This window comes from Melopsittacus undulatus, chromosome 5, assembly GCF_012275295.1.
Source record: "Melopsittacus undulatus isolate bMelUnd1 chromosome 5, bMelUnd1.mat.Z, whole genome shotgun sequence".
Lineage (NCBI taxonomy): Eukaryota > Metazoa > Chordata > Aves > Psittaciformes > Psittaculidae > Melopsittacus > Melopsittacus undulatus.
Window position 1 is genome coordinate 8,104,889 of NC_047531.1, and position 288,358 is coordinate 8,393,246.

General features: G+C 38.7%; 1 protein-coding gene across 3 annotated transcripts; it reads left to right on the plus strand.

Moving 5' to 3' along the window:
* The first annotated feature begins 17,377 nt into the window (after positions 1-17,377).
* Positions 17,378-215,132, plus strand: TAFA2 (TAFA chemokine like family member 2). 3 transcript variants are annotated; one of them, XR_004549656.1, is made up of 6 exons: positions 17,378-18,021; positions 157,008-157,114; positions 189,430-189,582; positions 190,598-190,722; positions 205,694-205,942; positions 213,014-215,132. XR_004549656.1 is itself a non-coding variant. In XM_034063352.1 (5 exons), the coding sequence occupies exons 2-5, from the start codon at positions 157,009-157,011 to the stop codon at positions 213,023-213,025; spliced, it is 396 nt and encodes a 131-aa protein (XP_033919243.1). In that variant the 5' UTR covers positions 17,378-18,021; position 157,008; the 3' UTR covers positions 213,026-215,132. The 3 variants fall into 3 exon arrangements, 1 of the variants encoding a protein (XP_033919243.1); XM_034063352.1 differs by lacking the exon at positions 205,694-205,942; XR_004080440.2 differs by lacking the exons at positions 17,378-18,021; positions 157,008-157,114; positions 189,430-189,582; positions 190,598-190,722 and adding exons at positions 202,569-203,747; positions 204,356-204,474.
* The last annotated feature ends 73,226 nt before the right edge of the window (positions 215,133-288,358 follow it).

Here is a 288,358-nt window from a genome sequence, read left to right on the forward strand (position 1 = left end):
CGAACTGCCCCTTGTACAACGGAAGGTGACTTCCAACCTGATGTGAGGTGGAGCCATCAGCGGTAGTGGTGAACAAGTGTTTGCTTGGCTAATGAATGGATTGGGAGTTGGCCTCACAAGTGCCTTAGGAAAAATGGTAAACTGTTTAAAACATTCTCTCCTTCCTGTGAGAACAAGACAGCTTTTCCCAAGTCCAGTCTCTCCAGACGCAATAGGGTTATTTACTTAGTGTCAGTAATTCAACATTTAAATGGTATTTCCTTTAAAAATAATAGTATCTGGCCCACATAAAAGCATATTGCGTACTGCAGCATGATTTTAAAGTGTGAAAAATTGAAAGCATTTAGTAGTTTAAGTCTCAATAAGTATTATGCTACATTTTTAATAGATTCATTTAATAGGCAATATATTAAAGAAAGAAGGAAAATGAGGAATAAAGAAAGAAGGAAAATGAGGAATAAAGAAAGCCTTTTTTTGATGACTTGTGGGGTGTCTATGCCTACGCATGGGTGTAAATCTCCTAGCAGCCCCCATGGGTTTCTTCACCAGCTGGTTTGTATCCTCAGCCAAAGGTCTTCCTCTGCCAAGAGGGAGGAGAAGAATCATCTGCACAGTGAGGAGGGAAAGGATGTTTCTGTCACCTCACCTGGAGAAAACTACATGAGTTATGAGAGGCATTTTTTAATGGGTGATACAAATAACATCTAAGGGAACACATTTGTATGCAGAGCAGGTCTTACTCTTTGTATTTGTGCCTGGGAACAAGTGCAATATCTATGTAGTGTTGGAGTTGAGGCAAAAAGCACAATGAAAACATTTAGCATTCTAGATACAAAATATTCTTGAGATTTTAAAAAGTGTGTTGACAATTCTTTTCTTGAGCAGCAGGTATACTTTATTTAACTGGTTTACGTTACAAATAAAATAAATAGGAGCTTGGATAAGTGAAAGAATCTGGATTACGCTTGAAAAAAACCCATCTGTCTCTAATGTTACCAAAATCTATGTTGTGCTAAGGAAATAAAGTACCAGACTGTCACAAAAAGGATGCAAACTGTTAAAACAGCTCAAAGGTTTTAATATTTCCCTGAATTCTTTAGAGTAATTTACTAGTGGCTGCAAAGTTTTTACCTGTTTAAGTGGCTGACGTTTGCTCTGGCGTATTTTTGTAGCCTGTTCATGATGGTAATTTGCATACGACGTCAGCACTTCTGAAGCACTCGTTTAAATTATGATGTCAATTCTGTGTGACCTTGGACAAGCTTGGATAACTTTTCTGATGATCAATTCAGTACTTGGCAGGAGCTTGGTGAAACTTAACTGCATGATAATACCTATAGAGAGATACATAGATACGGGTGTAGATAGCTGTTTGAATTTATTGTATATAGATGGGTTTAAGGATAGAAATATGGTTGTATGACAGATAGCAAAACAACGTAGTGTTCCTAGAAAAGAAACTTGTCAAGCAGTGCCTTTTCTGTACCATATAGTAGGCAGTCTGAAATAGTGACTGAATCTTCCATTCCATTCTGCAATTAGCCAATATAACTCAGACATTAGAAGAATGCACAGTAAGATTTTGTGGAATTGCAGGTGTTTGGTCCCCCTGGAAACTGGCTTGTAGCTGAAAGTTGTAACTGATTTCTCAGTTTTTATTCATCTGCAAATTCTCAATTGACTCAAAGGGCAATGAAAGAATAGACACACCACAAAAAACATCTATGCCCACCATGTATTAGTATGAGAAAAAGAAGTACATTTTGTCTTAGTTCACCATGTATAGGATTCATCTGATGTCACTTATATCTAAGGATTAGTGTCTAGTCTTAGCTAATTGGATATGGTCCTTCATTAGTCAATAGAGAGAAATGGCCTCTTCTAAAGGATGATTCACCCCTTCTATGTTAAGGTGAGATTAACTGCTGTGTGGAGGTGTCTATTGTTTATGAAGGGAAACATACAGAATGAATTGTTAGGCAGCTAATGCTTGCTGAAGTGTATCCTGCTTTAAGTGCAATCTAAATTTTGAGATCTAAATATGAGACTGAAAAATAGAAATCACTGTCAAGATAATTCAGAAGTTACTCAGTAGTGATAACTCCTTGATGGTATTCTGGTTTACATTCTTTATGACATAAAGCCATTGTTTATTTTAAAAAGTAAAATCAATGCATTATTTTCCTATTAATCATTAAATATCCTCTCAGACGAGTGAAATACCTCTTTTCTATCTTACTATACCTACGCACCCTGGATGAACTGCTGTCTCCTGGAAAAAATCTATTGCCATGAATATTGAAGTGGTGACTTCATTTGTTTTTTAATGAAACTGGCTTATGTGTTTGCATTTTACACTAGGATTATTTCTTTAGGATTGCAATCCTTTTGCTTTTATAAGGGGTAGGAACTATATTAAGTGTCCACTTGTAATCAACTTTGGAGAAATTATAATTTTTTTATAATTTATATCATCTTGGAAGCTGTTTCAGGGTGAAGATGACTTAAATGAAGTGAACTTAAAGTGAAAATGAAGTGACTTAAATGAAAATGAAGTGACTTAAATGAAGGAAATGGGACATTAAGCAGCTGCCTGCTAAATTGAGGTCAAAACTCCTAACTAAAAAAAACCCCATTATAGAATCATAGAATAGTTAGGGTTGGAAAGGACCTTAAGATCGTCTAGTTCCAACCCCCCTAAGCAAGGACACCTCACACTAAACCATATCACCCAAGGCTTCATCCAACCTGGCCTTGAACACTGCCAGGGATGGAGCATTCACAGCTTCCCTGGGCAACCCATTCCAGTGCCTGGCCACCCTTACAGTAAAGAACTTCTTCCTTATATCTAATCTAAACTTCTGCTACTCTAAGTGAGGTCTCATGAGAGCAGAGTAGAGGGGCAGGATCACCTCCTTCGACCTGCTGGTCACGCTTCTTTTGATGCAGCCCAGGATACGGTTGCTTTCTGGGCTGTAAGCGCACACTGCAACTGGCTTATGTTCATTTTCTCATCGACCAACACCCCCAAGTCCTTCTTCGCAGTATCTCTTATGTATCTCTTTGGCTAGAAAAAAAAAGTATAGAGAACAGCCAAAGCTGCCTTATAAGGATTTAGGAAACCTGAAAAGTTAAAAGAAGGACTTTCAGTTATGCACTCTGGAAAATATATGAACTTGCACTCTTCCATAATTTAGTTACTTTTAGTAGCTACCAGCTGAACTTCAAGTATCATGCAGGCAACTTTTGTTTGTATATTTTACCACTGGGAAAAAGAATTATTAACTAATAACTCATAATAACTGTTCTTGACCTCTGTTCTCTCTCATGTAGTATTTTCAGCCCTCAAATTATGAAAAGTGCTGGAGAGAGTTCACAAGAACACAACAAGTGGCAAATCAAAGACCGAGGCTACCTACAATAGGAAGGATGTAGCCTTTTCTGCAGGGTCATTGTGTCTGAAAAGTGACATGTATGCACTGCCCATGCAGAAGAAATCCAGTTAAATGATGACTTAATGAAATAGTTGAAAAAATAATTCTACTCTATTCCTTGGGGATTTTTTTCCCAGCATTATAGCTTGACAACTACAGAAAGTACTAATAATTTTCATCGATAAATTAAAATTGCTCAAAGTGCCATTTCATTTCCTGGGTCTTGTGTATAATGTGCTCTTACAAATGTGCAGTTATTGAAAGATTTAAAATGTAAAAATGTTAATGGTAAGATTTTTGGGAAGTATGGGAATCCCAAGGTACATTCCGTGAGCTTAGCACCAAGGTTAGGTCCTGAGCCTCTTAGAACTGCCATCCATGAAAAGGTGTCTCAGAACCTTACGGCATTTGAAACACCTATGAGATATGATGGACCTGTTGGAGGAATTTCAGAGGAGACCATGAGGATGATCAGAGGGCTGGAGCATCTCTACTGTGAAGACAGCCAGAAATAGTTGGGGTTGTTCAGCCTGGAGAAGAGAAGGCTCTGGGGACACATATAGCCTTCCAGTACCTAAAGGGGGCCTAAAAATAGCTGGAGATGGATGCTGTACAAGGGCATGTAGTGATAGGACAAGGGGAAATGGTTTTAAACTGAAAAAGGGTAGATATAACTGAGATACAAGGAAGAAATTCTTGATTGTGAGGGAGGTGAGACACTGGCACATGTTACTCAGAGAAGCTGTGACTGCCTTGTCCCTGGCAGTGTTCAAGGCCAGGTTGGATAGAGCTTTGAGCAACATGGTCTAGTGGAAGGTGTCCCTGCTTGTGGCAGGGGGGTTGGAAGTAAATGATCTGTCTAGATCTAGGTGATCCTTTCCAGCCCAAACCATTTTATGATTCTATGACTCTGTGATCAGCCATGTCACTTCCCAGTTGCTGAGTGGCAAAATGACAAATGTCTAGGGGTTTAGACAGCCAGGAGTGTTAGGCGTGCCTAAATCATAGATTTAATACAGGAAGTCCACCTGAAAGTGAAAATGAGCATTGTCATCCTTGAGTTCTGCAGGTATACCTACACTGGGGGGAGCAGACTTCCATGTACCAGGCAAAGACTCTGATTTAGTTCTTGCTGTGGCTTAAAAAGAGCTTGGGCTCAAATTGCCACAATGTTCTTTGGAAGAACTAAATCTCATTTTTTCCCTGCAATGCATGTAGCTAATCCAGACTGAAAGGAGGTCCAAGGCACTGGATTGAAGATTTATGGAGGGGAAGTGGGGTGGGAATAGGAAAGTCTGGCTTTGAGACTGTGCCGACCCATGTAGCTAGAGTCCTTGATGTATATCAACAGGAGTGTTCAGGCATCTGTTTTATCTCTTTAGATGCATCGTTGACTTTGGTGCTTTAACCCTTGTTTGCACCTCAACCTTGTGCTTGAGACACAGTGTACCCTGGTGCTGCCCTTTGCTCTGCACTGCAGAATTCTGTGTTCCTTTTTTTGTCTTTGCTAGCTGACACTAGAATAAATACCAATTATTTTAAAATGAGATACATTAGCAATGGAAAGATGGATGTGTTGTGTTTCTTATTTAGGAGTTTAATGTAACTACTGCAGATGATTCAGGACTTCACTTGAAAGGAAAGCATGAAGTACTTGAAGAGATGGTCAGTCAGTGTAGGTCAGACTCACATGCCTCATTCAATTACTGAATTAAAATTATTTTACTACTAACATTTGGAACAACCTTCAACCTATAATGTAATAAAAAGGATCACTGATTGACAGCCAACCCTATAAAATTAAATCCTTTCCTTTTGCATTTACAAGGATCTTCAAACGAACACATACACCATCTTCTTGTCTATGGATTCTTGCCCCTGCGGTGACGCTGAAGCAGCAGAGGGGGTGCGAAAGGGCTGCAGGTCAGTGCTGGCTGAGAATCACTGGTACAGCTGTCCCGCAGCTTCTGTGTTCATACTTTTTTTGTTGGTGGTGGATTTTGTTTTTTCTTTCTTTTTTTTTACTGGTAATATTTGCATACAAAAGTGTTCTGTTTTCTACAGTTTAAAGAACTTCCCTCAGTTGTATCACTGCACAAGAGAAACTAGTACTTTGGATGAAGGGGGTGGCTGTGTGTGCCCTATGCGGAGGGAAGGTGTGCCCTCACCCACAGTGCAGGCCCCACGTGTGGTATGACAAATCATAGAGTCACAGACTGGTTTGGGTTGGAAGGGAACTTAAAGATCATCCAGTTCCAACCCCCTGTCATAGGCAGGGACACCTTCCACCAGACCAGGTTGCTCAAAGCCCTGTACAACCTGGCCTTGAAGACTGCCAGGGATGGGACAATCACTGTTTTCTCTGTTCCAGTGTTTCACCACCCTCATAGTAAAGATATTTTTTCCTAATATCTAACCTAAATCTCCCCTTTCTCAGTTTAATGTCATTCCCCCTTGTCCTGTTACTAAATGCCTCTCTAAAAAGTCTCTGTGAGGATTTCTTATAGACCCCTTTTAGGTACTGGAAGTTAGGCTGGATGCTGTTTTCTTTTGAGATGACATTTTCAGTGTATTAAGTTTGCAGGCCTCACAGAAACTCTCCCCACCCCTCTATTTGGTGTGATCTGTGTGAACATATAGGAAAATACATAGTGTGAACAGAGGCTTCAAGCTAGAAGCAACTAACCTGAGGATGAGGCAGTGGTTTCTTCAAGTTAAATGTGTGTTCAACCTTTTGTCATCCAGACTTTTGCAGCCTGACCCTTTTGGTAGGATCCTGTGTGGCATTACTTTTCCTGAAAAGATGGAGAGCTTCCATGTCCCCGACTACCTGAACCTTTTGTATGGCTTTACATAGATGTACTCTCTATGATCCACCTTGGCCTGACTGGGACAAACACACAAACTTCAATTAGATTTAGCAGGATCCAACAGCCTACTGAATTACAGTTGTCTGGTTGGTGTAATTCAGTTGTTGCTTTTGTTCAAGAAAACAAGCTCTCGGTTTCCATACATTAGAAAACCACTATACTTGTGAGCTGTCAGTTTGGACTGGATGAGGTAATTTCTTTTATTACACTTACAGGAGCAAACCCATTTCGCTTGACCATTTATTCTTCCCTCCCAGTCTGTGACAGGTCAAGAGTCTTTAGTTTCAGTTTGTGTTGGAAAACCTGTTTCCACCACTTCTTGTCCACATGTTTGCCTGTTACAGGTGTGGTAACAGGAAGCAGTGAAGCTGCTTTTAATGTCTTGAGACAATTCAGATGAGCTAGTTAGCTTTTTTTTTTTTTGATGTGCATTTGGAGATAAGTGTAAATACTTTAAAAATAGTCACATGTTAAACCATAGCATTAAAATTTCATATATTCTGTCAATGTTTATTGTTCTATTCACATATTTCCATTTAGCAAGTGGACCCATTGACCTCCAAAGATGTGTGTCATGTGGTGAGAGTATGTGTTACCCTGGAAGAAAGGTGGATATTACTGGATGAAAGCTGTCCTTGCTCTGCAGTTACCTGCATTATTGACAATACAGGAGAGGAATGAAAATCAAGAACAAGCTTCCCATGACAGAGAGAACTTGAACTGGGACAGGGATGTCAGTGGAGGTGCGCTGAGTGTGTGCCATGCCAGTGTGGAGAGGGTGAAGGGAAGTCTTGTATTGGGTTGTATTAGTTGTATTATATCGTATCAATATTACATTACTTAAAACCCAAACCAAACCGAATGAAATGAAAACAAAAACAACAAACAACTAAAACAAACCAACACCAACACACCCAAATCTATCTCCAGGAAATTAATAAGATATATGGGCTATGTTTTTGAACAAATGTCATAATTTCTCAAACTTGTTTACATGAGGGGTAAATTGGCTTGCGCTTATCCATGTGTGCAATGTCCGGGTATACCAGTAAGAAGTTTTGCTGGCTATGACTCCCACAACTGATTTAGTAATTGTATAGTTACATTACCAGACACTGAAATGACTCTGGATCTATCTACTGAAGATATTTTAAATATGAAGCTGCTAAAGTTTAACATTTCAGTCATGTCAAAGTCTGTTTAGATACATAGTTTCCATAGAATTGACCCATTTCTGCAAAAATAGCTCAAAAGGGATCTTTATTACATATTAATGCAGATGAGTCTGCATGGCTTTCATTCATTCTTCATAAAACCTCCATTTAATTTTTAAAATCTGTTGCTAAATTTTTATGATGCAATATAATCTTGGGTCAGGAAGGAAAAGTAACCATTGTAATGCCACAAAACCAGCTTCACAATACAAAGGGATTAATTTAAGGGTGATAATTTAAATAATTGCTAATAGAATAAAACTAATTTTATGCACATTTTAAGAACTAGACTAATCAAAGCTTAAAATGGATAGGATAATAAAGCAAAGCTCATTAATTTGACATAGTAAAAATATATACAATCAAAAAGAGCTGGAATAAGCACAAGCTTACAATAAAAGTGCTGAGTGTTTAATCTTATTCTTGCTGAACTCGTTGTAGAAATTCAGAGCAACTTCAGCTGGAGCCACAGCTGAAGGCCAATCTGGTAGAAGGCCAGTCTGTTCTTTTCTCACTGTTGTCAATGATGCCTGTTTGGCGGTGCTGGAGGGATGTAGAAACTTGATGTAAAGGGTGGCTTTTCATGCTGACTACTCTGTGTCTTGAAAAGAGGGGAGAGAAAAAGGAGAGGTAACCCTCTAACAGGCAGTCATAGGACCCAGGGTTTCGTCAGCAAAGACTGATGCTCAATCAGGCACATTTCTGCATATTCCGTAAATTGATAATCTGATAGAAAAAGGCGGAATCATCAGAATATTTACTGGAATATTTAAGTTGCTAGTGCAAATACAGGTGATTAAGTAATTGTATCAGAGTGATAGTATAAAATAAATGGCCTCATTAATCTGTGTCTGTGATAGATTTAGCTGTCCTTGCATTTCCTTTTGCTAGGTTTCCTATGGAAGAAAGCCTTGTGCATTTTGGAGCCCATCTGATTCTGACAAAGTTTGAGAGATGAGTAGTAGTTTTAAAGCTATTCAATTAGAATAAGAAAAGGTGCTTGGGAAGAAGAGAGAAAAGGCACAAGTGCTTCTGTCTGAAAAGCTGTCCCATGGGATCATCCTTACACGAAAAAAAAGAGAAAATTCAAAGTTCCCCAGGATAGGAAAAGCTTCACTCAAGCATGAGGTAAAATCTATAGGAAACAAGACTTTGTTAGTTCCAGAGCTCACAGAACTTGTTATTATTCAGTTTGTTTGGCAAATTCAAATTTTAGACAACTCCTTTTTCTTTGATACGGCACCTGAAGCTTGAAAGGGTGTTAGATCTGCAGCTTTTTATCTGTGTAAGGCTACAGTGAAAACAAACCCCAGCCCAGCCTTCCCTAGGTGATTTGCTTTCTGAGTGTATCTACATATAGGCGACACGAGAGGAGGAGGGAAGAAGGAAGGGGAAACATGACAGAAGTGAAATGTCCTTGATCAAGATTTGGTAAGGCAATGCGTTCCCCGGTCTGTGTTCTGCCTTCTGACATCTGGTGGCAAAATCCCTCCATTACAGTGCTTGCTCAACTATTCCCCCCCTCTTCCCCCTCACTCCGCCAGCTCTTTGGTCTTCTCTGACATTTGTGGGTGCTTAATGCCAGTGAAAACCAGGGCAGCTGTGGATAAAGAGGTAATTCTAGTGTCTGGCAGGGAGCAACAGATATGCCACGAAGCTTAAAGTGGGAGGAAAACAAAGAAGATTTATAGAGTGGGTTTATGTCTAGCACCAGCAGCAGCAGCATCATCTCTCTGCATCCCAGGCTATGCCTTTTGTGCAGAGCGGAGGTGTCTGAGATACCTCTGAACAGCTTGGAAAAGCAAATTTTTCACAGCGAGCTCTGAGCATGCTTCCAGTTGCCAAATCCCAGCACACCTACCTGACACCTCAGCTGCTATGATGTGTGTCCCCCACCACAAGTGAAAATGCTCATTTTCCTCATTGTGAATATATGCAGAAATGATTGGTTCTAAAACAGATATTTAGAAGAAAGCTACAAGTGATTAAGCATTGGTAAGAATTAAAACGTCAAAATGATTCTCATGACCATACAAGATACATCTTCAAGGACATAAGGCTCCCTCAGTTATTGCCTACCATACTTATGTTTGGGCTGGGTTTCAGAGACTAAGTGTTACCCACATCCAAGATCAAGCCAAGATGCTTGTGTTATGTTTATGTTATGTTTACCATGCCCCGTGGGTGAGAAAGAAATGGGAATTTCAACAGACTTGCTACATGAGGCAGTCTGGCAAGTGGTGAAGTTCTTGTGATTGACCAGGGTTGAGGCAGTCAGTACCCTCAGGGCAAATGTTTTGGCAGGATGGGGGATGCCAGGCAGGGTGCATGGGGTCAGATGGTGACATTTCTGTCCATCTACATGTGGCTGTTCAGCATGGGTAACCAGATACTAATTTCACCTCAGTCAGGTGAGGGTGAACTTAACACCAGAGAGAGGCACATGAACTCTTCTGAGCAGGACCAGGCATCAAAGTGCTCTGCCATCATGCAGCCTGAGCTCTGAATGAGACAAAGTTAATCTAAAGGACTGCCAACTATTCCCTTCAAAGGAGTCAGACAAGTAGAGCCACAAAAGCAGAAAAACACAGAGGCACAAATCCTTTAGCATTTCCTACCATGTGTTTGATGAAGGAGGAAAGGCTTGAGAAGGAAGGCAGAGTTTAGTCAGACTTCCCAGTGTTGCAGATCCCGAGATCTAAGTGGCAATAATCCTCTTTAGGTACAGATAGTTTTCTTTCATATTTATACAAAGAGAAATTACTTATATTCAGACTATTAACTATGTAATCTATTATCTATGCATTTGTAATCCCATTGAAAATGATCTAAATAGAAAATGTAACTTTTTATCTACATGGAATGGGTTTTTTTGATTCTGTATTAATCAGAGCCATTTTTTTCATGCTGAACTAGTAGCTGTTTGTCCTCAGACAAGATGAAATGCTAAAGAAGTGTTTCCTTTTGGTCCTGTTTTTTGAAAATATCTTGAAATCTGCAATTGAGAACATTAAAAAATTATCATATTCCATTCTTGCTTTAGCTTCACCCCTGTTCTCCATTCCAGTTTCAAGCTGGTTTGGAATAAATGCGGTATATAATATTCTAAATAATAGTACTTCTTCTGCTCTTGACTCTTGGAAAGCTGTGCTTTTGCCTGTGCTCAATATGCAGAAAGGTAAGCTCAAAATACACCTTTTGCCTTACTATTAAAACACCATAAAACCCAAAGTCTGTAACAACCTTTAGGGTATTTTGGACGTTTTTAAATGCACAAACACAAGCCTAGTACATTCCTGAATGCAATTCTCTTTTATTTTTCCTTCCCTTATTAAAGCATAGGTGCTTAAAATTCAGAGGAAGAAAGACTTATAATCAGAAAGAAATGCTGAGGAACAGAACAACTTATTCCTTTTTAATGCACTGTATGCTTCATTAAACTTAGAGAAATTTGGATGACATTATTTGAGAGAGTGTGTTGTAACTATAAAGCAGATGTAGTATTTCTCTAGAAAATAATCCAGGTAAATTGATGGTGAGTGGCCTTTTCCTCTTCCAGCAAACAACACATCTGACAACCCTCTAATCCCCCACAATCCCACCGTGAGGGAACTGAGTTATTGAGCTAATAAGCACTGACACCTTTTTTACCAGAATTTGTGATGCCTGTTTTTAAAATGACACTACCCAGATTAGAAAATGCTCTATCATGAGATAATAAATGGCACCATGAATCTCTACAGTGAAGTCTAATCCTTCTTGTAGATGAGTTCTCAAGTCTGACAACACTTGTTGCCCTTGGTAAAGAGGTTTCAGAAAAATAAGTATGATTCGTTTGTGAAATCAGCTCGATCCTTGCCTTTACTACTTGTGGTCTGTCTAACTTCCTGTTTTCACAAGGTCTCCTTTTCTTTGATAGAATTTAATGATTTAAACATAATTAATTAATGAAAATAATTCCAGATATAATTTTGGAAATAATCCTTTTAAAATCAGATGAAAATCTCATTCAGTAAGGAGGTCTGCTTTCCCCCCTCCCATTTTCTCTATAATGCAACCTTTCATTTAAAACTGAAACACAATTAACATACATTTAACAGAGGATAAACATTTATTCATTTTGGAGTTCTTTGTAGCATGACTGGAGGAGCTGATGCTGGTTGATACATAGGAAAATAGGAACTACCATAATGTATCAGCTTAAGGCAAATATATGGATGAATGAGTTCTGTAATATGGTAGCCCAAATTTAGGCCAGGTGTGTGTGAACACTTTGAGGTTTGGGGGTTTTTTCCTTCTATTTTTTTTTCCTGGATATAGCTTTTTTTTTTCCCCATAGCTATGAATGCTACTTACTGTACCTCCAACAAGAAACAAGAACCACAGTTAATACTCTTGTTATTTATACCTTTATTGTGCAATAGGGCCCTGTAGTCATGCCCAAATATTTTGCCCATGGACTCTTCCTTTTGGTGTAATAAGTAAATTATTTGTTAAAATTTGAGACTGTATCTAAAAGTTGAGGAGGCCAAATATTGTTCTACTTCTGACCTGAATTCTTATGGTAAGAGTTTTTTTTCTGCTTATCACATGAATTACAGCCTAGATTAAAGAAGAAATTTAGGAGCTACAGCACAAAATATTGCAACACCTAACTATTTGGTACATGCTTCACCCAGAGCAAGACTCAGAAGCTATGCCTGGCAGCATAGGGTCTCTAATACACAGAGAAAGTAAGGTACCTTATAATGATATACAAAAGATCTGAAAGGCTCAGTAGTGACTTGTCAAGAGGCAGCAAATGAGAAATGAGGAGTGCAGGTTTTTAAATGTTTGCCCTTCAGGGAGCTTAGGTGCTTTAAGAAGTACTAGGAGGAAGCATCTTTATGTTTCAAAGTAGCTACAGTTCTCACAGCCTGGGGGATTTTGCTTTTGTTGATTAAGAAAGATCTGTTTGCATGATATTCCATGAGGTAGGTCAGACATCAGACAAACAGCATCCATCCCAGGGTTTGATCATCTTTGTTTAGTGCTGCTTTGTTGGTGAGTTCAAGGGAGTAAAGTAACACCCTGATAAGGGAACATCAAGAAGGGCAACTTAAGCAAAGAGGACAGAGAGTCTGTGGGACCAGATGTACACAAATGCCTTGAGGGAGTAGGCTGATCTCACTGTGAGACCACTCTCTGTCATCTGCAGATGCTCATGGTGACAGGAGAAGGTCCCATATAATTGGAAAATGGTAAACATGCCCATTTTCAAGAAGGAAATAAATGAGAAAGCTTGCTCAGCCCCTTTAGAGAAGGGAAAGGGGAGATCTAGCAGCTGTGTTCAGTTACTTCTGGATAGTTAGAGGGAAGATGGACCCAGATGCTTCTTGGAAGTGTACAGCAAAGGGATGAGAGGCAATGGACATGAAAGGCAGAAACAGCAATTCTAAGAAATTTGTTTGCATGTAAGGAATAAAATCCTTCATGATGAGGGTGGTCAAATGTTGGAAAAGGGCCAGAGAACCTTGTCCTTGGTGATGTCTGAAACCACCAGACACAGCCCTTAACAACCTGATGTAACTTTGAAGTCAGCCCACCCATGACTGGGATCTGGATCCTCAGCCCCACCAGTTCTCCAGAGATCCCTTTCAACCCAGTTTTTAATATGATTCACAGCTTTCTATCATCTTAAATGGCAGCAACAATCTTGCTCCCCAGTGACACTGAATGTGTACATGTATCTGGGGGGCTTTTTCAGCCTGGAAGATGTCATTATATTGGTGTGCATGAGCAATCCATGTAATTTTATATCTTAGGAGATATAAATGGCAAAACCAATCATTATAGTGTTTATCTGTATCACTTATGTATTGTAGAAAAGAAAGAATGGTTACTTCTGTTAGTTTTGGCAGTCAGTTTTTCCATTTATGGGGAAGATTTGAAAGATCAGAGATTCCAGTATGCTGCTTAAAAACCCTATTTCCTTCAAAATCCAGTAACCAGCATGATTTTAATAAATGCCTGTGGGAGACTTATTAGAGGACCCCAGAATAACTTTGCTCCATTGCCTTTTCATTTTACATCAGCTTTTCAGGAGTCAATTACCTTTATTTTTGTATGTGAATATTTGGAATGTACCAGAGCTTTTAAACAACTTAAAATTTGGTGGGCCAGGTTCTCATCTGTGATAAAAACACGAAGTGTGTAACTGTGTATCTGTATGTACATTGTAAAGGAGACTTTTAGGTGCTGTTTGACTGTTCCGGCTCACAGAGCATCAGGATGATAAACACAAATAGTTTACAGGTCCTGACTTTTGGAATCCATGCTTTAGAATATTCCCAGTTTAGGGGATGGCAACAGAGGAATGTTGTAGGATGCTGCTGCACCTCAGGCTCTAAGCCACTGTAGGTCTCCTTTGAGATATTCCTGATGAGAGCTGGGGTCCATGTCTGCTTATTTTAATGCCTGAATTTCAGTATCAAGAGAGATGCAAGACCCAACAGAAAACCTAATCTTTATAAATGGGAAACCAAGAACATAACAGTTAAACTGAAGAACAGTGCCAAAACCAGCACTTCTAGTTAGCTTAGGTTAGTAGCATGGTGGGTGATAGGGTAGGAATCTCTTGGGAGAGATTAAGGAGCAAAATTGTTGGTAAACATCAGCAAACTCATTAGTTCTTAGAGACAAAATCTGCATGTGGCTACCAAGATACAAGTTTTCTATCTAGCAGTTCAGAACCTGCATGTCTTTGAGTATAATCAGTGTTTAAAAAAGATCCAAATATGTGCAACCATTCAGAAACAAGGATTTATTTTTCTGATTTTTATGCTGTTCTGCTTGCTTTGAAATGGAAATGCTGAAGTTGTTCCAAACACTGTACCTGTTGTGAGCACCAGTGCCCATTTGCATGTTTTATGCTTTTAGCACATGGAAGAGCCCTACAAATTGATGAAAAGCAAGAAACAGTGACACTAATTCAAAAATGAGCAAGCTGAAGGAAGAAAGAGAGAACATTCATATAATAACTGTATTTTGTAACTGTATTGTGTTCTAAGGCCACAGTATTCAGCTGGGGATTTTCCAGTCAGAAAGATATAAATACAGGCTGTGTAGGACAAAGACTGCCAATCTGGTATTCCCAGAAAATGGTAAATTTATCATATCGTGCATGTGCAGCATGTGCAAATGCACCCTTGGAGATGAGTCAGGCTTACCAAGTGAGCATCTGTAAACCAAGCTGCACTGTATAGGTGCAATGGATCATTTCAGTTCTTCCCAGGAGTGTTGGCCATACTATGAAAGCACGTAGAGAAGCTTCCTGCGAGCACGTCTTTCTACATGGTGTCACACAACCTGTGTATGAGTACTGCAGACTTGTAGATTTTCAGATGTGCAAAGTGATCTGGAACAACTGCATATGTGCAGCAGCAGCAGCACAGCATAAATAGTGACCACACTTTCCAAGATTTGCACGTGTGACATTCCTGAGTTTCAAAGCAGGACAGCGTAGCTATTGCTTTGTGTACTGCTTTTCCTCCTGATATTTGCATGTGACATGACTCTGTTGTTTAAACTGTGTGATAACAGTTTTGTGTCTTCAGATGTGCTTGCCTGATTTCTGTAACAGCAGGACACCCCCATGAAACTACCAAGTATCCTCTGGTCTCATAAAACACAATCAACTAGAGTGTAATGATACATTCAACTGATGTAAGTATATGTGCTCCTATAATTACAAGGCATTTGCTACATCTAAAGTGCAACAGCTGCTGTAGTTGCGTATTAGTTGCTGTAGTTGCATTTTTAGTGTGCTTTGACTGCTTTTAGTCCAGTAACAATACTTGTGGTCCTACACTGACCCAAGCAACAGGAAAGGACCCATTGCATTGGTAAGACAGGAGCATCCAGCCCTGTGGATCCACATTAGTTTGGGTCTACCTCAATGTACTGAAATTTTGCTGCTGATAGCAGTATAGTCTTGTTTGTTTCAGTTCCCTCTGCATTATTTTTAGCTGTCTGCAAACACAGATACACAGTTACTGACTAGGGAAATTGTTATGTTATTGTACCAGCTTCCAGAGAATGAGGTAAGACCACATTTCTCTTTACAGCCAGCAGCCTTTTAATTTGGATGCAGTCTGCATCTAGGCATATGTGCATTGTAGTGACTACTCAACAGCAGTGGTAATAACCATGTACCAGGCCACTTATAACTTGCCCTTTCCATGCCAGCCTCTTGGGATTTCATCCTACAGCTCCACTGCTGTGTGTGGGCAGTCAACATTAAGACTTCATTTTGCTGTTCCTTTTTTCTGCCTGCATGGACCTTTATGTCTGTATTTGCTTTGAAAAGAGTAATTCAAGTATTTTACAGGTCCTTACTTACATGGAAAATCTCTAGCATGAACAATAACAACTGGGGAAGTGTTTTGCTTCCCTCTTCTGTTTCTCACAGACTTGGCTATCAACATTATAGAAGATGTGATGACAGTTAAGGATTCAACAGAAGCTTCCCCAAAAACATGCCATTATACTAGCTGGTACAACTGAAATATAGAAAACATATGATTATCAGTACTTCTTAATACTGTGTGCATTCATCCCCATTTAATATAGGAGTGGGCAAGAATTCCAGAAATCTTTGAGTTTGATATTACTGTAATGAATGAGGGCCCTCTCACCTTTGGCTTCCTCTACTTCTCTGCATCCCTTTTCGGAAAGCACAGAATCCACTGAAATATGTGAGCAAGCTTTTACTCACCTACCCACATTTCATAGAATCACAGAATGGTTTGGGTTGGAAGGGACCTTAAAGATCATCTGATTCCAGCCTTCCACTAGCTGAGGTTGCTCAAAGCCTTGTCCAACTTGGCCTTGAACACTGCAGGGGATGGGGCAGCCACAGCTTTCTCTGTTCCACTGTCTCACGACCCTCATAGTAGAGAATTTACTCCTCATAGCTAATCTAACTCTCCCCTCTGCCAGTTTAACACCATTCCCCCATGTCCTACCACTACACACCCTTGTATAAAGTCCCTCTCCGGATTTCTTGTGTTAAGACTCTCTCCAGGTTTCCCTCAGTTAACCAACGGTCACGGCAGACGACTGCGACCCACCACCCGTCTTCGAGCCGAGGAAGAAGAGGCCTTCAAAACCCCACCCGCACTGCGCTCCCTCGCCACCCCTAAGCTGCGGATGCACGGACCGAGCCACCCCACCACCCGGGCACCGCCCGGAAAACGGGCTCAGCCGAGTCTCTCCCGACGTGCGTGACTCCCTTCTCCCTCTGGAGGGAGACACAGCCCAGCTTTTAGCTGCCGGCGCCGCGCCTCTCCCGCCCCGGCTCCAGCAGCCCCGGCCCCACTGCCCCGAGGGAGCTGCCTCCCCGCCCGGCTCCCATCCTACTCCCGAGCAGGGGAAAGGGATCCGTGGGGATCGGCGGCGGGATCCGCCGGGATCTCCTTCTCTCCGCGGCCACGTGCGCCTGTGCGGGAACTTCGCACCCTCCTCCCCGCCGCTCGGGAGGGGACGGGAGAGAAGGGGAGGGAAGGGGGAGCCGTGCCGTGGGGGCGGGCGGCAGGTGGCCCAGCCCCGGTGTGCGCCGGCCACGGGAGAGGCGGCGGGCGCAGTCGGCGGAGCCCCGCTCCTTGGGCAGACTCTGCTGCCTGTGAAGGGGCTGGGGAGGAGACAGCGGAGAGCCGGGCGGACACCGGCGAGAGGAAAAGCGTCCCTCCCGACACCAGCGCAGGGCGAGACAGGAGCTGCCGCTGCCCGACCGACCGCCCGGGGCGGCTCCGCGCTCCTCCGCGGTGCGGGGCGGTGCGCGCAGGCTGGGCACGGAGCGGCTGCTGCTGCCGCTGCTGCTGCTGCCGAAGGTGAAGCTCTCGCTCTCCAATTACTTTTCCCAAGAGAGAGAAGGAGGCAGCAGGAGGGGGAAGTCGTGCTGTGTGCGAAGCCAAACCAATCAGAGATGCTCTAACGGAGGGATTGCTGCAGGACGCGCCGGCTCTTCCTCCCTTCCTCTGCCGGCGGGGCTGAATCGGGACCTCACGCAGCTGGTGGAGGGGCAGGAGCCGGACAGAGCTGCAGGACTTCTTCACCCTCCGCTTTTCCGAGAGCTAATCCATACTCCGACCTCTTTTATTTTTTATTATTATTATTTCTAATACTCTGAAATCGTGCACGAGACACACTTCCAAGTCTTCCCTCCTTCCCTTCCCACGTACTTCACCCTCCCTCTCGCATCTCTTAGCCGGATTCCTCGTATATTCATTCCCAAAAAGGCGGGGGGACACCCGGGCCCCGGCAGCCGCTTGCCCGCTCCAGCCCGGCCGACCCGAGCCGACCCGAGCCGAGGGGAGCCGAGCGCGGCGCCGCTCCGCTCGGTGCCCGCGGGCACTGGCGGGGCGCGGGGCGTGTGCCGGCGATGCCCGGGCGGTAAGGCTGGAGCTCCCCCCGACGTGAGGAGGCCGATCCCTAAGGTGTCTCCAGCAGGAAGCGGGGCTGCAGGTAGGTGAGCGGAGGGTTCCCGGGGCGTGTGTCTGTCTGCGCTGCTGGGAGGGAGCACACACACCAGCAGATACCCTCCGCGGCTGCGGAGACCCCGCGGGGCTGCGGACGGGGAGCGGCCGCGGTGGGGCTAAGGCACGGGGAGGGTGCTGCGGACGAGCGGGTGGCTGCCCTCCCGCTGCCCAAAAGTTGCAGAGAGCCGCTGCGAGGAGGCAGGAGCTGCTTCGCAGCCGTTCAAGGCTCTGGCCGAGCGCCGGGGCTCGTGTTCTGCTCTTTAATATAGCTTGATTTTATTCAAACGGACGTTTCAGCAGAGCCAGGGGAGGGGAGGGAAGAGGGGCAGGGGAACCCACACGTTTTTCAGCCCTACTACTTGTGTAGGAAAGGTGGCCGCTGGCTTGCAGCCCCCGCGGGCACTCAGGGGTTTACTCTGCTTTGGAGCCCGGAAGCTTCGCTGCCGCCTTCAGAGCGAGGAGTCCCTGTAGGAAAACCTTACAAAAAGAGTTCTTAAAAGACTGTTCGTGGCTTCAGTTCTTCCTGTGTGTAACGCTCCCTAAGTTGTGGTGTAGGCAGTATGAAACACACCTTGTGTCTCCACGTTGCTTTCTTTGCATTTCATTGAATTCATTTACTTACTGGATACGGTGCAGGTTCTGTATGCCGCAGCGAGAGGGCTTTTCCTTTATCCCACCTCTTCTATAGATTTGCAAGAGAAAGTTTTAAAATAACCTGCTTTGTTCCTGTGGAACTGTAGGATCGGACACCAGGCTATTTAGGCAAAGAGTAAAGAGCAGCAGCTTGCGCTGCTCTGTTAGGAGTTGCCGTGCATGGCTCTTATTGCTTAAAGCATTCTAAATTATATGTGTAGTTACAGTTGTTTCTTTCCAGCTTTTGCTTGGAGACAATCAGTGTTTTTTTTCCCAGAGCACTCCTACCAACCCACCCCCCGATAGGCACCGGCTCAGTATTTAAAGAACCCTGCTTTGACTCCTGCAGAACTGTCAATTTAAATAATAAACATACTCCCTGAAAGCCCCATAAAGCATTCTGGGTGTTAGGGTCTTCGCACAGCAGTGGATACATTTAAATTACTATTGACTAAATGATAATTGTTATCTGGGATCTCAGTTTTACTAACTAGTTTCAGACATTAGCATTCAGCCTGCTGTATGTTTAACACTTTAAAGCTGTTTTATGGGATGATCCAAGTGAAGTCAAAAGGATAAATTAAGATTCTATTTTTTGTCTGTAGTGTGGGGTAAACACCAGAAAAATAGTAGTTCAGTGGTACTAGGAATATAGCTTAACTGGAGTTAGGAAAGAGCATACTAAGGCAGTTTTATCAAGGGTGGCAAAGGTTACATATTTCATTATACTTTTTCACAGTAATTGTACTGTCATTTCGTACTGATGCCTAAATAGGTCTGAGTGGTTAATTAGCAGTAGTAAAGTAATTCATATGAATTCCATTATTAATATTTTATCTCCAAGAGCTGATACTGCTGAGGCAATACTGAAAGCTGTAGTTTTTTGTTTCATAAAGTCCCAGTTTCCAAAAGCTTGGTACTGTTATTTAAATGTAAACTACCTAAGTGCCATAATTCCAGTGGAAAGCTTTGCTCAGTTTGTTAACAGAGAGCAAATGAGGATTACTATTCACTGATTCCACATGTCGTTTGAACGTAAGGGGGCTTTCAGAACTGTGGCATTAATTTTAAACACACTGCTGGTAGTGGGTGACTTTTGGATAAAATCTTGATTCCTGTCATACTGTTCTGATCAGAGAATGATGACTAATCTGCCAGGATCTTATACTGGACATACACGGTAACCTTTTTACCTGTCTCTTCTTATAATACGAGGGATCTCACCTTTATGTGTAGATGCTTGTAATGCACTTGATAATTCTGGTGGGGAATGCATGAAAACAACTTGTTCTGAATAGAAGTAAATATGCGTGTACAGATGGATATTGAAGATTGCTTTTACTAGCAGATTGCAAAGCGATGATTCATTGAACCATATCTAGATTTACACAAAACAAATAATACTTTACACTGAATTGTAGTGACAGAGAAACATGTAGCCGCCAAGAAGTTCCATAATTTTGTGACATGTGATGACAGACTGGATAAAGGACATCTTTACAAATGCAGGCTGTATGTTTTTGGTGAGCAAAACATACCATTGAATTTTTCAGACCTGAGCATCTTCACACTTATATTTATGGCTGGCTGTATAGTACTACTAACCAACCTGTGTAAAGCTTAAATAGTGTATTAGAAATATGTTGCATTAATTATGTTGTGTGTTTTACTTACTATACATAAGTAATGGGACAACGCTAACCAGTTATAACACTAAAGGAAATCACTGACTTTGGAAGACAGAAAATCACATTACCTAATACTCATGTACACAGAACTGTGATCACCATCTTGAAAAATTACTCTGAATGATACAACTATCAGTGAGCAAGCAGTTCTGGTTTAACTTCTGCAGGATTGTATTAGAAATGCTTCATTAAGTCACATCATTCTGCAGCTGTTTGTTCACAGAAAATTAGAATAAAAATCAGGAAGTTTATCCAGCAAAGCAGTTTTATTTCCTTTGTTGAGTACTGAAAGTTCAAACAAACATGAAAAAATAAACCCTTTAGGATTAGTGTGCCAAGAACACTGAGTACATCCTATTTTTGTGATATATGGATGGCATTTACTGATGCAATTCATAAATGTATTTATTATGCAAACGTCATCAAACAAAGAAGATAAATGAAAGTAAACAAAGACTGCATGATGACACACAGGCTAAAGCAAGGGAAGACCCCACAAACCTAATTTATTAATGTTCAGTTTTGTATTTACAGTCTATATTTAAACATCTCATTTAAATGTCTTTCTCTCATTGATTTTCTACTACAGCTCCAGATAATTCAGGGAGAAATAGCATTCATTTGAAAATGCATTTTTGATTTACCTGTTGAAGCACTGAATTTTAAAGGTATTGAGGCAAAAAGTTGTATTTGGATTAATATAAAGGAAGTGTCCTATGCTAGCAGAGCTGAATACTGATCTGTCCCCATTCATGACCGTTTTTATGCATTAGGAGGGGCATCCCAAACTGATGTAGACTTTTGTTGCTCCATTGAAGTAGTTGAAGCTCTGACAGTTGAACCAGCTGGAGTTTTGCTCCATTATCTTAGATCACTGGATTTAAGTGTGTGCTTTAGAAGGATTTTGCTTACTTTTATTTTTTTTAGGACAGTATAGTTTAGGATATTTAGTATATTTAGGATATTTTTTACACAGTGTGCTGAGCTTCACAGAATCCACTGTAAATGCACACCTTCACATTTGAAATACTTTTTACAAACAGAGGCCCACTCTTGGAGCTACTTCAGCAGGAAATTTGGCCCTGTGATTTGGTTTTGTAAGCTGTTAATGTATACTTCAAACCACTCCTCCTCATAACTCAGTTCAGATGTGTAAAACTCATCATGCATAGGAATGAATGTGAAAACATCAACAGTAATGTCATTCATTTCTTTTTGTGGTGACAGCTACAGAGCTATCTCCTTTTGCTCTAGGTAGAACCCTGGAAGATAGTGATTTTTGTGCTTTGATTCTTCATACACCGTTGCCAGCCACTCTTGCTTACCCTATGTAGTCAGTTATTTATCAAAAGAGAAGACAAAATAATGGCCACCTAATATAGTTTTTTTTCACGCTGCTAGTGCAAAACAGTCACATTTTTAATATGAACAGTTCAAGGCATTTTTATAGGTCTTCCTTTATGCACTGTGTGTTGAAAAACACTGTGGAGGTAGACGAGAGAAAATAAAGACATAGTGCTTTGCACTGTGTGTTATGGCAGGACGCTACACGTTACACATACTACATAAAGTGGGATCAAGTCACTAAAAAAAGCTTCCTATTTTTGTTTCAGATAGATCAGGACACTGATTTGTAGGATGCACTGTAGTTCTATGTGTTGCATGAGTAAACATTTACCAGAGTAGCTCCTGTATCTTTTGTGGTATGGAAGAATCACATAATTACATGTGTAAAAAATGGGAAATTGGTTTTTTCCCCCCTTGTTTAAAGCCTATCAAACCTCCTGTTCTCCTATGTTAATAGCTTGCATTTTCCAGTAGCCTCACTTTATATCTTGCTAATCTTGTAATATGAAACTTGAACACAGGTCTCTTGGCACCAGGACAGCACTGTATACAGCTGCCTCTGCTGTGAGCATACCTTTAACAACACCAAGGGGAGAAACATAGGACAGGGTAGCATATAGGTGAAAGCACACAGAGCTTTTTTCGGACTTTGTGGATGTTTGGTAATCCATTATGCTTAAATCATGGCTTGGAGCTAAGGCTGCATATAAGGTGCTTTCGGCTGACAAACTTCACAAGCATATAAACACACGAACACAGTTCAACAAACTTATTTGGTTGTATAAATAACATTAAGAAATGGGTTGGTAATATGACACCTTTTTGAAATAGATAACCGTTTTTTCTGGGGGAAGATTTCTTGCCTCTGTTGCAGTATTAAGATCCAGGATTTGAAGATGAGGTACTGGATTAGACAGACTACTAGCCTGATCCAATAAAGCAGTTTCCTTCTTGAAATGCAAGGAGGCGGTGTTGCAGTACTGATTATTTTAACTGACTTACTGGAACCAAACTGCAATTTCTTAGTGCACTGTTTTTGCTTTATTTTTTCCCTTTTAAAAAGCAGGATATAACAAATGACTAAAATAAATCTCTCAGTAACATGCAGTCTCACACCAGCTTTTTTAGAGACAGGAGCACAGACCTGGCAAGTCTCTCGCATTCACAGTGATAGTCTGTTATCGGATTTCTTCCACTCCCCCACTGCCGTTTCTGCATCACATATTGATAAGGCAGAGCTGTGGCTTCCAGTCCATCTTGTCACAGAACAGTTAGCTATGGTGTGTGGGCCTCTGCTCGCTTCTCTCTGATGTGCCATGTCTTGGAACAAGGAGAGGGGATGGTGCAGCCCTTGAGTCACTGAATGGCTTTTCATGGTCACCTGAGCATCCTTATGCAGGATGCTCTTCCTGGGTACAGGCTCTCCTTGTGGCTTCTCCCTCGCCACGTGAAACTACACATATGAGAGAACCTGTCCCAAAGCCTCTGTCGTGCAGTCTCTGCCTGGGTGCTGCCTTCTGTCTTGTGACTGCGAATGGGAAATACGCAAGCACTGCATTAAGGCTATGCCCTCTAGATCCCCTTTGAGTTGAGGCTTTTTTTGGTGCTTGTTCACATTTGAGATACCTTTTTGACCTTTGGGTTCTGAGCTCAACCATAATTCATTGTTGGCTGTTGTGTCATCACACTCAGCAGCGCTGCAAAGTAACACAGAACAGCGCAATGGCTCTGAGGAAAGATACTGGCTTTCTGTGCTGTTTGTATCTAGAGAAGTTTAAAACGTGTAAGGGATGAGAGTCAGTACCAGCTGAAGCTTGTCTTGTGGTTTATCTAAAATGAGTTAGTAGCCTCAGTTAGGTTCTTACTGCAGAAACACCCAAGTTACAGAAGTCACCACCAGCAAAAGTTAGGATATGCTGCTGTGTGCACAGAGGGGCAAAACCTGAGGTCTGATCATGCAACGCGTTTCAGCTGGAAGGATGTGGCTTCAGTGGGGCTGGTCAAATTAATGATGTTCTTGAAGACTCTTCTGAAGTGAGCCTGAATAAATGTTGCTAACTGCTTGCAGTGATTCGTGTTGAAGGCACGTAGGTGGGGTGCTGTTGAGATGACTATGTTTGTGTCTATACTCCCAGTATAAATTTAAGACTCAAGCTTTGTTTCGATGGCTTGTCAGTCCTGCACCTTCTATGAACATTCAATCCCTCAGGTTCAGAACAGAGACTATGTATCAGCAGGCAATTTTCAGAAAGATGCTACAAGGAACTACTCTATTATAGTATTAGAAACTGTAATTACAATCATGTAAATTTCCAAATGTGATGTTACTGGCACTAAAGTAAAATATCACTTTCTGACAAAATGTATCAGGCTATGATATTCCTGCAAGAAATGAGGTCATGTTTAAGGTTTAATTGCAGAAAAAAGATCTGTTTCAGCACCATCACAGGAGAATACCCCCTCTGGGCTCTGCTACGTGTTTATTTAGCTATGAACTTTTTTAATCTGTGTATTGTAACAAATAAACTATACTTAAATAAGATGGGATTTTTTTTCCTGAGGTCTGGTAATAGCAGCAAATAAGGTGAGGCAAGTTCTGGTTTATAAGCTTACTGGATTCACGACAGAAGAAATATTGTATTTGTATGCTAACACAACATGCTATATATTCAGATATGGTATTATCAGCCAATATGCTGACACTTCTTGTTACATGATCCTGCTATTTCCTCTCAGTCTAGAATCATGAGGGATATTCCTTGCATTGGAATTAAGGTATACGTAAAATACATTGCTGCCAAAGTGTCCAAGACTCCATAATCAAGGCATTACATTGATATTTGTGCAGTGGATATTCAAAGAAAGAAGTGGCCGTGAATCCAGGTGCCAGTTGAGCTTCCAACTTAGGAAATATTTATCTATTTTTCCCCTCAATGCAGGTTAATTTTCATTTATGGCAACAAGTTTTTATTATTTTCTGTTTATAAATGTCTTATAATTTGATTGTTCTGGTTTAACCCTGGTAGGCAGCTCAGCTCCACTGAGCCGCTCACTCACTCCCCCTTAGTGGATGGGGGAGAGAATCAGCAAGGCAAAAGTGAGAAAACTCATGGGTTGACATGAAGACAGTTTAATAGGTAAAGCAAAAGCTCCACATGCAAGCAAAGCAAAATAAGGAGCATATTCACTATATCTGCAGGCAAGTGTTTAGCCATTTCCTGGAAACCAGGGCTCCATCATATGCAAAGGCTACTTGGGAAGACATATGCCATAACTCCAAACATCCCTCCTTTCCTCCTTCTTCTCTGCAGCTTTTACTGCTGAGCATGGTGTTGTATGGTATGGAATACCCCTTTGGTCAGTTGAGGTAAGCTGTCCTGCATCTCCAGTCTTCTCACTGGTGGGGCAATGTGAGAAACAAACAAAAAGACCCTGGCACTGTGTAAGCACTGTTCAGTAGTAACTAAAATACCTCTCTGTTATCAACACTGTTTTGGCCACAAATCCAAAACACAGCAATTTACAAGGTACTATGAAGAAAATTAACTCTGTCCCAGCCAAAACTGGTACAATCTCTAATGATTATTCTTTACTATTGATGTCATGCTCAGGTCCCACACTATCCAATATATCCTCATTAAGCACCCTCGTGCCCTTCCTGCCCTTCGAAATATACACAAGCCTGTGGACCAGCCCCATATAATTTCCATAAAATGTCCATTGAGTTAATTTAATCCATGACTTGGGTTTTATCTGTTATAGTGATCACTCAGGACAGGAGAGGTGTGTGTGTTGTGTGGAGTTATTGGGCACCAAAGCCAGTTCACTTTGGGCCACTGCTGCAATTGCCTGCTTTTTGTGAGGCTCATCCTCCATTTGTGTAGGTGGTTCCTGCTATAGTACTTGCTATAACATGCAGCTCAAATCATAGGTTACAACAATTTAAAGATATTTCCATTTGTTGTGGTCTAAACCCAGCCGGCAACCCAGAACCACGCAGCTGCTCACTCACTCCTCCCACTCCCAGAGGGATGGGGAGGACAATTGAAAGAATGTAACTCCCATGGGTTGAGATAAGAACACTCCAGTAACTAAGGTATAACACAAACCACTGCTGCTGCCATCAATAATAATGATGATAAGGGAAATAACAAGGGAAGGGAATGCAACTGCTCACCAGCTGCCAACCAATACCCAGCCCAACCTGAGCAGTGATCTAACTCTTCTGGGTAACTGCCCCCAGTTTATATACTGGGCATGATGTGCTGTTGTATGGAATCCCTCTTTGGTCAGTTTGGGTCAGGTGTCCTCTCTCTACTTCCTCCTGGCTTCCCCTCCTTTCTTGCAGAGCATGAGACTCAGAAAGTCCTTAATTGGACTAAACATTACTGAGCAGCAGCTAAAACAATTGGTGTTATCAGCGCTGTTCTCAGGCTGAAAGTCAAAAACACAGCACTGCACTAGCTACTATGAAGAAGAAAAATGACTGCCACTGCTGAACCCAGAACACCATTACAATCTCTATTCATGATACCTTTGGACCATGTCATAGAGTTTAACATTGCAATGTGCTCCTCCCTTTGTTCCAGCACCAGCAGGGATTTATCCACAGGTCACAGTCTCTTCAGGGGTATACCTGCTATGGCATGGACTTACCTATAGCTATGGTCACTTTGAGGTGTCTCTGATCTGATGTGGCCTTATCTATGTGCTCTCAAGGGGTGTACCTGCAGGACTGTAGCCTTACTGACTGCCACTGACACAAATCCAGAACACAGCACCTTCACAGCACCTTATAAGCTGCTATCAGGAAAATATCCCACCAAACTCAGCACCTTGATAAAAGTATTTCTGGTGGTTGTATCGCAGATTTTGCTATACCACACAGATCAGCTCATGGTAAAAACCTCAAAAAATGAAAGAATGTAACTTTCTAGTAACTTTCTTCCCCTTTTAGGATACTCGTGCTCTATCTGGGAATCTGAGCCCACATGGTGCAGTGCTTTGTACATCACTTTGTGCTTTTAGGTGACTGAGGTTTTAAGGGGCTTTATCCCTCATGTTTGTGCAGGCTGGTGTGGCATGCATCTAGTTGTGACCATGCAAATACATGGCTGCCTTTTCCCATTCTGCTCATGTTCTCATCCTCTCATGTAATTGTTGGGATCACTGCTTAGGTGAAAATGTACTATGAGAAAGTTTAAGCTTAGCTCAGCTGTTTTGAGTTTCTTTTGCTTTGGGGTTGTGGTGTAATTTTTCTTTCTTCTTTTTTTCTTTTTTTTTAACAGTATAATTATTCTTAAATGTTTAATGTTTCAGAATTCCTTTGGAGTTCCTTTGATTTGTTACATTATTATATATGCATATTTGACATCCGGTGTATACATGCTTCCTGCTTTAAAAAATGAACTATGCTTTTAAAATCATGCTCAGAGCAATGGGTGCATAACAGTTATTATGTTTTCTTATCAGAAAAGAAATTACAAAATTGCTAATTATTCACCTTTATGAATTCTACATAAACCCCCTCTGTGAGAAGGGTGCTGACAAAGCTTTCACTATAGCTGCTTGAATACATCCAGTCTCTTTAATATAGCACCTTACATTCCCACTTTATAAATCGAACTCCCAATAATTACACTTATATTCTCATCTTACTCCCAGTTGCTCATGACCTAACTTTACTCCTCGAGGTTTCCTTGCACTTCCTTTTCTCTTCACTGTTCACCTCATCTGCATTGGTGTCATACGATCTTTCCGAATGTCAAGTAAATGCAGACTGCAGTCAGCATTACCAAATTGCTTTCCTCCCAAAAAGTCTCTTTTCATGTGCCATGACCTATCATCTCACAGTTAGCTGCAAGTCATTCTGGTTCCCAGATTTACAATATATTTTCTATTTAATGAGCTATTAAACATTATGCACTTTTTAACTTCATCTTTTCTAACTGCATTCCTCCTGCTAATTATAACTTTAGAAAGAAACAATTAATTTGCAACCAATTTTGCAACAGAAGTGACATTATTTAGATAACATTCCTCCAGATCCATGCTCTAGGGATTATCTCATTAGAATACATTTATATTTGGAAACTCCTTGAGACCATTATGTCAGTCCAATAGCCACTACATTGTCATCAATAATATAGACAAGACTACTGAATATGCTGTTTTAATAAAACACAAGATGGAAGTAGATGTGGGATGGATGAGTAGTTATTTTTGCTTCAACTGATTAAAATCAAACCATTTTATTCTCTTTCTCCAACCCAGGAGAAAGATTTGGGTAAACTTAAGTACAAACACAAGAAAAATTTCATATGTGTTGCATAGATGTGGAAATTTAACCTTTGATATGTTATTCTTATGTATTCTTTCAATAATGGTATTATTCAATTTGTTAGAATAATTCTTCAAATTTAGTAGTTATCTGCTAAAAAGTTTCTAAGAATTGCAGATCACTCAGTAACTATGAGTTCAACATTTGTCACCCTCAGGTTCCATTACATCTTTGTATTTACTAAAGCCTGTAAGATCTAGTTCACTCTATATAATCCTGGGTTTCTGGTTAATTATACCTAGTTAATAGATATCAATTCATTTACTTATTGGCATTCTACCAATACCTTAACTTATGGTAAATCCCACTAACCTTTCCATGAACTGTAATATTTGTATTTTTCTTCTGCTACTTAGTATTCCACTTTTGCAAAATACAGAAATGATTGACAGAAGGGAACTTTGTCCATGACCCAGCAATAGCTAGAAATGTACGTTTTAAAAAGCTTAATCTTTCAGGTTTCAGCCTAATGTTCAAGCTGAATTTAAAGTAAGTCTTTATTTCTTATTACTTCCTTCATTCATTGCGTATTGGAGCTCATGCTTAGTTCTTAACAGTTGCTTTGTGGGAATAATGGTGAAAATGTTCCTTTCACTTCATCAGTAGATGTTAAAAGTTGATTGAAAATGAGTGCAATATACCTCTGATTGAAAAATGTGTTGAGGGGTTTTGGAGCTACATAGAATCATCATCACCTTCATAGCTGAGGGGTGTGATGTGGATCCTCTGCTCTGTTGGATGCTGTGATTTTGCAACTTAATGATGCCTTACCTACCTTTGCACCCCCTTTGGAGTAAATAGCTGAGCATAAAGATGAGTAAGTAACTGAGCAGATAAACGTTCACTAGTAAGAAATATTTTATTTCAGCTGACAGAATTAGGCCTGTCACGTTACTATGCCAAGAAATCAGAAAAAATTGCAACTGAACTAAACCAGTGCTGAACCAAAAAACTTCCAGCTTCAGGAGAAATGAGGGGAGAAGTGAATTTAAGGTGATTCAAAGCCAGATTTTAAAAGCAAAATACTTTTTATTCCCCCAAAATTCCTACCCATTAATTAAAGAGATGAAAATTTATATATACCCAATCCTAACTAAACTTTTCTATTTTACTGGAAAAAGGAAGAAGCTATGATTGAATGCTATGTCCACAGCTACTCTGAGTTGCATATTTTAGTCTCTCTGTGGCTTGTTTTCAGTTCTTGCCTCAAACAGTTGTTGATAATTCATTGCCTCCTTCCTGGAGAGATGCATTATAACCATCTGGTTCTTTTAATTTCTGTCTTGTCCAGAAGATCAGTTTTACTTTTATCTAGCACCTAGAGATAACGTATTTTCAGTTAGTGGCCAAACTATCGTGACTTTAGGCTATTATCTCTCCACAAACATATTTATTCTTTATATTTATGACTAGTATTTCCACATGCTTATAAGATATATTTATGTCCCAGTAGCTATTGTAAAAAAGTTAAAAGCTGATTGCATATGAATATCTAGGTGGCAGGCAGAAATATATCTGTCTGCATTATCAAGAGAAACCAAGAGAGAAACATGCAATATTTTGCTATATATACTGTATCTAATACGTTCCTGGTTCAGCAGTGGGCTGTGGAGCACAGATCATAGTGATGACAGATCGTAAAGATTTAAAGGTATATCTTTCTCTGTGTTACCACTTTTTATGTTGTTTGTTGGTTAGTTAATATTTTCTCAGTTGGCCTTTGCCGAAGGATGAGTCAGGCCTTCTGTACTGATTTCAGGTATTAGGTTACAGGTACTTTGGATTTTGGTGGTAGAAGGGGTGTTGGTGTTCTCTGCAATGATTTGTTGGCTCCCACAGTTTGATTATTTCTAACAAAAAATTGCTATTTGAAAATCCATGTTCTCTTTAGACTCTCCTTTTCCTTCATGTCAGGAGAATTCTTGAACTTAATTCATTGTCCGTGAAATAAGAAGTCTGTGGTTGGAGACCACTGGAAAAGGAAGTAGCATAATGGACAAGCAATTTCTCTGGTTTGTTTTTTATCAGCGGAGGCTCTCCAATGACTATGTTCCCAATAAAGACATTTAGCTTCTATTCAGTAGTTCACTTTTGTGAGGGAGTGCAGAAGTTGCCAGTGTTTCTCATGACAGTGTTACAGTAGGACTTACATAACAGTAATTCGTGCAGGCATTGAACAGTCATTCCTATTTTGGAGGAAGGAAACTGTACCTGGCCCCTGCCTTCTGTTCTATTTTTGTGTTCTTCTCACATTTGTTAAAGACATTTCATCACTGTTTTCCAGAAATGTCGAACCATATATTGGAGAAAGGCATCTCTGCCTGTGCCTTTCTGTGGCACCCTGGTTTGTGAGGCCTTTTTATTCTTAACTATTGTAAATGCTTTCTAACTGAAGAAAAAAAAACCAGAAGAGGAGAATGTCCACAAAACACTTTATTTGAAAAATGAACCCAAATCTATGGTTCTGTTAGTTTTTTCTGCTGCTTTTTTCCCTTTTTAAGGTGCTGATTGAGTGAAATAATGTCTTAGATTAGTAACTACACACTAACAATTAAGAATTTCTATATACTTCTATTCTTCTGCAATAATTTATAGTGGCAATTTTCCATTAGAGTTTTAATTTACCAGTTAAATTTCAAATGAGCTTGTCATGATTCCTGATTTAGATCTATTTTTTTCCCTTTTTTTTATCATTTGAGAGTACTTCCTCCTACCTTGAATAGTTTCGAGCCCCTGTCTATTTGACCATAGTGATAATTTTGCCATTCCGTAGTACACACTGACCTTCACACCAAGCTTCCTCAGCAGGTCTAACTGATTTTGCTACCAGGAATGAAAAAATCCACATTTATTTTTATTATTAAGAATCAAATATAACAAAGTGTAAAATGGATTTCAAAGCAAGGGCTGTCCTTTCTATCTTACTCTTCAGTTTATCTCTTCCATTTTGTAGCCTAGGTTGGTTTGGCTTCTGCAGTTGCTCAGTGATGTGTGTTAACAGTAGCTTTTTGAGAAAAAGTTAAAGGACTTGAGCAACAGACACCACAAACAGGACAGAGATGCAGCTAATTTTGCAACTGCTAGCAGTCCTGTCATTAATGTTGGTTATTAAAATAGCATCACATTCTGTCGTGATTAATTCCATATGTTCAGTTTCTTTGCTAGCCTTCAGACAAGCTTTCAGGCTGAGTACTGCATACCTGCTTTTCAATTTCACTCGGAGGTGATGGAGTTTAAAACTTGCTCAGATGGCCTAGATCTGTCAGAGAAAAGAGAGTCAAGCCTTTCACATGACCATTGTGGATACTCTGGAATTCACTTTGTATATCTCATATAATAAGAACTACTTGGGTGGCTGATTTTGATTGAAAAGGTGAAGGTGGAGCCACCTTTTGGTGTTTTTAACACTAATAAAACTAGTAGTTGAAGCTACCTCTTTACCAACATTAGCAAGTCTGGAAAGTGGAAACCAGCTACAGTTGTCTTCTACCACCATCTTGTGTTACTTGTTGGCCTGAATATCTTTTTCCAGCAATTCTGTGATTTGGAATGATCCATCTAGGTGTAGCAGTATCTCATAGGTCCCATGGTATCATGTTTCTTTACCTGTTCGAAAGCATAGTAATAATTTTCATTTTACTGAAGCTATTCTTTTTAATCTTGAAGCCTCTGCTTAAATATGTATTAAGTCCCGTAGTATTTGGAGGAGTGTAAAGTGGTGGATTATCAAATAAAATTCCTGAGCCAGTACCCAGAATCTGAAAAGAACACTTTCTTAGACATCTTTCTTTATCAAAAATAAAACCAAAACACTCCAAAACAACCAAAAAACCCAGCACAAAACACAAGCTGCACAGGATTAAAAGTAAACATGCCTTTAGTTGCCACTCATTTTGTTGTTAGATAATGAACCTATGTAAAGCTACAATGTTCTATTTTACGAACTCCTTCTTCAGAGACTTAAGTGATGTGCAAAGGGTAAAACATTTTGTGTGTCAACTTGTTGCTTCTTTGTGAAGTCTGTAAAAAAATCCAGTGCTGCTAGGTTTTTGGTGTTAGGAATTGGGTCATAGCCTACCAAAAAGGAGAGAAGAGGTAGGGTTCTGTTTGAGATTGACACCTAAAATAGGTATCCAGTTGTAACTATTTACATCTGAAGAAGCTACTTTAGCTTCATAGTACAGGGAGATCCACCATAGGGTTCAGGTGCATAACATAGTTTAAAACACCATGGAGTATCTTGTCTAGCCTCCAAGTACTACAGTATCTGATATGAATCAGATACAAGATGCCTTGCATCATACCTGCTAATCCCTTCCCTTGGGCATCTCAGATGGCTCTCGATGGTTATGGTTGGGGAACTGAATCCAGTTTCTTATCAATAGACCTGTAGAGTGATTCTGCTTATTCTAAAACAGGTACCTACTTTGGGTCAGCTGAATTGCACTTCTTGTCACATCAAGTGGTTCGCATTGAATAGGTTGCCTTAAGGTCTATTTTACCCATCTGTAGTGAGCATTTGAAATGTGTCAAAGTATCTGAGATGCTTGGATGGTGTTTATAGCACTGTATCAGATCTGTGACACGTCAGACGTCACGTTTAGTCAAAGGAACTAAGTACTTGTATTTCAATGCCTAAATTTAGATGTCGTAATTTCAGAAATATCAGTACCTATGTTACTGATAGGTACTGACAGAATAGGAAGAATAATAGCATCACATACAACAATTATGAACTTAATTAACCTTGGAGACCATTTCTGCTGAAAGTTTTATTTTCATCTCTTTTTTTTGGTCTGTCACTTAGTGATGTACTCTAATGCAAATCCTAATGTGTGAAAAAACGCCTCTCTTCCAAAATGAAAGGCTGGATCTTCAGCTGAGGACTGAAAAAATCACACAAGCCTATTAGCCAGACTGGGTAAACTAAATTTAATCTTTGTGATAATTCTAAGAGAAATAAATAATTAAGGAATAGCTTTTTTAAAATAGGTCTGGAAAGGACGATTTCAGCTTTCTTTCTAAATCATTAAGAGCATGACATGGATTACATTTTATTTCACAGGTCAACTTCTGTTGCTGAGAGTATCATTTAGAAAGGTAGTTAACTTCAGAATGAGCATTTATTGGATTATGGTGTAATTGGGGAAAACAAGAGGAAGAGTTTCCACATGGATGAGTAAGCATATACTGAACATGTGTAGAAATCTGTTTATGGAGTTTCAGACAAACCAAATGCTCAGTCCTGAAAGAGGCATGTTCTGTATTATTTTTGTGACAGTGGCACTTAGCATAACCAGTCAGGAGTCAGGTGTTGAGCAAAGATTAAGAAAAGGTTTCTCTCTCCTTTACTTTGGTTCACTTTCAAGATTGACCCCTGCTAAAGAATCTCTCAGTCCTTAGTCCTTACTGCAGCTGCCTCATAAGGTCTACAACTATAAGTCAGTAGGTTGTCCTAGCTGGTATGGTCCACATGCCTTGACCTGTGAGGAGTGGGAAATACACAATATCTAACATCTGGTAGTGTTTTATCAAAATAAACCATAAGAATTTTATAAAGATTTCCTTGTGATTTCAATTTCCCCGTAAGCCACTTGACTGTGATTCATTAAGTTTATTTAGTTTTGTCTCTTTGTAAAATATAGGTCTGCTGTCATCAGCCTTGCATTGTGCTCATTAGAACTGGATAGAATCGATCGACAGAACAGGAAACCTCACCAAAAGAAAACTAAACAAAGCAATTCACCTTTGTTTGTCTAATGGGAGTAAATAATATAAAAAGTGTATCTGCTTTACTACTTTCTAGATTATTAAACTCTTTACTCCTGAATTAGAGAGAATCTTAAACACAGGAAGTAGTTTTGCTTATAATTTATGTAGTGAAGTGATTCCTAGCGTAGACAGCAACACTTGAAGTCACTAGGTAAAAAAATGCTTGGACCCTAACCCTGACATTCTTAGGCAATGTACCCTCCATCCTCATCCCATATCCCACTTTTTTTTTGTTCCCCAGAATTCCTCTCTTCACTCCTCACTATCAGCAAAATAATTTTTGGTTCTGTTTTACTTTGCTGAAGCTTTTCAAGGCTCTTTACTATTTCTAGACTATGGAAAACCTGCCTTGATTCCTCCAATACCAGTATTTGATAAGCTCTTGTTGCAGGACACTTGTATTAGCAGAACATCAATATCTGACTAATTAGAGATGAAACATCCAGGGTACCGAGTAATGCAGTTTTCTAACTTTCTAATTAACTGCAAAACACATGAGAAGGTTAATTACGGTTGCAAAGATCCTAAGTACCATTTTATGGAGAGTTCTTTTAAGTTTAATGGCAAGAAATGATGTAAATAACCAAAAATGTAACTATTTGAAAAAAAAGGTTTTCTCATACTACTTATAATACAGACATAAAATATTTCATGACAGGTAAAATTGTAAGCTCCTGCAAGAATGTGAGGAATGAATAAATATTATCCTTCTAATGTATTTAGCTATCTTCTTTTATAGTAAAAGAAGAAAAAATAGTTTTAAAATTTGTTTTTAAAATGCATCTACAGTGAAAAAACCCACCAAAACATTTAAAAATTCTTAGAACGTTGCTCGTGATAAGTTGCAATAACTGTTATCACAGGTTTCAAAACTAATGACCTAATCTGTCTTTAAATGTTAGAGTGGATAGATGGACTTAGATTGATGGGTACAGTTTAAAACCCTAGGGCCTGTCTATAATAGAACGAATTAACATCAGCAATTTGTACAGCTGAACTCGTGTTGGATGCTGTTTAGGTGAAAATGAACCAGGGCTGAACAAAGTTCATCCTTCACTCAAAGAGACCATTGCATATTGAACCAGGTTTTGACCAAGCCATGAGCCTGCATCTGCCTGTGCACCCGCCAGCTCTGCCCATGAGGGTACCATCTATAAAGTAAGACTTCTAATGTTAGCAGCAAGGCTATGCCTCTGCTTTTTTTGCTGTTTGCTGAGTTCATACAAATTCTTTTCACAGAAACAAGTACAAACAGCTGCCCAGCAGTGCTTGTGCAGAGTGGAATATTTCTGCTGAACCTGTTTCACTCCAGTCTTTATATCCCATAGATGACATATAAGTGCTTGAAAGTTGTAGTGCCACACAGCCTCTAAGAAGAAGCAGTTCACATGCTGTACACAGGCATATGTACTTGCTGTAAACAAGCAGAGACTTTGAAAAACAGTAGAAAATGAACCTTAATTATCTGCTTTCTGATGATTTATGTGGTGGCTTTTGTAGGACCCATTTAATCGGGATGTACATATTATGTTTGTAGTGAATATCTGTTGAGTCATTAAGTTATTTCTCCATATTAAGCAGTTGCATTATTAACTTGGTTCACTGTTTGCATTAAATTTGAAGCATTAACCTTTCTAGTTTTTGGCAGGTTTTATTTCGATTGCTATATAGATGTATTTACAATCAGCCCCCATTTTTGTAACAAAAAGGAGAAAGACAGAACTTTGGAAGTCCTTCTGAACTGTTTCACCTTTCATTTCCTTACAAGCTTTACCAGCATTATTTTCTAGAAGAAATTTTGCTACTCGTATTTAGTTCTTCAATGTAATTTCTTTTACATAGCAGCATAGAAGAGAGAATCAGAAAAACCTCTCAGTAGAATCTTGACTTTCATCCTACTTCCACTGTAAGTGTGTAGACCAGGACAGTCTGCTTCCTAAGAAGATCACTTGACTTTTTCTAGTGTCCAGCTGACCTGCTGGACTCCATCAGCAGTACTGCTTAGTGCTAATAGGAACGAAACTTCAACATAAGGAAACAGCAGATTTTACATCAGGTGGTGCAGATGTCTTTCTTGGAGCCAATAAACCCAACCTTCGCATGCCCCCAAAGCATTGTCAAAGTGTTTTTCAGGTCTGTTTTTGGCTGATGCATGCCTGTGATATTTTATATCAGGGATACGCAGTCCTTATACGTTCCACTGACCTCAGTTGTAATTTGCAGTTCTGCAACTGCGAGTAGAAACTTTCCATAAGCGCTAATTAAGATCGCATGTGTGGATTGTGAGACAGCCTGCATAACTTGCTGTCATTTGTGCATGTAAAAGATTATGTGCATACAATTCAGCCCATATGCTGAAAAAACAACTCTGTATTTTAATCAAATTCCCTAGTTAAATCAAATATAAACTACTTGTTAATCTATCAGCCCTGAGGAGTCCTGACTTGGATCTATATGAAACTCTGCTCTACACTAAACATTGCCAGGTCAAAATTTTGACAGAAATCTGGAGATCCAGCTTTCTCCAAAGGCAGTTGGGAAGTCCTGGAAAAAAACATGAATTTTAGTAAGATCTGTGTTCAAGTAATCTATTCAAAGAAACTAATCCCCATCTCCAAACAATCTTCACCTAAATAATGTTTTGCATACATTTACTATGATATCTGCAGTGGGTTTTATTTCCAAAGATTTCTGCAAGACATTCCCAAGAGAAAATAGTTTGCTGATTGCAACTAGCATGTTGCATGTTGAATTTATTTTATCCCCTTTCTCTTACATTTAATTGAAAATTTTGACTTCAAGCCAAATGTGATTTAGAGCATTTTTAGGTCTTGATTACCGAACAAGCTGTTGTAGGAACTGCATCTTCATTGCACAGAGGATGAGTTGGCATTTCTAGTTCAGATTATTTAGTTCAGTGTTCATAGCTATTGTGCAGTACAAGTGACAAGAAGGACTGTCACCTTTGTCCTTTAGGTAGAAGGCTTAGTTAGCCAGTGGATGCTGTTGTACCAGCAATGAGGTTAGAATCACTGTGGTCTTTGGATGCTTGGGAAAACTGTTACAGCTCTAAGATAAAAAGGCTGTTTAGTGCAAGAATTGATATTCAGTGCATTTTTAGTTGAGACATTCATTGTTTCAATCTCTAGTGAAACAACCTCAAAGCAATGATCAGATTACCTAATCAAAACAGAATTTGAATCACTTTTTCTGATCTAGACAAAGCTATCAGGACAGCTGCATGTTATTCTGAGGACCAGATCTGAATTTTCTTGCAGGTGCTTTTGATTGCTTCATAAATATGCCTAAGATCGGGCTGCAGGCAGGAGAACTTCAGCTGATCAAATTTGCATGTTTTCCTGTAGTTCAGGACTAACAGACTTTGGTCCTTCACAGGTGTTGAATTTTGCAGTTCCATAGAGGAATGCTTTTATGACATTGCCTGTAATAATTGAAAATGCTGTATTTCCCCATCATAGTTTGAAGAGCAATCTTCAAAATTGTGGAAAGTGAGAGTTTAAATAGCTGTGCAGTTATTTATGATGACCTGGACAATTTTTATTGACCTGTTTTGATCTTAAAGGAAAAGGTATCTCCTTTATCTCCTTTTATAAATCTTACCTCGCATACATATTCTGTTTGATTTCATGATATTGCTTTATTATTAATGCTTCTATATATAGGAAATTAACCATCCTCTATCAGGGATATATACTGTGTGTCTCATGCCAGGTGTGCAGTGGAGCATTACTGAGCCCTAGTGATCACTTACTCAAATTGGAGCACCTCATACTGTAGGAAAACTGGTAAATCAGGCTTACTTTTACAACAGGTCTGGGCTGAAAGTACTGCTTTTCAGCCCTTCCATTTCTAAGACTGAAAATTCTCCAGCAACAGTACAGAGAAGTTGGGTGGGATACTTGTTCTTTGACATGGGACCTGTAAAAGTTGAAGGAAAATGTACTCCATGGGAGACAGCATCCACCATCTGGGAGCTGCTTGGGGACAGCAAACTCTCAGAAAAAGTCCTTGACACTCTGAATAAACACGGAACATTGATGGGCATTCAGGTGCTGTATGCAACACTTGTCTTCTGTCTGAAGCCAAGTAAGAGCTTTCAGAATCCTTACTTAGTCTACTAAAATTACCCATTTCAGTTATAATGTGTCCTTCAAAGGGCTTATGGAGAGACAATGTTCATGAGATAGTAGTTCTGTGGAGAAAGGTCATCTTCATACAATCAGAAAGTGTTTTATAGTAAGCATAGGGGCCAAGTAATTGAACCTGTGCAACTTGAAAGGAGTGATAGAGGAGTGTGACAACATGTTAAAAATACATAAACCCCACACTGTTTTCCAGTTCAGAGCTCAAAATCTATTTTTAGAATAAAATCTGCCCTCAGTGGTTAATTTGAAATAGAAAATAAACTTTAAGGATGCCTTTCTTTCTTTTAAGGACCTTTCCCAGTTCATGCATCTCAGCATAATGTTGTATGCAATGTAAATATGTTTAAGTATTTTAGGAACAAGAAGCAGGATCTTAAGTTCCGGAAGGAGCTGAAAACTGAAGTGAAACTTTTGGCTGCCCTTCAAGAGCTTAAAATCCACAAAATCTTAGATCAATGAGCTTAGCTCATCTAGAGGCTTCTCAAAGAAAGGGTTGTGTGGACGGATCTGTAGCCTAAGCATAGATGTTTTCTGCACTGTGCCTGTGAAAAATGGATCAAATATTAGATTTCATAATCTGCTTTCTTTGCCTGGAACAGAAGACTGTTCATAAAAAAGTTGTTTTGCTTCTGTTTTCAAAATAAATTGGCTGTGATTATTTAAATTGATATCTTTTGGTATGTCCTTGAAGAAAAATATGCAGCTTTTTTTCTTTGTCTGGATATTTTGAGGATACTTTCAGGTGTAGCTAATGATTAGATTTTTTTCTTGCCTATTGAAATCTGTGGCTCACCTGCTTTGACTGTTACAGATGGGGAAAAGAGTCGGCTTCTCTTTTGCATGCTCTTGGGATATTTATTTACAATTCAGCATCTACCCAAAATTGTAATTTGGGGTGTGGGGGAGTGATTTCTGAAGTGATGGGTGATATTTGTTTGTGAAGCCAAACAGACAGAGTCCTTTTTCTCACATTGAGAACTCACCGAGAGCTGTTGCAAGGGCAGTATGATAGAAGCAACTCTGGCACTGTAAGTGCTGGTGATTGTGTCCAAATTTAGCTAACTGCTTCCTAGAGTGTGGATGCCCAGGGTTAGGGTAATGGTTTGAATTGGCAGTGCCAGAGGCTGGAAAGAGCACGAGAAGGCTAAAAAGAGTTGTGAGAGAACAGAAGGGGTAAGAAGGCTATGGAGATCAGGACATCAGTAGTTTTTTCTTGGAAGTACGATTCAGAGTCAATGACATTTATTAGTAAATGATCTGGGAAAAAGTGGCAGATGACCCAGGTTCTGTTTTCAGTGATTTGACTCCTGAACATATAAATATGTGTGACTTGTTTTGAAATGTGAAAGGGATAGTCTAAAGTCATAACTAGCTATAGAATTTGTTGGGAATTGGATGTGCGGAAGCTGAGGTGTGTGTGGCTGTTCCCTTCTCCCTCCCTTAGACCACTCAAATCAGTGTTTAGCTGCTTTGCTCGCTCCCCACGAAGAGCTGACCTTGTTCTGGCTGGCCTTGTATTTTCTCATTTCTTTGTCTGTCTTAAAGCCAGCAGGCTCTCCCTATGGAAATTCACAGCTAGGACCCTTTCAGCAGATGTCTTACATGACTTCAGCAGCTCTTTTCCACTGCCCTTCTGTGCCATCATTAGACTTTTACCCTCACATTACAAAGTGAAAGCTGGGTTAGTCAACTTTCTTGCAATGTATAGCATTTTGAAGGCTATTTATAGTTGGACTTCAGAGCATATGGAGTGAGCATAGCCAGAGTATTTATGACCTTCAGATCACTGCCCTTTCTTCACTCAACCCCCAGATTTACGTAAGACATTGTAGCCTTTTATTTTTGAACCAGGATCTGTCCTGGTCCATACTGTGATTATACAAGAAAGTTTTCTCCTGGAAACTGCAGATGAGTTAGGCTGCTTTTGGTAGTGTAACTTCATAGAAGTGTTCACGGAGTTTATAACAAGATTAAAACTGAGAGAAGGGCACTGTTCATTCTGTGTGTAAGAGAAACTGAAGCTGGGCTTGGTAGATGATATCACCTGAAAGACACATTGGGAAGTCAAATAATAATATTGTCAAGGGGATGCAGTAAATGATGTTTCTATCTCTACCAACTTTGGTGAGAACATGTGACAGTATGTACTTGCTACACTTCCTTATTGCAAAACAATTCTTGCTGCTTTAGCAAAAATCAGGCTCAGTTTACACCAAACCGGGTGCCGAGACCTCTTTTAGAACACTCTGCCTGTGCCACTGAGTAAGCAGAATTTTCATGGCTGTTCAGCATCCAAGAAAGGCTGGGAAACTTACCCGGTAATGTCACAGGGAAAACAGTGGTCTCAGCAAACCTTTCTGCCTTTTATAACTCGGATTTTAAACCTATGCTTTCCGGCAACTTGTGCCACTCTGATAGACCTCAGATCTAAGTTTGCAGACTCAGGGTTCGAAATCCCCGTCAAGGGCTTTTTAAATGTTCTGCTTGCAGAATAGGCAAGACTTTGAGATCTTTGTACAAATACAAAGCTGGGCCGATTGTGTTTATGCCTGTATTTCATTTAAAACAAAAGCTTATTTTTTCAGATGTGTTAAAATTAGCAAGAATTTTGACAATGCTCAGTGTGCCAGACTGAGTATTTGCATTCTTCTGGGAAAAAAAAAAACCAACCCTTTCTAAATAGACACGAAACTGAACTGTGTAGTATTGTAGTGGTTATGTTTTTTTGGATGAGCGTATGATATTGATGGGCATTTTGAGTGTCTTATCCAGCATTCACTAGAAGGTATCTGGGTGGAGGAACGATCTACATTCAGGGCTTCTTAAGAGATCTTGTTTTCCCTCTGTAGGGACACTTTCTTGAAAGTATATTTAAAGATTGCTCATCCTAGGTAGACGCTAGATTTCTTTGCCCGAGATTCCCAGTGAAAGTTGCAAGTGAAAAAGACTACTACTACCAGAGAGTATCAACTTTGCTTCATTTTCATACTTTTGGAATTGTCATTATTCTGGTAATGAACTGAATAAAACCTTTTTCCTCCAAAGTCAGAAATCTGTTTGGGAATTCAGTGTGGGCTTTTTGGTGACTAAGCTGGCCTTTGATACTGGAGGTTACTTTGGTTCAGCTTCACTTTATGTGATCATTCTGGAATGGAAGGCTGTTTGCATAAGATTGTCAAAAGGGCATCGAGGAGGGACTTCTTCATTTCCCTGGTTAGTTCCTTGCCATCTGTCTGCAGTGTCGTGACCATCTCTAGCTAATTATTCCTTCAGGCTCACAACAGATTCTGTACCTTCCAAGATGATGCCCTGTGGAGGTTATGGTTTTCTTCAGGCACTCGACAGAGCATGTTCTTTTAGCTGGAGATCTCACTCAGACTCTGGTAATTGAAAATCATGTCATGACTCCTAGGTATTTGTCTCATATGCTTAGCAATGTGGGTTTTAGGGAATACATTACAACATGCTTCCAGGATCAATTAGGGTTTTTTTTTAGTGCTTATCATGACGAATTTGGCGTTATGTTTAAAGGTGATGATATTGACTTTGGTTTACCACATCTTGCATCTTAACTACCAGAGAAACTAGTAAGACAACAAGCACAGTAGATTGCAAACTTTTTGTCCAAATAAGGTGATAGATACTGTGACATACAGTTTCTTCACATAACAAAACTAGAGAACAAGAATATTAATTACAAAGATGGAGACCTTAGTGGTCCGTCGGGAAGAGTCCTGTAATAGTCTTGAGATCAGCATGAATATGACAGGCAAGTGGCATATGTAATTCGTAATTTCTGGAGGGATCAGATTTTGTAGTCAACTGTCTTCCATACAGGACTGATCAGCCAGGGATCAGGAAGTTTTCCAAGTGTCCTAGGTTGGACAGAGTGCTGAAAGAGAAAGAAAGAACTCCCAAAGTCCATGGAGGAAGGAGGTGAAAGGAGAGAACAGTCAGGCTAGGTCTTGGAGGGAGATGGTGGGTCTTTGCACGATATGTCCATCATATTTGAAAAATCATGACAGTCAGGTGAAGTTCCTGACTACTGGAATAAGGGAAATATAACCCCCGTTTTCAAGAAGGGGAAAACGGATGACCCGGGGAATTACAGACCAGTCAGTCTCACCTCTGCCTGGCAAAATCTGGGTGCAGATTCTCCTGGAAGGCATGCTAAGGCACATGAAAAACAACAAGGTGCTTGGTGACAGCCAGCATGGCTTCACTAAGGGGAAAATCCTGCCTGACCAATTTGGTGGCCTTCTATGATGGGGCTACAGAACTGGTTGATGTCATCTACCTGGACTTGTGCAAAGCATTCGACACTGTCCCACACGACATCCTTGTCTCTGAATTGGAGAGATATCACTTTGATGGATGGACCACTCAGTGGATAAAGAACTGGCCGGATGGCATCATGCAAAGAATTGTGGTCAATGACTCAATGTCCAGCTGGAGACCAGTAAAGAGTGGTGTCCCCCAGGGACTCGTGTTGGGAGTGGTCTTGTTTAACATCTTTGTTGGTGACATGGACAGTGGGATTGAGTGTGCTCTCAGCAAGTTTGCCGATGACACCAAGCTGTGTGGTTTGGTTGATCCGCTGGAGGGAAGGAATGCCATCCAGAGGGACCTTGACACACTTGTGAGGTGGGCTGATGCCAACCTCATGAAATTTAACCATGCCAAATGCAAGGTCCTACACCTGGGTTGGAGCAATCCCAGGCACAGCTACAGGTTGGGCAGAGAAGAGATCCAGAGCAGCCCTGAGGAGAAGGACTTGGGGGTGTTGGTCAATGAGAAAATGAACATGAGCCGGCTGCAGTGTGTGCTTACAGCCCAGAAAGCAACTGTATCCTGGGCTGCATCAAAAGGAGTGTGACCTGCAGGTCAAAGGAGGTGATCCTGCCCCTCTACTCTGCTCCCGTGAGACCTCACTTGGAGCATTGTGTGCAGTTCTGGTGTCCTCAACATAAAAAGGACATGGAACTGTTGGAACAAGTCCAGAGGATGGCAATGAGATTGATCAGGGGACTGGAGCACCTGCTGTATGAAGACAGGCTGAGAAAGTTGGGGCTGTTGAGCCTGGAGAAGAGAAGGCTGCATGGAGACCTCAGAGCAGCCTTCCAGTATCTGAAGGGGGCCTACAGGGATGCTGGGGAGGGACTCCTCATCAGGGGCTGTAATGATAAGACAAAGGGTAACAGGTTAAAACTTAAACAGGGGAAGTTAGGTTGTATACAAGGAAGAAATTCTTTACTGTGAGGGTGGTGAGGTACTGGAATGGGTTGCCCAAGGAGGTAGTGAATGCTCCATCCGTGGCAGTGTTCAAGGCCAAGTTGGACGAAGCCTTGGGTGATATGGTTTAGTGTGAGGTGTCCCTGCCCATGTCAGGGAGGTTGGAACTAGATGATCTTAAGGTCTTTTCCAACCCTAGCTATTCTATGATTCTGTATGTGGTTGAGCTGTAGAGCTGTTTGCTGCAGGATGCTGTGGACGCTTTAAAAGTTTATATGGCTTCAGAAATGGTCACTTCCTTGAAGAAAACTCCACCAAGTCTTATTAACTATGCCCTCTCTGCCTGACAAATTAACTGAGATGCAAATTGGTAGAGATTTGGAGCATGTTCTGGGAAAATTATCCCTGTATGTTCACTGTGTTAAAAGATCTGTGTAAGCTTCTTACAAGGCTCTTGCTGATGATGGTTAGAAACTGTTTACTGGAAGAGATGTGCTTTCAGTCTGACCCCACACAACTGCTCTCATGAGCAGGCAGACTAGATTTCAAGAACAAGAAACCTGTGAAGGTCTTCTGATAAGGGAAAGGACTCCTGTCAGCTTTCTGTGGACTTAAGGTGAAGTAAAAGTCTTCAAAAAAGATGTGAATTATGAATGATGCATTTTCTTGACAAGAGAGGGTGGCAACAAACCTTTAGCTTTTTACCTGGTAAGGATGACTCTTGATATGATTACAGATTACTTGGACCAAGTTCACTCCCCATAACATGTCAGTCCAAGATTTGGTACTATAGGAACTGTCTCCTTGGAGGACCTCTGAGCTTGCTACTTGGGAGATTATTTTTCTTCCTAATTTATTTTGTTTCTCTCAGTAAGTGTGAATGTGAGGAATGATGTGGAAGCCGCATGGATAAAAAAGTCTTATAACTCTTTGTTGATGCTTCAGTTGTTGATTTTCTTTAGTAATAGAGCTAATTTGGAGCTATTTTAAAAGAACTATGCCAGGTATTTCTATTTAACTATGGATTTAAAACAGAATTTAAGATGCCCATTTAAAATTACAAACCCTTGCTGTTTCTTCAGTCTAAATGTGATTCACGTTATTTACAGTTTCTTCAAGACTTCATATTAATCTATTTTTCAGGGTTCCATAACTGAGATCAAAACAAGCTGAAATCAGAAAGTACTAGTGACAATGGCGGAATATATCTTTCACTCTAGACAGAGGTCACAACTGAGAAATACAAGACAGAAACTGATTTCTTTAACAGAATATTTAGGTTAATAAAAATTTATTAGTCTCAAAAAAGATCACAAGCTTATTTATGCTCAAGTTTCTGTCTTAGTCAATCAAAAGGGGATGGAACAAACTTTTCAAAATATTAGTTTTCAGTGAGTGGGGTTTTAAAGTTTGGATTAAGTTTTAAGCTTTTTTCTTTTGAGATGTTCTTTTTATACATCGCATATGGTTCGTCTAAATACAGATCCAAGAGTCCCTCAGGGGTCGGTGCTGGGACCAGTGCTGTTTAATATTTTCATCAATGACCTGGAAGAGGGAACTGAGTGTACCCTCAGCAAGTTTGCTGATGACACTAAACTGGGAGGAGTGGCTGACACACCAGAAGGCTGTGCTGCCATTCAGCGAGACCTGGACAGGCTGGAGAGTTGGGCAGGGAGAAACTTGATGAAATTCAACAGGGGCAAGTGTAGAGTCTTGCATCTGGGGAAGAACAACCCCATGTACCAGTACAGGTTGGGGGTTGACCTGCTGGAAAGTAGTGAAGAGGAAAGGGACCTGGGGGTCCTGGTGGATAGGAGGATGACTGTGAGCCAGCAATGTGCCCTTGTGGCCAAGAAGGCAAATGGCATCCTAGGGTGCATTAGAAAGGGGGTGGTTAGTAGGGCAAGAGAGGTTCTCCTCCCCCTCTACTCTGCCTTGGTGAGGCCGCATCTGGAATATTGCATCCAGTTCTGGGCCCCTCAGTTCAAGAAGGACAGGGAATTGCTTGAAAGAGTCCAGCGCAGAGCCACAAAGATGATGAAGGGAGTGGAACAGCTCCCTTATGAGGAGAGGCTGAGGGAGCTGGGTCTCTTTAGCTTGGAGGAGACTGAGGGGTGACCTCATCAGTGTTTACAAATATGTAAAGGGTGGGTGTCAGGATGATGGAGCTAGGCTTTTTTCAGTGATATCCAGTGATAGGACAAGGGTTAATGGGTGTAAACTGGAGCATAGGAGGTTCCACATTAACATCAGGAAGAACTTTACTGTAAGAGTGACAGAGCACTGGAACAGGTTGCCCAGGGAGGTTGTGGAATCTCCTACGTTGGAGATATTCAAGGTCTGCCTGGACAAGTTCCTGTGTGCTGTACTCTAGGTTACCCTGATCTTGCAGGGGGGTTGGACTAGATGGTCTTTCGAGGTCCCTTCCAACCCTCAGGATTCTGTGATTCTGTGATATCTAATGAGACTCCAAAGTAAGAGTCTTTAAAGGTATGCTTCAGATGTTTATTGCTGTCTCTGGGATGTAGCCATGCAGCTCTTATGGAAATCTTCCAATGGGCTTTGGAAATCAGTACTGTAAGAGTGACCAGAGCACGCAGGTGTACCTACATGCATTTCTTATTTAGGCACACCATGACAGTATTATTAGAGTGGAACGACTGTTTCCCATCTCAACCTGACAACTGTGAGTTCCCTTCAGAGTTACATTAGGCTGAGAATTTTCTCCAGTCTTTTACCATTTTCTGTCATGGTTTCAGTTTGTTAAACATAAATTTACCAGTGAGGTTCCTCTGTAGATGTCATCACAAGAGCACTACTTACATGTGACATTTTGCTAATCTTTTATGAGTCATTACACTTGTTTTGACTTTCTCTCTGTATAATCATTGCAGAAGAGAAAAATACCGATAAGTATAATGTTTGCCTCACCTCTTCTGAAGCCTTTACACCAGGCTTTCAAAGCGGGAATGATGGAAAAGATCAGTGAACAACAGTATGCAGTAATGTAGCACTGACATTTGGAGATTGTAATTTACACAGCATAACCTTTTTATTTTACATGTCCTCAAATATATTTTCACCTGATTTACAGGTTCAGTGATGCTGTGAGGAGAGGCTGAAATGTGAAATGGGATGCAATCTGAGAAACAGATTTGGTTGAGGAAAGAATGGGATCTTTTAAAACATAAAAATGTTCTTAGTTTTTGAGGCAAACATACATTTGTTTATTTTCAGGAGTTCACAGAATGTTCTAATGGTATAGAAATGAAATTACTTGATTTTTACTTCAAAACAACATTTTATTTTTGGAAGTGTCCTTCATTCTAGAATAATTGAGTAACGTGACACCAAAGCTATCAAAAAATGCCATTTTGCCTCAAATGGAACTTACGAGTTTAAACACAATTTTTATAGTTCTTTTTTGTTTGCTGAACAGAAAACTTTTTTGGTTTATTTTAATTTTTTTTGGCCTCTTTATCACCTCGGCTACAAACTTCAGTGTTTGTACAGATCAGTTAAAGGATGCTGTTTGATACATTATGTGGGGCTTGGCCATTTTGTCTTATTTTATGTAAATACAGTGGGATTCTTTTGCCATATATGTGAAAATCACATATAATTCTGTTTTTTGTACTTGTAGGTGGTGATACAGTTGCTTGGGAACTAGCTTATATATCCTGGTTCTCTAGTTCTAAATGAATTCTCTAGTTCTAATTACCAACAATCTCTTTTGACATCTGCTACTTTATTTATGGAGGAGGAGGGGTCAGAAGTGTCTCTTCCTTCCCAAAGAACTGTTCAGCGTGGTGAAAGAGAGAGGTCTGGGGGAACTTCTCTCGCTCTTCGCCTTCATTCACCCTGCAGATGGCCTTGTAACATGTAATACCTTGCAATTCACAATACAGCATTCCTATCAATGTCCTGTTCAACAGTTATTAAAAATAAATATATAAGTCATGCAACTGTACCATGTTGCACACCTATGATTAGTAAGTTAATCATCTTACCTCCTAAATTCTTCATAGTAAAGTTTCTCATACAGTAAGTATGATGTGAATTATTCAACCCTGCTCCACAGTTTTCTGTTAAAAATAACAGGAATTCAAATAAGACCAGGTTACCCAGGTTATCTGTGTGTCCTGAGAGAATTGGCAGAGGAAGTGGCTAAGCCACTGTCCATTGTATTGGAGAAGTCATGGCAGTCTGATGAAATTCCCACTGACTGGAAATGGGGAAATGTAACCCCCATTTTTAATAAAAGAAGAAAAAGAAGACCCTGAGAACTGCAGACCAGTCAGCCTTACCTTGGTGCTTGGCAAGACTGTGGAACAAACCCTCCTGGAAACTGCGTGAGGGCACATGGAAAGTAAGGTGGTTGGTGACAGCCAGCATGGCTTCACTATGGGAAAATTGTGCCTAACAGATTTGGTGACCTTCTGTGATGGTGTAATACCATTGGTGGATAAGGGAAGAGTGATGTCATCTAACTGGACTTGTGCAAAGTACTTGACACTGACCCATGTGATGACATTCTTGTCTCTGAACTGGAGAGATGTTGATTTGATGAATGGACCACTAGATGGATTAGGAATTAGCTGGATGATCACACTCAAAAGAGGTGAGGTCAGTGGCTCAATGTCCAAGTTGAAATCAGTGATGTGTGGCATTCCTTAGGGGTCAGTACTGGGACTGGCGCCGTTTAACATCTTTGTTGGTGAAATGGCCATGACCTGAGTGTGTCCTCAGCAAGTTTACCAATGTCACTAAGCTGTGTGGTGTGGTTGACACAGGAGGGAAGGAATGCCATCCAGAAGGACCTTGCTTAAGAGGTGGACTCATGGAAGTCTCATGAATTTCAACTAGGCCAATGCAAGATCTGGGGCAGTCCCAAGCACAAATACAAGCTGGGCAGAGAATAAACTGAGAGCAGTACTGGGAACAAGGACTTGAGGATACTGGTTGACAAGAAGCTCATGACCCAGCAATGTGTGTCTACAACCCAGAAAGCTAACCGTATCCTGGGCTTCATCAAGTAAGTGTGATACGAGGTGAAAGGAGATGATTCTCCCCCTGTCATGAGACCTTGCCTGGAGTACTTCATCCAGCCCTGGGACCCCCAATATAAGAAGAATGTAGACCTACTTGAGCAAGTCCAGAGATGATCTTTAAGGTCCCTTCCAACCCAAACCTTTCTATGATTCTATGACTTCTGCAAATCTTATGAACAATACTTTTACACAGTAATATTTTTATCTGTGACCAAGAATAGACCCTATGAGATTCCACTAGAAACAGCACTACTGGAGAAATTTATTTTTTTGACATCTCTCATTTAATCAGTTTTTAATCCATTTAAGATGTCCTGAATTGATTTTTTTTGTAGTGCATTTTCATCAATATGTCCAACAGTGCTGTGTCAAAGGCCTCATAGATGTCCGACTGTGGTATATCAACTGAATTTGAAAATATCCAGCTTCTGAGGATATATTTCTAATCCATATGAAATTTAATTTGGAGTTATTTAATGAGATTGAATGTAATAAAATCTACTTTCTGACTGAGGGCTTGATAAAGTATCCCTAAATCACTTCCAAGCAAACAAACAAACATACTTCACCAGGGCAGCTTGTGAGCCCTGTAGCTGTATTTTATACCAATGTAGTAGAGAGACTACAGACCTTTTACTTTTCTATGTGTGTTGCTTCAGCCTAACTCACTCCACCTTAATATGAAATAGCAACGTGTACTGCAAAACTGTTGTTTTTGGTGAGTGGCATGCTAATTTTAAACATGGTTGTAGGCGGGAGTATGTAATGTGATGTGCATCGGCTAACCTGTATGGCATCTTATCTGCCTCTTTTAGCAAGTGTCTCCCCTAAGATTGCTTTGAGCCTGGAAGATTTTATGACAGACTCTTAAATTTTCTAGTTTATCGACATTCCTTGGCTTTAAGCTGAGCTACCACTAACTATGGGTTGCTCTTCTTGTATTCTGTTTACAGAGAAAATGATTGGGGAACACTTATAAATTACGCTTATTTTATAACGCTAAGAGCTTCCTGTACAATTATTTCCAAACATGCACAAGAGTGTGTTTGTGAACAGATTTAGAAGAGGTTTCCACTCAGATACTTATATTTATTAAATGACAGAATGAGATGCATCTGTAGAGTGGGGAAAAAGCAGATATATTCCCCTGCAAATTATTTGAGCTGACAGAAGAATCACTGAAGAGACAAAACCTGTCACATCTTATGTGAATTTAGAGTGATATCTGTCTGACCCATCTGCACCCAAATCTGTGTTAAATGATTCATAATACTTATGGACATTCTGGTTTTAACTAATCTGTCTTTAAAGCTTTCTGGTTCCTTGTTCTCTAAACTTGAGCAATTCTCTGAATTCTCTTGACATAATCCTAGACATTTTGAAGAGTATAAGGCTGTTGATTACAGAGGCTGTATTCAGCTGCTCCTTTTGTCTACCTTCATACTGAGGCATTGTAACCAAAACCTGAAGAAATATGTTTGTGGTTCAGTAAAATAGATAAACTATCTGTGGATTAATATTTTTCAATGATAGCTTCGATATTGTTGTGTCAGCATTGCTATTCTTACATAAAATATAATCTAATCCTTTCTGAAACTTCTGACATATTAATAAAAGAAAACCAAGAGAAAGCAAAAATTACTTACTTGTCAGAAGGCTCTCGATATAAGTTCTGTTTAATTTATGGGATAGATTACAAACAAAGATAATATGCATCTGTATGGACCAGTCATGTAGATTTCAAATAGTGGCCTGTACAAGTTGTTTAAATAGATCTGCATATTGTACGTTCTGTCACTAACAGAACTCGATCATATCTTTCCACGGGGGCACGATGGTTGTTAGAAACTCTTAATATCTGAAGTTGCATTTGATTATTTAAGATATGTGGTTAAGATTATTATTTTTATCTGTCAGGTTGTTTTTTCACTTTACCCTCTTCTCAATTTTTCTGGTTTAGAATGTGGATTTGCTGCATAATCTCCTGCTTCAACAAGAGTGTGGAAAGCAATTAAGAATACTTTTGTAATGGTTTGGCTCACAAAAGCCTTCCCCTGAGATAATTTCAACATGCTGAAAGCAAACTCTGATTCTTGGCAGAGGAAAGAATTGAACCTTTTATAAAGCAGGCTCCCAGTAAGCACAATTAAGTTATTCGACCAAGCGAAGGTTGAATTTAGCCTCTCAAATAAACAGCTGTGCCAGCTGCATCAGTACTGCACTGGTCCCAAATTCCCACTTCTTTGATCTGGCATGGCAAATTCGTGAAGAGGAAAAGGCTAGATTCTGCATTTATTTATAGTTTGTCAGATGGAGTAGATCTCCACAGTTCCCTGTAATGTCAAGGGGACTTGTGCAGAGATCGTGGGGAGAAGGAAGCATTTGTTCTTAAGTTTATTTGTATGTATTGTCACATGGCCCCTGTTCTTCCCTGTTCTTCCTGCCTTTTGGTTTGTTTTGTCCATCTTTCCCTCCTTTCTTCTATGCTGTGACTCCCCCTTTACATACCTTTGTTGTTGTTTCTGCACCCTGTTGTTGGATTAACTTGTGTGAAAGTATTACAGGCTCTGTCTGTGTGACACTTCAGAGGTAGCAGTAAACAGTGAGATAATATCTGTTACTAGGCAGTGGTTTCAGGCTGTGTGGAGACTCAGGAAGCCGTAGCTGACATGGTATACCTGGTTCTGCTAACTTCTGGCTGTTTATTATATGGTCAGGGGACTAGGAACCTGTGTGATGATGTCCCTCAATGTACCCTGAAGCACCAAAAGTAGGCAGAGGAGGAGGCACTGCTGTATTGAACTGTCCTGTACTATATTTTACCACCTCTAATAGTGTAGTCAGTCATATGATATTCATAGAAAAAGAATAGCTATGAATGAAATAAGCAGTTTGTGTCTTTAGTATTTCTCCTAATGCTAAATTCTCCCTCGATAATTCTGTTTAACAATGTAATATTATATCCAAATATGCAAAAGAACTTAGCAATGCTGAGGCCTATAAGGCTGCAGGCGCTGCACCAGGAACAGGCTGCCCAGGGCAGTGATGGAATCTCACCATCCTTGGAAGTATTCAAAAACCATGTAGATGAGGCCCTAAGTGATATGATTTAGTGGTGGTCTTGGCAGTCCTGGTATAATAGTTGAACTCGATGATCTTAAAGGTCTTTTCCAACCTAGGTGATTCTATGATTCCTTGGTTCCTTTCCTCCTCCATGAGCAGCACTTGTCTTGGACGAAGAAACTCCATTTTCAGTTAGAGACTTTTCAGATAAACTAGGAGAAGGAGAGACAGAAGCTAGCTAAGAAAATGAAGAAACCAAATCTTTATTCTTAAATGCAATTTTAATAGAATTCAGTTCATTTTCTTGTTTTTCATTTTTATTCCATGTCTATTTCCCAGTAAACATGCTCAGTTTTCTTTGGTACTATGTAATAGTAAAGCTAGGTCTGAGTGAACTGGCATGCAACAAAGATTTCCACAGAGAAGGATATGTCAGATACAAGCTTCTGCGTACTGGGACACCTTTATCCTGTTCCTAAAATGCTCTTTGAGAGGAGCAAAAATTCAGCAGCATTCAGCTCTTTAAAAGTGACACAGAACCACTGTGGGACAGTATATAAGTGCAGCAGAGGGCAAATTGTCATCAAGTCCTTAAGAAATCAAAAAATCATTACTATGTTTAAAGAATTTATTACTATTCCTTTGTTCCTGGCATCTGTCTTGGTCCTCCCATGGTTTCTTCTACAGTCAGTAAGGGCCATAGGGCACATCCAGACGGCAGTTCAGAGCACCGACATCAGGTGCTTTGAGCCATCCTGCAGATGATCTATACTTTATCCTCATCAGTCTTTAGAAATAAACCTTTTCATTGAAGGGGGCTGCCTAGAATGCCTTAAGTTTTGAAGAGGAGTTTCTGTGTCAGCTTTGTGCCTAGTGATCGCATCTCTCTGTCTAAGGGAATGCCCCTTGTCTTTTGCACATGTAAGAAGAAACTTGAACCAAAACAGTCAAACTCCTGCAGAGCAACAGGGGGTTGGAACTTGATGATATGAAGGTCCTTTCCAACCCTAACTATTCTATGATTCTATAATTCTATAACTATCAATGGCATCTTTTTCGGTAGTTCTGTTTAAAATCCAACCTGAAAAAACCTTGTCTCTTTTGAGCATTGTGGTTAGGATTTAAAAATGCATCCAATGAAAACTTCTCCCTTTGTATCATTGGAAGATGCACCAAGCTGCATGCAGAAGGTAGAAGTTAAGGTGGCAGCTGCATATTTCAGATCTTTCCTGTTAAACTTGTTGTTGGTTTTTTTCTTTTGTTGCACTTGATACATAGATAAGGAAATACAAGGATAAAAATCCTGGATTAAAAAAAAACAAGTGAAAAGCAGAAGTTTGCCACATAGAGACATCTGTAAGTTTTATTTCAAGTATTCAGCAACTGTTTTGTGGAAGATGAAATAAGTGACCCTGCTTGAGCAGGGAGTTTGGACTAGATGACCTCTGGTCCCTTCCAGCTTCAATCATTCTGTGATTCTATAACACAGTAGCAGGTTCTCTTCTTCTGATGGGACATGGACATTCATATTTATTTGCCTTAACAGAGCCACTAGTGGTATTTCCATTTGATTTCTGCATCCCATAAAAAGACGCTGACCTCATCTCCTGTTCATCTTCACAGCAGTGTGTTTCTTGCACTCTGAATTGCTGAAAGGACTGTTACGAAGGTGCTTCAAGGGCACATGGTAGAACTGGGAAAGAAATGGCATCCTTTTTCACTAAGGACAAGGATTAGGTGAGAGTTTCAGGGAAGAGAGAACAGAGGTGAAAGAGCCCTCAGATCCTATGATAAGATTAATAGACCTCACCAGAAAATTAAGGACTTAGCAAAATATTATGAACAATCATGCTTTCATGGGGGACCTCTCAATGGGAGCATCAGCCTGTGTACTTAATTTGAAGTGTCAACAGCTCACATCTATTCATCACCTGTCCAGGAACATAAGAGCATGTCGCACTTAAACAGTGTGCAGCCATGAGAGAAATGGAAGAAGATGAGTTTTGAACTGCATTTCCAGAATTCATATGGTCCACATAAAAGTAGTGCAAATTGGATTAGGTATGTACTTAAATATTTTGTGTCCAAGCATCATTTTATTCCACGTATTTGTCATGGGGATAAATATTACACAGAGAGGTCTATTGGCTTAGAAACAAGGATCGAAAGGTAACAGAGTAAATATGCTGTAATGCTGAGTTAAATGCTGTAATTTTTACCTGTTTGAATTTACTTCTAGGTTGTCGTTATGATAGTGATTGTGGAATAATAGCTGTTAAAAACTCAGAATGCTCCAGATAGTGGGAAGAAGATTTGCAGTTTCCAGAATGAGTGAAAAATTATTTTGCAGGAATTAGTGAAGATTGCCATAAATCTTACTGTAGTTTATGTAGAAGCAGTTTCTTAATTGCTTGTATATAAGATGTGCAGTGGGGCATATAATTCTAACATACATTCCAAGGATTCTTGAAAATTGTTGGTGACTAATAAATGTAATGATAAGGAAAACCCCAAGATGATTAATGAAGGAAAATCTCTAGCAGATAATCTTTATAAAAGTAACAAAAAAAAAGGAAGGGTAATTTTGGTCTAATCTTGGAACAGAACAGACGTGCACGTTGGTAGTGCAAATGTTTATGTGTGTTCTTCCTTTCCTTTCAGTTGAGAAAGAAGTGAAAGAGTTGGCTGAAAAGGGCATCAGTTTCTTTGCAGTGAGTGAATCCTTAATCTGTGGAATATCCAGGTGGTTTTGGGGGTTATCATTACTGTGCAGCTGGAAGGGGAGTAATCCATTATCTGCATGACTGTTTTCAAAATAGTGACAATACTTCATTAGGAATATTTGACAATGCATAAAATGCCAAAAAGGAAGTATTGGCAGTGTATCCTTATTTGTATTTATTAGGACTAATTTTAACATGCTAATTTCAACACTCTGCTTTCAAACTAATGGAGGTTACTTGCATCTAATTATTTAACCAATTTTTAGGCTGCTACCTGTAGGAAGATATATGAGCGAGATATGTTATCACTTAGTCTTAGGACCATAGGATCACTGGGTAAGTCAGGTGAAGGGACCTCAGAAGTCCACTCCTGAGCAAACCAGGTTGAGGTCTCAAGTCAGACTGAGTTGTGCAGAGCTTTATCTAATCTTGTCTTGAAAACACCCAAGAGGGGAGACTGCACAACCTCTCTGGGCAATCTGCTCTGGGCAGTCCTCTCCATTCATTCTGAACCTCTCATTTCCACTTATTCCTGTTGTCTCTTGTTCTCACGCCATGAAGAGCTTGTCTCCATCTTCTTGTTAGCCTCCCTGTGGGCACTGGCAGGCTGCTGTTAGGTACCCCCAAAGCTTTTCTGTGCTGGTCATGCTTCCTCTCCTTGTTGTGCAACAGTTCCAGCCCCAACCATCTCGGGGGTCTTCTGCTGAGCTCCCTCCAGTTTTGTCCATGTCTTTCTTGTATTGAACACAGTCAGATGAGATCTAGTAGGTGCTGAATGGAGGATTAAGGGAGGATGATCACTTCCCTTGATCTGCTGGCTGTGCCCCTGCTAGTACAGGCCAGGAGGCTGCTGGCTGTCCCTCCTGCCAGGGCACAGAGCTGGTCCATGCTTAGCTGCCCACAGGGATGTTTCTGCAGAGCAGCCTGTCCCTCCCCATCCTGGGCTGCAGCAGGGGTTCTTCCTTCCCTGGGGCAGCACTTGGCTTTTCTCCTTGCTGAATTTCCCAAAGTTCTTTTCAGCCCGTTTCTTCAGCCTGCTTGGGGTCTCTCTGAGACAGCTCTGCCCTCCAGTGTATCAGCTAGCCCCTCTTCAGTAGGTGTCATCTACAAACTGTATGTCTCCTCCAGGGCAGTGATAAAGCAATTAAACAGGACATGTTCCAGACTGGACCCCTGCAGTACTGCATTTCTCACTGCCCAGGATCTTGGACCCCACTATTACATGGTCAGTACAACCGCAGCTGCCACCCACTATTATATCCCCAGCTGGATTTCCCTTATCAGTGAATAGCAGGTGCTGGAGAGCATGGTCCTGCTTGGCCCACCCAGTACCAGTATAAAGGCATTCTCCCTAACACTTTCAGAAATCTTGATCACTCATATCCTGCCAAGGTGCCATTTCAACAGGTGTCAGGGAATGTTGAAATCTGTATAAAGAATTTTTTTCCATCCACTTCATTTTATCTACTAAAACCAGTTGAGAATGTCATTTGTCAGTTTTTAGGACAAGAAAATGTTAAGGCATGCCCCTTCCAGGAAATTTTCTCTGTAATTCTGTAATAAATCTTCAGAGATACAGAGATACGAATGTTTTCCTGTTCAATATTTGCTTTTGTATGTTAGGTTGTGATTTTTGTCTTTAAGCATTACGAAGGTGGGAATGATGGAAAGCTACTTTCCATGATTGAATGCTACTTCTAGTGCTTCTAGAAGAAGTTTTTTATGATATGATTATAACCATTATGACAGTCTGATGTTGTGTGCACTGAAGTTTATGTCATAAGGTATTCATTTAAGTGCAGGTAACAGCAAAAAATCAATGACAAATCATTTGTCTGTAAACATAACTTTTCCCTGAAAATAAAAAATGAAAAGTAATTTCATTCGGTGGTATAGATTAACTCTGAGGCCTGGCCTTACATTTGGATTTCATTGAATGAAATTATGTTAGCCACTCATCATTACTGACAGGTTGAAACTTTGAAGAGACCTTCAAAGGGTATGGATTATTGACATGAGGAACAGAGTGCAGCTGGGATGAGCAGAGCAGATATGCTGCTTCTGGAGTCTCGTGTCACCAGGTATTCTGTCTTCAGATCCTAATTGTCTCAATTAAACCTTGGGGAATAGAACATGTCAATTCCTGCTTCAAATTTAGCAGTGAAACTAATGTTTTCCCTACGTAGACAGACTTGAATAAATTACGAATACCAACCAAATATTGATTCTGTTAAGGCTGAGTTTCAAATTAATTTTAGTTGTCCATGTAAAGAGCTTTATGAATACATTTAAAACCCAAAGTGTATTAGAGCTGATAACTAACATCTAAAATAATAAATTGAAACTCACGATAATGTAATTGTGTATTTGAGGGTGGCAGAAGTATGCATTGGAGAGATGCCAATATGGCATTTCTGTTCAGAATCTCTTAAAACACAATATTATCCATAATATTTTATTAATGAGAGGTTGGCACCATATTCCCTTGTTAACATGTTACCTCTTAATAGCCTTCTAAACCATTGTTGGATTCACTGCTGTTGCTAATTTGCCATTTTTAATAGGAAGTTGTTATTGCTGTCTAAAAAATGTTTCATGTTTGGAAATTTGCTTCTTTTGATGATCTTTTCATGAAGTGAAGTGGCTGCTTAAAGGATGTTCTGAAGAACATCAGTTTTTCCACAGGGTGATAGTTACATGCTAGTCTTGCTGAGTTAGATAATTAAGGGGTTTTGAGTGTGAGAAAGGCAAGCATTTAAATAGTTTTTAGGATTCTTGGATGAATATGCATATTGCAGAAAAGCAACAGCTCCAGTGGAGGTTTGAAGAAGGCTTCTAGACCATCGTGTTTTGTAGAAGCAATTTACTTGATTTTATAAGAATATATTTAAAGCAATGGAGATTTTGTAGAATCTCCCATTTCACTATAAGCAGAACTTTGTATCTTGCCACAAATGGATCTCTGTGTAAGGGTGCATGTTTAATGTTTTCTTCTTCCTGACTATAGGGGTGTTTCAGCTTTTTGGCAAAGCTAGTTCTTTTTGAGAGAGAAAAATTCAAGAGGCCAAGCTGATAACAAGCCAGACCTGTACATGCCACTGCTTTATGTGCTAAATTGTTCTTACAGCTTGAGTATTGACTTGATTTGTCCTTCACAAATATGCACTCTGTGTTAATATGTTGTTTACAATGTACTAATGTTTCCACAAAGCCCACTGAAGTAGAGCAAATTGTCCCATTTCATTAGTACAGGATTCTAACTTTGAATAATTCTATTTCGTGTCAAATAGCTTTTTAGCTCTGCATCATCAGTGTAACTGGTATTTATTGTTTTGTAGAACAAGTTGTTTCTGTTTCTCATTTGTTGTCTTTGTGCTTTGATGATTCACTCTAGCTTTTATTCTGTGGTCTCAAACCATTCGCACTCTCCTAAAAGGATTGCAGCTAAATGTAACTATTTGCCTTTATGCTCAATTTGCATTCTTTTTGGATATCATGGGTAAGTGGAGTCATGCAAAGAGGTCAGCTCAGGATACTACCTGAATACAATTTCTGTCTTTATGTAGAGAGGAGTAAGCACTTTATATTGTTACATGGCATACAGAAGATGTGGGCACACTGTTGTTCAACACATGTGGCCAGCACACTCGTAACAGGTATGCTGCACTTTGAGATGACTTCCAGCCTGGTTCTGTACCTTTGCTCCTTAGGTGATGGTTTATGGCCTCAATATATCAATATAATTTCCAGGGGTACAAGCTCATCTGCTCTACATGAAGTGATTCCTATGCTTAAAGCTTAAAATATGTTTAGGTGATATGAAGAATTATGAGTTTGTTCAGGTACTGGGCAGAGATGTGTGTGTTCAGGCAGCTTGAGGAGATGCTTTCTGACAGCCCTGCTCTTGCTGTGTGTACCCGATAGTCCTGTGAGAAAATACCTGATGGAGATTCTAAGTGTAATGAATATATTTTACCACTAGATGGTATTGTTATATGTGATTAAATATTTGCTTTGTGCTAGGGGATGCTGAAAGGAAGGGAGTCTTTAATGGCTGTTAGTCGTGTGGGAAGGTGCCAATAGCTGCTTCAGAGCAAAGTGCAGATGGCCCTAGGAATAAGGCTTAGCAGTTGATTGAACCATAACTTACAGGTTTTTTCCCTGTGACTTCTAGGCTTGATTGAATAATGCAAGTCTTTGCCAGTGAGGAACTTCAGTTGTGTACACTGACAAAACACTGGAAAGTGGGGAAGGTCTTCAATTGCTATCATTCATTCAATTGCTAACAAGTGATAGGGCAAGAGATAACAGCCTCAGGCTGTGCCAGGGGAGGTTTAGATTGGATATTAGGAAGATTTTCTTCACAGAGAGGATGCTCAGTTATTTGAGCAGGCTTCCCAGGTAAGTGGTGGAATCAACATCCCTGAAAGTGTTCAAAACCTATGTAGATGAGTCCCTCAGTGACGTGATTTAGTGGTGATCTTGGCAGTCCTGGGGTAATGGTTGGACTTGGTGATCTTAAAAGGACGTCTCCAACCTAGTTGATTCTATGATTGCTTTCCATGATATTTTACATATTGTCATCCACTGAGGATTTGATTTTCATTAAACAAACATCTTTTGATTACATATTTTTTTCAGGGAATATGTGAGAAGGGAAGATTCCTGTATGCACAGGAACATGAGAAGATGTGACTTAACCTGTGCGAGGCAGTGATATTCATGTGCTACTTACCTGCCAGTGAATTATAGATTCTTAAAAATCCAACGGGAATGAGTTCATGACATATTCTACCATTTGGTCAAGTTATTATGCATCCCTTGAAGAAAAAGATAAAAGGAATCACCAGAAGTTAATTGTTTGGGTTCTGAGGATGCTTTGTTCTATGAAGAAACAAGAATGTCTGCATGAACTATTTATCTCACTGTTGTGTGAAAAGCATTATTCACTTAGTGTGGGTTAGGAAAGCAGTTCTGAACACGGCAAAACAGACTGCTGCCTTCATTTGGAAAACTCTACATAAACATGAAGAAACATTTTGTATCTTTTTATAATGACTTTGACACCCCTTACAGCTTTGTTTTCTTAAAAATATTGTGAGAAAGCATTTTATACTTCAGCTGATCTGGAGTTTAAATTGCTTTTTCATGCCAGGCTTTGTTTGAGTCTGCTGGTTTCCTGCTTGAGTCACAGGCAGATGTACTGTGGGACCTCAGTGCTGTGACTGACATTTGCAATGATCCCATGCTGTTGCTGTGGCAGTGCTATGCTGCTGCAGTTGTAGACCAACTCCTGTTTTCCTGGGAATTGTATGAATCCACAGCACAAGGAGGTACCAGCCCCAGAGTTCATATAAGTTCATGTATATAGAAACAGCTTTCAGTACAGAAAAGTGACAGTCAGCTGTATATTTTTCAGTCATGTTGAGCCTTCCCAGCACCCTCCCCAGCCACTGTCAGGTCACACTAATCTTAGGGGAGACACAGGTACAGAACTCACAGCGTTGCAAGGAGAAGGTGGAGCTCTTGGTGCTGTTTCTCAGTGATGCTCTTTGCTTTTATTAGACTTGAAGGCTTAGCATGTTTACAGTCTATGCAAACTAAAGTGCCTCCCTGGGTGGATGGCAGCAGGCTCAGTAGCAACCATTAGTAGCATATGGTTGGTCTTCTTCCCCTTCTGGCATGTGGTGCTGCCTTAAAGGCTCTCTCCTGTCTGTAGTGAGCATCTGCAGGTCAGTCAGGCGAGCCGCCGGCGCTTGTCCATGTCATTCCAGCTATGCTGATGGGACACTGCAGGCTTCCTCTCTGCATGGCAGCGGGATCTGATCTTGAGAAGGGCCTCTAAGGATGCTCTGAGAGACATCATTTCATGTGCTGCAAGCAAGGTAAAACATGATTTAAAGGTCTGTCTTCCCAGCAGGTATAAACTGCTCTAGTTCTTATCCCAGTAGAAGACCTGGCAGAGGAAACTTGGTATCAAGCTCAGAATAATTACTAGGCTAAGATGGTCTGCAGATGGCAAAGTCTGAAACAGAAATGCTCCATCATGCAATAACCTGTATCATACATAACCTGTATCAGAGAAATATATTTCATATAAAAAAGTCACTAAGAATATTTTAAAAGAACATGAAAGCTACAGGGATTGTAAAACGTCATCATACTCATTTCCTCTATCAGTTTCTTCTTAATTTTCTCCCTTATATAGTTTTCTATTGATTGGATAGTGCTGCTTCTTTTTCCCTGAATTTCATTTTGCTTCTTGTTTCAGTTAACTTCAAGATGCTGTTTATAAACATTTGAGAGCAAAAATGGAATCTACCTCAACTTCTGCGATTAGCTGGTGTGTGTTCTCTTTAACCGTTTTCTGTTGAGAACCCTTGGAAACTGGTGTAGCAGTTTTGTTTTCAGTGAGGGGATAACGCTGTTTGAGATTTTCTTGTACTGTTGATATCAGAGGTAGACTGTAGTTGGGGAGGAATGCCTGATCAAAGTCTTTAGCTATTTATTATTCTCTAAATGAGTGAATTTTGGATTGCCATTTCTTTTAACATTTTGTCTCTGACAAGAAACAGTGAAATTTTAACCAATGTAACAACTAACATAGGGAGTGGTTGCACTTAGGATTAATACAACGATATAATTGAGTTCTTCCAAAAGACTTTCAGGAACACAAATATTTTAAGTAAGCGCATTGCAAAAAAACCCCAAACAAAACCAAACCTGCCCTGAAAGATTTTCTTTCATCCTTTTCCACCTCTAAACTGAGTTAGAAATGCATAGTTTTATACTGTAAACATGAAACCTATAAAACGTGATCTAAGAACATTCAGCACAGGATTTCTTAATCTGCAGGAAAGTGTACTGACTTTATGTTAGAAATTCTTTACTGTTAGGGTGGTGAGGCACTGGAATGGGTTTCCCAGGAAGGTTGTGAATGTTCCATCCCTGGCAGTGTTCAAGACCAGGTTGGATGAAGCCTTGCGTGGCATTGTTTAGTGTGACGTGTCTCTGCTCATGGCAGAGGGGTTGGAACTGTATGGTCTTAAGGTCCTTTCCAACCCTAACTATTCTATGGTTCTATGAATACTAAACTAGACAATACTGCAACTTTTATGTTATCAATATTATTTTTAATTACGCATATGCAGTCCTGGTAATATGAGTTAGATCTTCAATGACCTGTGGGGAGTTTAACAAAGGCACCGAGAGAAAATCCTGCCATTTCAGTGACTTGCTGGCTACCTTTAATAATTAAGGCTGAAAAGCACAGTGTAACTGAAAAAAAGGAAAACATATTTTCCTTATTTTCCAAGATTTGCTGGCAAATGCCGGAGAAATGATCAAGGACAGCATTTGTTGCTGCAATCGCTATAGATTGGAAAACTCACTTGTAGCCAGTCTGTCCTACAGGAGCAGTTAAGACCATCTCACACAGAGTTCTTGGGGATGCTCAGTATCATATTTCTGTTTTACCACTCTCCGATGATGGTGTGAAGTTGTGCATGTCCAAAACTTAAATTAAAACTATTAGTAATGATTCAAATAATCCTTCATTTAACCAATCAGGGTCACTGGCAGAAGGACCTTGGATATTGCCTCTGACTTCGAGTCTGATTAAAACCTTGCATTTGCTCTTAGTATTTCATAGCTCTTTTGCTCAACCTGTTAAAAAAGGTTGTATTTTTCTCTAGCACATGTGCACTTAAAGTGTACCACGTATTCCCTCTGCACATTTAGCTACGGTGTTGTTATAGTGATAATATCAACAGCTTTGATTTATATTCCTTTAGCGATACTACCTAACTTCTTGTTTGCTTTCTTTACTACAACTGGATACTTGGCTAAAGGCTTTAAAGGATTTTTCTGTAATAACTTCCAATCCCTTCTTATTCTGCAGAATCTTTATTTTAGCTGATACTCTGTCAGTCTGATTCTTTGTTCCAGGGCTTGTCAGTCTGCATTCATCTACATTTACTTTTGGCAAGACCAGGGTCTTAAATGATAGAAATCTCTCCAATTCCTGCTTCCATAATGATAAGTCGTGGTTCCTCATCTAGTAATATTTACAGACTTTGAAATCTTCCCCCTTAACACTGTTGTTTATCCTTTTAACAGTAGAAAAAGGAAAAACAGTGAAAAAGAGAAGAAAATAAGGCATTCAAGGACACACTTCTGACTTTTGTAGCATCATTTTACTATTTTCTTGTTAACCTGTTTATATCTAAAATTTGACCAAAATCTTAAAATTGACATGACCTTTTGGATAGAAACATGCACTTTGTGCACTAGATTATTCATGTCCTTTGCTGTAAAAAGCGCATCTCAGTCAGGTAAAATTTTTCAGTCCTAATTCAACATTAACATTTAAGTCGCTTTCTAACTAAAATGCTGAAAAACGTTTAACATTTCTTGAATTCTGTGCAGTGAAGACACTTGGTTAAAAAGCTGAATATTTGCCTGCAGGTCCTTCTGGTGCCTCATTTGAAGCCTGTTTAGTTTCCCAGCAGAGACACTCAGTGTTGCTGATCCAGGTGTTGTGCATTGGACTCTCCAGTCCTCTCAAAATCCTTGTGAGGATGGTGCTGATGTCCCTGTATGGTGCCCTGCAGCCCTTCCCTTTCTGGGGACACCTGACCTGCACTGGAGAAGAGCTCTTTGTCTCCATCAGCCTTGGTGCAGTTCCTTGTCAGGCAAAATCTCTTCTACCAAACAGTTGGATTTTGGGGGTAATAGAGCAGGGTGGGAGGCAGAAGTTAATAGGGCAAGGAGCTAAACACCTCAGATTTTCTGAGGAGATATCAGTGCTTGCTTGGGTTCTCCAATGCTTGTTTTGTGCATGCAGCTCACACTGCCAGAGTCATGTCAAGCAGAAGTACAAAAGCACCAGGTTAATTTCTCGGTTTGCAAATGTTATCTTTCTTAACAAAAGGTGTTAAAAAAGTCTGCTGAATGGCATGTCCAGCATAGAGGGTGAGACAATAATTATCCTAGTTTCTAGGAAGGCATTTTAAACACCTGTGAACAACAATGAGTATAAACTGTGAAAGGTCTCTTGCTAAAAGGTATTTCCACTTGAATTGTCTACAGCCCTTCTGATTTCTGCCCTTTGGCCTCCTTCCAGTTGAGTGAATGTCCTAGCCCCACACCAGGGAAAGATTCACACTGTTCCATCAATTTCTTGTCGAACGATTCTCCAGATAAAATGTAACTGACATTTTTTCCATTTCCTCTCTTTCACCCTGCCAGAACAGCCAGAGCAGCAATGAAACCATCAAGCCAGGGGTGTGGAAACACGCCACATTGGTGTTTTTGGTAGCACATCCTTGTTTTATGGAGGCATGTGGAAGGGACACCTAGGGGTAAGGGTTTTCCCCCATCCTTTCCTGGGGAGATGGTGAGGGCATTGAGAGAGGCTGTGTGCAAATGAGGTCTAATGTCTCCAGCACGACCATCTGTGGTCATGTCAAGTGCCTCTGTCAGGAAGGCCTGACAGAGTTTGGGCCCTTCCCCATGTTTATCATTCCCCACCATTCACCTCATCATTCACTTTATATCATCTGAGATCACCTCTTGGGGAGAGCTGTTTACATCAGTGCTCAGTGGGAGGGTTGAGCAGAACATGGACAGAGCTCAAGGCCATGTTAGATTTATTTGACATTGCCAGTTTATGCTGGGCGTTGAATATTGTCCATCCTGCTTATTGCTCCACTGCCCAGTTTAATCTCCTGTTTGTCACTCTCTGGTGTCACAGAACCACATGGACTGGACTCTGGGGATTGTGGAGGTGGACATGCCACCAAGTCTGTGATGAATTCATTATTTTGGCTGGTGTCAACATTAGTTCAGCCTGTGGTATGCTTGCCAATGGATCTCTTCAGCTTGGTTAGCCTGTCTCATTTGTGACTTTCCTTTGTCATAAATGACACCTGCTCCAACTCCTTCTTGCACTTCCAGGGCTTAACCTTTAATTTCAAACTAGAGTTGAAGATGATGTGAAGTTATGGTGAAGAGCAAAGGGGGGAAGCTTTTTGGTCGATAGCTTTTTAACAAAGAGCAGGATCAGAGAGGAAGGTTTTCTCAAGCACTCTAAGTCACATAATCTATCCTGGCTCAAGACAGAATTAACTGAACCTAAAGCATTCTGGGTCACCTCTGTGCAGCCTACTTGTCCATGAGAACTTGCAGCAGTTGGGTTGTCTTTTATCACAGAAAATGTTCTTCATGCCAACAGAAAGAGGCAAACAGCAGGATGGCCTTGGGTAGTTTAGAGTGGAATCTGAAACTTTCAGGTATGAGTATTGAGTTACTTGCTGGACTGAAAGGTTATCCCTTTATTGTGACCTCTATGGCACTGCTTGTGGCCATAGTTGAATCAGCATGAGAGCTTCAGGGTTGTGGGAGTTGGAAAACAGTGGGGTTCCCCTTGTGCATGCGTGCCATGGCCCTGCAGGGTGCATGGGGATCAAGCAGAGCTGAAGTGCTCTTCCCCCATTGCAGTTCTTGAATCTCTGCTGCTCCATCGCCTTTAGGTGGTGGTGTGGAGCACACCCTTTCTTCATGGACCTGCCCCTCATTCCCACCAGTCCCCATTTTGGAAAATCAAAATGGTGTAACTGCCTCTTACTGCCTTTCTCCTGCCTTTCCATCTCCTCTGCTTTTCTAGATGTCTGGGTGTGGGGGTGTCCTCTAACCCAAGGATTGTCCAGCTTTCCTTGAAGTGGCAGCAGTTTCTGGGTCTCCAAAGAAGTTAGGTGGATGGAAATGTTAAACAGATTTATGCAGCACTAAACTGCTGAATTTTGCAGGAAGGGAAGAGCTGGAGGATGAGGGTAAACAAGCTCTGCTCTCAGCCTGTGTTGTCAGTAAATTTTTATAGAGTTGAGATTTATTCTGGTGTCAACCTCATGTGGCTGTATATAGTGGGGGCAGGACACAGTCACCTGTTTAAATAAAAGCCGTTTGGCAGCATGTAAAGCCACCCTTCTTTTTCTAATCCTTAATGAATGTTTTGTCTCATCATACTATGCTGTTGTTAGCCCCTTTCATGCTGTTCTTCATCTGGATGATCCTGTGCATGTTAATTTTTCATAGCGGGAGACGTTAGGGAGACAAATGTTTAGTCAGAACTCCCTTTGTTTGGCAATGTACAGAACTGATGTGTCAGTTAAGAGAGAAAAACATTGCAGCTACCAGTCCCTTGCTCATATTTCTGTTATATATTTGTTTTAGGCACAGTCTTTGCTAGCTGATTGATGTTTGCTCCTGAAGGCAGCTAGAGAAAAGCCCACCCAGGCATTAGGGTGTTTGGTGTGTTGCTCAGGCACACGCTGCAGCATACCCCACTCCTTCCTGACAGCCTGTCCTGGAGGCAGCATCAGGGATCACTGGGGAGGGCGACAGAGCAAAATGTCTAATGTGGTATCCCAAGGTCACCAAGCAGCCGTGTGTGGTTCCTTCTCACTGATCTTGAGGCCATGCAGGGAGTTTCTACGAGCTGGCAGTTGCAGAAATGATTTCTAATGAGTGCAGCCTTTTTGTGGTGTACAAACACAGGCTGGGTAAGAGGGAGATGCTTAAGAATTAAGGCAAGCTGTACTGCAACAGAGGAGCAACAGAGAGCTTTCCTTGTGAAAGCTTCCATGGTACTTGATATAATACAGGGGAAATGCATAAAGCAGCCAGAGCTGTCTGGCTGGGAAATCTTCAAACCAGAAGTGATGTTTGTACATAATTAAGTCAAATCTGCAATGTCAAATGCAATGAGAGATTTTGATATGTGTTGTAAGATGCTAAGTGGAAATCTGAGATTCTGAAATATTTTCAGTCTAAAGTAGGACTGCATAGTGTAGACATACTCTGTTTCTCAAGGCACTTGGAAATTATGGCATTTCCTGGATGTTTATTTCAGATTTTCCGAAATCAGAGAATCAGCAGAGAAATGGTGTGACAGAATGAAATACATAGTCAAGGAGAAATTTAGTGAGAAAAGTAAAAAACATTGAAAGTAAAAGGGCTTGGTATTTTGGTAAGAAAATCTAAACACGATACCATTGGAGGAAGGTATGATTGGCTTAGAAGAGGAAAATGTATGATTTTTAACAAAATACAGAAGGGAAGGTAATTTCAAATTAAAATCAGCACTATGCAATGCAGAACTACAAATAGAAAACCAGCAGGAAGCATCCTTATCTGCTGAAGTCTAAAAGGAAAACCATCAGGAAAACTGGCATCACAGTGATTGTTTAATCAGTCCTAAGCTCACGTAAACTGAATTAGCAGGCACAATGTGGAAAAGAAAAACCCAGCAAGTTCTGATTAACCTGTGTTGGTGCTTTTTCTCAGCCCCACCTCCAGAGGTGATCTAGCAGCAGCAGCGTTAGGAGGCATCCTCAGCAAGTGTAACTAATTTGTTTACTCATTTGCATGATCGAAGAATCAGGTTTACGTACTATGTGTGCGTGCAGTGCTTGCGTGCATATATAAAATAACCACTCCTTTTATATGGCATTGATTTTTCTCACAGTTTTATAATGATCACAGCTTTTATTGCTGGCAAAGAAAAGTCTGCCTTACAGAGAGTTTGACAGAATAACTGTGTCAAATAAGATTGATTGCAAGGAATATAAATGCAGCTGCCTTTACTCACACAAAAGGAAAGACTTAAAAGAAGTGTTTACAAACTCCTTTTCCTTGCTTTCTTGCCTGACCAGAGCTCAGAGCCAGCCCAAGACTCCCACAGGTTGAAGCCAGCTGCAGAGGCTAAATGAAGTTTTTAGGTGAACACTTTAAATTGAATCTGGCTAGAGGGTTCATGAAGTAATTTGAACTCTCAGTGTGTGTGTATGTAGTATATAGGTAACAGTATTTTACCCATTATCAGCCTTATCTATAAGGTACAGTATCTTCAGTGGTCTGCATGCTGCAGCATATACACAGCCACAGTCACTTTGAGGTGAAGCTGCTCCAGCATGACCTTGTCCATGAGTCACAGTGACTTCAGAAGTCTGCATCAATATGGCCTTACCCCATGTTTGCGGTCCCTCCAGGGATGTACCTGCTCTGTCATGGGCTTACTCATGGCCCCATGCTTTGAGGTGCTCCAGCATGACCTCATGCACAGCCACAGATGCTTCAAGGTGTGCCTGCTGTCTCATGGACTTATCCATAGACACAGATGCTTCTAGGTGTACCTTCTCCAGCATGGTCTTACCCTTTCAGAGGTATACCTGCTGCGGCACAGACGTAACCATGACCACAGACACTTCGAGATGAACCTGCTCTGGTGTGGATTTGCTCACGGCCACAGATACTTTGTGATGTCTTGCTCCTATATGGACTCATTTACAGGTCACAGTCCCTTTGACTCGAGTTCACAGCGGAGTTCCAGCCTGTCCAGTACAGCAGCACAGAAACAGCAGTGATGCTCCAGCCATCTGCCAGGCCAGTCACAGCACTATTGTGGTTACCAAAATGTTCCCAGGCACAGCAGAATAAGATGATCAGCAATACAGCAGGCAGTGAAAGCAAAAAGCAGCCGCTAACAAGTACTAGACTTTAATTTACAGTAAGGCAAGCAAGCCCCATATCAAGCACAGAAGCCTGTTGGTTAACAGCTGAACAGCAGTAACACCTAAAAATTCGATCTAGCAGATTCCAGTCAAATCTGTCGTTATCTGGAATGCTTTAAGCCCCACGTTGGACACCAAAATGGACTGTTGTGGTTTAACCACATCTGGCAACCAGGCACCAACAGCAACATGCTCATTCCCCACAGTGGGATAGGGAAGAAAATCGGAAGGGTAAAAGTGAGAAAATTCATGGGTTGAGACAAGGACAATTTAACAGGTAAAGGAAAAGCTGCACATGCAGGCAAAGTGAGGCAAGGAATTCATTCACCAGTTCCCATGGGCAAGCAGGGGTTCAGCCATCTCCAGGACAAAAGGGCTCCATCATGCATAACAGTTACCTGGGAAGACAAATCCCATCACTCTGAACATCCCCCTTTTCTCCTTCTTTCCCCAGCTTTTATTGCTGAGCATGACATCCTATGGTGTGTTTTGGTCAGTTGGGCTCAGCTGTCCCGGCTGTGTCCCCTCCCAACTACTTGTGCACCACAAGCCTGCTCACTGGTGCTGTAAGAGGCAGAAAAGGGCTTGACTCTGTGAGCACTGCTCAGCAATAAGTGATAATACATCCCTGTGTTAGCAACACTGTTCCCAGCACAAATCCAGAACGTAGCCCCATAGTAGGTACTATAAAGAAAATCAACTCTATTCCAGCCAAAAACCAGCACACATACATGACTGTATAGTCTCAGCTATGATATCTAGAAATTTTTAATGCTTGGCAAATGTTTCTGGGATTTAGGGACACCTGATAATGCTAGCCCAGATGTTCACGCCCCAGCTGCTGCACATCAGCATTTCATAGTAGTCTCATCTGGGATTCTGGCCATACAAATGTTCTTATTTGGAGCTTCTGAACATGTGTGCTGTTTTGTAGAGCCATGCATTATTTGACACTTCTGGAAGGTCTTCTGGGCCTGTTCCATCCATGCAGTTTATGCATGTGCAGTAGTCCTGATCCATCTCAGAAGCCAAAGGTTTAATGTGCATGTGCTTTATGCTGCACACACATTTCAGCCTGAGAAATTCTGTATACGGAGCTTGATTCTGCCCCCACTGGAGTTCTCAGTCATTGTTGTCAACTTTAAGGGTTAGATTCAAGCATTGTACTTTTCCTGGGTTGAAATGTGGGTGTTTTCTCTTCAGGTTAGTCTTTAATTTAGTGTGGCATGGCAGTCCTGCAGGCTGGACACTCGAGTTTTTCAGAGAATTTGTCTTCAGCATAGCTTGTACATTTATTTCTATAACTGGGTCATTCTTTCTGGTCAGCATCTTTCAAATGCTTTCCTAACATAAAACTGATCTCTTTTTCTGGTATTTTCTCACATGACGTAGGTGCTGCCGGTAATAAAAAGCATTATCTTCTTCCCATTCAGCCTGTCCTTAGTGGCTGCGTTTTTCTTGACCTGGAAAGAAAATACTGAAATAAAAGTATAATTCTTTAATGAGTTAATGTGCTGGAGATTCATTACTATTTTTGCAGAAATTATTCTCACTTCATTAACTTGCTCTCCCCTTCCACCCATTTTTATAAGAATTATTATGAAGCCAGAACTTGATTAGTGCTGCCTTTGTCAATTCAAGTTATTAATGATCAGTTAATTCTCTCAAGAAATCTATTTTTACTGTGGCACGATTCATTTTAAGCCATTGAATCTCATGTTTAAACATTTTAGTACTTACTTTTCAATTATGTAGTCACAGTAGAGTAGAAAAACTTTAAATACTTCCTAAAAGGTGACTTATGAAACAGGAATGATTTATGTCTGATTTTCATAGCTCTAAAAATAGTGCAGAATGTTGCACACTGTACGTGATGCAACTCGTGCAAAACAAAGAGAAATAAGTGGGATTCTAGTCTTAACTTGGAAAATCACTTCTGTAGAGGAACAGAAATAAGTGACTTCTTACTTAAGAAGAAGTTTATTCTTTCTTCGCTGGTAGTGGAGAATTATAAAGGTGATTTACTTATTAATAATTGAAGTCTTGTTAACATTTTCATAGTGTTTGAAGAAACTTTTTCCTTCCAAAATTTGCATATAAGAGTATCAATTTATTTCTAGAATGATCTGAGCTGGTACATAAAAATAAATGTACTGTGCTGGAAATGAGTGGAAATTTAAATATGGATCAGTGGGTACAAGATGTAAGATGAAACAAATAGGAAGGTTGCTGGTTGGGTTATCTTTTTCTTACATTTTTGTGGAACTACAGTCAAGAATAAGTAACTAATATGTGCTTTTTGGAAGTCTGAGATTGCCCTATTTACACTTTGTATACTGTGTGTGGATGTTGAGAAGAGAAAGAAATAGAGCTCACTGAAGGATGAGTGAGAATGCACATGGTCTCCAGGGAGCATTCATATGGCTGTAGGAACAAACCATGTAGTCTGGGGAGGGACCAGCACTCATGTTTGAGGGGAATATTTTCTTACTGAGCCCTTGCATTGCAGTGCAGAAATAGCATCCTACTACTTCTGTCCCAGGACTGTCTCAGGAGGATATTCTACAGCTGAGAACAGTTGGAAGTGTCTTTGCTCACAGCACTAGGGTAGCCAGCCCTTTAAGAGAAGGTATAGAAACATAATAATGTCTGGAATAGTCTGCATGAGACCCACTACCACTTAGGCAGCCTGACTGAGTAAAAGATGCAGAGACGGAGCTCACAATGCTTCAGAAGCCTTGTTCTCCACCTATTCTCCGGGGGCATCACAGTGTCATTGAAGTGTCATCACAGCTGAAATCTCCAACTAGGACTCTGGAGTCCCTGTTTTAGAGCCCAGGGCTCTCAAGCTCCCTCAGCTGGCTCTGTGTCCTTTTGTTTTTATCTCACACTGGCAAATTAAATAAGTAATTAAGTGCATATTTTTAGCTGCTGACTCGCAGGATTAGATAATGAAAGGTTGCATGTTGTTTAGGAGATTGTCTGCTTGCCGCTATTGTTAAAAATACTCAATTTCCACATTTTTTTCAGGGCTTCTCATATTCTTTCTACAAGTTACATGCTCACAGTTTCACCTCATAATTTTTCATGAGTTAATACTCAAGATTATTCTGCTGAGCAGATTTGTTGGTCTGGTAAGGAGTGACTTTATAAGTATTCTCCAGACATGGAGAGCATCATTTATGCAACGGGCTGATTTGCTGCTATTATTTCATTTGTGTCCATTGCCTGCTGACTGTTGATGTCAGATTTTTAGCTACAATAGCCAAATTTACAGACTTCACTTTCTGCAACAGCTGAACTCCAAGTACTTACATAATCTGTGCCTACTGTTCTGTGTGTTTTTTTGCTATCCACATTCAGTGTATCTAGTATGAAATTCCATTCATTTTGTCGAAGTAAACACCAAGTTTCCCATTGAGAATTTGTTAGCCAGCTAGACTCCCTGTACAAATAGCATTTTTGGTGGTATATTTGTTATAACACAGTGGTGATAACCAGTATAATTTTAAATTTCCAGGGTTTTATGTAAATCCATTAACTACATATAGTCAAACTTACATTATATTGCCACTTTTTGACAGCACAGTGTTAAAACCACTAGAATTGGGTTGGCTGTTTCTGAAGAATGGTTCCATTACTTAACAGGGCTCTGGAGGTTAGATATACTGAATGGCAAATTCTTTTTCTTTCTTAATTCATTTCTGTGACATGGTTAAATAGACTATGTGCTATCTGAACAAATTCAGATTTTCCAAGTATTCCCAATATGGTTTTTATCAATAGCTATGCTCTACAAACTTATCAGTGCTTTTTAACTGCTTCATCACTTTCTTTCTAATTGTTATTTGGGATAAAGTTGTTCCATGTTCAGGATATTTCTTGATTCTGTCTCCTTTGTAGTAGTCTTTTTTTTCCTAATAATATTTTAAAAATAATTTGTTCTTCCCCTTTTCCAGAGATTAACTCGTTTTCATTTTCTGTTTTCATTTCTCTTGTGGATACTTCACAACTGTCCATATCATTGTCTATATAAATCACTAGTTCCCGTTTTCAGCAGGGTTTCTTTTTATTCTCAAACCTCCAATCAATTTCTCTGAACCTGAACTGGTGTTGTTGAGCACTTAGAGAGTACAAAATCCTGTCCCTATTGAATTCAGTGGGAGTTTTGTCATTCATGTCAATGATTTCAATGCTTTACTCACGGTTAACATGCATTAGGTTTTAATTATAATGCCTTTTAGGCACCTCCAACCTTATTCCTGCTTCATAGCTTTTAATTACTTCCCAGTGAGCACACTATTTACTTCTTCTAATTCCACTCAGCTTGACTTTTCAAAGTGTTCCCTTTCTTATTGCTTGTCAGTATACTTGTCAGTATACAGGAGAAGGATGATACCTTAGGAAAATGTAAAGATAGCCAAAAGGGAATTATGGTAAACATTGCACATTCCTTTCGCAAATCATTCTATGAAGGAAGTGTTTGATTTTGATGGGCTTTATGGGAAATGTAGACTTCTGCATGCCACCGAGTGAAGGAATGGAGCCTTATAGAACACAATTACCAAACTTCAAGCACAAAGTGGCAACCTGTTTAAGAATAAAGAAAGGAAAAAAAAAGAAGGTTGTCTGTGACACACACTGTGGTCTTAAGATAAGAAAATTCTAAGCTTTGTTCCCCTAGGGAATATACAATATGTAAAATGATTAATAGCGATTGCATACCAAAGGAAGACAAGCTGAATTTATGGTCAGCTGTTGTTTATCACTGTGTTGATGACAATATCATGTTTACTAAAGTACAGTGGCTTTGTAGTATGGAATGCCATCCAGAAAGACCTTGACATGCTTGTGAGGTGGGCTGATGCCAACCTCATGAAGTTTAACCATGCCAAGTGCAAGGTCCTACACCTGGGTGGGAGCAATCCCAGGCACAGCCACAGGTTGGGAAGAGAAGAGATTCAGAGCAGCCCTGTGGAGAAGGACTTGGGGGTGTTGGTCGATGAGAAAATGAACATGAGCCGGCTGCAGTGTGCGCTTACAGCCCAGAAAGCAACCGTATCCTGGGCTGCATCAAGAGGAGCGTGACCTGCAGGTCAAAGGAGGTGATCCTGCCCCTCTACTCTGCTCTCCTGAGACCTCAGTTGGAGTATTGTGTGCAGTTCTGGTGTCCTCAACATAAAAAGGACATGGAACTGTTGGAACAAGTTCAGAGGAGGCCATGAGGATGATCAGGGGACTGGAGCATCTCCTGTATGAAGAGAGGCTGAGAAAGTTGGGGCTGTTCATCCTGGAGAAGAGAAGGCTGCGTGGAGACCTCATAGCAGCCTTCCAGTATCTGAAGGGGACCTATAGGGATGGTGGTTAGGGACTCTTCATTAGGGACTGTAGTGATAGGACGAGGGGTAATGGGTTGAAACTTAAACAGCAGAGGTTTAGATTGGATATAAGGAAGAAATTCTTTACTGTTAGGGTGGTGAGGCACTGGAATGGGTTGCCCAGGGAGGTTGTGAATGCTCCATCCCTGGAAGTGTTCAAGGCCAGGTTCGATGAAGCCTTGGGTGATATGGTTTAGTGTGAGATGTCCCTGCCCATGGCAGGGGGGTTGGAACTAGATGATCTTGAGGTCTTTTCCAACCCTAACTATTCTATGATTCTATTGAATACTGGTTAGACAACTTTGCTAACTACATTAATTTAAAATTTTCCATGTCCAAAGAATTCATGGCCCCATAACCTCTATAAATGAAATAAACCTGAATCAATCTTTTTTCCTTGTGGCTTATCTATAGTTCTGAAGTTGCAGATTAATTGAACTAATAAAGAAGATGGTTTTCTATGTATATCTGTGCATCTTGTGATCATGTGTCTGATTTCTTACATAGGCCAGTATCTGTAATTTGCTGCACCTTGGAGAAAAAGACCGGGTGTTACTGGTTTCTGTATGCTCTGACCTCCAAAGCTTCTGCTTCTTTGCTTCATGAAACAATGCTCTGTTGGGTCATGCAAAGGACAGAAGTTATGGTGCTTAATTTCTCTGAGCAAGATGTTCTGCTAAGAAACAGAACTACTGGGAATAGCAGCTCAGTATCATGACCTCTGGCTTTATGCTATGACTTGCAAAATGTAACTGGTCAGTAATATCTGTGAAGAATCTATATATGCATCTGCAGATCATTGTATTGCACTATGTAAGTGCATGAGTTTCTTACATGATGGAAGCAGGTGAAGTGGAATGCCACATCATCAATCAAATGCTACTTATGTAAGACTTAGAGTGTCAGTATACTTCTTCAGGAGAAGTGTTTAATAAAAGCAGTAAGAGCACAGGGTTACTTGTAAGTGTGCAAGCAGAAGTAATGGCATTGACATGTAGCCAGATAATAACAGTCACAGAATCGTAGAATGGTTTGGGCTGAAAAGGACCTTAAGATCATCCAGTTCCACCCACCCTGCATGGACAAGGACACCTTCTGCTAGACCAGGTTGCTCAAGGCCCTATCCAAACTGGCCTTGAAACCTTCCAGGGATGGAACATTCACCACTTATTTGGGCAACATGTTCCCACGTGCCTCACCACCCTCACAGTAAAGAATTTCCCTATATCCAACCTAAATATCCCATTTAAGTTTGAAACCAGAACCCCTTGTCCTGTCACTACATCCCTGATGAAGAGTCCCTCTTTGACATCCTTGTAGGCTGCTGCTCTGCTATGAGGTCTCCATGCAGCCTCTTCTCCATTGAAGTTACATTATTTTTGTGCTCCCAAGCTAATTAATTTTTAACAGAACTAATCTACTTTTTGTCTTTTTAGGATTTAGATTTTGACAGTCTTGAGCCACACATCAATCACTTTGCCTCTTAAGTACTAAAACATCAACATCCATATTCTGAGATTTCAGCTTCCTCCTTCATGTCTTCTCTGATGGGTAACACTAGCTGAGTCCTCTAAGATGAAGTAATTCTGTAGTAGCAACTAGAATTAGGTCACTGAAGAATTTGTAGATACTGTTGTTTTTCTGACGGCTAAGCAACAGAGTTTTTATTTCTATTCTCTAGTCTTGGTATAGGTGGCTAAGTATCTGCATCCATCCCTTCAAAACCAAGGAAAGACAATCCTGGTTTGCTTGGGGCCTGTTTCCTGACACTGAAGCCCTGACAAAGAAGTCTGAACAAAATGTCATGGCAAATGGATGAGGGTTAGCACTGTGGGATTTGAAAGAGGTTCAAATCTTTTCAGATGACAGCTCTTTTATAGTAGATGTAATAAGTGACACTGGGGTAGATACTTCTTTTGACAATGGAAAGAACATTTTTCTCAACAGTTTATATTGAGAAGTTGTCTTGTCCCTCCTTTTTACATTCGGTCTTGTTTTTTGGCCATCAGCACAATAAGAGCAGTCAAGAGAAGTTCGGACTGTGTTGCTATGGCTGGAATTTATTTCTGCTCTGTTTTGTATTGTGAAAAGCAAGTTCTTTTCTGTCTTGGTGCCACCATGTAGAATAGAACCTACCCTCCCCCCCAACAAATCTTGTTTGCTTTGAATAAGCAACATTTAGGCTCTTTTCTAAGTGTTGCGCATTCAGCTCCTATGTAACAGGCAAGAATGTCTTCTAAAGGAAAAAAAACCCAAACACACACAAAAACAGCCTCAAACCAACAACTCAATAAAACCGGCTCCTGACAGAAAACACTAATGTATTTCCAATGTCCTTAGCTATAGAGAGCACTGACTGCTTTGGGGAAGCAGTCCTCTGACTTTAAAATTCTTATGTTTGCCTCTTGGAATGTCTTTCTGGTATCTGCTGGTGCTGTGTGTGCTAAGGCGTGCTGCAGACCCGCTGTCTGGAACAGATGTGGTGGGGCTTGTGGGAAATAGGAGACTTAAAGCTTATGGATGTGTCTCTTTAAAGAAGTCATCTGGTCCTCCATTGCCAGCTGGTGGATACTGTGTTCTGCATATGGGGGAGCAAGGGGAAGCTCAAAGTACAATGACTTGGTTTTGTCAAAGGTTTTCTATGCACTTTCTAGACCTTAGACAAACTCATTGCTGTGATTGTTGCCTTCTGGGACCTGAGGACTTTGGAATACTTTCCAACTAATGGATTGTCTAAGAATTCTTAAGAGTGGGAAAAAATATGTATCTATTGCAAAGAAGGACTTTGTTGCACAGAAGTGAGATAGGGCAGCTATAGACCAACTCTGTCATTGAGTCTAATCCCCTGCAATTACTGAGGATTATTACAGTTATAGCAACAGATGTCTTGTTCTGAGGTTTGCAGAACAGCTGTCTCATAGGATCTGATGTTTGCAGAACATCTGCCACACAGATAGTCGCATGTCATCCACCCTGAGGTGATTCCTACTGTTCTGTGACAAATGCTAAGTCAAGACCAAAGTAGTGAGAGGCCAAGAAGAGGCAACTACAGTGTCACAGTAAAAAAAATGAGAGAGATTGAAGGAATTGCCCATGTCCTGTCTCTGAGATGACAATAATTTAGCCAGCTACAATTCCTGGATGATCCCAAGAGCCAATCACATTGTCAAAAGTCTAGTTGTTCTGTAGGAAAAGTTTAAATTCCTTCTGATGTGAAATCTGAGGATCATTTAAACTTGTAGTGAAGAGGTAGCATCCATGCCCCTGAATCCTCTCCATCTTCTTCTTACCTGGGATAAACTCCAGTGCTTCAGGGGAAAAAAAAATAAAATGAAATTAAGCTGTCCCTCAAAATGAGTCCACAAGAGCAGGACCCAGCTCCTTTGATGTGCAGTGTTTTAACTTTCCACCAGCCCTCTGCTAATACAGCATCCATCTTCATTAGTGTGAGCTATCTGTGGTTGAAAGCTGTCAGAATTACCTAGCAGCACAATTTCATTTGAGAAATTACTAATATCAGCTCTTTCATACTGTTGTTCCAAGTCTAGATCCTTGTAATGAAGTGAGAAAAAACTTGTTGGCAATGTCAGCACTTTAGTTTATTACTTGTTTGCATTTTTCCCCCTGAAATTTGTGGAGCTGTGTGCACTAAATCCCACTTGCAGAAATGTATTTTCAGAAAATGATCTAGAAGAATATTTTGAAGGAAGGAGTCCCATCTAGTCCCATTTCTGTGCCCAATGAACTGGGACATGACTGCATACATGTAATTCCATATACTGCATGTCGTTTAACGTAATACTTGGTTCAATATCCAATTTTTCTTTTGCATGCTACCAAAATAGTATATTAAAAGAAGCCTGTTCTGTTTTGTTCATTAAGGTTCTGAAAGCTTAAATACATTGAGGGATGTTTCGTGTAAAGTGTACACTGAGGGAGATCTTTAAGATTAAAATAGGTAGTTCTATGGCCTGATGAAGTCTTTTTGTTAAATTCCGTTCTTTTAGTAAAAAATAATAAATCTTAAATATGTTTTCAAAACCTGGTATTTATTTCTGTTTGCCAAGTCAGCAAAAGACAGTTCCCATGTTGATGGCACAGCAAATGAGATCATGGTGTAGTGGAGCTGCAACTTCTTCCTATAACTGACATAGAAATGACAGCTGTGAGGATTGAAAATGTAAAGCAAGGGTTTGTTCAGGTCCTTGGATGATATTATGGTATAGGAAGGGAGTTACACTGATGTGAGACCTCCGATAAGATTCAGGAATACCTAAGATTAGTAAAACTAATTATATGTTGGGTTCCTTTTTCAGTAATGGGGCCTAATCAGGTGTTTTGTGTGTGCTTTTTATAGTTTGTGATCTTGTTCCCTGTCATATTAACACCATTCTTTAGTAAGAAGCAAACATTAATCAGCACATAATTTACAGCAGGAAAAGCAGAGGCTTGGGCAGTTAATAAAGTTTAAGAGGATTTTATCTAGACCTGTTTGTGGGATTTCCCAGTATTGCATCTTTATACGCACTACTAAAAATACATTTTTACTCTCATTTCAGTTTATGCTATATTAAAAGTGTCCATAAACAATTATTTTGGTGTCTTTAAAAATCTGATGTCAGGTGTATGAGGCAGTGCTCAGAAGCTTTAAGCAAAAGGACAGTTAATACCAAATTCAGAAGGTCCAGTTTCAGGTGGATAAGTCATACACCTCAGTGATTCTGTGGTCTCCAAAGATACCATGTTGCCTAGTATATTAAAAATTCTTTAGGATAATGTTTTTGTTCCAGATTTTTAGGAAATTCCCTGTCTTTCCCACTTGAAGCATGATTGTACAACTAACCCATTAGTCACATTGTCAATACTTTTGTAGGAAAGAGGGCCCCAGGTGCCACTGTTGTGTCTATCGACACAAGGGAGAAATGCTCCTGGTTTCCTATCTTTGTGACATGTCACACATGCTGATGCAACCTGGGACCCTGTGGGCAGCTGAGTGTGGACCAGCACTGTGCCCTAGCAGCAGGGACAGCCAGGAGTCTTTGGTCTGTTTAAGCGGGGCGCAACCATCAGAACAAGGGAAGGGATTATCTATCTCTATTCAGCACTTCTTACACTGCATCTAAATCCTGCATCCAGTTTTTGGCCACTCAGTGCACTAGAGTGGGTCCACTGGAGATCCACGAAACTGATTGGGGTCTAGAACATTTGTCCTTTGAGAAGATGGGGAGCTGGATATGTTCAGCCTGGAAAAGAGATGGCTTCAAGGGAAGCTCACAGCTGTCCCCCCATACTTAGGGGGATATTAGCCAGGAGACAGGTTCAGTCACTTCACAGTGGTGCAATGCAGGAGGACAGGAAATAATTGACATAAACTGCAACACGAGGTGTTCAGACTGAATATAATGAAAGACTGTTCGTGTGAGAAAAGTCAGGCAGTGGAGCAAGTTGCCTGGAGAGCTTGTGCAAGTCTCCATCCTTGGAGGTTTTCAAGACCTGATTGAATAAGGCCTTGCCCAATACTGTGTGACTTTGGGCCTGACTCTGCTTTGTGAAATAGGCTGAACTGGAGATTTTCTGAGGTCTCTTCCAGGCTGTCCCCTCCGAGATGGAGGTAGAGGTATGCACAGTCCTTACTTTGACCTAGAGCACCTTGTTTGTCCTTTCCAGGACAAAAAATTGTATCAGTTGCTTATTTAAAAACACAATCATGTTGTTGGTGCCATTTTATTTCACCTTTTGCTGTTAAGACACTTGCCTAAGAGTGGAAGACCTTATTTCATCTCAGGCTGAGGCTGTTCAGTGTCACATCTCCATCTTCCACAGAGACTACCTATATCCACCAGATTACAGTCTGCATATACCATGCACCTTCTCTCTTCTTGAAGCAGTGGAGCTACATAGCTGAGAATGAAAATGCAGGGGCTCGGTGAGATTTGCAGGTGAGTTGACACTGCAGGAACTGCCTGTTTGGGCTTAGTCCTGGGTTCCAGGCTCTCTCTCTGATGTTGCACCTGACTTTTAGTTGGTAGCCATTTATTTCCACATATATAAGCATTAATGGAAGAAAAATCCACATCTTCTAAACAAAGTAAATGTCTTAATTGCTCAGGCAAGGAATTACGCTTGCTTTTCTTTTCCCTCTGCTCTATTCCAGTCACTATCAATTTTACACTCCTTACTATACAGCTGGAGAAGAAGGGATGGAGCATATCCTTTCTGTAATTCCCACTAATTCCACAAAAACCTGTACTCTGAGGGCAAAAGCCTTGTCCCTGAAAGACTGGTATGCATTTGTATTTTCTCAGGCTGCTGAAGTCTATGAACCCATTCACTTGCTGATACCTCCAGCTATGGGGCAGTATGAGTCTTTTCCTGCTCAGACTGCAGGTTTTGGATAAAATTGGTTATGGCTCTTTTGGTTTGGCAAGTCTTCTAAAGTTACTGTGTATTAAAGTTGCTATAGGCAGTTCCCAGATCACACCTCTGATAGGAGCATGAATGCTGTCTTTATGGAAGCTCTCCTCCTGTCTTGCAACTTGCAATCCAATTTGGGATCTTATATCATGGGTTATTTATGGTGATCAAAAGTGGCTAATGGTGAGTCTGTATTTCTACAAGTATTGCTGATTTTGATCAGGAAGGACCCTCTTCTAGAAAATACGCAATGTTCTTAATGTCTTCAGCAAAGGTAATCTTCACATCCAGTGAAGTCATTGAAAGGCAGCTAGCGGTTTATCTGCATCTGCAGTTGTCAAACACTGCTCATGGCTTCAGCCCCCAAGAAACCCGTGGGGCTGTTTGTTTTGCTTAGGGAACAGAATATCACTGTTTACTGAGAAGTACAAGGTGGAAATAGTTTCATTAGAGGGTGTTAAATTTTATAGTTCCTTCATCAAATGTGTCAGATTAATAGGAAGAAAGCATTTTAAATAGTTGGCTTTAATTAGAAGAATGAAGAAGTCTGCCAACAACAATAATCTGGTTTTGGTGACCAAGTGTTGAAGTAATTTAGAAGTTATTACATTTCTTCCTAATTATGTTCTCATTTATTGACGTTTAATCTATTTAGGAAAATACGAGTCCTAATGGTATGCTTCACAGAGCACAAATTATGTTGCTGGATTTTAAAATCATTCTTTATTTTCCAGTCTCTCCATTTTGCTATTACATTCTGTAATGCTTTTAGAATCATTTGATACATCTGGTCACAAAGTGTCATGTTGCTCTTAGATTTACCAGTTGGTAAGTATTTGCATCTGTTACAAAGGCTCAGTTTTACAGTCTCTGTATCATTGCCAAGGTGAGACCTTGATCAGCAGCAAAGATACAGAGATGCTGATAAATGCTTTTGTCATCTCAAGGACTGATTACTGTAATTCATTCTTTACGGGACTTTCAGCCCATGCTGTTAGAAAATCGCAACTGACACATTATGCTGCCACGAGGATTCTCTTCAAAATGAGATTATTTGAATGTATTGCACTGATTAGTAAATAATAAAAAAAAGTAATTAGAATTTTCAGTAGAAAAAATTTATATTAATTATTACATGTATTTGGGGCATCTTACAGCATTACTAATATGATCCTGTCATGTAATCATTTCGCTGTTCTGATCTTTCCTATAGACCATCCGATTTACTCAGCTGTCCCGATGAAGTCTATTAAGATTTATACATCATCAAGAGAGTAAATTATCTATTGATATTCTCTAAGCAGAATTTGTGTTGTTTTTCAATCAATGTGGAAACGCTTTGTATTTACTTGAACATTTGAATTGCAGGTTTCCCCATTCCTGTTTTCGATTTGCAAGTGTATAATTATGGGCTTGGATGAGTCTTCCTGAAAGTTAATTAATCGCAGAGTGAAATTCACCCAATGACAGTCCAGATTCAATGATAGTTTTTGAATATTAAAATTTCATAGAAGATATTGCCTTCTTTTTACAATTTTCTCCAGCTGTTTGCAATTTTGACAGGAAAAAAAGAGGGAAATAGTTCTCTTTCTTTTTCTTCTCCTGAGCAGATCTCTTTTTCAGTGTTACATAGGTGAGAAAATCCTGTTTTTCAGCTGTCCTAAGCAGAATAATCAGAGTGGTTTTAGCGACATGGGTGATAGTGCTAATGTGTTTATGTATGCTGTCAGCACTGTCTAATTAGCAACCTTATGGTAGTGAAGTCTTTTTCCCTATAAGAGGAAGCCTGAACCTCTAAAAAGTAATTTTAAAAGGTCAGTTTCAGAGGATAAGCAGCTCATGCTTTTTATTACAATGACTAAATGAAAGCTTTCCATTCTAGCAGATACTTGCTTACCTATTTTTTGGTGACAATATAATAAAGTTCTACATCAAAACACAGACTTTGGAAAAGTACGGAAATTCCACTCCAGTGGATCCACTGGATCAGGCATATTTCTGACAATTTAGATTTTATCCTGGGCTGTATAGCATTTCATTTCATTCTACTGTGCCTACGGAAAGCATCTTCCAATGCATTCACTTGCTATTTGAAGCATTTTTTGATCAAAGAGAATATACAGGCAGGCGGGCTCAGGAATGTGGGAGCTGAGAGCTGGTTTGTACTGAATAACTACTGATAGGCTTTTTTTCACTTGCCCTAGTTAGGTGAGGATCCAACAGAAAAATGTGGCAGTTTATTAAGCCTGTTGCTTGCTGAAGAGAAATTAATTATTTGCACTGAAATGGAAAAGGAAGAGGAGTGTAGGAGTTGCTTTTCTCTTTGAGAATGAGACTCAGAGAAAGGGCACAGGCTCAGAGCCACACTCAGGAGATGAGGTGTTTCTGTGCAGGTTTCTCTTCCAGCTTAAAGCTCTGATACAAGTTAAAGGATTTTCTACATGAGATGCTAAATTAGCCAAGAAGGACTCTAGAATATTTCCTTTTTGTAACCTGGTTTCCAGCCTTGTAACTCAGGGGCTGAATTGTCTTCTTAAAATAAGCCTGTTCTGTTTTATGAAGCACTGTCAGAGTCTCAGGCTGATAGATGTGATACATTTTCTCTCCAGGGCTAATTAATGTATATAAAGCAGAATATACAGGTATTTTCATCTGCATAGTGGTATATAGATGTGAGATGCAGGGAGCTTGGAGCCTGGGTATGTCCCCTTGGGGCTGTGCAGATGGGTTACTGAGCCTGGCTCCGGGGCAGAGCCAGCCCCTGCTGCACCTAGTCCTGTAAGAAACTGGCAGCAGAGACAAACCCTGAACCACTGCAGTAAGGTAGACAAAATAACTTACTTCAAACCAGATAATCCTTCAAACATAATAGGAAGATTTTCTTCTCTTTTATCTGACTTAAAACTTACTGCAGAAAGTAAAAAGGCTCCTTGGGGACCCTTTGACTGGGTGTTTGGTGCTTCAGTGCTTAGCTGCATTTATATTTTTGGGCTTTAAATTCTTTAGTATGGAAATCATATTAATTTTCATTTAGTTGTGTGCTGTGTGCTTTTCCTGGAGTTTAATTATGATATTTACATGAAGTCATCTCTTCACAAGGGAAACCTCCTATTTTCTAGCCAAGTTAATGTGGAGCTTGGCCTACATAAAAGCTGTGGGATTTGAGCTGAGGACATCATGTTTTGGTGAATGCCAAGATGTATAATCATAGATTTATAATATGAATTATTCATCTCAGCTCCACCCTGGTGTCCTGGGTTTAGATGTAGTAGTCAGTCTTTTACTTCTTAGTAGCTGGTGTGGTGCTGTGTTTTCAACTTTAGCCTGGTAACAGCGCTGATGATATAGTTGTTGCTCTAATGTTTACTCCAATCAAGGACTTTTCAGTCTCAAGCTCTGCCAGTGACGGAGGAAGTAGAGCTCTTCCTTTGCCAGCCGGGAGGAAGCAGAGACAGGACACCTGACCCAAACTGACCAAAAAGGGATTCCATACCATAGCATGTCATGCTGGTATATAAACTGGAGGCAGTTACCCGGAAAGGCTAGATCACTGCTTGGGTCGGGCTGGGTATCAGTTGGTGAGTGGTGAGCGGTTGTATTCTCTTCCCTTGTTATTTCCCTTATCATTGTTATTATTGGTGGTAGCAGTATCCCTTAGTTACTGGACTGGTCATATCTCAACCCATGGGAGTCACATTCTTTCAGTTCTCCTCCTCATTCCTCCAGGAGCAGGGGAAGGAAAAAGAGGGGGAGTGAGTGAGCAGCTTCATGGTTCTGATTTGCCAGCTGGGCGTAAACCATGACATTTGGTCATTACCTATTTTGGGAAGTTAGTGTTTTTTGATGTGTTTGTTTTATTATTTACTAAATTAACATAATTCCTGAAACCATCATTGTTGAAATAAACAAGTTTTCATATCCCAACATCTTGAAAAGATGAGTCTTTCATTTTCACAATTGTTTAGAAGGGAGAGATTAAAAGTAGAAAGAGTTTCTGCATTACAAAGTTATTTTGTTTTGCTTTATAAACTCAGAAAGCAACATCTTCAAGTCCTCAGTAAAGCTATCATATTCCAAAACATTGATGTTGCTAAAATCTGTTAATATTTTATCAAAATTCTTGAAAAAAAATTGTCTTATACCAAATATCTGATATTGCTCTATTTATTACAACATATTTCTTAATTTTCTTCCTTTATTCTAAGAAAAGGTAATTTAACTCCAGTACTGTGGTAATCCTATGTAAGGAGGTTTTGGTTTTTCCCCCCCGCATGACACATTTAAATACTAAAATAATATGATCCCTAAAAGGGATTTCTGTATATTCTGTATATCCTGTATAAAAATATACAGGATAATCATTGCAGAACTAGTTGAAATTTGTCTCCTTCAACGAAGAATTTGATGGTGTGTTCAAATAAACTCTTTTTTGAGGTCTTTTTTCATGCTACTGACTGGCTTGCTAAGCTTCTTAATCTCTGCTTCAGTTCATTAGACAACGATATGTGTTTCCAATGACAAAAGCTGTAAGCTTGACTTGTGCTGACAGTAGCACTGTATCAGTCCATGCCATTGTCGCTCCTTACATAAGCAAATGAGGCAGCTGAAGCAAGAGCAGAGGATTGTGGCCATTAACTTTTCTTTAGCGTGTCCAACTTTTTAGTGTTTAGTCTTGGTAGAACTTCTTCTATATTGCAGTTTATAGAATTGAATTAAGGAGATAGGACCTTGCTTTGATATGCTGAATCTCATCACTCTGAATATTGGAAAAAATAGGGAGTTATAATGACAAAAGAGGTATGCTTGCAGCTGCGTAACTGAAATAAAATTCCTCTTCGGCTTACACAGCATTAGTGCTGCTGAGAAATCAGTTTTGTGCTGATAAAGGTCATGTTTCCAGATGGGGAAAAGAGTTAGTGTAGTAGATAATGTGCAGCTGCCCCTTTTTATGGAGATATCAGTTTGTGAGGTCTGGTTCCCTAAGCTGAGGGAGCAAGTGTGTCCTGAATTTTACTTTTCCACAGTTCTCTGAATCACTAAGAGGTTATTCTTACGTCCTGAACATAGAATAGTTTTTGTGTAGTTGCTGATGCCTTTGTAGGTCTGTTAGGAGTCTGTTCTGTTTCACTCAATGTTGAGATTAATATATCTCAACATGCATATATCCAGATGTTTAGAAATGTATAGAATGCAGCTGTGGTCTTCTTAAACAGCATCTCTTTCAGCGTATATTATCAAAGACTGTTGGACAATATTCAGCTATTAGTTCTAATACATGAGACCACATGTTATTCTAAACCTGTACTTTTTAATCCTTGTGAAAGTGTAAGTCACCTCCTGGGGACTGGCAAAAGCAGACAAACTGGATCCCTCCTTGTTCCAGGGTGATAGAGTTGGATCAGCATTCTTCAGCAAAGGGATCTCATGTTTTCCAGTTCACTTAAAGCTCTTGAATTTCAGAGTATGCAGGGTAGTCTAGATGCTTTTACAGGTCTGTTAAGGGTACAACAGGATATGAGCAGTCCCTGTTTCTAGGTCTGGATGGTTTTATGATTTGTTTAGTTTTTGATTCGGGCTAACAGGGCTATTATTGTACTATCCTTTTTTTTTATCTTTATTACAGTATTATATTTTAATTGATATAAAGGCACCTTATTTTATAGTAAATAAAATTACCATGTTTCTCTAATGGTCTCCAAATATTCCTATATCAAGTAAATGTAGTTTTCACTTTGTATGTGCCGAACAATCATTTGGATCTCTATGTCTTTGAAGTAATTTTTTTTTGCATCCATCATTTTTGCCGTTTGTTATACACCAGGATTTATACTTGAACCATGTCAAGTTCTGTGAGTGTCATTGAGTGCTATGAGGCAATGGGGTTAGGAAGCTTGGAGGTCTTAATGGAGTTTTAATTTCTTTCTCAGTTAAAAAAAAGAAAGTATTTAGATAAAAACCCAGGGTTGTGATTATGAGCTATTAAATGAAAGTTAATATAAAATGTTCCTGCTGTTAAAAGTCCCAGTGCTACAGGGTAAGCCCTGAGTAGCATGGCTCTTTCACAGGACTAGCACTTCAGAAATTTCTCACATTCCTTTTCCAAGATGATCCCATGCTGTCAGACCAGTCTTTATTTATCCAGTTTTTAATGTTTATTTTAGAAGTGATAGGTGTGGGTATCTCTGGGAGTGTTCTTGCAGAAAAACTAAGCTAATATAGAATCATAGAATCACAGAATAGTTAGGGTTGGAAAGGACCTTAAGATCATCCAGTTCCAACCCCCCTGCCATGGGCAGTGACACCTCACACTAAACCATATCACCCAAGGCTCCATCCAACCTGGCCTTGAACACTGCCAGGGATGGTGGGGTATGGAACAAACATAACATCAGAACATCCCTTTCCATTTTCTTTCTTGAAAAGACATTCCTGAATATTTGTGTGTCTGTTGATCTTGAATAAAGCAATTCTGGAAAACATGATTAGTCATAGGACAGCTATGAAACCTGTGACATAGCAAATGTTGGGAGGCCAACGAGATGTCAAGCTTCTGAGTTAGCCAGCCCTTTATTAGGAAGTGTACAGCAATTCCTAATGATGTTTCTATATATACCTTAAAAATCAATGAAGCCAATCAAGAGAAACAGGTTTTAATATAACATCCTGCTCTTTAATGAACGACAAATCTGAGACAAAGAAGATAGATAAGTCTTAGGACTAATTTAATGTGACTTTAGATCCAACCCACCGAGGGTTCCAGAATTGTTCCTATAGAAATTTTGTTTCATAATATTTTTGGGATCACAAATATAACTAGTGTATAAGTCTTAAACCTTACTTCATTAAATATTTACTGCCTCATAAAAGTCTATAGAGGAAGTGATTAGGAAAGTTCTACTGTTCAAAAAATAAAAGCTGTCCAAAATATTTGGTGGGATGAGTCCATGAAAAGTATTGTCTCCTAATACTCTAGTTTGACTCTGTGAAGCAAATCACTATAATCCAGTGAATAAAATTTTATTTCAAAGCATATGCTAAAAATAGAAACAGATAAGGAACAGTATGAGAAAATTTCAGGACTGCTTTATTTTTTTTCTGAGGAACTCATGCACCACTCATTTGCAAAACCTCACAGTCTAACTTTGCTTGTGTCCCATGAAACCCCTTATATGCATCATCTCTTTGTGTGAGTAGGGGCTCACATGGAGGAATTTCTGACTTGTTAGTAGAGTTGACATCTAAGCAGGGGATATAAGTCATGGTTTAAGCTCAGCCAGCAACTAAATACCACCCCCTCGTCAAGATGGGGTGAGGAAGAGAATTGGAAACAAGGTAAAAATCCATGGGTTGAAATAAGAATAGTTTAAGAATTGAAACTAAGTAAAATATAATTAATAATAACAATGACAGCAATAATAAATAATAGGAAATAAAAAGAATGTGAGGAATAAACTTCGAGATAGACAAGTATTGCACACCACAATTGCTCACTGCCTGCTTACCAATGCCCAATGAGTGACCAGCATCTCCTGGCCAGCTCTCCCCATTTCATATACTGGGTATGACATGCTGTGATATGGAATGCCCCTTTGGCTGCTTTGGGTCAGGTGTCCTGTCTCTGCTTCCTCCCTTCTTCTTGTGCCCCTCCTCACTGGCAGAGCATGAGAGACGGAAAAGTCCATGATTTAAAGCAAGCACTACTTATCAATAACACACACATCGGTGTATTACCAACATTATTCTCAGATTAAAGCCAAAACAGCCCTTCATTTACTAGAAAGAGAGTTAACTCAATACCAGCCAAAACCAGGACAGTTACATTCTTTTTAAAGGTACAATTTATTGTGCTCAACCATTCACTTATACTTAGCTTCCTCGTATAGAATAATAATCATATTCCAAATACAGTTTTGAAAGATCTTTAGTAATTTACAGTTCCTTAACACTTCCTTAAGGATGCTCAAATCTTTGGTCAAATATATCTTGTATTAAGACAACACATCTGTGTGAGAGTCAGGAATAATTCGTTTCTGCAGCCCAGGTAATCTTCTGCCACAGCATATCTCAGTGAATGTTCATGAGATTGCATTAAATTCTTGTTATGATTTTTAAGTTGTTATTTACAGCAGTCAAAAGTGTGATGATAGACATTTTACACAACAAGGTCCTTGCTTTGGCAGAATGATCTAAAATTATATTATGAGGTAGCTGCAGAGTGTCATATGGATGAGGGGTGAAAATGCTAAATGAAATAACAATTGATTTTTGTGATGAAGTATTCTCTTCTGGAGTTTAAAGCATAAAATATTCTTTGGCTAAAGCACTCAACTGGGACTCAGGAAGCAAGTCCAAATTTCCCAAATCAACGAATTTATTGTATAATCCTTAATGTAGGAAAACATCACATGATGGAGGCAACTGGATAATCAAGCAAGCTCCATAGTACAATATCCTCCTGTTAATTGATTCATTTCTACGTAAATGCCTAATTTCTCTGTTCTTTGACTCTTCTGCTGCAAAGCAGGATTAACATTTTACTTCCTTATATGTGGGAGGATGCTATTTTTAATTATAGCATTATACTCAATAGAAGGATGCTCAATAGAAGGATGGTCTGTTACAGACCACCTGATCAAGCTAAGTTTGAACAATTCAAACACATATAATGTTGTGTCTGGTTGTTATATTGAGAATATGAGAACAGCTGTACTGGGTCAGTTCAGCCTGGACTTCCTTAGTGGATGGAAACCGATGCCAGGCTTTAAGCCCAGCCAGTAACTCAGAACCATGAAGCCACTTGCCCATTGCCCCCTTCTCCCTCCACCCTCTCCCAGAGGGATGGGGAAGAGAATCGAAAGAATGTAAGTCCCACAGGTTGAGATAAGAGCAGCCCAGTAACTAAGGTATAACACAAATCACTACTGCTACCACTAGGGATAATAATGATAAGGGAAATAACAAGAGAAGAGAATACAACTGCTCACCACCCACCAACCAATACCCAGCCTGACCCGAGCAGTGATCTCGCCCTTCCAGGTAAATGCCCTCAGTTTACATACACATGGGTATGACGTTCTGTGGTATGGAATACCTCTTTGGTCAGTCTGGATCAGGTGTCCTGTCTCTGCTTCCTCTTGGCTTCCCTTTCTCCCTGGCAGAGCATGAGACTCACAGAGTCCTTGATTAAACATTACTGAGCAGCAACTAAAAAATCAGTGTTATCAGCACTGTTGTTCCCAGGCTGAAAGTCAAAAATGCAGCACTGCACCAGCTACTAAGAAGTAAAAGAATGACTACTACAGCTGAACCCAGAACACCTGAGGAACAGCAGAGAACAGAACAGGCTTTCAGAGGTCCTCCTGTTGGTCCTCCTGCATTTAGGGTATTTTTTCTGAATCAGAGGTTGCATCATTGTGTTTAATAAACTGTGATAGATTCCTTGCATGAGCTCACCTTCTGAACCCATATGAACCTTAGATATCTTGTGACAGTGATTTCCATAACTTTATGTTATGCGTAAACATTGCTATTTGTATTTCTTTTTAACTTTGCATTATTTCATGTGATATTTCTTAATTAGTATTTATTTATCATGGAAAAAACCCAATGGGCAACACTTCCCTTTTGCCATGGCAGGTCCATTGTTCTTATATTTTAACTGCTATTTTTCATAAAATCATGCGTTTAATTCACACTTTTAGTTTCACTGGAGGGAATGGAGCGTTCAGGAACTGTAGAATACTATCCTGTTAAGCTGCATAGCTTTTTGACACAACAGAGGAAAATGCAGTTTTAATATTTCAGTAGGTGAAAAGAAAGAGTTCAAAGAATGTAGGCAAGCAATGATAAAAATGTGTTGACAGTGCATGAAATCTCTGATGTGGATTGCCTTCTAAAATAAAATGATTTTTCAGGGATGCAAAGGGGGCTGTTAAGACCTCCAGTTATAAGCCTTCAAGGGAAAAAAAGTCATTCTTTTGGTTTTAGCAGTGCTCCCCAGTTGAAAGAATTGTGGATCATTTTTGATAAATATCTTGCAGTGCAAAGAACCATAGCAGATGCTGGTAATCTGCACTTTTTTTAATGATTCTTTATTTGGCCTTTGCAAGAAATTAAAATAGATTAATGGAAGGGGCATTTTAAAAAGAAAGGAGCAGAATTTTGAAAACAGGACTGACAAAACTGGGATTTACAAAGTCTTGTAATATTTGTTGATGAAGAGTAGAGTATCGCAAACTTTTTTGATGCCTTACTGAAGAATTAATTGGTATCTGTAGATTGAGAGCTCCAGTGGAAGCTATGGGCTTCCTGGTTTTTATATACACCTGAGGCACAAACGAGAATGAAAGTGTTTAGTTTGATTTCATCCTATAAACACAGTTCTGCACAAGTTGTGTTGTACTGTGTGCTGTAGGAACACGAGAAAACACTGTCTTGGAAAAATTGAGTCTTTCTTCTGCAATTCATGAGAAAAGAACAGAGGTCCTGAAATCTGTCTGCTGCTCGCTGAGGCCCTGGAAGCCAGGATGGGCAGAGCCTTGGGTGACATCATCTAAGGTAAGGTGTCCCTGCCCATGGCAGAGGGTTGGAACTAGAAGATCTTAAGGTCCTTTCCAACCCAAACTATTCTGTGATTCTATAAAGTCTTCTAGCACTGTGCAAAACTTTCCTAGTAGTCTTTGGAGGGACAGTTATATTTCTTCCTGCCTTCTCAGCTACTCAGAAAGCCAACAAGAACGTGCTTTATAATAATGAGCAATTGTTTTCTGTAAATCATCTCAAAAGTCCTCACATCACTTGGCTGGGGGTCGTGGTACAGAGGGAATGAAGTAAATCCACATCCCAATCAGATTGCTTCTGGCACTTAACAGTCGACAGATGTTTGCTCTTCCTTGCATGGAGAGAGTGAAGTACTCAAATAATGAGTTCTTCTTTACTAAAATAAATAGGCTAGATACTTGAAAGTACTTTTATGAAAAACAAATACTTGTTATTAAAATAGCTGGGAGATGGTTACAGTCTTTGACTTGAGCTTTTATTTATGGCTGAGTTCCGTAGGTGGAAAACTAAGCTGAATGACTTCCTAATCTTCTAGGAATACCTCTTGAAAAATGAAGGTAAGATACTGGGATGGATGGATCTCTTTAGAGAATCTGATATTTTTTATGGAATTTGTAGAAGCCTTCTTGAAATATGGTCACACAAAAGACCCCAGAGTGCAGCAGCCAACACAGTCATCCCCAACACCTCTAGCTCCAAACAGGAAATAATTGCCTTGGAAATAATAATGCGAGTTAAGAAAGTGCTCTTAGAGGAATAGCTGTTTTGCTGTACTTATAAGTAGCATCAAGAGTGTGTAGAGGTGGTACTGCAAGAATAAGTGATATTTGAATGGTAGTCTCTTTGAAGTAGTATGAACACTTGGTTCCTTAATATTCACTGCAGATCTCCAAAATTTAATGCATGAAGACGCTATTTCCATTAAATATTCATTATTTTGCTAGCATCTGCCTGATTTTGCATGCCTAAACATTGCTGATGGAAACAATGAGAAATTTTTTGTCATGTCCTGCACAGACAAACTCTAAACCAGGTTTCTTGTTCAATATAATGTCCTTGTTCATGTGAGTTCTTTAAACAATGCTAGCCCTTCAGCAAACATCTCAGAACAAACACAAATACTACAGGGAAGTCAGCTCCTGATATTTCTAATGTTAAAAACAAGCACATAAAACATTTTTACCTCCTGGAGATGTGCTTTGGGCAGACTCAGTTCACCACTGTAGATGAGTTTGATTTTCTTTTCCCGATTTCTCAATATTTATGTTTACTTCTCAAAGCATCACATTCATTTCTTAATTGAAAGAGTATATATTAATGGTACTTACATATTCCACCTCTCTTAACATGGTATCTGAGTGTTTAAGAATTTTACTTTATACTGCAAGACATTTGTTTATCTTACCGTGCCTTCCAGTTTTAGGATGCAGTCTCCATGTAAGAAGGCTGACTGGGTTCCCTAAGGTCCTGTAGGAAACTTAAAGTGGTTTGGAGAACTGAAGCAGATTCTTCTAAATTTGCAGCTGTTGACCCAGTCACTGAACTCTTTTCTTCCTGTCGAAATGTTTGTTGCTCAAGACAAAGGAAACTGAAATGGTGTAATTGTTACGGAGCACTGTGCTCTACTGAAATTAACTTACAGGGAAGGATTCATTAGGGACTGTAGTGATAGGACAAGGGGTAACAAATTAAAACTTAAACAAGGGAGGTTTAGACTGGATATAAGGAAGAAATTCTTTACTGTTAGGGTGGTAAGGTACTGGAATGGGTTGCCCAGGAAGGTAGTGAATGCTCCATCCCTGTCAGTGTTCAAGGCCAGGATGGATGAAGCCTTGGGTGATATGGTTTAGTGTAAGGTGTCCCTGCCCATGACAGAGGGGTTGGAACTAGATGATCTTGAGGTCCTTTCCAACCCTAACTACTCTATGATTCTATGATTCTATGATTCATAACACGTGATTCAAATTATTTCTGTATCTCTTGCTCATAAGGGTTAGGGTTATTCTTGCTTTTGATAAGAGAAGTTTGAGATACAAATACAGAACTGTTTCCGTTCGAGCATGCAGACACCAGACATCCATTTCCTCTGAAAACAGTTGAACAGAGAATACTTGAGTATTTGAAGGAAAAGGACCATTGCACAACTTGAGAACCCAAGTGGTAAAACCTCTTGCTGAAGAGGTACTGTGCAATCTTTGGATAGAAGAAAATGGGAATTCTTTGAAAGATCTGTATCTCTGTGACAGTTAAGATTATAAGGGGGTAATGTCCTAGATATAATACTTTCACTGCAAAGATCGAGAGGCTTGGAAAAGTGTCTATGCAGGTATATGTGACAGAGAGAGACAGACTGTTGGGTGCAGCCATTCACTTAATTAAGACACTGTAGCTGTTCCATTATTATTTCACCTTCAGGAATGACTGTATTATGTAATACCTACTTAAAGGAAGCTTATGGCTCTTAGGATCATAGGTCATAAGTAGTTCAGGTTGGAAAGGACCTTAGGAGGTCAGCCAGTCCCTGCCCAGCCTGGGCTGCTGCAAGGGTTATTCCTTCCCCAGGGAAGTGCTTTTCATTTCTCCTGGTTGAATTTCATGAAGGTCCTTGAAACTCCTGTCAGCCCATTTCTCCAGCCCACCTGTGTCTCTGAATGGCAAGCCTACCCTCCAGCATATCAGCTTGTGCCTGTAGCTTGGTGTTGTCTGCAAACTTGAAAAGAGAATGAACTTTACATCTTCAGAGACACTAATATATATATTAGGCAGGATAGGTCAAAGGATAGACCCCCTGCAACTCCACTTATTGACCTCCAGGCAGGGTATGACCCATTTACCAGTACTCTCAGAGCCCTATCATTTCAGTGTTTTTTTACCCCTCTGCAGACTGCAATGTCCTAACATTTGTAAAGGTGCTGAAACAAATGTTGAAAACCTTCCTAAAGTTAGGTAAATGACACGCACTGCTCTTTCAGTGTACATATGCAGTCATTTTCATCTTCATGCTGTATGAAATTTAAATCAGGAAACAAAACTATGATGGAGTTAGTATGCACATTTGGACAGAGAGGACAGAAGCAGTGAGAACATGTTGATGGGCAGCCCTTTTTGTCAGCAAACCAGTGAATTCTTTTAGAAGAAATTCTTCACTGTGGAGGTGGTGGGACACTGGCACAGGCTGACCAGAGAACCTGCGGCTGCCCCATCCCTGGCAGTGCTCAAGACCAGGTTGGACGAGGCTTTGAGCAGCCTGGACTAGTGGAAGGTGTCTCTGCCCATAGCAGGGGGTTTGGAACTGGATGACCTGTAACATCCCTTCCAACCCAAACTATTCTGTGATTTTATGTTTCTGTTGCCTGGCTCCTTCAGTTCAGCTGGAGAAATGATGTATGGGTAACACCACTTTGCACTTATGTATACGCTTAAGTTGAGGACACCAGAACTGCACACAATACTCCAAGTGAGGTCTCACGAGAGCAGAGTAGAGGGGCAGGATCACCTCCTTTGACCTGCTGGTCACGCTCCTTTTGATGCAGCCCAGGATATGGTTGCTTTCTGGACTGTAAGCGCACACTGAAGCTGGCTCATGTTCAGTTTCTCACCGACCAACACCCCCAAGTCCTTCTCTGCAGGGCTGCTCTGAATCTCTTCTCTCCCCAGCCTGTATCTGTGCCTGGGATTGCTCCGATCCAGGTGTAGGACCTTGCACTTGGCATGGTTAAACTCTGTAAGGTTGGCATTAGCCCATGTTGCTCTTGACAGCTGACTATGCAATGGTATCTTAATTTTAGTACAGGTAACATGTTTTAAAAGGGAAAATGAAACAAGAAGTCACACTTCTGCTTAATCAGCCTGCTATAAAATGCTGACTCATTAGGACACAGACATGTTAAGAGTGAGATTAAAATGTACGTCCTCTACGTAATATGTGAGGGTGGCATTTGAAAATTCTTCTATGCTAGAAGAGTTAGTTCTTATCAGCTGGAAGTGTTCTGTGTGTCCTGATGAAAGCTAAAATGCTGAAGTAGTGACTAGGTTTCTTTTCATTGTGTTTCAAATAAAGATTAAGAAAATATGTGATGTACATTAGTGTACATGGGGAGTATGTCATTAATTGTCTTGGTGGTGTGCAGACAGTACTTTACAGTAATTCCAGTACCACTAGTGGAATATTAATGGCATGCTGCTTTGACCTGCTATCAGTCATAGTGATTTACATATCATTTGCATAATACTTTGCATATCAGATACATATTAGTCACTAAATTTTATACTGCAAGAATGATGAATTAACAGAATGATTGTAGGAGCATTGTGCCAGAGAAGGGGATCACCTTCTAAGTTTCCATTTGTTCCACTGTTTTCCAAAATATTTTAGTGTGATGTTTTTTAGAATATGAATATTACTTTTATCAGGATTAGGGTTAGGGCTAGGAAATCCTGGATTCACCATGTCAAGTTCCCTGTTAGTTTCATTCATATTTATTCCACTTTATCTAAACTTACCATGACAGATTTACTTTGTGATCAAAGCTATGATATGACTATTAAAGTGTTTAGCATAGTTTGCATTGACAACAGAAACCTTAAATGCAGTAGCCCAAAACCTGAAACTTGACATAAAAGCTATTGATTTGATATCAGTAGTTAAAAGCATTTGAAATATATTGCAGTACAGGTGTACTACAAAATGTTATGAAAGCTTCTTTCTCAACTGACTGGCACAGCTAAAAGGGAAGGTTTCCAGGATGAAAAGTGTGTCCAGTGTGTATCTACAGTGATTCAAGTGTGTAGGACCAGAGGCAAAAGACAGCCACAGAAATTGGTAAATAAGGTGGGCTATGTCTTTGCATGCATCTTTAAGTTCTTGAAAGAGATTTCTTATGTAGAACTTCCTTTGCACTAGTTGATAATAGACATTTTACAATGCAGCCAGCTATTTTTTTGAGCCCTACTAGTAATGAAGGTGCTTTTAGTAGGCCATAGGTATACTTGTGGTGCCCTTATTTTTAACTGCTCACAGTTAATTGAGAGGACACCAACCTCTCATCTGTTGAGTTCACACTTATTGACATAAGAGAAATTCTGGGGGAAAACCAAGATCTAAGCCCAATGTATATGTTTGAACTGAAATGATAGAATCACAGAATGGTTAGGATTGGAAAGAACCTTAAGATCCTCTATTTCCAACCCCCCTGCCATGGGCAGGGACACCTAGACTATATTAGCCAAGGCTCTGTCCAACCTGAACACTGTGTGGGATGGAGCATTTACCACTTCTTTGGCAACTTGTTCCAGGGCCTCACCACCCTCACAGTAAAGAACTTATTCCTTATATCTAACATGAACTTGCCCTGTTCAAGTTTTAACCCATTGCCCCTTGTCCTAATGCTATAGTGCCTGATGAAGAGTCCCTCACCAGCATCCCTGTAGGCCCCCTTCAGATACTGGAAGGCTGCTATGAGGTCTCCATGCAGCCTTCTCTTCTCCAGGCTGAACAGCCCCAACTTTCTCAGCCTGTCTCCATACAGGAGGTGCTCCAGTCCCCTGATCATCCTCGTGGCCTCCTCTGGACTTGTTCCAACAGTTCCATGTCCTTTTTATGTTGAGGCCACCAGAACTGCACACAGTCCTCCAAGTGGGGTCTCACTATATAGGAATTATATGAATTCAAATAGCCACTTAAACATAACTTGCAAGAATATTAGATGGTAAAATGTTTCCTTGATGGGTTTAATCTAGATTTCAAGTTCCCAGTAGAGTTAGGTTACGTATCTGTATAAAACTGCCTGTTATTTGAATGAAGGCTCATCTCAGAAGCTCTCGTGCCATTAGAGAGTAATATATGTAAGTCACAGAAATTAAAGATTGCATTTCAGTCTTAATTTTAAATTTCTGGGATTTTTAATGGAAACCCTATCTTGGGAACTTTTTAATATACTTCCCCATATACATGTACCCCATGTATGAAAATTAGTTCAAAGCAAGCATATTTCATCTCTAAAAGTCTGTAAAGGAAGTACTCTGGATGCTATCATTTTCTGATATATATAAGGGGTGAATGAAAAATATTCCTGACCAAATACACCATATGGCAATTCCAGATGCCGACTTCTGTTGGCAGGTGTTGCAGCTGTTACTATTAGGGAATTTGGGGCTGCAGTGTTGGAACTATCCTGAGAGACTGAGGAACCAGGCAAATCTTTAAACAAGGCTTTACTTGTGCTCAACAAATGTAAATAAAATACTAGTCAATGAAATTAGCCAGGCCTTAGTGGCACAAGGCTGATCTTGTGCCTGGCCTTGAAGGCTTAAGTGTTTGGTCATTCTCAGCTGTCTGAGGTTAAGATGTCCTGACTCAAGAACTCTTCAGTGGGAGAAACTGGAGCTGAAACGAGTGTCTTCCTTTTTCCCCAAGCTCCACTCATTTCACTGGCATTGTGATAAACATTTTCCATGGATCAGGGCAAATCTGGTCCAAAGTATTACCTCATCTTTTAGCAGGTGGGAATGAATCTGTTCCAGCTTGTCTGGCAGGTGTTAACCTCCAACAATTGTCTTTTCAAATATGTATGCATGTTTGCAGACTTGTGCAGGTTATCTGATACCTTCAAGTAGCTGTAGAGTGGGTGCTGTTATCTCAGTTTTACTGGTTTTGTAAAACTATGCCAAGCAGCCAGATGTTAGAAAATAATTCACTTTCTAACCTAAATCAAGTAGTCTTGTGGTATGCCTGGGCACAAACCAAATTGGATATGCATCCTGTTCTGCCTTAATTCAAGCAGGTTTATAATATAGTGGTATTGAAAGGAAGATATGTTTCACTGGTAGGCCCTCCTGCTGCACAGCGATAGACTATCATGCTATATTGTTGGTACTATGTTGAATTTTCATTTTCAATTGGACTTTCAGCAATCATGCTGAAAGGGAAAATGAAGGGAAAAGCCATACACCAGTAGATTGGGCAGGGTTTTCTTTACATCACTACAGTTTTGCCAGGGAAAAGGTAGATTACATCTAGTTTTTTTGTGAAGAATCTAGAGGTAAGAGTAGAAGTGAAGAAAATAGGTGTGACAAGAGTAAGTTTAACTTCAGAACCCAAACTGTTATTTCAAGATCAGTTGCACACAGTGGATGTGAAACTTGTGCATTCAGAGTATATTAAAATAGGTTTTCTTAGTATTAAAAAATAAATCTGTGTCTTATAACTGAGCAAAAGTCTCCAGTCTGCTACCACAGGATTCACTCTTACACCTTAGCAATTTTTTGTCTTGTTTTGAAACTTTATGAATTTTGAAATTTTCTTTGCTTTACAAATTTAAACAAGGGATAATATAAGAAAAAACATTGGAGAGTATGGGATTTTAGGACACAAACATGCCTTTTTGTAGTAATCAAAAATTCAAAAAGAATGTCTCTGTATCATTAAGTTGGACTTTGCATTTAAACAATTATAAATAGTTTTGAATATAATTCTGAAGACTGTAATAGTAGAGATTAAAATAATATAAAATTACTTTTTTAATATAGAATTTCACAGAGTTCATGCTATGGATTTGCAGAGCTCTGCTTTGCTGAAATTAATTAGCTTTAATTCAGACCCAGTATTAACTGAACCAAATGTTAATAACTCTTTAGAATATAAACGCTAATTTAATAAAGAATGATGAATTCATTTAACTCAGCATGGTCACCCTCTTTGCTGAATTTCCTCATTTCCTTTCAGTTTACACAGTGTCCATGGCACAAATCAGGACTAGGTCAGGCATGGTTGCTTAGTGGTTTCTTAATAAGTATTATAACCTATTTGCTTTGTTAATAGCTTTGCATTTGTAGATACCGTACCCCATTTTGCCAAGGAATCATCACTGCAGCTATTCAAGAACAGGCCTGTTAAGGAGCCAATAGAAATGAAATCTTGTATAAACTTGCAAAACATGTTTGTCATGTTCCGTGATCCAAGTGAATGGTTTTTGTGGTAGTTTTCTTGCTATTGTTATGTGGAACCTGGGCTGACATATGACCTGATAACCAGACTGTATCTTTAAAGGTGGTGCTGTCATTCATTGTGAGTTTAGCTAAAACATGTTAAATGCAAAAGTTCTTGCTACACATAGGCCAAATATATAATGTCTCCTTTTTTTTTCATTTCTGCTGAAAAAGGAAAACTGTGTGCTATCAGAAAGAAAATACCTGTAGAGTGGTGAGATCGCTGTGTTTCTTACTTTTGCAAGCTTTCTTAAAACATCCTGTCTTGCATCACTGAGAAATGCAGATATTGATTCTGCACAGTAATGAGAAACTAGAGGTTGTGACATACCAAGTCATACATTTTGTGGGCCAGTGTTCACCAGTACTTCATGATGTACAGCTGTGATGTACCAGTGGGGCCGGTGGTACTCCACTGTGCTTGGTGCAATACAAAGTGGGCTCTTGAGTGTTCCTTTGGCTGGTACTCCTTGGCACTAATACAGTACAGTGAAAGACTAATTATCTACTTTTGAAAATGACAGCCTGGTTACACAGAGGATGCAGTTATTAGTTTAAATGTTTTAATGTATTTTGGAAGAAATCTTACTTTAACATTAAAAATTGGCAATATCTATTAACTAGAAAAAAAAAGATTTACTTTCCTCCTTTCTTGCACCATAGAAACTAAGTCATGTTGAATAATTTGAGCTAATGTTGGTCTTGTTTAATGATTATTCAACAGCTCATGAAAGAGGATACAGGGTATAACAAAACCAGAGTGTGCTCGCTCAGCACTTGGTCGAAGGTTTATTTGCAGTTCATGCTGCACAGATGGATAATAGTTTTCAAAGCACAGATGGAATTTAAGGAACAGCAAGTTCAGTGGGAAAACTACTGTATTGAAGAGAGGGAGAAAAAATGAACAAACCAACAGCTTGAGAGAGAAATACTGAGATCCAGCTGGTTATTACACAAATTATTTCAGCCTCTCCTGGCTTATAAACTGTGAGGACAAACAGCAAATGGTTTGCAGGATTGGCTGCTTCTAACTGTTCTCTTAGACAAGAAGTGCCCCTCAAACCTAATTAAAATACAGGTTTCTTTTTTTAATGGATTGATATTTTATTAGAGTTAGTGGAAGACAGAGACAAAGATCTATCTAAATAGCAAAAGGCGAAGCCAAAGGACATCAATTGAGCAAAATCAAGTAGCTGGAGATTTTAACCCCAGGCTTTGTTAATCCCAAAGGAGGACTAAAAAGCCAGCCTGGTGAGAAGGACCGGTGGGAAAGGCAACCTGCTAGGCTCATCAGTCTGCAGGTCCTGCTTGTGTTGAGTGCTTGCCTCTTGGTACGACTTGTTTCTGCTTGACTCCTTCAACAGCATTTTCATTCTGCATTCTCCTGGGAAAGGCAGGGCACAGAAGAGTCTTGCTGCTCTTTCCCCAAGAATAACAGGAAGAATACTCCCAGCTAACCTTCAGCCACCTGCTTCTTTTGCTGAGCTGTGTCCACTTGTCACTCTGTCCACTTGTCACTCCTTTTGCATTTACCTGCTTCCCACTAATGTTAAAATTAAGCTGTGTCTCAGCTCATGCCAGTGGATTGTAGACTTTAGCTCTTGACTTATTTCGTTCCTTGGGGATCTGCTTACTCTAAACTTTCCAGGCTTAGCTGAACTGTGCAGTCTTTCAACATAATCTAGTAACTGAGCCTCTTTACTTTCTGATTTTCACACCACAGTTTTTTTTTTTTGAGAAGTTTAATTCAGTAAATAAGATCTGATAAACAAAAAAATGTAAAATTTGATTAAAACAAGTTTTTGTAGAACATTTACATATTTTATATTATTGTTTCAGCTCACTGATTTTTAATATTTCAGTAATAAGTATGTGGTGGGTTTTTTTAAGCTGTTATAAAACAAAGAATATTATTTTTGAAGTACTAAATTCCATCTATATGAAATTCCAAGGATAATGTGAGATCCATCATTCAGAAGAGGAAGAGAAGGCTTAGCAATAAATTCATTCCTTCAAGCACTGATTTAAAAAGAGAGAGAAAGAGAAGACTCAAATTATATAATCAGATGAATTAAGACTATAATTTATTGCTGTGCTCTGAGTTATCTCCTGCTGCTAGAGATTGTCTTATAAGTGAAGCCACTATGGCTGAGCATTTAAATTCAGATTTTATAGGTCTGAATGTTTTCTACCTCAAAGTTGTATGTTTCTATGTATTTAGATTCTCATTTGTTAAAAAAAACAATACCCAAAGCAACAAAATAACTCAGAGCTTTCAAGGTTATTTGCTGAGAATAACTGATTTTGTATGCAATTTTCATTTTAAAAAAGTATATAATAATTGTAAAAGCCCAAACAAATAGTTCTGCATCATAGTGTGGTAATCCTCTATTTAAAATAAACCTACTTCATGGCAAGTTTTCTGTGGATTTTGCTGTAGGAGGTGAGAGTCTTTCTTTGCAAATAAGAGGATGTAAATATTAAGTTGTTAATGATTCTTGTGTGCATTTATTGGATCCCAAACTCAAGAAAAATGTTTCTTATTTGTCTCTTTCCATGAGCTGGGCTATTTCTTTCAGAAGCACATTGAGATTTACTGTGCTAGCTTATTGATCTTTTGTTTCTTTAATTTTATAAACAGTGTTGGTTGTTCTTTTGGATTTTGAAGTAATATTATTGTTTTGCGTTTGGTCTATTGATCTTTGATGGGAAAAATATTTTAAAAATCAATTTTTAACACTTTTAAAAAGGAGCCTTTCTTTCTTTATCCAGTCTGTTGCGGAGTTTTCTCATGGGGTTCACACTTCCAAACAGACAATAAAGAAAGTAAAGGTTTGTCTTCTTAAGGAACCCTTGCTGTTGACAGGATCAGAAAAGGGCTTCTCTTTGAAGGAATCGCAGCATGCGATTATACCTTCCAGCTAAGAGTTTATGATTGAAAACAACTGGAGAGAACTGGCAAGGTCATCTTGGAGGATTTAATAGGGGAAGATCCAAGCATTTATATCAAGGATCTGTTGATTCATTTTCTGGACATAAGATAATAATGGTGTTTTCAACCCTTATGTATGAAGAGTCCTCTGAGCCTCTTAGCAGGAGGGAAAAAGAAGTGCTAGTGCCCTTCAGGGAAAGAATACAAATTCTCCATGGTTAGCAAGTTGCATCTTGTAAAGACATGTTTATAAAGCAGTAAATTGCCATGCAGATATGCTCAAGAGGTGCTAGCAGTCAAGAGGTGCCCAGCTAGTCAGCTTCACTGAGGAACTGGAAATAGCAGTGCATGGAGTGCTGTGTTGAGGGAGTTAACTGCTTTCTAGTACATATACTAGTTTTGTCCACACTAACCTGAGCACCTCTATGTGGGACTGTGCAGAGCTCTTATTTTCTTGGCTTTTTAATAGTAGTGGAAAACTGACAAAAGAAAAATGGTTATACAGGAAACACAGGGGTACATTCTTTGACATTTTCCCCTCGGTGATACAGTATCTCCTAGGTTGATTTCTAAAGTCCTGTTTTCTCCTTGCTCTCTCAATCTAGAAACAGAAAATAAAGTCTGTGTTTTCAGCACAGGTTTGATGTGTTGCTGCTGCTAGTGCAGAGAAACTCAGTTTAAAAGTTGTAACTTACTAGTTTCTTTAAGCAGACAAAGAAAAGGCCCTGATTCCCCAGCCTGAGTGAACTAACAGTTAACAGGGTGTGTGAGAAGCCTGCATGTTGGCTTGTCCTTGTCTTTTCAACTTAATGAACAGTTTCTGCCACATTCAGTTCATACTTGAGGCCTGTGGAGGGGAGAGGCTTCCAGTGGAGGGCATGGCAGGGCTCCTGCTTCTGAAGGTCTTCACAAGCAGTGTTGAAACACTGTCACATCAATGGTATTGTCTTTCCTAATGTCCCCCTTTGAGCACTGAGTCCTTTGGGAGAGGTCTTCTCATAAGGCCATTAGATTTTTTTCCCTTTGTTGCTGTGTTTTTCAAAGGGGTGTCAGGGAAATGTTTATCTTCTTCTGTCAAATCTTTTTTATTATTTAGCCTGAGTAGCTTAAACCTTACTCTTCTAAAATCATTCTTTCATCTCTCTTTCTGCAGAAGAAATAGGTGCATCCCTCTTGAGCTATGTGGTGTCAAGCTTCTACCAACACATAGAGCTGGAGATTAAAACAAAAGGTCTTAAAACTTCTGGTCCTCCTCTTCTCTGATACAAGTGCAAACCTTTCCCTCAGTCAAAATTTTGTAATGAAGTGTTTTAAGAAAAAGAAAGGTTTATATATGCTTTGATGTAATTTGTTAAATCAGAGAGGAAGGGCATTCAATGGGTTTTGAGTTTAGGCTTGGAGGAGGACATTAGGAATTTCGCTAAGGGTACTTTTAGTGGAGTGCAAATGGCAGATGATGCAAATGAAAGGGATTATATGAGGGTGACTTTATATGCTGGATGTCTCTGACAAAATGATTTTTTAAAAAGTATTTGAGATAAAATGTGAAAACAGTAGCAAAGAATGAAGTATTTTAATAGGATCAGCAAATCGTAGGTATTTATATGTAAACTAAAGTAAAATGTGTTAAAAAGCAGGTAATTTGTTCTTTTAAGACTAAACTCAAATCAACACTTATTTTTAGAATGGTTTTCATTTTTGCTTTCTGAATTCACAGCGTTCTTAGGGTTCTGCTATGTTGTCACTGAAATACTTGGAGTTTTTATCAGATTCTGTTCAACAGATTACATAAGGAACTTAAGAAAATAATTTTATTTCTGCCTGATTCTGGAAAAGAGCAATAGGTAGATGGCTCCAGCACATTCTGCTCTCCTGCTTTTAAAACATTTTACCACATAAATGTTTTTGCCACCAAAGATATGAAAGTTTTAAAGTATTATTTATCTTATTGATCTTTATGATGATTTTGAAATTTCAAATCATTATTAGTGCTTATAGATATAATTTCATTCAAGTTCCCTTATCTACATGGAGTTTGATTAAGCAGAGTAGTTGATTAAACGGAGTAGTTTTCATTAATGGCAAATCCTCCATAAATTCCAGCTTTCTGTAATACTAGAGATTACTGGGAGATTAATTAGTATGAGACAGCTCAGCTTTCCACTGCTTATGGCAGAAAATGTTGTTGCCTTTAAAATGAATCTCACTGCCGATATGGTAGGTATGTCATAGCTGGAAGTATTGCACGGTCCAACCTCACTGGAAAAAATACAGGCTAAGTAGTGTTTGACCAGTTTATTCCACCATTCTGGTGTGCTTTGCTGTTCTTTGATGAACCCAGGAGTTGTAAAAAAGTGTACAGGGTGAAATTTACAGCATAATAATAATCTTGACACCATTATTACAATTATTTATATGACTCTTCTGCCAGGTACTGGTTTGCCCATAGCAAAAATCAGACTGAAGGAACTGTTAGAACACTGCAGTGCCTTGTGCTTTACCAAGCTATGCAATGCTGAAACCAGGGAAACTAACACTAAGCAAGCATTTGGTGAGGCACACTTCCTCAATTACCAAATTAAACAGGCTCGTACAAACAGTATTTTATTGGCTAGAGAAGAAAAGGAAATAGAAATCATACTGCCTGAGAGATCACCAAAAGATAAAGTGAATCCTCCACCAGGGAATATGCAACAATTTTGCCCAATGCTGTAGCAGAGGTAGCTGCTGCCTCATGAAGCGAGCATCTCATAGCTCTGCAGTCCTGAGCTTGAGTCAAGCTTGTGGTTTTGAAGTAGTCTAAGCAATTAATCCCAGCCTACCTTTAGTCAATGGTGAAAAAAAAGGCAACTCCAGAGCATGATTCATCATCTGGCCTACTTTGAAAGCATATTTCCCCCTGATCTGGCTCTTTTTCTCCACTGGCTGGATTTGTTGGTTATATCTTGATTAAGTCTGCTGTGCATTACTGGCCCTTTTCTCTCTCCAGACTTTTGGGTATTTTAAATGATGTAAATCTATTTATACAGTGAATCTGTGCTGCTCTGTGGAAAGTGATGTGCTGGGTTCTGGCACTTGAGTGGCTGGAAAAGGACCTAGGCATGCTAATTGACAGGAATGAACATGATCCAGCTTGTACCCAGGTGACCAAGAAGACCAAAGGCATCCTGGCCTGTATCAGCAATAGTGTGGTCAGCAGGGCCAAGGAAGTGATCATCCCCCTGTACTTGGCACTGGTGACACTGCACCTCAAACAAGGTATTCAGTTTTGGGACCCTTACTGCAAGACAGATACTGAGCTGTTGGAGCAGGTTCAGAGAAGTGCAACAAAGCTGGTGAAGGGTCTGAAGAACAAACCTTATGAGGAACAGCTGAGGGAACTGGGGTTGTTTAGTGTGGACAAGGCTCAGTGGAACCTTATCACTCTACAACCTCCTGAAAGGAGGATGGAGGGAGGAGGTGGCTGCTTGCTTCTCCCGAGTAACAAGTGACAGGACAAGAGGCAATGGCCTCAAGCTGCACCAGGAGAGGTTTAGACAGGATATTAGGAAAAATTTTCTTTATTGAGAGCCTGCTCAGGTATCGAAACAGGCTGCCCAGGGCAGTGGTGGAATCACTGTCCCTGGAAGTGTTCAAAAGCCATGTGGATGTGGCTCTTAGTGACATGGTTTAGTGGTGGACTTGGCAGTTTGGAGGTAATGGTTGGACTTGATGATCTTAAAGGTCTTTTCCAACCTAGCTGATTCTATGATTCTATAAGACCAGGACCAAGGCAGTGAAGCCCACTTGAGTATTAAGGAGGTACTTCAGGTTCCAGTTCCTGCTTCTTGTTCAGTTTACATGTAAACCTACTGCTGAATAATGTGCTCTGGAAGCTGCGACTGGAATCCAGTTTGTACTTGCTGATTACTTGCTCTCTAAGAGATGGCAGGAATTTGGATGCAGGGATTTTGTAGATGCCCCATTTTGACAAAACTGACTGAATGGTGCCTAAAGCCTATTCCTGACATGGCTACCAGCCTTTTTGAGAGAATCAAGTAGGCATTTCCCTGCAGGCTGCATGCATTTTTAGGTAATTAATCTACTGAAAACCTTCTGAATCTAGAAAAGACATTTTCTGGAAAATATTTTAGCTACTGCAAATACCTCCTGACTATGCAGTAAAAGTTTTAACTCCATGCCTCTAATCATTGACTTGTTCTTAGAACAAAAGGCTTGTGCGTCCAGACATGACATCTTAAGGTCAGACAGTCTGCATTTCTGGAAATAAAGTATATGGTGCTCAAAAAAGGGGTGCAGTTATCCTTCCAAGTACTCAGAGCACCTGTATAGATGTTAAGGTCAGTGTAGTAAGTCCTAAAAGCACAGCAAAATATATTTATCTTCATGTGCAATCTAATTCTGCTACTCCATCTTTAAATCATGCATTTGTATTGATCTGATCTTAATGAAAAAAAAAAGACCTTCCTGAACTTTTCTGGGATGATTCTTTATAAAGTACTGAAAATAGGATTAATTTTCTAAATCATAACCCCTAGCAAAAATGTTTTGAAACAATTTCTGTGAACATTATAAGAATGAAGAAATCATAGCTTTTATGTAGACTCATTTATTTATAGTCAGAAACAGTTTTCCCAAATCAAACAGCAGCTGTCCTTCTTACTGCAGTTTTTAAGTGTGTTTTTGACACACACACTTATGTTAAAAGAGGTAATTATCTTGTCTTTTAATCTTATGGCACAAGAAAGCTATTAGGAAAAAAAGACCGTAATTTACCAGTTGGAGACATGAGAAACCCAGTCATTTGTATTCACATTTCTCTCTGCAACCAAAAGAAAATGGCCACATTTCTTAAACTTTGTTTGAAATGGTACAAACCCCAAATGTTTCATGAACACTGGGAACCAATAGCAGTTTTTGTTTTTGTTTTTTACTAATAAAACCACACATTTCTGATTTATTTGTTCATTCCACCTAAAATAATCATGGACAAAGCTGTTCCTAGAAATATTTCTAAACTATTTTTAAACTATATATCACTTATACTTATGTCAATGTCTTGAAGTTGCTTTGGACAGGACACCAGGTATGATGTAACAGAAGATCTAAAGCATGATAATTTGTATAACCAAAATGCTTCAGAGACCATTACTAGTAGCAGGTTTTTTATCAGTAAAGTGGTAGTTTTTGCATATTAGTAATGCCTCCCTACACATTTGAGAGCAGTTCTCAGAGCCTCTGTTTCTCTCATTCTCTTGAAGGTGTAGTATAGCTGGCAGCTCAGTATCTTGTCATCCCAGTAAATCAAACTGTAAGAAAAACATGCTTTGTAGTACAGTGTAATTAATGCTTTGGTTTGCTGAAAAATAACTGCTCAGAAAGCACAACCATGCAGAGGAATATACAATGTGTATCACTGGTCTTTCTTGAGCTACTTATTTCTACTCTTTCATTTACAGAGCAGCAAACTCAAGTCTGAATTCTTTCCAAATGTCAAATATCTAACAAAGCAGTCTTTGATCATCGCAGAAATACAACTGAGAGACAAATATATCATAATCCATTTAACGAATTGCAGTGTAATTCAATCTTCAGTATTTCTTCTATTTAAGTCTACACTCTGACCTCTATGTAAATCTCTAAATGGCTCTCCTGTGTGTATGGAGATGGCTTTGTACTAGCTACCTTTGCAGCACTCTATATTGCTTTTGTACCCCGATTATTTAAAATACCATTCCCAAAATAAAACTCAAAGAAAGAAATATCTGACAAATACCTACCCTAGAAAGGTTAGAAACCTATATCCGTTCAATTTTCTTAGCATGCCTTATCCTGACTGATTGTGCAAATGGTTCTTGTCGACTCCAGAGTGCCAGAGTGGCAAAACAATATACCAAGACTCAATCTTTTCTGTTATTATGAAACAGTTATAGCTATTGCACAGTTAAGGTTGAGGCTAGCTTCCATTACAAGCTTGATCTACAACTCCCATCAACCACTTGTCCCCTGGACAAGCCATTCCCCATGAAATTTCACGTCACAGCTCAAGCAGTTAAATGTTTCTATGAAGGCTAGGGGAAGAATACAGAAAAGGACGTTTAAAGTTACAAAGCTGCCATGAACTACTTTTAGTCATCATAAACAATGAATGTGTCATGAATTGTGTATGTATATATATTATTAATGGTATTGCTAGCCCTACCTACTGTCAGATTCCCTAGTAAGCCCTGTCATAGGACCCCATTTTCAGTTTCTTATAGCTTTGGTAAATGTTTACTGTCTTGGGATTTTATTTCAGGCTGATGTTTGTGTTTATACATGGAGGTATGTGTGAAATGTCAGCCAGCTCTATGCAGTTACTGAGAGGAAAGACACTTCTGCAGCATGTGAGTCCTTGGTTTCTGTGAAATATTAAGCTGTGTTTTAGTTTATGAAATAGAATGTAAATGAGCCAAACAAACAAAAAAAAGTGAAAAGAAATCTTAAGAGCTGCTTTAGAAGAGGAAGAAATGTATATTGAGTGATCTTCAGGTATGTGGGCAATGTCCTGTGTTGACGCTGGCAGAGAATAAGCACTGTTCTATGTGGTGAAGCTGACAGCAGATTTCAACAGGGCCAGATACATACCTGAAGGAAAATTAGCTTCAATAAATATTCAAAATGTTCAAAGCTTTTATTAGTTTTCTGTTTAATATCACAGTTCTGTGATACGATAACAAGTTGTGGAAAAGTGTATGTGTTCCTTCTCTCCCTACAATATGCATTGTCATTGTTAAACTACCTTTTTTCTATTGCTTGATCAAATTGGTCTTTTAATTAGATTAGGAACCAGTTGCACTAATTTCAAAATGTAGTCAAATGTGAAAGAATGCTTTTTGAAATTCTTGCTTTTCCTTATCAAACAATTTGCTTTAGTAGAATAATCAAGACTTGCACCTTGAATTCAAATTTATCAATATCCATGCTAACAAGCTTTCCTTTTTCATAATGGTAGAATCTAAATATGAAAGAGGTAGAAACATTTTAATATTTGCCAACTTTAAACAAATATGTCTAAAACCTGTTAGACCTCTTCACTTGATCTTAGATGCCTTATAACACTTTTAAGTTCCTTTTGTAATTCATTAGGCAGAGCCTGCTGGCAACTGTGGGGTGTTCCTTTTGTGTAGGAGTTTCCCCACATAACTGCAAGTTTTGCTCTGGAATAATCTTTTATTTCAGTAAGATCTATAGAACAGGTTATCAGTTGTGATGAATTGACAGTTTCTTCTGAAGCTCACAATCTTCCTTTGGATTAGCTTCATGAGAACAGTAAAGCTCATTTTCAGTCCTGACTTAAACTCACTACCGAAAAGCTTTTGCTCTTAACTCTGTGTGCTATCTAACTTTTCATGAACAATGTTTTCCTAATGAACATATTAATAAAACTCCCAATTTCATTCTTCAGAATCTATTCCATGTCAAACTAGTGGATTTCTCAGTTTCTAGCTGCTCAAGAGATACCAACTGTCAATAATCTTCATACTTTTAATAACTCATGCAGCTGTTTTGCACTAAGGAATGAAATAAATCACTTGTTATGTTGTAGTACTGAAGAAAACAAATAGCAGAAACTGTGCTTCCTGTTGTGCTTGGAATGGGTATGTCATGGAAATTATCTAAAACAAATAACAATAAGTATACCAAATTGGGTCTTTTATATAACTCAATATATGGCTGTACTGTGGAAGTCTAATTACTGTGATTGATAATAGAAGGCATTTATTGCACATCTTCGGGCCGCTGTACAATGTGTAGTGCTTGAATTTTGGTTGGCCATATTAATTATTAAGTAGAGCTCCCCATTGATTTCTTTGCACTGTTCTATTTAAAAATTGATGGTGTGTAAGGAGATGGTCTTATCAGGGCTGAGATAAAACCAGAGCTCATAACTTTGTTTAGAACTGCAAGATGTAACAGACTGTGATCTTCGTAGGATGAGACCTCTGTCAAATAAATGTCAAATTGCAGTCCCTTTCTTGGGAAATTAAGAGGTGGGATTTTTTCTTCATTAACTTTACATTAGAGCATTAGAGTGGAGTGCTATTGTTTTAACAATGGGAACATTTTTTTCTTTATTTTCTTTAGATTTATTAAACTAATCTATAGCTTAAGAAATGTTTTCCCGTAAAAAAAATTCTTCCATTATTAAGTCAAAGTGTGAGAACATAATAAAAGATACGTGGGAGTATGAATCTTAATTTCCTTGGTGCATTCAGAGATCAATGTATCTTCCTCAAGATTTCAAAAGTTTGAATTAATTCAGTATTTTCTTATAAATTGTAATCTTGGTTCATTTACTGTCCTGTATTTTCACTGCTATTTGCAGCAGATAGTCCCAGTGAAGCTGGTAGGTGTCTGACAGTGAAATGCAAACATTCAACAATAGGCTTAATTTGCGTGACAGCATCTTTAGATAATCTAAACATTTCCTTTCAGAACATGAATAACTTTAGCAGTAGGGCCGTGGAAGCCTCCTGGGCGAAGAATTAATTTGCGACATTGTAATAAGAAATACAGTGTGTGTGTCAGGGGTATGCAGCTCTTTTGTTATCTGGGAAAATTCTACTGCAGTGTCTGTCTGCAGCAGTACACTTGCAAATCTGTTCTGCAGCGAGGGTGCAATCCTCTCTTTGGAGTATAGATTTGAAGGATTTGTTTTCAGACTCTCAAGGATGTGATGAAAAGGAATTATTAAATATCTTTCTAAAACAGAAATTAAGGTCTTTGTTTATTTTTCACTAGTTGGGGAACCTCCCATAGTCTTGAGTGAAGCATTTAATCTAAGGGAGGCTGAAGAAGAAGGGATTGATGTAAAGCCACTGAAGAATGACGTAAATACAGCTGGCTCCCTCTTTGGGCTGGGAGAACATTTAGGACTTTCAAATCTTGTCTTTTCTGTGAAAAATGGAACATTTCCCAGTGGGATCTGAATCAAGATTTGTATTTGTAATGGTATGAGGTTTTCGCTACTTCAGTATTAACACCAGATTATTTCAGTAGTGTTTTGGATAAGAAAACTGCAAGCAAGGCTTTCTTTGGTTTTGGTATAGTGAAAGCTGTAGTTGTTGTTTTGAAAGGCATCCAGATGAATCTATACAGGAAAGCAGTTTAAAGGATAAAACATAAATTAAATTCTTTTAATTTAGTTTTTCTCCATATCTGTAAGCTGGAAATAGCATGTGAACTGGACTGGCATGAATTTTTGAGTGACTGTATGTGTGGAACAAAGATAATATATATATATAAGCATATGTAGGTATATACACATAAACATATATATAAACTTCAAATAACAGGTTCATTTTTGACAAAAGACATTTGAGAAATTGTGAATATGGAGAAATGTTACCATCTCAGTTCGTAATCTTTAGGCATGTAAACCACACCTTTTTCTATGAAGATATTTTGCTGTAGCCTAAAAGTTTTTCATCTATATCTAACAAAAAGTACTTTTAAATTCATTGATTCAGCAGAGTTCAGTTACTCAGTGCCAGAGGAGACTGGCCTCAAAATGTGATCCCAAAATAATGAGGGCTCAGTTTTGTTGCCCTTTTGCTGCGTTCTCTCTTTTCCTCCATGCAAAAGAAATGTTAACGCTGACCAAGCATTTCCACATTTAGTACATAAAAGGCAACTTCTGTTAGTCAGCTTCATCATGCCATGCATAAGAATGTGATAGAGTGGTGATCATCTGCGTGTGCTATGATTCACGCTAATGGAACATGCAAATGCTCTGATAAAAGAGGAATGTAGTGCAACAGATTAATTTAAAAGACATCCTTCAAAAGTCTCTTCTTCTTTCAGTCCTTGAATATTATTGTTTGACTCAGTGACAACATAAAGTTAAAGCTGGAAGAAGTCAACTGACAGCAACATACCAAGCTATGGTAACAAATGACCAGGAGTTTGACAAGCATCATTATTAGAATTTCCCTAATGTAGTTAGTTAAATTATTTGACATAGCATTATGCTGGAAACAGTTAATAAAATAAGCATGTATGAGGTAGAAATGATAACATCAGCAACGGGGTTATTTCAGAAGCATAGTTACCTAATCATATTATTTTCTTGTAGATTTTCACAAATACATGGCTTCTGCACTGCTTAATATGGGCTTAAATGCATGGCTGTCAAAGTGGTATAGTTTGGAAAAAAACCCCAAACAACTTTTGGGTTTGACTTTGACTTCTGTTTTGCATTTTGAAAACATTTTTGTAGTATTACCATAATAAAACCCCTCAAAACTGTGGAAATTGCCTGGTTTGTAGTATAATTCTGAGTGAAGTAAGAGTTTTTCAGACGAATGTGAAAATCAGAGATCTGAGTTTCATATCTGAAAAATCAGCCAGTTTTCTTATTTTCTTTTGTTGTACCTACATGCTGTCTTTAAGTCTGTTTATATGACACTTGACTTTGTTTAATGAAAAGCCAGTGTTTATTTGTTAAAAATGTATTTCTGTATTCCTAGCTTATAGGTAAGGTGGTAACAGCAGTCTCACATCCACTACATTTTAATACAACTGAAATTCATTTATTTTCTCTAGGGCTTCCTCATTCTCCCTCCCTTTCAAGAAGTATTATCCTTTTAGTAATTTATCCTAATACTTATCCTATCCTATCTATCTTAGTGTCTTCTGGGAAATAATCCTAATAAGTATCTCCTAAATATTCAAGTCAGTTATTTATATATAAAAGGCACTTATTTATATGTAAATTTTGATTGACGGGCTTGGGAATGTTCATATGTCTCCAAGCATTATTAAAAGTTCTGGAAGAAAAAAACTGAAAAGCACAGCTTCCGCAATCACAGTCTCACCCTTGCACGTGCAGAACAGCTGTGCTTGCTGGGGGGTGCTGGTGAGAGAGGGAGAAAAGCTGCCCTGCTGTGAGGCAGTGCACAAGGTGCCCTGGCTACTCTTTCCATGACCTGGCAGAGCCTTTTGCTTTTGACGTGACCTAAAGAACCAAAGAGGAACAAGCTGGAAGCTGGAAAGGCTGGTAGCTAAATATGAGCCCTTAAACAACCACCCCTGCCAGCAGCATACAAGTGACTATTTCTACAGCTGAGGTCTGAAAATGCAAATTCTTTTAAATGCAAACTGTAATCATTCATTATATCAATAAATCAAAATGCCTTATTATATTGTAGAAAAGGCTAATTTCCAACACGCACTCAGTTTGATTTGACATTGTAGCTCTGGAATTATTTTGTAATATTTCAATTTAATTTTCAGGGTTTTTTTTTCTTTTTTTAGTAACTAATAATAATAATATTTTAAAATACTGTATACAGAATATAAATAGGAACAGCAATTTACAAGGCACACAAATTAGTAAATGTTCCTTACCTTTATTTTATTTGATTAGATGACTGTGGTTCTTTGAGCTTATCAAAGCAGAAGTGAGGTGGTGGATAATTTGGACTATGCAGAGAAATAACAAATGTTTAGCAAGAAGCGTGTTCTTGGTTGACCAGGGCTACTGGGAATATGAGTATGTGAATACTGTCTCGGAAGAATCACAAACCAAAATATTGTGGTTTTGAACAAAAAAACCCCTATTTTGTTTTGAATCAAAAGGAAATAGTTTGCTTTTTTATGTTTTAAACTAACAACAAAAAAAGGTTTTTGAGATGCATTTAGAAGCGAAATAGTTTTCAAAAAGTTGTGCATTAAAGCAGTTGTTTGTTTAGAACATTTTGATTTATTCAGCATGAATTCACGAATTGGACTGTTTTCTGCTTACAGAATGCTCTGCAAAGAACAGCTTTCCTGTGAAGTTTCATGCAGTTGTAATTATCCTACAGTGCATTTTTCATCCCATGTACAGCACATATAGCTGTCACATTCCAAAGCTCATGGTAAGAATAGACTCAGTCTAAATAAAGTGATGAGATTTTTATAGCTGCCATTAATTTTTGTGAACTCTTTTTGCAGTTGGATGGCCAAATTTTTCTTCCTGTATTGATACGTGCAAACAATCTTAATAAGGTGACCAGTGCATGATACCAAAGGATGTGTGCAAATGCGTTCTTCAATCTGGGTTGTGCTAGTGCCTTACTATTTACAACTCCCAAGGATCCTCAGGATGGGAGAATGGTTTGTTTAGTGAAATAGTGACAGGATTTGAAGATATTCACCTCTAGGCCATTGATTTATGTCCCAGGCTAGGCTAGTACTGTCTGAATAGTTATCACCAGTGAGCTTTTGTTTGGCCTATGTGAAATGAAGGTCCAAAATTTGTAATGGATAGCTGTCCAAATCACAAGAATACAATCTTGTGTTGGACTAATTATGGTCTTTCAAGTTTCAATAAAGAGACAAGGATTAAGTAGACATGAAAACTCCTTTCATATCCCTCGTGAGACATCTTCTCTGTTAAGGCTCTTTGTCAGGATATCCTTGACTGTCAGATGCTGCTGTCACCATGCCCAATACCTGTTTAACCAATAATCAGAAAACCTTTAGGACTTGGAAACATGCACCACTGTCTTAAAAAGGCCAGATAAAGGTTCAGGATGAGAATATCTACTGTATAGAAAACTCAAAGCCTGGAGGGGGAGGTGGGTGGCAATCTCAAACTCATATTCTCCTCAAACAGCTGATTATCACATGTCTGATTTCAGTGGAAAAACAATAAAAAAGTTGCACACGTGAATCACATTTATATTTTAATATCTGCTGCACTACAGACTGATTCAAAATAGAAGGTTCACTGGATAAAAGCAGTCCATGCTAACATATGGGGAAAGTCCTACTCCAGATTGGCTAAGCAGGATATTAACACAAGAATAGCAACTAGCCTACTGAAGAGGGGGATAGTTCACAACTTATTGGGGGGGAATAGTAAACTTTGTTCTGGATTTGCTAAAGATGAATTAACTTGTGAAGAGAGAGATTGAATCTGACTGGAGCACTCTGTGAGAAACGGTAGTTACTGCATAGCTATAGAAAAGACAGAACCAGACTCTGGAGATGCACAGGGATAGGACGAGAGGCAATGGATGTGACAACATGGGAAATTATGCTTAGATAGAAGGAATGTTATTTTGATATTTTTCTGCCCCAAAAGGATGGTCAAACAGTGAAAAAGGTACCTGAGCAATGGGTGGTTTCAAATGTCAGAATGTTCCCAAACCAAAGGATAGTGATCCCTAAAGGCCAGCTGCTGCAAGAGTTGGAAGCACTCAGATTCCTGGGACGTACAGCTTGAGGAAATCCAAAAGGGAATGGGGTATGTCTCCATGGGAGCTACATAGGTGAGATCTTGTGTCTGAGGGCTCAGGAATGATAAGCTGTCTTCCTGGGACAAGCATTAATCAGGAAGATTCTCTGAAATACATTAAGTAAGGGAGAAGACTCCTTGACTTTGGCTTCCTAAAGCATCATCTAAGAAAACCAGAAGACTCTAGACAATGAAAGACTCATCCTTCTTTCTTCCTTTTCCTTTTCCTTTTTCTTTTCCTTTTCCTTTCCTTTTCCTTTCTTTTTCTTTTCCTTTTACTTTCATTTATCTTTCTTTTCTTTCTTTTTCTTTTCCCTTCCCTTCCCTTCCCTTCCCTTCCCTTCCCTTCCCTTTCCTTTCCATTCCTTTCCTTTCTCTTTCAATCATGGCTGCTCTTGCCCCTCCTTAATCCTTGCTGGTAAACTACATGCCAACCTATATAGTTGTGGCCATATAGCTGCACAGTCCCCTCCTTCACTGTTTGTAGGAAATTATTAAGACTTACTGTGAGATCTTGTGGAGGAGGAAGGTAGGCTTATTTTAAACAACACTGCTTTAATTTACGCTCATGCTGTCACAGATTTCACTCATTCCTACTCTCACCCCCACGTATTCAACAGCACTGAGATAGGTCTGTGAAAATGGTTTGGTCAAGTTAACTTGGTGTGACACAAAGGACACAGAATGCTGGCTGCTGAATCCTTATCACAACATTTGGGTTTTCTTGACTGGTGATGACAAGCAGGATTCTGACCAGGCCTTTTATATCCTTCAGGATTCAGCAGTTACTATAGCGTGATACTTTTGCCACAGAGCTTTGCTCTCTTCAGCTGTCATATGGGGCACAGGCCCCAGACTCAATGGAAATATCACATCCCCAAGTGTTTCACTGCTGTTATCTGTGAACTTGGTTGTCAGTACATGCTATTCTTTTAACCCTATTCTGCTGTTTCCTTTAATGCTTTCTTATGTATATCTGCATTCCACTTAATACTTGCATTCAATATAATATTTCAGTTCAGGGTATATTAATTTTGTTGGGCAAGAAGGTGAGATAGAGGAAAGGACAGCAAAATGCAGAGCTTTGAGAGGCTAAATTTAAATCGTATGTGGGCCTGTGATATGTAGAAAGGGATTCTTACACTGTGAACAAGAAGAGTGGCCATTTACTGAGTACACATCTTGGAGAACAAACTCATTAGTGCTCTGCAAGCTGAATTGGTTACATGTATGAGACTTGACAGACTTCCAGTGGACATCAGTGAAGTATTTTCAGTAGAATGGGAGCAGAATAACAATAATGTTTCACATTACAAACCAGAAAAGAGACCTTCTCCCTAAACCTGAAATATACTGGATTTTCTACAGTCATTTTTCTATTTGATTCATTTTACCAATTAAATCACATCTTGTAGAGTAGATGCAGCTACACTATATTTACATCACCATCTCTTTTTACTGTGTAAGCTACTAAACTGATGATTGGTTCTTTGAAATTAATTGTTTATTACCTCATTTGGGTGTTTTTTCTTCATCTTTCTTATTTGCAAAGTCAACAAATTGCCTCATTTTTATGAAAGCCAGCTTTTAACATAGGCTGGTTTGTTGCTATCATTAAATAAAAGGCATTAAATGATTACTGCAGCTCTAGGGAGTTATACAATGTACTTTCAACCTTTAGTGAGTAAAACTCACTACATTTGCAGAATTTTGCTACTGAAATCTGTTACTAGCTTCATCAACTGGCACAGCAGTATACTGGAAAAAAAAAGAAGCTAATTTTCTTGGAGTGGTGCAGTGATAAAGTATGTGGCATTGTCTTTTGGAGGAAAAAGCTCAAAGGGAAATATGCTGTAGTTTTGTGTTGCCCTTGGTTCTTTCTTTTCTCGTTTCTTCCAGGATCAGTGTTGAATGCTCAAGTGGTTGTTTATTTAAAAATGCCTTGAGGATCTCTTTGGCTGTGCAGTTTGTATAGATCTAAATGGATTTCCCCCTGCAGATTTCCTCTTCCGTAGCAGCTTTCCCCCTCCTACTCCTCCCACCAAGAAACCTCTCTTTTAGAGGTGATGCAGGAGGCAGCAAGGCCAAGTGGAGCTAAAGAAAATGGTTGCTGCAGCAACAAAATAAACTTGGCCAGGCAGCTGGGGCTCCTGTAAATTGTATTTCAGAGGCAGCTGTGTTGGGTGAGTTCCCCAGGGCACTGGATGTGCTGGCAGGGAGCAGTGGAGTAAGGGAAGGGGCAGGGTCGATGGCTCAATTAAAGCAGGAGGGATCTGCTGCCTACCTGCTGCTTTCTGAGCAGACACAAGCTGTTCTCTGTGTGTGTGTGCAAAGGGTGTAACAATAGGTCTGAACCAACATATCCCATTTCTCTAAAGGGCTGTTTAAGAGGATTTGTCACTAGGAAAAGCCCAACCACAGATTCTGTCTGGAGAGCCTACATAGAGCATGAGCAGAGCCAGCCCTTGCCTGTTTGGAAAATAGGTGTTTCCCTTACTGAACCTACTGAATGAGAGCTTACCTATTTTGCAGGCAGAGCAAGGACCTTAATGTCCTCCTGAAGTTGTTGTCAGAGCATTTCCTGATTAGTGAGAGATGCCTTAGAATAACTGTTAATCATGTTCACGATGGGTTCTGTGCTTCTCTTGTCAGATTAAGGGCTAACAAGATGATTGCTTTCTCTTTGAGCTACTCAATGGACTCTGCTTATTTGAGACTGCCATTGCCACTTAATTTGACAGCCTTAGGCAAGCCTTTGAGCTGCTTTCTGAACCCATCCTCAGTTTGTCTGGACCAGCAAGTGCAGGAACAACAAATGCTTGCTGTGCCCTGGCAGCAAAGATGGCCAGCAGCCTCCTGGGCTACACAAACAGGCCAGAAACAGTAGATTGAGGGAAGGGATCATCCTCCCTTATCCAGCACTCATTAAACCTTGTCTCACTGTGTCCAGTTTTGGGGCCCTAGAGCAAGATACAAACTGGAGCGAGTTCAGCAGAGGACCCCCATGGTGGTCAAGGTGAGCACTTCCCCTGCAAGGACTTTGAAGGACCAAGGCTTGTTCAGTGCTGCATAAAAAGGTGGCTTTGGGGAGACCTAAAATCAGCTTATTGTTACCTACATGGAGGTTAATGAAATGATGAAGTGAGACTCTTAGAGAGACTGAGAGATAATGACCATACACTGAAAGAGGAGAGGTGCAGACTGGATGTAAGGAAAAGCTCTTTTTTTCACCATGAGGCTGCCCAGGGCACTTGTGCTCTCTATCTTTGGGTGTTTTCAAGACCTGATTGAATAAAGCCTGAGCAACCTGGTCGGAGCTCAAAGGTGACCCTACTTTGAACACGGAGTTGCACTAGGGACCTCCTGCCTTCTGATGTCTCTTCCAGCTTTGTCAAACTAAAATAACCTTTCCTTTGCTGGTAGGAGAGAAAGGAGATGAAGGAGGATGAAGAGAGAAACTGCTTGAGTGCCTAGGCCACCACGTACGGCTTTGCCACGCTACTGCCATTGCACGTGGCTTGTACTGTTCTGCTAGTCTGCCAGACCGATTCATTCCTGAAGGATTAACCCCATGACTGGTTTTGTGAAAGTCTGTTTCTCAGAGGATTATTTATAATCCAGAGGAAACCAGGCACTAATGGACTAATATAAAACATAACATGATTTTTTTACTTGTATCCTGCATCAGTGTGGCAACCCTCAGGTCAGGTAGTGTTTCCAGGAGAGGTGGGATGTTCTCATGCCATGGACTGACTGTGGCTTTGCTACAAGCAGGATGGTGGTATTTCCATGCAGGAATTTGCTTTCAAATAAGACTATGCTTTTGTTCTGTTATTTTATTACCTGCCTGTGCTGTATTCTATTCATTTTATGAAACATTTTTGTTCTCCAATGTGATCTTTTGCATGCCTGTGGCTCAAAAATACATCTTTTACCTGATCAAATACTTCTTAGCAGCTCCTTTAATGCTCATAGGTCATGGAACATTAAGCACCAAATAACGGCTGTCTCTAATAGTGCAGAATGAATGGTCCTCCTGCTGCAAGGCCTCACTTATCACTGTCATAAAAGAAGCAAAACAATATACCGTGGTGGGCACTGTTTTCTGCTGCTCAAAGAAATCAGCAAGGCACTTGGAGAGAGATCCTTGCAGCTGTGTCACAGGTGTTATGGACTATGTGAAGAACTGCAGCTCTTTTTGCAGGGAAATGTGAGTATAACCCTTTGGCACCTGTAATGTTGTGAAGCCTCAGCTGCTATTGCGAAAGGGCAGGATGAAAAAAACAAGAGGCTAGCAAAGGAGGTGGGTTTTTATTACAGAAGACCTCTCCGCTCAGGAGCCTTTTGCTTTTGATAAAAGAAGAGCTCATCACTTGTAGATTGCTGCTTTGAAATTTAGAAAACACAGTAATAGGTTAGATTTCTTTTGCAGGGGTTTAATTTAGTAACATTTTCCAACAAACCTAGGAAACAGGTTATACCATCACATGGATTTGCACTAGAGGACACATGATTTACTCGCTCATGTTCCAAATATCTAGCCTATAGATACTGTTCTCTAATTTTAACAATCTGCATACATAGCAGAAGAAAAAAACCAAGTTGTAAATGTGTCTCTGTATTCATTGAATGGTGCAACAGACACTGGTGCAATTTTTCAGTGATCATATGAACAGATTAACTCATGAACAACCAGCAGCATTTTGCTAAGAACTGTTATTGTATTTCTTCAGATTGCTTTCATAACGGTTTTGAAATCAACATGATTTCTAACAGGTTTTGTCGATACACATAATGTTAAATCCAAGTGGCACCACATATTTAACATTTTTTCTTTAATTTCATTCATATGAAAAATTGCATAATTTTGCAGATGTCTATGTAGAGAAATATTTAATCTCTTGTCATTTAAAGACAAACTAGTCTGTTCCTTTATTTTGAGAAAACCTGTGATTCATTACATAAACCAACAATGAGATACCCTTGTCCCAGCAAAAATTCTATTTTAATCAAAATTAAATTTCAGCATTGAAAGGGTTTGTTGAACTTGCCAATTGCTTAGTCAGAAAGATTTTCTGCTGTTCTTTATTGTGCTTTTATAGACACATGTTCACAGACACAGATGCACACACACTTCATGTATCCTGTCCAGACTCTATCAACAAGATTTTCCAGTCTAAAGCCCTGATACTGGATTATGCTAACTTCCTGAGTTGTCTGTATTTGGAGTTGATCTCTTTGTAGGATCTGATTTTCAGGACAACACATGTTATAGTTCTAAGTTATGTCTCGGCTCTCCAAAGCACTAATGTTACCTGTTAAACTTTCACCAAATATGGGATATGAAGTGTAGTAAGGAATGAATCTTTTACTGTTCCTCGGTATTTTAAGTATAGAGCTCACTGTCTGTAGTGTTAGAAGTAAAGTTTGAAACTATTGAGCTATTTGAACATCACCTGATCTTAGAGAAATTATGCAATTAGAAGCCTAATCTAAGATTCACATCGTGTTCTACTACAATAGAATACAATATCTAACACTATATCTATTCTAGTACAATACAGTACTGTATCCAGAAATTACAAGGGTTTCTTAAAGTGCTATACGTATCAAAATAAGAATTAATTATCTGAAGGAGAATGATATTGTATATGAAACTCAGTTATGACTGTACTCTGGATTGTACACGTGATAAAAAAAAGTATTTGCAATTTAATTGGAAAAATAAATACTTGAATTAATATAAAGTGTTTAGAACAAGAAAACTGAAAAAAAATCACATAAACCAGCTTGTATATCAAAATATTAATAATGTAAAAGAGAAGATCAGAGTAATTTTTGATGAAATCTCTTTTAATTTGAAAACATTGATGGGAATGAACTTAAACTTCTTGTTGGAGACCATTTCTTGATTAGTTTCCTGGTTTAAAACGGTTTTGAAAAAGTTATAAAATTGGGGAAACAATCTATTTGCCATTTTCCAAATGAAAATTTGAGTCTTTCTTAACTTATTTTTATTTTTTATATTTATAATTATGTTTAATTACATATAATACATATAATCATAATTATATCTGTATTATTTATATAATTTATATATATTTATATTTAAGTTATACTTGTAGTAGTATTTACTTTATAGTAATATTTTTTTATAGTCATATCAGCAATGGAATGAGAATTTTAAAAATGAAATATTTTTGACTTGTGAAGTATGTCTTTTGTTAGTATTTTCAAATTGCAAAAGATTAGACATTTTGGCCTTTATTTTCCTGTCTGTGGGAAAGGAAAGCAGTTGAAATCATGAATATTTTTCTGTAGTGGGAGACTACACAAACTAGTGTACAAAACAGAACTAGTTTTTCACTGAGTTCTGTTACAGTACATGAAAAGAGATAGCATGCAGTTTCCCTAAGGAATCCACTGAGTACATAAATATAAAGGGACCTTGAGGCATATGTGATCGAGAGAGGAGAAGGCCTTCCCAAACTGCTTGACACTTCCTGTTTTAATGTACCTAGGTATCTCAAGTGAACATAAAGAGGATAGGCAACTGTTGATGGGAAACACTCAAGGGGAAAAAAGAGCTTTGAGGATCAAGGGCTCCAAAATGGACTGAGTGGGTCATGGAAAGAGCCTCTCTTGAAAAGCCCATTGATTTCAGAAGACATCTGGTGGTGATCTGCTCAGAGGGGTGAGGATCCTTGCCGTCATTCCTGCTCCTAGTGATGTTGATGGCCATCATGACATAGCCAGGAGGAGGACGATGTGTTGCAATGAATTTCTGAGGCCTCAGAGAGAACGCAAGTGGAAGAAGTGAGAAGACCTATGCATCCAGAGTATCAACAAAAGGGTGTGGGGGAGCTGGAATGGGGACAGTGTTTGGGAAGATAGTTTGGGAAACAGGAAGGGACAAATAGAAATGTAGAAAGTTAAGAATCTCCCAGTGGAGTAAGCAAGGGGACATGCCAGGAGACATTGCAATATAGAGAAAGTAAGGAAAATAAAGGTGGGGTCACTGTAGCAGATAAAGAAGGTAAGAAATGGGAAATACAGAACTCTTTAGACATAGTCAGTTAAGTATAGAATAATAGAAAATAAGAACCAGAAGTTTACTAATCCAAACCTCTGCTTCAGTGCAAGTTTATACCTAACTTACTAACTTAAATTATTTATGTTACTGTATTTCTGGTATGATTTCATAAGAAGCATTCAGCATCATTTTAACAAGTACTGTATTGCCTTAGGGGTCTTTCTCCTTGGAGAGGCACAGAATAACTACCTTCAGACATTGGTTATAGCTTGGTTTACAGCAGCCTCCAAAAATTACCTGTCCAAGTGAAAGTGAAATTAAAACAAACAGATCAAATTCCTTCACTAAAAATCTCAAGAAAGAATACATGCTCAATTTAAAACAGAGAATTTAAGCTGTGTAAGTGATCTGAGCGAATAACTGAGAGAGCAAAGAGGATTACGGTACCATAGCAGAAGTGTAAGCGCATGAACTGTTCAGAATGAATTATGCTTAGGCGACTGCTTGTTGCAAGGGAAGAACTTTTTCTTCTTTGTGCTTTTTATTTGATTTTGAGTATTTCTTTTTAGATTTGGTCTTCGTCGAATGAATTAATAGTGCCTTTAAAAAGAAATAGGAAACAGTATCAAGTTGCATTGTTATATATGCCAGAGAGACGGATCAATGGTTATTAAACTTTCCAGATTAATTTGCATTCTTCCACTGACTTGGTCTTTGGAGGAACAACAGATTAGCCCTTGATTGCTAGGGGGTGAACAATTCACAGTGAATAATTTATTTTGCAAATAACTTATGACTTAGAATAATTTATTTCCCTAAATGCATTCATTGTATGCTGTACAGGGCTTTTAGGTGAACGATTTTCATTCTATAGATTATTCATAATTGGATATACAATTTCCATAATTACATGAATTTGTATACTGAAAACAAGATAACAGACCAAGTTATCTCAGTCTTTTCACCCTGCTACTGGATGCCCTGCTAGGGTAGAGGCTTAGCTAAACTGGAAATCTGCAAGAATCATAGGAATTCTGCAGTTCAAGGCCAAATTACACAATTTTCATTGACTTCTTGCTATTCCAAGTATGTATTTTTGCTAGCAAACATTACTCTCAACTTTTAGCTGGTCAGAATGGACAAATGGTTATGGCAGCTATGGAGCTGTGTGATACATTTACTGTTTATCTGCAGATGGCTTAAGTACAAAGTTTACTGCCAATATTGAACAGCTTTTCCAGTAGTTTTGGCAGTTCCTTGTAGTAGCTGAAACAGCAGTGGAGTGATGGAGAGCAAGGACAGCATGCCCAAGAGGAGTACACAGAACAATTGCATCTCAAAGACTGTGTCTTAGATCAGTTTTATTCAAGATGAAATGTGTGGTTGGAGGCAAGCATGGACTGGTGGGTGACAATAATAGTGTAGATTTGGAATGATTACAGTGGCTTCCAAGTTTGAGAGTAGCAAAGATTACTTTGAGATTTATGTAGCTCAGCATGAAGCCATATACCACTAGAAGAGCTCTTAAACTAGTAGTATGTGGTAACACTGTCCATAATTGCAACCATTCATATTACTCTGTAGGTAGCAGTTAAAGTATAGGTAGATTGTTTATGCTCTTGGGATGGATATATATATATATATACTGATAGAGAATCCAGAAACTGGCTCAGGCTTTTGTAGATTTGAGAATGTGGAACTGCGCGATAGCAGTAGCTACTGATAAATCTGCATTTCTCTTTGCTTCTGCCTCAGGTGTTTGCAGGGTCCATGTGATCACAGTAGAAATCTGGGTTGTCTGATATTTTTTCCCTGGAATTTTAGGAATTCAGTTCTTTTCTTGGCAGATGTTAAAGTGGTGTGATTACTGCTGCTGTCCTGGGAGACTCAGTTGACCTTTCACTATCCTAACTGAGGGACTTGCTTGTTACACAGTCAGATTGAGGAAGAGAGTTGTTTAAATGCTACTTGCATCCTGAACAGCTGTGCATCTGGGAGACTGTAAGAGAAATCTTGACAAAGATAGGGTTTGCTGAACAATAGTTCTTGGAATTATGGCTGCCTGATATGTGCTGCAAAATATATGGCAGAGAAAGCCTTACTGCAGTTTTGAGATATAATATTTGGAGACTTTCCAAGATTTACAAGTGGCCAGTGAGGTACTGATGCAAAATAATGATCTCTAGGGCTATCTCATCAGGATATTTTATATTCCTATTTTGAGAAAGTAAAGTTTCTTTCATGTGTAGCTCAGATTATTGAAAATTTCAGGGATTAGTTCATGAGTGCTTCATGGACTACATCAAACATTTGAAACACACATACATAGATGCAGTTGTCTTGTAATCACTAGATGCCATTCTCTGATGTCATGCAGATATGATTACAGTGTGCTACAAAGCTGAATCTTGGTTTTCTTTCCTTGTATTGACTACTGTTCTTATTCCCAATATTCATACAGTGCAGTCTAGATCATAAATAAAATGGACACTGCAGGCTACAACAAAATTAACAGTGAAAATCATTACTACTTTCAAATTAAATCTTGAAATCAACACAAGAAAATACTTGATGATTTGATAGATATAAACCTGGGTCAAGTATTTGTGTGTGTGCACAATTAACCCACTAAATTCTTAAGAAATCCCTTAAGTAATTATTTTTTTCATAAGGGGAATTATGCGTTTCTTCCCCTACTCTTCTACACTGTGACTTAAAGCCCAGAAGGTTTTCTCTCTAAATTAGTCAAATCTGTATGATGGAGCTATATTTAAATATGAAATTTTAATCTTTGCATTTGAACTTTTAAATGCTTTTCTGGGAAAGCAAGTGTCTCAGTAGTCCTTTTAGCCCTTTGGCTGTAGTGATCCGCAAGTAAACAAGAGTCCTCACATTACCTTTCTTTTTTAAAAGGATTAATTATATCCACATACTTTTTATAACCCAATATACAGCTAGACTGACTGAGTCTTACCACTTTAAAATGTTATACAATAATTCACTCAATTGCATCAGGATTTGTCGATGTCTATTCTGCAGTTGGGCTTGATAATCATAAAGGACTTTTCCAGCCTAGTGATTCTATGATTCTATGAAATTGTTCAATTGTCACTGAAATATTTAAGTAAGAGCATGATGATAGAATGGGAATTGGAATAGCTGAAACCTAATGGCTGTATTCATTCTCTTTACTATTTCCATGCCTTTAAGAAGAACCAAAGATAGTCCTCACGTGTTGCACAGTTTGGAACAGGAGTTCATCTTCCCACTTAAAACACTGTTTATTTTTAGAAAGCTTTGTATAATTTCTCTTACTTTACTCATGAATATTTCATGAAAAAGTCAGGGGAGATTTCATGTACATTTAAATGATGTTTAAAGTAAAATTCTTTAATATGGGATTCTATTTTCCTTCTTTTTTATGGCACTTTGTACAGATTTTATGGAAGTTTTATTAGGTTATTCTTCTTTAAAATCAAATATAAACTGAAAGTGAAAATGAAAATACTTTTATTACCTTAGAAACCTATGCAAATGTGATGAATTAGAATAGGAAGAAAAAAAATGTGACAACAGAGCTACAACTTACACAACAAATACCTACCAAAAGGTGTGAACCTAGCAGTTGGGCTACTGTGGGGTGGGAGGGGAAGGAATGGTCAGTGGTGTGTGTTGCTTGGGGAGGTCTGCACAGGTTACTGGTTATATTTGGAACATTCCTTGCATTCAACAGTGCAGGACCTGAAAGCAGTGCTGGCACAAAGCAGAAGGTTTAACTGTAGTCAGTTCCCTTTGATTCATGGCAAAACTGGGAAATTTCATCATTGCATTGCCTTCTTTACTTCCTCATCCCTGAGAACTTGTCCCTCCCCATCCCCACCTCTCCATGCTTCAGTGTGGTCTAACCTTGTTTCTTGGGGAATTTGAGGAGTTCACCCCTTTTCATTCCTTTTCTTTTGCTCTTCTTTTAAAATTGGCCAGGTACTGGGAGTTTAGGTGTCATGTCTGCTGGAGTTCTGGCTTACCTAGCTGCAGTTCCTGTGGAACTCTGTTCTATGTCACTAAAAGTACTCCCCCCCCCCCCCCACTTTTGGGTGTGCACCCTTATTTTCCACTGTCTATGCCCTTTTAATCCTTGTTCATGTAAGTTAGTGCTTTTTATTTGCTGAGCTAAAGTACCCTGAGATGCATGGTTAGATTTTATATTGAGAAAACTGAGCAGTTAAGGTCACTGGTGATTTGAATGGAACAGGTGGATAACTGCACTTGAACCTCTTCCAGTGTTTTATGTTTTTGGCAATGCGTAGCTAACCCCTGTGGTCTGATAGCAAAGAAGCCACCTCTCTAAGAAAGCAAAGAGAAGCTTGGACACAGATGTTAACCAGGACAGTTCTTCCAGCTTCCCTTTGTATCTGGAAAAACTACCTGCTCTAGACCAAATGACAAGGTTAGTTTACCCTATAGTTGATTCAAGCACTATAGAATAATCTCTATTGCTAAAAATCCTGGATTTATTGTGAAGGAGCTGTCTTGCAGCAATTGCTGAGGTTAGGTATTTGCCATGTTATGAAGAGTGCAAGAGAGCGAGCTGACTAAGCTGAATTTGTTTATTGATTAGGGGCTATAAAGGCTGGGACCAAGCAGAGGCATGAAGTTGTACTACCAATTCATTTTTCCTTGTGATACTTCAGTGACTGAAACAGAAATCTCTGCATCCAATTTTGCAAAGCATATTTTTATCTTGTTTATAAAATGTAGCACTACCGTTTCCAGCCTTTTTCAGTTGCTTATCTGAAAGGCAAATGCACAAAGTATTACAGTCATGGGTCATCCATGTTTGGTATGCGTCTGGCAATCTTGAAAGGGTAAATATGAAAGCACAGGATGTATAAATCATCTGCCTAGTACAGAATGGAAAAACTAAACAAGCTTTAGAAACTCTGGAGTAATAATGGTTGTAGAAAGTTCAGCTGAATTTCTTGATGTAAATCCTTTACTGTTGTGGGGATCATGTTCATAATATAGAAGCATAGTCTTGTAAATATTTGAATTGTACTGAATTAAAATAAGGTTAGCATAAAACAACCTGAAGTTATAGGTTGAGTGACTGTTTAAATCACAGGATCTAACACTGACCTGTACTTCTGATTTTTTTAGCAGATTACCAATGGTACAATTTTTGCATTTCAGAAACAATTAATTTATTACTAAAGTTCACTCCCTCTTGTTTCAAAGAAGAATGAAGAAAAAGTGTGTCACTGCTTTGAGAAATGGAAATGTTACAATATGTAGCAAATGGTCTTTTGGGTGGGTGTTAAAGAAAGAGTGGCCTTATGGAGAGTTTGGAAACTGCTAGTAGCACCTTGATAAGGTAATATAATGAGTATGTAACACAAGAAGTGGGCATGGCATTGTGGGGTGGAGAAGAGAAGAGACCTGTCAATGATTTTAAACTAGAAGGGAGGAGATTCAGGCTAGACACAAGGACATATTTTTTTATAATGGGGGTGCATACTGGCACAGGTTGCCCAGAGAGGTGGTAGATGCACCATCCCTGAAAACATTCAAGGCCGGGCTGGATGTGGTTTTGAGCAACCTGATCTAGCTGAAGATGTCAGTGCTTTTTGCAGGGGGCATTGGATTAGATGATCTTTGATGGTCCCTTCCAACACAAACTATTCTACAGTTCTATGATTCTATTATATGTTTTCCAAGATTAACAAATAGCTAACCGAACACTGAATCAGTAGTTCATGGTATATTTCTCTATAGCATGATTCTCCTTTTTAGCAGATAACAGGAATACTAGAACTTGGACAGGCTAACTGCTAATGTGGCAGCATCTGCTATGCATAAAGAGGTAATTGTAATAATGTAAGTCCAGAGGGGAATAATTTCTGGCTACAAGTCTTTCCTTGAGCTGCCTTGCTGTATGCTATGTTCATCCTTTTATACTTCCAGCATTCTTTTGGATTCTCCTTTAGTGAAGGTTATATTTTGACTATTTGGATTCTAGTTGGTCTTTTAATCCTGTCATCCTCTGCTGATTTGCCATTTTCTCAGTAAACTGTGCCTCACAGTGGTATCCTGGGAAAAAAACCATGATATGCTTCTTGTTATAGAGGCCAGTGCCATGAGCATTGCTGGGTTTAGAACTTCATCAAAACTAAAGCTTGTAATCCATTCTGCATTCTTTGGTCTTAGTCTGGTACTTCTGGATGTCCTTGGATCTGACCATGCCATGCCTTTGTCTTTGGTAAAGTTTAAAAAGTCTATTCAGCTATGATCTATCATCTCACTAGTAAATGACTTATAAATAATGATATCATATGGACTATGCTCATTTCAATGTATAGAAATGGGAAGCACTGAGAGCTTGTAAATAAACCCCACATTTTGGTTTTTATTACCTCACTGCTTGGCCCAATTTGTAAAAAATTCATTCTTGTTAAGTACTTTGTTGAAGTACTTAATTGAATAGGACCACTTACATGCTTAAAGTTAAGCTCCTTGCCAAATGAAGACCAAAGAGCTTTCAAGTAGGCCTCTGGAGCACTTCCAGAGCAGATACTATTAGTATGGCTTTATCCTTGGATTCATAATGTAGCTTCTGCTTTCTTTTGAAAGAATTTCTTTGAATATTACAATAAAGCTTCCACAAGAAAAAAAAAAGATAAGGAAGTAATGTAATACTGTTGAAATGAATTAAAGAATTGCTGAGGTACAAAAAGACCTATAAATAATTATTGTCATATTCAACCAGCTCAGCTACTGGCCACTGTGATTCAGCCATTTACTTCCAAGTAGTTCTATTACTTGGCTGTTGTAAGAAAGAAACAGAAAAAGTTTAGCTGACATAAGATTCCTATGTAGGAATCAGAAAAGAATAATTGAAAATCATTATTTTTGTTAGCACATAATGAAGTCAGACAGGATGATTTGATCTTGTATTTTGAATTGTGTATTTGTCCTAATGCCACAATGCACACAACTATACCAGATCATTCTGAGGCAGCAAAGTAAGCAAGCAGAAAACAGAAAAATGAAAATGATCATAAGTATTTAATCAACTTATGCAATTTAATGGAAAACTCATTTGGTCAAAAAAATCATAAAACAAACTTCAAATTCACAAATAAATTTATTTTCACCAAAATCACAGAAAATATTTGCAAATTCTTTCTCAGTTGCATTCTGACAAGAGGTTTCTAGGAAGATCTTTCTTCAAAGCTAGTGAAAAATTAGGCTGCAGTTTGATAAGGGGGAAGATCTTCTCTTAGACAGATAAATCTATAAACAGTAGGGGGGAAAACCTGCAGTTTTTTGCAGTAGGAAAATTTGGAGTTGAGAATCTGTGCTAAGCCTGTCTGTTCAAGATGTTCATAAATGATCTGGAAAAAGAGGTGAATATTAAGGTGACAAAGTGTGTTGATACTAATCTATTCAGTGAAGTGAAAATGGAAATTAACTGAGAATTGCAAAGGATTTCACAATACAGAGGGTTTGTGTGATAAAGTGCCAGGTGAAATTCAGTGTTGATAGTGATGCACATTGGGAGAAAAAGCTAACTTCACACACATAGTGATGGGCTCTGAATGACTTATTTCTACTCATGGAAGAAACCTTGGAACTATAATAGATCTTTCTATGAAAAAGCTCTCTGCTTAGAAATGGCCAAAAATACAACAGTGCACAAAGACAGCACATGAAAATAATTGTTAGAAAAGGAATAGAGAAGAAATCAGGCAACATGATTATGGCGTTATACAAATCTCTCATCTGTCTTTATGCTTAATAATTTGTAGAATTCTAGGGTTCTAGTCTTGAAAACCATACAGAATAATTAGAAAAGAGAAAGAAGATGTGACTCATGAAAGGTGTGTAATGATTTCTTAAAATACATAAAGAGTGATTTTTATGCCAGTGTACTCCAGTCTGAAAAAGAGACATTTGACCATCCTTGTGCTGAAGTTTTCTATAGGTAGGGAGAGTTTATCATGGAATTACCATTATGTGCTATATTTTATACTGTCCCTTAGTTATCATTATTAACCATTTCAGGATATTGAGTTATATGAACACTTGATCTGACATATGTGTCTCTTCTTTTGTTATGTCTTGCTCCTGTGAAGAGAAGATGGAACTTTTTGTTGTGATTCTGTGTTCACATGTCAACTAAGAGAGGACCAGATTTTCTGGATTGGAAAAAGGTTATATGTCTTTCTGTCTGTCTGTCTATATATCTACAAAATATCTATCTTGACCCTGACAGTCTAATGTGTATAATCAGTATCATCTGTTGAATTCTTGAAAGGGAGACTTTTCTCTTCCATGTGTGACATGATAATAGCACATTCTAGGGATTAAAAGACAATGAAACACACATATAATTTTATATATTACTTAACCTCTGGAAGATAGTTTGCAGTCATAGAATCATAGATTCATTTATGTAGGAAAAGACCTTTGAGAACATCAACACCAACTGTTAACCTAACATTGCCATGTCCACCACTTAACCATGTCCCCAAGTGCCACACCTACATTTACATTTTATTTGCCTGTCACTACACTATTGTATATGATTAGGCGGAGTTTGGCCAGCTCAGTGTTGTAACCAAGATTTGCATTTGAGATTTCTGTTCACTTAGAAGAGTCAACATAAATTCATATTGCAGAACCTAAATTAGGAAGAGGACAAAGGAGATACTCACACAGCATAATCTTTCACAAGTACACAGCAGTTTATACAAAGCCCATTTTAGTGTCAGTAGTGTTTAGTTACATGAAATGAGTAGCACTGTGTTTAGAATATATAAATTCTTGAACTAAAATAAAAACAGCTGTCATTGAATATTTATGACATAAATAAAAAAAGAATTTGGTGGATTAGAGTTATTTTTGGAAAGTAATTTGCAGTACAAATTCTAATTAATTTCATACATATAGGTAAATATATATATAGACTCTTTTAGAAATTATTTTGGATTAAGTTCTTGTTTTAGAATAAGATGTGCACGTGGAATTAATCTAATATAGTTAATATTTTGCAAACAGTGAATGTTTGTTCCTAGCTTTTGGAATAACTGTTTAATAATCTTGTGCTTATCTTCAGTAATCAGCAATTCAGTGATATGCTATATACCTTCCTGTATATGTCTTCCATGTTCAGTTTTATTCTACATTTTAAGTCTGAACCCAAAGTAGGTAAATGAAAATGACTAGTTTTATATGAGCATATTGGTGTGAAAGACACCTCTGGAGTAAAATGAAGATAACTAGAGACATATGTATTTCTGGAGTAGAGAGTAAATACATATGACACTATGTCATGGTGTGGATGGGTGGGAAAGGATTTGCTAGAGGCTGACATGGCATGTCGAAGTAGGGAAAGGTTGCCTATTGTCAAGTTTCTGCTTTACAATTTCACATGGATACCTGTAGTTCTTGTACAGAAAGAGACAGTAAATGAGCATTCCTTAGATGAATAATCATGGACTAGAGAATTTGTAAAAGCAGAAAACAAAATTATGCTTAAAGATTTTAGATGCCTCCAAATATTGTGTACAAAAAAAAAGTTCTACTATACCTTTTAACATTAAAAAGATGGTTTGTGAGAAAGATAAAGTGTAAACAAGTTAAAGAGAGCAGCAACAAAAACAAGAACACTTGCAGGTAACTTTGATACATTTAAATAAACTATAACCTTAAGTCCAATTAGGAGAATACTTTCAAAATACTGAAAACATGTTAAACAGCAACCAGAGAGAAATTGGCAGAACTCATAGACGTGCATGTTGTGTCCAACTGAGGAAAGCAGAAATAAATGCAGACTTGGAAATTTAAATGTGAAACTGCAACAAAAAGAGCCAAAAACCTTTTGAGGGACAACTTGCTAATGGAAACCTATGCCTCTCCCCACCTCCAATCAGAATAGGGAAGTCTATCTATTAGTGGTAGGTAGGGAGGTAAATAATCAGTCATTAAGTGCAATAAGGCCATTGTGCAGAAAATGTGAATTAATTGTATACATTTACGCTCACTGCAAAGAAGGTCAAGAAAATACCTACTCCAGAGTTGTTTATGGGTGATGAATCTGAGGATCTGTCTCAGATTAAATTGTCGATAAAAGATGTTTTGGAGCAATAAAATGAATAGTAACAAATCACCATGCTCTAATGGCTTTCATCCAAACATTCTAAGGAACATAAATATACCATTGCTGAACTACTAATAGTAATATGCGACCTACAGTTTTGAATGAGTAGAAGGTGGAAAATGTGATGTGAGTGTTTAATATGGGGTCTCAGGATGATCCTGCAAATTGCATACCAAGAAATCTGACATGTGCATAGAGCAATTTGATAGATGCTATTATAAAGAGTAAGATTAGTTGGCACATAGATAAATATATTTTATGAACAGCAAAATGGCCCAGAAAATGAATGTCATAAATAAAAAATCTAGAGTTCTTTGAATATGTCAGTAAATAGGGGATTAATAATCATATGGTTTGGGTTGGAAGAGATTTTAAAGATCATGTAGTTCCAACCCCCCTGTCATGGGCAGGGAGACCTTCCACTAATCCAGGTTGCTCAATGCCCTGTCCAACCTGGTCTTTAACACTGCCAGGGATGGGGCAGCCATGGGGCTTCTCTGGGCAATCTCTTCCAGTGTTTAACCACCCTCACAGTGAAGAATTTCTTCGCGCTACCTAATCTAAATCTACCCTCTTGCAGTTTCAAGCCATTAACTGCTGTTCTGTCATTACATGTCATTATAAAAAGCCCCTACCAGCTTTCTTATAGTCCCCCTTTAGGTCCTGGAAGCTACTCTAAGGTCTCCCCTGACCCTTGTTTTCTCCAGGTGGAACAAACCAAATTGTCACAGGCTGTCTTCATGAGAGAGGTACTCCAGCCCTCTGATCATTTTTGTGGCCCTCCTCTGGGCTCACTGTGACAGCTCCACATCCTTCTTCTGTTGGAGGGCCCAGTGCTGAATGCAGTACTCTAGGTGGAGTCTCATGAGAGCAGCAGGGCAGGATTATCTCCCTTAAACCTGCTGTTACACTTCTTTTAATGCAGCCCAGCATACAATTGGCTTACTGGGCTGCAAGCACACATTGCTGTGTCATGTTGAGCTTCTTGTTAACCAACACACCCAAGTCCTTCTCCTCAGAGCTGCTCTCAGTCAGTTTCTCTGCCCAACCTGTAGCTGTGCCTGGGATTGCCCTGCAACGTGGTTGGTGTGGCTGGAGCACTGGCCAGTGAAGGCTGGGGCAAAAAAGTCATTGAGTCCGAAAGATGATCCAGATGATGAAATGTAGTTAGAACTGTGAAAGAGAAAATGACAAATTCCTTCAAGAAAGACCCATATTGATACCTTATTAAAACATTGCTGGCTAGGAATCAATGGTTTGTTCTTACAATGGCATGTATCTAAAAATAAAGTCCTGCAGAAGTCTATGCTGAGCCTGTGCTGTTCAGCATATTCATAAATTTTAATTTCACAACTCATAAATTATTCAGAAAATGAGATGAGTATTGTAGCAACAAAGTTTGCAGACAAAACAAAGTAATGTTTAGTATTTAAAACAGTCTGTGATGAGATTCTGATGGTACAATACTGAGTTACTATGCAATAAAACGGCAAATGAAATTCAATATCAATAAATACTAAGTGATGCATGCAGAAGAAATGGTCTTAACCACACATACAGAATAATGACCTCAAAATTGCCATTACTATTATAATTTAGCAACATTAGAATCACAGCAGATGTTTCATACAGAATGTCATCTCAGTGCTGAACACTGAAAAGAAGTAGATGTAAAAAATCTAGAGGCAAGTTGAGAACAAACAAGTACAGAACTTCATTAAACTTTATTAAACTACTACCACTACTATTAAATTAACATTAAACTTTATTAAACTACTACATAACTACAGTTACATGTTCTACAAGCTCTTTTGAATACTACGTGCAAGTTTCGTTCAATCTATCCCAGAAAGGTGCAGTAGAACTATAAAGGGTACAGGGAATTTAAGCAAAAATGAAGAGGCATATAGCAGCTGGCCTATTGGAAAAGACAATGGAAATCAGGACTCTTTCCTCTGGGAAACAGACAGCTGTGAAGAAAGGTGAAAATCATAAATGATCACCGTTTCTTGTTGCACTACAACTAAGGAGCACCAACTTAATGTAGCAGTTTAAGACAAAGAAATGGAAATGCTTTTGTAGGTAAGTAAATTCTGAAACTCCCTGCTGTAGGATATTTTGAAAGGCAAACACAGAGATGGTTTCTGAAAGTGAAAGAACTAAATTGCAGAAGATAGTGCATTTATAGTTGTCATTTTTAATGGTCTTGGTACAAAATAAGACCCATTGAGTCCCTATATTGTTGACTGCTGTATGAGGGAAACATTCTAAGTGAACTCTGTCCTTTGTTGGTGATTTTTCAATACAGGAGAGTGGCCAGATGGAGCAGTTTTGAAGTTGACCTGTCTCAAAGTTCACAAATGAACACAGTGGACCTTACTCTCAACAGCTTTGTGCACCCTTCCCCATGCAGTCATCAGCATTTATGCAAAGAACATCTAAAGTAGTGCCACTCTGCTTTGGAAGAGTACTTTTTTGGATGGAATAGTGTTGATTTTCTGCATAGTAACTTGTAATTGTGGAGTTTTCTATTTGGGATGAAAACAGTGTTGATAACACAGGGGCACAGGGATGTTTCAGTTATTGCTGAACAATACTTACACAATATCAAGGCTTTTTGGGCTTTTCATGCATGCTGCTCTCCAAGTGAGTGGCAGGGGTTGCACATGAAGCTGGGGACACACACAGAGCTGAGAGAGCTGGTCCCAGCTGACCAAAAGAATATGCCACACAATATGACATTGTGCTCTGCAAAAAAAGCTGGAGAAAGAAGGATCAGGGGGGATATGATGGCATTTGTATTTCCAAGTAACCATTAGACATAATGGAGACCTGCTGTCCTGGAGGTGGCTGAACACCTGCCCATTGATGGGAAGCGGTGAAGGAATTCCTTGTTTTGCTTTGCTTGTGCATGCAGCTTTTGCTTTACCTGTTAAACTGTCTTTATCTCAACCCACAAGTTTTCCCCCCTTTACCCTTCTGATTCTCTCCCCCATCCCACTAAGGGGAGTGAGTGAGCATCTGGGTGGGGCTGTGCTGTGGACTGCAGTTAAACCACAGCAGGCAGTTTTACACTACCCATCTAATGATGTTTCCAAACAGCAAGTCCAGTATCTTGTTTTCTTTGATGATTCATGCATTTAGACACTTTGTTCATTGCACTGGAATCTCTTCAATAATGATTCCTTTTGTGCAAATTATTTTTTAATGGTTCATTTTGCTGGAGAACAAGCAAATTAATTTTAACCAAAGATATCTGACAGCATAGTATAGATTCAGATTCAGCATGCATTTTACAATTTCACTCCAGCTAACAAAGTGTATATAAGGCAATGCTTTCTCAAACACTGCAGAAATATTATGTATGTATTGTTTACTTATAGGGTAATATTAATACTTAATTATGTGTGAAGCAGTGACAAAGCTGGGTAATTATGCTGAAAGGACAGTATAATTCTCCAGGCTCAGCCCTTTTGAGGAAAGGGCTTTTCCTCCCTTTGAGGAAAGAAAAGGAATAACAACACTGTAAGTTTATAGTTTGACAGCTGTATTTTATCTGCAAGGAATTTCCCTTGTGCTTGGACTCTCTTTAAAGTTACCATGGGACTTGATCTTCAATCTCCTTTGTGCAATGTAGATACTTAATCTCCTGCTAAATGAACTAGCTGGAGTAACAGAAGCAGTCTGGCTACAGAGGCACAAAGCTATTTAGGCTGGCTGCTTCATTGCACACCATGTACAGGTCTATCCCAAGCACTGGGATTGCTATTTCCAGGGGGACAAGTGAGACTATAGGCAAGGTAATTATCTTTTTTTCTTTTCTGAGTGCTGGTTCAGCAAAGCAAGTCTTTCAGGAGGTTGCTTTTAAATTACAAGAATCATCACCAAGATCTGTAGTTGGAAATACATGACATTTTAAATGGAAAGATTGTGGTTAGAGCCAGTTGCATTTTGAAGCTCTTCGGGAAGGATATCTAAGTTACACATTCCAAGCGAAGAAAGGATAAGAACCTGGAAGTATGGGAACATACAGCAGGAGGAAAGCTTCAGATCACCACATTAGAAGACAAATTCACCTGCTGTATCCGTATACAGGCAGTTAGATGAATTTCAATAGGAGTTTCCATGAATTTTATTTACGATTGATTTTTCCTAATAATAACTTCCTAATAAAAATCTCCAATTCATACACACTGGTGAAAGAAGATGCTTGATTTCACACCTGAAACCTAAGTGAAATAAAAACTGCAGCTGCATTTGTCACTGTTACAAATTGTGATAAAATATCTAGGAACTAGGACTGATTTCTGTGTGGGTGCTGTTTTGCATTGCTTCTGTCTCTGAGTAAGAAGGAAGGTGAATTAACTGAATACTGTTCCTGAAAAAAAACCAGGATTACTTATAGTAGCAAATGAAGCCCTTCTACATAATGAAACCCACTGTATTTTTTAAATCATACTGTTATCAGGCCTAAAAAATGGGAAGAATATTGCAGTGCATTTTTCTGCTTGGATTAGGGTCAGGCTTACGTTCCTGGAAGGAGTGTCTCAGTCTTCGGAACTTGCTGACAGTGGCGACTCACTTCTCATGGATATTGTCAAGGTAGAATCAATGACTTTTACTAGTTTAGTGAATAATGTCAACCTTATTTTTACAAAATAGTTCACATCTTTCTTTAGCATGCTGAATATCTTTGCAAAATAATAACAAAAGTCAACGTTTAAGACAAGCAGTATGTACATGACTGAGTCCTTTCTTTAAAAGCATCTGGTTTGTGTCCAGGTGATATTTTCGTCTCATGTTGACAGATCTCCTGGAGAGGTTAGCATTTGTATTGTGATCATTATTGTTGGAAAGAAAGTATTACTTGCCAGACTTCCTCCATTGATAGCCATGCAAACTGGAGAAAAGTTCTGGCTGGTCTGTGTATTCTCTGTGTGTCCTTCAGAGGGCAGGAGAGGAGGCTGACTGTATCTAATGCATTTACTGAGATAATGGATTGTGTTCGCTAAGCTTTTTGTGTGTAGTATTTTTGGCTTTCCAAGACAGAATGATCAAGACTGAAATGTTCAGATTTATTGGTCAGACATAGGACTGGTCCGCACCATTATAGCTCCATCAGAGTGATATGTAGGTACCAAAAGAACAGTACTGAAATGAGAACAATTGGCCCTGAAAGCCTTGAAGTGAAATTTGACATAACAGACTTAATTCTATGTTGTGTCACACCACAGACAGCTTTGATATCCATGTAACTAGAAGAGACCTGATTTGAGGCAGAAGATATGTTTCTGTTTCCCATTCAGGCTGCAGAGGTAAAGATACCGCATTTTGAAATGGAGATGGTATATTTTGACCTAGTATCAGCCTGGATACATTTCTTTGCACTTAATTATTTAGGTACTGTCTTTGATTCTTTTCCCCTCTAATTTTAATGTTGACATTTCACCTAGATTTTGCTGACATTGATATTTTCCTCTTTGATGCTAGTTACTTACTTTTGTATGCTTCTCTCTTAAAGAAAAGCAGTGAATTCAATTAGGTATTAGAATAAAGGATATTTCTTTCTCTGTCAAAATTATTTTTCTATCAAGCCTTTCATTTTTTATATTTTATGTAGGTTGCAATTTTTTGAATCAGAAGCCCGACGAACCACTCTAAGCACTGAGAAAGGGACCAATACAGCCCTTTCAGTGATTTGCTCTGCCTATTTAGTAGTAATAGCCAGATTTTAGGCATCTGCCTAAGTCTGTGCCCAGTCAATACCTTCAGTAAAGCCGCTAGGAACTGGTTATTGAAATCCATCCCATAGGTTGGAAATTCTATGGCAATTGCCGATGTAGAAGAAACCGCAGGCTAGTATTGCTGAGCTGAAAGTTGGACAGAGCCAGCATGCCACAAACACTGCCATCCTCTGCTGCCCGAATGGGGCAGGCACCGCTTGTACAGAGGTTTAATAATACCATTTAGATGACAATGAAGTCTGACTTTGTAAATAATGGGCTTGTAGTGTTCTGTGGTTAACAGGCAGATGAAAGCACATATCACTTCTCTTGAAATCCATACCTGACAGTTTTGAAGATTACAAGCTTTTTCAGGCAAATTATTTTGATATCCTGTTTCCTCTGGATGCTTGTAAGTAAAGACGTGCCGTAGCTAAAATGGCATTGTATTGCTCTCTGGCCAGATAGGCTGTGGCCGAAATCCGGCATTTGTCAGATCTCCTGACAGGTTTATGCACGGCTATTTGCCTTTACAGGATCTAATGCATTCTGAACATTTAATTGGCTCTGTGGATGTTCTGTCTTTAGCATTATTTTTTGTATATAGCTTTCCATTTGACAAAATATTGCTATTGTAACTGCTAGGGAAACTAACCGGTAATAACCAATGCTATTACCAGGCAGTTAATTTGCAAAAGGCCAAGAATTAACAGTTTTGCTATTTATGTGCCACACTAATTTTTCTGCAAAAGGAAATTCGCATTGATGAATAATTTAAATCTCAGGCTCCCTGCAAGTCTCTAATCACGTGCCCTACAGAGACTGGAGTACATTCGACTGTGAGCATTGTGCAAAAGATTAGTAGCTCCGTGGTGGCAATGCTGCTATAACAGTGTGAATTGCACTTTTAATTTGTCTTCCCATCTGACAGAGCATCTCATTATACTTTACAAAATCTCTTTTAAATTATACTTTTTAAATTCTCAGTTGAAGGATACTTACATAAAAAAGGTGAAGATTAAATAAATTGTTTTAAGTCATATCAGCAAATCATTTTAACGAGAACATCCTTTCTTCTTGCATTTGGGAAAGAATGTGCATTTTATTCCCACCATGTTTAGTTCCAGTCAGTCAAAACCAGCAATGTCTGGATACAATTTCTTTACAATAAAGTATAGATGTGAAATGTGTGATAAGCTCTACTTTGTGTGTCATAAAATTATGCAGGCTCTCTAATAACTAACTTGTTAGCTATCTTGAGGCTGAAAAGCATTTTATATAAAAACTTATATAAGATGGAAACTTTTTTTTCTTTTTCCCACAAGTAGCACTAAACAGAAAATTACTACTTTTTGTTAATCAGATTAAATTGTGAAGGAGTATACACATAAGGTCCTTAGGCGCACATTTTATATAACAACATCACATTTCTTTCACTACTTCTTTTTGCCCTATTTGCTCTTTCTTAACTACATTATTGAAACTTAGGAAGCATAATAGCCTACTATTTAATAGCACATCATTATCGTCCCATAGCATAGCGCATACTATTCATTCTCTCATTAATCCATTGTATTTATTCTCTCCTAGTCTTTGTGTAACGCTTTAAAGAGTCAGACTTTCACTGTACAAATGAATAGCATTTTGCCATATTCAGAAATCCCAATTATTATCAGTGACCTGTTAATTTGATGGTTCAGTTGTTAGGATTTTATGTTACTTGGACACTATTTATTATAGATCTTATTTCTCTAGGCATCAGCTGTTTGAGGTAATACTGTGCTAAACCCAGTACAAAAGCCATTGACTGACAGTCTCAAAAATATTCCAAACTCATTGAAAGTAAGAGTGATTTGTTACAACCAGTAGACATTTATAGAAGGCTTCTGTGTGAGTAGAATTATATTTATGTGAAACAATTGTATTTAATACTTTCTCTTACAAAATATATGGGCCAGGTGTTTTGAGGTAAGGGGAGGTTTAGGAAGCCATTGCCAGGGCTCTTTGCTTCTAGCAATTCTTTCTCCAGTGGAGCACACTTTGTGGGGTATAGCTACTAATGTATCCTTGGCTGAGGGCTGCCCATACCTTGGTGGGGTGGCAGGGGCTCTCTTTTCTGGGGGACAGAGCTCTGAGATCAGGTCAGGGCAAACAGGCTGCTCCAAATCACATCCCTAGCTGTATTACTGTGCTGTATGTGGGTTGGCAAGCGGTAATTCTACTGCTGGTTTGGTTTTGGGGTTTTTTTTGGGTTTTTTTTGTTATTTGCACACATGATCCTAAAATATTACTTTATAGTTATTAATGATTGGCAAGCCACAGTTTTTGGGTTCAGATGCAGATTTGAACTTCAGAGAGTGCTGGGAGATGTTTGGACTTGCATTTCTGATTTGTGTCACCTCCTGTTCTTTTGCGTCTTTCTCATCTTGTCTTTATTTGCCAAGTTACAAAAAATGTAAATTCTTTATTTTTTTACACTGCTGTTTTAGGTCACTTTTCATTTTGCAGCACCCATATATTTAGCTTGGCAGTTAAAGTAGAATAAATTTTAAAATGAATTTTTATTGTATATCTTTCTGACTTGTATTGCTGTAAATTATTCATATTTAAAACTTCTAAGAGAAGATATAGATAATGAAAGGGTAAATAATAAAGTCCAAAATGGATATCTGTTTTTTATTAAGACCTCATTTCCTAGGAACAGTTCCACAGATACTGGAACACATGCTAGGTTTTAGATACAAAAAGTTGTCCCACTGCAGAGTTCTACGCTACAGTGCTCAATACTTTGCATATTTGGCTGTTAACTGCATACATGCTTATGAGCTGATCCTCTGTGTATATGGTGAACAGTGATTAGACTTCATAAAGCAAGCATTTTGGAAAAGCGACCTCACTACAGTTTTAAAAACAACTTTCACCATCTGCCTGGGAAAAGCAGTGGGTCAGGTTCTTGTGAACTTGGCAATTAAATATGCTAGAATATAGTAGCAGCAGGATAAAAATATTTGCCATACCTGTTAAGAACAAAACCTAAAATCCAGCTAAATAACACCAAAACCTCAATCAAAGAGCTGCCATCTGGTTTGTAGTCACTGAGTATATTAGCAATTTATGTTTATACTGCTCTGACACTCAGTGGCATAATCGAGAGCAGTGGTTCCATTTCCAAAACCCAAACTACTTTCCTCCAAACTACTATTTACAAAATATCTAGATTGACTTTCAGAGAAATAATAAACATATACATTAACCATTATGGCACATTCAAAGATTTCTCTTAAATACCTTCTCCTTGTTCAATGGCTGTAAAGAACAGAATCTAACAGTAAAATCAAGAGGAGGTATTTGCAGAAAAGTTGAAAAGTTAGATTTACTTAAAGCCTATTGACAGCACTTATGTATTGTCCCGAAAAAATAAAGGATCATAGAACTGGCTGTTCTTTTCTTTAAATTGTGAAAATCCAGTATTTTGTCTCAAAATCAAATTTTGCCTACCAGGCAAAAACTATATATGCAGTTAAAACTTTAACATGAGAGATACCAGAATTTTTCATGGCACAGTCATCAGAGGTTTATATTACAAGATGTCAACTGATATAAACAGAATATTTGGTTAATGTCTTTTTAGTATGATGGCTGCCTCACTCAGATCATTCAGCTTTCAATGGAATACAGGTCTTTTTTTGTCTGGAACACCTTCAACCAGAGAACATGCAAAACTGCTATAATTCAAGAACAGATTGTGACCAAGAGTTGAACATGAAGTAAACCCATATTTCATTTCTAAAACTCACTTCTTCCAATACGTAGAAACCATATTCTGCAGGACATTCGCATATGACTCCAAGCTATCTGAAATTAAGGCAGAGCTTCTATGACAATATTTCTTTTAACACTTAGTCTGCACAGATTTCAAATAATGAGGTTTTCATTTCATCTGCATTCAAAAATATTATTTTTGGGGTTATAAGAGATTAATGCTTTGTATTTAGATGCAATAGGATTGAAATAAAATGTGAAAATTCTGAAACAATTCGTTGAGACTGCGCCCTATGCTTCCATTCAATCTTCTGATTTGCACTTTTTCTCCCTATCTGCATTACACTGTTTCTGTGGGACTGAACAGTCATTATGCCTTGTGGCCATATTTTATCTCCAGTTGCCAGAGTAGAAAGGATAATATGCTGGTGTAGACAGTGACCACTACACACCTAGGAAGATGTAGATGTAGTTACATACAGGGGTAAGGGCAGAAAAGGTAAGGTTCTGTGAAAGCTCAAGATCTCAAGATACCATTTGATTTTCATCAAAGTTTCATTTCATAAAACCTAAATGAAAGTGTTTTTCTGTTTTGCTATTGCTGGAATACTTTTTTTTTTTGGGGGGGGGGTTGATGTATTTTGTGTTTGCATTGAACAAAATATTTGACCAAAAGAAAGCACCATATTTGTTTTACAGACAGTATAAAATAATAAAGCTAAGTCCTAGTATTAGTCCTCAAAAATGAGAAGAAACAGCTGCTTCTGCACAAAATTCCTGTAAGACATGGGTCATCTGTGTTTAGGTCTCTGTTTTTACCTTGAGAAATTTGATCATGCAGTGAAGGTGTGAATGGCTTGATCCAAAGAGCTTTTGCTGTTTTGTATCAAACACAGTAATTCGGAGAGTCACTTCAGTCTGGTGGGTGGAATGTTCACCTGGGAGGTGAAATATGTATTTTTGATCTTGCAATGAATAATAAAGTTTCTAGGAGCAGCATAAGCAAAAGAGTCTTAGGAATACCATATACTAGTCATTGAGATAAATTTCTGGAAGATGAAGGTTCATATTCCTTGAAGGGCTTGAATGTCCACAAGTCTGGATTAATAACTTAGGCAGTATTATTAAATTAAGAGTTCTGTTGCCTTGTCCTTCATTTTATGTATTTTTTTCTTCTAACAGCTATGTGACCTCAGTGCAAATTTTTTGCATAGCTTTTAATCAATGAAACTCTTTTTTTCTTAGTTAGTTACAGAACTTTCCTCCTGCTATAAAGAAATAAATTCTGTCCCTCTTCAAATGCATTTCACAAGCTGAAAAGAAGTGTTAGGCTGTTTTCTTAAGTTAGCTTGAACTAAAATTCTCTTCTGGATTTGAACTTTGCTAAGTCAGTGTGGTTCTCTGATCTCAGTTTTAATGTGGACTCATCTTAAATTTTATCCCTTACTTTTCAAATCATTAATGCATTTATACCTGATGGCATCACTCAAACTAGAAGTCAAAAATAATAAACCATAACATTTTCATTTTTAAATAGTATTTGGCAACAATCATATTTAGAGGAACAAATGAAACTAAAAAAAAAACCCAAAAACCAACACCAAAAAAATGAGGTGCAGAGAACTTTTTTTGGTGTGGAACCTCCTTCTCATACTACGTGTAGATGAGTAGTTCTGAATTACAGCAATCATGAGAAATGTCCTATTTATCTTCTGCCTCATGTAAAAGATTTTCATTATAGCTGAACAAAGAATTGATATTTGATGAGCTTAATCTGGCTGACAGTGCACTGCAAATATATAGTGGTTTATATTTATTGGAGCAATACTTTTTGGCTGACTTGCTTTCCCTCTGCATTCCACTGTTTGTTCATGTAAATGCTTTGCACATCTTGAAGTTAATGAGATGATGAATAGTTCAAAATGACTGCTAAACTTTCAGTTCATGGCATACAACTTAAGTTCATTAACTCTATTTTATCTTGGGTGAAGTACAGTGAAAACACAGGATTGGAAAATGACACTGGTCTCATTTAGTGTTCAGAGAAGTATCTTTTAGCTACTTACTTTCTTTCAAGTAGATTTTGGTCCTTCTTTTTCTACTGAAGAAGCTTGAATTGCCACCATCAAATACTATATATTAGACTGGATATACAAAAGCAACACAGGTACCACTGAAAATACATAAAGATAATAAATTTAAATAATTATGCCTCTTTTTTTTTTTTCCAGAAATATGTCATGAGAATTTATCCTTATTCCTGACATTTACAGGAGACTAAGTCCTAACAGCATTTGGGTTTGAAAGTGAAAACAAAATATTCATTGTTGTGATACCAGCAAAGTGTGAGGTTTACCTCCTATTACCTATTAAAAACCAGAAGAAAACAAAAGAAGTAGTCTTAATTTCATACATTTCAATTTGTCTTAATGGCTTTCTGTTAAATATAAGTATTTCTGTGGTAAGTAATTTTTGTCATTTAGGCAGCGTTTTTTAATTCACTTGTGATCTAACCCATCTTGACCTTACAATTAAATTTTTCTCTGTGAAATTTCATAACTTACATAGAAAAATGGGGAAAATTCTCCTTTCCAGAATTTGTGACTTGTATTATGCAAAATCTTTATATTCCCAGATGGGCATTTATATTAATTAGACATGAATGACAATGATGTAAGTGAATTATAATAGTTAATGTAGCTATTCAGAATAAATTTCCATACAGCCTCTGTAGATAATTCGAAAAAAGGAGGATGAATTAAATACATAACCTGCACTGATTGTTTCCAACCCAGAAATTTTGCAATACTTGCCAAATCTGATTATCCAGAAATTTAGGTTCATCTTTCTCAAGTTCTCAGGGCTTTAATACATGAAAATGGATCCTTTTGTTTTGTTGCCTTTAGAAATCACATTTTCTCAGCACCTATAAAGGATAATTAAAATTGCAGTACTTATCTAATTATTGGACTGTGGGAGCTTTCAGGGAAACACTAAAAGGACTCAAGAAAACACTGGGGTACCCAGTCTTGCTTCATTATGCAGCAGGGTGCTGAGATGGAGGCCCATTGTTATCAGTTGCAACTGCAAATCATGCAAGGAGGAATATAAAACCAGCAAACACCCTTTCTTGTATCAATGCCATAAAAAAGGGTTTCACTTTTTATTGGAAGGGATTATGGAAAACGCAAGGCAGATATCTGTTAAAATGAAATAAAATTGTCTGTTGCAGAAGGAAATACACGTTGGCTTAGACTGAACTTTGTTTCTCTTAAAGTTACAAAGGCTGCAGTGATCTTACAAAATTGAAACAACTTATAAAGAACTGCAGATCTTAGTGTAATATATTCAGTTTTTTGCAAGTCTACCAAACACATAATCATTTCCTTTGATGGTGATGCCAGCACAATATCCATAATTGTGACTGAAATGGTATGGAAATTACTATACTAGTTTTTTCTTAGTAAGTATTGTATGTACAATATTATACCTGTGCCCTAGGAAATTATAATGCTTCTTTATTTAAAATTACACAATGATTTAACAGAAAAAACATTCTAAACCTTTCTGTCTCACCGTTTGTCCTAAGAGGTTTTCTGCTGTCTTTCATTTATGGCTCTTCCTAGCTAATTCTCATTCTCATCTAATGACCCTTTTCAGGTCTTGCCCATTTAGAAAATAATGCTCTCTTAGCATAGGAGAAACGTGGAAAGCCTTTCTAAGACTGCACTAAAACAATGGCAGGGGACTGTACCACTCTTGTATGTTACTGAACTTGGATTGTTACTGACAGCAGAACAGGCATTACTTGTCTCAGTTCCTAGACAGTTCCAATTAATTATTATAAAATGAAGAATGAAAGAAAAAGAAAAAAGCTCTCTTTAATCATAAATACTGCAGACACTGGCTGTAACCCTTTCTTTTGAAACAAGAGGTGTGGAATCCTTTGTGCCTGATACTGGTGCTGTTCATGCAATTGTCATGGAAAGTATAATGACATAACCATCCTTAATAATGAAGTACAAATTAAAGTAAGTAATTTTTCTTTGTTTCACCAAGCATACATAAGAATGCAAATGCAGAGTTTCTTAGAAACACTTAATCCTATTGTAAATATGGTAACATCTGAAGATTGTCTTGGCCAAATCTGTATTTGGGGACAAAAACACCCTCTTGAGTCAGATTTAGTTTAATAAACTTCTAATTTAAGGACGCTTTAAATTGCTACTCTGGAATAAAAGAAATTTAATCCAATTATGAATAGACCTTTATTTATTTTTTTTAATAAAGTCAATTGAAATGTACTTGGGCTGAGTCCTTAACTCAAGTCCTGTCTGCTAGGGCAACATGAAGCCAGTGCCTTCCCTCTGGGCCAGGGATTGTAGGCAGGTGTGCAGTGCAGGTCCTTGCTGGATAGACTCTATCCCATCTCAGTAGGCAATTTCTTAGGCTTTCTCTTTTGGGCCATCGTTTTCTGTTATTCATCTAAAAGGGTCAACCTATGCATCTTAAAAGTGCGGTTATTGATTATGTTGCTGCCAGACTCAGGGAAAAACTGTCAATAATCCAGTGGCTGAGAATGGCAGTGATAGAGCCAGTAAAGTATTAGACAGTTTTACGGTGAGTTGTACTTTCCTTTTACAATAGAGTTGCTCCTAGGTTACTTAGTACCCAGTGTGAAACAAGACAGAAAATCCTGTCTTTAATTTTCTGCATTGAAAGACAAGGATTTTGCTGTTTCACAAAAATGAACAATTCACTGCGTAATTGGAAGTAATTTATTCTGCACTCCCTGCCTTTAAATTAGGGGGATGTACTGAAGGTAGCTGTTCCCTGATTTTGGCAAAAAAGCTATCCTTCTCTTTGCTGTGGTGTCACAGTAGGAATAATGGCCCTAAAACGCAGATCAGAACTTGTTTGAGGGCCTCCTGAGTGACAGGTTCCTTTCAACATGCTGTTGAGGTTTGCTGAGAATCTGAAAATGCTTTTCAGAATAATCACAACTTCAAGGGTATCTTATCCAAGTATAAAATAGTGATGATAATTATCTCCTTCCTCATGAGATTATAGGGCTGTGTCTACACTAGCAAATAGTTTGTCTTCACAGCAGTGATTCTGTAGACCTAACTGTTGTTGCTGAGGGTGTGATATCCACATTATATTCATTTAGTGGAGTAGGAGGTTGTGTTTTTTTTTAACTGGGTCTTGTTCCCTGAGCTGAACACCCTTAAACTGTTGGAGTGCATTGGACGCAAACTTGCACCCATCTTCTGCTTTATTTTAGTCTAAAAGGTATTAATTTCCTGTCCTTCAGAGTCATTCCATGATCTGATCCAGATCATTGTAAATGGTGACACTTGAAAATTTGTTTGAAAAGTGGTGTCGAGCTCCAAACTGAAATGCAGTATGAATACAAATGAACCTCATAAGAGTCTCTGTTCCAGGGCACTAGAGGAACAGCACACTGTTTACTGATTTGCTTTGTCATTCATAGTCTTGTTGTGCTCTACCTAAGCTACATATCATGCAGCATGAGGCTGGGTACAGACTTTTAGGAAGTGCAGGTTATGACTGGCTATTTAATGAGCTCCTTCCCATATTAAAATGCTATTTCAAGGCTGCCATAGTAGATGACGAAGTGAATGCATTGTTTATCAAGGTACACTCGGATGAAACTCAGGTTTGTGTGGTCAATATAGATCTTATATAACTGATGGTACCCTTCAAAAAAGGGTGTTTGAATAGGGGCTGGGAAATTTATCTGATTTTTCAAGGAAGACTGGGTGTCATTTAGATACTTCAGCCATCATTAAGCAAATCTTGTCCTGGCTTGAATCCATTCATAGCAAGCCACCACACGAGATTTTTGGTTTTTGTTGTTGTTTTTTTTTTTAATTAATAACTTATTTTCAGAACACTGATGAGGATATAAAGACTGAGAGGAGACTTCAAATTTGTGTTATAGTATGATTCTCAAGACAGCATTAGTTTTGTAGTCTATGTAACAGACTAGGTAGCATACCAGGACCAAAAAAATACCAATATTTGATAAAACTGTGCTCATAGACAAGAAAGATGCTGAAATTTTCTACATAAGTTAAAAATTCAGATTTGCCTTGTATGCCTACATGGGTGTACCTCCACTGAGCACAAGGCTCTGTATCTGGATTATCTGCTGGACTTTTGTTCTGCTCATCGGCTGGTAGCTGGAGATTGTACAGCCTGATTGACTTTCTTTAGCATCCCTGTGAGTAAATGAAGTCTTTATCTTTGTGCTTGTTTAGGAACAGAGATTTGGTTTGTGTAACAGATCCATATTTTGAAGAACCCGGACCAACTTTTGTCTCACTCTTCTCTGTAAAAGTCTGTTAGGTGTTTGCATACAAAGAATGAGGGAATGTGTTCCAACTGTGCTTCAACTAGCTTTACTTATATTCGACAATTCTCCTGTGTTCCTAGTGTGTTATGTCAGCTCTTAGAGCTATTTTGGTCTCTGCACAAGCAAGCTTCATACTTGTGGTTTAAGCAACCTGTCATTTTTTATTTACACTCGAACTTTTGCTTTCATGTGTGGCCCAAAATTAGTAGACATCAGGTATAAAACATAGACTGGGCTCAGACCTACCTATTATTTGTCAGAATTGCTACTCTGCCTATTGACAGATATAATTGCCATGAAAATAGCAGGGGGAACTTAGTCTAAGTCTTGCTCCCCTGTTAATCTGCAGTGGTCTGTCACAGTGTTATTTGCCAGTAGAATTCTTTGGAAAAGACAAAATTTAACCTTCAGTAGGGAAGTAATACATTAGAACCTGAATGGTTCCTGTCAGCATACAAAATTCCAGGATTGGCAAGACTGTGTAATATAACACTTCATCCATATTCTTACATCCGTTCAAGAATCCCCAAATCAGTCCTCCAGTGTTGCTTGAAAGACATTATATTTAAGGTGGCAGTCACTTTAAATGTACATGAGAAAATTCTTAATGTATTTTTAATTTTTTTACATTTAATTTTTTTAATGTAATTTTTTATGTATTCACACTTCTAAAATGCATCTAATGGTATTTTTTCTTCTGTTTTTATCTTAAAATGCTTGATCAATTTCTGAAACTACATATATTTTGTTGTCTATATTTGGAGTCTTTCAGAAAACAACACTCCATATCTTGACGATTGTGATGCTTGCCAGTTTTACTTTTCCATGATGAAGATTGATAGAAGAATGAGTGAGTCTTAATCATAGAATAGTCACCCATGCTCAACAGTATGACTTTAATTCACTGAAGTTAATCAAAAACAATGTTACTACTGAATGGTCCACCAGTACAGTACTGTGACTGTTGGGGTCATCTTAAAGTTTATGACACAGAGATGACGCTTGTGTCTTGAGGATGATGAAAAATAAGGAAAAGCATTCATCTTAATCAGATGTTCAGCATGGCCAATTTTGGATGGAACCTGGCATGAGTTCAGATTATTAGTGAGGAGTCCTACAGTTTTTTCCTCATAGGGTATCACAGAGACAAATGCTGTGACTTCTGGGTTTTTTTGAAGAGAGTGAAATAATTTGGAAAAAAACACTTCACTAATGGACTTGGAAAGAACTTGCTTATAGTTTTCTTCTTGAAAAACTAACACTTGACTTCCTGTAATAACATGCAAAAAAAGGAATCATGTTATTGATGTAGAGACAAGACTGGAAGAGATTTCCTGTATCACTAGGCTGACTGTCCTTATCTTGCCTCCTGGCAAGGTAACATCTATTCCATTTCTTATGGATATGTTTCTTGCCCTCACCATGTTTATTTCCTTTCCTTGGTGTTGTGGTTTAAGCCCAGCTGGCAACTCAGAACCACTTTTCCTCCTTCTTCCCCCCTCTCCTGGAGGGAAAGGGAGGAGAATCGAAAGAATCCAACTCCCATGGGTTAATCACTAGTGCTACCACCAATAATAATAATGATAAGGGAAATAACAAGGGAAGAGAATACAACCACTCACCACCCGCCAATCGATACCCAGCCTGACCTGAGCAGTGATCTAGCTCTTCTGGGTGACTGCCCCCAGTTCTACATCTTAGGCATGACGTGTTGTGGTATGGAATACCTCTTTGGCTAGTTTGGGACAGGTGTCCTCTCTCTGCTTCCTCCCGGCTTCCCCTCCTCCCTGGCAGAGCATGAGACTCACAAAGTCCTTGGTCAGAGTAAACATTACTGAGCAACTACTAAAACCATCAGTGTTATCAACACTGTTACCAGGCTGAAAGTCAAAAACACATCACTGCATAAGCTACAAAGGAGAAAAATGACTGCTACTGCTGAACCCAGGACACTTGGTGTCTGTTTCCCTGCAGCCTCTGCTTTTATTTCTTTTCCTTGGTCTCTCTATTTCCCTTCAGCCTTTGTTTTGTTCCACAAACCAAGCTCTTTCAAGCTCCTGTGGTAGTCTTCATTCCTGTGATTCTCATAGAAGATTACCCTCATATGTCTGTGGGTTCAGTTTTTCTTCTGTGAAGATGGTTGCCCAAATTGTATAGATTCATACTTGTCTTTATGTGTCTTTATTATAAATATATCATTTAGTAATTTGTAGGATTTGCCTTTTTCACAGCCATCTTGTGTCATATCGATAGTGATGTGCTCTTGCTGATCAACTAAAATAAACTAGTTGTTTTTTACACATATTGTTTCCAATGGTGAATTCCCACCTTCTAGCAGAAATGCTATTAATCCCTGACACTCCCTTTCAGTACTACTTGCTGTTATCGCATGTGGATCCACCTTTCAGTTCCTGTAGTAATCCACAGAGTCGTTGGCTTAATGTGTAAGTTCCAGAGTGACACTGTAGAAGATGCTTTATCTAAATCCAGATAAAATATACCTACTTAATTTCTTTGTCCGGAAAATCAGTTACTATCAAAAAAGCTGTCAAGGTAGTCTGGCACAATCTACCCTTGATAACGCTGCTACATTTTATCCTATATTCTATTTACTTCTCTGTCTTTAATTTATCTTTTTCTTCAAAGCCTCTTCTAAGCTCTTGCAAATTGAAGAGGTCGTACTAATAGGCTTACGCTTGCCCAGATCATTTTTGTCCTTGCTTTTAAGTATGGGCACTTCAGTTGCCATTCTCCACTAATATTTGATGCTTTTTCTGCCTTGATAGATTTGAAGGCTTATCTCTGCCACTGCAATGGCCTTTATGAAATCACAGTAGTGATTCAGGTCTTGGTAAGACATTTTGTTCAAAGCCCATTGAACAGTTATTCTTTTTTCCCAGTTAAACTTTTGATTGGTTAGTGAGATATGAATAAAAAAAATTCAAATAACCATCTGTAAGAGAATCACATAGAAGATATAAGCAAATACTACTGCCATGATGATTAAGTGAATAGATAGTACCCCCTACAACTTAAAGGTCCCTTAAGCACAGAAACTGGGAGAGGAAGAGTTTAAGGTGACATAATATTATCAGACAAAATTATGTGAATTGGAGCCTAAGTACTTTCTAGCACTGAACACTTAACTGCAAAAGCTTATTTCACAAGGATATAGGATACCACTGGACAGATTAAAGACATTAGAATATCTTAGCTCTTTAAATAACCTGTAACGTTTTATGTTAGCACTTAAAACCACAATGGCATATGCAGGTCTGGTGCTAGCTTATTTTATATTTTCAGAAATACATGGAAGTACAGCATTTAACCCCACAAAAATTCGTGAAATTTTCTTTCTATGTACTTAGTAATGTGTCAGCATCAACGTTTATCAGGTGAATGAATACTCTTTTGCTGGTCCTGATGAAATGGCCATGAAAGAAATTTAATGTATGCTCAGTTAAATGCATTTGTGTTTTGAGTTGAAGCTGGCTAGGAGGGCACCGCATTTCCTGTTTACTCTTTGCTTGCTTTATTGCTTTCAGTTAGGTGTTGCATCTGAAAATTAATGAAGGTGAAAGTTACAGTCAATTGTGTCTAAAAAGAACTGGTGATAATCTAGATGCAGGCGAGATGAACAGTGATAGCAGTTTAGAGGGAAGGCCATTAATCAGTATCATCCGAGTTTTCAAGGTGGTATCATTGCAACCATATATACCCTTTTGGCAGAAAAAAGTTTTCTCCATAAACTCTCAAGGTTTCTGGCTGTGAGGTGGGATGTAGCTAGGCGCCTAAGCATTTTATACTTATGGCAATTTAAGCATCCATGGTTATCAGATTTTGGAAACAATAATATATATGTAAATTTCACATCCGAGTGCTAGAGATACTGTCGGCAAATGTAATTACCTGTATGATCATCTCTCTCCAGTTTCTTGCTACTGGGAAACTAATTGCAGCATGTAAAGAAGAATGGTGGTTTTTTTGTATATTGTGTATTTTCATATATTCCATAGCTTTTTTCCCCCCAGATATTTGAGATATTTTCTTTTCTTGAAATTGTCTCTTTTTATAGAGGCACACTAACTCACTAATCGTTTTTCAAGAACTCACACTGGTACATACATCTCTTGGATAGTATGAGCTTAAATTTAAGTATGTGCTTAAGTCAGAGTGATTTAAATAAAAGACAAGTGTGGGCATGCATGTCAATCATATGCTTAAGCACTTTCGGGAAGAAGAATTCATTTTCTTTAGTGTCTTAAGTCTTAGCGCAGTAGCCTTTCTAAATCCCTCCTTATGGCACTAAGCCTAAAATTCTTCAATCTGCTTCCCCTGGTAACACTTCAGCTGAAAGTAACAGTGGCAACCTCACTGTACTGCTCTACCAGCAATGATTTAACTATTTCTGAGTATTTCTCAATGGTGGGACTAAGCTCTCTAGGGTTATTTATTCTGTTATTAAAAGATCCATGCTAGTCAACACCAAATGTTGGAGCAGCCCCTTTCCCTCCCTCCAAAACCCAACAACACCCATCGCTTTTGCTTTGCATACAGAGATTTTCCATGTGACTCCTACATGAGACCTGCATGCTTTCCTAGGTTAAATGCCTATTCTCTTTTTAACTTGCACACCTAGATCAAAGAGAGTATCTTATGAGAACAGGTCTGTGCTTTTCCCTCAGATTCATTTCAGAATCAGAATGCACTTTGTGTCTGTTACAGGCTGTGATGTATGAAGCAGAAAGAAGATTGATTTTCACAAGCTACCTTGTACCTGAAGTAATGAGAGTGGCAAATTACTTGTTCACTGAGCAAACATGACAGGAATGTCATAGAGAGAATTTATATATATGCAAACACACAGGGGTCACATCAGTGTTTTACAAAGTGACCTTACCCCACCAGAGGGGCATTTTAAAATCTGCTTTAGTTTACACAGGAAATGCTAAAGAAAACTGCAAATACCTGCAATATGTGGGATGGAGAAACTAACAAAACTAATAAATAATGTAAGATTTAACAGACTACAGAATATAATTTAAATGGCTGCATTATTTCTGTACAAGAGAGCTGGGGTCAGAAATCAGTAGGGTTCATTTAGGGGTTCTCTGAAATAGCAAATAAAATATTTGTCATGAAAACTAAGAAAATGTGGGACTAATTTTGTCTCTATTTTATAGCAGGTTTTTGTCTCAAACATTTCATCAGGATTCAGTAGAGAAGTAGGCTTACACTTGTCTTTATGAGCACTTGCATTCAGAGGGTGTATGTGTTTGCAGAAGACAAATAGATCTTACTGAAAGTTTCTACATATGTAAAACATTCTACAAATGAATTTTGAACAGCTTCACAGAAGCTGATGTTTGTAAAGAAAAGAAAGAAAAGGAGAAAGAGGGATAAATGCTGTTACTCCTAGGAAACAGATGAGAATTTTATTTGTGTATAAGCTCTTAAAGGAAGAATTAAAGTTGTTATTTCCTTTTATTTTTTTTCCTCCAACAGTAAAGATTACAAAGATTACATGGGGTTACACTTCACTTAAAATAGGAAGGCAAGACAATTCAGTATTGGCCGTACAATGTAAGGTAATTTCCATGTGATTCGGCTGTATTGCTGAGCTGTTGGGACGATGGCTGATCTCAAGCCCAGCAGGAAATAAGGAAGCACTCAGGAGCACTGCTGCAGTAAAATTGAAGACAAGCATCTGCACATGCCAGTTTCTGTACAGCCAAGTAGTTAGGACATGTCCACTGTTGGAAGAGGCCTCACAATGAGGAGGAGCCTGTGCAACCTATTAGTGTATTCGTAGTTTGCTTCTGATGACCTATGGAGGCCAGGGGGAAGGATTTCTGCTGACACAACGGTTTGTGAAGCTTCTCTTCAGGTGTGGTTTCACCCTGAAGAAAAAGGTCCTACCTTTTTAAACCTATTTTTGTCACTGATCACTGTAACAGTCTGTTCTTGAGTCCATGATACCAGACTGGTGATGGTCTCGTGGAGTGCTCTTCAGGGAAAAGGAATCTTAGGGAGCAAAAGTAACAAATTCTATTAATTTACTCATTGTGTTATGGTGTTAATGAAGAGCTGGTCATGGCAGAGTCATCTCACACTCAGCCACTGCCTGTTTGAATTATGTGGGTGATGTCTTTTTGTTTTATACTGAACGTGTCCCTGGAACTACAAAACCATCTATCTAGCTTTTTCCTTGCCTTGAAGCACATTAAAAAATAAGCTCAAACACGGTAGCCTTTCATATCCTTTTTTGCATGAAAGTGCTGAGAATTCCTTGGATTTATTTCCAATATGTTGGAGCTAGATACTGAGGATATTTTTGTTACACATAAAGCTTGTATTTTTGTGCAAAATTGATAGTCAAATGTAGGCATCTCCTATAGCATGGCTGTTCTCAGTTTTGATCACCTTTGGCTCACGTGGAGCTATTGAAGGCTGTCAGGGTCACATTGAGGGAGAGGTTCTGTGGAAAAGAAAGTAAATAGAAGAGGAAAAGGTCTTACAGAGAAAACCATTCAGGTTAATAGCTATAGATTGTGGAGTTCTGCATCACCTCTAGTAAAAGTAGACCTCATTTCAGAACGCATTTGTTCTATTTAACACAGCCTGTTGTGTTACTGTAATAACAGTACAGTAATGGACAGTATTTCCTGGATGCACTTACTTGACATGGATCAAGGTTGCAAGAGACTAATAGTTAATTTCAAAGCAAAGGTCAAATGCTGTTTAGTTCCAGTGTCTTCTCAGTGCTCTATCATGGGCTGTTTTGCAAATCCACAAAAAAATAACCAGTTTCTCAGCCCAGGTGATAATGCATGCACACACAGATACTGAGCATATCTCCTGGCCTCTCCTTGTTATTTAGCTGTTTGCCTGCTTTGGTGATGAGATGCATCCTTGCTGATGAGATGCATCTATCCTAACCCCCTGAGTTTCTTGGACTACAATCCCTTCCTTTTTTTATTCCTGGGGCTGTATTGCTGCAGTGTGGCCTCCGTGTAGCAGGACTGCTGGGAGCAGAGTGCTTTGCACCTACTTTGTGCTTATGCAGCCACTTGGACTGACCATTGTGAGTAGCCAGCAAACACAACTGCAGCTCTAGTGTTACACTGCATAACTAACTTGAAACTTAACATCATCTTCAATGTTTTATTTGAGATTCTGTATGTTATGAATACTTCCACTGAGTTTTCTGTTAATTGTGCCTATTGTGGGACTGCTATAAGAAAAAGTTATGATTTTTTTCCTTCTAAAGGTGACTACTACAAATAAGTAATGCAGAATAGTGCAATAGGCTTGCGGTACAGAAATGGTGTATTGTTTTTCTCCTGACTGGAAAACCTGGCAAAGGGATTGAGCCCAGGTTTTCTGTGTTAAAGCTGAAACCCCTCCCTTTACTTTGCAGAGCAGTCTCTTCTGTATTCAGTGTTGGCTTATTCCTCTTCGGTGTTCTGAGCTGTGGGCAGGGGTTTGTACTTCACCTACCCTGAGGGGCTTTTGTTCAGAAGCAGATAGGTTGGTTTTCTCTCCCTCTACTGCTACTAATTTTCCTTATATATCTGCATTTTCTGCCCTGCATTTGTTGCCAGCCTTGCAGTACATTGAATTAATATGGCATCAGCAGAGCACTGGAAGTAACTGTGTTAAATTCAACTTTGTTTAATGGTGCAGATCCCACTGGGTTTTGAGCAGTGTTGGGTAGGTGAGGAAGAATTGTTTGATTTTAATGAGAGGTGACATGGCACCAGCATCACAACAGGTACAGCATGAGAATCCAGGAGGGGAAGTGTTAATTCATATTCTGTTCACAGAGATAGCTGTGAAAGAGCGTATGCTGAATGTGCATTCCAGTTTCATTTCTTTTGTTCTTATTTACAGTGACAGTATATTTCCCTTTAGCTTTGATTACTTCATAAAGCTGGAGCTGATGATAAATATGCGGTTTACACTCCAAAGGCACTGGAATCCGTGCAAGAAGACAGACCTTGGAGTGGTTCACAGCACACTGTGACCTCCACCCTGTTTATTAATCAGTCAGGCTTACAGGGGCACATCCACCATCATAGATACAGCACTTGCTTACTCCTCTCTCTTTTCCCCTGATAAATGTGATTATCTCAGCCTCTGGGAAACACACTGTAGATGTGTGACTTCTGTCAAAGGATGCTGAATTCTCTTTGCTCTGAATTCAGGTTTAAAAGGGTTTGGTGTATTCCTCAGTGGATTCTTGGTTTGTATTGTAGTGTTTTGCTACACAGAGCCTGGTGTGGAAATTTGTCAGCGCTTAACAGGGTCTCATCAGTCTCCTGAAGAGCAAGATTGGCAATTTTTAGGGAAGTGGCCTGGTTACAGTTCTGGAAATCATGAGTGGACTTCTGGGGTGTGGAGGGAGTTGCCTTATCACTGTAGGGTGCTCTGTTAAAAAACAATTTGCTCAGAGGCAGGGATTTGCTTTGAAGGAATGGAAAGAGATTTGGGACTTTGAAGAGTCTACTGGTTAATTCTGTATTAGAGCAGTCTGACTTTCACAGATCTGTGGTTGCCCAAGATGATAGTGTCGTACATGAACACAGCAAAGGAGATGCTCTTAAAAGCCTTTGGGCTTCTTACAAACGTGATAGGAGACAAATGTGCGACCATAGTGAATCAATGCAGCCCATGGCAGGGGGGTTGGAACTAGATGATCTTAAGGTCCTTTCCAACCCTAACAATTCTATGATTCTGCTCAGAAAGCCACCCTCGTTCCAGGCGTTACAAAACAGGAATAATATTGCATGAGTGATCAAATTTGAGCTTTTCTGGTATGAGTGATATGAAATAGGCATCATTGTCTTATTGACCTATCAGCAGAAACATGACCATTGTGCCAAGATGTTTTGTAGCCAGCTCCTTAGGGCACTTCTACAAAGAAAAGTGAGAAAAGATTTCATTATTATACCCCTTGCCATTCTTCACACAACTGTAACCCTTAAGCACTAGCACCTACATTCCTGAACTTGTCTTTTTGTCATGTAGAGGGGTATTTTATCTTTGGAGGAGGCTACTGAGAAATAAGTGATGTATTACCTTGTGCTTGAACCACCAATGGTGGCTTGCTGTCACAGTGAAAACATCACTAAACAAGATGAGGATAGCTGTGTGCAATTTCCCTTGGTGCAGTAAATCAAATCTTTTCATCACCCAAAGATAGACAGGGGAGAGACTAGTGAATCCACAGTGCTTAAGTCTGTGTTTCTGAACCACTCATGACTTCCTGACAGGATTTCTGTGCAGAAGGGTTGGTACATGTGCTGAAGGTCTATTCTAATCTGTTATTGCTTTATGAATCATGGGCACAATCCAAAAAAGAGCTGCAGTACCAAAAGCTAAAAACTCCTCTGCACGGTCAGAGAGAACCACATTGACCATGACTGGCTCTAAACACACCAGTGGAACTGCTCTGCTCATCAAAACCTGCAGCATAGCTGCTTGGATTCATCCTTCTTGCCAGCTTTGGGGTCTGCTGTAGTTATGAACACTCCCTATGACTTGGAAGAAATGTGATGAGTGCGGGAATTATCTCGGGTACTGATCAGAGTGGAGGAATGCTGGTGGACCAGGAAAGGAGGTTATACAAATGCTCTATATCATGTACCTCATTTAAAACTAAGCAGAATTTAAGACTTAGGGGTTGTCAGCCAGACACTCCCAAAACCTTATTGAATTCTTCCTAAATTAGATAAAAAATGTTTTTTAAATAAGTCTTAAGATACTTATTTTTGTGCATTTTTGTTTTCAGGATGAATAAGAGATACTTACAGAAAGCAACAAAAGGAAAACTGCTAATAATAATATTCGTTGTAACGCTGTGGGGGAAATTAGCATCTGGAGCAAATCATCATAAAGGTAAGAAATTCAGTTCAGTTCTGTTATACTGTCATATCTGTGGCCTTTGTCAACAAATTCAGAAGTGTCCAGTTTATGTGAGCTTTTTTCTTATGTGTATTTGTGTCTCCTTGTATTGGTCCACTAACCAGTACCAAAGGAGGAATCTTTTCAATGGACAGACTTTTATTAATTACTTGAGAATTTAAGTATATCAGTCCCATTTTCAGCATTCTCTGCTTTTAGGTCATTTTGTAATGATGCTAGAAGAAGATTGTAATGTAAAAAAAATCAAATCATGAATACTGCTCATAAAAATAGATACACATATGTGTGCTACAAATGAATTCCTGGAATGAACATTAGAAAGGAACAATTTATTTTTCTGTGTGTTCCTGTAAACCCCTAGTGCAAGAAACAAGCTCTCTAGATTCATGCACTAATATCTCCTTAAAGACTAATATTACTTGAAATGTGATCTGCAGTGATTTTGAAGTCTTCTTCTCATCTTCATAAAGTGTCTATTGGCTGTTTATCTGCTTGCTCAAGACAAGAATAAACTCTTACCAACTTGGGTAAAGTAAGAGTGGAACATGAACATTACCAAGATCTAAGGAGTTAAATACTGGGAAAGGATTCCAGTAAAACCAGTCATTTCATCTCTCTGTGTTCATGTACGTTTTATAATGTTCCCTCTGATGACAGGATTTCATGGCAGATATTTTACATATCTGGCTGCTAGATATTTTTCTGCTGTGTGAAGATAGCTTTTTTATAATACCTTACATATTAAGAACTTCAGAAAACAGGCACTTTCTGCAAAGCCTTTTAATGCGTTACAGTTTGGCTGCAGACAAAACATATTCTGATGTGGTCCTTCAGGCCGCAAAAGATGGGCATCATGCCAGACATGAACCATGCTGACACCCTTTGCTCAGCTTTTGTTCCCCCTCCAAACCAGAATATGCATCTGTGCTGTGGCTTGCCAGTTTACTTGGTTACTGGAAAAGAGACAACACATTCTAGCCTGGATTCAGAATTCTTTTGCTTTTGATTGTCTTTCTTCAATAATCAGAATGCGCATCTCCAGACCATTTTGATTCCATCCACAAGGGCTGGTCAAGCTGTTTGCCTTAATTGAATTCAGAGTTGGCCAAGTTATGCTTGCTACTTTTTGTTTGTTTTTTTTTAAAAAACCCTGATGGATAAAACTTGTCACCAAGTATTTCATGGAAACAAACTATAATCTTCAGGACTCTTTTGGGAATTAGTGCTTTATAACTGAGGATCAAATAATACCCCACCAATTTTAGCTTTCCAGATATATTCATTCAAGGGAAGCCCCAGCAAAGCTATATCAATAATTATTTGAACAGTACCTGGCATTTCAGCCCCAGCCTTAGAGTAGAAATAACTTGAGAAATATTGAATTTGGTGGTTTTAGATTCAAAAGATATGCACATGAGCTCCCCTATGAAACCAGGTTATTAGCTGTAGGGACTTCCTTACATCTCTGCAAGTTAACAGAAAATTTGGGTTCTTCCTTTTCTTTATTTTGTAACTTTTCACACCTTTAGCAGAATATATGAAGTCTTGCAGGGAGCAATAATAATAAGCATCATGACTGGAGTGTTTAGTTTGGAAAAGCAGTTATTGTGCATGTTCAGATTCTTTTGGAAACAAAAATATTCAGAAGGATTTTGGCTTGCGGATTTAGTAGATCTTCCAATCAGTTGCACTCACTGTATATAGGGGATTATTTTATAAAGCACAAATCAGAGTTACACAGCTCAACTGTCATTGATTTCCAAAGATACTGGGAGTTTAACTAACCCTTGTGTCACAGAAAATCTTCCCCCCTTCTCTCATAGTAGAAATGGAGCTAAGGTGCATTCAAGGAGAACTGATACGGTTCATCTTTGAATGGAGTTTCCAAATACTGAAAAATATGAGTTTCTCCAGTGATAATTATCCCTGGTATCATTAATCTTCATTCATAGAAGTCCTTACTAGCATATTCACATGACAAATGCTAATGACTTTGAAGGAGCCCCTAAAATTTCAAAAATCAATAATCTACATTTGAAAAAATCTTTACTTTCCTATAGACTTAATCATATTATTCATTATTTGCAACAATTCCTACACCCATATTCATTCAGAAGGCCATTGTTAAGAAAAAGAAGGAAATATCAAAGATGTGTGAAAAATTGTTTAATGTGCACTTTACTCTCCAGACAGATTTCAGCAGGGATATAAACAGCTCACTCTGACAGGCTGTCCCTGGGTTCATTGCGCTTATTTCAGGGGTATGGCACAAATGAGAAATCCCAAGCCAGCAGCCAGAAAAACAGGCCGAGGAAGGGCATGGGGAACCAGGCTCTGAGATCCAGTTGAGCAGCCACCAGGTTACAAACTGGGATTTCAGATGACAGCTTTTCAGTGTCAGGTGTGTGAGTGCCAAGTCCATCCTTCTTTCTCGAGCTGACTGCTTTGAATACACTTCTGCCCCCTTTATCTTGACTGATTGTCAAAGTTTCATCAATCTGGACAGAAAGTGCAAGAGCTAAAATAAATAAACACTCAAAAGTGTCTGAAGCAAAACAGAAAGCTCACATTTTTTTTTTGGGGTGCACATAGGATTCTGAGTTCTCCTACATAGTTCTTGGGTCTGCACATGCTTATATTCAATTTATCCTGTCTTCTGGAAAGAAACAGGAACTCTGCTTTTTATTCTGCATTGTGCTGAGGACCCTGATGTGTGATGTGTGTGTTACCAGAGCACATGCACAAGGAATCAGCCTGCAGTAGCTGCAGTAGCTGCAGTAGCTATGCATGAGAAGACAAGAGTGGCATATCAGCCTCCAAAAAGATATCAAGGTTATGAGTCTAAAATCTGATATAGCTTGAGGGTGGTGAAATAAATCTTTAAGGGTATTTTATTATAAGACTGATCCTGATCCTTTTACTCCTTGCTAGCCCTTGGAAAACAAATAGACCTGTGCAAGCATATAGTGTTCACTGACAGAAATGGCAGGCAGGCATCAGTTCAGCATCACTACCTGTTTGCTGTTCCTGTCATAGGGAGCATGAATTGAGTTGGTGACCATTATATCACAGCCCATGTTTAAGGTTTCAAGTGTTGGACTGGTCCTTTTGAGAAAGAAATATACTGATAGCCTTGCAAGCACTCTTTTGTAGACAAGAGGCTGCTTCAAGACACAGTTTCTACCCTATTTCTTTGAGCTTCTTGTGATTACTAAGTTTTTTCTAGATTTATAACAATAAGATAATCTAAGTAAATTATGGCTACTTTTGAATCAGAGAATAGTTCAGCATGCCTCAGAATGCAAACCAATAAACTTTGTGCCAGAAGGAATTCATTATGGAACCAGAAAACACTCCAGGTAGCTAAATAAAGTAATTGAGTATTTTTGGACTTACTAGATGCAAAATCATGATAATTCATTTTCATTTTAGAAATTTCACTCAGAAGCTGAACTTATTCATCTGATGCCTATCACATAGTTAAACCAAACTAAACTATCATTTGTGTTGCAGAATTGCAGCTCCTTATTTGTGACTTTGCACCAAATTAGAAGCCTGAGGGAATGTCTTTCTATTCACAAGGAGAAAATGAATCTTGGTTTCTCCTTGCAGAGTAGAAGCTGTTCTGAAGCCCAATTTAATGAAGGAGCCACTGAGCTCCTTTTGTATTGCAGCATTTGGCAGGGCTCTCTCAGCAAGTGCTGTAGTGCTAACTCTGCACTGAATCAGCATAGGACAGGCTCCTGGCTCTGCCTGACCTCCAGGCTGTGGAATTGATTTGTTTTGAGGAGAGATAATACAGCACTTTGTTAAAAGCTATGGTAATGGCCTGTGTGCATTGCCTCAGTGCCCTCATGCTCATTTCACGCACAAGGGGTGAAATTCACTGGTGACTTAGGACAACTGCTTAGACAGCTTAATAGGTGATTTATCATAGTATCATAAAATCATAGAGTCATAGAATCATAGATTAGTTAGGGTTGGAAAAGACCTAAAGATCATCTAACTCCAAACCCCCTGCCATGGCCAGGAACACCTCACATTAAACCATGTCATCCAAGGCTCTGTCCAACCTGGCCTTGAACACCACCAGGGATGAAGTATTCACAACTCCCCTGGGCAACCCATTCCAGTGCCTCACCACCCTCACAGTAAAGAATTTCTTCCTTATATCCAATCTAAAGCTCCCCTCTTTAAGTTCTAACCCTTTAACCCTCTACCTATCACTACAGTCCCTAACGAATAGTCCCTCACCAGCACCCTTGCAGACCGCCTTCAGATATGGGAAGGCTGCTATGAGGTCTCCACGCAGCCTTCTCTTCTCCAGGCTGAACAGCCCCAACTTTCTCAGCCTGTCTCCATACGGGAGGTGCTCCAGTCCCCTGATCATCCTCTTGGCCTCCTCTGGACTTGTTGAGGACACCAGAACTGCACACAGTACTTCAAGTGAGGTCTCATGAGAGCAGAGTTAGAGGGGCAGGATCACCTCCTTCTGGTCACGCTCCTTTTGATGCAGCCCAGCATACGGTTGGCTTCTCTGGGCTGCAAGCACACACTGAAGCTGGCTTATGTTAATTTTCTCATTGACCAACACCCCCAAGTCCTTCTCCACAGGGCTGCTCTGAATCTCTTCTCTGCTCAACCTGTAGCTGTGCCTGGGATTGCTCCGGCCCAGGTGTAGGACCTTGCACTTGTCATGGTTAAACTTCATGAGGTTGGCATCAGCCCACCTCACAAGTGTGTCAAGGTCCCTCTGGATGGCATTCCTTCCCTCTAGCATATCAACCGAACCACACAACTTGGTGTCATTGACAAACTTGCTGAGGGTGCACTCAATCCCATTGTCCATGTCACTGACAAAGATGTTGAACAAGAGAGGTCCCAACATCAGTCCCTGAGGGACAACACTCATTACTGGTCTCCAGCCGGACATTGAGGCATTGACCAGAACTCTTTGTGTGCGGCCATCCAGACAGTTCTTTATCCACTGAGTGGTCCACCTATCAAATTGATGTTTCTCCAATTTAGAGACAAGGGTGTCATGTGGGACAGTGTCGAATGCTTTGTACAATCCCAGGTAGATAACGTCAACTGGTCTGACCCTATCCATCAGTTCTGTAGCCCCATCATAGAAGGCCACCAAATTGGTCCAACATTATTTGCCCTTGTAAAGGCATGTTGGCTGTCACTGTCCTGGCTTCAGCAATAGCAGTCATTTTTTCTCCTTCTTGGTAGCTGGTGCAGTGCTGTGGTTTGACTTTCGGCCTGGGAATGGTGTTGATAGCAAATATGTTTTTAGTTACTACTCAAATGTTTGGTCTCACCAAGGACTTTCTGAGTCTCATGCTCTGCCAGGGAGGTGGGGAAGCTGGGAGAAAGCAGAGACAGGACACCTGACCCAAACTAGCCAAAGAGGTATTCCATACCATAACACGTCATGCCCAGGATTCAACGGAGAGTTCCCCGGAAGGGCTGGTGTTCTGGGGGTTTGGATGAGGTATCGGTTGGTGCTTGGTCAGGCGGGGTGGGATGAGATATTTGTCAGTGGTGGTGAGGTATCTTGTTGTCTTCACTTGTTATTTCCTTTATCATTATTATTATTATTATTATTGGTAGTAGCAGTAGTGATTTGTGTTATACCTTAATTATTAAACTGTTCTTATCTCAACCCGTGGGGCTACATTCTTTGGATTCTCCTCCCCAACTCTCCGGGAGTTTGGAGAGGAAAGGGGGGAGTGAGTAAACGAGCTGCATGGGTTGGCTTAAACCACAACAATCACCAACCACCTTATCGTTTTTCATATGCCTTAGCATGCCTTCCAGGAGAATATGCTCCAAGATTTTGCCAGGCACAGAGGTGAGACTGACTGGTCTGTAAATCCCTGTGTCATCCATTTTCCTCTTCTTGAAAATGGGGTTATATTTCCCTTTTTCCAGCCATCAGGAACTTCACCTGACTGCCATGATTTTTCAAATATGATTGACGATGGCTTAGCAACATCATTTGCCAGCTAAACTTCATTTGCCATCATAGAATGGTTCGGGTAGGAAGGGACCTTAATGATCATCTTCTTCCAACCCCTCTGCCATGGCCAGGGACAAAAGCACATCCAGATTATACATTCAAAAAGGAAAATTTAAACAAATTAGGTTACAAGCAATCTGTTTCTGAAAGTAGTTTCAAGTAATCAGCTAACTATACTGTACATGTAGATAATGAAAACCATTAAATGCATTTCAAAAGCTAGCAAATAATTTTCATTTATTCTGTATTTGCCACAACGTTACATTCTACATATAGATGACATGTCGGTACTATTCCAAACCTTAATGTCTCTCCAATATTTGAGGTTCTTTTACATCACTACTGTAGTGTGAGGGTCTTGAGGCATGCTGGTGAATCTGGTGCAATGCTTTCCAAACTCTTAATGTTGTGTATTATGACTTAAAGATGCTGTTGATCCTCTGATCCTTGCAATAGATTTTCTCCTGAACAAACTTTCTTCTCACAGTAACCCGCTGAGTGTTACTCATCTAGTAGCCTATGTGAAAATCTATTGCTGCATGTGTGACTTTGTGTTCAGATATAAGTACTGGCTTGCACTCCTTAGACTCCCAGGACAAAACTTTGTTATCAAAAGTACCGTATATTGTGATGTGGGTAAATGTACCTTGAAGTTTACTAAATGTGATGCCTAAGTGGAGGTGCTTATGAGCACTTACGATTAGTTCTGCTATTTGTCTTCCTGATTTACTGCTTGCTGTATGTAAATCTGAAGTGGCAGAGCAGAAGACCTTGTTTTTCTTGTGCTGACTTCTTGCTATAGACCAAATGAAACTGTCTTGAGTGGGCTGGGAGAAAGCCTCCAGAGCACAAGGCTGGTCAGGTAGAAAAGGGGAGAGGCTAGCTGTCATAAAGCCTATATATAGCAGAAGCAAAGACTGAGGGACAACTTAGAAGTCTGTTGAAAAGACAAACAGCTAGCCCTTTGAGGTTATGAAAGGAAAGGGGCTTAAGGAGCCAGATGTGGCTGTGTTGAGCAATTCTGGTCTGAGGGCAGATTTAGAAAGAGGAATCCATCCTACCAAGGGTAAATTTTTAAGATCTTCCATTTCTGTTCAACTTTACTCAGTGACGCTGAGTTTTCTTTGTTTTAAAATACGTTTGTGTCTAGTTTATAATAATGGCTTTGAATTATTAGTCTTAGTTTTAGGGTACTCTGTAATAAAGATCCACAACAGACCTCTGACTGAATTTGGTCTTGTTACATTTTGTATGAAAGACATTCTTGAACTTCAGCTGGAACATTCCAGAATGTGTGTAACTGGTTCTACTGTGGGGAATCACACTAGAAGTTTCAGTCATTCAGAAGGGCTTTATCAGCCCCTTACTCTGGTATCTTTTTATTGCATTAAGAATGTTCAGGTTACTGACCACAGTGTTCAGAAACTTGGGTAAATGCTTTACAACATATTGCATCTAAATAGTGTTGTCTAGTCAGGAAAATTAGGGGATTGCCTATAATTTTGTTGTTTAACATCTACATTCCTAGAGTTTTTTCTTTAGTTTGCACTTTCTTGAAATGCCTGTACCATAATATTTGGTAATGGATCTGACCATGTGGGGAAATTGTGTGTCCAACATGCACCTTCTGTTTGTGTGTGTCTGACAAAGGATATAAGAGTTCTGCGTATTTCCATGTTCTTTACTGGATAGATAGGAGAAAACTTAAGGAATTTGCAAGCATACAGATGTGTGTGGATGTCTTAAGAGCTACCAGGTGAGGCTGGAAGATGTCAGTGGGTTCTGTGAAAATATTAGATGGAGGCATCCACTTGTCTACTGTTGATCTGTCAGTCTTCCTACATCAAACTTTTTGGTCATATTTGCTAAATGTCTCAAACATGGATAATCTTATCTCTTGTGGAAGTTCATCCCAGAAATAGATTCATTTAAATGAGAATGCTTTGTGTGCAGCTTTCACTAACTTAATTCTGAGTGTAATTAATGTTTAAATATAGAAACAAAGGAAGATGATAGTTATTTTAGCAGACATGGGGAAGAAAGATATTAGATGTTCTTATCTAGCTTGGGCATTAATTGAAAGTTTCAGCTATATCAGGATCAGAACCTGATCCCAAAATTGCCATTTGCTTGAAGATAAAATAGAAGTCAAACACTTTCATACCAGTATCTGTCGCTGCAATCTAAAATGTTTATACAGTATCTGCTAGAATTCAGTAGATAACTTTTCTTGGCATTCTGCCACGGTATAAAGGAAAATAATGTTCTCTGATTGCCAAGATGCCAGTGGTTCGGATGGTTCACTGTGACACGGGTGCAGAAATCATGGCAATAGCAGAGTTATGCCTATTTCTTCTCTGTGCTGCCAGGTGCAAAAGGCTGCTGTAATTTTTTGTTCTCATTTCCATCACCACTGTGGTGGTGAAACTTGACTGTCTTTGAGGCAGCCATAGCTAGAGAAGTTGGAAAGTCGCAACGAGGTATCATGCATTTTCCTTTATGATGGCCACTTAAAAATACCGGGCAAGTATTATGGTTTCTTGATGTTTTTCTAAGACAAGTAAAAGGGAAGTGTTTAGCAGTTCTGTATTTCAGGCCTGATCTTCCAATCTCAATGTCAATTTTTTATTATATTTCCATGTGTGTGTACTCTGGATGTTTTCCTTAAATACATTCAGATTTTATGTTTTGGTGGAAAGGAGATGATTGCACAAAACGTTATATTCTTGTAAAAATTATGTGGTTGATTTTAGTTTGAAATACAAAACTTTTAAACATTTCATCCCTTTCATTTATTAGTAATGTTATCTTTCCTTCGATAGCTGGCCTGCCAATCAGCTGGGCTTTTTTAGGTACTTTCTGGTGTGGAAGATTAAGCTTTCCTTTGTGTTTTTGTTTTTCTTTTTTGTGCGTTTTTGTTTTTTTGTTAGGATAATATTGTAAGGTGTTAGGACTGAAAAAACACTGAGAGTATGCATACACTGCTTTTGCTTTTCCTATCATGAGTAAATGTTGACATTTTCCTAATATGGGAATCATATCTGCTTTTCCACTTTTGTATTCTTGGTTTCAGATTAGTCCTGTTGGTTTGTTATGTATAACAAGTAATGAATTCAATGAATTCTTTTATTCTTACAGTGAGGGAAACACAGTGCTTACATTTGCATGCCACAGTTTTGCCTAAACCCGTAAAAATAGTAAGAAGGAATCTGTTAGACCCTGTAGATGGCCATCTCCATTAAATTAGTGCTGGTTTAATAGTATTATTTTCTTGGATCTGTTGATCAGAGTTTTCCTTGTTTTTTCATTAACTTAAGTGCTCAATTATTGTAGCATATAGTAGTATATTTTTGTTAGCATTTCCAAATTTAAGATATTATTTTCTGGGTTTACAGTTATAATCTGAGTTTTTAATTTGCCTAAATGTATAATAGAGAATATCTTAAATAAACTTTTCCTTAGAGTAGATAAGGAAAGCAATGAATGTTAGATCCAACTGTGATCAGGGAGGAAAAGAAGGATTGTTTAGTGACCTGGAGACTCCTATGACATACCATGAAGCAGGATGCCAAAGTAAGCTCATGGGGTTGCTTTGTCTGCCTGTGCCCACTCCCTAGACCATTCCCCCTTTCTGGAAACATTTTTCTCATTGACTGTTTTGGCTACACTGTCTTTAAAGAGGATCCTTCCAGTACAGAAGGGTAGGATAGGAGTTGTAAATGGGAAAATTATTATGAAATTTCAATGGTAAATATCGGAGTGAGTTTGCACAAATCAGATCTTTTGAGGAAATGCATTCTCTATTTATATAAATATTTAATGCTGGTAACAAGAACCTACAGGGTTATTCCAAAAGCATGAAACCTTATATTCAGGAAAGCTCAGAATGTGCCTTCTGATTGAAGTTTCCAGCCTTGGAATTTGACATGCATTGTTGGAGATGTGTTGGGGACTTCCAACAGCTTTGCAACTCAGATGGTAGGATTATCTTGAGGTATATTGGAAGGTCATGGCTAGTACAAAGTTTATGTTTAAGACCATGAAGTCAGATTTCTTTGGCAAAGAAACCAAGCAGATTTTTCTTCACTGGTATGACAACTTTTTCCCCCCATCTTTTTCCTCAGAGAGGCACTCATAAAATTATATTAATGTCTGGGACTATCAAACAAGAATATAATTAAAAAGAAAATCTGGGCAATTTACAGTTTCCCTGACATTATATTTTCCCCAAATACAACATGTTAAGATCATGTCCTTTTTATAGGTCAAATATAATGAGTCAAATATCACATTATAATAAGATCCTTAACAGTACCCAGATAGGTAAAATTACTGTAATTGCAGGATTAGGGCAAATTGGTCAAAGCCCAGATCTGGTTTCAAGTATGGAGGTCATATATGTCAGTACTAACCGTAGGGTTGTCTGCACTGCTCCTCAGGCTTTCCAATATGCATTCCATACATGCAGTATGGAATACCAGCCCCATATATATGCTGGTATCTACTGCACACCACCATTATTCAACTCAGGGGATTTCACATACTCAGGTTGGGAGGTTTGTGTCTGGAAAATCACATCTCGTGTGGAGATTATTTCTATAGCATTCAGGGGATATGTTAATCTAATTTTCATCTGCATTAATTTTCTGCTGATTATGTCTAAAGACTATGGCCTAATCTCTTGACAGGCTTCACTGAATTTACTCTATAGCAGTCTTAAGTGATTGATTCTACAATGTCATATTTCAGAACAGCTGTTCTTTGGTCATGCAAGTGCCAAGGAAATGTTCAGAAATAGTCAGCTATTCTGGGGAATATCAGGAGAAAAATCCTTCCTGTGTTTTGGGTTAGAATTTATAAAGTTTCTTTCTGAACAAAAATTTTTAGTTCTGTTCTGAGGAGGATTTACCATTTTAAGGTTCACTGGGGCAGTCTTCCACTGTCGTAGAGATTTAGAATCACAGAATCAGTTACGTTGGAAAAGAACTTTAAGATCATTGAGTCAACTGTAAGTGACTTGATGTAAATTTGTAAAAGGGTCTCATCTTTCCAGAAGGTATGGGAATTGATCTGAGCCTAGGCTGCACAAACCAGCAGCTCCAAAAGAGCAAAGCCTGTGTATGTATGCATGCATACAAGCATGCCTATGCACACAGAGGTATGAGAGACTTGGGTGAAAGAAAAATACACAAGGTCATCATCACTGATGAAATAATTTATGTGGACTGTTGTAGCATTTTAAAAATGCTCATCATTTATTCACAGAATCACAGAATCCCAAGGGTTGGAAGGGACCTCAAAAGATCATCTAGTCCAACCCCCCTGCAAGAGCAGGGTAACCTAGAGTACATCACACAGGAACTTGTCCAGGCAGGCCTTGAATATCTCCAACATAGGAGACTCCACAAACCCCCTGGGCAACCTGTTCCAGTGCTCTGTCACTCTTACAGTAAAGAAGTTCTTCCTGATGTTAACGTGGAACCTCCTATGCTGCAGTTTACACCCATTGCCCCTTGTCCTATCACTGGATATCACTAAAAAAAGCCTATCTCCATCATCCTGACACCCACCCTTTACATATTTGTACACACTGATGAGGTCACCCCTCAGTCTCCTCTTCTCCAAGCTAAAGAGACCCAGCTCCCTCAGCCTCTCCTCATAAGGGAGGTGTTCCACTCCCTTCATCATCTCTGTGGCTCTGCGCTGGACTCTTTCAAGCAATTCCCTGTCCTTCTTGAACTGAGGGGCCCAGAACTGGATGCAATATTCCAGATGCGGCCTCACCAAGGCAGAGTAGAGGGGGAGGAGAACCTCTCTTGCCCTACTAACCACACCCTTTCTAATGCACCCTAGGATGCCATTTGCCTTCTTGGCCACAAGGGCACATTGCTGGCTCCTGGTCATCCTCCTGTCCACCAGGACCCCCAGGTCCCTTTCCCCTTCACTACTTTCCAGCAGGTCAACCCCCAGCCTGTACTGGTACATGGGGTTGTTCTTCCCCAGATGCAAGACTCTACACTTGCCCTTGTTGAATTTCATCAAGTTTCTCCCTGCCCAACTCTCCATCCTGTCCAGGTCTCGCTGAATGGCAACACAGCCTTCTGGTGTGACAGCCACTCCTCTCAAGCTTTGCAAAATACTAAGTGTTTTTCCAACTTAATTGAAAACTCAGGGAATTTTCCACAATGTCCAGTTTCAGGCATCTCTCTTAGGTTCTCTGAATCACCACTCAGAGCTCAGTCCTTTCACAAAGTGGGAACTCAAGCTTTCAGTGTAGCTGTGAATAATTCCCTGAATTCATGTACCAAAGAGTTTGCAACCTGTTGGAAATCTTCTGGAACTTTTGGGAAGTCTTTTAGCAGGAGGACTCAGTTTGGATATTGTCCTTTTATCTGTCTAGTAATTCTTATTCTGTATCAGGGTCATAATGTTGGAATAAAATTGTAAAGGTCTAATTTTATATCTACTGTTCAAATGGAGTCTTATGTTGCAATTCAGAAGCCAGTGAAATTTGGTCTGTGACAGATTCATTTATGTCTGCGTATCATTCTGCAAATGTCACTCTGTTATGTTAAAAAAGGTTTGGTTGTAAAACTTGGATTTGACGTTTGCTCCATTTCTCCTTGTTGAGATGAAATACATAGAAAGTCAGGAAGAGTTCTTGAAATTTGAAGAGGTATAATACAGAAATTTTGACCTTCCCTTTGAAGTATGAAAGTACCATTTAACTGTGACCAGGAAAAAAACTCTTCTTTCCATAAATGGGAGCAAATCCATGGTATACTCACAGGGGAATGGAGGCTAGCTTGGGGTTTTAGATGATAGAAAGCAGGAAAATTGTAAAAGAGCAGTCTGCTTTGTGCAGCTCTCTTTTACCAGGCTGAGCAAGAATTCTGTCTGTAGTGATGAGTAGGCTGAGGCAGGAGCTGCCAAGTCAGTCTTGTTCTTTTTTTCCCTGTAGATTTGTATAACTCTTGTACCCAAATTGTTCTCAAGCAAATACAGTAGATTTAGAATTCTTTTTGCAAAATACTTCTGGCTTCAGTTTCAAGTGTCCTTGAATGACTGAAGTATAAAGCTGAATTCATGGCTTATTCTGCTTGAATGCAGAGCTGCGGAAAGGATATACCCAAGAAAAGCATTCTGCTAAGACCAACACAAATCTTGGGTGCATTGTGTCACTGTATTTTTAAGTGTAAGGTATTAGAATTGCTTCAGATGAGCCTGTGCTCCAGGACTGTGTGTAAGAGGAGGGATAGGTGTTATAGGAGGCTAAGTCACAGGGAAGGTCAGAATTTGTAGGATCCAGAATTTGAACCCAAGATGACAAAATATATGTCTCTCATGAGAGGAGAGCATTTAATCCTGTAATTCAATCTCAGTGAAAAGAATGAATCATAGAAAACACTGAAATCATCTTTAGATTCCTTCAGTGAGATGGAAGAATGAGGAAAACCAAAGTAAATTTTTAAAAGGAAGACAACAGAAAGTATTGTGCCTATGAACAATAAAATGAAAAGTTTTTTAAGATAAAATACTTATTTAAAACTTTGCTCAGCTTTTTTATGGCATGAAAATTTACTGTGGACAGAAATGAAAGATTACTGCTGCTAACCTTTCATCTAAGATGCATTGGCATGTGTCAGATTAACTGTGGAAATGTTGTGAAATAGAACCCAGAAGGTGTGCTAACTGCTAGACATCACGGAGTGGAAAGTAAATATATTTCCAGTGAGTGAATACTGAGAAAATAAGCATCTGTGAGAAATAGGAATTTTGGTTTCTTAATTGCATCATTCACGCCAGTACATCTGCCAGAGATATTAAGAGCAAATATAACTATTTGAGAGAAGATGCAAGTTTAAATAAGGAAGAGGGAAGAGAAATATTGTGCCTTTTTGTTACACTGCTGAATGCTGTGCACATGAAGGCTGTGTAAATCTCTCTTCTTCAAGTTTTGGTTCAAAGCCACCTCAGGAGAAGAAAAATATTGTTTGCATGATTATGTTTACTGTTTCAGAGCATGGGGAAATCCAGAAAATCTCATTTATGATAAGTAAATAATCCATATTTTTGCATATTTTGTTCCTCATCATAACAATACATAGCATAATAGAAAGCTGGGTTGCAGAAGACAAAAGACATCCTGTAGAGGTTATGTCATTGGAATCAACAGAGAAAGGAATTAAACTTTCATTCTACTTATGCCACTCCTGTTCATAGTATAGTTTAAACGAACACAAGGGCTTCTTTATTCTTTGCTGTCACACCAGCCTGAAAACCGGTCTTTGGGGATTGCAAGAATGAAGTGTAGGCTGGCACTCTGCCTAATATTAGGGAAGAAGGTGTGATGGGAAGGGATGTAAGCAGCTAGAAAGTGGGGAATTAGGGTGTTCACCTAACATCAGTGCAAGTACAATGCTCACCAGCCTAATCTCATGCCTTTCTTGAATATCAGTTTTTGTCCTGCATCATTAGATGCATTTTCTGCTAACTGATTTAAGGACAGGATGTATTTCTCACCCTCTTTCAATGTCACAGTATCACTGTCATTACATTTTCCTGGGTTGTCTGAAAAACAGTTTGCATAGAGGAAAATAACTGAAGAAGAGAGGTTAAGTACCAGAGAGGGGTTGATATACTGTACTTCACAAATCTGACTTAAAACCAACATGTTAGAGAAAAAGAAGGAACTTTTAAACTGGGGCAGTTTTTTATTTTTCTTTAAAAAAATAAATAAATACCAGAAAGACCACTGCCTACTATTGCCTGTAGAAATGCCATACTCTAGAACAGCTGCTTTTTAGGTATAGAAATATCCCCAAAATGTTCAGAATCAGTAAACTATTTTTTGGAAATAGCAAAACCCCAAAATCTTTTAATTACTTTGGAATAAGACCTCCATTAATCACTCATAGAATCAAAGAATCATAGAATAGTTAGGATTAGAAAGGACCTTAAGATCATCCAATTCCAACTCCCCTACCATGGGCAGGGACACCTCACACTAAACCATGTCACTCAAGGCTCTGACCAGCCTGACCTTGAACACCGCCAGGGATGAAGCATTCACAACTTCCTTGGGCAACCTATTCCAGTGCCTCACCACGCTCACAGTAAAGAATTTCTTAATTATATCTGACTTAAACTTCCTCTATTTAACTTTGAAATCATTACTCCTTACCCTACCACTACAGTCCCTAATGAATAGGCCATCCCCAGCATCCCTGTAGCCCCCTTTCAGATACTGGAAGGCTGCTCTGAGGTCTCCACACAGCCTTCTCTTCTCCAGGCTGAACAGCCCCAACTTTCTCAGCCTGTCTTCATATGGGAGGTGCTCCAGTCCCCCGATCATCCTCATGGCCTCCTCTGGACTTGCTCCAATAGCTCCATGTCCTTCTCATGTTGAGGACACCAGAACTGTGCACAATACTCCAAGTGAGGTCTCACAAGGGCAGAGCAGAAGGGCAGATTATCACCCTGTAATAGGCATTTAGAAATTGAGGATTTTTTTTGCTGAAAGTCAGAACAGGACTAAATTAAATAGTCTGAATTGCACTCATTTCTTGTAACTCATGTGGGTCATGGGGAACTCCCATTTAAAACTATCACACTAAACAGTGGTGTATCGATAAAAAACATGTAAAAAGTCCCACATCGACAGATCTTTGCTGTCAGAGAAGCTCTCCTAAAAATCTTAGATTGTGCAAACATATCTGTAGGAGTGGTTATAAGCTAATTTGCTCTTTGACTGGATGCTAGGTATACAACTGACTACACTTAAACAGCATTATGACTCACACTAAAAATATGAGAAAATGCCAAATTATGGTTCATCCTAATGAAGTTGTTGTAGGAGAGGAATGTTAAACTATAAAACATCACTCAATTTTTCATAACAGTAATCACTGGGGGGTAACAATTTCAATAGGTTTTAATGAAGTTTTTTATGTTAGACATTTATTTTGTATTTTATTTATTTTATGGAAAAATCTCCTAGGTTCATGTGTAGCAAAAATGAATAATTAAGGAGGAGATAGATGCGACACGTGAGATTTCTTTCTTAGAGACCTAGAGAAAAATGTGGAAATGTTATTTTACAGCTATAGAGTGGGATTTATAAGCTTCAGACTATTTTTGTGTCCCTTTACTAAAGTGAATTGTCTACAGCAGGGAAATAAATCAGTGATGTATTTTAAATCTAGGAAGTCTGTCTGAGTCTTCTGAGTTTCTTTTTTCTTCGAAGGAGAAAGTTCACTGTTTAAAGAGCTTTGAAAATAAGTCTAGATTCCCTGCTACCATAACTAATAACATTCTGAAAACTGAAATAATAGCTAGGGGAGTATGTTTCCCAAATGTCCTTTTGCTTCTTCCTCTGACTTTAGTGTTATATTTGGACCTGCAAGTCACTCCGCTGCTGAGCCCTGGCAAATTTCTGAGATCTTGGATATGTTTTAGCTTGGTTTAGTTACACACACACATTAACAGTCCTAGAGCAGACATGGTCATAATGCGCTGACCCTCTCTTGGGCCTGTTTCAGTGTTGTAGTAATGTCAGATGCTCATGAGGGCAATCTTCCAAAAGAAATTACTAACTAACCAGAGGCCAAGCCGTGTCACTGATGGAGCTCTTTTCCATAGAGGGATCTAATCTTGAATGCCTAAAATTCAGGGTGTGCATTTTCCTCTAGCTCTGCATTGATTATACAGGCATGTCCAGCTTAGATTAGATGCCAAAACTGTAGATATCCAAAGTATGGTGACAAGTGTTTTTGCTTTTATAGAGAACAGTGGAAATCCCAGGTTTAAATTGTTTTAATAATATAATAAATGATGGTATAAACATTCAGAAAGTGAAAAAAATGTCAAGATGCATTGCCATATTAAAGTTTTCTTCTACTTAGACATACTTTCTTACATGTCCTTGTCTATATATATATGTATGCATGTATGTATGCATATGTGTAATACCTGGAAAAAAAATCAGGGACAAAACTCCATCAAGTCTCTCTAGCTTGCAGGTTCAGGCTCTGCTGTGCATTGCTTTTGAGGTTCTGAATTACGAGTGCATTGCTGAAATTTGGTTTCTGTTCATTCAGCTGACAATATATTCATGTGTTGATAAGCTCTAGAAATGTCTGTATGGGAAAGGAAATGTAGACTAATGTGCCATTCTCTTGAAGAGGTGAGACAGAGGATCAGAAATAATCAGATAGCATCTGTATTATGCAGCATGTTTGCTAACGTAAAAATCCAAGTGAAGAGCAGTCCCAAACCACAAGTATCAGAGTAACTGCATGTGAAGTAAAAGGAAATTCACAGTGTTCATGTTCACCTTTTTATTATAGGTCTTGTTCTTTAGAAATTATAGGTGCCCAGCTGTAATATAACTCCTAGGCAATGCAGCAGTTTCGTGTAAAGGATTAGGTGTTAAAGCAGAGCTGTATCACTGAAGTCAGGAAAGGCTGGCTCACTCTGCTGCATCTTCAGTTTCTGATTTCCCCATCTTTTTATTTTGTTTTCCACCACTCAGCTGACTGCAGCTGCACCTGGAGGATATGTACTAGCATTATTCTCAAGATTTCCCTGAGTTGTGAGCCCGGTGAAGATAAAGCTCCCACTAGATTTGTGTGTGTGATCAGACAAGGTGTCTCATGAATGGCATTTTGTCAGATCCTACAGTGTATCCCCTTGCTGTTCTACTTTTAAGGTGGTGAATTGAAGGGGAAGGCAATTCTTGTTTTGTGACAGTCTTCCACATGCTGAAGAAGATTATGCTTGGCTCCCTTCACAACATATCAGCGCCGCATACCTGGACAGCTATTTAATGCTCATTCATTTTCTCTGGTGTGCATTTTAGAACTAAAGCAGTAAAAATATTTGTTGTGAGTCACTGTAGATACTCTTGAGGAATTGTGGGGAGTTGATTATTTCCCTGTAACATTTTCATCTAACCTTGAAATGAGGCACAGACTTATGGATATTTATAAATGGCCACTCTTCTGTTGTCATTTTTGACAGGTTGTTAGGCACTGGAAGACAAATACACCACACTACTATGTATTGTATGTGGCATTCAACTTTGCATTTGGGACTTGGAGAACAGAAGCAAACTAGCCCACAGAAAACATCTGCTCCTCAATATACTAATGTTTCAGTTATCTAACTAAAATGCACTCTTCAGAGTGATCTGAAGGTTGAAGTTTTGAGGCTCTACAGTTGACCTCCATTGGGAAAAGCCTGTGTTAAAGTAGCAAAAAGATAAAAGGCTATGCAGCCATAAAAATGCATATAGCCATTATATGGGTGCTGTAATTTTATGTGCAGGTGGTCATTTGCCTATATATAAACACTTCCTTGCAAGTTCCTATTAGCAACATTTGAATTAAAATTTGACCATTCCATTCTTATTTATTTATTTATTAATTTTCGCTGGTCTCTGAGGGGCTACATCTCTCCTTTTTCCTCTTTGGCATTTCACAATGGTGAGAAAGGTGTGAGAACTGTGGACACCTCTTCAGACTCTCCCTTTGGCATGAGCAGTTTCAGGCATCTTGGAGGGTGCCTCATTCCCAGCAGCTGTGGGAGCATTGCTCCAGCTGCTGTAGGGGAAGGATGGATCTGGGTGTTGGGTAGCATGGCAGAGGAGGAGCTGTGGAACCCAGACCCAATGAAGGGTGGGAAGTTTGCCTTAAACATCAGCCCATTCACTAGCCCTGTAAGCCCAGCAGCACAGCACAACAGCCTTCCTCCTGCTCCATGGTGAGAGGCATGGTTGCATGGGTGGCCTGTTAGTCTCATGGTCAATGCAGGAGGCTTAATCTCTCTGGGGTAAAGTAAAATTAGTTTACTAATTAATTACCTACATCCTTCTCCAGGTATGCTTTTTATGGTCCTGGGAAGGTCATGCCCAGGAACTGCCAAGTTCTGCTGCCCTCTTTGCTTGTGTCTCAGCAGTGGTCTAGATGCAAAAGGCGCCTGGCTTATTTCAGGAATAGGCAATAATAAAAAGGGATCCTGAGCTGGTATGGCATGGTCTGTTGCATCCCTGGCTGCAGTGTATGACCTTCCATAGAGATACAGGGTAAAATGCAAAGCATGAAGCCATGTTCTTATACTCTGAAAAAGTCCCTGAATAATTATGGTTTCCCCCCCATCTTGGTTTTTAATAGGTTTTTCTTGAAGGTGTGAATTACTTTGGATGCTTTCATTACCTGCCAGCTTTTACACAGCGTGCTTCTGAAGTTCTGGGAACTATGATATTCTTGCAGCCTCTGACTTTGGATAGCAGTGAGAGTGGTATATATGTTTCCTATCAACAGCTTCTATTAACCAGAGTTCGTTCAGAAACAAGTGCCAAGGAGTCTGCTAGGAGCATCTTAAAAGATACCTTTTCAACAAGAAGAGATATCTGAAAGTATTATCTACTGGGAATCCTTGAGCAAAAGTATCCTTGATTGCATAGCTCTGAATGGCTCTCCTGGCAGTTTCTCCTCATTTACTTTACCTGTTGAAATGTGCTTTCTTTTCCTCTGTCTTGAAGAATACCCAGCCTCTTCCCAGGCCATCCAGTTTCGGTTCATAGACTCTTGTCTTGATGCTTATTGATTCATCATGCCCATGGCTTAGAGACTTGCTATTTATATGGAATCAATAATATAGATGGAAGGTTGTAGCAGGGGAGATCACTCTAAAAGAGGGGATTTCACAGGACTAGACATGTGCTTTGTTAGCAGTTTTTTTTCTAAAGGCCTGGGTTAAGTTCTTCCCCTGACTCTGCACTTCAAAGAGCTTGCCTGGGGCTCTACAGAAGCAAGCTGAAACTTAAAATTAAGATCTTTCTTTCAGATGATGAACTGTGTGCTGGGACATCCTACAGAGTTTCTCTTAACAAAGGTGGGGGAGTCCAAAGCACTATGGGGAACTCCCAGAAGGGAAGGGTGGCAAAGAAAAAACCCAACCAACAGTTACATAGTTTTCAGAAAAGCAAGTGTGTGTATATGTGCCTGCTGTTTGTGGGAGGAATTTTCCAAGGTATAAATAATATTTTGGTGTTAGTTACAGATTAAGTGAAAATGCATTACAGAGCTGCAAAATGGAATGTGATGCATTATAAAAATACATTACAGAGTTAAAGAAACTTCAAATCAGTACAGAGATACCATTCTATCCAGTCATGAAAATTGAGAAGATGGAACAAAACAAAGCCAAAACAAATCCCTAAAGAAGGAAAATTGACACGCCAACTATAACTCTGTCTGTAAGAAGTGACTAGCCACAAAGCCAAGCAAGCAAGCAAACAGGCAGAAGTCTTGGAGAGCTTTTAAAATGAGGAATTTCCAAATTAAAATGTTTTTTATGAGTAAGTTATGTTAAATTTCATATTTTCTATTTGATGAATGTACACACGCAAGTGAATGCAGAAATATACTTTCATATTCCTATGGTATATTTTTATTTAAATATCCTTTCTAAAGGAATGAGTGCACAGGTGTGCATAGCTGCCTTTCTGTATAGAAGAGGTTTACAGAGTGACTCAGTATTCTGAATGTTATGTTTGGAAAGATCCTGCACAATGAGTTGGCAGAATTTTTGGAAGTCTGCCTTGACCTTACTGTGTGGTTTCTATCAGGTCATCCCCAGAGTCCCAAACTCCTACTGTTATAGCATGTATTCTAGGTTTAATCAGCTTCATACGTCTTCAATACAGATATTAAGCAATGTTCATATGCATCCTTAAAATAATTTCTTTCTGCTGCTTATCTGGAAGTCATTGCTTTCTCTTTACTCTTTTGTAGAATTTATTACTTTCCAAATAAATCTGCGGGGCCGTTGCTTTTCTAACCTTGAAGAATATGAGCATGGAATGAATAAGGGGTGCTGAGCATAAATTTTCAAAAATAAAAGTGGAATAAAATAGAAATATTTTGATGACGGCACTCATAGCGGCATTCATGTGCTTAAATATGAAATGACCTTCTTATTACCATGATCTAAATAAGTTTCTTCACCTTAATAAATAAATAAATAAATAGTTCAATTGTGGAAGCAAGGCTGTGTATAGGCCACTAGATGTATGTTGAGATGGAAACAGAGCATAGGGACCCAGCTGCATCTTTCTTTGGGGAAACCATCCATGACCTTCCCTGTGGTTCAACCGCTGTCTCCACAGAGCACCTAAAGTCCATGGAGGTGCTTGAGCTGTTTTCTAATAACTATGAGAATTCTGAAAGCAGGCCATTTAAAAGGACTAGTGAGTTTGCCTCTCCCTCTTGTTATACTAATCCTATTTCATAGAGATTCCCATGCACAGCACTCTTCGTAAGACGTTGCTTCAAGTGAGGATTGTATGCCACGGGGTCATACAAATATGTAGGGGTAGAAAAATCTTTATTACCTTTTTTTCTTTGTTCCGCGTCCCTGAGAACATGTTAATTTGTCATCTGGTTCAATGTGCCCTGAGACCAATTGGGTCAGCTGGAAAGAAAAGAAAATTAATAATGAGAGTCATCTAAGGAAACAGGGGAAATGTATTCCCCATAATGGTGTAAACTACAGTCTTCTGAAGCCCTGAGACTAAGGAAAAATGTGGGGGTTTTCGCATTCTGTCAGATGTTGAAGGCTGCTCTGGGACATGAGCTACTGTTTCTCGCTGAGTCGAGATATTTGGCAGAAGGCCCATAGAGAGAGTAGGAGAGAATAAAAAGTCTTTGTGCCAAATGTTCTTTTGAGTGCCTGAGAGCTGGATTGGTCTTTTTTCTCTGTGAAATCATATAATTAGTAATCTCAAACCTCAGCCTGGTAATTTACAAAATGTCTGCACACTTTAATATATCGTTTGCTTAACATGTTTGATAACAACCTCAGAGATACTGGGGCTTTTGACTTCTTCTGGTATTTATAAACTGTGCCTTGCCCTGGGTGTTTCTCTGCCAGCTCTATATAAGCTCATCCTGTGGATGGTATCAGCCCGCAGCTGCTAGAGGAGAAACGTGGGAAGTGTCTTGCCTGCAAAAAACAAAGCGGCTCTATTTGGGGCCTGTAAAGAAGCATGGAACCTTTGCTGCCATCAGCATCCTCTCATCTGCTCCACTGCTCAGCAGAATGGGGTGGCTGCAATGGAGTGGCTCTTCTTTGGGTACCTGCGGCAGGAGGTGTGAGAGATCAAAGGGGCTGGCTATAGCCAGGCAGCTGAGCCTGTCATGAGTACTGGACAAACTTGCAGAAGCCTACACTCCTCCTCTTCCAGCAGGTGAACATATAAAGAGCTGCAAGATCCTGAAAGACCACTGTTTGTGATCTTGTCTAAGCCCTCCATGGTTTTGTTAACCTAGCGATCACCTGATTTCAAAACTGAAAGTGGGTCTAGGGAGGGAGGGCAACACTCTAGGCTCAGAGGGGGTTGTACGAGGAAGAGGGAATTATCCTTCAGACTGCTTGAAAATTAGTTGTGTTTTGAGTTCTTGTGTCTTTGGCTAAAAATTTGGCATGAAGGCACCATTTGTAGCCATTGCCCTAAAAGGGTTCTGACGTTTGTGAGAGAGGAGTTAAACTTACTTAAGTAAGCCTACCTCACCCCTGCCAAAGGACTGATTGACTAAAATTCTCAGTAAGGCCAGGAGGATAAAGTCAGATGGCTGTGAGCTCTCCAGGTCCAAGGGATCCTACACAAAGTGCTCCATCTGTGGTTTTATGTTTGTAAAGATTGTGTGACCAGCTGGGACGGTGCCAATTTGCTGTGTTAACTCCAGTCAGTCTTTTTCTGTCTCAGTGGAGATAATTCAGTCCTTCATCCCATTTTGGTGCATAGGGAATATCTGAAGCTTGATCTTACAGGGTCATTAGTGAGCTCTTCTCAGGGGAATGCTAGTTTTCTTTGATTTTTTTCCAAAAGGGAAAAAGTCTTCTGCACAGATGGCTATAACTGGTGGTTGGCAAGCAAAACCGATGGATGATATTTCTCTTTGGCACTGTACAGAAAAATATACTTGGAAATGTGACTGTGGCAAACCATTCATTAGCTTGGTTTTTAAAGGCTACCAGAGATACTGTCTGCTGGGTGTTATCATATGAACTTTGCTTACCATCCTTCCCCTACGTGGACTGACCGGGTTAATTGCATGGTAGAGGCAACCCAAGCAGAGGAGCTGGGCTAGCATCTGCTAACAAGAATCACCTTTTTAATTTAAAATGCTTCTCTCAGAAGACAAAACACCACATCAAAAGCAGGAAGGATAGAAAGGGCTGCAGTTAGCAGGACCTTTTGAGTATGTGTTGCCTACAGGCAGCACTGCAAAGATTATCAGTCCAAGCAATGAGCTCTGTTTTTTAACAATTCATCTGAGAACCTTCCCCAAGATGCAAGAGACACCAGAGTAAGAGAGAAATGAAAACCAATGCTGTACTTTTAAGGTAAACTGATTCTCCACAGGTGGAAGTAGAGTGTAGTGAGTGATCTGTCTATTGGACTTTTTAGTGCCCAAGGTGACCAAGTGACTTCTAATAGCTATAGCTGAGGTGCATGGAAATGTGAATGCAGTAAAAAAGACTTCAAAGTCCTGTCCATAAGGTGTGTTTGTAGTTCTTTAGGAAATATTGGCATAGCAAGGAGTTGTGCACATCACAGCATTACCCAAATCAAGCAAAAATAAAAGGTCTGCGTGGCTCATGCTGTGGGATGGACTGCTGTCATCAAACCGGGCAACTGTTCTGCTTGACTCACTGCAGTGTTTTGGCATGTGTCTCTCTACAGCTATTGGTCTGCTGATCTAGAAGTAGCCTGTCTAATATAAGTGAATTACCTTGACAGTCTGTGTACATTTCTTAGAAGCAAAGGTTGAGGGTTAGATGTGATTTTGTCAACTGCTGCCTCTGCATTCCTTGCCTTTTTTTCTTTTTTTCCCCAAATATTTCTAATGCTCACATCTCTTAGAGGTCAGTGAATGCTGAGTAGATGTGAGGCTGATGCAGCTCTTTATCCCCCAGTTTCTGCCAGTGGGGAGGCTGAGCATGTAGACACATATGGATGAACACATAGACTCATATGGACAGTACAAACAGAGCCAGCCACACAGATCAGTGTATACAAACTAGAAAGCTTTTCCTGGCACCCATATTAATGCACACAGCAATCATACAGTGGATGGCCCAATCTTCTTTCCTGGCTGATTAGTATTGAAGTCTGCTAATGGAAGAAGATACATTTATGTATACAAATACACAAAATGGATCACTTCAGTAGCCATTCTTAGACACAGCCTGACTGGTAGCTGGTCTGAGGTGCCCCATATTGCCAGTTGCTTTTGCTTGGATTCACGAGCCCATGAGGTTTGTGATCCCATGTCAGTTGCAGGTAATCAGATCTTAATCTATCAGCAGCTAGTCTGGTTTAAATTTCCCTAGCTTTCACACATCCCCACTCAGAGAAGAGAGTTTACTCGCAAAAAAAGAAAGACATGGGATTTAATGGGAGTGGAGGTTAGCTTGATGTGTTCAAGCACAAGTCTTAGCCAGGCAAGGGTACTGGTCAGTTGCTGTTTATACTTCACTGGCCCCTCTTACCCTGTCCACTTTACTGTTTTATGCTTGTTCCTCCCAAGTCCACCCTGACTACCTCCCTCCCATTCCCTTCCCCTGGGCCTTCCACTAAGCATCCCATAATGAGTCTCAAACGTTTCCACAAAATATCTGAGGGCAAATACTGTACAATCTCAAAATTCTGCTCCCCCTTCATCTGTTAACAGGTCCTAGACCCCTGTCTGCAGCACTCCCTTTAGTCTGCAAGGCTTTCTGGGGAAGCAGTTTCTTGTGTTGACTCATTTAGGTGGGTTTCACATGGGGCCCACAGGCTGGTTGCTCCCTGGGGATGGTGCTGGAATCATCAGGTCAGGGTGCTCTGTTGGAACTCATTAGGATGCTTTGGGCTCCTCTGGACACCCAGGGCATTTGTGTTTAGTCAAGGACCATACTAAGGTGAGGGTTATTCAGCACATCCTCAATTCTAAGTATTTGGAAAAAGGACCATCAGGAAACACAGAGAGCTGCTTTTCACTACAGTAAATTCTCTCCTTAAAATTAAAACTTTTATTTTAATAAAATAAAATATTTCAATAAAATAAAATTTTAATTTTAATTTTAAAGAGAGAATTTACTGCTGGTTTTAGATGTGTACTCTTCTAAACTATGTGAATGTTTTATATGCATGGCATGAGTGGAATAGATAGCTAAATAAGGTTTTAAGTAGCCATGTGAATTGAAATGATAGTGTAGAATTACCATTTTTTCCTGCTGATTCTGTAGTGCAACCCAGTGTATCATCTGGAAGATAAAGCAGCATGAGTGCCTTTCCTGAGACACAGCACAAACTGTGCCATGCCTCATTGTCACCATTGAGGACACAGGAGTTACTGCTGTGTCTGCGATTGATTTTTCAGTTCACTGGCCAAAAAAAAACAACCAAACCAGACCAAAACCAACAATCAAACAAACAAACAAAAAAACCCCTCTGGTTTGTCATAGCAATAAAAAATGTTGTATTAAAATAAAATTAAGAAAATGTGGAGACAAGTTCCCCCTCCCCCCCCCCAACCATTCGTGCCTTTAGGTTCAAAGAATAACAAAATTTTACTAGATTTCAAAAATAGTTGCACTGCTTGAATCCTGAACTTTTAGTAAATGAACCGTTTGATGGAAAACACAACATCTGTTATGATGGTTTAAAACACAATTTAATAATCTTAATTCATCATACTTTTCAGTCGCATGGACTAGACTATATATCATCATTTGCTCAATCACTGTAATAGGTGCTACACTTGCAGTCATTGGAACAAATATCTCAGTTGCAAACCCAGATGTCGCCTTCATTGAAAATAAAGAATTTCGTTTTATCCTAGAATCATAGAATCATAGAATAGTTAGGGTTGGAAAGGACCTTAAGATCATCCAGTTCCAACCCCCCTGCCATGGGTAGGGACACCTCACACTAGACCGTGTCACCCACGGCTCTGTCCCACCTGGCCTTGAACACTGCCAGGGATGGAGCAATCACAGCTTCCATATCACTGAAGTTGTGATCCAAAACCACTGATCAAACCAACCCACTGATTTCAAAAGGATTTGAATCCAATCTTTAAATATTATGTTCAGTAGGATTCCTCTCAATGTGTGTCCACCACTGCTTCTTTGGGAGTCAGTGGCTTGGTGCATGCCAGGGGTAATAACTGTAACTAGTATACGAGATGCCTCTGCTTTCCCTGATGTCTCAACTGCCAGCTTTCCCTCTGGCCCATTGAGCTGAAATGAAAGTGTGCTTTGGTTTGTGTTCATACAAGCAAACTGAAGCTCCTGTTCCCAAAACCTTGTCTTCTTTTTTTTTTCTCAATTACTGGCATGACTGGTCAAGTCAAAGGCTTTATGTTTAACAAAAATCTTCACATTGCTTATGTTCTTAGCTACACAGCTGGAGCAATATCAGCACAGTTGTGGATAGAATGTGAATAAACTAAATCTAAGGTTTTCCTTACCAGCTGATAGGTGGATATAAGAGAATATATTAAAAAGAAAAAGGAATTATTTGAATGAGCTGTACACTATATTCCTTTCTATGTATCTGTCTGATGTTTAAACAGAAAACATGGAAATCCTGGCTTAGCTGTGGTCGTATAAGGTTTTCATTATTTAGATGTGGCAACTACTAACACTTATTGAGCCATTGAAAAATGCAGCAATGCTGTAGGAGTGTGTTCTTGTGTGTGAGAAATTTTGCAAGTTTATTTGTGTCCTTACTATCTACAGTGACACACTGATATGACATATTGAAATTGCTGAAGTGTAGCAGAAAGATAACCTACATTTCTTTCCCATGTCAATCACTATGAACAAAGCAAATAAATAGACTATGTGAACAAGAAAACTTACTTTTATCCTGGTCACTTAAGAGTAAGACAGTGATTTAGAGCCTGATCTGGAAAATGTTATATTATAACCACTAATTTTATTTATTTGATATCAACAACCTACCTCTGTTTAATCACTTGTTTGAATACTGTGGTATAGAATAGTGACAGATCACTCAGGGAAACAGATGAAGCAGGTTGATAATCTGCTGAAGTATTGTTTGTTTTTCCTTATAGATAGTTATTAGAAAAAGTAATTCCATTATAGTCCTTAATGCAATTACTCATGTGGATATGGTTTACATGAATAAAGACTACTTATGTGCCTACTTTGAGAGACCGGGTTACTATAGTATTTCATGTGAGACATTTTCAAATTATACCCAAAATGACAAAAAGGCAAAAGTTTGTATAATATTAGATGTAATATGGATTGAAACTCATGGTTTTGAGTAATTGCCAATCTTCTCCTTGCTGATCTGTTCCTTCTTGTTTCAGCTAAAGCTTTGTTTTTGTGAAAAGCTTTAAAACCCACACAGACACAAACAGACAAAGCTTTGCACACTTTACATAGTCTCTCTGATCTCAGAGGAATTATCTACAAGAGAATAAAATACATTTATTTCAGGTAGGAGTGTAGAGATGCAGTGCCTGTAAGCCAATATACAAGCTGGTTTCCACAGCAGTAATCATGTATCGGAGGCTGCCTGCTCCTGCTGCTTCCTTATGGCTGAAGCTGCATCTCACTAGTTTCTACATCCAGTTGTGAAGATAAGCCTGCAGAGAACTAACCCTACAAAAAAAATATATTATATATATATATATATTATTCTGCTGGTCTGTGTCCCTGGTTTACTGTTGTCACCATCAAATGAGAGTGTTCATGTAAGCAAGGATTGAAGGAGTGTGGGAAAAGGGACAAGGGATCTTTTTCTTCCAGTAGATGTTAAAGATTAAATGGGTTTAGCTACACCACCCAGTTGTGCTAGTGTTTTTACAGAGAACATATAATAGAGCCTTGTTGGTGTTTGTTTGTTTGGGAGTTTTTTACTGTTTGTATGTAGCTACTGCAATCCAATCCATGGCAACATGATTTCTTCCTCTTTCTTTCTTAATGGCCAGTGTATGTGTTAATTCATGGCCTGTGCAAAGAAAAGACTCAAATGGCTGAGATGGGTATCAGAACTGAACACCAGTGTTAAAGTGGTGGGGCTAGGAAATAGCAATGTTAGCAAACAGTGAAATTCAGAAGACTTTCCTTGATTTAATGCTAGGTTTGTGCATAACTTAGAGCCAGATTCACCGTGAAAATATGACTGAAATGTCATTCACCTGAAGGAAAAAGAAAAAAGTTGCGATGAAGGGACAAGAACAGGTAGAATTTATATATATTTAAAGGTCTTTGCTGTGTGTGTTTAAACATAGTCTTTCAGTGCAATTTTATGTAGACTGAAAAATAACAATTACTTAGCTTTATTTGTTTTCCAGGATCATACATATGAACATGTAAGTTTTTATGTACCACTAGCATGCTGAATTATGGGATAACTATTGATGATTTCACTACATGAAAAATGCTATAAAAGTGGCAGGTTAATTACAGGATATGCTGTTAATGGGTGAGATATGGTTATGTCTGTTTTCCTAGTTATGCACGCGAAATACAGTGTTACATCTTCTGGAACTTAATATCTACACATGTTATGTTATGCATAATCATCAGTAAAACTTCACAATCTATACACATATATATCTCTCTCTGTAGTCCTTCACATTGATTTCAGGAAGGATTATTTTCAATAGCAGAGCATGCAGGACTCAGTGTTTGTGGTGATTTTGAATAATGAGTTTCCGTAGAATTCCAGAAGTGTCTTTTACTTCCTCAAATGGTTTCTGCAAAGCAAGCAGCATACTTTGAAGACTGCACTAGGAGAAAAAGAAACAAAACCAAAATGTGACTCTCCTAAAGTACCATCCTTCTTGCAGGGAATGATTCAGTGGCTTAATGGGGTTAATTTGTATTAGGTTGTGGGAAATTCTTTATCTACTGTATAGAGGCTTTCATTTCACATGAATGTGATAGATACTGTACTTACTGCACTGGAACTTAATTATTTGATAGCATAAGGAGCTAAAATCCCTAAATTTCCTCTCAAGGAATATTCTTTGCATACTCTACATGGTAGATAGAAACTAGAGGATGGTTGGCCTAGATTTTCAATGCTTGAAATATCTTTGTATACTTTTCTAAGTTGTTTTAGTTTTCTACCAAAAAATTTAAAAGCAGCTTTATTAAAGATTCTCCAAATACTATCAATAGTATGTGATTATTTTTTTGTTCTCTGCCATTTTTCACATCTTTTCATCCTTTGAGATCCTTTCCTGTATAGTACATAGAATCATAGAATAGTTTGGGTTGGAAAGGACCTTAAGATCATTTAGTTCCAACCCTCCTGCTATGGGCAGGGACACCTCACACTAAACCATATCACCCAAGGCTCTGTCCAACCTGGCCTTGAACACTGCCAGGGATGGAGCATTCACAACCTCCCTGCGCAACCCATTCCGGTACCTCACCACCCTAACAGTAAAGAATTTCTTCCTTATATCCAATCTAAACCTTCGCTGTTTAAGTTTTAGCCCATTACCTGCTTAATTTAATTTGACTAATTTTCCATAAAAGTCTTAAAATATCTGATATTCTCTCTCTAATTACTACAAAACAATTCTTTCAAAAGTTTTGTTTCAGTGTGAACTTTTCCCTCACAGAATTTTGTAACAGCTCTTTTCACTGATTTCCATTCCAGATGACTCTTGATGGACATTGTACTTAATTTTCTCTTAGCAGGCATATTATGACATTTCTTTAGATCTGGTAGAGCAGTGTAAAGCTATTTGATAGGAGAGTGAGGAGAAAAAATTTCAGGATCAGTGATACACATCAAAATACAAATAATGACTGAAAACTAGTGTAGTGAAAAATTATATGGTACAAAGTTTACCTCTTATCACTAAATTTACTTTCTTTTGTAGATTCAATGTCTGGGTTTTTATGTCCTTTCATATAGTATATGTTAGTGAATTTCTGTTAGCATGTGTAGGTATAAGAGATTTAATTGCCTATCAAAATAAAAAATGATGTGAAATTACAAAAGCAGCATGTGTTCTTTCTATTATATATTATATATTCAAAATATATCCTAGAATATGTTTTTGCTATATTCACAAAAAAAAACCCAATCTTACAACTGTTTTAGTGAGAAAAATTAATATGTTTGTTTAAATTGTTTTATTGGCATATATACCACTGAAATTGTTTGGAAGGTAATTAAAAGCAATTTTTTTTACAGCAGACTGTACTGGTAGCTGTAAAAATATTTGCTCATCATCAAAGGTATGAAAATATCAGAGATTGCAAAGTACATGCAGGTAGTGTGAATTGCTTTCCTCATCTTTCCTTGAATTAAAAATGATAATTAAAACGCAAAGCAAAGCGATTTTAAGCAGAGAAAGAAAAAATTCCTCCTACATTTCTGATTTTTATGCGACATTTCAGCCTGTCACAGTATGATGGATCATGGGTTAATTCTTCACATTGTGTTATATCATTTCAGCTGTAGCGCAGCATGATGTGGTGGAGTATAATGTAACCTAACAAAGTACGATGCTGTGAATGATCACAAAGATCACAGACTTTTCAGTGGACTTTGTTCTACTGAAAATTGCCTGAATGAAATGTTTAGTAGTTTATGCTTTGTTGATGGAAGACCTTGCTGCTGCCAGTTGCTTTTGCCTCTAGGCACGTTCTTGGGGTCCATAGCCTACATCAAGTTTGTTTTCCTTCAGTTTTTTTGGGAACTGATAGTGTGCAATAGTAACTGAGTGCAATCAGATATCACTGCTTGAAAGCCTGTTAGTACAGCTTTCTCATTGAAGCTCCTGTTTACTATTTGCCATTTGGAATATAAAGGTAACTTAAGCATTCATTCCATAGGCTTTATATAAAGTGTACAAAATGTTTAACAGCAGCGGAAATAGAGAACTAAAGGGTACTCTTAAACATGTATTGTGTTGCATAATTAATATTCCTCCCTATCAAGGTTGTAGGTCAACACCAGCTAAAAGTGCAGATTTCTTTCAGCTCTTAAAAGGGGCCTATAAGAAAGATGGGGAGGGACTTTTTAGCAGGGCCTGTTGTGATAGGATAAGAGGTAATGGTTATAAACTAAAAGAGGGGAGATTCAGGCTGGATGTGAGGGAAAAATTTTTATGATGAAGGTGGTAAGACTGGCACAGATTGCCCAGAGAGGTGGTGGATGCACCACCCTGGAGACATTCATGGCCAGGCTGGATGTGGTTCTGAGCAATCTGATCCAGCTGAAGATGTCCCTGCTCATTGCAGGGTGGTTGGACTAGATGACCATTGAAGGTCCTTGCCAACCCAAACTATTCTCTGATTCCATAATTCTATGATTCTTTCTGATGGAAATGAACTCTCCCCAGAAATACCTGATCTTCTATCAGTAGCCACTGAAAGTTTAGTTAAAGTTACTTTTTTTGAACTCCAGAACTTTCATTAACTGGATGCTGAAACAGGAAATGAACTTAGTAAGCTCTCCTCTTAACAAGTTGTTCTCCACACAGGGCTCCAGTAGCATGATCCTGGTGATCAGTTAGAGGAGCCTGGGTGAGGGTGATGTTTACTGTATATGGGGTAATAAAAATTGTCCTGTTGCCTCCTGTGTTTGAAAAACTCGGTTGCCCATGTTCCCAGATTTACTTTGCATTGCCAGGCAAAAATCAAATGTGACTCCTTAGATTTTATTTCCGGGTTTTCCTCGAGGGCTTTTCCTGTATCCTGCCAGTTCTCTTTTCATCTGTGGGAAGGTTTTGGAATATTGTATCAAAAACTGCTCCTGCCCTGCATATAAACTCTGGAGACATAGATTCTGAAAAATTGTGCATGCATGGGTGTTTCAACATTGAAACACTTCCTTTTCAAAGTCTCTCCCTTAAGGTGAAGAAAAATCTTGGTAGAGTTATACAGCAGTTTATGGGAGTCCAGAAATTAATATATTGTCTAGGTTAGTTTTATGTTTCAGCTTCCTGCTTCACTGGAACTGTCCCATATGAAGCCTTCTCCAACTGTTTTACTTTAGCCAGTGTTTTCGGCATGAGATGGTTATGCTACATTTGTAAAAGAAATCAACTTCACATTCTAGTGTTAGTACCATTTTAATTCTAGTTTCATGCATGGCAGATTGCCTTACAGAGCCAAGTGTAATGCATTTCTAATTAAAAAAACCTGAAGTAGTATGATGCTACCACACAATGTTGTCAAATTGCTCATCATCTTGTTTTCACAGCTCACCATGTTAAAACTGGGACCTGTGAAGTGGTGGCACTCCACAGATGTTGCAATAAGAACAAGATAGAAGAAAGATCACAGACAGTGAAGTGCTCCTGCTTCCCCGGGCAGGTAGCAGGTACCACCCGGGCAGCTCCTTCTTGTGTTGATGGTGCGACTATTTCTATTGCTCCCTTTTGCTGCATGTTCCTAGGGGGTTTTGCTGGCTTAATTTCATCAGTGAGAATGACTCCATTGCAGTTAACTATTTAAAATACGAGTAGAAATGCTGCTGCATTTTGAAGGGCATGCCCAAAATGAATGAGAAGAAGATGGGAAAAATTAATTATTTACTATTACTCTGTGGAAATGCTAAGCAAAATTATTAGATGCTGGTGAAAGAGACTTCTTGAGATGCTAAATTTGATCTAACAGAGTGCCCTAGGAGTTGTAAAAAATTCACTTAATTAAAAGTGTTTATGCAAATCTATATGAGCATATAATTTTCATGTGTTGCAGTCTTACATTTTGCTTATATATTCATTTTCAATATGGAGGAACAAACAAACAAACAAGCAGAGAACAGTTCTTGCTGTTTTTTATTCTTTTTAGACCAACATTATTTTTCCTATTCACAGTGCAATATTAATGTTTTACTTAAAAAATCTGGCATAGGCTCATATGTTTTATTCGAGAATATAGTAGCTGATTTTTCAGCAGGATGGATTCACTCATTACATGATATCTTTACTGCTGATGTGTTGTTGGCTGTCAGAGAAGCTGTAAATATGTCATCATTGGGGAATAATTTTAATAAGGCTATGCTAGACTATATAGTAGATCAGGCAAAATACAGTAACTCAGAAGAAGAGATTGTACTTCAAACTTTGAATCTGTCTGAACAAATAAAAATGAGGGCTGAAAAAAAATTGCTTTGAAATTACTTCCTGAACTGCAGTAAATTAGAAAGAGAAATATAGTAAAGAGATTGAATTCAAAGCACATAGCACCTTGTGCAAATTGGGACCTAATTTCTTATGAAGATTCTGACTTGGTTGAAAAAATCACAAACTAGCTGTTATTTAGTACATTTCTAACATTTTCCTGAAAAATAAATGTTGTGACACAATGACATTAAAGTGTTCATTTCAGCAACATGCAAATGTGTTTGTTTTCCTCTCTTGTAGCTTCAATAGTGGAGCAGAAATGGTGGTGCCACATGCAACCATGTCTTGAAGGGGAGGAATGTAAAGTTCTTCCAGATCGTAAGGGATGGAGCTGTTCCTCTGGGAATAAAGTGAAAACAACTAGGGTAGGTATGATACCAACCTGACATGTTACCAACAACATAAAAAAAGTGCACAGGAAATTTGGTGCACATAGAAGACATGAGTTGAGAAGACTAAAGAAGTGTGGGAAGAGTCATACTAGGATTGGACTTCCTGGTCCTGCGCACTTTTTGCAGCCTACTTTGCAATTGCTTGAACATGGTAAGCAGTGTGCCAGACCTTCTCAGGTAAGCAGAGGAGATAGTAGAGTTCACTCCTTCTTCAACTACCAGTAATGATGAAATGTATTCTCATATGATATGCATTTATCTTTGAAACCTGTTATAAAAAGTCTGTACAGCTTGCTAACTCTTCATTCACAGTATAACAAACTTGCATTTTTATCAATAACATGGATTTACCGTGTTTCTACATAGAAGCTTCTGAGTATGGTAAGTATTGAGTGCATCACTACAGTATGACCCTCTGATACCTTCTGTCTTGTATAACTGGGATTTAAAATTTTGACAGTTCCTTTTCTACATTTGACACTTTTTATATTATCGGTTCAAAACTACATTAATAGAAGAATATGTAAAATTCGTCATATACAATGCCTGAAAACAAAATGAAAGTGCTGTCATCTCTGCTTTTTTAGTGGGTAAGAGAAATGGGAGAATTACAAATTCTTCAGATAAGCATTAAGCACTTAAACTTCCTAAAACTACAGTGTTGTATCTCTATATAATCATAGAATCATAGACTAGTTAGGGTTGGAAAGGACCTTAAAATCATCAGGTTCCAAACCCCCTGCCATGGGCAGGGACACCTCACACTAAACCATGCCACCCAAGGCTCTGTCCAACCTGGCCTTGAACACTGCCAGGATGAAGCATTCACAGCTTCCCTGGGCAATCCATTTCAGTGCCTCACCACCCTCACAGTAAAGAACTTCCTCCTTATATCCAATATAAACTTCCCGTTTAAGTTTTAACCAGTTAGCCCTTGTTCTATCACCATAGTCCCTAATGAAGAGTCCATCCCCGGCATTCCTATAGGATCCCTTCAGATACTGGAAGGCTGCTATGAGGTTTCCATGCAGCCTTCTCTTCTCCAGGCTGAACAGCCCCAACTTTCTCCGCCTGTCTTCATACAGGAGGTGCTCCAGTCCCCTGATCATCCTCGTGGCCTCCTCTGGACTTGTTCCAACAGTTCCATGTCCTTTTTATGTTGAGGACACCAGAACTGCACACAATACTCCAGGTGAGGTCTCATGAGAGCAGAGTAGAGGGGCAGGATCACCTCCTTCTGGTCACGCTCCTTTTGATGCAGCCCAAGATACAGCTGGCTTTCTGGGCTGTGAGTGCACACTGCTGGCTTGTGGAGAGTCAGCAGAGTTCTTCATCAAAATAAAACAGATTAAAATTCACTCTGAAGACATACACGTGTGTGTGTAAGCATGAACACCTGCACCCCATCACGCATATTGATGACTGGTTTTGCTTGTAAGTATTTGGTAATTGTTTGCAGTGTCAGGCCATAATTAGCTAGTGTGGTATTTACCCTATGCAGGTGTTTGTGTCTCCATGTTATTTTATTGAAGTCTTCCTTTCAGGGGCACTAAATTTCTGGTACACTTTGGTTGTAATGAAATGTAGTGTGTGCTGAATGGATTATATTCCTTCTATTCCACAGAGAGCTCTATGTGTCTCATTTTCTGCATGTACAAGTCTTTAAATCATTTTGTCATTCTTTGAAGGAAGGGTACTTCCTAAATGCTTGATATACAATTCCACTCCTGAATCCTTTCTCAGATGTGTTTCTTCTGAAGCTAACCTTGCTTGAATGCTGCCCACACTTAACTTTGTACATACCAATGGAAATCTGATTATACACATGTAAAATGTGTCCACATGCATAATATAAACAAAAAGTACTTGATAGAACTTAAAATAGCAATAGAAATAGACAAAAAAATATGTGTGTGCTTCAAAACTTTTCCTGGCTAGTATTACATGGCACTATTAGTGTTAAAGATGCATGCCATTTTACATATATTGTGAGCATTTGACAAGAAGTAAGTAAAAAAATGTGTCTGGATTACATTTGCGTAGGAAAAAAGAGGTCACAAAAGGGAGAAACGCCAATTAAAATCACCTTGAGGAGATTTCTTCCTAGCATTTTGCCGGAATATAGTTTTTTTGTATGGGTCAAGATTATGAAGTTCTGTCCACTGTGAGGATGTGAGGAATCCACAGAAGCCCAAGGCTTTTGTTCTCAAGGGCTTATGCCTCTGTTGCAGACTCATAGGTCTGTCTTTTTTCAAGAGGGATTTTTCTTCCTCCATGGATGGCAGCAATCTTCAGGACTCATTTCATGCATCTTCAGGAGTGATGCTAAGAAAAAGCCAGACCTTTTCTCTATTGGCCATCATATGTGCTGATTCAGCACAATGGCTACCGTAACCTGCTTCCAGACCTACCACCAGCTAAACCGAAAAAACTAATCTTAAAACCCCCAGTATTTGTCCTGCCTTCTAGTTTGTCCAGATAAGGTATGTTGTGCCCTTTCTTTGTTCATTTCCCACATAGCTGCAAAGCTGTCTTGACACAATAGCAAACTGGAATTCAAATTTATGACTAAAAGTTGGTCTAAGCTGTTGAAACCAGGTGGCAGCTGAATGAAGGTCTCTGTCTTTCCAGGTTTTTCCAGATTTTAATAGAAATAATTCATATGCCCAGAAAAATATAGATTGCTGTTGGAAATGTGCTTCTTTGTGTTAAGAGAATAGCATATTATAAAAAAGCAACTACTTTTCCCTAACATGTAGTAAGTACAATATTTTTGTAGCTCCTCTTTCTGCTCCCCAAAGTCTATATATGTAAAAGGAAAAACACTAAATTGCTCTGTGGTTTCAAAACCACTTTTGTTTTGAGAAAAATGAAAAGAGCTGTACAGAGTCAGTATTAAGAAGTAATGAATAATAAGTCTGTGACTTTCAAATGAAATAACCCATATGTGATTATCATGTATAACATAAAAGCATAAAGAAACAAAAGGAACTGAACAGCTTTGGTGATGTAAGTATATTTCCAAAGAGCCTTGTGAAGAATTTACTGAAAGGTCTAAGAAAGTCTATATTCACCTCCAAGCATTTTCTGTAAGTCTGCATCTTTCATGTGCAGAAAAAGTAACCCAATTAACTGCTGAAGTACTATCCTGTCTTCTACAGGATACCAAGTTCAAAAGCAGCACCTACATTTCCACATCTTGGGGTGTTATAAGTTAAGCATTACGTTAGAGATAAAACCAGTGGGGTAGGAGGTTTTTTCTTGTCCACCTCTGTAAGCATATTTAACAACACTATTGTAAAAAATGATGATACCAAATTCTGAATACCTATGGTATCAGTCACTAAACAAAAAAGTCAAGTGAATAATGAGAGAAAACAAATTGATTTTTAAAAAATGTGGTCTACCTGATATTCATGGGGATCTAATAGGGTAATACATGAATAATGAATTAGAAACAGCATGAATGCTATGGTACTCAGAATTCAAATGTTAAGAAAACTCAGGTGGAAACTATTTACCATCAGCATGCAAAACCAAATATGGAAGAATTAAACTGTTTTTCCTAATTTGTTTGCATATTAAAAGGAGAGGGATAACATTAGGAGTTAACCATGGAAAAGGAATATAAGTCTGAATAAGCTGAGTACTGGTTTTGTGATGCTTTAGAATTTACTCTTTTGAGTCTATATAGCCTGCAGGAGGGGGTAGGAGGAAAAAGGCAATGATAATTTAACTAAAACCAAAATTATTTTTACTTCACATAAAGAAATGTGTGTTTGTGATCCTGAGCATTATACCACAGCAAAACAGGATGTTCAGGAGCACCTAAGGACAATTATGAAATGATTATGTGTCTAGGTGAGATTTACCAGGCACATTGTGGCATTCTCCTCTAGACTGAGAAACTGTTGGGAGAGGAAGCAATTGAATTTTTTACTTTCATTGAAAAAGCAGGCCACAGTCTTGGCTGTGTTCCCTCTCCTTTTTGCAAAATTAGGAAAATTTCTGTTTAAACCAAAGGAATTTTACCATCAGTTGGAAACAACAAAATCTAGCAGCGTTGCCTATAAAATTTACAATGACATTAAAAAAAATGCTAAACAAAGGAGCCCTTTAGAAAAACTAGATATCAACATTTTGCAGTCAGATAAGGGCTGAGGAGAAAGAATTTTATATTTCTGTCAGTTATAGTGTGCATTCCACACAGGAGGTCTCTGGATAGGGTTTTTTTAAAGGCCAGATCCAGATGCCAGGCTTTATTTGTAATAGAGGCTACCTTTGAGTAACAGCAACAGAAGCTGCATGTGACCTGCATGTAAGTGTGTACTGCAATGTCTCCGGGGGTCCCTGTTCCCCAAGCATCCATCCTGGACTAGCTTAGAGCATGTCATGGCTCCTGGGCAGCCCATAAGCTTGTCTTTCCTACAGAAACTAGATTATAGGAACACAGGTGAAGTGGTGCATCCTGTGTCTCATCTTGAGATCCTAGAGCTGTGACATGACTGAAAAAGTGCGCACTGGAGTGGGGAAGTGTCCCTCAGCTGGTATTTCATGAAGACGTAGAGAAATATGCATTGATATTTTTCAAGTGAAATAGAATAGAATTGGACAGAACAGATTGTTTCAGTTGGAAAGGACCTGGAAGAGACCTACCACAATCATCTAGTTCCACTGCCTGACCAATTCAGCCTTGACCAAGTTAAAGCATGTTAATAGGGGCATTATCCAAATGCCTCTTAAACACTGTCAGGCTTGGGGCATTGACTGTCTTTCTAGGAAGCCTGTTCCAGTGTTTGACAGCCCTCTGGGTAAGGAAGTGCTTCCTAATGTCTAATCTAAACCTACCCTAGTGCAGCTTTGAACCACTGCAGTAATGAAATAGTACCCTGTCCTTAAGCTTTTAGTTTGATTTGGTAGAACTGCTTGCAGAATGAAGCATAGCTTAACATGGAGTACTACTTAAAATATGTGGAGTGGACTTTACTGGACTTTGCGTGAATTATGACTCTTCTATAGTGACGTGACTAGCCTGAGCTGTAGGGTATCTTTTTAGTATTGGAGCGAATTGTTCTATTTCAGAGGGCTATTCAGTTTGTCCTAAGATAAATCAGATTAATTATCTTCTGGAGGTGCTTTTGTCTCCCTGATAACTCCAAAGGAAAGCTGTGATGATTAGCTTACCCCCCAGCACTGAGGTACTTAATGTTGAAAAGGAAGATGGTGGCTTGGATAGAATGGTGAATAGGAAGCTACTCTACAGTGTGGTCTTCAGTAGGAAGATGAGCGAAGTCCCCCCTTCATTCTCTGTCAGTTTGGGAAGCTTTGGATTGTGGTAACTATCAAATGCAATATAAGAGAAGTTTAAAAAATATTCATGTTCTGAAGAGGCACAGCTATGAGATGTGAAGACAACGTAGTCTTCATGAGTCTATGAAGATAACATACATCATAGTATGTATCATACCAGGATAAACAGGATGACCCATATCTATTATGCAGCAAAAATTGGCAACCAGTATATGTGCTTTAGAATTGACTTGTCAGTATGATGCTACTAATAATGCTTATATTTATAATACAAAAGAACCAGAACCATCAGGTGTAATGCATAACAGGCATTGATTATTAACCTCTGAAAATCTCTAGAGGGTGAAAGTGAACAATATTTTCCTATGAACAAGTGAAAGTATTTTTTTCTGATGAGTCATAAAGGACCATCTTTTGGAAATGAGCATCTGGATTCTGGAATAGCTGAACACCCACACGTTTATAAGAGGCAGAAGCAACTACGATTGCCACTCTGAAAACTGGCTATTAGTTTTAATATGTGGGGAAAAGCACACTGCAGAACAGAAAGAAATCGATATCTAATATATTATTATGTAACTATATGTCAAAACAATATTAGAAATAGAATACTGGGGGAAAAAAATAAAAGGATAAAATAAATATTACAAGGACAGAAAGAAATAAAAAAGAAATACTACTGGGCCAAAAATAAATCCATATTGAGTATATTTATCTACATTCCAAATCCAAATCTGCTATCCAGATCAATATGAGGTAGACAACTAGTGTGAAAAGAACAGAATATTGCCAGGATGGAGAGAAATCCATAGTGAGAGTGTTTATCTGCATTCCAAAACAATATTGGAAAGAGCCTGAAGTCAAGATATTTGTAATATTCATTTAATCTAATTTAACATTATAGCATCCAGAGTTTAACAGAAACTAAAAATTGAATAATCCTTGGAAGACTAGAAAGTGTACCAGCCAAACACACCAACTGTCTGCACATGGAGCCAAATGCTGTTCAGTATGTGCATTCCGCTACTCTGAATCAATACAGTTCTGTTGCTACCTATAAATACTGCTTACATTTTTACACTGCCTACTCTTTCTCACTTGCTGATGCTGGATTGTTTCTAAATTAATTACAGCTGCTTAAAGGAGAGACAATAATTTTTTTATATTTCAATTTATAAATTATGCTGCTCATAGTCTTTCCTGTACAAGGCATGAGCTCTGTTAGCTACCTTTACATAGTAATGTTTTGTAGTGGGCTACTGGGATTCTCAGTATTGGGAGGCAGCATTAGTTGTGACTCAGCTGCACCAGTGCTGTCATAACCACTGCCTGAGTAAGACAACATAATACATGAGAGCTAAAATGTGTCCCTGTATATGAGAAGAAAATGGCATTTTTCTTGTAACTGAGCCTGACATCAGTGTAAGCAGTGCAGCTACATTAGTTGTTGATCCCTCTTCTCTGCATGAGCAACAGATGTGTAGGCTTTTTAAGCAGCAGCATAGGGGAAAAAAATGGAACAAGTATTACTGGTTTTTCTGCCAAGGTTGAAAAGAAGTATTGATATTGTTGTAGCCTCTTCACTCATGTATTTATTCCTCTTCCTCCTCCAGGCTTTTAAACTGGCAGTAGTAATGATACATAATTAGAAAAAGCAGAAATTCATCATGTAAATATTGTACATAGGTTATTCTAGGATGTTTCCAATAGGCCAGACACACTGTTGTGGTCAGTCAGTGCTAATAAGGCAATGTATTTCTCACATGACATTTTCTTTTCACTGTAAAACTGCTACTAACTTTCATCACATGAAAGAATTTGGGTTTTGCTTTGACACTGTGTGATATGAAATACTTACAGGATGCATCAATGATCTTCCATGTGTCAATAGTAAATAATGGTAAGAAGTGCTTCTTCTAGTATTATCTAAGGGGCTGTATGAATAAATTAAAAAACAACTTCACTATACAACTGCTCTGTCTATAGATGCCTCACCTTAATTTCACATAAAGTTTTATAGGAAAAATACACATATATACAGTGACTAGAAATGCCTTGTGGTTCATAAAAAGAATTTGATTGCAATATAAGTAGGTACATAGACTGTAGCAAAATACTACCTGTGGAAAAGAGTGATTGCATTTATGACAGCCTCTGTGCAGCTATGCTATCTCTGCATGCCTTTGGCTAGTCTCTTACTAGGAGAAATTTGCAGCTGTCTCAGCATGTTTCTCACTGCTAACTCACAGACCACTGTATCTGTCTGTCATTAAAATAGCCATAAGTGTTATGTACACATTTTCCTAAAAACACATACAAGTTTCAGAGGGCAAATGAGTTGGTAATGGAAATAGGATGACATTTTCTGAGGTCAAGTTAGCTTTTCATATTAGTCAGTGATTATTATTTTGATCTAGCATTACAATCCTTTCATACTGAAGCTCTGTATTTTTTGTAAGGCACCTACACTCTAATCCTTAGGGACACTTTGCTATTTTGCTAAAAAAAGTTAGTAGTCCAGCCAACACATGTTACAAGGAATCATCAGTAATCAGCACTGTGCAATTTGCCAATTTTCTTAAAAATAGCTGCTATTTTTAATGCCAAATTTACTTCTTCAATGTGAAATTGGTGAGTCTAGTTCTATCTTATGAAAAGGTTCCTGTTGCAAATCTACATTTGACAAATTTCAGACCTATGGCTTAATTACGATCATTTGTAGGTCACAGAAATATAGACAAGTCGTACTCCTTTCCCCAAAGAAGGTGCTTAAAACTACACACAAAACACAAGTTATGGTGTAAAGGATTGAATAAGTATTGTGATGTGAAACGTTATAAACAAAGTCATAGTCTTAAAAGTCAGTAAAACTTATTAGGTAAATGAAGATAATTCAAACATTGAACACCCAAGACATCTTCAGTCTCAGATTTTGTTTGGTTCTGTTCTGACTTTGAGTCCTATGGATACTGCTATTAAAAACTGAAAGTGAGAAACATCAAAAGTGTCATGGTTTAAGCCCAGATGGTAACTCAGCACCACACAGTCATTTGCTCAACCTTCTCCTTCTCGCCTCCAGGAAGGATGGGTAGAAGAATTGAAAGAAGGTAAACCCCCTTGGGTTGAGATAAGAACAGTTTAATAACTAAAGTACAGTATACTGCTGCTACCAGTACTAATAATGAGAAAGGAAATAACAAGGGAACAGAACATAAAACTAAAGGGGGAAAGGAAAAAAACTCCAATAAACACAAGTGATGAGCAAGGCAATTGCTCACCACCTGCTGACTGATACCCAGTCTAACCCAAGCAGCAATTGGTCCCTTCTGGGTAACTTCCCCAATACTGAGCATGATGTGCTGTGGTATGGAATACCCCTTTGGCTAGTTCGGGTCAGGTGTCCTGTCTCTGCTCCCTGTCAGCTTCTTGTATGCCTCCTCACTGACAGAGCATGAGACTGAAAAGTCTTTGATCAGGGTAAGGGCTGCTCAGCAACAGCTAAAACACCAGTGTGTTATCAGCATTGTTCTCAGACTAAAGCTCAAACACAGCACTGCACCAACTACTAGGAAGGATTAAAAATAACCGTTACAGGTGAAACCAGGACAAAAAGAGAGAATGGGTTAAAGGTACAATGCATAGGTACAGCTCTTTTGGAAAGAGGGAGCCTGTTAATGCAGCACTTGAAAGAAAATTTTTAAAAACAGAGTAGTATTTTATTTTTTTATTAGCAGCTTTTGCCTAGAAGGTTTGTGATTTTCAATCCCTTCCTGCATCTCTTTGTGAATACACCGAATCTTGTCCCTAGTTTTTCAGAAGGGTTATTCTGATTTTTTTTGTGAGTAGACACACTGCACAAATGTGAGAAATGAAGTATTTTACAATCCCTTCATCACACTCACAGAGTGTTAGTAATATATGATGTAGTTTATACATTTTTATGAGGGAGTAGCTTTTTTCTGAGGTGGGACTGCAGCTAGATCCTTTGTAAAGCATCATTTTAGCTTCTGCAGAACCTGAAAATTGACAGAATTACTCTGAAAGGAAAAAAAACCCTGAAATATTTAAATAAAAATACAAATGTATTTCAGTTGCATGTCATTAATTAACTAATCAGTGATTTTTGCAAGCATCACTTTCTTCCACGTGGGAATCCTCCACTCCATGAGACCACCCAAGAGGTTTTCTGCCTTTGTCCCAAAAGACTCAACTTGTGATTTATTTTTCTTTATTTTCTTTTTCCCCCAATTTTTCCCTTGCTGGCACATTTGAGCTATTGACCTCATGCCTGGAGAATAATTTTCTGCATCTTTGATGGAAATGAAAATGAGTTTTGAAGTTTATATGTAAATTACTTGTTTTCTCCACAAAGTGGAAAAGACCTGATACCAAAATCAAAGACATTTCCACTCTCATTTGCAGCTCCATTCTGCCAGTCTCTTTGCCCTTTCACAGCTGTGCAAGAAGAGCTCTGAATATCTAGAAGTGGGTTTTAGTTTTCCTAGAAAATCTGTCAGCTTCTACTGCCTACCCCACAAGTTACCATATAGGAAGATGATATTCAAATGGCGGTTTCATGTGAGTCATGCTGGCATGCTCTAAAACTAGTGCTTCTTCCTTGTCTCACCCTCCTTTGCAGCCTGCAAGGGCTTCTTCGGATCATTTATGCAAGTCAGAAATGATAAATTTCAGCTCAGAGAGATTGGAGTGTTCCAAAACCTTACATTACCTACTACTTAAATAGGTGCCGGCAGAACTCTTGCTTCTTTTGCTGAGTATTAGGCACAGGCTTCACAAACTGTGTATCTCTGCTTAGCTGCAGAGCTCATATGCAGAAAAGTGCAATGTGACTCTTCAAAAGGTAGTACTTTCAATTCTCCAAAGTCCCATAGTTTTCTTGAAGTATTTCCTTACTCATTAGGACTGTTTATAGAAAACTTCAGAATTACCATCCTGTCACAGCACTGCTTTTCTGCTCTCTAAGAGGGAAGGAAGGAAATGGATAATGATCAATATCAAGCAGAGAAAGTCAGTCATACAGAGCCTTATGCACAGTCACCGCTGGAGGAATGAACAACTTTCAAATATATAAGATTACTCAGATACTATTCCCTTGCAGAGCAAAGTGAGCATGTTTGTAAATCTCACTTATTTCTCCATAAGACTAATGAAGATAGTCCCACTCTGAGAACTGTTCAAAAGGAAAAAAACCCAAAACAGTATTTCAGGAAAGAATAAGTGGAAGACTGATGTCTAGGACTAAATTAAAAAACAAAAGGACCAATATAAAATTAATTTGCATAAGAATTTTCAAGTTGTTAATTTTTTTCATATCTTGTAGTTTACTCCTTCCACCTTGGTGAACACCAGATTAATCTTGGGGAAATACACTACTGCTTTGTATGGAAAAAAGGCTTCAAAGACTTTGTATCTTCTATAAAATGGACTTTGAGCTTTCCTCTACTGCATTATTAGCATACACAGTGGATTCCTTCTCAGATCTTAGCATCCTGACTATCGTTAGTCCCCTTCGGTATCTGCAGGAAGAAATTTCACAGAACTCTGAAGTGGAGATTCTGAGTGAAGCTACAAAATCCGCAGTTCACCATGATGTATTTGTATGGTGTGACCTGTAGAATTATACTGGCAAGACCTCTAAAACCAGAAGTGAACCAAAGTATGTCTTCAGTTTATGAAGATGGATATGATCTGAAGGAAACAATGGATTGTGTCTATCAACATGTATCTACAAACTCAGCAGCAAGAGAAGATCTGAGAATTTTAATGGAGCTTCATATTTCAAGAAGTCCAAATCTACTTTGCCTCTTCAGGTTCAAGAATGCCAGAAAGTATTACTGACGCCAACCAGAGCTTCAGCTTATTCCTCCATTTTTAATTTAAGCCTTGTGGCTCAGGAACATGTCTCTGCCAGAAGAACAAAAGCTGCCTCTGCTTGTGGTGGTATTAATTCAGGCAAATCCACAGAGTACTTTTTCTTCTAGAATTCTGAGGTCTCTCTGTCCTGCCTCTTTGCCATCTCTCCAGAATTACCTTGGAAAACAAGAGCATAGTAAATTTATACTCTTCAAGGCACTGTTCCAATTCCAATTGTCAATAATTATTGTTTGATATATTCAGGATACAAAAAAGGATCAGGAGACTTTCTCCTAGAATGCAACTTGGCAAATTTAAAGCTGTTTATTTGCAAAGCAAATTTCTTTTGGAGGGTTATTAAAAAATTACCAGTGTCCTTTTTCTCTCTCTTGACTGTAAAGCAAATCATTGGTACTTACATTCCTGAAATTTGAAGGTAACAGCCTCTTCAGAGCCTTTTGGTCTTTCCTTCATTACTTGAGATTTTGGAATTCCAATGTCTAAATGTGATTATCTACTCCAGTTCAGTCATACTTATCTTGTCTTGGTTCATGTACGAGACAAAAGATAATGAAGAGATGAAGGTATGAAGACAACTGGCCAGGTTCTTTAAGGAAGACAAATTAAATTGAATAGTGAAGCACATTATTCGTCACATTTCAAGATACATCTTTTCTGTGTGCTCTGAAATTGAAAAACATTATGAAGATGATCCCCAGTGGAGAGGAATTATAGGAAATTGTAACTTTCACCTGGAATTGTCCATAATACTCAAGGAAGATGACATTTCTAATCCATTCAGGAATGATGCTAATAGCATGCATCACTTTATCATGAGCCTGTGGCAAATGCTGGCGAAAACACCACTCATGATTTTCTGGAATTAACACCAAATTGTTATGCTATCTTTTTTCAAGGATCCTACAGGAGTTTGTGACCATTACGTGTAAAAAATGCAAGAGAACCACAGTGAAATTTTATCATCTACACTCAAGTACAAGCATGACTGCTCTCTGTTTTGTGTTCAATTTATCTACTTATGAAACTAGTTGGTTTTTTCCCTTCTTCATCTCCGAGGACCAAGATGACTACAATTGTTAGTTGGGAATCAACAACCGTAATCTTGACTACTTCTCAGTGATCCAGACTTTTTTGCATTTTTCCCTAGGCAGTGAGAAATCCTCCTAATTTTTCATCTATGACAGCTTTTACGTGAAAAGCTTGCATCTTCCTTTTCCCAATTCTATTAAGACTTGAGAGAGGGTGAGAGGGATTTTTCTGACATCCTCCAAATCTGCCAAATTTCTTCAGTTTCCCATCTGTATTAGAGTGCTGGTGTGATAGGTGATACTGGAGAAAGTTAAAATTAAATTCACTTAAAGTAATTTTATATTCTCTGAATGGGTACCCACTACTCTGCCAGCACTTGTGACTTTGGCTAAAATTTCTTCAAGCCTGAGAAAGCCTTTTCTTCCCGTGGAGATTCTAAATGGATGCAAAGAGAGAGGAAAATGATCAAAGGTTTCCAATTTAATAATTGATTCATTGGTTTTAAACATTTTTTTTTTCCAGCCTGGATATTGCTCTGCTGTTTTCTAACTTGTTTTTTAGTTGTCTTATATTCCCTCAGCTGTGGCAGTATTCCTGGAGCCAAATGTGAGTGCACTACCTCAAAATGCCAGCAGTGGAAGCTGGTAAGCAAGTGGGGGAAAAATCACCAGAGGAATTACTGAAGCTTGGGACAAAGGCAGAAAACACATCAGTACTGCACTAACAGAGCAGCAGGTACCCTCATAGAGAAGATAAAATTACAGGTAAGGAAATAATTTCCATTTCTATTTTGGTCTCTTCCAAATGGCTTGTTACTCTCCATTCAAAATCCAAGAAAAAATAACACACCATAAACATATGAAGAAAAAAAAGAAAGCAGATGTGATGAATTTAGAGTACTTGATTTTTTTTTAGTGAGGGCAATTTGAAGTTCAATCTTACAAATTCCTTGGGAAAATTAATTAAAAATGGAAATCCATTGTATCTATTTGGGAATTTAAAAACTCAGCCAAGTTTTAAAATAAGGCTTGGGATTTTTTTTTTTGTTTGGTTTTTGTAGCTTTTACATTTTTAGAACATTGAACACAGAAAGTAGCTTGCTACAGGTTTTGCTTTCCAGTCAAGAATAACAGTAGTCTTTTCTTTATATAAGTGAGGTCTGATAAAGCCAAAGGCAGAAGGACTCTATTCCTATCCCTCCTTCTCCATTTAGTTTCTCACATTTGGAAGGGTAGCATGACTCTTTATTATGCTTGTTTCCTCATCTGTAAGAAGGAAGGAGGTTGTTTTTATTTCCCGTTTGAGATGACTAGATGGAATCAGTGGTGTGAAAGAGAAGAAAATCACGCTTATTTAATTAATTGTCTTGCAGTCTTTTATGACGCCATGCTGCAGTCCCACTATGGAGTTGTGATCACCACAAAAACCTCAAGAGGATATATCCTTGTCTGAATTGCTACAGTTATTATCTGTTACAGAAAGTAAAATAAGGTTTATCTTTAAGTCTTCTTTTAATATAAAACTGCACAAAACTGAAAAATTTTGTTGCGTTAAAACAATTTTACCATAAACTTAATTTCCACTCTCTGGTACGGCATTGAGAAAGCTTAGGTATGTGCATTGTACTGTCATTACCTTTTAGAAAAGAAGAATAATGAAATACATTCAAAAGACTGATGAATTAGATTTAGCTTTGACATAACTCAGATGTCATCATCAGATATACAGTATGGTTATTGTCCCAGTGAGTTGTATCAATTAAGTTTATTTTGTAAACTATCAAGTTCAAAGAAATATTATACAGAACCGTATTAACTTGATTCGTAGTATTTAAATGTGTAGAGATTTTATTAAAGCTACAAGTTATCAAAATGATGAGTTTAATCTTGTGATGTATATTTCTAATGATCTGCAGCATGACATTTAAGTTGAAAAGCCTAAAGGAAAAAGAGAAGGAAAATGGTAATCTTTCTGTAAGCATTATTTAAATAAATTAGGTGATCTCTCGAGGTGCTGTGCAACCCTTTTCAAAAGCAATCATTACCATCAGATCCAAAAAATACCTCAAATGTCTAGATAAGGAACTAGCTGTCTGAATTGAATATTGTCTTTTGAAATGTGTCATCTGTTTATGTTTTTTCCTGTAACCTACTAACCATAGAAATGTAAGTAGAGTTTTCAAAATGCTCACTTTTTTCAAACTTTCAACTTTCTTGTGTTTTTGTTTTGTTTTGTTTGTTTTTTAACATCTTGTTTTATTTTTACTTAAAACATGTAGGGGAAGAACACACTCAAACCTTTCATTTGCAAGGGATCATATTCTGAGTTCATGGCTCTTTTCTATACTACAGGTCTATCCATGGACTTGTTTTCAAAGAACTTTTTAATTACTGTTTTATCATAGTTAAAGATTACTGCTATACTTGCAAAAATGAGTGCTATCTATCAGTTTCTGTTGTGTTTTGGTGAAAAATCAATGACTTTGATTTTGATTACATTTAAACCTTTTCCTTTGGAGTCACTGTTATTGCTTGCGGGTGTTTTTGAGGCAGTGCTCTTTTGCTAAGAGAGGTTGCTCTGATTCTGAAATGTTTTTTCCTATCAACTTGTACTTTTCCTTGTAAGTTAAAGAAAATTCCATCTATTCCAGTTTTGTCTTCTGTAACTAATTCCATAACACTGTAGTACTTGACATGTGTTTGTTTCTTAGGCAAACGTGTAAAACTCCTCAAGTCCGAATGGAGAAGTAGAGAAAGGAGGTTTCTGCTGTGCCTGATGACAATTTTTGTTTTTTTCCACACACACAAAATATTCTGGCTCCACGTTGGAGCACTAGTTGTGATGAAACCTAGTCTTGGTCGGATTCTAAGGAAGGGCCAGAACGTTCGTTGAGGAATAAAGAGTCAGACTACTCCAGAAAATGTGTTCCAGCCCTGGTTTATTACTCACAGAGCAGCAGGTGTGTACGAATACAGGTTTACACAGTACTAATAGGAATTTTTGTACCTTACTTCTCATTGTAGTTGTTTAGTTTGCTGCAGATGCCCAGGAATCGTGGTTTATTTGGGCAGAGCTTCAGGAGGGTGGTTGGAGATAACGCACTGCTTTCCTAAGCATCCTCAGTCTGTCAGTCAGATGCTTCTGGGAGCCTTAAAATGTCTTCGCTTTCCCTTCAAAGGTAGATCCAGTTGATGAACTTGAGTCTCTCACTGTCATGGGAAAGCAACAGATGCTTTGGGGAAGAGAACAGCACTTAGAAAGGAAATGTGTCGTGGTACATGAAGTTAGGCATTGCTTTGTAGTTGAAAGCTCAGCATCTCATCATATGTGATTACTGAAAATTCATAAAAAGCTGAGAAGGGGGTATTTCTGCTATATTCCTAAGGTTGCTAGGTGTTGACTGATCTTAAAACCATGTTTCAGATAAAGAACTGCCATTTTCAGGAATGTATGCCATGTTACAAAGTATATTTCTTTTACCTATTTTTCCAGTCCTAATTTTATTTGGAACAAGTGGAAAACTCAATTTACAAATGAAAAGTTTTCAAAGCCTTTTAATTTTAATTAAAATTTTTAACACTGATTATCAAGGTCTTCACTTTATAACCAAAAATCTCCTGCTGATATCATTAAGAGCAATGAGATAACAAGAAATGCAGGATTATACTTCAAATGGCATTGTGTGAAATGAGTTTTCAACACGTTTGTTTCTTTTTAATGGAAAATACTAAGCACAAGAATTTTCACAAATGCAATTCTGATTAGTCACAGTGTAATAAACGTAGGGAAGAATTAAAAACTTAACTCTGGTGGTTATTCAGACATTGGGAAACATTTCAGACATTTAGGTGTACTGGGAAATGTTCTGTTTAATTAATAAAATGAGGTAGAGATGTTTACCAAAGGCTAGACCCGAGGATCTAGAATTGTAAATTGCTCCATTACAGGTTTGGGAATATGGTTAAACTAACGCTTTTTATACTGCAGTGCCAAAAAGAAAGGCAAAAATGTAAAGCTCTTTAGTTTTGATATCAAGCTAGGTAGTGAAAATGTTTTATGCGTAGGAATGAAACATTTGGAGACTTGAAAGAAATTCTATCAGTATGTAACCTCTGAAGGTAAATAGATCCATACAGTTCTCAGTGAATGCCTCGTTTCCAAACTGCTGACAAATCACTCAAATTTTGCCTTTTGTCATTAGCCCAAGTCAAATAGTGGTCTGTGATATGAAACAAGGGTCTATTCCCTAATTCACAGTTCTCTGCTGCAGTTACTTTATCAGGTATACCCTTGAATCACCTTAACATTTTTCCTACTTGTGAAAAGGTTTCTTGTGCCCCCAGAAACTTAGTTATCTAGCATCCTTATGATATTCTATGATTCTAAATACCACATTCACCCAAACCCATACCTATCTACCATGAGGTGCGTATGCATATAGGAGCCCTCTTGGAAAAAGGCTCATTAACAGGTTTTTTGTTCAGTTTTTCCACTACTTTAGAAAACAAACTACAGAATTCTCAAGCTTTGAGGAAATTCTGAGCCTGTCCTCTGTCAATGTTTGCAAAGTACTTTTGGTTATTACTGGTACAAGGTAGTATTAATAGATGAGAAGCATCTTCCAAGCTCGCAAGTTGAACTGTTTCAGTGAATAAACATGTACAAGTGGCAATGCACTTGCTATTTGCTTTCATAAGCCACATATGAGTGATAGTGCACTGCAAAACATGTTGTCTGGATTTTGAAGTTCCAGGAAATAGCACGTTTCCATCTGTTCAAAAGTTTCATTTCTAACCTTGACTTCATTCACAGAGGACATAAGTGGAAAAAAATAGATTGGCAGATGTTTGTTTCTGGTTGTATGTGGCCTTCTGTTTCTGCATTGTAATATTCATTTTAAGTATTCAGTACCAAAACAAGGTTATTTATAGCATGAAAAATACAACTGATACAGCTTCCTTCAGGTCCATTCCTTGTTAGGAAACCATTCCTCATTAGAAAAAGTTTGCTAAAAAAAAAGAAACATAAATTGTTGACTATGTTTTGTTAATATTTTTTGTAGTCTTTTTATGTTCAGTATAAGAAAGAATATAAAAATAAGGAAATTAAATGGATGGAAATGTATATTGAATACAACCAAGGGCTGTCTTGGTACAAGATCTCTTTCTCTTAGTGTCTTGAGGAGCAATATTACCTAGACATTTCTTCAAGCCATTTCTTATGCCTCTTTCTTCAAGTATTTATTTAAGGCATTCTTGTGACCTTCTCTGTATTTAGCTTTCCTCATGATGGTAATTAAATACATTTGTGATAACCTTGTGACTTTTTCTAGGAATCCCCCCACTGTTTTGTTTCCCACGGACCTTTAATATTTTAAAGAATGATAGGGGAGACAAGAGAGCTTTTCTTTGTCTCATAAGATTTCACTTAGCTCAGGGTTTGCCAAGAAAAAAAGGTTAGCGTGATGATTCTTGAGTATGCTTAGATGACACTCAGGCTATGACCACACACAGAGTCCTGTACAGTTGATGGAACAGTTCTAATTGAAAAGAAAACCCCCATATTAAGGTCTTTCTGTTTCTTTGGGGAAAACCTAGAATGAAGGGTCCATCATCCTGCTGAATTATCTGTGGAAGGAAGAGACACTGTCTTAAAAATTTGCCCTTTTTTTACTTGCATTAATACCTAGTCCTGGCAACAATAGAATAGGCTTCCTTCTAACATTCTTTTGCCACCAAGTTCTGTTGTTTCTACAATGGAAAAGAAACCTGCGGAAAAGCAAGTTGCTAACTTTCAACTGCTTGACTTGGCAAACTTAAGAGTTTGTTTTTAATATGGATTTTGTGTATGGTTTGTGATAAACACAGAAAAAAATCGAAAGAGCTGCCATTCAAAGAAATCGTGATGTACAAAACTGCATTATGAAATGTTCCAGTACATGTTTGTTTTAATATACCATATATTGCCACCTATTTTATTCTTACAATATTAAATACTAATTGCTTATGTATGTGCCTCATTTGCATGTATAAACTATTCTGTAGTTAGCCAGTAAGTAGTGATAGATTTTTATTTCTGAAGAAACAGGTGATTTGTACTATACCTGATTGGGATCCTGTAATTTTCATGTGTAGGTGCCTGAAAGTAGGGAAAAGTACTTTACTGTTCAGGGAATATTCACTCAGCCAATCTTTACATTCTATAGTCTTGATTTTTGTCCCTTCCTCTTCTAAAGCAGAAGGAAATAATGAGTAAAAGTATCAGGCTGGATTTTTCTTGCGAATCCATTCTTTTTGCCCTGGCAAAAGTGTTCTACTCAAAGACTGAACCTGTTTCAAATATTTAGTGAACAGAACAAATGTGGAAAACTTCAGTTGCATTTAATTATATATTGTTGTTTTAACATAAAACAAGTGAGTTCACATACAATTACAGACAATTTACAGCAGCCACTCACTAATTTAAATTAAAAAGTCTGCAGCTGTGGAGTAATTATACTTTAATTGCACATATAGTACAAGAAAGTGGAGAGAGTCTAATGTGTTGTATTTATGATATAACAACCATGTGAAAAAGCACACTAGCATAAAGGGAGTAATTATGTTCCAAGAATGAACAAATTAATTCAAATCAACACCTAGGTTGCTAAAAGTTTTATGTCTTTTTTTTTTTTCATTTGTATTGTTAAACAGCAGCAAAGTCAATTTTCCATACATTTTCATTATTAACTGAAAAATTTATTAGACTTGATTTATGCATATTTAGCATGTTACTGTTCTCTTAGGATTTTAAAGATCAGACACATACATCAGTCCCCCTTTTCCTACAAAGACCTTTGTCACAATACTTTGCTTACCAGCCACTCAAACCAAACAGCTTTTACTATATCCAAAATTAAGCATTTCTGGGAATACAAACTGCATATTATCTAAAATGTCATGGTTTCTTTATGAAACTGCCTTTAGCATTTGAGAGATCTATTCTTTCCCTAATATGTATGTATATTACTTCCATTTATGTTAATATCTGGTCTGTGCTTGCACATAACATAAGAAGTATTAACTTCTTAGAGGCAAATGTGAACCACTGTGTGTGCCGCTCAAAGTAGCATTTTGTGAGATGGAAGCTAACAGAAAAAAGAAAAAGAAAAAGAAAAAGAAAAAGAAAAAGAAAAAGAAAAAGAAAAAGAGAAAGAAAAAAGAGGGCATGCAGAATAATGAAAATTCTGGCAAGGGAAAGCAGTTAAACCCTCCAGTCATGCAATTGTAAAAACTAGGAACATGCAGCTTGACTTCCTGTACAGTCTGTATAAACAAAATGACCTTTGATTAGCCAACTGTTACAGAGCAGAGATTTGAATGGATATCTGATTTTTTTTTTCTTCTTTATATCACCTATTTATTCCATGTAACATGTATGTTGCTTTTATAGGGATATTTTTACCACACAGTTGTAGAGCTGGGGCAGGAAGTGGAGTAGATAGGCCTACAGATTATGATTTTACTGAGTCTTTTTGTGACTGAGGAGAGCACTTTTGCACTTCCAAACAGCCATATAACTGAGCAGCCATGTATGTGTGAAAATACTGCTTCTTTCTAGCCACAGCATACACCTTAGCTTATGCAGTGGCAGAGCTGGATGTAACAGGAATAATAAATCACAGAATGGTTGAGATTGGAAAGTCCACCCCTCTGCTCAAGCAGAGCTGCCTAGAACCAGTTGCCCAGGACTGTGTCCAGATGGCTTTTGAATATCTCTGAGAAAGGAAGCTCTACAACCTCCCTCAGCAACCTGCTATAGTGAAATGTCACCCTCACAGTAAAAAAGTGTTTCCTGACAGGGAAACCCCTGTCTTTTAATTTGTGCTCATTGCCTCTTGTCCTGTTACTGGACATCAGTTGAAAAGAGCCTGGCTCCATCTTCCTTGCACCTCCCTTGAGGTATTTGTGCACACGTCTGAGATCCCCCTCTGAGCCACCTTTTCTGCAGGCTGAACAGTTCCATCTGTCTCAGCCATTCCTCATATAAAGATGCTCTGGTCCCTTATTTGCTTTAATGGACCTTTACTGGACTCTCTCCAGTAGCTCTATGTTTCCCTTGTACTGGGGAGCCCAAACTGGACACACTACTGCAGATGAGGCATCACCAGTGTTGAGCAAAGGTGAAGGGCCAGCTCCCTTGACTTGGTGACAATACATTGCATAATGCAGCCTGGGATACCATAAGCCTTCTTTGTTGAGAGGCAGATTGCTGGGTCATGGTCAACTTGGTTTCTCTGAAGTCAGCTGGCACCCTCTCTTTTTAATAGCAAATATGTACTCTGTGGGTATGTAGACAAAATTGAGAATCCAGCTGAATTCCAGTGACCATGCCTGTCCAGTTGTGCCTCTGAGGAAACTGTCCTCTGATTCTGCCTTGGTTTTGGTCTGTTCTGGAAGAGCAAGAAGCTTTGACTCTGCATTTACATGGCTTCTTTGGGAGTCTTGCACCTGTGATCTGTCTTTGCATCAGCTGATTTACCACAGGTTTTTTTTTATGTATATATCTATATGTTTATCTATATATAGAGAGACAAGTATCTCTCACTTTCAAGTGAAGCTAATAAAAATCCACTTGCGGATGAGATCAGAAGACGTGTAGTTTACGTGTAGCTCAGTGGCACTTGAGTCCATGAGTAGAATTCCAGCTTGTTATAGGAAAGCAAAATATAAATAACAGTAAGATGCTGTGTCAGCTGTTTGAGCCTTGGTGCAGGGCATAGAAATATGTTGCCTGATCTTTTAATTAATTCTTCATTACTTTTTCAAACAATCTTCCACTATAGAAGTGGCTGTTTCCAACAGCAAGAACAAAACAAATTAAGAGCAGCATAATAAATAAAACCAGGTTTCATAAGAATAACAAACCACAATTTTATAATTGTCTTCTTAGGTACAGTTCCTAGAACCAACTTGGTGAAAGCAAACCAAAGTTATGAGCTCCTTGAACAGTCTTTTTAATATTCTGCTCTATATTCGTGCTCTGCAACAAGAGCTGTATGCAAACAGTTTCGCTGAAGGCAAAAGAATGTTTCATCGTTAAGGAGCATGACCCTTCTCTCTGTGAAGAAAATTAAAAGCATATGCCCCTTGATGTCATGAAGTGTTATTGTGACCTTTCCAATGGGTTGCTCCTTAGCATTTGGGATGTTGTCCCTTGACACAGTTTGACACTAAAATGTTACGTGATCATTAATTGTATCCAGTGACACAGCAGAAATAGTCCTCAGTTATGTTATTTTTTTTTTAAATGACAGATTTTTTTCTTTTAATATTTAAAATCCAAATTATACATAATGAAAGTTCAATTACTGTGAAATGCTTTGTTGAAAACTCTTTCTCTGTGGTCCTTCTGTTCCACCCTTGTTTCATGATAGGTTGGGTGAAACCACTCTAAGTGAACTCCTTGGTATTTTGTACCTTGTGAATAATAGGATCTCTCTTGTTTAGCTATGCATGATTTCTGTCCTGTTTCTTCACTAAGTGTTTATTGCTTGCTTAACAGGACATTGTCTTTTCCAACCTAAACAATTCTATGATTCTATGACTGTGTTTTAAAGTAGCATGCAAAGAATGGAAGAACCCATCTCCAGTATCAGTCACTGTTATACACAATGGCTAACATTTTAAAAGCATAGTTGCTCCCATACAGAAGGTCTAACACTGAAGAATATTAACAGAATACAGTTTTTTCCTTAAAACAAATGCTTTTGAGATTTGTGGGTTGGCAATTTGTGACCTTCAGATTTGTTTTAAATAATGTCACATTTCACTTTTATCTTGTGAAGTCCAATTCCAGCAAAGCACTTAAAGATAGAATTTATGTTGGGGAGCAATCCCATATAACACCACATGGAATTATTCATTTGTTGAAAAACAATTGAAAGACCTTTGCTGGACACTGATCTTGTATTTCAGTCTCAGTTTCCAGTACTTCGGAATTAGATTCTGTATGTACAGTTTTGATTTTCTGATTTTCTTTTCCTTTACAGGTAACCCGATAGCTAAAGACAAATCAAGTCAGTCTCAAGGCTGATAACATTAAATACAACACACAGGAATTTCATTCCTCCAGGCAATCCTTGAAGTGAAATTTTATACTGTTGGGGTGTATCCTGCAGAATCAATTGTTTCAATGAGAACCTGCCTTGTAATCAGCAACAGCCTTGAGATCAAAACTACTGGGAAGTTATTCTGAACTTCTGTGTCACAAAGATTTCAACTGATTGAACTGTGTACACTTGTAAAATTGCACTTGCTGAGGAATTTGCAGCTGTAATCACAAGAGTTGATACTCAAAATGTGCAGAAAAACAGCAAACTTTTGGATTCTCCATTCCAGACCAGTGGCTTTTCATCTTGATGAAGTCAACCTCCAAAATGTATTGGTTCCTTCTCTCTAAAATGATCCCTGGTCCACATTCAGATCGCTGATGGGACTGCACACTGCTTTAATTAAATTTCTATTGCAGAAATTGTCCTCTGGCATGGCACAGGTTTAGACATTTTTATTTGTATTCTAATCTTGGAGCTCTCAAAGTTACATATTTCAACATCTTGAAGTTGCTTTTGTTATAGGAATGGAAATATATATCCATTGTTAATAATTATTGTTGACAAGTAATAGTTATCTGAATACATCAGTCATATTAGAATGTATAGTCAGGCTGACATGTTTCCCTAAGGCTAACCAACTACTGCAGCTCTTTGGTGGTTAAAAAAGTGGTGGTCAAAACTCAATTACCACTTCCATTATAAGGCATTTTATAACTTTAAAATATACGTTTCCATTTAGTTTGAAGGAGATGAGTGTTCCTGATAATGTACTTTACTTTCCCAACCTTTAGTTCATTGAAATTCATGGCAAGCATTCAATGGCAGTATTTCATCCCTTTTTATAAAGGTAGGCAGGGATGTAAATGAGTTTTGCAATGATGAAATTGGATGGTAATCATTCAGAATTTTGGGGGTATTTTTTATTAAAAAATAAAATCTCTTGCTTGAACCTAAATGCTGTTGGATGCTTATGTAGATGTCTGCTCAGTCTGTTTGCTATAAAGGAAAAAAATCCTAGTGCCCTCTCAGATTTACAGTTTGTGGGTATTTTGCTTGCTTACAGTCATCCAATTGAGATCTGATCCTTGCCAAAATCACATTTACTGGTTTGGTTTATTTTTTGTTTCAGGAGCAATTTTTGAACTTAGTGATGTGCTGTTACATGAAAAAAAAAGAAATCCTCAATATTTAAAGGCCTTAAGCATCGATGAGCTTTTTTCTAGGTTATTACAGAATGTATAATTTTATACTCCATTTAATGTATATTGTACCATCTGTAATATTGATACAACAGAAATTTGGCAATTCCATCTAGTGACACTGCATAAGCATGCTGACTGGAGAGGGTGAGGGAGTTCTGACTGTATGCTTTGGTGCATTGAAACGAAACCCACACACACTTAATGGCAATCAAAAATATACAGGGTGAGCTTATTTAGAAGTCCTGTGTGTTTACCAGACTCTCAGAAAAAGAGGGAAATGGTTTTATCATCACAAGCCATTGACATGGCTAAGTAGTTATATATTAAGTTCCATGATGGATGAATACCCTGGAGTGCTCTGCCTATCACAGTAGCTCCTGCTGTTCCAAAACCATTTCATTACCTCTGCTGTATTATTGCACAGGAAAGCTTAAATAAAATAAATGACTGTTGGGAATAAAATTGAGAAGTATATTCTATCATTCTGCTGAGAAATAATAAAAAAATTGGCAGGGAAAGATATTTTTCTGATTAAAATTTAATTAGGATAAACTAGCAGCAACTAGTTATCTCAGTATTTTAGGATGGATTAATACTGTATGGATTTGTGCTAAGAGGTGCAGGACAGAATGCAGTGTCTTAGAGAGATTGTCTGGGACAGTGCAAAGTGTAAATGTGCTGTTTTGTAAAATCTGAATATAGCCTCTCTTTGGTCAAAACCCACATCATGCTTCTCAATACTTGTTTTCTTTGTTTCTTTGTTCTTAAGCCAACAATGAAAATACTGTATGATATACAAGTGTAACACATGCATATCAATAAGTGAAAATAAATGGCTTTTCAAATATACTAAATAGATTATCTGAAGTAGATTAGTGTTGTGAATATTCATAGAAAGTGAATAAAATTGTAATATAAAATAGATTTTTTTCTATGGATTTGCACTTTGGAGATCTATTCTGTTTACCCATGGAAAAAACATTCTTTTTCAGTGCATAAGAATCTCAAGGGTTATCTTAATTTTGTATTTCTTCAGTAAAGCTGGGAACATATCCTAACACTTTGAAAGGTCCTTTTCCAAATGAAATGGATATCTAGCACAGCTGTTCTAGCATTGTCATGGGAAATTCTGGTAGGTTTACTGCTGCTTTCAGGCCAGACTGAATAGAGGTAGATTTTTATTTTTTTTCCCCACAAAATAGCAATCCCAAAAAATTCTCATTTAGATTATTTCTGTAGCAACAGAATATGGTAAGCATTGCTGAAAAAGGTACATTTCAGGTTAATTTGTTGAACTGTTTAAAAACAGAAAAAAACCCAGCAATCTATATCAACAGTGAATTCTGCTTGTGTATTTTGGAGCAAGCTGTGAACTATAGTTCTGCTGTCCATAGTGTCTGTTTTAGTGCTGCTTTTGCAAATGGAGTGTAGGTGACTAGATCAGATATGGGCATTCATGCTGTAGGCATGTGAGATGAATACTGCCTCTATTACTCCTTTATTCCTTACTATGATAGTACTGTACTGCTTCCCAGATTATTTGATATACCCAGTTCATCTGATTACAAAGATGATTAGGCATTATGATCAGAGTGAAAACCGTCTTAGCCTTTTATTTCAGCACTCATCAAGAACTCTGAACTGCAGCAGAGCATGGATTCCTATTCTGCAATTCCACATGGCAATGCATTGACATGGAAAGAAAACTCATGGCTTTATTCAAACCTTTCAAATGTATTGGATCAGTTGACAAAACATAAAGGAAATCCTGATATGAATCTTAGGGGGGAAAAAAAATCCAAATCAGAACTAATAAATCTAAAATTTAGCTTAAAAAACCATTTAAGACTACCTTGGTTGTATCTGGCTTATTGATCATAACTAAGTGCTCACCCTTGAAAGAGCACTGATGTAGATGCCACTGTTACTAACTTTAAATCCACCTATTATTCTATATCCTTTCAATCTTCCTATTTATCCTACATCTTTTAAATCATAGCCCCTTCAGCTCTGCTCATTCCTTCACCAGCCAATGCAGCTGATACATTTTTTAAAACTGGAGACAGAGTGCATCAGATAAATCTGTTTTGAAACTAAAAATCTACTACAAAGCATGTTATTTTGTTAGGTTTCATAAAAATACATGCTGGTGTTTTTTACTCATTATAATTGTATAGCTAGCTTTCCTAGTTTCCAGGTAATGAATGGACGGCTATAAGAGCAAAACAGAAAGATGTGATTGGCATCCTTTTCTGCTGATTTACTGCCTCCTCCTTCGTGCCTTGAATTTCGCACATCTGTTGTTAACCAAGATACTGTCAAGGAAGAGGAGTGCAATTTTGGCTTGTAAGAGAAGTGCTGCCTTATTCTCTAGTTTCTTTTTACTAATAGTTGGCTCTATACCAAATATGTCACACCTAAAAAATCTGATGGCATTAAATGATTTCTCATGGTTTCAGTGGTTTATTAAATTGAATAATAAGAATTACCTAATCACTCTGTTAGCCTTTATAATGTGATTTGTACCCTGAGACACTTTTCTATTTATTCTTTTATGAAATGAGGAGAGATTTCCAAATTGCATTTTTGTCTTGTTTCTGTAAGAGCTTACCTAACTTTCTGATACTGCTTTGCAGTCAGTCATTGCAAATGACACAGCAAAAGTCTTCCATGGCTGTTCTTCATTTTCTGTATTCATCTGCACTACTTGTGTAGTGATTACAAGAGGTAGTACATGAAAAGGATGAGTTTCTCACAACTTTGTTTTGACAGGTGATGACAAGTGTTGCCAACATCCAAATGTTGCCAATCCAAAACTAACTTAAGACCATCCAGCAGGAGGACCACTGATGGTAACAGGTGGAAACTATTGCATAAGAGAATGACTGTTCTTTCTCTGACTGCTGCTACTGGGATGCCACGCTAGGAAAACCATTGCAGTATGGTTTCATCAGCAGAGAATTCTCCAGCCTTATGTCTTCGTATGCCAGGCTAGGCAAAACCATTGCAGTATGGTTTCATCAGCAGAGAATTTTCCAGCCTTATGTCTTCATGTTTAGATCTGATATCTAGAACCCGCAAAATGTACACCATGTCTCCATATAAAAGAGGTTTTTTAGTCTGTTTCTGTTTTTATGATTAATTCTGTATGCTTTGCCAGTGTTTGGGTGTAGAGAATATAATCCTTCTTCCTGATTTAGAGTTGGGGTCTCTTTGTTTTTGTTCTTTTTACTTTTCTTTGATAATTTTCTCTCTTCCTGGGATCCAGTCAGTTCTTATGAAACTTCAATAGTTATGATAAAAGTTTCTTAATGAATAGTGGCTGAACACAGGCTCTTTGTAGTTCTTGGAGAGAAGAGGGAGATGATGTGTCGTCTATTATTTTCTCTTAAAATGGTTTCAATCTTAAATTTGTTTCAGTCTGAATAGAAGCATTTTTTCCCAACTATAAATGGTCTGTGTTTCAATATGCTCTCTGATCATAAAACTGATGAAATGGTCCTCTCTGTGTGGCAGATTACATCAGCAGAATTTACAAATGGAAGATGATGATTTTGCTAATGTCCACGGGCAGGTAGAAAGAATTCAGTCCCAGATGCTCAAACTAATGTTCGTGGCAAAAGCAGCTCAAAAACAATGCCTCCATATGCTGTAATTGCTGGAATTATTTCTCAGGCATATTCCCTTGTCTTCCCTCATATGTAGAACTCATTAGATTCCTAGTGGGAGAACATATGGAGAGGAGAGATGATGGAAAACATTGTAAAACAGATTGTGTATTTAAATTTATATTATAAAAGACCTCTGTGTGCAGGGAAACTTAGTGGAGAAAGTTCAAACTCTTTCTTTGCACTTCATAAGGAAATCTACATTTATCTCAGTTATCTCACTACATTCACAGACACTTGCAGATGATGAGTTAAAGCCTGGCTTTAGGGGTGCTAGTGGAAACTTTGCTGCTAATTTGAGATCAACTCTGTATTTCCTACATTATTTTTCCAAAATTTAGTTGAACTATAGCTGTATAACATCTTTTCACTAATAGACATGACAGAAGTCAAAGTTCCACTCATACAAATCTGTTGGCAGGATCAGGCCTTTGGTTGTGGGTTTCTGATTTCAGTGCCAACACAATGTTTATGAATACCTTGCTTGTGTTTCACAAAAACAAGTGATAAAGTCTCTTGAATCTAGTTCAGCTGACTGATGGATGGGGATTGTATCGAGCATAGAGCTCTTTTAATGACTACTGAATATTAAGAATTAATTCTTTATCATTTCTTATAGTTAAGCAATTACAAAATATTGCATGCTGGTGTTCATGATGTCTTTTTAATTACACTTATGACTCTTTCCTGTTTTATGGTAAGTTTTTTTCTCATTTTTTCCTCAATACTAACCATGAAGCTGGTTTCAACAGATAGCATTTGGTGTAGTATAAGGAGTCCCAGTGGAAGAGGTGGGCGCTAGCAGAAGTTACACAGTGGACAGATGAGAGGTGGGTTGACTGATATCTGGTAACACCATGACTTTACTGCAGTGGCTGCTGAAACATGGACTGTCAGCTAGAGAAACACTTCTGCAGATATCATTGTTGCCCAAATCCCAAAGAAACAATTCTGATAGGTTATCTTTTATTGCATGCAGTTGAATCAAATGTCATACATAAATGAACATTGGAAGGACACAGAGAAACAGTGTGGATGTCTATTAGAACGTGGCTCCATAGGCCTTAAATTGTCATATATGTCCACAGGATGTTTCCACCTAGGTTGCCTTTCTAAGAAGAGACACAAAATTGCTGCTTAAGTAGCAATTGTAGTAGACTTGTGTGTGTTTACCTGCAAATACCCCTGTCTAGAGGCAGCATGTAGTGTCCTGTCTAGAGAGAGCATCTCTAGAAATTCAGATCCAACCCTCCTCCATTAGTATTGAAGCTGGACTCTTACGATACTGCTCATCTGAGTCAGAGTTGCACAGCATGCTGCTGGCAGGCTGACCACTTGCTCTGCACCTTTCAGGGCAGAACAGTTACTCTGACAAGCCTCAACAGGAAGCAAAACATGCATTACTGTACATACTTTTGTCTTAATTAGATGACCCTGATTGTTATATATGTTTTTTTCTGACAGCTAAAGGATAAGCATTTATTATTAGGCAAAATTTTAAAATTTACCATTTTACACCAGTCTGAACAATGCACTTTAAAGACGTATTTTGCAGCTTCTTATGTGTTTGTCCTGTTACAATTTATTCATTTGTGCTATATATGTATTAGCCTGTCTGTCAGCTACTGGTGGCACCTTTAAAAATAGTGTCACTGGTTAAAGACTTTTAGTCACTGCAGGAAAATGCTCTTTTGGTTGTAAGTCTTTCATTAGCATGGTGTAGTTTTTCCATTCTGTCAGTACCAGCATTAGAAACCAGATGATAAAGTAGTAAAAGAGCTTTGAAGATGTACGGATGTAATTACTCTCAGGCAAAGAGCTAGACCTTGCTCAGTGAAGGAATTTATAGCTCCTGTGTGTAAGATTGTTTTCCATCATTCATAATTTCCAGCCCTCTGCTTTGATTCAAATTTGATTATTCAGAAATTTGTGCAGTAGTAATATTAATATAAAAGAATAATAGCTGCTCAAAAGATGGATTCTTAAGTGTTGATGTATGTAGTGCAATTTCTGGGATATCTCAAATTCTGAGCTTTAAATAATATTCCTAATGGATAAGGAAAGTAGCAAGTATTTTTTCCCATTTTTATGTCTTTGGAAGAAAATACAGATATGGCAGAAGACTGGGAGCTAAAGTGCTCACTGGACTTCTGTTAATGATGTGTTTATTGCCCAAGTCTGTACAGCTTACCTCCCATTTTGTCAAAGCATGTAACATAAGGACCTCAAACCAATCAATTTCTGCAATTAGCAGTTCTGAAAGGAAACACAGGAGGAAGTTCAAGGCAGTTTGTACATGGGTTAGTTCCACCGTCTTTAGTGAAATCATTCCCCAGGTAAATCTGGTCTTAAGCATTTTAGCTAAATGATTTAGAAAATTAATCTGTGAACACCTAGATGAAAGGGTGTATGAAACTTCAAAGACTTGGGTAAGAATTAAATATAGGTGACAAAAAGTTTGGATCTCCTTCACAGTTTTGCCAGATATCATATCGCTGTGTAACTGTAGGAATTTTATGGTCCTGATGTCAACAAAGAAATACGTGAAATTCAGTCCTGCTCTTTGTGTTGCATAAAACTGATACAAAAGGCAATTTATGAAGGTTATTTATAGAATCATAGAATATAGTTGGAAAGGACCTTAAGATCATCTAGTTTCAACTGCCCTGCCATGGGCAGGGACACCTCACACTAAACCATGTCATCCAAGGCATCATCCAACCTGGCCTTGAACACTGCCAGGCATGGAATTCACAACTTCCTTGGGCAACCCATTCCAGTGCCTCACCACCCTAACAGTAAAGAACTTCCTCTTTATATTCAATCTAAGCTTCCCTGTTTTAAGTTTCAACCCATTACCCCTTGTCCTGTCACTACAGTCCCTAATGGATAGTCCCTCTCCAGCATCCCTGTAGGCCCTCCTCAGATACTGGAAGGCTGCTGTGAGGTCTCTTTCTTCTCTTCTCCAGGCTGAACAGCCCCAACTTTCCATCCTATCTTCATATGGGAGATGTTCCAGTCCCCTGATCATCCTCGTGGCCTCCTCTGGACTTGTTCTAACAGTGCCATGCCCTTTTTATGTTGAGGACACCAGAACTGCACACAGTACTTCAGGTGAGGTCTCATGAGAGCAGAGTAGAGAGGCAGGATCACCTCCTTTGACCTGCTGGTCACGCTCCTTTTGATGCAGCCCAGGATACGGTTGCTTTCTGGGCTGCAAGCTCACACTGAAGCCGGCTCATGTTCAGTTTCTCATCAACCAACACCCCAAAGTCCTTTTCTGCAAGCCTGCTATGAATCTATTCTCTGCCCAACCTGTAGGTGTGCCACACAGCTTGGTGTGATCGGCAAACTATTATTATTTGGCATAAAATTTTTCCTCTCAAAGTTCTGATCAGGGTCTCTTCTCCATGCCTGTGCTCCTTAAATCCTGAAGAGCTTACTGAGAACTTCACTGGTGACTGAAGCTTTTTATGGACCTCTGCTCAGATTTAAAATTCATACTTACTACCTTTGCTAACTGTTCACAAAAGCTCTATCACTGGTTCAAACTCCTGCCTGTCTTTGTTGTTGGCCTGTATAGTAAAAAACATGCTCTCTGAATATTGTCTTTAAATTTGAAGTATTTGATCATGTTCAGCAATTCTAAAATGGTATTTCTCACCCTCTGTCAAACTTGGATATTATTAAAATATCCTGAATAGTCATACACTCAGTCAATTCATTCACAATAAAGAGCTGTGATGCCTTAAGCTACTTTTTACCAGTCAGAGTGTTGTCAAGGTGACCTTTCATGCTGCTTCAATTGCATAGCCTTGCCATTATTTAACTATTAGGATGATGGAAAGCTTGCACTTTGCTATTAGAGTGGCAACATTTCTAGACACAGGATCTGCAGGAATGGAACGTATGAGGGGCTATAATTAATGTGTCACATTAAGGAGTTAAGGGTAAGCAGGCAAAAAAAGACTAAACCTGGTGGAGCAAAGCAGCTGCAGTTTAGTCTTGAAAACTAAAAATCCATTTGCAATGCCTTCTCGAATCCTAATATCTCTTTGCTGGTGTCATGTCATTAGCGGTAGCTCATTTTTCCTGCACTGTGCCTTGACCATCCATCATTATTGAAATGTACAGGAAAATACAGCCTCTTTAATGCCATTAAAATTCCTCTCAAATTTAAACATTACTGAGGTCAATGCCATGTTGTATTTCTACATTTTATTTAAAAAAAGAGAAAATTAACTTTTTGTTTTAAAAGGTTTACATATATATTTATATAAATAGAGTTAGAAAACACTGAACATCTGAAAGCTCCTTTTGTGTGTGTCTGTATGTAGAAATGACTGGCAAAAAAGTTTTAAGCTATACAAAAGCCCACTAGGGACTAATACGCTGGACCAGAATTAGTAATACACTAAGATTTTGAAAGCTTATGGATACACTAATTCTTGCCTACCCAGGACATGCCTACTGTGTAGAGAGGAAAGGTAAGCTAAAGCAAATAGGACCTGTTGTACACTACTTTATAATTCTGCATATGTGTGTCTGCTTGTGTCTTCATTGTAGGAGTTTTGCATTCTGTAAAGGTGTCATGAAGCAATCATAGAGGGAGGTGAAAAATCCATCTTTTGGGAGGCAGATGGATTAAAAAAGAAAAGAGAAATAGTAATCTTTGTTCTCTTCATTGTCACGCTAAAACGTAATGGTTTCATGATTGTGATTAAAGGTGTTCTATCTACGTGCAGCTTGACTTATGTTGACAGAAAGCAAAATCATTAGAAAGATGTGTCTGTTGAACTTTTTTGTCTTCACAATGCTATTGGAGGAGGATGAATATCACAGACTGTTGAAGCTGTGTAAAAGCAGAACAGGAAAACATTTCTTTTTCCATAAGCAGTTAGGTGATTTATATACATGACTCTCATTAACATTAATGGGAGTTATCTGCCTCATTTTTTATGAGCCTGATGTGGAGTTAATGGCAGTCTTCCTATTGTCTCTAGTGAGCTGTGGATCAACCACTAAGTGCACAAATGAGTTTGGCTGAAATATTGGTGTTTGTAGGCTTAGAATTTCAACATGCTTCATTCACAGTAACAACAAAAATTGCTGTGTGAATGCCTAAGAGTGTGAGCTGAGGAGTTAAATATTGCAGAGTGTGCTGATCTGTGAGCACTCTGGGGGATCCACACAGCAGACTGCAGAGATGCCTGAGCCAGCTTGCAACGAGCTAGTGTGAGAAGGAGCAATAATCTGCCCAGCAGCATGAGCTGATTTACTTTTCAGAGATCTGAGAGGGAGTGGATGTTATGGGGTCTGTGGTCTGGACTACATGATGAAGGAGTAGCAGCACCATGCAGTGCTGTACTGCCATCAATAATATGGTAATATGCAACCATGCTTTTTTGAAATCTGCTCTGGGGTCTATCTCTGTGCTATGCTTTCCTCTGTTTTTGTATATATACATATTTAATAGTAGAATCATATTTTCTTTGCAATAAACCTTTCATTATGCTTTGCAGTTCTAACAAAACTAGACTGTACTTGTTTTTCTTCTGCAAGGAAGCGAATAGGTCCTGATATCACCAGCAGAACTGTAAGACTTCTATTCATGTTTGTGCTCCTTACTATGAACCAGCCACTACCAGGACAGATGATTAGCCTCACCATCAATGGATAATATTTCTGCCCACACACAGACTAGCCAGTATAAGATAGCTTGCCTATAGATTAAGAAATTATCTTACAGTGACCCATGTTCATGCTAAAGTATTGCCAGCAGTGCCAGGTTCCTCCTCATCAGTGTCACATTGGTGTATGTATGAAAAACTTGTATTTTGAAGCCAAGTTTCTAATAATATTAAGGAAACTAGATACTCAGTGCTTCAAGACACAGAGGGTTTCTCCTCCCAGTGTGCCAGACATGAGCACTGATGGTCCCACTTCCAGACCCAGACTGTAGCAAGGCTGGGCATGTACTTTGAAGACACAAATATACACACAGTACAACACAGATCAACAAGGTGCCTTTATCATCACCTACTTAAAGCGTGCTTGTAGTAAAGACTGCCCAATTCCATACTCCCCTCTGGCTGATCAGGACTGAAATTTGCCAGTGGGGCCTACCCAAAACTCCTGTCTCACAGTTCTCAGGTGCTCCCACATCTGAAAGTCCCTTGAGTCTTCACAAGCTGTCAAATAGGCATATGACTGTCCCATCTGACTTTGCAGTGGAGTATCAGTCCTTCACCATGACAGTGCAAAATCAGGCTTCCCAATCCATCCACTCCCAAAAAATGAGCTAACCCAAATGACCCAAATGCATCTTTACAGCTAGCTGCAGCTGAGAGGTGCAACAAAATACAGTTAATTTCCACCTCAGGCTGAGATTTTGCTATGGTCTTTTGATCTGTACAACATCATGAAATGATGCAGAGAGAATCAATGAAGGTGTTGTATGATATGGGTAATCCTTCAGGTAGGGAACAAGCAAGTTCCCAGACATGGGATTTACTATCTAAATTCACATATTTTAGGGTATGTACAGCTCAAGTAACTGTAGGAGGAATAGTGAAAATACTCTCCACTTGTTAAACTCTGGTTCAGCTTCATGCTGTGCATAAAAGATAAGTACAGGGAAGAATCAGAGATCTATGCCATTCAGTTTGCCTGTAGAAAGTTTTAAAATCTTATTTACAAGCTGTGCTTTAGTTTTAATTAACCCCCCCCTTTTCTTTCCTTTTATATTAAACATTGTTTGATAATTAAAAAAAAACACTTTCATACCTTGCTAGAAATCAGCAGTTTAAACTGCACTTACCTGGAATATTTTTATTGCATATATTTGTAAGTTTAATAAAGCTCTGAGTTTGCATTGAGGACTTGTTTTCTGCTTAATTATAAGGAAGTAGGAAACCACAGTAATGCCAAAGGGTTTTATTAAAGTAACAAAAATCAGCAAGCAATCTACACAAGCCAATTAAATAGAATTCAATGTCCCTGAAGTAGAAAGCAAAGATGCTTGTACTTAAATTGATACTTTCTTTGACAAATCAACCCTTACATAGTCAAACCCATAAAATAGATCAGATGCAGTACACTAAGTGCAGATTAGAAATACCCTCAGCATAGAAATGGAAACTGGAAACATCATCCTTTAAAAGCCATATAACATATCAATATGTAAGGTTTTAAAGTTATTTCCATTAAAATATAAGCATTTATAATCAATGACTAATCTAAATCAGCATGTGTACTGTGATGCAAGCATTCACAGGAATACCAGACTTTTCTTGCTTGCATTCACCCTGAGACTGCATAGCTTTCTAGGGGCTTTGATAGTGATGGTGAAGTACACTGCAGTACGTGAAGCCCACTCCACAAGAAATATTGCTGCCCTTGGTGATGCAGATGCTTTGGTGCCTGACAGATGGTACAGCCCCTCTAAAAGCTGGTTGTATATGATTAACATCAGATCATACTTACAGAAAGCTCTTGCAATGGATTCTGCTTTTGACTTCACAGCAGAGAAACAGAACTGATGAGTGTGCTTAGCCAACGAAAATCCCTAACATGTTAAGACGAGTCCTTCCCCATGGTGCATCATGTAGCTACTCTTTGTACAGTTCCATACATTGTTAGTAAATGTGGGATGGCCCTCAAAGCATTCTTGTGTGAGAAGTTATAATCTGTGGCCTCTATTTTCCAGCTCTAAATTTCATTTAGCTCTTTAGTGGATTGGCAGAGCTTTTAGTTTCCAGTACCTCTAATAATCAGTTGTATAACCAAAAGCGTTAAGGCAGATTCTGTTTAAAATGGTCAGCAAACAAATGATTTTTAGTGGTTACATCACCACTGCAATTTACCCTTCATGAAAGCAGAAGAAATGAGGTTTAAAGAGTGTTCATTTGCCCCCACAATGATTAATTGCCTCAGTCCACAACATGAAGTGAACTGATGTAATCTAATGCATGTTAATGAAAAATGCTAGCTAAAAATATTAAATGGGTACCACATCTGAGCAACAAACAAAGTCTGTGGCATTATTTGATCCTCTTGTACTGCATACAAATTTTAGATAAGCTAAAGATTACCCTCCAGAGAGGTGTGAAATTGTTTAGCTTGAAAGGATTTTAAACATATGTAACAGATTCTGATTGGAAGTTAGTGTACAAAGTCTCGATCAGTGCAAAAAATAGACTCATGATCAACATCTAGCTGTTTTTAGTGTTCTGTATGTGCATCTTCTAATATTTAAATTCCCTATTCCTTATTTATCTTTGAAAAACAACCTGTACTAATATGTAACATATAGTAATATATTATTTACTTCCTTGGAAGAAGGGAAATAAGAATCACTCATGGACAGACAAACATAAGGACATTCCATATACCATTGTAAGAAATTCCTGTACCATTATAACCATCCCACTGAGATGGTAACCAACAAGAAAAGAAAGAGTCTATGCACAACTTTTATATGACTTTCTAAGTAAGATGTATATTTGTCCTTTCTTGGTTCATGTATGTCCACCAGCAATAAACGCTTTGTTAACTGCTTCATAGATCTTTATTGCCATGGACATAATTTAAATGGAAAGAACAACCTTGTTCTCAGAACAACTTTAGGATGTTTAAATCTCCCACATCGCAAACTTCTCCTTAAGTCTACATTACTTTCAATGTATTTACTTTTCAATAGTTTCATTTCCTCACAAAGCAAACATGACATTCAAGCATCCCACCAGCTTCTTGCATGTTCAGCATAGCGAGAATTTTCCCCAGTGTTATGAATGACTGCTTTTAAAGGACATCAATTGCTCACCTGAATGCGAATCAGAATTTTGTACACAACAAGTTTTGTTGTTCTCTTCAATATCATAATGTTATATATATGGAAGGGACATAATGTGGTCAGTAATTGTTCTGATTGCTCTTAATTCTTGCATCATTGTGGATTTTTTACATTTTCTTCCACATTTACAGAAAATTTTAAGGTAAGACTAGAGGGAGTAGGAATAAAAATATGAACCATTCACAAGCAGTGTGGTATAAGCTAACCAGATTAAACAAGAACAGCAGGAGCAGAGTTTTAGCTACATCTGAGCTTTACTCATGTGCAGTCAGATGTTTATGGCTTTTCATTTCTGCTTCTTATTGCTGGTTAAACAGTTCCCAAGCAGCACCACCAGTTAATAATCAGCTGACTTTATTCACTGTTTCAGCACCATTACTGTGAACTTGCCTTCCTATCTATTACAGTAAATAGGATGTCATGGGAACTGGCAATTCTGCCTTCACCATCTTTCTACCAATGGAAAGCTCCTCAGCATAGTCATAATTCTCACCAGTTTTCAGTGATTCCCTTCATGCTGTGGAAAGTTGGTTTAGCTGAGAGAAAAGTCCATCCCAGAAGGTCACAATGAAGTGGAAAAAATTATACAAACAATATATTTGCAGCAACACTGTTAAGGCAACCTGGAAAAACTACATATGGTTGTCAAGAGAGGAACTACTGTTACATGTGCAAGATCTGCTGCCTCATCCCTGCAGGCTAAAGAGGCTGACAGCTCCTCTGAGTAGATGGCTCCTCCCTGAAAACCACTCTCTTGTTTCATTCTTTGATGACATTTATACCGACATTTGTCACAAAATGACATTCTAAGATAATTCGAATTCAGTCTGAAGGGACTCTTTGGTTTGAACTCCAAAGTTCCTGAGGTAAAAACACACCGAACTTCTATGCCATGCATCTATCCACAGCTGTGACTGATAGTCAGTTGAAAGAAGTATCTGTAGACATGGCATTTACAAACTTCCCAGAACCTGTTCACCATCTTGGCTGTTTTCAAACGTGTAAATGAACTTTCTGATGTACAAAGTTTTTTAGGATCTTTCAATTCAGTCAGGACAATTGAAACCTCAGGAGGTCTCCAGTGTAATCTATGACACAAAGCAACATTGTCTCTGAGGTCAGACTAAGTTACTGAGCACTTCATCCAGACAAGTCTTAGAAATCGCCAAGGATGGAAACTGCAGAAGTTTTGAAATAAACTTTTCTCTTGTTTTTGTAAGAAGTCCAATTAGAAACAAGGGTTGTTATTGTATCATTATGCAGGGAAGATTAGTATAGAAAAAGTTTCTGACAAAATGGACTTGACGTCTTTTCCCTATTCTATTGCTAAAAATGTCCGTTTCTATTACTCATTCCTTTTGTTTGCCTTCCCCTTGTGCCAGATTCCCTTCCATTACATACAAAATGCTGCAAAGAGCCATGGTATGAGGAACACATAAATTGGCAAACATCTGGCAGGCTTGCTTTGTTGGGAGTTGTAGTGCACTTCCTGTGTTGTGTAAATATCACGGCCCCAGTTTTTTTTCAAGTCATGCTCGAGAATATATTTTTCCTTATTTTGTTTTGACAATCCCAACCAAATATTTGGGTAAATAACTGGAATGAATAAATAACATTCCCAAACACTATTTAGAGCTTTTCCCCACTGCTTTGGTAACCTTTTATTAAAAAACCCCAACCTATCCATGGTACCACACATTGTTGCATTTGCAGTGTTGAAAACTTTGTAATACAGCAATAGTGAACAAGAACTCGATAACTGTTGTTAGTGGGATACATGTTTTCTCTTTTTTTCAAAACCAAACCAAGCGCATAAATCCTTACCTCTTTTCTTTTGTTTTTATGGAAGAACTCTCTCACATCAGTTTGGAATTTGCCTCAACTTTCTGCAGATTCACATTCTCAATAGCGGTCTTCTATTCTTCTGAGCCAGAGAAGGGAGCAGGATGAGGCTGCTGGTGCTGCCTGTGTTTGTCAGGGTGCTGTGCATGTGGACAGCAGTATATATTTGTATATATATGTGGTGCATACATGTGCTCTGTGTGTGCCTACTGGCAGTCTGTGCTCAGCCTCATTACTTGCTGAGCCCATGCTATGGAGCTGTAGCAACCTCATCTCCTTCAAGATGCTCAATTTCTCCTGACATACTCCTTTTTACTATGGGCTTTAAGCTTGGGAGGTGATAACACTGTATTGCTTCAAGAGCTTTCTCCATTTCAATGATATGTTTCAAATTCTCATAAAAAGTGGAGCTTGCTGCGCTGGTAACTGTGAATAGGGGAATCTCTGATATAAGAAAAAGAAACAATCTGATACAGAAGCGTTTATAATCTCTGACTACTTTGCCACCACTCCTGCACTGCCTTTGCAAGCAATTATCTTACTGCTTTATCTTTCTATTTGTCTATCTGTTTACCTGTGATTTCTTAACAAATAATTAAGACCTTTTGCTGTCATGTCAGATTGCAACCAAAACAGGAAACAAAAAACACTAGAAAAAAAAACCCAAAACATTCACTGCTAGAACTCCTAATAACTTTCTACTTATTTGTTTTAGTGGATCATCACTCTGTCCTAGTCAGCTGTCAGGAAGGAAGAAAAGACTTTTTTTGGAAGGGAAATATGCTGTAAAGTCTGGAGATAGTTTCTTCAGAAATAGAAAACCAAAACTGAAGAGGAGATACAAGTTTACTCTAAAATATCTGAAGAGTTTGACCAAACAGTCTACTCTGTAGGGCTACATTTAGGTCATGGCACACAGGGTGATGTAATGTGGTACGATTCTTTCAGCTTAATTTTCCAATGTAAACAAGGGCATATGAGTTTGGCTGAAATTGTTTATATACTGAGCCAGTTGGTAAGATGTAAAAGTTATTACCTTGTAACTCAGGTCTTCTAAGGAACTTTTCTGTGCTCAAGTGCCACAAATGAGAGAAGTTTCTATGAAAATGCACAGTTTTTTACGGTACTATCAAAATGAGCTAGCATCAAAGAAGTAGATATCAGCTGAGAAGTGTAATTTCAATTCATATGATTTTGGAGCTGATTTAGAATGGCTTCCTGACAACAGGCTATATTTTTATCTTTATTTTGCATATTTTAAGGATTGTGCATATTATCAGGTATCTGGTCCTAAAAACGACAGATCAATTCATTCTCATAAATGTCCCAATTAATAAATCGTGCCCTGAACTAAATCAAGTTGGTGATGTCTAGCTGTGCTTTTTCAAAGGCAGATTAATTTACATACTACAGGCACAGGATTATTAACAAAAGCTGAAAGAAATCAGGCTTTAGGTGGGGAAGATGGGACAATTGGCTTGTCAAAGTTAATCTGCTGTTTCAGTTTTAGTTCACCCAGTATTGGTCTGCTGCTAATATGGAAGAATTTAGTCTAGATTCTTTTTTTTCTTTTTTCTTTTTTTAACTGACAAGGAAAAGAGACATACTCAGTAGGAGCCAGCTGAGCCATGAAGATTGTGACAGAACATGGAGTGGCAATGATGGATTGGATCTTGCCTTCCATTTTGACTTTTCCAGCCTAAAAATATTCTGTTCTTTCAACCTCTTTTATACAGTTTGTGTTTTCTAAACCATTTCATCATAATTGCTGTTTTCTGCATTTCCTTTGGCTTATTTGTGTCTTTCTGAAAGTGTAATGCTGAAAATTGGATCCAGTGGATGCTACTCTAATTGTACAGCAGTACTGTTTGTTATATACCCTTTTTCTACTAACCTATACCTTCTCTGCAACAGCAGCACACTGTTGACTTGCATCCAGTTTCCAATCCTTATATACTCCAGATCCTTTTTTGCAGTGTAGCTACCTAGTCACTTGTTTCCCATGTTATACTGCACTTGAGGTTCCTGTAGTACTTCATAAGTGTTATTGAATTTGGCCATATTGATCTCAGTTCATTTCACCAATTTATGAAGATTATTTTGAATTCAAAAGCTACTTTCCAAAGTGCTTGCAGCCCATCCCAGCTGAATTATCTAAAATGGTTTAAAGAGATTTTCCACTTTTCATATTGGTCATAAAAACACTGACTAGAATTATATGCCATGCAGCCTTACATCACCCCCCCCCCACCTAATATGATCTTCCAGTGTGATGCAACCTAGTGACAGCTGCCTTAAAAATGTCTCTTTTACCTACCATGCATCTGTGTTCAGACAGAACCAAAATGCCAGTCACTATTCATTCTCATTCACTCTTTCAGTGACTGGAACCATTTTCTTCTGCTTTTTCTCCAAAGAGTGACTGTACCAAAAACACAACTCAGCTCATGTTTCTGCCTTGTTTACTGAGGGAGAGAGAGCCAGAAAAGGCAAACACTCTAGTCATTGAAAAGGTTTTGTCTGAAGAAATGGATAGTGGATACTTAATGTTACTTCATTGTTTTAGGAGCTTATAAATTGAATATTTAATCATTTGCTTCAGTATAATTCTGCATAACAAAGTTATGTTTACTCATGGTTAATTCCCCAGGTGTTTATTTACCCTTTTCTAAAAGGTAAGATCAATATTTTTCCTTCTCCATCCCTTTCAGATTTCATCTGTTCTCCATGAAGTCTAGAAGACAATCACTAACAATTCAAAGATAGCTTTGCTCCATGATAAATTTTCTCAAGACTTGTGACTTGAATATATATAACTTTCCTGAATACTTAAATAGTCTCTGATGTATTCTTATTCTAGTCTGGCCTATGTTCCCATCCCATTGTTTTTAACAACGATCTTGTGAAGCATCTGATCACTATTAATTGGTTTGTGAAAAATTAAGTGAAAAACCCTGGGACATTTTTGCCTTTACTACGTCATCTGTTAATAGCTCATCTTCTCCATAAAGGTTAAGACATTTTACATGGCTTCACCATGCGTTTTAATGTTTATGTATATATCTCTCTATATATGTTTTTTGATTTTGGTTTTTGTTTTTTTTCTTGCTTGTTTGCTTCAAACTAACCTTTGCTAAGGTATTATCCATTGCTGGATTTTATACATTTACCCTTATCCACACCTGGTTTTATCTGTTTGTGCTTCTGTACTACTTTCTTAATCATTCGAAGCAACTTTACCATGTTTTGGGTTTGGGTTGTTTTTTTTTTTAATCCTTTTTTTTTATTCCAAGGCACCCAGAGAACTCCCTTAGAGCCGAAATTCGTCTTAGCACATTTCCTTTTTACAATTGTTTAAATTCAGTATTGTTTGGTTTTGCAATGGTTGCAGTCCCAAAAATAATTTTCCCCATTATCCCCTTGCTCAGGACTTTATTTACCAAATACTGAGTTTATTTAAGTCTGCATTTGTTTTAGGCTCATTGTCAATAATTTCTTACTTTTGCTTCCTGAGAAATCATAAATTCTAAAGAGATGAAAGCTACTGTTGCAGGAACTATGGTTTTGAAAAAGCTGGGGGTGGATTTTTTTCAGTGTTCCTGCTGGGGCATCATGCTTCTCAACAGGATTAATCTGCAATGGTATTTTGTGATACCAAACATAAGAGAGGAAGAGGAATCTACAAAGTGATAGTTAGCTGAAAAGTCCTAACTCTGCGTAATGAAGAAAGGTCTGGAAAGGGTCTAATAATAAAAATGAGATTCTAATTATATGGTAGGCTTTTTTTGGCATACGTATTAGGAAGAATGTTATTTCACCTGTTATTGAAATGCAGCCGTTCCAGAGTGAGCAGAATGCAACAATACCAGATATTGTAAGACTGAAAGCAATAGAGTTATTATCAGGAAGACTGAAATTCCTTTTGTGGAAAAATGTTATTTGCAATTCACTGATTATTATCTTTGAAACTTACCAGGAATTCTTCTGACCAGGAGTCATTCTTCTGAAAACAGATATTATTTATTGATAATTCATATTAGAAAATTACTTTTGCATTCAAATATACTGTAATTATGATGTGTTGAAAGCAGCATAATACCCTCTAAATGTAGAGTAATAATTCATAACTAAGTCTGCAAGTAGAGTGTTTACTTCTGGCAAAGAATGCATGAGCTCTTGGAGAACTTACAGTGCTTCACTCTGGGAGTTAAGAGAGGACCAGGTAGCTTATGGCAGTCCATGTGTCTCGGGATCTGACCAGGTTCCCTGTCTCACTTTGGTTAAAATTCTGTTGTGAGCAAAAGGCATTAATAACATACACATGGAGCTAAGAATTTAGTGCTAGCGCAGTTAATATTTAACAGTCTAATAGTCCAAACTTACACAGAGGATCTTCATCAATAGTATTCTTAACACTTTTATGCTAACCCTTTCTAGTGTCTTCCCATGGTTAATTTGTGTTGTGATCACTCATTCAATGTCCCTCTGCGTCCAAGCTTGACACTTCAGTACATCTGAAGAAGAGTTGAGAAGGGCGGTCTACAACAAGTCATCAGACTCCTGAAGTCTTTGTCAGATGGAGTGTAATGTTCACAGTATGGGTTTTTTCATCAGTCTTGCATCTGTTTGGATTTATGTTTATGTTTTCTGTACACAGACTTCTTATTTGGTTGGTTATTTTAATTGTTTCCAGACTATTCAGTTTTTCTTTTTGCTTTTTTCTTTACAACTGGTGTCACATTACTCGTGAAACTGCACTTGTGTTGTGACTGCTCATTGACCACTGTCATTGGTTTTTGCAGCTTGGTACCTCAGACCATCCTTCCAATTTTTGCTCAAGAGTCCTGGATTTTTTCAGTCCACACAGAACAACTACTTGTTATTATGAACTAAAACTAAGCTAAAGCAAATTTTTACAATAGTTACCTCACTCCTAGACAACAGATATCATGGCTAAGCCATGCCAAGACAAGTTCTGGCAAGTCCTCAAACCCAGCACTGTAAGGACAATACAAAGCTCATGGCTGTTTTTCAACAATGGCAAAATTGTACTTACTGGGCTACTTTCTATCAATGAAGGGAGTGTGCTGGGACTATGCTCCTAGCTTGACCCAGTTAAGTGCAGTTAAATGAATCTGTGTCACCATTTCTGTTTTTTTATGTCTTATATGTGATTCACCATTTATGTTTTGCCAAATAACATTTCTATGCCTCAATTTCCTCAGTTTAAAATGCATATAATGCTATTTCCTGGACTGTCATTTATAAAGTAATTTAATTGCTCTTGAGGATGTGTGTCTTATTAACTACTAATATTATCAAAGTATTAGTATAGGGAAAGTCCTAAAATAAATTTGTTACCTCTGGTTTAAACAATTTAGTAATTTGGCATGATATTTAGAGGCATTAATATAACATTTCTCTTTTCAGAAGTTATTCATGCTTAAGGTACCAAGAGGACTAATGATGTTCTGGGAGACACAGCATACATTGCAGCTGAACTGATTTTATTTGGGAGTTCTGAAACAGGTAATAATAACAGAGCAAGTCTGTTGAATCGCTTTGTCATACTGTATTAATTTATCTTGGGTAATGGAACTGCAAATTGTGGTATGTGCTATAATTTTTTTGGCAGCTATAAAATGCAATTTATCTAAATATTCAGCAAAGAAAAGATGAAAAACCTTAAATCCTCATCCTCTGTAGAATTAGTTATTACTTCTCATCTTGCCTTTGACCACAAAAATCAACCGTCAGATTGGCACTGTTATATTGTTACAGCATATATTTCTGCTGAAACGTTTTTCATACTTTTCAATGGTGCTATGTGAACAGTCAATGAGCTGTGGTCACATCAAGGAATTCTACCCCAACATACCAGTAAGAAAATCAGATTTAAGAGAGGTAAAAGGAAAAAGAAACCATAAGCAAGTGTGATAGAAGAGGGTACAGGCTCATGGAGAGTCCTCTGTGCCTAGAGATGACTGTGTAAAACAGCTGTCTCTGTGGACTGTTTTCCTGTGTGCTTTTGCAGAGAGAGGATGAGTCCTATGACTTGATCTGTGTTTTGGGTGGAGAGTTTCACCAGGGAATATCTAAGGAGCGAGTGTTTTACTTTGTTTTCCGTTCTGCATCTATTTTTCCTTCTGATCACTGATAAATCCAGAGAGGAAGGATTTCCATGCCAACAGTTGCAAGCTTAAGTTTCCTGTAGTATGCGTAGAGGACCTTCCAGATGCTGCAAGATAAATGCTGTGTGAAGATAAAGACTTTTTATCCATTTAAAGCTTCAGGAGAGGAAATCCATTAAAGCCATGAAACAATTTTCAGTCAGTATGCATTGAACTGGGAGCAAAAAATGACAGATTTTATTCAGTAGGGCAACCACAAGAAATGCTGTCATATTCTCTGTAGAAACAAATGTCTTCCTGACCTTTAATGGGTCCAAATTAGAGTATGACTTATAAGACATATCACTGTACATACTTATTTATTATATGGATGTTTACCAGTTATACTAATTTGCTTGTATATCTGCAATACTATACAGTTTCTAAATGATTTTATAAAGTAATTCTGTTCAATGTGACACATGCGCAAGTACAGCAATCTTTCCAATAATGAGCATCAACATTTTTAATAAAAGTAGCAACCAGAAAAGAGCACAGGTAGACAGTCAAAAAATGCTTGAAATAAGACATGAAAAAACACCACCTCTGTAGTTATAAATGCTGATCGAAACACGGTGTGCCCTGCTTTCATCTCTTCCCAGCCTCCCCTATTATGAAGGCAGTAGTACTGATTCATTAAAAGAGAAGGGCTTAGCTTCTAGGTTCATAATGGTAGTTTGTTGAAAGGAAGGTCCCAGCTACTGTTCTTAATACTAGTGTTTAATGAGCTGATATGTCTATAATCAGAGGAGGGAAAGGTACCAAATGTACCTGTAATGTTACATGAGTGAGTTGTTAGCCATTTTTAACTACTGTTCCGTACACTGGAGTAGAATCAATGAGATGACATAAACTTTTCAATAAGACATTTATATGAAAAGCAATCCTAATATGTAATTGGTAATAAAATATCTAATAATGTTCCAGGGTCTTAACACTGAGTTGGCAAATGATGTAAGTAGAAGGTAATAATTGAGAAGTCAGAGCTTATAATGTTATTATCAGCCATATGCGTGGATATGGAACACCCTCAAAAAATGTGACTGCTTGCAGTGGACCTACACATGCTGACTCAGGGTGAGATGGAAATACTGTGTCATGTCATGGGCAATTTTTAAGGATATTTTCTATTTTATTCTCTACTTTTTGCAGCAATAGAGCTGGGAATTTTAGCACATGCTGCAGTTTTTGGCAGCACCACAATACATTTCTAAAATATTCACTAAAGAAAGGATTAGAAACCCTGAATCCTCATTTACTTAGGAGTTTGTTGTCTCAGTTTGCATTTGGCTATGAAAATAATCCAAGGATGAGATGGCTACTCTTCTGTTTACTATTTCATATACTTCTACCATAATTCTTATACAAATACATTTTATCCTGTGATGGGTTATACAAAACTCATCAGTCAACACAGCTAGTAAGAAGCACCAACTTACTGTAACAGTGAGTGGCATCAAACTGAGAGGGGGACTCTAAAACAGGAAAACATTACACAGCTGTAAAGTCACTAGATAACAGTCCCTTAATCTTGCGAAGGGCATCTGGCTAGCAGAAGTGTCTCTTGGAGACTGGTGTCTGCTGTTTCTTCACTGTCTGGGTGATGGATCAATTCTCTGGGTTTTTAACCCAACAGGAGACTGTGCCAGATGTATTTTCAGTTCCAGCAACTTATGGTATGACACCAAAATGTCTGCTACCAACTTTTCAAGGAAGTTGGTAGAAGCAGAGAAGTTACTATGGGAGAAGCTAAACTGATGTAACTCTTGTAGGTTGACCTGCACATGGGTCTGTGATATCTCAGCAAGATCTGTGGTATCAGTATATGCAAGAGTTAGTAAAAAGCATCTAGCAAACCCCAATGTTACCACCACCTTCATCCTTAATTCCTGAAACCTGTATCTATTTAAAGGTGATACATTCACTTCTCAAAAGCAACCAGTTACACCCCTGACTACCTTGAAATTAGATTCACTGAGAACCCTTGATTAAAATCAGAGTTCAGAGGAAGATTTACTACTGCATATTGAACTCACCATGCAGTTTTTAGCTGAGGAACGAATCTATTTATTGGGTTTTCTGGGTTTTTCTTAACTTCTTAACTTCTGTCTGGACAATATTTAGGACAGAGCAAAATGAAACTACATAGATGTCATGTGGAATTTTCCTTTCTGTAACCAGGAGAATCCTTCCAGCTTAACAGGTCAAAAATTAATGCTTTAGATTGAAAATACTTGTCACAGAATTGCAGCCAAAACCAGAAACCAGATTCCTTGCCAACATTGTTAGCGAAGATGGCAAATAAAAGCAAGAACAGCAACATTAGTAGCTTCTCCAAATTACAGTTTAGAGTGCACTCTTCTGGGATGCTCTTGGTTCTTGTCAGGCTGGGACGGAAGGCTTAATAGGGGGGAACATATTGGACAAATAATCCACTTGACTTTCACTAAGCCACTAAAGCAGTCAACCATAAATGAATGTTTTTGAAATGCTGTCATATTTATAGTAACAGGCCATCCATTTAAGTAGCAGAGGAGTCATAAAGCAAACTCAGACATAAGAGTTTTGAAGCAAAAACTAAATTAGGCTTAACTAAATTATTTCCTTCTACGATTTTTACATGATTCCCCATGATTGCTTCTTTTGTTCAAGGAATTTATCTCAATCTCATGATTGTTTGAACTCACTCACCTAAACAAAAACTTCCACAAATATTTCAGAACAGTAAAACATTTGCCTCACAACCAATTATGTTGGATGTATTTCCTAGCCTTGTGAAAACAGAAAAATTCTAAGTATGTAGGAACTAAAAGCCCTTCATCCACATAATCCAGCCGGTAAAGATTTGCAGGTTTAGGATTTTCTTGTGAGTGCCAGGTGGATGTCACCTTTAGGAAAAAAAAGAAAAGGAATTGCCTCTGGATGCAGGCAAATTAATTCAAAAGATCTTGCAATTAAGTGAGACATCTACCATGTGATAGATTTAATTAACTTTACAGTTTTCTGCAATAGCACTCTACTTTGTTATGGGCTTTTTGGTTATGTTTTTTCCAACCTTAATTTAATCACGGTCACTTTATGCTTATTTGTTATCCCTCTGTTCTTCTAATGCATATCATTATAGCCTCTGTTAGGCTAGGCTAAACAAATTTCCTTTTCCATTGTCATCCTAGTGACCATGCTTTACAACAGTCCTAGTTTGAATTCATCTTTCTTAAGCAATCGGCTTTCTTAAGCAATTGGCTAATTACAATTATACTGAGAATCCAGATTTCTCATTTTAATTTAGCTTCCTTAATTAAAATTTAACTGGCTCAATAGGTCTAATCTTCTACAGGGTATTAATTTGGAGTCCTCCAAAATTTAGATAACCTGAGAAACAGATCTCAGAGGTCTTGTCTTCAGAAAGCTCCAGGAATTTGCTTTCTGATCTCTGTAAATGGTGTCAGTTTGAGTATTTAATGGTCCTCAGTTTCTGATACTCTAAATTCCTGTATCTATTTAAATATTTCTAAAATTGTTACATGCTTACTTCATTAATAAAGTGTTTAGGTTTTTTATACACTGTCTTCTGGATAAATAATGGAATTCTTGGTTCGTTAATAACGCCATATATCTTGGTGAGTAACTGGAAATAGCAAATGAAAAAAAAAGTAAAATGGAGGAACCCCATGTTTTGGAATGGTGTTAACTAGTTGATTTACTGGCTTAAAATCAAACCAATGTATTCTAGAACACTTTGACAATGTGAATTAAAAGCATTTCACTTTTTCTAACCTTAAACATGCTCCTCACTGGACAAGGACACTAAACGGTGCAGGCTCATGATTTGCTAGCCAGGCAACATAATAACTTGTGTGCAAGAAGTGGATTTTGGAACCTCCAGTCTGAATTAAGGAAAGAAAAGAAGCCTTTCCCAGGAGCAGAGTATGGTTGTGTCCAGTTCCTAGACATAAGTGTAGTCCTGAGTTCTGAACCATCCCATTTTGATCAGTAGAGGGTAGAATAATGATTCTCTTTCTTTTTATATATGTATGGTAAAACAGTTTATATGTTGTTATTTAATTGTTAATCATCAACAGTTTTCTATGTTTTCTCCCTTGGGATTGATACTCCCAGCTATTAGACAACATGTTTACACTTCATACTCTTTCCTTATATTCTCTGCAAATTCTACCATAATCTCAAGCGGAGATTCTCTCTTAGTATCCACATCCAGACTAAATGGAGAAAGTTATGACAAAAATCCATGTATGGATTGTTTAATGAAATGAATACACAGAATACGAAACAAATTCAGACTGATTCTATTTGTGTGTGTGTGGGAAGTAAATAAGGAAGAAAAATATTGCCTCTTCTTCACGTGCAAGTCTAATATTATCTCCCTTCTGAGCAGATGAAATTCCAGAACATAGAGCTGTGAAGGTAATGGCCACTCTGAACCAAACAAATCACTTTGTTATCCTCCATTATTTCAAATTAAATATCTCTGGAAAAGGTGCTTCTGACAAGCAGGTACAAAAAGAAAAACAATAGAAAAATGACTGGAAGAAGTATATGTTGTACAATTGCAAACATGCTGAGTATTATACAATCTCCAGAAGCATAGAAATAATCCCAGGAGATATTTTGCTTTGTAATAAACTATAAAGATGCTGGATTTAAAGATTTTTGATGCAACAGAATTTTATTTATTCTTTAAAATTTCCTTGAAAACTGCCTCTTTGGACAGAGGACACCATATATTTTTTTAAGAATTGAAAAATCAATAAAGAAAAGCAGATACCTTTGCTACATGATTTCAAAATAATCAAAACTGACATTGTAAGAGAGAATGAGACACAGCAATAGGATGTGTTTTGAAACAGCAAGAAGTTCCTCACCGAAAAGCAGGGATTAGCAAAATTTGTTATTAAGGGTAAGACAAAGAAGAGTAATCTTCACCGTTTTGGTCAAATTGACTGGATTAAATAAAGTTGAGGAAGGGATGTTGCTTCACTGAACTCTCCTATTTCACACATATGGAGACATATTTTACAGAAAAGGAAAAGGGGTGTGTGTGTGTGCAAGAATAATCCTTTCCTTTCCTTCTTTTACATAGACTCAGAGATTTCAGGTGGGGAGCTGATGATGTTCACCTTGTGCTCAGGTTGGATTTTGTTGGAGTATTATTAGCTCATAAAACTAAAATGTATTGGATGCTTTCCAGTGAGATGTGTCTGTTGCAGTCTGTGGTCTGTGTCAAATTAGGTTGTGTGCTTAGTAAATGCCTGATGGTGAGCAAAGCTGGTGGGAGATGATAAACACTGCACTTGAGCTGATATTGACAAAGTCAATATGAGTCAGTCACTGTCACTGTCTTTTCTGAAAAATACACTTTCACCAGCCTTGGCACAGCAGTGGCAGCGCCTATGCCTTTGGAAAGGAACTTGCACCAGTCTGCTGTCTTCCTTCCTGTGTTAAATGACTGAATACGTCATGTTTCATCATTCAGAAACACTCATGTCTTGTCACTTGCCAATGCAGAGGCCTGATTTCAGTGACAGGGTGGGAAGGAGGCTTTCTTCCTACTTCAGAGCTCTGAGAAAGAGTCTCATCTTTTGCAGAATTGAGACTTATGCTTCCGAAAACTGATAACCACTGGATAACAGCTGGGGAAAGAAGCCATCTTATTAAGGTGCTTGATAAACTGTGCCTGTATTCACTGCTTTCTTTTGTGTTTCATTAATGTCACCAGCTTTTGTACCCAAATGAATAAGTCTTGTTCACCACTGCACAGGTAAATTTATATCTGCTGGTATCTCCTCTGGGATTAATTTTGCAGAAATAACCCTTTTCCCCAGAGAAATTTTCTTCTTTTTCTCTGCTTTTAGAAGTCCACAGTTTAAGAGCAGCCTTACTCTGTGGCTCCTCAGATTGCTTGTAGGAGCAAGTTAAAACTGTATAAACTGGATGGCCCATATTTCCTTCTTTTGAGTTGGAAAGAAATTGTTTCATACTCCTTTTCCCTTCAATCTTGTAAAGCTGTAGAAGAAAAAATTGAGAAGGGAAATTTATATTATGCAGGTGTCAGGTAAAATCACATGCTGCTTCCTATAGGAGGATGGTATAAAAATTAATGTAGGTATGGGGACTTAGAAAGGAAGCCTTACACTGTTTTGAAATGCTGGAGGAATTATGCCTGTGACTTGCTCTTCCTGTTTCTTTCACTGAAAATATAATCGCAATGATACAGAGATAAGGACTAACTTAGCTTTAGCTTCAAACTTTAATAGCCTATTTGAAACGTGACTTAAGAGCGTGACTTTATGTGCCTACCCTGAGCTGCTGAAAACTGAAAGCAGGCTTATCCAAGGAGGAAATGAATAGACTAATGTGGAACTGAAAATAATTTTTCTATTCTCCTGTGGAAGAAAAACAACACAGGTGGTCAAAAAGATAAAATAGTGTCAAATCAGTAGAGGGTTTTCCCAGTTGGCACAGAACAGTGCTGCCTGAAAAGTCATCAAGCACAAAATGGATGGGGCAAAGCCTTTATGTTCAATGAATCCACATTCAGTTAAAAGTGCCATGTTTAACACAGTGAAGGCTAACTTGCTCTGACCTTACTATTTGTACTGTGTTTTGAAAAATTATTAAGCATGTTTTGTAGTAAGTCAGGATCAATGATGGAAACATATCAGAGACTGAGAACCTCTTTTTCCAAAGTTGTGAAAGATGTGACCATTTATCAAGCATTGATGTCCAACCTGGAGACCTTGAAGTGGGGCAGTGGAAGAGCTACCACTGTGGGAAGAGAGTTCACACAGTGAAGGTTGGGTGAGACAAGACAGGAAGACTTTGCTATGACAACTTAGCTGCATGACTACCACATGGTCCCCGGGAGGAGTAGCATATGCAGCACTACACCTTCAGCATTCCAGCCATGTAGGAGATCTTTCTGCGCATGGACTAACATTCTGCAAGATTGTAAGTTTATATCCTTAAAGTCAGTTTGCTGTAAAACTTTCAAAAAAATGGAATTGGTTTAGAAACTGCCTTTTCATAATCCCCCTCCCTTGTGAAACTCCAGGTACTGCATCACTTTTGAGAAGTAGCAGTAAACCTGCACTCCTGCTGCTGCCTATCTGTATCAGGTTTGGTTTCCAGTAATCTATTTAAAGCAGATCTCCAAAGGGCAGTAATGGAATGATTGTTCAATATATGACTACCATTTGTTTGAGTATATTCCTCTGTGCATGTCAACATTTTATTTTATCACTTAATGAAAAAATTGAGTAATAGGTTTTTGCTACTTTCCTCCACGTTTGACACATTTATGCTTTTTGCTGCATTTACTTTCAAAAGAACATTCTTATTTAAATGAAGCTTAAGCTTTGTCAGTCTAAGTGAACAGTTGATACTACACATTGCTGTCTTCAAAAATGTTGTGAAAAGGTACTGTACTGTTATTCTCCTGTACCATTTTAGCAGCACGAATAGAGTAACTTGACTAAAGTGCAAGAAAGTATAAAATTATGTAACTACTAATGTTAGCAGAATAGAGATAAACTACAGTTCTACTCAAAATGAAAACCACTATTAACAGCGAGAATTTTCTCATACATTACTAAACAGTTTCTTATAGTCTTGCTTTTTTTGAGTTTACTAAAATGAAAACAAGTATTAAAACTTTATATGCATGCACCTGTGTAAGTACTGATAGCAGAAGTGGACTACAGATAAGGTACTTTTCTAGAAGGAAACAGCTCCTCTACTGCTCTACAAGATACAGATGCTGAGTAAAGCATTTTCATGACTCACTACAACATATGGAATATCACTGTGCAATAGGAGAAGATAAGTGGGAACAACTGCATTCATCACAGAAAGTATGAGACTTGATACGCGCCTAAGACATTCAAGAAATCAATGTGGAAGACATCTGTGGTGCTTGCAAAGCAACGCGCTGACCTCCTTGCTTATACCATTTATACTGCTTTCCTCACCTTCCACTCTCTGAAGCACTGTGTTTTGCATGAACTTGAAGATACTTCAGGCAAGACCTTTCTTGATCTTTCTTTATAAAATTTTTGACCTAATATCATCCTTCTGTAGGACTGATACTAATGTAGAAATAAGCACATGAATCTAAGGTTCTGTGTGCCCTGAATTTATCTCTTAATGACTTTGTTTTCTAATTCTCTTACACATGAGCAAACCCACCATTAGTTACTGATCTTTTTCTTAGTTTAGTAGTTTGTCATCATACTGTTTAAATAGTTGTCTTGTTCTACCTTTGAAAATGTGGAAAAGTAAATAATCTTAGTATTGCAGCAGTTTCTGCTCTGCCAGTCTCTTGAAATTCATCTTGGAAAATATGTTAAAAGCCAGTGTGACTGAAATTCCTCAGTATCTCATTAATCAATAGCAGATGGCTGTTCTCCAGTTGCAAAAAGGTTAGCTAAGGCCTTTACCCTCAAGTAGTCAAATTAGAGCATATAGTGATTGATAGAAAGAGTGTAATTTAGAAATGAAGTAATGTTGCCTGATTTAGGCATTCAGATATGGATCCCCAAAATAATGCCATTTAAAAACAAGACTAATACACAAATGGTTAATTTTCCTTTCTTCATGACCTGAGCCACATAAAAAATAGTTTCTGTGAAAATGCTACCAAAAAAAAAACCAACAACAAAATAAACCCCAAAAAACCAAAAAGACCCCACTTAGTTTTTGAAACAAACTTATTTAAAATCACTCTTTGGAATCAACTTTCAGACATTATTTAAAAAAACAGTTATTATTCATATATTTTACAATTACAATTGCAATTCATAATATTTTGTACAATAATGGTGAAACATTATGACAAACAATCATATAAGAAGTCATAGTCATAAATGTAAATATCTGAGGGTGGAGGCATAAAGTCCCCCAAAGACATAAAGAATGAACTTTGTGACAATTAAAGATCAAATGGAGCTTCAAGAATTACAGAATCATGTAGAAAATGCTTTCATGCTGGTATTTTTTAACAGTGTAAGGGGAGCTTGAACTTGGCCTACTAGCCCTAGAAAATATAGGAATTCAGGGAAGAATAAGCTAAGAAATGTGAGGGTATTTGGAATGAGACAGTATCTACTCTCTTGAGGGTATCTGGTCAGGCACCTTTTCAAAACAAAAGGAGATAAGAAAGCAGGAACCCATAAAGAAAGAATATACACAGACACAAACCTGACAGATGAAAATAAGGGTGGCAAAGAGAATAGATCTCTACAGGCACACTAATTGACAGGCTGTCCAGAACCTGCAGGCAAAGTGGCCCTTTGCACCCCATAAGGATAGAAACTTGAGTGTCCAGTGTGTTGAGGGGGGGAGAGATGTTGGGAATGATGGGGGATTGAGAAGGGGAAGGGGGCAGAGAAGGGGAAAGGGATTGGGGAAGAACAAAGATGGAATAGGAAGAAAGGGATGTGAAATGTCTGATTGCTTGAAAAACAGGGCTATTCAGTACATTTGTGAGTCTGCAGATTGCTGCAGTTTATCCTCTCCTCTTATTTAATCTTTTCTTAACTACCTGTCTACGTAATCTCACTGTCCCTGTGTTCTGCAAGGACTAGGTGGCAGTGACTGGGGGATTGGTGAGAGCAAACCTGGTGCCAGTAGCTGGAGTCAGATTGGGCATGTGGGTGCCCCGCAGTCCATGGTGTCAGCTACTTGAACAAGTGGGGTCTCAGCATCAGCTGCTGCAGGGGGTCAGGGACTCTCCCTCTTGTCACTGTCATGGGAAGGGTGTGTGTTGCAAAAACAGAGCTCCTGGGTGTGACCAACATGAGAGAGGTGAGTGAGGGGCTCAGTGCCAGTAGGTGGTGTGGGACTGTGGTCACAGCCAATGTTCCTGGTGATGTCTGTTGGGGAACCAGCGTCCGCATGTTTCACAAACCGTGTGTGTGTGTGGTGTGGTTGTGTCATTTGATAGCAAACCTCGGGCTGAAAGAGTGGGCAGCAAGAGTGGGCATGGGTCTAGGCAGGGGGATCGGGCACTCAGGAGGTCTGTGCTGGTATTGAGGGGACCCACAAATCCATGTGTATGACTCCAGAGAGAACCATGTGTGTGCCTTCACTAGTGTGTCATTGTGTGTGTGTGTATGTGTGTGTGTCTGGGGTATGTGATCACCCTCAGTACCAGGCAGATTCTCTGGCTTTTCAGGAGTGCAGAGCTGGAATCCAGTGATCAGGCAGCGGGAGCCCTGGACTGGAGATATGGAGATAGCATGTGCTCCTAACATCCTGTAATAACCACAAAAAGGCTTCTAAATAAGGAGAATATATAGGACAACTCCATCTTAGAAAAGGTGTGTTGTGGAGGATTATAAAACCATCAATGGTTTCAAGAATCATAGAATCATAGAAGGTCAATAGGGGCCCGTAATTTCATCACGCAAGAAGGAAGGAGTAAACAGTTGGCCTGGTGAAAATGGACTCTGTTCTTCCACACAATTCATAACAAAATTATTGTGCTTGATGTCACAAGAAGCTGTGAAGGCCAGGAGTAACAATGGATTTAAAGACAGATTAGTCAAGCTCATGGAAGGCAGTTCCCTTGGTAGCTATCAAATGATGAGCAGATACTATCTCCAGCTCATGAAATCTCTAAGTACTCATTGCTTGAAGCTGTGAGGCTAATGCTTGGATCACACTATCCCTGTTCTTCCTATTGCAGTCTTACGGAAAGCATCTATTTGCAGACTACTATTGGAAGCAGGGCTGACCTGGTTTGGCAATTTTTATGCCCTTATATTACTGAGGTCTGAGCAAGTTGGCAATTCTGAATTAATCTTTACTTGCCTTGTGTATTGCTACAAAAGCTTCAGTTATAATATTCTAGTACTGAGCATCCTCCATGTCTTGGGGATAATGTTTACCCAGTTTGTCACAGCCTATGTTTAAATTTGTTCATTCACCATGTGTTATATCTAACTGCTGAATGTATTCCTTTAAAAGACTGTGATTTAGGAGAAAGAAGAAGGCTGCCTTTTTCCTTTGTCAGGTGGAGTTTTCTTAGGGCAGAAGGTGAGAGCCCTTTGAGCAGTTGGATATAAAGGAGAGCAGAGGGAAGTGGCAGAGAGAAAGGCACACTCTGCAGAATGCTCCAGTGGGAGCCAGTCTGGGAGGTTTCTGAGAAGTAAGATAGACTGAAGCACAGCCACAGCTGCGATGGAGAGTACTTTTTTCCCCCCATGCTCCAGAGGAGAATCATAGAAGAGTTTGTGTTGGAAGGGACCTTTGAAGATCACCTAGTCCAATTACCCTGCAATGAGCTGGGACATCTTCAAGTAGAATAGGTTGCTCAGAGCCCTGTCCAATTGGCCCTGAATGTTCCCAGAGATGGAGCAATACACTGTACCATGAGGAATGCATTGTAGAATGTGGAAATAGGGAAAGTATTATAGATCGCCATTGCAAGTTACTGAGCTGAGAACAAAACTGATCTACAAAGTAAACAGGACTTAAGCGGATTTAGTTATTTATTTCCTCACTCAGCAGTTTGGAATCTTTCTATTTAAAATGTTAGATTTTTCCAATATGACTTCAAGTAAAATGCACCTTTTGAGATTCAGATTTAGTGGGGGCCTAGGTGTGCTTGCTTTAGGAACAGCACATAGGAAAATCGTCTCAGAGTTCTGACTCTGTTGGAGTCCTGTCATACGGTCCAATGTAATTTGGCTACTACAGAAAAAGATTTGCAGAAAGACGTGAACCTAGACCATAGTGAATATGGCATTTTTTAAATCTGTCATTGTCTGAGGTATTTTTCCTTTTCACTGGCTTCATCCATAGCACTACCCTTTTATGGCAACTGACCATTCCAACTTCATTACAGTTAAACTATAAATGAGAGGCTTTATGTGTTGGCATAATATTGTTTTGTTCAGGTTTGTTTGTAAGTGAATTCCAACATAACATGCTTGTTTGTAATCAAATCGTTTTCGTATCTGTAGTCTTAATTTGTAATAAGGATGGGACTCCTTGTCACAAAAAGAAATATGTCTCTTGTATTTCACAGCAACTTGAAGTAGGACAAGTATCTGTAGGAAGTTGATTTTGGAAAAGGAAGAGAAAGCCAATATGGTTGTGCATGGATTGAAAGGTGCCTGCATCTACAGCAAATCATTCCCATACTAGGGAGTCAGTTTAGTTTAGGAGACCTTCTTTGATTTGTCTGCGTGTATATGAAATGGTAGTGACAGTCAGACAAGTGAGACTCACAGCAGGGACGAGAGAGGTATGAGAAAAAACAACTACAAACAGAACATGGTAGCATCACTGGAGAAATGATCCTTAGGAAAAGGCAGATTTTTTTGGCAGAAAGTTCCACATAAGATTTTAAAGCAATGGAAGCAAAACCTGCAGGGCAGCAGGGGGAGAAGGAGGGGGAGGCAGGAAGCAGTTATCATTGACAGGGATAATGTTGCTGTTGTGGGAAATGCTGATAGAAGTATGTGTGTATTGGAATGAGACTGTACAGAGGTTGCTTTAATTTTTGTTTATTTTAATCTGAGACCAGGAAGTAGAGTAATGAATTAATGTATTAGAGAACTAAGAATTCTGGCATGCCTAACTGCTGCTCTGAAACCTCCTACTCTGAAATTCTCTAATCAGAAATTAGCTCTATCATGGAAACTCGATTCTAGGGTACACAAGAAACTATTTAGAGGGTGAGAGCTAAACCTGGGGAACTGACCCCAAGTAGCAAGGTTTTTGAATTGCTCAATGAAAAGATTAGGACAATAATACCGAGGAGTGGAGACCCCTGGGTCTGTTGAAAGAATGTTGGATTTGAAGCAGGACAGACTGTGATGATGTTCTTACTGTGACTTTTCATGAAAGGAACACAGGAATGCTGAGGTTACAATAGTATTGCAAAGGTTATGGGATACCAGCCTTCTCTTTTTTTAATCTCCCGGTATTGCAACAACTTCATGAGAAATAGAGGAGATTGCCCAAAGTTGTTGCATCAATGGCTTTTTTTTATTGGAAATCTGTAGCTGCAGGGTGACATGGGAAATCCAAAGGCTCTTGAAATACGCATAAGGCAGGAGAATGCTCCTGCATTTATGCTGTGTTCACATAGCTCTAGATCTGAATTTTATAAGCTCTAAAGAGAAGCTGAACCATGTCAGTTTGCTGAATGTCTGTTAATTTGGGAATGCTTGCATTGAGCTCTGCTGTATGGCACAAACACATCTTTCCACATGGTGAAAGTGAAGTGGTGAAAGGTGATGAAAGGAAGTAATATCATCTTGCAGAAAACAATCTAGTGATTGGAAGATAAAGGCAGGCAAATTCATGGAAACACAAGTAATCTTATTTTTAATCCATGGCAAGAATATCTTATTCTGGAATATGATGGCTTTTTTAACTTGCAAAAGTTTCACATCAAGATTCAACATCTTTCTGAAGGTATAAGTTTGTTTTATCTTGCCTGGGGTAATTGATTAGATGGAGGAAAGGGTGGGTGGAATTCAGGTCAGATTACATTAGCCCACTAATGCCTGTTGGCTTTAATATCCTTGAATCTATAGAAATTTGTGCAATAGAATAGCTAACAATGCTGATATTTTGAATTGTCATCTTCAGATTAGAGAGCTGGAAAAAAAATGGGGTATTTTGTTTAGCATGCATGAAGGTCAGAAACTTTTCTTCTGAAATATAGTCCTTCCTTATACAGCAAGAGGTCCTTGTTCTACAGAGGAGGAGGAATTCTTACCCTGTTATCGTTAAATCTGGTATCAGGTAAAACCCATTCTGTTTTTTTGGGGAAAGACTTTTATAAGATTATGATGGCTTGCTAGCTGTACAGAGCTCATTATATATTGCCAATAAACCCTGTTGTACCCCAGGTCTATTAGGGTTCTTTAAAAGCTACCTTGGTCTTGGAATTGTATACACGGTTGAATTCAGCCCTGAATTGGTAGAGGGCCTGTGTAAACATGGGGCATGTACCCAAAATGCATGTGGCCCTGGGTGGGAGTAACTCCCTGACCTTTGAGGAATCATAGGAAGGATGCATGGATCATGGAGACATGAATTGGAGATTAAATTATTCTAGTCACTCTAATGTCAATGCAAGTTACAGGGGTTTGGTAGTTAAAAGCTGGCAGGAGCAGTTCATCTAACATATCAGTCTTCAGTGTATTGATTGCCACAGAAACCACTGTGCCTTAGTCAGGCTAGCAGGGTGGACTGTGCTTCATAAACATGGCAATTAACCAATATAAAGCAGCACAGACATCCCCTGCTGTTTGGCATAGCTATGGTGTGCCATACCATTATTCTCTACAGCAAGCAAGAAGGCAGTTCTCCTGGGTCCTCCGACTTAGTTTTGCTCTTGAGTGAAGGGAATGCTGTAATCTGTGCTCCCTGTTTCTCCATCATATCAAAAATTATCTTAATTCAAGTGTAATTTAACCCTACATGGTGTAAATTGTTGCTGTCAGAAATAGATACACTTACTTGATTTTCAGCACAGTTGCATCAGCTTTAAAGTAATGTTGATAATAAATTGGTGATGATGCTATACCTAGAGGATATTGGTGACAGATGCATACCATAACATTGTGTCTATGTGTGTCTGTAAATATATACATCTAATGAATCATTATGTTTGTACAGGTAAACTGTTTAATGCCCCTAGAACATAGATTTATGTGTGACTAAGTTATGGTAATGAAACTTTAAAGTGTGTTGTCAGAAAGCCACAGCCTGAAGGCCACTGAAGAGGAATAGGATTGTAACATAGGCTTACAGAAGTACAAGAATAGGATGATAGCAAGAGGTTTACAAGTGCAAGCATAGGCAGATAACACAGGTTCTGGTCTATAAACACAAATCACAGTCAATTACAGGTCATAGGACTAATGTAACCTTGGAAGCTGAGTAAAATAGGCTCTAAGGATAAAAAAGAGAACAAAGAGGTCTCTACAGACCATACAAAATGAAACTCAGATATGACATGGAATTAAAGCAAGTAGTCTGTATTAACAAACATAAAAATAGCCCCAAGCAAACCTAAGAGTGACAAAGAACAGCTCCCCAATACTTTACCCTATGTGTACTTACTGTATGATACACCATTTTAAAGCACACTCTCTTGTTCCTTTCTTGGTATACAGATGAAAGACAGTGTGCTTGTTTTAAAGCCCTTGTCTACATTTGAACATATTTGACCATGATTGAAAGTGATTGAATTAGAATGCCTTAATGAGTCAGCTGAGTCTTGGCAACTGATGGCGAGCTTGTTACAGGCACCTGCTGTGACTGTAAAGTAAAACCTGTTAAGTTTAGCTATCTTTTTGGTGGATGTGATTAGGAGCAGAGGAGAAAGGAAGGATTGCAATCTGGTTAGCTTTTCAAAAAATTGTTTTCCTTTTGTATTCTCTTGCATTTATTTTCTTTGAGTATTTCCTTGTTTTACTTAGAGCATAAATGTTTAACTGTTTTAGTAGTATAATGGACTCCTGATAACTTTGTTTGCATCTTAAACTGAAATGAAAAATCTAAGGGATTCAGCCATGTATTTGGTATAAATGTGCCAAGTTTATCTTGGAGTTTTTAACAAAATGTGACATTGCTAGTTTCTAAATAGGAAACATTTCAATGTACCTTGAAATATTTATGTATGACTGTACAATATTAACAATTATCTTAGAACTCATAATTTTAGTGTACCAAACCAGTATCTTTTTACCAGAGATTCTTGTTTATTACAGTGCAATACTCTCATTATCCAGTGTACTGTTTCTGAGCTAACATGAGATGTAGAAATGATGCAGCAAAAGCTTATTTCACAATTTTTAAACTTGCAAGATTTTACAAAATATAGAAAATTAAATTTCTAATATTGTGTTTGTAGACTGGCTTATGGGTAATTTTTGGGAGGAAAAAAAAGTATATTTTTTGCTGGCAAAGTCTTGGATCAGTATGATAAGTTTGTGATCTTTCTGGTGAAGCAGTCCATAAGCATGGGTCCTGTACTTGCGTGTCGACTAGTGCTGGGAAAAAGTGACAGAGCAGGTGGAGATTAATGTTTAGAGAAGACCAAAGTAGCATTTTAGGTTAATAATTTTCAAGATACATATAAGGAGCTGAAGAGACAGATGGGTTACTTGAATCACTTGTTTAGAGCATGTAAGCTGGAGTCCTCTGAGCTTAATGGGAGTTACTACCTATTTGCAAATTTAGTGCTGAACATTCAGTTTCTTGCACTTCTGTCACTGAGGGTTTTCTGCCTGGCTGCCTTTCCTTGGGTTATCACTGACAGATAGGGGGAAATTGCTCCATGTCAATGGATTTAGATAAGAGATAACAAGCAATTGACATCTTTTTCTCAGGACAGGTAAGGTAGTCTCCAACAATTTGTTTTCCAAACTTCAAAAAGGGTTTCCAACAAAACATAACCTTTCTTTGACAAATTTAAAACCCAGACTCTTCTTTGGCCTAATTTGACCTTAATATCCTTTCTCTACCCTTTCTCTATCTACCTTAATACCATTTCTCTTAATGGGTAGAGAATTTAAGCATTTTCTCTTAATCAATCTATGGATATGTTGTACTCTTTCCTGTCAAATTATTCTCTCCACACCCTTACATTCCTTTCATGTTTTTGGTTGCTTCAGTTTCCCAATGCCTGTTTGGCTGTTTCTTAGAATTGAAGCTAGCTAGTCTAAATTCTGTTAGCTTTGTAGAAACAAATTATTTCTTTGCTGTAAGCCAGGATGCTTCTGTATGTGCTATTGCCCTTTCTGTGCAACATACTATTGTGTAATTCACAGTTTACTACCCTGAAATAATATTGTCAATTTAGTTTCTTTTTTCATGTTTTGAAAAGCAGCTTCATCTTGTCTCTTCACCTTCTAGCTATTCAGCTGAACCTAAGGAAATTCTGTACTTTCTTTCCCTTTGCTGTAGAAAGGTCATGTGCTACACTTCCTAATTTATTATCATCTGTTAATTTAATTATTGTGCTTTTTAACCTCTTTCTGATTGTTAATGAAGATGAATCTTTGCATCTTTTCCAACTTTAATGTTGATGATGAATTGTGTGTTAAGAGTACAAATCCGACACCTATAGTAGACCTTGTAAAACACCCTAAACTTCATTCCACTGGTATTTATTACCATATTGTTAGTCTTCTGCTTTTGTTTTTCTTCACCTGGTTGTCTGATGTTTACCTGTTTATTTCAAGGCCAGACTGATTGAACATCAACAGATAGTCTCCAAATACTAACAAAACTTTTGTAAAATTCAGAATTGACTCTTTGATTCCATAACATATTAATTTAATACAGCATAACAGGCTTTTAATAGGGCCAGAATATTTCTTGATGGTCAGTTAATGTTTGGAATACAAGTATTTTTTAGGTTACCTATTTTTTCTAGACTTGAAGTAAAGTTTGCTAGGCAAAAATTGTCAGGCTCATGTATTCATTTTTGAATGCTAGTTATGTATTAGTTGTGTCTCAGGTGACAAGACATCCACACAGTTCTACTTGGGTCTTCCAGCACTGGCTGGCAGGTTAGAGAATTAATTTACTGTGTGACTCTTGGATTTGCTAAATTGTACTGCTTTCCCACTTTCTTGTGTTCCTGTTGCTGCCCTTTATTTGTAGATAGGCTTCTTTTGCAGTTGTTTTCTCTTACTAAATAAATCAAGAAAGATACTTTGAGGGTAGTTCAGCTTTTGTACTGTGTAGTTTTTGATTCTCTTACCCCAACAGTGCTCTTTAGAGTATTTTGGTGATGTCAGTTCACAGCACTATGACTTCTTTGGTAGTAATAAACCACTGCTCTGGTTTCTTTCACAAGTTTATCCTCTCCCTTGTGAAGCTGTTGCCTTGCAGACCTCTTTGTCAAGAAAATTACTATGGATTACTTATGTGTGCCAGGTAAGTTGAAAAACAGATAACCTAAATTATCTGTTGGGCCTTGTGAGAATCAGAGATAACAGAAGCTACTAAAAAAATGCTTTGAAGCAATGCTTTTCTGAATTCTTCTGGCCCGTGCTGAGATTTGTGATGATGTCCATTTAGAGCAGACACTTAGCCAAGACTCCTGAGCTGGATGCCTTTTGTGGTTGCAAAGGGAAGTAGGTCATTATATATACTGTGTAGTCTGGCCTATTTCAGGCATTTTTAGTCTTTAGACAGGGAAAGAAGCAGCTCTTTCACAGTACTATTCTATTCAAAACAGGACCCTGTATCAGATATTCTCTTTGGAAAAACCTGGTTTTTTTTTATAATGAACATGGAACAGCTACAGTAGTTGATGTGGATATCTCACTGCATCTCTAGGAAACCTCATATTTTACAGTATTCCTAGACTCACAATGAATTAATGGGATTTAAAAGCACAATATAAATTAGCTGTCAGATGTAGTGTCATGAGTAGATTCAGCTTATGAAGAAGTGTAAGCATTCACCAGCTGTGGGAAGGCCTTGAGTTAAAAATAATCTGAAGAACAGAAAATGTTAGTTGCATCTACAGATAGAATCACATCAGAAACACAGGGCTTAAGTTCTTAACACAGAAAAAGCCAGTAACTTTAAAGGTAAACCCAGAAGCACTGGTTTAATCAAACATTAATTCGATGCTGGCAATAAAGATTATTGTCAAAATGCCTTGAAAAGCTTCATCTATGAAGGAAAATGTTCTAGGAGATCCATGACATCAAATGTTAAAAGAAAGCATTGTCTCTGCTATTGGTTGTTCATGGGTGTCTCTGCTCTTATTAGTATATTTCCTGTAGTGATCAATTTTATATGGACTATGGGTAATTAAATGGTGCCACTTAGAGATAAATATCTGCTCTCTGAGTTTCACGACTCATTATTTTTGAAGTGAACCTAGGTCCATTAACACCTAAGATATATAAAAGGATCCATATTAAAAAGGGGGTGTGCATGTATATATATATTTATATAAGAAACAGTTCTGCAGGTGTTTCTGAACCTAAGCTAAAAATCATCATTCTGTAGTAGGAAGATGCTGTATCATGTTCAAGTCTTGTCTGCAATGTTGCAGAGATTAGGGAGTCATGTTATGGCAGCTTTACTTTTCAGAATGTACGTTTTTATTTAGATGACTTAACAGAGGCAGTGTCTATTTTCCAAAAGCAGTGACAAGAGCAGCTTTTGCAAGATTCAGAAGCATTTAATAGAATATGAAAAGCAAGGATTAAGATTTTTGCAAAGGCTGAACTGGGACCAAAACCACAATCTGATAGTCAATTAAAAGAAATTAGGTCATTTTGAGGAACCATCAAGTACCACTAAAACTACATGCCTGACTGTTCTGTTAAAGCTTCCCCTTCAATCAGCTTACAAGATGTGCCTTTTGAACAGATTCAGATATGCTAATAAGCATTTCAGCTTAAAAGTGTTTGTCAGCAGTTTTAAAATATTCACAATTCAGCTCATTGAAATTGCTTTCCTAAGGTTTAGTGGCATGCTTGGGAGCATCTGTCACAAAGCTTTTCCATAAAGAATCACACAGTGTGATAGTTAAGTTCCTATTTCAGGTGACAAAGCAATGCAATAAATAGTATGAGATGAGGTGATTTCACATTAATTTCTGCTGTCGAACACTTCTTCCTATAGAAATAGTTACTCTGGTATTCAATAACAGAAATTGTCCTCAAAGTAATGGCCCAGCTCCTCAGCTGCTGTAAACTTGTTGTTATTCTATGACTGCAAATTCATTTGAGGTCTAGTGTAGTTCACGGAATACTAGATGTGTGATACAGTAAGAGATTCTAGGCAGTTGGAATTGTATTTTTAAGTAGGGTTTGCCCTGTAGTATTGTCTACCACAGTATCTAACCCCACATTATTACATAGGGAAACATTTGTTTTGAAAAGCTTTGGAATTATCTGAAGACGAAAACTAGAATGTACCCTTCTCTGCACACAAATTCAGATGAAAACCTGGGATGTAATTCTCCTGTCAAAGCTTATGTTTGGTCATTTCAAATTGCAAGGGAAGAATGTAAATCCTTGAAGCATCGTAAAACTATTTATAAAAAAACATGAGGAGAAAAATATTTTTCCTACTTTTCCTTGCATTCCAGCAGGATTGCTTAGAGTGACTTTTAACCACTTCACATTTACTTGTAAATGGAGTGATGATGTTAAAAGCTGTAAAGTAATTTATTTTATATTTCTAGAATCCTCCCAGTAGATCATGTGTACTATTAAGTGAATGGATGAATGACAACTGAATATGGGAGCAGAAGTAATGTGTGCTTAAATAATCAAACATAGTAGAGTAAATAAAGACTAGATGTCTCTATTTGGCTGAAGCCTTGGAATGGGGGTATCAGTTTAATTGCTAATGATGCCCTGGTGTAAGGTATTCTGAAAATACTCTGTAGCTGGTGGACTGTGAAATAAATGAGAGAGTGAAGTGTCCTATTTCAGTGTGTGAATCCCAATTCTGATATGGGAGGTGGTATGGGCATTTCTCTCCTTTCTCTCTAGTCCCCACAGATAGTGCACTGTGTCTGGTTGGGATGGAGTCCATTTTCCTCATAGCAAATCATATGGTGCTGTTTTGGATTGTGATTAAAAAACGCTTTTTGGGGTTTTCTTCGCTATGGCTGAACAGCACAGCACTGAGGCTTTATCTTTTTTGTCTCTGCCATGTTCTGCCCCAGTGAGTAGCTGAGGGTGGGCGACAAATTGTGAGGGAACACAGCTGGGACAACTGACCCAGACTAGCGAAAAGAATACTCTCTACCATAAAATGTCATGCTTAACAGTAAAGTGGGTAGGAAGAAGAAACCTGTAGGAAGAAGAAACTTGTATGAAGAAGAAACTTGTAGGAAACGGATTTTGTCTTCTAGTTGCTAAGAGACTAGCTGGCCATTGGTCTGTTTTTGGTATATGGAGAGTGGACTGCATTTTCATCACTTTGGTTTCCTCAGCCTCCTCTCTTTTTTCATTTATTACAATGTCTTATCTCAGTCCATGAGTTTTCCTGCTATTGCTCTTCCTATTCTCTTCCTGTCCTTCTGGGGGGAGGGAGTGAGTGAGCAGCTGTATGGGTGCATAGCTGCTGGCCACAGCCAACCAACCAAAGACAGCAAGCTGCACTAATACCAAAAATGTCTCTCCTTGACCCAGTTCCCAGTATGGTTGCTAGTAAAATGGGAAATTGCTAAAGAAATGTGCTTGGGTCCCTCTTGTCCCATCAGTAGGTCTCAGACTATTCCATCTTCTCATTATACTTTTTGTCCTGCTGTTTTTTCAGCACAGGTCTGGTTCTAAAAACTGCAATTCATTCATTCATTCTGAGTGCTGTTAAAATCAAACTGTGTGAGAATACTGATCTAGAATTCAGATGTTTTCATACAGTTCCTTTGCACTTGGTGAGAACACAGAAAATCAGGAGGGTGAATGGTCCCTACTGGGCTCAGCACTGAAAAATTTGTCCTTCACTCTCATGGTGTCACTGGTCTGGATTGACCAAGTGTAACGTATTTTCAGCTCAGATATTAGACATGGTGGCAGGTGAGAACTAAATAGTGTTTTATTTTACATGGTCTAGGAAACAATTATCTTGATGTATCGACTGGAGCCTCTGCATTATGGGTTTTTAGGGGAAGAATAGAAATGGTGTGGGGGTGGTTACATAGAGGTAATTGACAAGAGCTGATATAGTTAGATAGGAGCAATGCTATGGGGATCTGTAACTTCAGATGCCATAAGTTCAAAGACATCTGCGAAGTAAAAGGCAAGTAGGTTGTTTCTTAGAGCATACCTTTATGAACTTAGTTCTCCAAAGAAGAGACAGGCTGCCTTTGGTGTGCCAAACCATGAGAATTTAATAAGTAAGAAAAGAAAAAAAGAAAAGAAGAGAAAAGAAAGGAAAAGAAAAGAAAAGAAAACCCAAACTGCTTCAGCTTTCTAGTATAATAAAACCTTCTATATTTCAGATGTAATTTGATCTCTACCAAAGCACCAGCAGCTAAGCCTTGTATCTAGTTAGCAGTATGGTTATTTAACCCTGAGACTCTCCTGTGGCTTCTTTAAAAAGCCTCTTTTATTCCAGCACAGCTACTTTTCTCTGCTACAGTAACCCTTGGGGAAGCTGTGTAGTGTAAGACTGTATTCAGTCTATATTACCAGCAAATCACTTTCACACTTGGTCAGGTCTCTTTGGATTGATTGTCTGCATTTACACTCTTGTTTAGAGCATCCTCAATTTGGCCTTGAGGCAAGACAGCAAATCATATGCTGACAGCATCAGTTTTGATATCTGTGATGGGATGTTCCTGCTTGTCTTCTGAAATGAGATCCTAGGTGCATCCAGCACGCTGCAATCACATCTGTTATGGGGAGGGCCCCAGCACCTTCCATGCAGGCTGCAGAAGACAACACTCTCACATCTGCCTGCATCTGCCATTGGCATATTTGCCTGGTATATTTTCCAATGTCACTATTTAAAGTAATTTGTAAACTAGTTTCTGGGCTGTTTCCATGGCCTCCAGATAGGAAAATACTGATTCTATGCCTGTCTAAACTGTGGTAGCACCTAAAATATGGCCATTTTAGCAAAATTCTGATAAGTGTAGATAAACCTTAGATAGCTCTGTGGTGTCTTTGCAAACTTAACAGACCAACAGCTCCAAAAGACAAAAAAATAAACAACAAATCCTAAAGCCAGTAAGTTCAGAATGGGATAGATCACTATATAGAATCATAGAATCACAGACTAGTTAGGGTTGGAAAGGAACTAAAGATCATCTAGTTCCAACCCCCCTGCCATGGGCAGGGACACCTCACACTAAACCATGCAACACAAGGCTCTGTCCAACCTGGCTTGAACACTGCCAGGGATGGAGCATTCACAACCTCCCTGGGCAACCCATTCCAGTGCCTCAGCACCCTAACAGTAAAGAATTTCTTCCTTAGATCCAATCTAAACTTCCCCTGTTTAAGTTTTAACTCATTACCCCTTGTCCTATCACTACAGTCCCTAATGAATAGTCCCCCACCAGCATCCCTGTAGGCCCCTTCAGATACTGGAAGGCTGCTATGAGGTCTCCATGCAGCCTTCTATTCTCCAGGCTGAACAGCCCCAACTTTCTCAGCCTGTCTCCATGCAGGAAGTGCTCCAGTCCCCTTATCAACCTTGTGGCCTCCTCTGGACTTGTTCTAACAGTTCCATGTCCTTTTTATGTTGAGGACACCAGAACTGCACACAATGCTCCAAGTGAGGTCTCATGAGAGCAGAGTAGAGGGGCAGGATCACCTCCTTTGACCTGCTGGTCACGCTTCTTTTGATGCAGCCCAAGATACGGTTGCTTCCTGGGCTGCAAGCGCACACTGAAGCTGGCTCATGTTCATTTTCTCATTGACCAACACCCCCAAGTCCTTCTCTGCAGGGCTGCTCTGAATCTCTTCTCTGCCCAACCTGTAGCTGTGCCTGGGATTGCTCCGACCCAGGTGTAGGACCTTGCACTTGGCATGGTTAAACTTCATGAGGTTGGCATCAGCCCACCTCACAAGCGTATCGAGGTCCCTCTGGATGGCATTCCTTCCCTCCAGCGTATCAACGGAACCACACAGCTTGGTGTCATCGGCAAACTTGCTGAGGGTGCACTCAATCCCACTGTCCATGTCACTGACAAAAATGTTGAACAAGAGAGGTCCCAACACCGATCCCTGAGGGACACCACTCATTACTGGTCTCCAGCCAGACATTGAACCATTGACCACAACTCTTTGAGTGCGACCATCCAGCCAGTTCGTTATCCACCGAGTGGTCCACCTATCAAATTGATGTCTCTCCAATTTAGAGACAAGGATGTCATGTGGGACAGTGTCGAACACTTTGCACAAGTCCAGGTAGATGACGTCAACTGCTCCACCCCTGTCCATCAGTTCCGTAGCCCCATCATAGAAGGTCACCAAATTGGTCAGGCAGAATTTCCTCTTAGTGAAGCCATGCTGGCTGTCACCAAGCACCTTGTTGTTTTTCATGTGCCCTAGCATGCCTTCCAGGAGAATCTGCTCCCAGATTTTGCCAGGCACAGAGGTGAGACTGACTGGTCTGTAATTCCCCAGGTCATCCATTTTCCTCTTCTTGAAAATGGGGGTTATATTTCCCTTTTTCCAGTCGTGGGGAACTTCACCTGACTGCTATGATTTTTCAAATCTGATGGCCAGTGGCTCAGCAACTGCATTCGCCATCTCCTTCAGGACCCATGGATGGATTTCATCTGGTCCCATGGACTTGTGCACATTCAGGTTCTTAAGATGGTCTCGAGCCAGATCCTCTCTTACCCTGGCCCCAAGGTCTTCATTCTCACAGTCCCTGCATCTGCCTGCCAAGACTTGGGTGGTGTGGTCATAGCCTTTGTCAGTGAAGACCGAGGCAAAGAAGTCATTCAGAACCTCAGCCTTCTCCAAATCCAGAGTAGCCAGTTCTCCCAATAGCTTCTGGAGTTGGTCTACATTGTCCCTTCTCTGTTTTTTATTCACTACTTACCTAAAGAATCCCTTCCTCTTATCCTTAACATCCCTATCCAAGTTTAATTCTAACTGGGCCTTAGCTTTCCTAACCTGATCCCTACCTAGCTTCCTGGACAACATCCCTGTGTTCATCCCAGGCCACCTGTCCTTGCTTCCACCTTTTATAAGCCTCTATTTTCCTTTGAATTTTCCTCAGCAGCTCCTTATCCATCCAAGGAGGTCTCGTGGCCCTCCTGCTGCACTTCCTTCTAGTCGGGATGCAACACTTCTGAGCTTGTATCAGGTGATCCTTCAATATCCACCAAGAGTCTTGGGCCCTTCTGCCCTCTAGGTCTATATCCCATGGAACCTTCTTACTAAGCAGGTTCCTGAAGAGGCCAAAGTCTGCTCTCTTGAAGTCCAGAGCAATGAGCTTGCTGCACGCTCTTCTCAGTATCCTGAGGATTTCAAATTTGACCATCTTGTGATGTCTGCATCCAAGGCTACCCTGGAGCATAACATTTCCAACCAGCACTTCCCTGTTGGTGAGCACGAGGTCAAGCACAGCACCTCTCTTTGTCAGCTCCTCTGTTACTTGCAGAAGGAAGTTGCCTTCCAATATTGAGTTCTACACGTGGCTGCTGATAAAAAACAAGCACAAACTGGATAGCAACTTGCTGACATGATAAACATGACAGTACATAGCTGGCTCTACCAAGCAGAACCATTTATAATTTTATCCTTGTTAACCTAAAGAAATTGAGGTACTTGTGTTGACATAAACAACCCTGAAATAATGTTGCGATACAGGAATTTAAGTTGTGGGTGGTACAATTCCTACTCTTTATCTGTTAATTCTGTATATCATGGACAAATTGAAGACAATCTCTCAAGAGCAGTAAAAATTCTTTCTTTTAAAAGTGATGAAGATAATGAAAAAGTACCCTTCTTTTAAAAGGAGATTCTAGTCATAGATTTCTTTCTGCACTAGGGAAAAATCTCTGACCCAAGGGAAAAAAAATACTATGTTACATAACCAATTGCATATGTTATCACCTCCTGTCAAAGGGACTGCAGAAGAAGTAAAGATAAACCAGCTGTGGATTACTCTTGTGGGCAACCTTTTTTTTTAATCTAATCAGAAAGCACATGCCAAAATGTGATGTTACCCTGTCCAAAGAGTGTCTGAAGAGTCATTGATAGACATGTCACATAAAGACTTTGCTTGTTTGCTTTATGCTCTTATGGAGATTTATATTCAGACTTCTGAAAATGGATTTTTCGTGTTCAGTGGTGCATATCAGAAAGTAACTTTATTTCAGTTTTAGCACTAGTTTTCATTAGCAGAGTCACTAATATGTCCCATTGAAATACGGATTTATTATCATGAGGTGCTTCTTGTGTGAGGTTTATTTCAGTGTTTGTGGAGCTCAGAATAGCTGTGCAGAAGCATTAGAATCTGCTGCAGAAGCAGGTAAAGTGCTTTCAAATATATGATTTCTGTTTCTGCTTTCCCTCCATCTCTTTCTGATTAATTTCACACTCTTTTGCTCACATTCTGATTTTTTGCTCACCATGGCTCTCTATTTCTTATTTGTCGGCTTGCTCAAAGCACAGGTCTTTGTTGTGAGCTGTGATCTTGGAGCACTTCTCTTCGTGTTGCAAACCATTGGCCTTTGCAAGAAATATGTATTTTTGTTTTTTAATAGGCAAACAGCATCTATATATAAAAAGTGACAAAAATACAATTTTTCTGCTTTCTCAGAATAAGGGTTTGTGTAGCTGAGTTGAGCATGGGAACATTTGAAAGTGCTCATATGTAATATGCAGCATCCTCCATCTAGTGTGTCCTTCATCATGACTTTGTCACCATGATGTAGGCATACCTTTCTGTCAACACGAAATCCTTATGCACGAGCTCACTTTGAAAGGTGCAGATTGCTTGAGCCTTTGCTCTTAGTTAATTCTCCAATGTGGGTTCTGAGATGCTGCCTGAACCTCAGCCCCATAACTTCAGTGTTATGAAAACTATTGACTAGTTGATACTGATTATTTTTCATTTCCTGTAGCTTTCCTTATTCTAATAAACTGAGGATTTCCAATCAACATGCTCTTAACTGGACTGAGAAATTTCTCAGGTTCTAGTTTTTGGTATAGATGTTGTGGGTCTCTAAGGTAGCAGGAGAGACCTGCACCTATGTGAAAAGGTGCTTCCAACTGGCAGAATTAGAGGACAAGCTGAATTGCTTCTCTGTAAGTGGAAGGTGTTAATCACTTGTATGAGATTAAAATTAGAGATTAAGACACTGAAATTTGTGCATATAGAGGTCAGTGAGCCTTGAAGTTCTGTCATGGCAAAGAGATATCCAGTCAATGCCACCAGTGGAACCTGGGGAAATATTTAGGTCATCAGGTGCTAAATATGAACTTCATGATGAGCTGAATTGCTCCACTGACTGTACCAATTATAGTGGCGGCTAGACATCCATTTTGTATGTAGACATTAATATTTATATATCTTAATTTGGAGTTATCTCATCATTTAGATGTGTTCCAATTGCCTGAATATAGATGTCTTAGTGCCATTAGAGATGGCCCCATGGTAACAAAAGCGTCCACATAGATCTACCATATGGGATGTAGTATATACAGGGGACTTCTATCCCCTGCAGTGGCAGCCAGAGGTTTGTTAGTGCACATTAGGGCATTTGAAATGCCATCAAACATCTGTATTTAAGGCATTTGAATCCTACTTTTTGTCTATCAACACCCAAATGGTGAAAATGGAAAGCCTTCCTGGTGCCAGCTTACACTGCAAAGAACTGGAGTGTGCATTGTTTTACCTACAGAGCAGTTCTCTGTGATCTTCTGCTACATGGAGACAATATGTTTGTCAGACTGGTGGAAATCAAACCAGAACGTGCATGAATAATAAATCTCAGAGTTGAGCTTTTGTATGAGGGTGACCCTTGATGTTCTAGATTGGTGTCATGACAAAATGGAAAGTATTGAGTAGTTTTCCATTTTTAAGCTCTGCGTATTTTGAACGCGGCAACATTGGTTATGATATTACCAGCATTGGTCTGTAGCATATTGTGCAGAGAAATAAATGGAGTTGGGTGCACTACCATTCTCTGCTGTAGGCAACAGAAACCAGAGGGAGGGTTAGAGAAGGCTACAAGTTTCTCTGCAAATTTCCCCAATGCTACTGCCTCCTACACTACACTGTATTTCTCTTTCCCTACAGAGTTGGAAAGCAAGGAATATTTACTTTTCAAAGGTCTTTTCTTCTGTTCTGTTTGCTTTGTATTCACTCTGAATTAGAGCAAACAAAAACAGTTTCTAAGTCCTTCAAGCCTTTGAAGATATCTGCCCCCACAGCTGGGAAACTGCTGTCAAGGCCAGCATTGTGCTTTTTCCCCAGTGAAGCTTTGCGGTCTGAGGAGCTTCCAAGACTCTACGTTTTGAAAATAAATGTTTTTTTTTTTTCAAAGGCAGAGCAGATCAGAGGTATTGAAGCCTTCTGGCTTGGGATATTAGCCAGAACATGTCTTCGCTAAACTGAAGTTTTAAAGCTATTTCTAGATTATTAGAATCTTTATGGCAGACCTCAGGGTCAAAGAGCCACTACTTCCACGTTACTTATCTCTGTAGCACGCATATGTTAAGTGCAGACAATGTTGCCTTGAAACCTTGCCTTCAGTGCTATGAATATTACTTGTCTCCAAGATATTTAGAAAAAAATATTTTGGGCTTTGTGAACCCAATATTTTAATAAAAGTTTTTTTTTCCCTTAAAATTCCCAGTCACCTCTATTCCCACAGCAGAGCAAGTTTTCTCCACTTTAATTCTGCGTTGACTGTAATTGTAAGAATGAACCTGGCTCTTAGTACAGTGGAAAAAGGAGAAAGGAAACTTAACAGAAATGTAACTTTACATTTGATTCTAATGATTTTTATGATCATAGGCAGGCTTTGCAGGTGAGTGCTGCTGCTTCTTGCCTGTTAACAAGATATATAGGGATGCTGGGGATGGCACTATTCATTAGGGACTGTAGTGATAGGACAAGGGGTAATAGGTTAAAACTGAAACAGGGGAGGTTTAGATTGGATATAAGGAGGAAATTCTTTGCTGTTGGGGTGGTGAGGCACTGGAATGGTTTGTCCAGGGAGATTATGAATGCTCCATCCCTGGCAGTGTTCAAGGCCAGGTTGGACGAAGCCTTGTGTGGCATGCTTTAGTGTGAGGCGTCCCTGCCCATGGCAGGGTGGTTGGAACTAGCTGATCTTAAGGTCCTTTCCAACCCTAACTTTTCTATGATTGTAGACTTTATTTTAGCTCTGGTATAACCCTGGTATAGACCTAAAGAAAAATGGGAGGTAGGATAAAAGACAGTGTGTGAGGATTTATGCATCTCAAAGATAGTCTTGCCATACCAGAATAAACATTTGTATTTGTGCTGTTACCTTTCAAAAGCTTGATAGATTATTTGAAACATTAATGAATAGTAAAGTTGTACCATTGCTATAAGTAAAGCCCATAATTTATTTGAGTTCCAGATGGTTTCTTCATTCCAGTGAATTGCTGTGGTGGCATTTCACTACGTCACTTGACTCAGCTCCTGGAATCATCAGTGACATTGGTATCAAATATGCTAAACATTACAGCAAATCCCCTTGTGAATAGCAACTGAAAATGGAAACAGTATTAAGATTAAAACCTCATTCTACTTTCAGATTAAAATGATCTTTTTTTGTGATCCTTTTTGCTGCTTCTATGACCTTTGACTGCTCCAAGAAAAGTAAATTAAAGGCAGAGGCCTAAATTTCATAAGTGATTAGGAACTTTGCTTTACTTTCAGGGGGCCCAGCTGCTGCTATCCAAAACAGGATTTCTGGGATAATATCTACTTTCCCTGTAATGTGTGACACTGGCTTTCACTAACATGTAATTTCTTTTAAACTTGAAGCTTTTGGGAGCAGGAGTTTTAGATGCTCTTTCTGAGTATGTTTCCTACGTCACGTTCTCTGTATAACAAAACCAGACAACTAAGCACACAAAGTCCCTGCTGGATAGAAATAACATGTTGAACAAAACCCCTTGTGCTTATAATTCTTGGTCCTTCTTTCCCCCTTGAACTGTCTCATTCAACCACTTACAAACACAAGTTGTGCCATTGACAGTTTACTTCCCATGCTAGCTTGTTACTGTACTCGTAGGCATGATTTGTCCTCCTTCAAACCCAGTGGCTGGAATGTCCCAGCATTTGAAAAGCCCCCAGATATGTAATGCTGTCTTCTAATGTGCACCCTGTGCAGATGCCTGGCTAGGAGTATGAAATTAATATTGATGCTGTTTATCCCAGTTATTCCTTAGGCCCAAAAGCTGTAACCAAAGCTGCCCAGAAAGGGAAAAATAGTGTGGAGGAGAAAGAGGCATATTAGAGAAACAGTCAAGTAACAGGGATAAAGCAACTGAAGCTGTTGATTTAATGTTTGGATATGTCTTTGATGAGCTCAGAATTAATGCATAGCTTTCTCAGGAGTGAAAAATTTTAAATGCTTCTTTTGCAATGTCTTTTACCAGCTAAGCACAATTCTGATAACAGCCCTTGTGGGGCTGATGTAGGATGCACTACAAGAAGTTCTGGGGCATTAGCTTCTTAAAAGACCTGAGAAAGTGCTGTATTTCAGTCACCATGCACCTCAAATTGCCCAGAGCTCTTGTCCAAAACAGACACACTGTGACCCAAGGTAGTCCCTGCGCCAAAGAAATTATAGAGGACCACAAACACAGGTTGCAAAACAAAACTCTAGTATTTACCTGGTGCCAAGGATAGAGAGTAAACAGTACAGCCCATCCTGAATGATTCCGCTGTCACTGACAGATTAGACAAGAGAGAGGATGTTTTGCTGTAGCTTCCAAGACTAAAGTCATTTCAGAAAGGAATTTCTGACAGGGTGTGCTTAGCCGGTCATAAATTATCTTTTCATTTCCTTGGCAAATATGTAGGTATGTAAGTCTCAGTAGGATAGACACGCAGGAGTTGCTTAAGCTCTTCTAAGATGAAAGATAGTAAGCTTTTTATGCATAATCTAACCTGTTTTGAACTTTTTACTTTCTGACTTAACCCTTTCCTGATCATACAAGTGGTTGTTATACTGTGCACCACATATGATGCATATCCAAATGGAAAATCTGACAGCTTCTCTTTATTCTCTCCCTCTGACTGTGCTTTTGTCTCTTTTTTTTAGGGAATATCTGGTGTTTGTGGTTTGAATAATCGTTTTCACTTTCAAAGCACTTACAGAAAAAGAGAAAAGTACTACCTGGTTTCAAAACTATAGTGACAAGAACAGAGGAAGGGCCTACGGTTCCAGTTGATATCTGGCACTCAGTTTTGTTCAGCAATGTTTGTTGCTCTGTGCTGTTTGACTGACACCACCAAGGAGGCAGTATTTTTTAATTGCCAACTTGCATCCCAGTTTTGTGCTGATGTAAACCACTGCCACTAATTATCTTATTACAAGAAAGCTTTTTCTCCATCCAAATCCCTCCCTAATTAAAACCTGCTTCTTGTTAACATTCACCCTACATCGTTTATTTCTTTTGTTAGTAGCTTGCTCTAACTGCTCTTCTACAGTGCTTTTGTATCTTAGTGTTGATGTTGACAATATCTTAAGGTTATAAATTGTTTGGGGGCAGAGAAGGTAGTTTCTGGCTTTTCATTTTAGGATACTGAAAAGGTTTTTTAGGGCTGCAAGGACTTCCATATGTAGATATTTATTTTATTTTTTCCTCCCACAAACATGACTCTGTGAATGACCACTTATAAAATCAATCACATGCAAAAATGTCTAGTTCCTGATTTTATTTTTACCTTTATTTCTCTCAGAAGCTAAAATCTGGAAAGAGTAATTTCAGGAAGAATGCAGAAAAATGTATCATGTGTGTTTTAAGAGTTTTAAATGAAGTTGAATAGACATGAAAGAATGAAATATATATCACAGAATCATAGAGTAGTTAAGGTTGGAAAGGACCTCAAGATCATCAAGTTCTACCCCTCTGCCATGGGTAGGGACACCTCACCGTAGACCAGATTGCCCAAGGCTCTGTCTAAACTGTACCTGGACAGTGCCAGGGACGGGGCACTTGCCACTTCTTTGGGCAACCTGTTTCAGTGCCTCACCACACTCACAGTAAAGAACTTCCTCCTTATATCCAGCCTGAACTTCCCCTGTTTAAGTCTGAACCCATTACCTCTTGTCCTATAGCTAAGGTCTCTGGTGAGGAGTACCTCCCTAGCATCTTGTAGGCCCCCTTCAGATACTGGAAGGCTGCTATGAGGTCACCACACTTCATTGAATAGAGGGAATATTTATAGCTTCCTTGGTAGAAAGATGTATTTGTACATCTAGTATGAAAGAATGCTGAGTGGTACGTTCATCTCGTTTTTGAACATTTTGATAAAGAATGTTCTAGGAAGTGATTGTAGAAATGTATTTTCAACAGAAAGCTTAAAAAATTTCCCCCTCATTTTTGAGCTAGGTTTATATGATGATGGGATGAACAGGCTTGTGATGCAATTTCTGTTTGTGGAACAGGAAAAAAGGAAATTACTATCAGAAAATATGGCCTTTAATCTTTTCAGTCAGATTTTGAAAATCATTATTTTTGATGTTATGGGCTTTTTTTCACATTGGAATTTTAATATTATATAGCGACTTTTAACTCTCCAACCATCTGTAACTAATTTCTTTCTGTCAAAGAAATCTGCTAACATCTGTTTATATGCAATTACAATTGCAGGCATGTAGAATATTACCACAAACTTAATATTTGGTTAAAAGCTTGGGACTTTGGAATGTTATTAAAATTAACATGCAATTTATTATATTTAGACATGGATTAAGAAAAGCATATCAAGTTAAACAATATTTCTATTGACATACAATCAAACCTTAAAGGCACAGTACTATCTTATTTTAGTTATAGCTCTTTTAGATACTTAACAGTGTTAAAAAATAGTAATATTCAAAATTAATCTTTGTTATTATAACTTAAACATTTTCCGTAGTTTTAAAAATAGTTGAACTTCTGACTAATCTCGCTAATTATTCAGGCTTATTTTGATAATATTTTACTGATCTAGGGAAAAAAAAATCTCAAAAGGGAAAATACACAGTGACTGAAGAAAACAACACAGTTTTAGAATAGAAACAGAATAGTTTTGATTGGAAGGGACCTTTAAAGGTCATTTAGTCCAATCCCCCCTGCAAGGAACAAGGACTTCCTCAACTAGATCAAGTTGCTCAGAGCCACATCCAGCCTGGCCTTGAGTGTCTTCAGGGTTAGTGTATCTATTGCCTCTCTGGGCAACCTGTTCCAATATTTAAGCACCTTCATTGTAAAAAATTTCCTCCTGGTGTCCAGCCTGAATCTCACCTCTTTTAGTTTAAAGCCATCACCCTTCGCCTTGTTGCAACAGACCCTGCTAAAAAGCCTCTTCCCATTATTATCATAGGTCTCTTTCAAATACTTGGAAGGCTGCTAGAAGGTCTCCACTGAGCCTTCTCCAGGCGGAACAAACCCAACTCTCTCAGCCTTTCCTCATAGGAGTGGTGTTCCATCCCTTTGATCCTTTTGTTTACCCTCCTTTAGACTCTCCCCAGCAGGTCATCTTTCCTGTATTGAGGACTCCAGAGCTGGATGCACTACTGCAAGTAGGGGTCTCACCAGAGCAGATTAGAGGGGCAGAATCAACTCAAAAATAGTTTATTTTTGTATGAAATATCTTTTGAGAGATGAAAGTTTAAAATCAATGACAGGTCTATGCTAATGCACAACGATTACAGACTACAAGTGGCACATGAGTTCTTATTCTCCAAAGTAACTAAACCATGGAAACAATTTCCCCCCTGCCATAATTTGTTTGCATAGTCTAAACTGTAAAATGTAATTACTGTAAAAATTTTTAGGCTAATGAATTTTAATTAGAGTATTCCTTTGAATTAATAGTCAAAGATGACTACGTATGATATTTCATAGCATAGCATATGAATTGTCAAAAGGAAAAAAAAGTAAAAGGTATCTGTGCAGTTATGGAAGAGGATAAAAATAGATACTGGTGGGGATTTTTGTGCATATCAAATGTACATCCTTGCTAGCAGTGCAGTGTGACTCAGTGTGACTGAGTAAGAATTGGCACTTGCATTTCTAATGGTAACAGGCTGAGCCTGCTGTGGATAAATGGTGTGGATGCAGGTATGAGATAATGAAGATTGCAATGTTAGTTCATGAGGTAGAAGGTCTGTTAATTATTCCATGTTCTTTAACTTTCCTATACTTTGGGATTTTTATAATGACCCTGCTGTTTCAGCTGTCACAAACTGTTTTTATCTGTGCTTAGAAAGACTGGGAGGATACAATACTAATTTTTACCTTAGTTTAGGGGAAAGAATTTAAATTCTATCTATAACTAGGTGGTTGGTACTTTGTGAAATTACACTGTGATCAAGTCAATGCAGTCATCAAAGCATACTTACCCTTGGATTAATAAATACACTATACTTAAAAAACTCTTTTCAGCTGTAATGTAATTTTTCATCTACATGATATATTCACGCATTTGAGCATCTGCTCTCTATTTGTTCATTCAAAAATAAGTTTTCATTTCTTAATTTCACAAAGACCACTGACGCTAAATGTTTGTTCTTCAACCCTGGATACATTAGTAACTTTTGTAGTTCTTTCTTAAAATATCAGTGATCAAACTGCCTATAGGCATTCTGCATACTGTTCTTAATCATGAAGGAAGACGATAAGAAACTATCCTGAATCTCTCTACTAACTTTCAGAGACAAAGGCCTGCATTTTGCTTTACTGATTCGTCAGGTCTTCTGCAAAAGTGTTCCTTCAAACGTCATTCTAGAGTGTGTACTGCAAAGGATTTCACCCTGACAAGTACTGAAGTTTTAAATCTGTTGTACAGTAGCTGGGATTTGGGGACATCATGCCAACACTTCTGATCATCTTTTCTCACAGAAGAGGAATTCTGGCTGGATTTGGGACAGGGAAGAGGGACAGCTAGGATGACAAGAGAACAGACAACAGATGTCTTGTGAAGAGAGGGTGTGAATACCTTTTCCTCTTCCATTTCTTAACATAACAAGGGAGACTTGAAAGAGATAGAAATAATTTCTATAGAAACATCAAGGGAGTTCAACATTTTTTCCTTCCAGTACTGCACTAATACACTAGATTTGTCCCAGGTTGAAAGGAGTTTAATATTTAGGCTAAAAATTAGAAGGCTTCTAATCAGAATCTTAATGAGGTTCTGGAAGGGGCCTTAAGAGGAATACTCAACACAAACAAGATCTTAGCTTATGTTAAAATGGAGCTTTGATGGAAGGCATCATCCACTATGAGGCAATTGCTCTCACCTGGGACTGTACTCCAAAAAGCATGCTGGTGGCAGAGATCCCTATGAGATGCCCTTTATGATCCTCTCAAGAGGTAAGCTTTATTGTGGAGAGCTCTTGGGAAATAAAGTACTCTTCATAAATGAAAAATTACTCTTCAAGTTGGAGAAACATCAGTTTGATAGGTGGACCACTTGGTGTGTAAAGAACTTGCTGGATGGCCACATGCAAAGAGTTCTGGTCAACGGTTCAATGTCCGGCTGGAAACCAGTAATGAGTGGTGTCCCTCAGGAATTCATGTTGGGACGGGTCTTGTTTAACATCTTTGTCGGTGACATGGACAGTGGGATTGAGTGCGTCCTCAGCAAGTTGGCCGATGACACCAAGCTGTGTGGTTCTGTTGATATGCTGGAGGGAAGGAATGGCATCCAGAGGGACCTTGACATGCTTGTGAGGTGGGCTGATGCCAACCTCATGAAGTTTAACCATGCCAAGTGCAAGGTCCTACACCTGGGTGGGAGCAATCCCAGGCACAGCTACAGGTTGGGCAAAAAGGAAATTCAGAGCAGCCCTGCAGAGAAGGACTTGGGGGTGTTGGTTGATGAGAAAAGGAACATGAACTGGCTGCCGTGTGTTTCCATGATAGTTCTTCAGTGACTGGCTATAGAAAGTAGCCAAATACCTGCAGAGATGGATTTTTTTTTCTTCATCCTGTTTGCTTAGTATTAAAAGGTGCAAATACTGTAGGATAAAGACTGGTCATGAAGGCACTGTATATGTGGGCATATTTAATTATTTTCATTTTACTCTGGCTGAGACTGCCTTGTGAGTCACTGAACTTTGGACCAGATGTGCATGCACGCAATTTTCTTGTCTTCTGCCCTGACCAATCTCAACCTGATCATGTTAAATTAATCTTGAATTGTAGGAGAGCAGGGAGGGGGAAATTCAAGCCAGTTCCCCACTGAATGGCACTTAGCACTTAATCCTTAAAGTGCTGATAAGGCTTTCTTCCCTTGAGCCTTCTCTAGGATGCTGAAAAATAAAGCAGCTGCATGAAAAATGCTGTTAGGTTATTTTGTCTCTGTCTTAGTGACTTTGGTGTTTTAAAAACAAAATATGTTTTTGAATTTACATGTGCTGATCTCGGATTTTTGGAATCTTGGTTTTTTAGTCCTAGGAAATTTCTACTGACATTTTGAAATCCTTTGGAACTTCATCTGAAGAATTGCTGTTTATGAGCCTTAAGCCTCTTAAAGGCTGCATGGCAGTAGAATGTGAAAAGGTTTGGATTTTCTGTTTTTGAACCAAATAAAATCACTGTCAGTGCTCCTGACCCTTTTCTTTATTTTCTTTTTTCAGATGAGGATCTCATTCTCTGTACATTGTGATTCAAACCCTCCTCTTCCATTTTCTCACCTTTCTTTCACCTTCTGTTTTTTTCTGTTCCTCTATTATTTTTTTTTTAAATGGTTAATAAAAAGGGTTATACAAATGTTTCTTGAAGAATTCCACTCGGTGATTTTATTGAAGATTTGGTGTTGTGGTTTAAGTGGTAGCTCAGAACCATGTAGTAACTCAGAACCACGAAGCCTCTCAGTCACTCCCCCCTTTTCTTCCTCCCCTCACTCCTGGAGGGATGGGGAGGAGAATCAAAAGAATGCAACTCCCATGAGTTGAGATAAGATCAGTCCAGTAACGAAGGTATAACACAAAACCACTACTGCTGCCAACAATAATAATAATGATAAGGGAAATAAATAACAAGTAGAGAGAATAAAATTTCTCAGCACCCAGCCTGACCCGAGCAGTGATCTAGCCCTTCCAGGTAACTCCCCCAGTTTATAAACTGGGCATGATGTGCTGTGGTATGGAATACCTCTTTGGTCAGTTTGGGTCAGGTGTCCTGTCTCTGCTTCCTCCCGGCTTCCCCTCCTCCCTGGCAGAGCATGAGGCTCAGAAAGTCCTTGGTCAGAGTACACGTTACTGAGCAACATCTGAAAACATTGGTGTTATCAGTGCTGTTCTCAGGCTGAAAGTCAAAAACACAGCACTGCACCAGCTACTAAGAAGGAGAAAGAAATGGCTGCTACTGCTGAACCCAGGACAATTTATTTTTTCAAAGTAAAGTTTATATCTAACCTCAAGTATTGCAGAGGACTATCATGACTTATCTAACATGTTACCTCTTTTAATTTACTTGTATAACATTCTGTAAGCAATTTCAAATATGGTGTAAACTAATTCTAAATAAACTCCTATAAAATCTGCATTAGTGAGACCCCAAAGGAGAATACTGCCTTCTAAGGATGTTATTTGTAGTAATGTGGTTACAGTAGGTGGTAGGGGAAAACAGGCATCTTTCACAGGCAGGATTTAATCTTTGGCCACTCCAAAGAAAGCTGAGCTGAATTACATTGCATTTGTGATAAACTAGAAGTGTGCATGAGAACAGTGTTATACATGATAATGTATTCATCTGCAAAACCTGAACCCTGATATTTTGCATTTATGTGGAAAGAATGAATTTTTAGCACTGTGCATTTCCTGTGTGCATCCTTCCTTGATATTTATTATATTACATTCATAAAGAAAATATCTAAATGTACTTGGTTTCTCAAAACATATTAATGTAAATGGTCTACCTTGAAAACACATCTGAAATTACAGATACAAGGAGACATGGACAATAGTTTGCTATACCTTTTATTTCTCTTAAAATGAGAGAATATAAAAGGAGATTGTAATTAATTTGATCAAACCTTGTGGAATCTCAGATGCACTAAAACCTAACTGTTTCTACATTGAAATCAATGGAAACCTGTACCCTTTAAAAACAGTCCAGCTACATAGTGTAAATGTGTAATGAAGAACTATCATTAAGCTAGTACTTTCATTCATCAAAATTGCTCAGTCATGATATCAGCTTTTCATGTACATCAACAGAACATAGATCTATATAGAACTTGAGTATAATGCTGATGCATAGAAATACAACCTAAAGTAACAAGCCCTGCTGCAGCAGTATGTACGCTTGAGTGCACTGAGTTAAAATTCTAGCAACTGCTTATGTGCTGAGTCAGAGCCTTAGAAATCAATAGAGGTATCAACCAGCTTCTATAAACTGACACAGTCTTCTTCGCACAGTCCTTCAGACTTAATTAGGCATGGACTGAATTGCAGTAGTGTCTTTATCCCCACTCACTCTCACCACTTACCTCTTCACTGTGCCCATTACACTCTCTTCTTCTGTAAGGTATGCTATTTTGACCATTCCCTGCATGAGTGCCCTGGCTTGGTGTTAAGAAGTCTCCAGATATTGAGGGAAGAGGTAAGGACATCGTAGGACAAGTGGACTTCAGGTGGATGAGTTTAGTGATAAGTTAGGTTCTTTGAATCAGGTTAGAAAAGATTTCAGATCTGAGTGTTTTTATAACTGTCATGTACTTTCAATGTACTCTTATGTATTAAAGTCTTTTTAAAAAATTATGTTTCTAAACACATATTATATATATAAAGCCACATGTAAAATCATTCTATTCCTTGATGTGAGTGAATGTTTCCTCTCCTTGCTAGATGTGTACTTCCTCTGATATTTGTGAACCATTTTTCCTCTGTTTTATTTATTGCAGGAGAGAGATTGTCCATTAAGACTTCCTAGGCCAATTCAAAAGCTGTTATTGAGACTCCTGATTCCATTAGTGCTTACATCAGTTAAAGTGCCTAGAAGATCATGATAAACAGTACTCCCCAAACCTTCACTCTGCTCTTTGAAAAACTACTACACACAGACTCTTTCCTTCCCCCTCTGATGATAATTTTAGGTAGAGGATAAAATGGATGGAAGAATTGAAGCAGTGGGATGAGATAACGATGGCTGAATTGCATGTTATAAAGGCAGGTCTGTTCAGCTGCAGAAGCACCTATATTTTCACTTGATAAAGTGTTCTGTGAGTATACTATTTTTCAGAAAGGGATGGTGTGTAGGCAGAATAAATGGAACTCAAATGTGGTGAAAAGGACTGTGCATGTGTATGAAAATGCAATTACTTTCCATGAATATGGCAAGAGAATGTCGAACAGTGTGCACAACACAAACTCAATAGAAGTTTTCAGTGAGCTTATACTTTATTTCACTCCTGCTGGAAAGAGAGGTTGACTTTACATCTGATGCCCATATACCTCACAAAAATACCTCTTAAAAAAAAAAAAGAAAAAAAAGAAAAGAAAAAAGAGGAAAGGTTGACAGTAATAAAATTCTCTAAATCTGCTATTCTACCTAAATAACCTTCTTATTAAGATAATCAAAAGTCATAGTGAGTTCATAATAGCTTCTGATTAGAAAGCTCTAATTAAAAAGGAGGCAATATCATGAGATCTTGGTGACCAATCATACAGTTTGAATGCTGAATTTCAATACCTGTTTCTACTGAACACCAAGTAATATTCTCAGTCATTAGCTCCTAAATTCTGTAAGCCTGTGTGTTTATTGCTGTCTGCAATTTCCACCCTTGACCTTTTTCAGATTAACTACTATCCCTAAAAACGCTCTTGCCAAAAGTGCCTAGATACCTTCAAAGTATGGCTATTTAGGATGCTATACTAAGATAATTCTCTAACGTCCTGACCAGTGCTATCTCATTTCTTTACTGTGATATTGCTTCCTGTCTACATTAACTTTTATCTCTTACATTACTGCAAGGACAGTGACAGTTTTGCTGGTCACATTTTCACACTGCGTAACAGAGTATGAACCTGGTTCAAGAGTAAGAGTACTTTGGATTATGGTAAAGTAAATCACAGTTATTAAGAATTAGGGGATTGTCTTTCAGTAGTGAAGTAGTCACATGATTTATAACGTATTTTGGAAACTTCAGGACTGAATGTGGTTTTAAATTTAAAACATCATTCTTTTCTTGCTAGGTTTTCTGATCAAGTGCATTCATGTAAGTTTGTGGGGTTTTTTTTTTGTTTTGTTGTTTCTCTGTAATTGTTTAAGCCCAGCTGGTAGCCCAAAACCATGCAGCTGCTCGCTCACTCCCCCCTTTCCTCCCCCTGCTCCTGGATGGATGGGGAGGAGAATCAAAAGAATGTAACTCTCACAAGTTGAGACAAGATCAGTCCAGTAACTAAGGTATAACACAAACCACTGCTGCTACCACCAATAATAGTAATGATAAGGGAAATAAGAAGGGAAGAGAATACAAACACTCACCACCTGCTGACCAATACCCAGCCTGACCCAAGCAGTGATCTAACCCTTCTGGATAACTCCCCCCAGTTTATAAACTGGGCATGATGTGTTGTGATATGGAATACCCTCTGGCTAGTTTGGGTCAGGTGTCCTGTCTCTGCTTCCTCCCAGCTTCCCCTCCTCTCCGGCAGAGCATGAGACTGAAAAGTCCTTGATCAGGGTAAACATTACTTAGCAACAACTAAAAACATCAGTGCTATGAGTACTCTTCTCAGACTAAAGTAAAAAACACAGCACTGTTCCAGCTACTAAGAAGGAGAAAAATGACTGCTACTGCTGAACCCAAGAACATCCTTTCCCCCCCCCCCTTTTTTCTGTTGGAATTCTACTAATTATTCTTGTGTTTTTTTCTTTAATGAGAAAATTGTGTTAGTTTCAGCCAGCACCTGAATTTAACTATGTATTACTAACATCACACTGGAGATCACAAATGACTTCAGCTAGCTCTACTCCAGTGGGCTATTAAATTGTGACATGTCCTCAGAATATTTTGCTCCTGAACACATCACTGGGTTGTCCCTTTAGGTTACTAACATCATGTGAGTGAAGACCTGGTGACTACTCAGCTTGCTGCTCTGTGTGCAAGAGACAGACATCAAATCATGTCTCTGAATTGTTCTCTGAATATTCCTTGGAATTGCACTCTGCTAGGCTGAAAGATTTGCATTGGGAACAAATATTAGATGCTAAATAATTCCTAGGTGTGGCTTCTTATTGTAAGATTGCCTTACCTATCGGAGTAAGGAAAAACTGCATTTAACATGTGGCATGGAGTAGATCAGTAACTAGGGGGTCTTATTATTTTACATGTATTTGTTGCAATTACACCTGAAGAGTAACAGGAACAGAATGGAATTTCTCCCTTAGATTTTAAGAAGAAGCATAACTTAATTATTCAATTGTCATTAACTTTATTCCCTTGGGGGAAAAAAAATCCATAAAAGTTTTATCAGGGGATTTTTTAGCTTGTTTTGTTTTATATTTTGTTTTGTTTTGTTTTTTGTTTTTGTTTTTGGTTTTTTTTAAGGAGAAGAAAATAGCACTAAAAAACATCTGGAGTGAGTATCCTTAGACTCTTAATGATGCAATCTTTCCAGGACTGATACTAAATTTCACTATTCCAGTTTCTCACAGGAATGAATATCATTATGAAGTCTCTGGTACTGATGCTATATAGATAGTACCTTGCCTACGCAGTTTGCATACTTTTGCATTTGAATGTTCTTTGCTCAGCCTTTTTGAAAAATAAAATATTTAACAGAATGAATTTATTTTAGATCAGATATGCCAGTCAGAAGGATGCAAATGTAAGCAACATTCTCTGCCTCCCTCTTCCTCCCCTCATTTTCCAAAGAGGAGCAATGTGCTGTAGTAAGCCTGATCCTAGCTCACTGGGGCCTGCCTATTTAGAAGAATAAGAATCTATCTTGCCTGCTAGTACTCTCTGGGCATTGCAATGGAAGTGTATTGCCACAGTGCTATTATCCAGTTTGTTAACAACCCAGTGTGTGAACCCCATGCTATATGTTGCTATCCTAGGAGTTTCAGCTGAGAAAATTAAATGGATATGGTAATTTAACAGGAAACTGAAATGTCTGAGAAATGCTGAAAAGGGTCTATTCAGGCGTGTCTTACTTTAGAATGACATAGTGGCAGATTTCAAAAAAGGATTCTGTATTAGAATGCAAATAAACACTACTTTCCCCTAGAGCCCCCTGTCTAGCTATGGAATAATAACTCTAGACAAAAGCTGTATATTGTCATCTTTGACATTTTACCTTTATTATATGCTTAGTTTTTCCATAAATTATAAGATTCTTCAATTATGATTAGATATGTGTGGTGGTGAATCAGGTATTAATCAAAATGGCTTTTAAACAGTCACTTACGAGAACAGGTATCAGTGCAATATGGAAAAGGGCATGATGAAGAGAATATCTGCAGTCTAAAAGGTACCCTTTATCAGGATGCCATTTTAAACAAGGTGTTAAGAGAGGTAACGTGGGTATGTGTATTAAGCACTGTGTCAGAAACTGAGTTAATAATGATATGAGCTTTGATGAGCTGGCTTAAAGGTTGAAGGAGATGTAATACACCAAACTGACAATTGAACATTTTTATGCTCCTTCTTTTAACTGTAATGTGAGAGAGAAGTGAAAAAGAAGAAAGAAGGGGGGTGGGGGGAAGGTGGGTGAGAGAGAGAGAACAAATGATCATCTAGTCAAGGATCACCTGCTCCCAGATCAGAGATGTTTTGCCCCAACGAGAAGGAAATGGGCCAAGAAGGCCAGGAGGCCTTAGATGAATGGATAAAGAGCTGCTGAAAAAACTCAGAAGGAAAAAAGATGCTTACAGAAGGTGGAAGCGAGGACAGGAGGCCTGGGAAAAGTACAGCAATGTTGTTTGAAAAGCTAGGGATCAAGAAAGCTAAGGCACCATTAGAATTGAATCTGGCCAGGGATGTCAAAGATAACAGGGAGGGTTTCTATAAGTGTATCGCAAACAAAAGACAGACTAAGGATAATGTGGGCCCTCTCCAGAAGGAAACATGAGAGTTGGCTACCTTGGATTTGGAGAAGGCTGAGGTTCTGAATGACTCCTTTGCCTCAGTCTTCACTGGCAAATGCCCTAGTCGTACCACTCAAGACTTGGCAGGCAGATGCAGGGACTGTGAGAATGAAAACCTTAGGCCCACTGTAGGAGAGGATCAGGTCTGAGACCACCCTAGGAACCTGAATGTACACAAGTCCATGGGCCTTGATGAAATCCATCCACAAGTCCTGAAGGAGCTGGTGAATGAAGTTGCAAAGCCACTGTCCATCATATTTGAAAAATCATGGCACTCAGGTAAAGCTCCCCATGACTGGAAAAAGGGAAATATAACCCCCCATTTTCAAGAAGGGGAAAATGGACGACCTCAGAAACTACAGATCAGTCCACCTCATCTTTGAACCTGGAAGGACTAGGGAGCAGTTTCTCCTGGAAGACATGCTAGGGCTCATGAAAAACAAAAAGGTGGTTGGTGACAGCCAGCATGGCTTTAGGAAGGGCAAATCATACTGGGCCGATTTGGTGGCCTTCTAGGATGAGGCCACAGAGCTGATGGATAGGGTCAGACCAGTTGACGTATTCTACCTGAACTCGTGCAAAGCTTTTGACACTGTCCCACACGACATCCTTGTCTCTCAATTGGAGATGCATCAATTTGATAGATTGGCCACTTCGTGGGTAAAGAACTGGTTGGATCGCCGCATGCAAACAGTTGTGGTCAATGCCTCAATGTCCAGTGCACTCACAGCCCAGAAAGCAACCGTATCCTGGGCTGCATCAAAAGGAGTGTGACCAGCAGGTCAAAGGAGGTGATCCTGCCCCTCTACTCTGCTCTCGTGAGACCTCAGTTGGAGCAGTGTGTGAAGTTCTGGTGTTCTCAACATAGAAATGGCATGGAACTTTTGGAACAAGTCCAGAGGAGGCCACGAGGATGATCAGGGACTGGAGCACCTCCCATATGAAAACAGGCTGAAAATGTTGGGGCTGTTCAGCCTGGAAAAGAGAAGGCTGCATGGATACCTCAGAGCAGCTTCCAGTATCTGAAGGGGGGCTATAAGGATGCTGGAGATGCTGTATCCCTTATCTATTGCAATGGTCGTAGTCTCAGATCTTTGTTACTTGGAGGATCCCCCTAAAAAAATGATGTCCTTAAGTAGCCAGTCTGTAAGTTTTTAGTTGCTTTGCATCATCAGTGTATGTAAGTGCTCATAATACAGGTCAAAATACTAAAAAGAATAATTATAGTTACAATTATTTTTAGATCAGGCATTTAAATGAAAAGAGGTTTGGTTTGTTTGGTTTTTTTTTCTTTTTATTAGCTCTGTATGTTGTTCAGTGTGATAAGCATTATACACTGATCCTAACTCAGTTTTGTGAGAATTTTATTTTCTATTTGTCTATGATATAGTCAAACAGCTCTCATCTAGAAAACCCTTGCTATTTCTTTGGAAAGTTGCCTCAGATTTGGTCCATATGGGTTTGATGGTAAAGAATTTGTTTAGACCTTATCTCTATGGCTCTATTACACCTAATGACATGTTCATTGGTGTGGTGGCGTATCCTTTATCTTGTACACGTGGAGCAATTGAGAGGTTGCTTTGTTAACATGATGCTTAACCCATGACTTTGGTTTCTGTCATTCTGCTTTGTATGCGCAGGAAAACCCTATTTATAAGATAAAGCAGACAGATTAGCATCTTTGAAATTCTTTAGGTATCCACTGATAAGGGTTTAGCCCACATAATTTCAGTGTTCTAATTGTCATCCTGAACTCCAGCTTTAGGACTTGTTCTCAAAGTGTGAATCTAAGAAGTTCAAATCCTAAGTCTTTAGCTAAGATTTCAAAAAAGACTAAAAACTGTTCAATGATGAAAAGTTCTATTCTGTGGGTTTTGTTTCACACATGATAACTAGATTACAATATCATTAGTTACTCTAAATATCTTCACAAGTGAGTTAAAAGCTTAAACACCTTTTGCAGATCTAAAAGTAAACAGAGACTTTTATATAGAATTTTATATAACCCAACAAACCCATATATTTTTGCAATATAATATTATATGTAATATGTTAAATCAATATATATACGAAAAAGATCCAATAAGAGAAATTTGTATTTTGTGTGTGTGCTTGATTTTTCTTGCATGAAGGTTTTCCCAGTTTAAACCCAGCAAGCAACCCAGAACCACGCAGCCACTCGCTCACTCCCCCCCCACCACCTCCTTCCTTCCCTGGCTTCCGGGTGGGGCTGAGAATTGAAAGAATATAACTTCCACGGGTTGAGATAAGATCAGTCCAGTAACCAAGGTATAACACAAAACCACTATTGCTGCCACCAATAATAATAATGATAACGGAAATATCAAGAGAAGAGAATATAAATGCTCACCACCCGCCCACCGATACCCAGCCTGACCAAGCAGTGATCTAACCCTTCCAGATAACTGCCCCCAGTTCTACATCCTGGGCATGATGTGCTGTGGTATGGAATACCTCTTTGATCTTGGTCAGTTTGGGTCAGACGTCCTGTCTCTGCTTCCTCCCAGCTTTCCCTGCAGAACACGAGACTCAGAAAGTCCTTGGTTGGAGTAAACATTACTGAGCAACAACTAAAACCATCAGTGTTATCAGCATTGTTCCCAGGCTGAAAGTCAAAAACAAAGCACCGCACCAGCTACTAAGAAGGAGAAAAATGACTGCCACTGCTGAACCGAGGACAAAGTTTAGTACATATATTCCTCAGAATGAATAGCATTTTCTTCCCAGTCTTCTTCAAAGTGTAACCTGGTGGTTGTCAAAAGCCTTTAATGAAATTCAGTGTTGGTCTTGGGATCACTCCTGAGCCTGTGTAAGCCCTCCAGCAGCTTTTAAGTGGGGGATTGGACCTGTGCTCTTAAAACCCTTAGCCAAATGGAGCTGAGTGCCAAGTCACTCTGCAGATTTAGGAGAGCTTCCTAGTGAAAGGGCGAGTAGCTGATTAGTGGGAAAAGCAAAATATCCTTGAGTACAGAAACTGTCAGTTGCCAAGAGAACTTAATCCACTTCACTGTCAACAGTAACAATGCTAAAATGACTGCTGGCTCTGCCAAGACTTCATGGCTTGAAAATCCGTTTTCAGGAAAGCAGAGAACTTATGCAATGTGTCCTCATTTTAGTTTGCTTAGGCAGGGTGGGTTCAGCTGCCAGATACTAAACAGGACCTTGAATATTTCTACTTCTCTTAGGTGATTAGAAAATAAATGCCCTAATACAAAGCAGTTTATATTCACCTTTATGTTTATCCTGAACCAGATCCCACTGTAAAATCTGTGTAGAAACTTATTTGTTTTCATTTTGAATAAAATTCTAATCATAGTCTTAGATGCTTTTCTGTGGTTATGTGTACTTGTCTCAGCCCATGTAAATACCTCACACAGGGTTAGGCTGACGTCTTTCAAGGCTTTTCACTGCAGCCATCTTACGTTACTTGAAGACCAGTAGCCTTTTGCTGTTCGAGGTGCGAATGAGGTATTGATTCTGAGGGGATCAAAGACTCTGGGGTGCTACATAAATCAGGAACCTTAAATGAATCAACAAAAATGAATCAACAAAGTTTTTGTGGCTGGAAGACCTCAAAAGAGAAGTTACTCACTTTCCATGTGAGGTGTTCTAAAGAAATAAGTTTAATGCCAGTCTTAATAGAAAGCCTAAGGAACGTGGGTGAAACTATGGTTCACTGCCACCAGCAGAGCCAGGATGACCTGTGTGACAGGCTTGATGATAATACCCACCTGCTAAAATTAGATTTAATCTGCCATTTGGGTTTACCATAGCAGTTTATAATCCCTATTGAGCTCCTCAGTAGTGTCTAATATAATTACGATTTATTTCATTGTAGCCATCATTACTAGTGATTTATTTATGCTTATAGAGAAAATTGCCCTAGTTCTTTCAAGATGTTATGCTAGTCCCTTAGGAAGCTCACACATCAGATACAACTCAAAGTTTAGATGTGTAATGCTTAGAGCAACAAGTTTCATTAAGCATATTTTAAAGTCTGCACAACTTTAAATAATCAGACTTAAGTCAGATTTGGCGTATCTCTCACATCATTCTTATAACTGTACCTTAAAGCTCCAGTTATAAACTAAATATTAATTGGGATGCTGGCATTTTCCATGCTGCCGGATAAATGTTTAGGAAGATATAGATGCCTCAAGTCACCAGAAGTTTAATTAATTGACAGTTCCCCATCCACAAAAATACAATAATACCAACCTGATGCACAAAGAAGTATTTACAGAGAAGGCTAGGAATGCATGTTATTTCTTTTTACACTGAGAGGAGCCTCTTTACAATGAGCTAGGGGAGCAGAAGCGATAAGCTTCTTTAAGTGCAATGATGGCTGGCTATTGAGAAAGCATGAAAGACCGTGGGGCACACCAGCTTTTGCTGCAGTCAAAATACACATTAAAGCCTGGAATACAGGTGTTTTTTTCCTCTGGAAGTATATTACTTTTGTTGGATAATCCATTTCAACACAACATTTACTTCAGTTATTAAATAGCTGAAAATATCAAATAGTTTCTGTCTGGTTGAGTTCCTAGCCCAGGCTTCATAGTCCTATGTGCTGTCTAATCAGTGGTACACATTGGTATATTTGTTACTAGCCATCCTACCTGAACAACTGAATTTGAGAGACTAATCTAGTTTCAAACGAAACTAATGGTTTATAGCTACTGAATGCTAGGGGCAGAGGTTAACTCTGTTTGTGCAGCTGATCTTACAGAATCCATGAGTACTTTAGGACTCTTTTGAGGCAGTAAAAGAGGCAGACTGTGCCAACAGCAAAGAAACATGGATCAGGGACTGCGTGTGTGGATGTTGTCATTATCAATGTATGTGTATTTTTTTCTCTCTGTTAGATACATTACCTTCTGTTCTCATTCATTCTCAGCATTGATTTTGATTTTACCTCTTCTCTGAATTTATTCACATTCACCATAAACCTGTCAGGTGTAAAGCTAAAATAATCCAGACAGTGAAGAAGACAGTACCAGATGACTGATATATTCAATTAAGCCTTCTCTGTGGAGATGTGAGATACTCAAAATGTACTGCCACAAGGAAGAACATAGTTATATGAAATATTTTTTTAATAAATGAATTCATCTAGGGAACCCTTAATCTACCAAAAAAACTTTTTTTTTTAACAGGAAATAAATAAGGTTAAAAAACATCATTCCTATTTAACACATTCTCATACATTCCTTTCTGAGATTAAAGTAACAGGTATTGTATTATTTCTTCTATAAACTTAATTTTCTCATGAGTTATTGCTTCCCTTTTCTCCTGCTCTGCAGCTTTAAATTTCCACAGAAAAAAAAGGTGAAATTCAGTTTCTTCATGCTCCTTTCATGACATGTTCTGTCCTTGCAGTCTCTGTGAAGAATGTCTTGAAGATCTCAGGTAATTTCTTAAGTATTCATTAGTCTTTGATAGTTATGTCATATAGATAAGCACATACAGAGCTGCTACTGTAAAGAATGAGAAAGGCAACTGTGCCACTGTCTTGCAATTATCAATTAAATGGTGTAGCGAGGGTGAGATTTAAGAGTTTAAGATTTTGGTTCTTAAAGAATATCAGTCTTTTCAGCAATAAAAATTTTTGAGACATTGAAAAACATTAGAAAAAAGAATCAACAACAACAAAAGAATGCAACTTTTTGTGTTATGCTTAAGCAGTAAGCAAATTCCCAAACACTCACTAGGTTGTCTCAGATTCATGGCAAATACTCCAAAGCAAGACAGCTGTAGGTGTGCATGAGGCTGGGAATCTATCTACCCAGAGTAACACAGTTTTGACTCCAGTCTGGGATTGCTGACTTGTGACTGTCTGTAGGAGGCTGGGTTTCTAGAGGTGTGCACACAAAGCCCAGGTCTCTGGAGATGTGCACACAAAGCTAAGGACTGCCATGTGTTATGCACCTCCAATTGTTTGGTGAGCACTGCTGACTCTGCTGCTAGTTTCAAGCTCTTGATGTCAAAGTTGCAGAGCTCCTTTTTGTAAAACAAAACCTTAAAGTCATGAAGTCCTGGAGCTCTGAGACAATTCCCTTGTCAAGATTGTGCATTGTAAGAGATTAGGCTTTTGAGTCCTTTGCTAGTTTGTCAGGTTGGAGTTCATTTTTCAGCACCCAAGATGCTCAGAGGAGTTCAGGTTACAGTAACATGCTAAAGAAAGCCTGATGTAAAGCAGCCTGAAATGCCTCAGTGTGGACCTCAGTGTAACAAATGACATCAACTGGATTATACAATTGCCTGCCTTTGGTATAAGAAATTTCTCAGTAAACAGCTAAACCCTAACTATCCTGTGATTCTATGATTCTATAAATACCACCACTCCAAAGTACCTCTTGTAGAGGGTCAGAATTAAACAGCATTTTTCGATAGCAGTATTATTGCAGGAGTAAATATCTCAGATCCACATACTTACCCGAGTATAGGGACTACAGGGAAACCATTTGATGGTGGGAGGAGGATTTGAGATTATGATTTTTCCCTTTTAATTTTAGCAATATAATGATCAGTCAAGTGTGTAGTCTAAACCAGTAATCCCATCTCATAGATAGATAGCTATACAAAGTTTTGAGGCTTAACTCATCCTTATTTATAGCTTAATTGTCAACTTCCAGTTCACACCAATGTAGACTTACATCCTCTGTTGATATTGATGCAATACTTATGTTAAAAAACAATAAAAAGAAATAGAGTATGAGATAGAAGTGATATTTAACAGAAAGGATTACCATGTTCACTGTCAATGTTTCTTTAGACAGCTGCTATTCTTCAGCTCTTCTAACAACAGGTTTACTACCTCATAGGAAAAGTTAGAATGGAAAGATGGGTGTTTTTTTGATAGAAAATGGTCACTGAATTAGTGTCTTTACAATTGTCTGTTGTTGGAAGATTTCTCTTTCTGTTATGAAGGAATTCCTCTCCATTTTTCCTTAAATTTTCCTATTACTATCGAGGACACACAATGCTTACTAATAATAGTTGCAAAACAATTGGGAGGAAACATTCTTATGCATTGGAAATTTTAAATTCTCAGTTTTGTAAGATCTTTATGGAATTACGTATTCATTGCACATTAGGTATTTTATTGTCATTTAATATGTGCTGGTGCGGATGTTTAATCTCTTTCACCTTTCTTACTGTACTGTCCATGGCAATGTCCTTTTCTCCCTATTCATGCATGTACCTTCAATTTAATGTGAAAAAGTGCATCAAGTTCACAGTGACTGCCCTTGTCGATAGTTTAGAATGTAATGATTAGATAATAATTCACAATGTCATTCAGTTATGCCACTCTGACATACAGGGCATTAGTGAAAAATCCTCCGTCCTTCCTTCATTGCCTACCAATCTTTGTATATTTACTATTAGAAAAATGACAGCTCTAAGCTGAAAATGCTGTTATCAGGTTTGTATCTGAGTACACAGCATTTGCAATTCTGACTTAGAAATTGGAACTGCTACTGCTTGCCTGGGCAGCTTTTCAGTGTTTGTGTAAATATAGTTTAACACTTTTCTAAAAAAAGCTAAAAATAGCCTTTGAAAAGACTTTATAATGTACATGTCTGGTTTTGAGGTTGAATTAAATGTAATCAATTTAATGAAACATGTAACATGACAATAAGGCAAGAGCTGAAATTTCACTGTTCTAAGTTTCTATGTTAAAGAAATATCCACTTCTTGTATTTAGGAAACAGGAAATTGGGCTTCCCTTTAATTTGAAGAATATTTATGTAGTTGTTTCTAAATTCTGCTTTCTGACCAGTATTTTCATCATTTTATGCCATGTTTGTTGTCCTGTGAGACACGTAGATATTTAAAGTTGCGTTGTGGTTCAACCCCAGCCAGGAACAAAGCACCATAAGATCCTCACCTGCTCTCCTGCTGATGGGATGGGGGACAGAATTGGAGAGTATAAGTGAGAAAACTTGTGGGTTGAGATAAAGACAGTTTAATAGGTAAAGTAAAAACTGCAAATGACTGGAAAACAAAACAAAGAATTCCCATGAGCACTTCCCATGGGCAGGAAGGTGTGCAGCCATCTCACAGAATCACAGAATCCCAAGGGTTGGAAGGGACCTTGAAAGATCATCTAGTCCAACCCCCCTGCAAGAGCAGGGTAACCTAGAGTACATCACACAGGAACTTGTCCAGGCAGGCCTTGAATATCTCCAATGTAGGAGACTCCACAACCCCCCTGGGCAACCTGTTCCAGTGCTCTGTCACTCTTACAGTAAAGAAGTTCTTCCTGATGTTAACGTGGAACCTCCTATGCTCCAGTTTACACCCATTGCCCCTTGTCCTATCACTGGATATCACTGACAAAAGCCTAGCTCCATCATCCTGACACCCACCCTTTACATATTTGTAAACACTGATGAGGTCACCCCTCAGTCTCCTCCAAGCTAAAGAGACCCAGCTCCCTCAGCCTCTCCTCATAAGGGAGGTGTTCCACTCCCTTCATCATCTTTGTGGCTCTGCACTGGACTCTTTCAAGCAATTCCCTGTCCTTCTTGAACTGAGGGGCCCAGAACTGGATGCAATAACTCCAGGGCATCAGGACTCCATCACAAGCAACTTGGGAAGACAAATTACATCACTCCAAATGTCCTCCCTTCTTTCTTCTTCCCCCAGCTTTAAATACTGAGCATGACATCATATGATCTGGGATATGACTTTAGTCAGTTGGTTCAGCTGTTCCAGCTGTGCCCCATCCCAACTCCTTGTGCACCCCCAGCCTGCTCTCTGGTGGGGTGGGGCAGAGGAGCAGAGGAGAGGAGCTCTGTGTGAGCACTGCTCAGCAGTAGCTAAAACATCACTGTATTATCAACACTGTTTTCAGCACAAATCCAGAACATAGCCCCATACAAGCTACTATGAAGAAAATTAACTCTACCCCAGCCAAAACCAGCACAAGCTTGGTTTCAATCTTTGAATGCAATATTTTTTCCATTTCTTTTCCTCAGAGTTTTGGCATTTATTGTTATTTTTTTTATCCAAACAATTTAGCTTATTTTACAAACTTACACTTCCCTGTTCTGTGCCATTTTCTGTGTCTGCAGATATGCAACTTTTTCCTATTAATTGCATTCATTTGGGAATGAAAAAAAATCTCTATTAATTAGTGAAAGTTGATAAATGAAAATGACAGGCAGTTACTTTTACGAGTAGAGGAATGTTTAAGAGACATTTTATGAGCAGGATAATCTTTCAGATGTTGGTAGTGGGACATTTTCTGGTAAAAGAATAAAATGAAGATGCTGTGTAGAATAGCAGTAAATATTTTTGATTGTTATTTGTTTTGTTTTTTTTTAGGGTAAGATGAAAATGTAATCAATATCTGTGAGTATGTGAAAAAAAGAAGTAAAAAACCCAACCTATACCTAAATTAGGTTTGTTCTACTAGAGTATTAATATTGCGTATTTACACACAACACTTACTGTAAGGTTTAAGTTTGACTTCTTTTTGATGCTTTTTTCTTCTTTTTTTTTTTTTCATGACCTTCATCCTTCGGTTATTGGATTTTGATTTTTGGTTTAATTTTCCCTGTTAATCACTCTCATGCATCTTTCTTTGTACTTTAAATTCTATCTTGCCATCTTTTAGCCTATTCTTTTTTCTATAATGTCTTTTGCATTTTCCATTTACTAGTCTCTCTATTTTGTCCATAGTATTCAGCATATTCATATTCAGCAAAGGTCCTTGTGTCTTCTGTATCAATTTTGCTCAAGATGAGAAGCTGTTCCTTTCTTGCACTAACTTCTGAAATAAACTGAATGTATCAGTGCAATCATCTGAAAAAACAGGTACTGAAAATAAAGGAAATCTTGACTTTAATCAGAACTGTGCCTAAGCCCCTAATTTACAGTCAATACACTTCGGTAAAATGATTTCCTCTATTGCTTTTAGAATGGCCTTTGGCTTTCCAGTAGCCAGGAGTAATGACTGACTATTACAGTAAATTGATACTTACAGAGTGGAGATCTCAGAATACAGAAGAGATTTCTCAATGCATATATGAAGTGTTTATGAAATGAAAACTTATATCAATCTCTGATGTGGTAAGAAAATGCATGAGATGAACAGTACATGAGCATCAGGTTTACTTTCTACATGAATCTGGGACTTACTGATGTTTTTCCTAAAAATGAAAGTTGTATTGTGATGACTTGCTCTTAAACTGGTAAGTATGGTCTTGAAGAACTAATTTTTGGTAAGCACAACTGTTCCCATGGAGTGCCTTTTGCTTTCAACTAAAGCACCCAGCAGGTGCAAGGGTGGCTACCACTGAATGTCTCCTACTCCTGTATTTTCTGATGTTCACCATCATGGTTTCTGTACTGAACAGGTGAGCATGAAACAAAGCACTGAAAAGTGCTTTTGCATAGCAGATGTGCTTTTGGGAAGGTTACCACTGCTTTTGTTCGTCTGAGGGCTCATATGCAGAATATTTCTCTGAATTATGGGTAAAAGTCCAAAGAATTTGGTCTTTCCTGAAAATAAAATTTTTAAAAATTTTATTATATTTTTGGATATGGTCTTTCATATCCACTGAAAAGCACCACTAATGAATCCCCAAATACATATTTCTGTGACCCATCCAGATTTCTTAATCTGTACTAGGTCATTGCCTTGGAATATGCTCATGTAATTTCTTAACTAAAGATTGTGCTGGGGATCCAGTCACATATTTGAATCAGAATTTCTCAATGTCCATGAACACATGCAGATTTTTTTTGTCCTGAAAATGCTACTATCTACCAATC

Excerpts from the sequence above, each read along its gene's own strand:
- TAFA2 (XM_034063352.1), top strand. The coding sequence starts at position 157,009 with ATGAATAAGAGATACTTACAGAAAGCAACAAAAGGAAAACTGCTAATA. Across the intron at positions 157,115-189,429 it reads TGGAGCAAATCATCATAAAG|CTCACCATGTTAAAACTGGG; the intron begins GTAAGAAATTCA and ends TTGTTTTCACAG. Across the intron at positions 189,583-190,597 it reads AGCTCCTTCTTGTGTTGATG|CTTCAATAGTGGAGCAGAAA; the intron begins GTGCGACTATTT and ends CCTCTCTTGTAG.